This window comes from Aedes albopictus, chromosome 1 (assembly GCF_035046485.1).
Source record: "Aedes albopictus strain Foshan chromosome 1, AalbF5, whole genome shotgun sequence".
NCBI classification, from domain to species: Eukaryota; Metazoa; Arthropoda; class Insecta; order Diptera; family Culicidae; genus Aedes; species Aedes albopictus.
In genome coordinates, this window is record NC_085136.1 from 61,713,544 (window position 1) to 61,947,281 (window position 233,738).

General features: G+C 41.4%; 1 protein-coding gene across 4 annotated transcripts; it reads left to right on the forward strand.

Moving 5' to 3' along the window:
* Positions 1–24,648: 24,648 nt before the first annotated feature.
* LOC109401866 (titin-like) lies at positions 24,649–231,229 on the forward strand. 4 transcript variants are annotated; one of them, XM_029855016.2, is made up of 10 exons: positions 24,649–24,728; positions 25,423–31,237; positions 194,051–194,187; positions 194,337–194,510; positions 214,390–214,544; positions 214,612–214,759; positions 214,831–215,010; positions 215,078–215,224; positions 228,516–228,661; positions 230,001–231,229. In XM_029855016.2, exons 2-10 carry the CDS (start codon positions 25,591–25,593, stop codon positions 230,089–230,091), a joined length of 6,825 nt encoding a protein of 2,274 aa, XP_029710876.2. In that variant the 5' UTR covers positions 24,649–24,728; positions 25,423–25,590; the 3' UTR covers positions 230,092–231,229. The 4 variants fall into 4 exon arrangements, with proteins under 4 accessions (XP_029710876.2, XP_029710875.2, XP_062700630.1 ...); XM_062844646.1 differs by having other exon boundaries at positions 24,659–25,029; XM_029855015.2 differs by having other exon boundaries at positions 24,657–31,237.
* Positions 231,230–233,738: the final 2,509 nt, after the last annotated feature.

Here is a 233,738-nt window from a genome sequence, read left to right on the forward strand (position 1 = left end):
GGAATTCCTCTTGGAATTCCTCTGGAATTCCTCTTGGAATTCCTCTGGAATTCCTCTTGGAATTCCTCTGGAATTCCTCTTGGAATTCCTCTGGAATTCCTCTTGGAATTCCTCTGGAATTCCTCTTGGAATTACTCTGGAATTCCTCTTGGAATTCCTCTGGAATTCCTCTTGGAATTCCTCTGGAATTCCTCTTGGAATTCCTCTGGAATTCCTCTTGGAATTCCTCTGGAATTCCTCTTGGAATTCCTCTGGAATTCCTCTTGGAATTCCTCTGGAATTCCTCTTGGAATTCCTCTGGAATTCCTCTTGGAATTCCTCTGGAATTCCTCTTGGAATTCCTCTGGAATTCCTCTTGGAATTCCTCTGGAATTCCTCTTGGAATTCCTCTGGAATTCCTCTTGGAATTCCTCTGGAATTCCACTTGGAATTCCTCTGGAATTCCTCTTGGAATTCCTCTGAAATTCCTCTTGTAATTCCTCTTGGAATTCCTCTGGAATTGCTCTGGGAATTCCTCTGGAATTCCTCTGGAACTCATCTGGGAATGTCTCTGGAATTCCTCTGGATTTCCTCTGGAATTCCTCTGGAATTCCTCTGGAAGTCCTCTGGAAGTCCTCTGGAATTCCTCTGGAAGTCCTCTGGAATTCCTCTTGGAATTCCTCTGGAATTCCACTTGGAATTCCTCTGGAATTCCACTTGGAATTCCTCTTGGAATTCCTCTGGAATTCCTCTTGGAATTCCTCTTGGAATTCCTCTGGAATTCCTCTGGCATTCCACTTCAATTTCCTCTGGAACCCCTCTGGAATTCTTCCTGTAATTCCTCTGAAATTCCTCTTGAAATTACTCTGGAATTCCTCTTGGGATTCCTCTGGAATTCCTCTTGGAATTCCTCTGGAATTCCTTTTGAAATTCCTCTGGAATTCCTCTTGGAATTCCTCTTGGAATTCCCCTGGAGTTCCTCTTTGAATTCCTCTGAAATTCCTCTTGGGTTTCCTCTGGAATTCCTCTTGGAATTCCTCTGGAGTTCCTCGTGGAATTCCTCTGGAATTCCTCTTGGAATTCCTCTGGAATTCCTCTTGGAATTCCTCTGGAATTCCTCTTGGAATTCCTCTGGAATTCCTCTTGGAATTCCTCTGGAATTCCTCTTGGAATTCCTCTGGAATTCCTCTTGGAATTCCTCTGGAATTCCTCTTGGAATTCCTCTGGAATTCCTCTTGGAATTCCTCTGGAATTCTTCCTAAAATTCAGGAGATCTTCCTAAAATTTCCCAAAAATTCCTCCACAAAGTCCTTCAGCTAGTACTTCCACAATTTCTCCAGGTAATTCTTTAGGAATTCCTCCAAAATGCGCTTCAGGAATTCTTCCAGAAAGTCCTCCGAGAATTGTTTCAGGAAGTTCTCAAGGAACTGGGATCACTTTCTTTTGTAAAATATATCATAAACGGGCATTGCACTTCACGTCAATAATCCATTGAAAATACATTTGAAAACAAATCACCTGGCATCACTGTCATTGAGTGACATTTACCGACACCCGTGTCGTTCGTGGAGAACCTTCGCCAACGATCGCCAATTAGAAGGAGCAGGTGAAAACGTACTAAAGCATCGGAGACGATTTTGATTTTTGATCGTTACACATAAATCATTTCGCTAATGTTTCCGCGTGCAATGGCTTGCTTAGATTCCTCCATCACAGACTGTTTCCAAGCTACCCACCGCAGGGAGATTCATAGCTTACTTGGACGACAGTCGTTAACCTCTCTCTCAGCGCAATATGTCCATATACCTAGTTATGCACAGGTGACTTTGATGCATGCGGTCAGCCATTTCACTGCGGGTTGACAGATTGAGTTCAGAGCTGCTCGCCACTCTGTCTGTCAGCTGCGGTCAAATTTTCCGCGAAATGTGAAGTCTCTTAAATGGTGAAATCATAACTCTGTTTGTACCGCTAACGAACTGCAGTAAGAAACAAACCACCATCAAGAGGAAATTTACGACGGTCATTATCATTTTCTGCTGGATTCGCACACCAATGAGCCGCGGCAATGGCCGACACGCGAACCTCCGCCGCCATATTGGTGTTTATTTTGACAGCTGGGTGATTGTGAAACGATTTCATCATCTCACTACCTATCTACTGGGTGGTTACTGGTTATAGGTGCAGGATGTTTAGACTGACCCAGTTCATACCGAAGACAAACTCTCCGACTAACTTGTTGATTTATGGACTAGCCGGAAAATCAGATCATTTTCTCCGTTCACACATCGGGCCATCGCATCGGGTCCAAGCTGGATCGTATCGAATCAATCCGCCTACGCACACCTGTCAACCGTCCGGTGAAGCACTCACCACTCACTCATTTAGTTTCTCACCCTAGCTCCCTAGCTCCTAGCATGTCATGGAAAGTTATGTGAAATTTTGCGGGATAATCGGTAACAGCTGGTGGCACGCGACCCGTGAAATATAGGTCTTTAGCGAGGAATCATCCCTATGGATCAGATGAACAACGCACAGCTATGTCATGCTTGAGTAGTCTGAGTTCGATTTCCGGTGCAGTTCTGGAGCTTTTTTGCAAAGCTCGAGATCTATAACACTGCTCATCGAACATATTACGCTGAGAAGTAGGCTTTGTTCCAGTTGGGAAGGGTTACCGTCGCCATAGCAATTTTTCAAAGAAAAATGAAGATATTTTGCGTTGCATACACAAACTCACACCTCGCATGATGCAGCTCGGCAAAGTCGGCTGAATCTACGCTTTATTTTTGCCCGTTGGCTCTCTCTGTCTTGTGTAGGTACTTACTTAACCCTCTAATACCCAAATTTTTGATTTTGATCTAAATATCATTTTTCGTCATCTAAAATCGATTTAAACATGTTTTGGAAGATGATTCTTTTTAATTCTCGATTTCGTGAATTTCAGTTTTTGATTTTTCTAATTTTTATTTTTGAACATCCCCACACTTTTATATTTTTCCTGGAAGCCAATTTAGGGAACGGAATTTTTGAGATGAAAACATTTTGAGATTTTATGATTATTGTTGAAATCTTATTATTTTAAATTTTTTTTACAGAAAATTTTATTTTCCGTGTAATTTTAAGGAAAATAACTTTAGAGTGTATTCGATTCCCTTAAACTATTAAAGAAGGATAGAATGATTTGGGAAAAATTTAAAATATGTTAATGGTAGCGATTCAATACAAAATAAACAATGACTTCTAGTAGGTGACTAAAACATCAATTTTTCAATGATTTAAAAAAAATGTTAATACGCTTTAAAATATACCAAAAACTATTTTGAGATATACAGGGCCCATATAGCCGAGGCGGTAAACGCACGGGTATTCAGCATGACCATGCTGAGGGTGACGGGTTCGATTCCCGGTCGGTCCAGGATCTTTTCGCAAAGGAAATTTCCTTGACTTCCTTGGGCATAGAGTATCTTCGTGCCTGCCACACGATATACGCATGCAAAATGGTCATTGGCAGAGGAAGCTCTCAGTTAATAACTGTGGAAGTGCTCATAGAACACTAAGCTGAGAAGCAGGCTTTGTCCCAATGAGGACGTTACGCCAAGAAGAGAGAGAGAGAGAGAACAGTCCTAAATATCAGCCAAAAATATAAAAAAAAATATTTTCCACAAAATAAAAGTTACAAAAATGCTCAAACTATACCCCGTCTAAAGGCGGGATTGGGTATTAGAGGGTTAAGATATCGATGCAACAATCTCGCATCGCGTCCGCGGTGCGTCGATCTCCGCATAGTTGAGATTTTTCCCCCTCGCAAGCTGAAGCTACTATGTACATTAGGATGGTGATGCGATGCGAGGGTTGGGTGGCAGTGATGCGTGGGAGTGGATGAAGCTGCTGCTATGAAGTGAATTTTGGCAGCCCTCACTCAATCGGAAAGGTGCGAAGGAATGTCGCAATCGGCGAAAGGGTTCGCGGATCATGGGCATCGTGAAATTTTTCAGAATATTTTCAAAGCAATAAATGTACGCCTCTTTGACGTAGGACTACGCTTTAAGGGCTGTTTGCAGTTCAGAAAGAATTTAAGATGAGCTTCAGATACATTTCAGGGGGTTTCCAAGGAGCTTCGAGAGAGTTGGTTCTAGAGGTATAGAAGCCCTTTCAGAGGCGTTTCAAAAGGTCAAGAGACTGTTTCAGAGTAGTTAAGGGATCTCCAGGGCCGTATCTAAAACCCGCAGAAACATCCCTGAAAATCCCTGGAAACGCTCCTGATTCTCCTCAGCTCCACAAAATATCCTTTAGATCACCTGGAGCCCCCTGCAGCCCTCCAAAATCCCCTGAAACATCCCTGAATCGTTCTGAGACTCCATAAAACTCCACTGAGACTTGATTTGGCCTAATTTTTTTCTGGAGACCACCTACAGTGCCCTTGATACCCCCTGAAGCTCTCTGAAACACCATGAGCCCCCTAGAATGCCTCTGAGGACTCTGAAATGTCTGTAAGGCCCCTGGAATATCCTTGAAATATCGTGGAGCGCCTCTAAGACTCCCTGAAATACCTCTGAGCCCCCCGGAATCCCCCTGGAATCTCTTAGAACACACCAGAGCACCCCTGGAACCTCCCTGATGCCTCTGGAAAGCACTTGAAAACACTTGAGCTCTCCTGAAACGCCCCTTGGGCCCCCAGAAAAGCGCCTGAGTTTCTCTATGACTCCCATGGGACTTTCTGAAACGTCCTTTAGACTCCTTGGATGCTCCTGGGATTCTCGGGAGCGTCCCTTATATGCCCTTGATACCCCCTGGAATCCTCCTTTGGCATCCTGGAGCTTCCCGAAGCCCACTGAGACCTCCTGGAACTCCCTCTAAGTCCCCTAAAACCTCATTAAGGTGCCCAAGTAACCAGTAAGCATTTAAAATAGCATTCCTTCAGCATTATAGTAGCCTTTACGACAAGGTGTTTAATGCTAATTAGCCGTATATGCGCCTATAGTGCTACCACACAGCAGGTTTTGGCAAAATAACGGGCTGTCTTAGTGCTATCCCTTCAGGAACGTCGTGACGAAATGTCAAAGAAGCGTAACGCCTCGTCGAGCAAAAAAAAAAAAAACAAAAATAGATTGACGTCTGCTTCTCGTTCTTTCAGCCTGCTTCCCCACTTCATCGTCCTTCCATATTCCAGCCGGTGCTAGGTGGTACTTTTTTTTGCTGATTTTTGTAGTGATGTAGGTTTGAACTTACGATCCGGAGATTGATTAATCATATCTGCTTCGGATTCTGTTGCTCCTGGTCCACGATGCTAAAGCTGTCCCGGTGGCGTGCGATGATTTAATCGCCAATATAAAGAATGATTCGTTAAAAGCTTCAGATTCAACATCTAAAACATGTTTTCATTGAGATATTTCATTGTGGTAGAGCATTACGATCCCTTCTTCAAAATATCTGTGGAATATGATTGTTTCTTCCCTCTTTCAAACAATCCTATGATCCACCAAAGCATCCACCTATTCGGCCCATATTTTCCGACAAAATGATAAATAATTGTTGATTTTTTGATGGACAAGTTCCCAATCCAATCCAGCTGCAGTAATGTTTTCTTTGGTGCTTTTGGATGAGTAGGGGAAAATGAAGGAACAAATAAGATGCACAAATTTGTAAACAGAAGCAGAGGCTCTGTAAGAGAGAGACAAAATGTGTTGTCAAATGCGTAACATATCTCCCAACCTTTTTGCTCCTAGCATTTAAAGAGCAGTTGAAAAGCATTCTGTATGCTCCCAAGTGAAACCACTTCAAGCAGTTGAAATGCTAATTAACAGCCGAAAGCTTTTGAGCAGCAGAGCTTATGCTAACTGAAGGCAGCTATGCATTCGCACTGCTTATGTAGGGCAGCAAGCAGTTTAAATGCGTAATACGGGCTGATACACGGCTTATTCAAATGCTTAGTGGTTACCTGGGTATTTGCGTAGCTATCTTGAACATCCCTAGCTACAAATGAACACGGATCCCGACCGGCAAGTATTCTAGTGCTCCTAATAAGCATCCTAGAAGGTTCGAGTCTTCAGCAAAGTGTTTTATATTGATTGGTACTACACTTTCACGTATCAATATAGCGATATCTGATGTAACTGATCTAGATAAGCTTAATTATTTCTTAATGGCTCTCTAGAATACTCGACATGCATTCTGGAAGGTTGCAGTCTTCGGATTGGTTAGTACTTCACTTTGACATCTTCGGTTTTGATCTAGATCTGCTGTAATTGATCTAGATAAGTTTTATTTTTCTATATGATTTTCTAAAAGCCTCGATAAGCATCCTATAGAGTAACAGTCTTCGGAAAAGTTCTCTGGATTGGTTATTACTTCACTTTTCCATCTGTGGTTTTGACCTAGATCTGCTGTTATTTACCTAGATAAGTTTTAGATTTCTACATTACTTTCTGGAGTTCTAGCTATCCTAGAACGTTGCTGTCTTCGGCAAAGCTCTCTGCATTGGATGGTTCTAGGATGCATATCGAGAATTCCAGAGAGCCATATCGAAAATAAAAATGATCTAGATCATTTTCAGCAGATCTAGACCAAAACCGGAGACGTGAAAGTGTAGTACCAATCGGTCCCGAAAACTTTGTCGATGACAGAAACCCTCTGGGATGCATGTAGAGAATTGTAGAGGGTGAGTTAAAAAACTAATACTTATCTAGATAAAATACAGCAAATCTAGATCAAAACCGATGAGGTAAAAGTGAAGTACTAACAAACGCAGAGAAGTTTGCCGAAGGCTGCAACCCTCTAGGATGCATAGCTAGAATTCCAGAAATTCATAAAACTTATCTAGATAAGTTACAAAATTACAAAACCACATAAGCAACAGTAATAACTGTTCTGGCCGCACTACGCACGTGCCGGTTACCACACGAAATGTTTTGGTCGATGAGGCCAGTATAAGTGTCGGTTGACAGGTGTCAGGATGACAGGATGGTAAATGACAGGAGCGAGAGGGAAAGAATAACGACAACCTAAAAATGTAAATAATAACAAACAGAAGAAGTACAAAGAGTAAATAAAAAGCAGTTTGAGTTGAAAATAGGGAGCAATCGAAAGTAGTGAATTTGTAGATTAAATTCAAGTATACTGTTGTGGAAGCATATTCAGCCGTGGTAGCGAGAAGTGTAGTATTTCGTCGGAAGATCACAATTTGCAAAGCTTGGCCCAGTCAAATTACAGTGGTGTCCCAACATACGCGAACGGTAAACGTTGGACGGAAAATAACATCCACGAACGCAGTAGGGATAATAATACCAGTCAAATTGTAAGTAGAGTAGATTGAGGTCAAATGAAGGTGTTTAATTTGAATTCATATCAGGATTTACGGCAACGACAAATTGATTGGAAGGAAGGTAGCCACTGGAAGATAATCAAGCTAAAATTGTAAGTCGATCAAAAATTTAACATTTGTAACTGATTCTTTTAAATAACGAAACTGTATGTTTATTTCAAATTACAGTTTGATCTGCCATAACGTAAAACGGCTGATTTTCAAAAACGGTTTGTTGATCCGAAATTCCGACCCGAACAATAACCAATGCAGAGAACTTTGCTGAAGACTGCAACCTTCTAGGATGCATTTCGAGTATTCTAGAGAGTCATACATATAATTAAACTTCTTGATCTTGACCAATGTAGAATACGTGAAAGTGTAGTACCAATTAATATAAAACACATTGCTGAAGACTCGAACCTTCTAAGATGCTTATAAAGAGCACTGCAGTACTTGCCGATTGGGAATCGAGTTCATTTGTAGCTAGGGATGTTTAAGATAGCTACGCAAATCGTATACTACCTCTACAATATGCCTTTTTATCATATACACCGATTAGGGTGGGTCAACGTTGTATGGAAAAAATTTAATATTGATCCGATGCAATCAGAGCAAAGTTTTTAAGATGCTCGTTGTGGTCCCAAATAACTGTGCATAATTTGGACATTATTGGCTTAGCCTACATTTTGCGCCCTTTCTAGTGGCGAACTCGCATCGGGCGAAAAGCCACTTGAATAAAGAAAAAAAAATACATTTTGCGCATCGCGATTGAAGTTTGTATGGGATTTTACATGGAAAATCATACTTTTTCGTATTTTTCTTGAAAGTTGTTCAAAATTGTCATAAACCATATGACCGCCAAGGTTCAAGTATAACCCAGGAGGTGTCGAAAAACTTTGTCGAAGACCGCAAAGCATTTCGATGCATGTGGAAAAAGATACACTCTTCGAAAGTCAGGCCAAAAATTGAGATTTTGTTTTTGATGTCATTCCTTTGCATGTTAAAAGATAAGCACACTCATGCGATCAGCTGGTTATAACTTTTGTTACAAGACTCGGATCGCTTTGCGGTCTTCGGTTTTCTAAAAAGTAAGTTTTTCCATACAAAATCCCATACAAATTTCAATCACGATACGTAAAGTGTCATGACTGATCGTGCTCAAATTTTGTACAGTCGTTCAGGACCTGAAATGGAGTTAAAAAAAAACTTGATCTGAAAAAACGACCTCTATGACCCACGCTAATACCGATTTCTAGTCATTTTTTGTGGCCACCACTAAAACTTGGGACACAGACAAACAGACGTAACACTCTTCAAAACGGCTTGGCACATGCATTTAACGATAAATTCAAATTTCATTTGATTTGCGCGATCGTTCCACCAGATGCGCTAGTGTTCGATCGCTTTGACGTTTGCCAGTGTACACGTTGCTGAATGATGCAAACGAAAATTACAGGCAATTTGTGTAGTAGTGTGCGTGTCAGCAAAACGTAAAACCGAAATCCGTCATGGCCGTCAGTGTCGCGCGCGGTTCTACCAACAGGTGGCAGTGTGCTCATGAAAATGACGCCGGTCAAAAGCTTTTGATGAAATTCCTCTAAGAGTTACGTCTGTTTGTCTGTGCTTGGGATGCAAATAAAAAATTACGATTTAAAAAAAAAGTTCCTTCCTCACGCCAGTCTGGGGGAAAAATGAGCATTCCTTAAAAATTTTTTTTTTGCAAAACATAAAAGTAGAAGAGTTGGGTAGAAGATCCCTGATTTTTTTAAAATCAGATCACAGACGGCTGAGAACGAGCTGATCAAACTTTTAGTTCCCACTTTTTTCCTATCACAGTATTTGGAGTGTTAATCATTGTTCAACCTTTGATTAAATAATTTTTCAAAAGCTAACTGTATTTGGACTCTTCTGCTTCTTCAACTTATGTTCTAGACAATGCACACTGGGCCACGAGCGGGATCTAGCAAGTAAAAACCTCTAGCGTTTTGGGAGTACATTTTTTTGAGTTGGTGTCTTCGGAGACTTGTATTTATTTTACCTGTACTTTCATGTGGTGAAGAAAATTAGTTGGTAAATTTGCCGCATAGGTGGCGCTGCGATACTAACTTTTTTGTCTTACGTCCTAGAGGTTTCCCGTCTTCTGCAAAGTTGTAGAGCGTGCAAAAATAAGTAAAGTCACCGAAGATACCAAAGTTGTGTGACTTCAAATAACAAAGTTATAATAAAAATAGTAAAATTTACGTGAAAATCACGTTTTCATGACTATTTTGGATGTTTATCGCAAAATTATCAATTTTAACACTTCACACGTGTTAATCAAAGAAGCCTGCGTCTGATGATACCAACTTTACAATTTTTCGGGACATTTAAAATGTTTTTTTGGGCAAAATAGTAAAAATTACTATGATTTTTACTAGCAGTTTTTTCAAAAAGTTGCAAATTTCGGCAAAATTTCATGCTTGCTTCAAAATATACCACTTAAATTCAATAAAATCTGAAAGTTTGCCGGAGGTATAATTTGGTGTTTTTGAGATATCTTGTTGTAAATCTACATTATTTTGAAAAAGAAGCGATTCTTTATTCCGGAGTTGTCCTGCCAGTAGATCATTTTTCAATTAAGAGTTTTATGTTTACCCAACGTCCTGATTACTCAAAATTGACGTTTTGTGTTCAATTGTTCTGTGCATCAACTTGTTGAATCAACAGTGCTCATATATTTATTGATCTATTGAAAGAAAGAAATTATGATGGTTTTTGGCCCTGTGTGAGCAACTCACGCAAGTGCGAAGTTTCGTTATACCAATCCGTGTGGTCAATAATGATTTTCAGTTATATATTTAAAGTAAAAATGAATAAATTATTGGTTAAATTATAAAAAAAATCCTCAGCTCAAGATGAGATTTGAATTCACGACTCTTATTCAATAGGCAAGTGCTTTACTTACTAAGTCACTGTGTCAATCAATGACACGGCATTGATGAGCAAAGTTTTTTTTTTCATAATTTCATCAATATCCATCCAATTATATGTACGTTGAGTTCATTGACTTCACTGAAAATCATTATTGATTCCACGGTTTGGTTTACCGGAACTTTGCACTAACGTAAATCGCTCACACGACCAATAAATATATGTACATTGTCGATTCAATACATTGATGCGTAAGGCGTTTGTACACAAAACGTCAATTTCAAGTAAATAAGGCGTTGGGTAAACATATAGCAGGACAGCTCCGGAATAAAGAATTGCTTCACTTTCAAATTAATATGGGTATAAAAACATCAATATTTTATAACAAGATATCTCAAAAACACCAAATTATACCTTCGGCAAACTTTCAGATTTAATTGATCTTGAGTGGTATATTTTGCCGAAATTTGCAACTTTTTGAAAAAAACTGCTTGTAAAAATCATAGTAATTTTTACTATTTTGCCCAAAAAACCATTTTAAATGTCCTGAAAAAATGTAAAGTTGGTATCATGAGACGCAGGCTACTTTGATTAACACGTGTGAAGTGTTAAAATTGATAATTTTGCGATAAACATCCAAAATAGCCATGAAAACGTGATTTTCACGTAAATTTTACTATTTTTATTATAACTTTGTTATTTGAAGTCACACAACTTTGGTGTCTTCGGTGACTTTACTTATTTTTGCACGCTCTACAACTTTGCAGAAGACGGGAAACCTCTAGGACGTAAGACAAAAAAGTTAGTATCGCAGCGCCACCTATGCGGCAAATTTACCAACTAATTTTCTTCACCACATAAAAGTACAGGTAAAATAAATACAAGTCTCCGAAGTCACCAACTCAAAAAAATGTACTCCCAAAACGCTAGAGGTTTTTACTTGCTAGATCCCGCTCGTGGCCCAGTGTGCAATGCAGACACAGCAAGTAATGCTCTAGTTTTCGGGAATATGGTTACAATTGTATGGGATGTAGGTACTAAGATGAGTGACTATTGATCGGGAGGTCCTAGTTCAATTCCCAGTTTTCGCATAGATTAATTTATACATTCCTAAACATCTCTTCAGGAAGTAGAAAGCCACAAATGGATAAAAAAAAGTTTACGAAAGTTAAGAAAATTTTAACCACAATATATAAATTGGATTGATTACTGATTAAGCGCATATTAAGCCTTAAACCAACCATTCAACGAACCTCCAATCAGCTAAAGGTTGAATAAAATCACCAAAATTAGATGTTTGAATTTCTGAATGAACGATTGTACCCCCTTTACTCCGGTTTTGTTCAGATGAAGGCTGCTTTAAAAAGCGTTTGTACAGCATCAACATTTTCCCGACTAGAAAGTTCTAACAAAAATTTAACATAATTATAACAAACCATGATATTTATAACTCATTGTGATAAAATCATGTTCAACATCCTTGGTGATTGTTGTGAACCCTATTATAGCTACAGAATCCATCTACTAGTTAGGTAGTAGTGAGCTTGTAAATCTAAATAATTGTGTGTACACACACATAATGGATTATGACCTTGACAACTTTCACCAATCACTCTCCCTCACACAACTATTGTATGGTCACACAATGCTTTTTGTTATGCCAGCTATAAAATACCATGCGTCCCCTTTGGTCAGTCTCTTTTTTGACGATCGACCCTGCTGTAAAGTAAGTAGTGAACCAAGTGTTAACAAATAGTTAGTGAATAGAAGAAGTTCGGTGTTATTTTTTGCTGCGTGACATTACAGTGATTTTGAAATACTATAACTCAATTATAACACATTATGTTATAAATGTTGATTGACAACTCATTGTAATATAATTTAGTTGTAATTCTTCGACATTTGGACAATAATGTTACAAAATTGTATCACATTTTGATAGAAACTAGAAATCCTGAAGTTAATATTCATATCACATTCTGTTATAGTTTTGATCTGATTATAACAAAATAGGATATTATCTTGATAAGACCAGTACAGTTTTAGTTATTTTAACATCATCCTGCATCTAGTTTATAACACAGTAAGTTATTGAAAAATATCATAACATCATAACACAATATGATATAATCTTGATATAATTTTCTAGTCGGGTTACCTGGGTAGACCATGAGATCCCCTAGAACCTCCCTGATACCCCCTGGAATCTGAAATCTCATGGTATGCCTCGGACACTCCTGAGACTTCCTGAAGCGCCTCTGAGGCCCCCCGGAATGCCCTGGAATGTCATGGAGTGCCTCTGAGGCCCCTTAGAGCCTCCCTTATGTCTTCTGGAACCAACTTGGAATCCCTTATGTCCCGTTGAAACGCCTCTGGAACCCCCAGAAAAACCCCTGAATTTCTCTATAACTCCCATGAGACTCCCTCAAACCTCCTAAGGTTTCCTGGAACGCCTCTGAAACGCTATTGAGCCCCCCTAGAGCCCCCCTAGAGCCCCCTGCAACCCCCTGAAGTTGATGAAGATATATCGAAGCCACACCTCGAATTTTAAGAACACAAATCTGAAGAGCCGAAAGTGACTTTTCACTGAAAAGTTGATCGATTGGTCAACTTTTCGACGCAACCGATCTTCGGTTCTTAAAATTTGGCTTCTTAAAGCTTTGTCATATAAATAACTTAACCACCCGCGACACCCTCAGGAAACCTCTGAAATGACTCTGCGACGCTCTGGAACCTCTCTTAAGCACCTTGGAACTTATTAATTGAGCCCATTGAGACCTCCTGGGACCCGCTTTAGCCTTCTAAAATTTTATGGAATGCCTCGGAGGCCTCCCTGGAACCCCCTTGGATGCTCTTAAGCGCCTCTGAAACGCTCTTGAAAGTTTGAGACCCCTGAAGCCCCCTGATCCTCTGACACTTTCTGGAGCCCCCTCAATCTCCTCGAATCACTTCTGAGACTCCATCCAAGTAACATTTTTGTGACCAATCAGTCTTGTAGCGGTTTTCAAAACCGTCATAAAATCTCATACCTTTTATACTGGTTTTATGATGGTCCTCATAACCTCTTCTAGTCTATTTGACTAAAAAATGTTACTTGAGATGGATCCCTTCTAAAATCCTTGAAACTCCCTTGAAACACTTTTCTATTTTCTTATGGCACTGAATGGCTCCCCCTCTTTTTATGCAGGCCGCAAAAAAGATCTACATAAAAATAATCTACTCAATACAAGGGTTATCTCCACAGGCTTTCTCTCTACTTTGGCGCTAGAATAACTTCCCTGGCGATCCTTCTATGAATTTTTCCAGCAAAACCACCTTTGGATATCAGGAACTCTATCTGTAAATCACTCCAGGAATTCCTTCCGAGGGTTTCTCTAAAAAATCCTTCGGGGGTTCGTCTAGGAATTCCTTCTAGATATTTCTGTTCAAACTCCTTCAGGGGTTCCTCCTTGGAATTTATGCTTGGGATTCCTCTAGCAGCTACTCCTGGGATTTTCCCAGAAAATTCGTCTGATTGCTCCAAAATGTCCTTCTGGATATTCGTTTAGGAATTATATGTTACTCCTCCAGAAACTTCTATTATTAACGGTTAATTAGTCAATTTTGGAGAACTTAAAAAAAAACGTACGTGCAGCAGTGAGTTTGAAACACTTCTGAAGTTCCTGAATTAAAAACATTGAACTAAAGTCATTGCAAATTTTACCACCCTATGAATAACTTTTTTTTTGTCTGTATTAACGAGATTTTTAACTCTAGGCTAGTTCATCTCGGGGCCCACGTTTTACTTCCCTTCCGAAGGAAGAACCCACAATTTTGTGAGTATGTCGGGAGTGGGATTCGATCCCAGGTCCTCGGCGTGATAGTCAAGTGTTCTAACCACCACCGCTCCACTATGAATAACTCGAAAAGATCATTTGATCACACCAATCAATCTCGGGGTCTGAGAAGTCCTCCTAGAACTGCTTCTGGAGATCCCTCATGAATTTCCATCTGGAGATCTTCAGCTGAGGATTCCTCCACAAACTCCATTTGTAGGTTCATCTACTTCTGGGGATTTCTACATGAATTTCTTCAGAAGTTCCTTTTGGAATTCCTACAAAAGTTTGGCATGGAATCCCTCTAACAACTTCTTCTGTGGATTAATCTAGGCATTCATCTAGGCATATCCACTGATTTCTTCTGGGATTTTCGGAGATTCTCAAAAGTGGCTTCCAGAAGCATCTCGTTTAGGATTTCCCGAAGAATCCCCAGGAGAACTTCCAGAGAATAAACTCCCGGATGATTTCCAGAAGAAAAACTGGGAGAAATTCCAATGGCAATTCTGGAAGGAATCCGGCAGACGCTTTTGGAAAATCTAGGTATGGCCAATAGAGTTCCTACACTCAGGAATTTCAAAAAGACCTCCTGCAGGAACCCCACAAGAAAGTCCTGGAGAAATTCGTGGACGTATTCCAGAAGAATTTTCTAGAATAATCCCAGAAGGAACTTCTGTTAGCATTTCAGAAAGTCTTTTGGAGAAATCCCATTAATAACTTCCGGGGGAACCTCAAAATGATCTTCTGGAAGCAATCTCAGAAGGACACTCTAGATGAATTCAAGAGAACAAATTCTGCAGGCACTTCTGAAGAAAATTCTAGAAAACCTCTTGGAAGAATTGAAGAAGGGACATCTAGGTTAATCATAGGAAGAATTCCTGGTGGAATTACAATAAGATCTCTTAGAATGAATTCCTAAAAAATATCCTGACGAACCTCAAGGAATTCCTATAGAAACTTAAGGAGGAACATAGAAAGGGATTTCTAAGTTTATGCCAAAAGGAATTTCTTAGGAAATTCCAGAAGAAACGCCTCGAGAAATTCCAGAGAATTTTTTTAAGTAATCTAAACAAAAGCTTCTCGTAGGATTACAAGAGTAATTTAGTGAAACCGTGCGAGATAACCTACAGCAATCCCTGGAGCTTCTTGTAGAAGTCCCAGTTGGAACCTCCTTTGGAAAACCAAAGAAATTACAAGAGATTGCATTGAAATCGCCCATGAAATTTCCTAGCGACAACCCAGAAGAAACTCCTAAGGAATTCAAAGGAAAAAAAATCCTGGGGGAATCTCTCAACCAACTCGTAGAGGACTTCCTAGTGGAACTCCCAGAGCAGAATCCCAAAAATAGCGTGGAGCATTGTGGATTGCCCGGATGAGCTTCTGGAGGAACTTCAACAGAAACCTTACAAAATCTTAAGGAATACCAAAAAATGTGTTAGAGTAAGGTGGGGCAAAAGTTCGACCATAGTTGAAAATTCAACCTATTTCAAAAAATCGAAGCAGATAAAAATAAATAAATACCGTGTGGTGATTCTACCATCCATGAGCTAAAATTTTGCTGAACAAAGTTACGCCAAATGTCTTTTCAATTTTGAGTTACAACACTTTTTGTATGTGTGTGTTTTATTCGAACTCTTGCCCCACCACTGGGGCAAAAGTTCGAATCTAGTGTTTGTGGAATTTCGCTAACCGTAGCACACTATTTTGACACTTTGGTAATAGGAATACCTAAAACCACTTAATATTTGATGTTAGAACTCGAATACACTTTAAAGTTCGATTTGGATTTTACCCAAATCAGGGTTAAATTTACTACACAAAAAATTAGTTGTTTTCCGCCAAATTTAGATAAAGCAACTTTTTTTTTCAACTTCAATCGAATTTTCTCACTAATTCCATCACTCTCAGAGATAATATGTACATTTTGCAGAATTTTAGGTTTTTACCTAAAGTTGCCACATGACTCGAACTTTTGCCCCACAATTCGAACTTTTGCCCCACTATGTGTAAAATACGATTTCCAAATCTTTTTTTCAAAAATTTATACATGCTAGAGCATCTTCAAAGTATACCTAGTTACGCCCCAAAATAAAATATCGAATTCGATTTCATTAAAATTTCATTCCATGCGTTGGAAGGGCCATCGCATGTTACAATTTTTTGATCAAAAACCAACATTTTGTCATAACTTCTCGAAATATTGATCAATTTTCATAATTTTTGGAGTGAAAGACCCTTTTTCAAAAAGGGTTCGAACAACCTTGACACCCGAAAGAAATAATTTGAATTGAGCTCAAAAACTTAAAAAGAAACTCTTGCCCCACTCGAACTTTTGCCCCACTTTACTCTATGTATTAAATATACAAACAAACTTGGATGAATTCAAGACTAAAATCTTTGAGAAATTTCAAAGAAACCAAAAATCCAACGACATAACCAAGAAGCAGCATGAGAATACTCTTGAAGGAATCTTAGAAACCCTCGAAGAACCTCAAAAGGACTTATGAAGGAATTATTATTTATAGATTGAATAGAAGCAATATTATTACCTATTACATACATGTAAATAATCTTAGAAAAGATTTCCCCAGAAATTAAAGAAGGATTTTCTGTGGGAATTTCAGAAACAACTCATGGAAACATTTTAAAAAAATATATATACTTTTGGTGGAATCCTGAATGCATTACCAAAAGGTACCCATTAATTATTTCTATTACTTTATTGAACTGAGAAGAACCAGACTCGGGTTGAAAATCTCGTAAATAAAGATATAGCAGTTCACAGAAGATCTTCCAAGATTGCATAGAATCATGGGATTACTTAAAAAGAAAGCCACAAAAAACCTTGCGGAGTGCCCACAAAAATAATGTTTGAAGAATTGAAAAAATGAAGTGAAATGGTGGGAGATGTTTGTCCAAATGCCGTCTGGCCGAATTATGACCGACAGATAATGCAGAGGTGTAAACAAACTTCGGGTCACCAACAGTGCTCTTAAAGTGGTTGATCAAGTTTTCAGCGAAGATGTTTTTAATTTTTGACATCGGCCATTGTGTCTAGATATATTAGAAAGGAACTTTTTGATATTCCAACTGTCAATATTTCCTTCTGTGAGAATCTTTCTCTGCAGTAATTGCTAAACAACTGCATTGATTATTTGTATGCAATTTTTTAACGATACTTTATTACCACATACAATCATTCTCACTCCAAACAACAATAAACAACATTTATACATGTGACAGATCCTAGACGTAAACAAACACGGAAAAGAGATCAAAATCATTTTCATCATCTAAAATAATTACAGCATAAGGTATCACATCTTCTTTTAAACGTTAGTTACGGTTCAGGGTCATTTGGCCGAACGCCATTTGGCCGAAAAATTAAAGATGAACCTAAGTGATCATGCCACTGTTTTCCGCATCAGTATAACTCGAAATAACAGCCTATGATTCAAAGAAGGAATAATCTTTGATAAAATATTAGGGGCTGTCCATTAATAACGTAAGGGTTTATGGGGGGAGGGGGGATTTGAGAAATCTTACGCGCCATACAAAAATATTTGGGTTTTCATACCAAAAATCTTACAAAGGGGGAAGGGTGTGCCGAAAAATCGCAAAAATTCCCTTACGTAATAAATGGATAGCCTCTTAGCAGCTTCAATGCCAACTTATCCCTGAATGTCAAAACTAGAAAGAATACCCTGTGATTAAAAGAAGGAAATATGTACTTCTTATGATCATATTGGTAGTTAGAATGGCAAAAAATTCCTTCGATCATGATTCGGCCAAACGGCATTCGGTCAAATGGCTGGATACTGTTAGTTATTCTTAATATTTCGACACTGATTTTTCATTTGGGCCTAACTGACATTTTCGAGTTCTCTTCATCGATCCTCTCTTTGTGTTATCACAGAATGTGTAATGAGTTTTTCAAAGATTTTTTGGTTGAAATGCGAAGAAGACGACTGCATGTTGCTATAGAAACAAAAAGAATAACGATTTTGTTTGTTTTGATCAAGTTATTAGCGAAAGAGAGAGTCGACGAAGAGAAATCGATCTAGTCAATTAAGCCCTTATGGAAAATCATTGTCGATTTGTCAATATTTTTTTATCAGGTCGTTCTTTCGAGTTATTCTGATGTAGAGAACAGCGATAATGACCTAAGTGAACAAACCATTTCGGCCAAATGGCACTCGGTCAAACGACAATCGACCAAATAGCGTTCAGCCAAATGACCCGGCACCATATCAAAAACATTCTTCTAGGAGTCCTATGAGGTTTCAAAAAGGTACCTCAGAAAAAAACTTTTACAAGACTCACCGATAAAACATCTGAAAGAGTTCCCGGGAAACTCCGAAAAGAATCCCTTGTTTATGGCCAGGGGCTCATAACTGTCTAGTGAAAAAGGCTTTGTATCGCCATTCCGAAGACGTCGGGATTGATTCCCGGTGAGTGTTCAAGCAACCCCCAAACAAATGCAATTTAGATGTTATTCTTGTGGGATGTTTGATGCTGGATGTCCTGTAAAGAATCGAGAAAATTTTTTTGGAAAAATCCGTCAAAGCAAACGTAAAGGAATATTTTTTTAATTCTAAAAGCAAGAATTAACAAATACAAAGAAAAAGTTATTCGCCTCCTCGGTGAGACGCGAACTCACGACTCCTACTCACTAGACAGACGCGTTGCCAACTACAGCACGAGAAGACCCGAAGATGTAGTGACTAACTTGAATTCATGTTCAGCTCAAAATTCTGAGGTTATCTTTACGGTTATCTTGGAATTAAAAAAAAAAAACCACTCGGCTGGTAATCCGCAAAAATCGATAATTAATTACTTTGATTATGGAATATTTTTGTTTTTTTTTTCATCCGAATATGATTTCAGGAGAAATTGACAGAGGAACTCCATGAAGATGATCCCAAAAAAAACACCAGCAGAATTTTGAAAAAAAAAAACAAATCTAGTATGAATCTATTCATGAACCACGGGAAAAATTTCCGGAAAATTCAAGGACGAATTTTGGGAGGAATTTCAGGAGGTCTTCCCGAAGGATTTGTTAGAGAAATTTACAGAAGAATACGAGGACGATTTTACAGAAAACAATCTAGGGGAATTCTCTTAAGAATTCAAAAAAAAATTCTCATACTAATCCTTGGAGGAATCCTTGAATAAATTCCAAAAACCATTTATTTAGGATTTTCTAAAGGAATTCCCGGAAAAATGTCAAGACGTCTTACTGAAGGAATTTTCTGAAGATTTCTTAGGGGAGTTTCCAGCATAATTCCCGAAGGAATTTCCAGCAAAATTTTGAAGGAGTTTTAGGAGGAAGTCCTGCATGAATTGACGGAGAAAAATAAGAAACTAATAGAGGAATACACGGAGAATTTCATGTAGGAATTTCTTGAAAAAGTTCCCACAAGAATTTCCGGGGAAATTCCCCAGCAAAATTTGGACGATTTTCTTGAGGAATTGTCGACGGAATTCCTGGAGATTCTAAGAATTCCATGCGGACAATTTTAATATCTGAAGAAATTTACGAAAAATTTATAAGAGAATTCCTTGAAAAATGCGAGGAGTTTTTATCTTAAGTATACATGTAAGGCCTTCCGCAGGGACTTATCGATAAAAATAATCTGCAATTCCTCCTGATTATTTTCCTTGGATTCCTATTAGATTTTCTCAAATTCTGAAGAAAACCCTGTAAGGATTCGTTTGAGGATTTCTCCTGGAATTCTTCCCGGTGTTCCACTCTGGATTCTGCCTGGGATCCCTTCAAGTATTTTGCTACGGATTCCGCCCAGAACTCCTCGCTGAATTCTTTCATGGGTTGCTCTCGATACTTCCAAAGAGATCCCTCGCAGAGATTTATTCAAGAATTTCTCCAGAAATCTTCCGGGGATTTCTTACGGGATGTCACTACTGGTCTTGTCCCAGGGATTCCATCTGGATTTCATTCTTTGGTTTCTCACGGGAATGCTAAAGAAAATTCTACCAGGTTTTTCAAAAGCCCTTCTGTGTTTCCATCAAGAATTTGTATCGGGATTCTTTCAGAGATTTCTCCCAGGATTTCTTCAATCGTTTTTCTCGTTATCATTTAAGGAATTTTCCCGACATTTTCCCCGGAATTCCATAAACGATTTCCCCCTCGATTCCACTAGGAATTATTCCAGAATTCTTTTAAGGATTCCTCCACGGTTTTTCCTGGCACTCTTTCAGGGATGCTTTTACTGATTCCATCAGGGATTCCTCCACCAATTCCTCCCGTAATTCCTTCAGCGAAATTCAAGATTTCTCCCAGAATTCCTTCTGATATTCCATCATTGATTTCTTGTGGGTTTCGTTTGGGTATTGCTACCGAGACTCTTTCCGATATTCTTTCAGGATTTTTTTCCGGCTTTCATAAAGGGAATCCCTTTATTAAGAGATTCCTCCAGGTTTTTTTTATAGTTTCCTCTCAAGATTCCACCAGGGATTTTTCCCTTGATTCCTTCAGAGATTCCTCCCGGAATCTCAACATTTTTTTCTTCTAAGATTCTTTTATAATTTTATTTCGGGATTCATGTCGGCAATCTTTCCAGAATCCCTTCATTGATGCAGCCCAAGTTTTTTAGATATATCTCCAGGAAGAATTTCTTGGCTTTTCAGTCCGATTGTGAGATCAAAAACACCTTATGTTCTCTTACTCCGACGTTTCGATCCGTATCGGATCTTTTTCCGATACGAATCGAAACGTCGGAGTAAGAGAACATAAGGTGTTTTTGATCTCACAATCGGACTGAAAAGCCAAGAAATTCTTCTAAGAATACACCAAGAACAGTCGTAATCCATCAACGTATATCTCCAGGGATTCCTTCATATCAAAGATCTCTCCAGGATTTCTTTCTAGAATAGGACAGATAGGTGAAGTACTAGATTTGTAGTAATGAGCTGAATTTTAGTATGGTGAGAAGGTCAATTCTCCGTTTCTGCAATGAAATGGTGCAAAAAGCGTGGGTATTATGATTCCTTGCCTAATTTGATGCTGTTTGAGCAAAACTTTGGACAACAGTGTTGTTGTTTTCTCCGTTTCTTGTAACATAAACAACATAGTTATCCAAAGTTTTGCTCAAACAGCATTAAATTAGACAAGGAATCATAATACCCACGCTTTTTGCACCATTTCATTGCAGAAACGGAGAATTGACCTTCTCACCATACTAAAATTCAGCTCATTACTACAAATCTAGTACTACACCGAACGTGCCCCATTCCAATAGGAATTTAAATTCACTTGGAATTCCCTCTATGATTCCTCTCGGGATTCCTTCATTCCAGCATTTCTTCATAAATGTTTTCCAGAATCCCATCGAGGATTCCTATCAGGATTCTTAAAGGGGCTTTCCCCAAGATTTTTGCACGGATTATTCTCCAAATTGCTCCAGGATTATTCCTCGATTTCCGTTTGTGATTGCTTCCGGCATTCTTACATTATTTCCTCTTGTTATTGGATTGGATTCCCTCAATGATTTCTTCAGGGATTGCTCTCAGAGATCTTTCCCGTGATCAAAGGGATTTCTTTTGAGATTCTTTCAGGAATTACTCGAAATGATTGTTTATGGATTCCTTCAGACATATCTCCCCTGCTTCCTTCATAGATTCTTTCCTGTATTCCTTCAGGAATTCCTCCCAGGATTCCTTCGTGGAGTCTCCCAGGGTTCTTTCATTGATTCTTCCCGGGATTCCCTTGGGGATTCCTGCCGAGATTCGCTCAGTTATTCTTTTTCCGGAGATTGCTTCGGGGATTTCTCATGGGATTCCTTCATTGATTTCTTTGCCGATTCCTTCCAGCACTCTTTCACGTAAGCCTCTCAAGATTCCTTCGAGGATTTCATCTGAATTCTTTCTTCTTCAGATATATCGCCCGCGTTTCCTTTATTGATTTTCTCCGGGTTTTCTTTAAAGATTTCTTCAGAAATCCTTTCAGGCTTCCTTCACGGATTTTCCTCTGGATTCCTTTTTAGAATTCTCCTGAGATTATCTTCAAGGATACTCTTCTGGACTTACTCAAAGACTCCTCTTAGCTCCAGAGATTTTTTCAGGGATTTATGCCGGGATACTTCCTGGATTCTTTCAAGAATTCCCTCAGGCAGGGATGGTATTTCGTACAGAAGCTGTGCACAGTGTAGTTCATTTTCATATCAAAACTGCTTACTCTTGCTCCATGCATCATCCCGGGATTCCTCCAAACGGAAAATCCAAACTACTTAATATTTGGGTCGACTTTACTCAAAATTGAGTATATCGAATAAACTCGTTACCCAAAATTAGGTTGTTTTCCCTCTCTGGCTCACCGATGTTCTCAAAAACAAACAGAGATGTATCTACCCAAAGGGGGTCCTTGACTCCAATAAGCCAATTTTGGGTAAATGTCGGTTTACTCAAAATTGAGTTGAATGAGGGGGGGGGGGGGGGGGGGTCTTAGGTTGAATTTACCTTTTACCTACTTTTGAGTATATTTTTTTTAGCTGGGGGTAAAGGCTAAAGGCAATCTACCTAGCGTGAGTTTAATCGATTTACCCAAATTTTGGCTTATTGGGCCGAACTATGGAATTGCGTCAAAAGAACTAAATTTTGGGTAATTTGGCGGTTCCGTGCAGAGTTTTCTTCCGGGATTCTTTCGGATATGCCTTCCGTGGTTTTTTTCGATATTATGATTTTTTTAACTGCATCATTTACTTCCAATTTTCTCATAAAATCATTGAAATTTGACTATTTTTCATTGCTCCAACAAACCTAGCCATAAAAATGTTTGACACTTCTCGGGTCATTTTGACAGATCACGCACATGCACGGGTCATAGATTCTACTTTATCGATCTTGTTGTCGTCTTTTTCATGCTCATGTTACATCTGTCAAAATGACCTGAGATTTGTCAGTCATTTCGAGGTAAGGTTCGTTGATGTAACAAAGAATTGATAACCAATTTATTTGAATATTTAAATAGTGTGAGTCGCTGGGCGTTAATCCGTTAATACATAAGCACGACGTCTGCTCGTCTTGATACGGCCTCCCAGCTCCATGCGATGATTGTACTCCACATCACGTCTTCCAAGCTGCTTCCATCGTTGATCTGCCAGTATAGATTTCCTGAATCGCTTATTGAACCCCAACTAACGTTGCAACCAATCTATTCACCCTAGGATCTCGTATAGCTACTCGTACAGTTTATTCGACTGGTATTTCTAAACACGCTCCTGGGCCCATAACTTGTTGAAATCTACGTTGCATTCTCTTCCAGTATGATGTTGTTTCGTACGCTCTGCAGTGTTCTTATCATGCTGCGGCTCGTCTGTTCAAAATTCTTTGTTGTCACACAGAGCACACGATCTTCATCATCACGTGTCAATGATGCTCAATGAACGTTGATAAGTCAACCTCTGCGCATATGTAGATCAATGTGACTTAAACAAAGCTTAAGCCTGACCTGCCGATCTTTTAAACTTCCGCCGTTGATCTTTTGCTTGCCCAAAACTGATCCTCAATCTGCCGCAATTTCGAACCTCGGGTCAAGATCCCCCGAAATACGCAGCTAAATCCCAAGCGTCAGCTGTGAACGATCGTGGCTAAAACGGTCGGCCATTAATTACCACCCACAGCGAAATATTGTCCAACGATCGATCACCCTCTCGGGAGGGGGAACCTCCCAGAAATTAGTAACTAGGTCATCAGACAGACGGATAGACAGAGAGCGTTCATCCTCAATCAGCTGTGATCCATCCGCATTCGTATCCGCAACCCGCATCCGATTACCGCAATAACAATCCTTTGTTATTCTTCCGTCGTGGTCGTTGACGATGGTTCGTTCCGCTCGAGTCGGTTCACCTTGTGGGCATCGAACCTTTCCGATTTTTCCGCAAAATTCGCAATGTATTTACGACGATCGACAACAAACATCGTCCGTACCTATACTGTTGTGTTACATCACATGTCGGTCCGTCCGTCGTTTCTTTCTCCGTCTCCGCCGGAGATTCGGAGACTTTTCGTCAAGTCGGGCGGGCGGGCATCATCGATATTTTTGGACGAAAGAAAAATGATTCACGACGACGGCGACGACGAATCTCTGCTAGTGCTGGCACGGCTTAAGCTTAACGAGAACACGAGCTCTCATGTGCAACCAGCTCTCTAGTGCTGCAGAGCAAGATGGAATGTCAAATAACGATAACGCGCGCGTCACCTGACGGACGAGCCTGGCCTGGCCTGGGGTGGTAGACAGACAAACAGACTACCAATACAGCGTGCGAACTAATTTTAACGAAGCACGCCGCCCCTCGCCCTCTGGCGAGGAACCCCCACACGGTAATAAATTATGCGGCCGACCACCGACCACTGCCACCACTGCCCTCTCAGTAGGCGATGCAAAAACAGAGCCGCAGCGAAGAATGCACTTCACTTTCCGATTCGCCGAGCGGTGTTTTCCCACCCGCATGGCATTCTTGGATCCCGTTGGACGCGCGGGGAAAGTTTTCTACCGCGGCTCTCGGTCCACGAGAGAAATTTCTCCGTCAAAAAGCAGAGATTTTCTCCCCAAAACAAGAGGGAATCTCACGCAAAAAGTTCGGGTGGGAAATTCTCGGCGCTCGCTTGGACCTGATCTCAGTCCGTGAGTATCCGTCGTCCGAGTCGGTTCCCCCGTTTCGAAGCGCTGTCCCTCGGTGGCAGAGCCCCACACGGCCACGCAAAACGTAAGCGGCGGCGGTGTGTAACGCAGGTGTAACGCCTGCTGCGGAAAAAGGCTCGGTGAAATTGGTGAAGCGAATTACTGCGCTCTTACCGCGAAGCGGCGCGGCAGGTGACAGGTGTGTGCGCGCGCGGACGTCATCTGTGTCTGTGTATTTGTGTGTGTATGTGCGCGCGTGGTTTCGAAAAGAACGATTTCGCGCGCGGCTCTCTCTCTGTGCCTACCTACGGTGTGGTGTTGTTCTATTTTCGATCTTGCGGGCAAAAATTGAAAAGAACGATCGACCGACCGACTGACGGGTTCACGTACGTAGATAAGTCACCGCGTCACCCGTGGTTACGGGGTGGCACAAAACGTCCGCGGCAGGGAGAAATATTTAAATAATTTTCACTTTCGTGTGCCCTCTTGAGGTGTTTTTGTTGGCTGCACTGGCCAGAGTAGTACTTACGGCGGTAGCAGGCACGCAACGGCTACTTAGATCCGTGTCCGTAGCAACACGCGCGTAGGTTACTGCGATTTGGAATGTGTCAAACGCGGGAACGCAACCCGCGAAGTGATCTAAGAAGGCGTTGAAGAATGGGCTAGTGCTTTGAGTTTCCGTGATTATTACGAGTGAAATATGAAGTGAAAAGGGGTTACGATGACAAAGAAGAGATTAGAAAGAAGAATTTTAATTGTGTTGTTGTGATCTTTCTCAGTGAACGAAGAATCAGCATGATTGAAGAGTAATCAACAGAAAACGTCCACAAGTTTTGAGAGAAATAAAGGTGCTGTAGTGAAATCCAAGAATCAGTTTATAGTTTACCTGCCACACGTTATGATCTGTATTTGTGCTAGTGCTTCAAGTTGAACAAACCGGATCAACCATGCCTCTGTATTCCGAGCTGTACTACAACTACATCGGCAACACGCCGGTCATTCCGACTCCGCTGTCGTCGACCATCCTACCGTCCAGCAACTACACGGCTCCTAGTTATGTCGGGGTATCCCGAGGCTTCCAGAGCCCCATCATCGTGGGCCGTACACCGTCCTTCACGCGAGGTTACGTCCCGAAGCTGACCCCGATTACCGAGACTCCGCTCACCTCAGCCAGGGTAACGGCCTTGACGCGGGCCAATTCGTCCAAATTTCATCCTCACACTTCACCGACCTATCAGAAGCCACGACGTGTCATCAACACTGCAGATATCGACGTCTCAGCCAGTCGCTATGTGCGCGATCACACCCCCAAACGGTTCCTCCCCTCGTCCCCAACCTCGTCCTTCTCCTCTCCTGAACCCAGCCACACCCCCGTTACCTCATCCACACCAGATCCCACTCCAGCGTCCACCACCACATCCATTAGCGCCCGCGAACAGGAGCTCATGGAACGCGTCGAACAGCGCCGACAACGGTCCACCATCAACCGTAACCGGGCCGTCGTACGGCTCAACACGATGCGAGCTCGGAGCAAGTCTCGCGGCAGTCGAGGCAGCACCGAACGCAAGACCCCTCATCACTCACCCGAACCGGAACCGTCCTTTGAAGAGGACATGCTACTCTTCAAAGAACCGCAGTCCAAAACCACCTCCTGGAGGGACCAATTCCGCGACGAACTCTCACTACGCCCCAAGAAATCCGAACCCGCCAAGAGTCCCGGCGAACTTCTGCTGGAGAAGCATCTGATCCGCGAGGGCGAAGACAGTCCCATCATCCTCGAACAGATAATCGCCACTTCACCGGTCATGATGCGCCGCGGTACAATCCGACGCAAAAGTGCCATCAAAATCCCAAGCTTCCACGAGATCTGCGAGGACATCAACTCCGACAAACTGGACGATGACCTCAACGCCGGTGAACTCCGCCGGCGAGCGTCCCAGATCATCGAAGACGAAATCGCGCAATTCCAGCAGGAACTCCAGGAATCCAACGGCCTCCTCGGCGACGACCTGGAAGAACGCATCAAAGAAGCGCTCGAGCAGCAAACTGTCGAATCGGTCGTTGAAGTGCCGGAGAAGAAGAAACAGAAGAAATTCAAGCGAACGCGTACCAAACCTCTGCCGAAGATCGACCTTGAAAACAATGTAGTATACGATCAGGTGGACGCCGCCGGTAACCCTCTCAAGATCACCATGGACTCCCCAGTCATCGAGTCTTCTGCTCCTCCGAAACTTCTCGCCGAAGTGGAATCCATCGAAGAATGCACAGTCTTCAAACTCCCGAAGAAAAAGAAGCTACCCGAAGACCTGGAAGTCACCACTCCACCCAAGAAGGCCTCCCAAAAGATCACCGCCAAAACGATCGAGCTGGAAACCGCGTCCCCTGCTCAGAAGATCGAAGTCCTGATCATAGATCTACCAGAAGCAAAAGTCGCATCCCTCGAAGAACCGACCCGTAAGCTGGAGCAACCGAAGCCACTGACGGAGAAGAAACCAGAACCGCCCGAAAAGAAACCCCTCGGCAGTTTGGCCGAGAGGAAGAAGATCCTGGAGCGGCAGCGCAAGATGGACAAGCTGGCGAAGCTGACCGAACGAAGGCTTCCTCCAGTGGAGGCAGTTCCGGCAGTTACTGCGAAAACGAGCGATACAAAGACTGAGAACAACAAGCAGGATGCCGCTGCGGCGACGAAGGAGGAGATCAAACCAATGGAAAAGACTGAGCAGGGTAAGGAAGCGAAAGACTCGAGAGGTGGTGAGAGCGTGTCGGCGAAGAAGCTGTTGGATTCTCCAAAGCTTCCGTTGAAGAAGCTCACGCAAGAGGCGCGTGAGCCCAGTCCAGTTCCGAAGGTTGAAGAGAAAAGAAAGAATTCAAGCGAGGAATCGACCGTTGGCGTCAAGAACTTAAAAGCAGCTGAAAAGGTCACCGTGGAATCTCCTAAGCCTACAAGGAAAGCTGTTGAGATGGCTGCTTCGAAGACAACTGCTGTGGATGCTGATTCCCAGAAGGATTCGTCTTCTCCGAAGTTTCCACTGAAGAAACTAACCCAACAGCCGAGAGAGTCGAGTCCAGTCCTTAAAACGAAAACGGAAGTCGGTAAAGTTGAATCGAAGGCAGCGGATAAAGATGCGCAAGCAGATGGAAAGCTCACAGCAGATTCTCCTAAATCTAAACAAGAGGAGACGAAGAAGCTGGTTCCTGTTCAGGAAAAAGATGTTCCGTTGCTTAAGCAGACGCCTGAACAACCGCAAAAGAAGTCAACTCAAGTGCTGCTGGATATCGGCACAGCTGCTAAGACGGAAGTGAAGCCCAAAGAGACTGTCCAGGCTGAGTCAACAGAAAAACCAAACACGGATTCTGCAGAACTCAAGAAAGCTACGCCTGTTGAACCGCCCAAACCTAAGCCTCTCCAAGACGCCCCGAAGCATCCATTCAAGAAACCAATCTCTGAAACACCTGAACCAAGTCCAACTCCCAAACCGGCCGACGTATTCAAAGTCCCGGAAGTTCGTCCGGCATCTCCCTGCAAAAAACCAGCCCCCAAACAACCACCGCCGGTCCCTGATCTCCCGAGCGACCTCACGCCACCACCAACACCCACAAAGCCACTCAAAAAGACTCCAGTCATTGCTCAAGAACCGCCCCGACCAGAATCCCCGAAAGCAAAACCGTCCCCTCCGTCGGCCATCGAAGCTGCTTCGAAGCCTACCACTCCGGAACAGCTTCTCAAGGCCCCACCGCCCCCCGCCGAACCCCCCAAACCAAAGCCCCTTCTCAAACCGATCACCGCTCGCAAGCGGACCGCCAATCTGAACCTTCCGCTCTCGCCAGAACAACAGGAAGAGGACTTCTGGAGCAACATCGGAACGCGGGAAACGGTCTCGTTCGCTCGGCGCAAGCAGAACATTGAGCGCCGAAACCAGATGGTGCTGCTGAAGTTCGCCGAGCAGCAGGAGGAGGAGGACGAGGAAGACCAGGAGCAGGAGGAAGAGGAACAACCCGAGAAGACGTCGAAGAATGTCAGTACGAAGGTGATGACGTCTCCACCAGCGGCGGCGATCGCGGACATGCCGCAGTGGCCGAAACCGATCGAAGAAGCGGTGGGTGTGGCACGGAAGGCGTTCGAGGTGACGCCAGTCAGACTGGATGAGGTTAAGAAGGCGCCGTTGGTGGAACAGAAACAGGAAGCGGTAAAGAAGGCAGTGGGAGGTCCCAAGGAAGCGGTGAAGGAACCCGTGAAGGTGCAAAAGCTAGATGAACCCAAAGCAGGAGTTCCTAGTGTGATGAAAATAGAGGCTAAAGAACCTCCGAAAGATGTACCGCAACTGAAAGAAACACAAGAACTACCAAAAGCTGGTTTTCTCAAAAAGATTGCTGCGACGGAGATGAAGGAACCCCCGAAAGATACACCACAGACAAAAGAAAAGCTGGAAGATCAACCCAAAGCTGGTTTTCTTAAAAAGACTGTGGCGGCGGAGGTGAAGGATTCCCAGAAAGATGTACCGCAGCCGAAAGAAACCCAAGAACCACCCAAAGTCGGTTTTCTGAAAAAGACTGTGACAACGGAAGCGAAAGAACCCCCGAAAGATACATTACAAACAATAGATTCACCCAAAGGAGGCATCCTAGGCCTCAAAAAGGTTTTACCGGTGGAGCCGAAGCCAACAAAGGAACCATTGAAGACAACAGAAGAACTGTTGAAAACAGGTTTAGCCGGTCTGAAAAAGACCTCAGAGGTTGAACCGAAGGATGCACAGAAAGCTAAAGAACCGATAGAGGAGCCAAAAGCAGGATTCCTTTCTCCAAAGAAGATTCAAGAAGCGAAAGATCGACCAAATGAGCTGCCATGCACCGAAGATCTTCCTAAGGAACCGCCGAAAGCGGCGGTCGTTGACCTGAAGAAGACTGCGGGTGTTGCACCTAAGGAACCCACTAAAGAACAACAGGTGGATCCAAAGGGTAATCCTTTCGGTCTTAAGAAGACTCCAGAACCTAGTCCTAAGGAACCTGCAAAGGTTATCGAAGCCCCTGAGGAATCTCCGAAGAAAGGGTTCCTCGCTCTTAGGAAAAAGATTCAAGATCTGGAAACGAAGCAGACCTCCGCGGAGTCACAAAAACCACCAGAGAGTCCCAAGAAGCTCCTGTCTCCATCGCCACCAAATTCTCCCAAGAAACTGATTGGCCAGAAGCTCTCACCCAAGGAACTGATCAAATCCGTAGCACCAACGATCGCCGCCGAGGCAGAGAAGAAACTGGCACAGGTACAGAAGACGCCGAAGAAGCTCTCGCCCACCAAAGAGGAAAAGCCGCCGCAAGAAGCCATCGTCAAGCCGGAAGTCACCCCGAAAGAGCAACAACCCGAGCCGCAGGCGGCCGTTGAACCCAAACCTGTCGTCGATGAAGGTGCGTCGGCAGCGGCAGCTGCGACTGCCGAACCCAAAAAGACGAAGATCGTCAAGAAAGTGATTAAGGTGGTGAAACCGAAGGCACCGGCAGCACCGCAACCGGATGCAGCCAAGGTCGAAGCCGAGCAACGGCGAATAGCGCAGGAAAATGCCGAAAAAATCAAAGCTAAGGTAAACCAGATAACGCTCAACATGGGCGCGAAGCTCGACGTGGAGATAAAGGACTGTGCCAAGTGTCAACAGGCGACGCTGACCGATACGGAAAAGGTTCCCGCTAAGAAACCGATCAATACGACTACGTCAGCCGCTGACAGCAATCCGAAAACAGATTTAGCGAAAAATAAATTTGGCGCAGTATCAAACTTAAGTAGTCTATCAACGGCGACTACGGCAAGTGATCGATCAGTTACCAAGCAGGTATTGGCGGGCGCGGATCAGCAATCGAAACAAGCGAACCAAGTGATAAGACGGTGCTCCTCCAGCAGTAGTAGTGAAGAAGAAGAAGAAGGTACCGCGTCGGAGACATCGTTTTCAGGTATCGAGGACGACTGGTCATCGGAGGAAGAAGAAATGGCCAACGACAAGGCGGAGAAGAAGAAGTTCGACCCGCAGAAGCGCGTCAAGTTGAGCTTCGAGCAGATGCGTAAGTGTTACTCCAAGGAGGAGAAATGTCCAATCGTGTTGGTGGCACGTCCGCGGCCTCTGTGGAAGGTGAAGCGACACGGGCACAGGCACAACCGCCATGCGGACCTGACCAGCAGCAGCAGCGGCAGCGAGGACGAGTCCGGCTCGGCCACGGATCAAACCTCGTCGGAGACGGCGTCCACCGTGGACGCCTCGTCCGACCTGAACACCGACAGCAGCATCAACAGCAGCCGCGGCCCGAAAGGCAGCGGCAAGAAGAAGCAAGTGAAATCCGGTAGCAAAACCAGTGACGTTGGTAGTGATATCTATGATAACCCGATGGTGATCCCGTTGCACTCGGAGCCCAAGGGCTCCGCCGGTTCCGCGGTCAGCAGCCGGGATGAGAACAACAACGACAACAGTGGTGGCCAGCTGCCGCCGAACGAGGAAGACGGCGAGAACGACAAGAATGCCGGAAACCACGAGGTGCGCAGTACCAGCACCAGCAGCCACGATTCGGGCTTCTACGGTGGTGGCACGGCACCGATCAGCCCCAAGAAGGCTATGGGTAAGTGGTCACCACGCGATCATGATCATGCGCACGGGGTTCAAGGTGAAAGAAAAAATCGATTCTCACAGTACGGGGACGCGGGGGATGGGTTTTCCTTTAATCGCCGCTCGCTTTTGTTTGTTATTGTCTATCACAGGTTCATGATGGGGTGGGTGGTGCGATCGGATCGAGTGACAGATCGAGGGACGGCGTTGAGTCACCGAACCCTCGCAAGATCACACAAGGCGGGGATGCGACTCATGCGACCAAGCGGTTGCGCAACGTTGCGTAAGGTTCAAGCCCGGAAGTCTGCAATCGGCGGCGGTCGACTCCCGCAGATGATCGATTAATTAGCAAATCGATCGTCGATTAGTATCGATCGATCGATCGATCGGTTGCGCCGAAAATAGCGACCGACCGATGCATGGGGGAGGGGTACGTCGTTGAGGTAGACGTCCTCACGGGCGGCGGCGGATGTTGTTTGTTTGGTCGTGTGGTTGAAAATATCTACAAGCGGACATGTGGGTAAATGCTGATTAAGAAGATTCTTTAGGAAGAGGGAAATAAAGAAGTGGAAGTTTGAGTGGAAGTGGGCGCGGATGTTTGTTTGGCAATCGGTGACTGTCCGATGAAATCGCACGGCGAATTGTTGGGATTGGTTTTATGTATTTGTTTTGACTGTAAACCGTCTGTCTGTTTGGCTGCATCGATCCGGAAGGAAGTTGAGTCTAGTTTTTAGTGATAGCTGTAATCCTCTCTTGGTATAAAAACGAGAAGTTGTATGAACTTATCCACGGTCTGCTTTTTCCTCTGGATTGCTTCTTCTTTATATCTGTAACTGCGGGCAATGTTTACAAAAAATGATATATTCATGAACATCCAGAGACCGAAAGTTCACTGGATGTTCACCGAATCTCGCCGGATGCAAGATGTGAGCAGTTATTTTAGTAAACACGGCCCGCAGTTACCGTTTCACAGCATGCTGTCAGTTGGCGTGTGACGTCATCGTGGATAAGTTCATGAACTTGTCCACGATGACGTCACACGCCAACTGACAGCATGATGTGAAACGGTAACTGCGGGTCATGTTTACTAAAATCACTGCTCACATCTTGCATCCGGCGAGATAGACGAGTGCACCGATGAACATGAACTTATCCACGGTGGCGTCACACACAACTGACAGCATGCTGTGAAACGGTAACTGCGGGCCGTGTTTACTAAAATCACTGCTCACATCTTGCATCCGGCAAGATCCGGTGAACATCCAGTGAACTTTCGGTCGCTGGATGTTCATGAATGTCATTTTTTGTAAACAGTGCCCGCAGTTACAAACGAAAAGAAGAAGCAATCCGGAGGAAAAAGAAGACCGTGGATAAGTCCATTAGCCTCTGCATGCTGTGAGATTTTGACTTTTACTTTTTTTAAAGTGATGCATATGCATATAGTTAATGCACTAGTCAATATTTTTGCAACTTCATAGCGAAAATTAGATGCAATAAATTAAACAAATTTTCAGCTGGGTAGAAGTTGTTGAGAGTCGACCCCGCTGTGGTGTCAAAATTTGCTGCCCGAGTGAACTTTCAGCGGGCGGTGCACTCGTCTATCCGGTGAACATCCAGTGAACTTTCACACGCTCAAATCGGTCAGCTCAAAAATGTGTAAGGATCACTCATTTGTGCATATTTTCCAGACCACACTAATGTCGAATTCGTTTTTGAACCTGGGTTGGAACTGGATTGGCGGAAAATATGTAAACAAACAAACTCAAACAAACTTTAGTACAAGCGAAACCGAAGTCGGGTTGGGGTTGAAACTGTGATCTCATCCAGTTCCAACCCAGGTTGGAACTGAATCAAAAACGAATTCGACATAAATTTGTGCAAAGTGACCTTACACATTTTTGTGTTCATGCCTGAGAATCAAAACAGTCTGTGTAACTGTCACACATCGAAGCGTTTGCAGACTGATTTGAAGAATGTGTGAAGGTTACACATTCTGAAAACGCTTCCCTTGCTTTAAAAATATATGAAAGCAATATTAAAATTGATTTTAGAGCTCACTGTGGAGCTCGAGAATGCCGTAAATTATCGCTTCCTTGCGGCCTTCCTGTCTAGTATATTAAACCGGATGAGGACCAAACGCCAAAGTTTGAAAGTTTGCTCCTGATCTTGTGTGTAATAGGCAGGAGACCCGGTATCCAAGACTAGAAGGAAGTGATAATCCAGCAACACAGATCTAATAACGACATATTTTTGAGCTTATTTATTGGTAATCAATCTATCAATCAATCAATGATTTACACGATTAAGCACAAAATAATTGTGCTTTTACTCCTGAGCGGCCAAAAAAACAGCTCAACAGCGCTCGTCAATAGTAGTCACAATGGCAGATGACTCTGCTTTGTAAACAAAATTTCCATCTTCAAGCGTTTGTCAACCGCAGACGGCTTGCACAAAAATGAGTAAGGTCCCATCAACTCATAGGATGAGCTTGCCTTACACATTTTTTTCACACATTCTGCCATCTTTGCAAGCGATGAAGGAAGGTGCGTGAGGATTACACATCCAGTGTGCAAAATTATTTAAGCGTGCAGTCGCTGGATGTTCATGAATATGTCTTTTTTTGTAAACAATGCCCGCAGTTACAGATGAAAAGAAGGAGCAATCCAGAGGAAAAAGAAAACCGTGGATAAGTCCATATGGACTTTCAGCCGCATTATGTCAAACAAACAAGGCTACTGTGGCGCTATCTGTTCATTCTATAGCGGCCGTTTCAGTTATTTTAGAGATGCATTCATCCGAAAGTTCATTGAGTCTTGCTACAACCCTTTTAAGACATAAAGCTCGTTCGCTTCAAATTTGACAGGTAACTCATGGGAAAACTGCCAGTGTCGACACAAGCGCAAGCATTGTTCTTACACTTTAACGAGGGTCTACTTTTTATTATTTTGTTATTTTTGACGTTGAATGTCGTTTAATAGAGTATTCCCCAAAGGAAATACCTCTGGAAATAAGCTGTTCAGTGTAAAATCATTTGTAAGGATGCTCAATTCAGTATATGCTATTAAGAAAAAACAGTCGAAAAATTAAATTTGGTAAATTTTAACTAGCATTGAGGCTGCCAGTTGCTGTGAGTTGCGGTCAATCGTCGTTGTCGTGGTCGATATTCATCAATTTGGCGATAATCCAACGCTTTCCGGAAGTTGCCCAAATTAAGGGAAAGTGACCAGGAGTGCTTCTGAAAATGTGAAAATATCGTAAACAAATCGAAAACTTTGCCGTTATCCGTAATCCATCAATGGACTTATCCACGGTCTTCTTTTTCCTTTGGATTGCTTCTTATTTTCTTCTGTAACTGCGGGCAATGTTTACAAAAAATGACATATTCATGAACATCCAGCGACCGAAAGTTCACTGGATGTTCACCGGATCTCGCCGGATGCAAGATGTGAGCAGTGATTTTAGTAAACACGGCCCGCAGTTACCGTTTCACAGCATGCTGTCAGTGGGCGTGTGACGTCATCGTGGATAAGTTCATATGATGAACAAACCAAGTCTAAATAAACTTTTCGATTAATTGACAACCACTCACAGCAGCTGCCAGCACGATTACCTGCCAGAATGAACTTGTCCACGATGACGTCACACGCCAACTGACAGCATGCTGTGAAACGGTAACTGCGGGTCATGTTTACTAAAATCACTGCTCACATCTTGCATCCGGCGAGATCCGGTGAACATCCAGTGAACTCTGAGTCGCTGGATGTTCATGAATATGTCATTTTTCGTAAACATTGCCCGCAGTTACATAAGAAAAGAATAAGCAATCCAGAGGAATAAGAAGACCGTGGATAAGTCCATCGAACGGTATGAACTTATCCACGATGACGTCACACGCCAACTGACAGCATGCTGTGAAACGGTAACCGCGGGCCGTGTTTACTAAAATCACTGCTCACATCTTGCATCCGGCGAGATCCGGTGAACAATCAGTGAACTTTCAGTCGCTGGATGTTCATGAATATGCCATTTTTTGTAAACAGTACCCGCAGTTAGAGACGAAAAGAAGAAGTTATCCAGAGGAACAAAAAGACCGTGGATAAGTCCATACGTTTAGTATTGGGCGGTTACACATTCTGCTTTTCCTGCTCAGCATTTTTTTTCACTAAGTTCAGTATTTGTTCCATCTTTTTATTGAGTTCTCAACAGCAGATTTAACTCGGTATAATCGGTAATCAATATTTACCGTGCCCCAGTACAGTGACGATTCGTTCGTTGAGAGCTCGTTAGATGGGCTGTCTCGATGGTTGAATGCTCACTGGTTGGGGCAAAACCCAACTAAAAAGCACTGTCAATGTCAAAATAGATGTCAAAACGAGTTTGACGTCTGACCGCCGTCGCATCACAGCTCCTATATACAGAACGTTCACGCAAGTATGTGAGTGTTCCGTGACGTATTTCTCGTCACTTGCGTGTGTCTAGAGCATTTTGATCAGTTGTCAGTTGCCCCAACGAACGAACACGATTCGTTAATCGGGGTGCAGTCGTGACCCAACCAGCGAATCCGGACTGTAATGATATTGTCTATCCGGTTGGAATCAAGACAGACAATCATTCAAAAATTGCCATTTTCTTGGTCAACAAGTGTCGCAATTGTTTCGCATCTAGTGCGCTGTGTTGCTGACAACAACGGGAAGGATGCGCACTACTTTTGACATGATTAAAAAACGTCGCGAGCTGGGTCGCGTCGCGACTTGATTGTGCGAAGTCCGGTTTGGTGGCGGCCCGACAATATATACCGATGATCTGTAATTTTTGACAGCTCATTTGCAGAGCTTGTTAACTCCACAGTGAAACAGACGTAACACTTAGAACAACTCAGATTTTGACGGCTACGCAGTCTTGTTAAATCAAAACGAGTTGTTATCTAACCCGACGTTTCCACATTTTGGATGGTGTCTTGTTCAGGGGAAACTAAAATAATTATATTTTTCGTATTGAGTGTAACTGTTGCTAATTGTTGCTTACTTACGATACGTATCACCAAAGTGTTCAAACATCGGGTTGGATAACAACTCGGTTTGATTTAACAAGACTGCGTAGCCGTCAAAATCCGAGTTGCACAGAATAGAGTCGATTCTCCCCCATCTACTTAGAACAACTTTCATTGAAAAACATCGTTACGTAATCACAACCACCCAATGCTAATCGTACTGTAATTGGCCGGACCACTACTAGGTGGTGGTAGTGAGAAAATGTCAAACAGGAGCAAAACGGTATCAGCGCCACGAGTGGTCAACTGACCAATTACCGAATACTTGATACAACCGTTAAAAAAAAGGTGTACGATAGGAGGCGAGTGGAGTGTGACATCTGATTCTCTGTGGTAGCACTAATAATATTTCTGGGTAATACGTTTATATAACTATACAATTTTGGGTTTAGCGCGTAAGTATATTGCTGCATGGCGCCAGTGTGTTTGAAAAATACCCAATTTTTGACATGCTTTAACATATAAACTCCAATGCCCCCAGGGATTTGTTGAAAAATAATTTCTTATACATTCACCTCTTGAGAATTCCTCTAGAGATATCAAAAAAGATTTCTTTAAGGAGTTCTTAACAAATTCCTCCAATGAATTCATCAGGAATTCCTCCAAGGATTATTTCATGTAAATTTGCAATTACAGTAGACGTTCGACAAGTGCAACATGTTAACGTTTCAGTTACCGAATGAAATTGGCTAACTACAACGACTGATAGCCGTCAATCAGTTGCCAAATTCTGTTGGACGCAGCCAGAATGCACTCATTAACATCGTAATGCAGCTGTAGTGCATCCGATAAACATCGCAACTCTGTTGACGTTTTGTTTTTGACAGATACCGGTGCTGCAAAATTGTTGCACTTTGCGGACTCGCAGTTAAAAAGCATTGCAGTTAAGCCGTTTGCACCGAGCGAACGTCTACTGTATTACATCAAGATTTTTTAAGAAAAATCTCCTGATGACTTATTCAGGATGGATGACGTTCGAACGTTCGAACTGATCAGTAGGTGTTCGATAAGTGCAACCAACATGTTTACGTTTCAGTTATCGAATGTAATAGAGATAAGTGACATTTCAACACACGAACACCAAGAGACGAACCAGCCAAGGGCTGAAAGTTTCTTAAATAAAAACAAATCAATCAATCAATCAACACGAACACCAGCGTAAATTTTTCCATACACAAAATTGCACGCCAATTCAAAGGCTATTCAGATTGCATAAAGCGGCTAAATAATGATACAACTATCAACCGAGGTAAGAATTCACATATTTTCTCTTAAGTTTTACAACTACATCTATCAAAACGACACGCATACACGTTTAAATGTATGCGTACCTTTTTTGTAGATGTAGTTGTGAAACTGTGAGGAAAACTTTTGCACGCCTACACCGGATGTTAGTTTTAACATTATTTATCCGTTTTACCCAATTCGATTGGGTAATATTTGCATATGCAATCTGAATAGCCTTTGTATTAGCGTTCATTTTAGTGTGAGGAGAAACTCGCGCTAGTGTTTATGTGTTGAAATGTCACTTATCTCTATTGAGTTGTCCAAAAAATGTCTCACGAAACCTAATGCAAGCCTATTCATATACGTGAGAACAAAAGATGTTTACAAAGTTCTTACAGATAGATTAACACGGAAAATATGAACACAAACCACTACCACACAGGAATTTGGATTGGTCAATTCGATAACTGCTGACAGATGTCAAACGGCTGTCAATCGATGTCGGACGCAGCCGAAATGCACTCAAAAACATCGAATTGCAGCTGTATAGTGTATTCAAAAAACATCGCAGCTCATTTGACGTTTTGATTTTGACAAATAGCGGCGCTAACGGCAAAATTGTTGCACTTGACGGACTTGCAAACGAATCTTATGAGCCAAGATTTGGGTGCATAGTAAAACAAGTGTCCTCAATATTTGTCCCACATTTTATTTGTAGATTTTGTTTTGTTAAAAACAAATATTTTCAATTTTCCCTTGTATTGAACGCGATGATATGAATCCGTCGCGAGTGAATCCATCGCCAGTCTTCGCCAGCCAATGAACTTATAAACGATGACGCCACACGCCTACTGACAGCATGCTGTGAAACGGTAACTGTGGGTCGTGTTTATTATAATCACTGCTCACATCTTGCATCCGGCGAGATCCGGTGAACATCCAGTGAACTTCCGGTTGCTGGATGTTCATGAATATGTCATTTTTTGTAAACAGTGCCCGCAGTTGCAGAAGAAAAGAAGAAGTAATCCAGAAGAAAAAGAACTTTTCTCTAACTGCGGGCACTGTTTACAAAAAATGACATATTCATGAACATCCAGCGACTGAAAGTTCACTGGATGTTCACCGGATCTCGCCGGATGCAAGATGCGAGCAGTGATTTTTATCAACACGACTCGCACTTACCGTTTCACATCTTGCTGTTCATTGGCGTGTGACGTCATCAAGACCACCGTGCCACAGAGAACAGACGTCTATCTTCGCTTTCTGCCTTGTGTAAAACTTTGTAACGGTCATTTCAGAGTATGTGGTTATGCTCCCGTTGCGTGGCGCTAGCGTTCCATCACTTACATGGTTGTGTTGTCATTTTTGTATACAATGCTCGCCGTTTGTGGCCGTTTGGCGCTCGTGTCGCTTTGTGGGCTAGTGTATTTTAACGATGAACACTGCCATCGTGGGGTCAAATCGACTTTATATGTGGGGCAGTCTCCGTTGGTGGCGTTGAGGTACACTTAAATCCTTTACACACGATTTCGACGTATTTTTGTTCGAGCTTAAACGTCTGTTCTCTGTGACCGTGCCGAGTTTGTTGGGCGTGGTCATCAGTTTCATTTACTGGTGCTTGTATTGGTGTGTTCGTTTCGAAAGCATCATTGCGCCTGTGCGGCAGATGTGTTGCAGTGGCGTGACAATCCGAAAAAATAGTCAGTCGGCGAGTGACTTTTGTGGCGAATGGTTGTATTCGTAAGAAAAAAAAAAAGAATCGGTTGGATCTGCGTTGATTAGCGTAAAATCGGTTTGCATCGATGTCATAAAAAATCTTATTTGTTGATGGTGACAATCAGTGTCGCGTTTAGTGGAATACAAAGACAGTTTTGAAAAGAAACAAACCGTTTGAGATTTATAGACAGTTGGATCGATAGAATGTTAAATATAATCGGAGCAGAAAGTGAACCCTGAATCCCCGATCCGGGAAAGCAGTGAAACTAAACCATTTCAACTTGAAATTCAGGGCTCAGTTCAAAGCGTTCCAAGGTAAAAGGAAAATCAGATTCCAAATCAGAATGTTGATACTCTGGTGTCTTGTACAATATACGATGCGTGTACTGTTCATCTATTCTCGATACGTGAAACCAGGAGGAAAGACATCGGCTGTTTGTGAATAGAACGGATGTCAAGGCGCAGAAGTGTTCGGGTTGCCCATAGAAATTCAGAAAGAAAAATCTGAAATGATCGCAACTGAAACCGAACAAAACAATAGTAACTGGCGTAGAAGTTCGGGTTGCCCATAGAAATTCATAAAATTTTGGAATGGTAGCAACCGAAGCCGCTCAGAAGACAGATGAACAGAAAGTTTGGGTTGCCCATAGAGATTCAGCAACGCCTGAAATGGTTGCGACAGAAACTAAACGGTCGTCAAGAGGAATAGGCCTAGAATATTTTCAACAATAAATCAGGACAAATTCTGATGGGACAAGGATACCCAGATTCATGCAATGGCAGGCAAAGAAACCCCTTAAATTAATAACTGTGGAAATACTCAAAAGAACACCAAGTTTAAGCGGGGCAGGCCAAGTCCCAGTGGGGACGTCGAGCCATGAAGAAGAAGAAGAAGAATTGAAACTTGCAAGATCGATTAAATGTGAAACTCAATTGAAATAGGAAGTGAATCTTTGGAAACTCGCTTCAGGAACGCAGAGAAGCTAAAGTATTTCAACTAGAAATTCGGGATGCAGTTAAGATTCTGTGAACTGGAGAAAGGAAACACAGATACTTCGAACCTCAAAGTGCCCTACGTAAGATACGGACTGACCTGGAATGTGTTTGGCCTTGATCGATGCATAAGCAAGACTGAAGACGAGAACAGTTCGTTCACAAGCAAAGAATGTTTGGGTAGCCCATAGAAATTCAGAAACACTCTGAAATGGTCGCAACAGAAACCAAACAAAAGTAAGTTATTCGATTAACATAAAGATCTGGATTGCTCATAGAAATTCAGAAACACTCTGGAATGATCGCAACAGAAACCAGATGGTAGAAGTGACAAAGCGTTCGAAAGAGTATCTATGGTGCCAGATGTTTGTTTATGCCGCCGGTCATCGACGTTCGCAAAAAAAAAACTGGATTGGTCAAGAATATTGCAACTAGAAATTCAGAATGTAGAAAGTTGATATTTTGGTGCTCCAGAGATAAAAACAGCTATTGAGGCTAGAGAAGTTTGGGTTGCACATAGAAATCCAGCAAGGCCTGGAATGGTTGCAACAGAAACCAAACGGTGGAAGAGAAGATACTGTAGTTGTACGGTGTCCAAGATCTTCGCTAGTTTCCGATAATTGCTTATGGATGAGATAGATGATCGATCTTATCGATTAACTGTCAAGTGACAGAACATTGGATACCTAGCAGAAGCTGAGATCACCTATAACTGTTATTGGCGGCTGCTAAAAGCTAGAATAGACTAATGTGTTTCCAGTAGAAATTCATAGGATTCAGTATGATTTCTGAAAGTGGATGGGAACTCAGAGCTTCGAAACCTGAAAGTTGATATTTTAGACACATAACTGGTCTGGTCTAGAAGAAAACATCTGTTGAAATAAGAAACCGTTCTCACGAAAGGTAAGTTTGGGTTGCCCATAGAAATTCAGACATGCCTGAAATGGTTGCAACAGAAACCGAACAGAAGCCACTTATCAGATGGATATTCGGCGTCAAGAATGGTTTTGAGATGTTATGTTTAGGTTGCCCATAGAAATTCAGAATTTCATAGAAATTCTTGCAAGGGTAGCAACAGAAATCGAACAGAAGACAGATATGAGACAAACAACCATTAAGGAGTTTGGGTTGCTCATAGAAATTCAGGAAAGTCTGGAATGGGCGTAACAGAAACCAAACGATAGAAAAGGTTGAGCGTTTGAAGAGCAATCAAGATCTTATGCAGCTTTTGATGAGAGCCACCAGCTGCCATAAGTCAAGCTCAAGTGTCTTAACTTGCTCGATTGACAGATGGAATCTTTTCGATCTACTATCAAACGACACTAGCCAAACGTCAAATCATCCGATCCCTACCAGAAAGTGATTAAACCTAGTAACATATATAGCCAATTCCCAACCAAATCAATCTTCTGTTATACAACTCGAAGAGTTACGCAATGCCGCACCGCGTTAGTCTAAATCGACGCCTAATTTACTAACAACTTTCGCCCGAATCCAAACAATCCTAAACTCGTCGATAAACAAACCTTTTCAACTTATGGTGAACCAGGGTGAAACAGGCACGCGCAGGAGTGGAGAACTTTTCCGCGCACATCAGGTGTTAATTCTCGCGCTTAGTATCATACGGGCGTATCTACAATGATCGATTTCTCTTTATCGATTTTCTCTTTCAATAATAACTCTGCCGGTAAATCATTTTCTGTTATTTTTGTTGTTTTAGATGCTAGTCCTAGTCGTCCTTCACCGAAATACACCGAGAGATAATCCGAATATTGGTCGTATTTTCCGGAATACTCCGAAGAGAAAATCGATGAAGAGAAATCGATCATTGTAGATACGCCTGTATGATACTAAACGCGAGAATTGCTTAAACGGCGCGCGCGGCGCTTAAAGTACCATGTTTACAGACGCAATCGAACGTTCCAATCGAGTCGGTTCGAGAAGCAGGAATGCGTGGGTGTGTCTCATTTTCCAAAGTTTGTGGCGTGGTGCAGCGTGGCGATCTAAATGCCCATCAGAATAACGTAAGTATTTACCTACCTACATCGAAAATAGTTGTAAGTTGTAGTAGTCGTTATACCCCCCGTTGAACAGCGATTTAACTACTAGAAGGAAAGCAATATCCGTTCCATGTTTCTCAATTGCCAACAGGTGATGCAACTCATAACCACTGCACTTTAGTCGTTTTGCTGGATTTTTCTGTAGAAGGTGTTGAAAATAAGGCAATCCATGACAACTTTTCGCGATGGGGGTGACAGCCAAAAATGTAAACACAGTGTGAGTACAACTTAACAAAGTTTCGTCAAGTGTCGTCGGTGCTTAACAAATTCCTTTGTGTTCAACTGTCACCCCGATCATCGAATGTCAAAAATACATGGTAAACAAAAAATATCAGCTGATCGCATCTGTCTCATAGATTGCCTTATTGTAATGTGGTTTTAATGGAAAATGAGACAAATTCACTGGCGACGATGGTGGTTCAGTCTTGACAGTTCACAACAAGATAATGAATAAAAATCCTCAAGCATGCGGGCTTATGTTCTGCATTTGATGTTTTCTTCGGATCTTCAATTCTATATTATATTAGTTTTTATGCGTGGAATATTTTTAGTCCAAACAGTTGAAATTTTAAAACAGAAATATATAGTCGAGACAACCTTAGGCTGGGAGCGACTAGTTCATTTGGGTTCATCCAGATAACACTACACTCATCAACACATATTCAACAAGAAAACAACGGAAACAATCGAGTTTTGCATGGAAATCTAACCTCAAAACCTCAAACAGCAACGTATCGTCCCAGACAAACAGACGTAACTCTTGCGGAATTTCCATCGACCACGCTTATAACGATCATTTTAAATTTTCATAGTTGTGGCTTTCACAACCAGAGGCGCGCGCATAATTTTTCTATGCGTTTGACGTTTCACACTAGCGCCTTCTGTTGACGATATGGGACAACACAGCGATTCGTGCAACTTTTCCACCAGGTGATGGTAGTGTGAACTGGGCGATGGATTTCCATGAAAATCGTTCAAGGTGCTACGTCTGTTCGTCTGTGGTATGATTTCAGAACTACTTTTTCCAATTTTTCCGAAAAATCTCTTCCTATTTTGCAAGAAATACTTCCATCACAGACAAACATACGTATCACTTGGAGCAAAGTGCGATTTAATCATCGTCACAAAAACATAATCGCCCAATGCTAATTCCACTGTGTTTCGCAAACCCACAGAGTAGATGGCGATATGCTGACCAAACGTCAAACAAAAGCAAAACGATGCGAGCGCCGTGAGCGAGAGATTTGTGAAATACAGAATATTTGAAAAGTCCGTTAAAAAGTGAAACGATGGGAAGTGGGCAGAGTGAGATGTCTGTTTGTCAGTGCTTCCATGATTCATATAAACATCCCTCTAATGTTCAAAAAAATGAGACATTATTCGTCAAAGAAACTTTGAAGCAAACTCGTAATGACATCTTTGGAAGTATTCTTGGAGAATATCTTAGAGGACTTTCTGAAGGATTTGCTTGATCAATTTCCGAAGAAATTTTTGGAAGAATCCTTGGAATTATATTTGTAGAGGTCCTCAAAAGAATTTCCTTACGAAATATTAAATAAATATCTGGAGGAATTTTCTGGGAAAATCTTTTGATGAATTGCTAAATAAATCGTTTTAGGAGCTCTTTAAAAAATAATTGACCAAAACATAAAGACATTTTTAAAGAACGCTTTTAGGAATTCCAGAAGCAATCTTAGAATATCCTGAAATAATTTTCTGTAAAATGTATGTAAAATAAATGTATGTGTAAATGCATGAATGTATGAAAAATTAAAACACACTGACGAGTACGACTCCACATTAACCGTCTACGAGCGCGTTGAATTTGCCAGCTGCATTCACGCGATGTTTTTTTGTGATAGATTTCTGTGGAGTATCTCTCAAAATTTTTAAGAAATCATTGGTAGCGCCTTCGCAGAACATTTTTGAGGAAATTTAGAGCAACTTTCAGATGAATCCTTGGAGAAATGAATATTTTCAGAGGAACTTCTGGAGGAATTCTTAAAAGAATATTGGTGGAATTTGTGGAGAAATCCTCGTAGAAGTTTCTAAAGGAATTCAAATAGGACTTACTGAAGGAAACCTCTGATATTCTTCTGAAAGAGAAGTTGATATAAGAATACAAAAAAAAATCTAAAGCACATATTAAGACATTTTGGAAAGAATGGGAAGAATCCTCATATAATTTTAAGAGATTTTCTTGGACAAATTTTCGGTGAACTTAAAACTTTTTTGAAGAACCATCGGCGAAATTTCTTAATGAATCCTATGAAAACGTCTTGAAATAATTTCCTGAAGGAACCCTTGGAGGAATGTATGAAGGACATTTTGAAGAAACTCTTGAGCCAAACTTCGAGAAATTTTTGAGGGTGTCATCTGGGAGTTTCTGCTGCAATTTCAAAATAACTTTTTTGTGAAGTTTCTATAGAAGTTCCTGAAGAAAAGCTTTTGAAACAATTTTTTTGATTATTTGCCAGATCTCGGAAATTCCATGAGCAACTCTTAGAGAAATTTCTTCTCAAGAATCCGAATAGGAATCCAAAAAATGAATAGCCGAAAAAAAACCTAGTTGCAAATTTCAGAAGGAACTTTATTTAAGATCTACGAAAACAGCTACGTCAACACTCAAGAAAAAAGCATACTTTAGTATTTATAGATCTTCTCAGAAGTAGAGTCCAAAGAGTTTACTATATTGTTGGAATTTAATTCATTCCAAGTGTTCATGTTGTATTTAGGTCTTTCGAATATGAGCTTTTGCTACATGTTTGCTAGAACTGTTAAAATAAATATTTTCCCATAATGCGCAAGGTTCTTACTGGAAGCTTTTGGTTCTGTAAAGACGTTAGAAATTCTTCCGGACGATTATTTGAAAAGCTAGTTAAATCAAGAATAACCGTGCTAGAGAAGCAAAGGAAAGGCTCCTAGATCTAGCAAATATTTCTGGCAAACGAACGATTCAGCTAAGATATTGCTAATTCCCAGTGGGCGTGTATGAATGAGAAAGTTAAAGTCCATCTAGAAACTCCACTTTGTGGACTCCTCTTGAAAGGTCTCGCTGGACTTCTCACAAGATTCCTTTCGGATTTTTCACGCCATTCTTGGTATTCCCTTTTCAACTTCCTCCCGAAGATTCTTCCGCTATCATTTTTCCATCATTTGGATAATTCTTTCCAGAATTCTTCCTTGTGAATCTTTCAGGATTCCTGAATCCCAACAAATTTCTCCTGGAGTTTTCCACTGGGATCCTACAGGATTTCTTCCAGAAGTCTACCGGGTGAACTCTCGTGTCGTGTCGGAGTAAATTTTCGTAGGATTTATACCAGGACTTAGCCAGAAATATCCATAAAAGCTCCAGGAGAACTTCCCATGATTTCTCCCAGAGTTGCTACAGGAGTTATACCACGGGTTTCTCCTAGAGCTCATACAATGGATTCTTAATTAGTTTTTCACGAATTTTCTGCGGGCTCCTCCCGGGATCTCTTTTGAAGTTGTAATTCCTTCAAGAAATATCCGTTAGCTGTCTTCTAGAGTTTCTCTTTGAGCTTCTACAGCAAGTTTCAGCTGGAATTTCTTCTGAAGTATCATCAGAGATTTCTCTCGGCGTTTCTCCCGGGATATCTCAGAAAATTCCTTCCGCTGTTGGTCCTAGGATGTTTTCCAGAGTGTTTCTAAATTATCCTGGACTTTTTTTTTCCCGTAATGCCCACTGAGATTTCTGCAGGAGCTTTTGCTGATATTTCTAATGGAGTTCTTCGCTTGATTTCTTTTAGAGCTGTTTCCAGGCTATACTCTGCAGTTGTTTTTCGGATTTCTTGAGATTCCGACCTGAAATTATTGTTTACACTTTTTTAACGGGACCATTGCCAGAGCTCTTCCCGGAATCCCTACTAGAAATTGTAACGAGGTTCTGGATGCTCCTTTCAGCATTCCTTCAAAAGTTGCTCCCGGAGTTCTTACAGAGATTTTTCAAGGAGTTTTCAGAATGTCTCCTGTGTTAACTTACGAAATTCTTTGTGAGAAATTCCCAGATAAATATAGGACGGAATCCAGGTTAAAACTAAAAAGACTTGTTGGAGAAATCTCGAAAGGAAATCCTGAACAAAACTGACAAATCTCAGGAAAAAGCTGTAGGAGGAAATATTAAGAAACAGATAGAGCTCGCGAGGAAATTCAAGAGATTTGTCGAAAAACTTGAGAAGAAATCCCAGGAAGAACATGTGTGGCATTAAATCACCCCCTAATGCTAAGGATCCACAATTATCAAACCTTTTTTTTACTAAAGAGCCACCGGGAATTTCGCCAAGAATTTCTCCAAGAGAGCCACTTCAACCTTATCATATAATTTTACCAAATAACAAGCTTGGCTGAATGGGTAAATTTTGTGATGTTTATTAACCCTAAAAGGGATACCTGGGGTCCATTGGACCCCAGGCGCCTTTCAGAGCTCGTTTTTGATGGAACACACTCAGCGAGGTAACGAAACTGAGGCCATGAAGGTATCCCTTTTAGGGTTAATGGAATACATTTTCCAGATATGCGGTAGGGAAAATTAAGAACTTTGTGCTATAGAGTGCAGTTTTGTGCTACAGCTACTCAAATTTTCACCAGTATTCAATTCAAACAAACGTTATTCTAAGAGCAAAATACCTGGGATTTCTTTACGAATTCTTTCAAGGACACCTTTAGAAATTCCTTTATGCATTTATTCAGGAATTTCTTCAGGGATATTTTCAGAAATTCCACAAGGGACTTCTCCAGGAGTTTCTCCTTCGCGAATATTTACATGGGCATCTTGCAGGGTCCCGATAGTGATTGTTTCAGGGTTTATTCCAGGAAATGCTTAAAGAATTCCACCTACGATTCCTTCAGAATTTTTTACAGATACTTCTGCAAGGATGCATCGACGAATTCCTCCTGGATTTTTTTGTTCAGTGATTCCATCATGGATTACTCCAGATTTTTTTTTTTCAGACATTCCTCCGCTTATTTCTCCTGAGATATCTTAAGTGGTTTATCCAGTGATTGTTCCAGTGCTTTTTTCGACGATTCCTCCAAGAATTTCTCCAGAGATTCCCAAATGAATGTCAACAGAAATTATTTTCTTCTGCAAGTGTTTCTTCAGAGATTTTTTCAGGGATTACTCCACATATTCCTACAAGAATTGCTCCAATTGTTCACCCAACTAACAATCGCCAGCCGCAAACAAGCATGCATGCTGAATTTTTGCTTCATAATAGTTGTAATAGCTGAACCAAAATTATGCTGTACACATTACTGTACAAATGCTATTTCAATTGAAAAAGTAGCCAATGTTCAACTTTTCGTATTAGTACAGTAGACGTGCGCTCGGTGCAAACGCTTTAACTGCAATGCTTTTTAACTGCAAGTCCGCTAAATGCAACAATTTTGCAGTTATCGCACCGCTATCCGTCAAAACGAAACGTCAACAGCGATGCGATGTATTTCGCATGCACTTTTGTTGCAGTGCGATGTTTTTCGTATGCACATTGGATGCATTCTGCAGCAACTGACAGTTCTTTGACGTCTGTCAGTCGTTGCAGTTATCGAATTTTATTCGCTAAGTGAAACGTAAACATATTGCAGTTATCGAACGTCTACTGTATTAACAATGATAATTTAAAACAATTTTCATGCGTTTAATAAGATTTTTATTCGACACGCAGTAATTTCTTAACAACATAGTTTAACAAGACTTTTTTCTGCCTCTAGTTAAGTTCTTGTAAAACTTAGGACATGTATCTGTATAATGTGTTTTTCACAAGTCAAATAAGCGTTTTCGTTTCATCATACTTCGACTCAGAGTACATGTTGAAAAACACGTGTTTTTACTGAACAACAGCTGAATTAATCTGTTGTTCAGTCGTTAACCATAATGTCTGTGCTAATTCACCACTGCTGAATAGGAGTCGAAGTCTGATCATTATTAAACCACGGGAAGTTTGTGTTTTGATTCCAGCGCTGCAATTGGCTTCTTTAGTGGTGTTGAGATAATTCAATATTCTGAATCTGCATGCCAAACTGAGCCGAAATCCAAATTTTCATCAATTTTGCCCGGGAACCTATTTAAAAATCAATTTGAAATTTGTATGGGAGCGATTTGTCGAATCACCCCTCGTCGCATTTTGTACTGAGCGGAGCTGTCAAGCAGTTGCCCAGCTGTCAAAAGGTGATTTCAAAGAATCTCTTTGAAATTGATTTTAGATTCCAAAATAAAGTTCTAAAAATCTGAAAAAAATCATAGCGGATCAAAAAAGGTGCTCTTTTGTTTAAAAATAAAAAATCATTGAATTTTTCTTAATTTAAAAACCCAATTCAAAATCTCTAGGATGGCGCAGATAGGAAGGCATGCGACTGGTAATCAACGGGTCTCGAGTTCGAATCTTGAATTAGGTAAATTTATGTGTAGATATTATTTCTCAATATTTGTTCACAGCAAGGCTGACACAAATTTCTATTTTCTCTTATGTCAGCCCCCCCCCCCCCCCCCCTCGGAAAATTTCGGTCGGAATTCAACATTTTGAGGGGGGACACAAATAAATTTTCAAGAAATTTTGAAAATATAAGGTGAAATTAGAGTGGCCCAGGAAATTGCTTAACAAATCCGATGAGTTTAACGATTTTGCCTAATTGTTTATGTATTTTTTCATCAAATGAATTTATTATTTATCATGCCCCCCTTGACGAGTCAACGATCACTGTGACAAAAGAAGAAAATGAGATTTGTTCCGGCCTAATTTCCAATCAAACTCTCATGGAAATTGAAAAATTTTGCATTTTTTTAAATTTTTTATCATTTTTGCTAAAGCTGAATAACAGCTTTACTATATAGTTGTAAAACGATTTAACAACAAACAGTTCAGTTGGAACACAACACTATGCTTTGTAGTTTCTCCAAATTTGTGTGAACAAAACCCGACCAAGGTTGTGGCTGAAAATTATCCAAATGTTATTCAGCATCATGCTGAATCAATTCGTCGTAAAGGTGCTAGTAAAATAAGTGCTTGATAGTTGGGCAGTCTGAAATAATTCGAAGTATTTTATCAGGAAATCTTCCGGAAACTCTTGCAGAAAATTTTTCAAGAAATGAGCTAAAAATTAATCCAGGAGTTCCTTAAAACATTGTACAAAAATTTTTTTTGGAGTCCATCCAAAGATTCCAACAATAATTTGTCCAAGAATTATTGCAGAGAAGGATTCCTTCATAATTTTTTTCCTACCGAAATTCTTCCAGGAATTTATTAACCTTCCGTAACTCGCGCGGTTGTCCACCACCGAATACACCGCTGAATACAAAAGGCGATATTTTTTCAACAAAATGCAACAGCGCGAACACTTGAGGGTTAAGTAAGGTTTCCTGGGATTTCCTAAGGAATTCTTCATGGGATTTCTTCAAGAATTCCTCCAGGGATTCTTTCGGGAATTCCCACCAGAACGCGGTTTTTTTTTTCACAAATTTCATCTCTCAATTTGCCAATTAGCAACATTTCGTGCCTTCTAATTACAAGCTTTTCCAGTATGTTCTAGGACAATCCCTTTTAGGAGTTAAGGGGAGTCCTTTCGAAGATTCTGGGGGAATGTCTTTTAGGAATCTGAGGTAATACTTCTCAGAATTCCAGACAATACTTCTCAGGATGCTGGGGAAGTCCATTCTAGAAGTTTTAGTAATCCCTTCCAAGGAAAATCCTTATCCGATTTTCGGAAAAATCACTCTTAGGTTTCTAGATATATTTCTCTCAAGAATCTGGAAGAACCTCTCTTATGGTGTCACTCAGGATTCTGGGGGAATCATTCGTAGAATTCTGGGGCACACCTTTCGGGATTCTGGCTGAATTATTCTCAGCATTCTTAAGGAATCCACGCAGGATTTTAGGGAAATTCTAGGAGGATACTTAAAAGGATTCTGAAAGAATTCCTATCGGGATTATGAGGGAATCCTATCTCCCAGAATTCATTGAGAGTATATCTCAGAAAATCCCGCCCAGTATTTTGAGGGAACCATTCTCAGGATTCTGGAGTAATCCTTCTGAGGTTCTGAGCTGCTCTTTTCAGGATTCTTGGTCATTTGTTTTAAGTTTGTTGGGGAATTCATCTTAGAATTCCGAAAATCGTTTTTTTTTTTTGTGAGAATATCTCTCAATATTCTAGGTGAATTTATTTCAAGAATGAGAAAGAACCGCTCTTGGAATTCCTTTCAGGATTCTAGGATAATCCCTCTTAGGATTCTGGAGCATTTTGGGAGAATCCCAAGAGAAAGCTTCTCTAAGGACCCTGAGACAATTCATCTCATAGATATGAAGTAATCTCTTTCAGCATTCTAGGAAAGTTCTTAAGGACAGACTTATTAGAATCCCAAAATGGCCGCCACAATGGCCGACTTTGGCGCCTACTCACGATTTTGAGGGCACAAATCTCTTCGTAAACAAAACCAGCGCACCTGAGCTTCTTATTTTAAGCTTATTACAAGTGAACAAGAACAGAATAATTAAATGCACTGTTGTTTGAAGCTTGCTTCCTGAGATTTGTGCGTATGAAGTTCTGATGCACTGTTGAAGCGGGATTTCAAGACGTTTGTCCTTAACAGAATTCAGAAAGAATTCGTATCAAGATACCGGAAGAGTCTTGCTTTTTTCTTCTAGATAATGTTGTCCAGGATTCTAGTGTAATAATTTTCAGCATCCTGAAGAAATCTCTCATAATTCTAGAGGAACGCCTTTCAAAACTCTGGAGGAGTCTCTCCAAAGATCCTGGGGGAGTTTGTTTTAGCAGTCTGCGGGAATTTATCTCAGTGCTATATTGGAATACTTCTTAGAATTCAGGGGAATCTCAGGATCTCAGGATTTTTTTTTTCGATTCAAAATACATATTCAATTTTTTTTTAATGCACTGTCTCAACGTTATTTCCATTTTCAAATCAGAGTCGTGAAATGTTCGATTTGCAAACTCAAAATTTGATATTGAATTTATTAGGACAAATAAAACATACCATGAACTTGAACTACATGCAGTGAACGATCATAATTTTGTAATATTTTATGATATCGAATCGATGAGAAAACATTCGATGTCTCAGCCGCATTTGCCCAATGCTTATTCAGCCCCTTAGCTTACTCAGTAGCAAGCCGACCCTAGGACCTAGTTCTTGGGGTCTCTTTTTGCTGAAAGATTGCCCAGTTCATTAAATAGTTACACATTCTACAGAAATTAGACAGAAAATTTATTCAAAAATTCCTACAAGGATTCTTTCAGAAACTTTTTCAGGCATTCCTCCAGAAATATTTCCAGAGACTTCTTCAGTAGTTTGAATAGTTTGATTATTCTACATATGAATGTGTGTTTGTGCAAACGTCAACTATATGTACAATTACCCTGCTCGTTTACTACTACATGTAACCAATAGACCAACAATTATAAATAAAGATTAGAAGTCTTCGTTCCTCCGCCATGGCAGGACGGTTAGAAAACCACCGTGTTTTATTTCACATAAAAATCACCACAACGTAGGATCCTTTCCGCTGCGCGAACAATGTGAGATCAGGGTTTTAATCAGAAATTCTTTCATAAATTTTTGTTCAAAACTTCATGTACAGCTTTTTCAAGAATTCTTCAGTGATTCTTTCCGAATTTTTTCCCCAGTAATCCTTCCCAAAATTTTAAAGGGGTTACTGAGGAAATTTCTAGAAGGTTTCTTTTTAATACTGCTCCTGCGGTTTCTTCATAAATATCTCCTGGGATTACTTCAGAGATTCCTGCAGGGATTCTTTCAGATATTCTTCCACGGATTTTACAGAAGTTTTTCATTAAATTACTTTAAAACACTGGAGAAAATTTTCAGGAATTTCCTGAAGGAATTCCTTGAGATATCTCTGGAGATTCCAGGTATTATTTTTAATATCTAGAAAAGATCGATGAACAAAATTTCCTGAAGTAATTTCTGAAGTAATCTTTGGAGGAGTTTCTGGAAGATCCCCTTGAGATAGCTGGAGTGAGGAATTTCTGGAAGAATTTTATAGGATATTTTTGAAGGAACTCAAGGAAAAGATCCTGGAGGCATGTCCAAAAAAATCCGTGAAGAGATTTCTGAAGGACACTCTTGGGGAATTTCTGAAGTAAACCTCAGAAAACAAGAAAAAACTGGAGGAATCCTTGAAATAATGTCTGCAGGAATCTAAGCAGAAACTGCAAACATGGGTATTGCAGGAGATCTTTGATAAATCGTGAAGCATGTTCTGAAGCAGGAAGAACTGCTGAAGATACTTCTGAAGGGGTTCTTAAAAGAATTGCATACCAAATATCCGATGGTATAAGTGCACAAAAATCCCTGAAACATTTTCTCAAATATTCGCAAGAGGAACTTTCGGAGAAAACCCAGCAGAAAATTGTAGCAAATCTAAAAGATTGTTTGATGGAATCACTAAGCTATGGAACTAAAAAAACGGAAAGAATCTCCAAAGAAATGCCTGGAAATGTGAAGGTTATTGGACAAATATTCGGCGAACTTTCAGGAAAATTCTCTCAAAGAACCAATGGTGGAATTTCCTGATGAATACTTTAAAATCTCCTGTAAAAATTTCCTGAAGGTATCCTCGAAGAAATGTCGGAAGGACTTGTTGTAAAAATTCCTGGCCTAGCCTTGGGAAAAACTTTTGTAGGTATCATCTGGAAATTTCTGCTGCAATTTCGAAGTAACTTCTTAATGGAATTTCTAGAGAAATTCCTGTAACAATTATCGGAGGAACTTTTAAAACAAATTGCCGATTAAATCTTCTGTGCATTTCCTTGAGCACACTTCAGAGAAATGTCTTCCTAAGAATTCCAGAAGGAATCCTAAAATGAAACTCTGGAAAACGCTTTAAGAATATTTTCGGAAAACATATAGAGAAGTTGAGACGTTCTCGCAAAGGTTTTGAATATTTTTGAAAATGTAGGCATCCTTCCATTTTTCCGATTTCTTGTCAGAATTCCAGGAGGAAGCTAAGCAGAAATTTCTAGACGAATCTGCAAATTATTTTGGGTGAAACTCAGGAAGTAAATCTTGAAGGATGTACCGAAAACACAGACAGACGTAACACTTCGAACTTTTTTCTATTCAAATCATACTCACGGAAACATATTCGCCCAATGCTAAAAGGACTGAGTTTGGTCGACCATCAACTAGGTGGCGGTAGTGGGCAAACGTCAAACTCGAACGAAAACGATGCGAGCGCCACGGGTGGGCAGTTGGCCAGCTAACATTTTTTTAAAACGCTTAGACTTCCTCGCAATAGGGCCCGAACGAAATCTCGCTTTTATTGAATAATACGATCAAATGGAGCGGACCTGGTGTGATGGTTAGAACACTTGACTATCACGCCGAGGACCTGGGATCGAATCCCACTCCCGACAAACTCGCAAAATGTGAGTTCTTCCTTCGGAAGGGAAGTAAAGCGTGGGTCCCGAGATGAACTAGCCTAGGGCTAAAAATCTCGTTAATACAGATAAAAAAAAAAAAAAAAAAAAAAAAAAAAAAAAAAAAAAAAAAAAATACGATCAAACATGGTATTGTCTATCCGGTTGGAATCAGGACAGACATTCAATCAAAAATTGCCATTTCCTTGGACCACAAGTGTCGCATCTGTTTCGCATCTAGTGCGCTGTGTTGCTGACAACAACGGGAAGGATGCGCACTACTTTTAACATGATTAAAAAACGTCGCAAGTTGGGTCGCGTCGCGACTTGATTGTGCGAAGTCCGGTTTGGTGGCAGCCCGACAATATTCTAATTGGAATTGTACTTTAAGGACAAGGTATTTGGAGTACATAGCTCAAAATTTCTAGAACACCGTTTTTTAGAACCGTTGAACGGATTTGCATGAAAATGCATCACGCTAATTGTTCAGTGGTTGTCAATAGCGTGATGCATTTTAATCCAAATCCGTTCAACGGTTCTAAAAAACGGTGCTCTAGAAATTTTGAATAATGTACTCCAAATACCTTGTCCTTAATCGAACTTGAAAAACGATGGAATAATGAGACAATTCGAAATAATGAAAAGGTCAGTTTTAGTTTGAGATTCAAAAACGTTGCTATATGACATACACGGTGAAAAAAAAATCACTCAAAGTATGTGTTATAAACTAGGGGCGGGACAAAAGATATAAACATTAAAATATATCAAAGAATAAGAATATCAAGAATGCCCACTCCGCTGATGCTCGGGGGGACACTACCGCAGCGCTATCTGCGGATGAAAGTTCAACCTTCATGCGGTAGTGTGCGTTACTGATTGTATGCGAATACCAAAACATACGCACACCACCTTCTCTTATGACAAATCACGAACACTATTACAGAGAGCTTCCACCTTGATACGCTTAGAGAGCGCCACTTGTCTTGTCACTTGACGTTTACATAGAAAAAGGCAAGAGAGAGCATTCTTTCTATTTTTATTCTTTGAATATATATTATCAACCACGGCCAATAAAAACGTCAAAAAATGAGTATATATGTACTCTTGGACCATATTGTGTAGTTTAAAACCAGAATCTAGATAGGACTTTAGGAGGCTATTTGAGTGTTTCTGTTCAAGACTCAAAATACCACTCATAAGTCATAACTCGGTGCCACGTCGCGTCGCAAAGAATAAATTACGAAATAAAATGCCCCTTAATCGGTACGCGATGAAACGTGCAAATGGGCTGCGAATGGTACTTTTGACGACCGACCAGAACACGGTTACTACGATCGATGATATGGTTGCGCTCTGGCTGCCAACGAAACAGAGTCTGCATGGGGGCGTGACGTCAACTGACATATAAAATGTAGGGGTACGCCACCAGACAGCGATGGTATACATTTGCGATAAACTTCCTGTGTTGAATGATTTGATTACCTTTGCGGGGTTGTTCTGTTATCCCGTATTTTCAGTCGATTAGATCTTACGTCCAGCTTTAACTTTCTGAAACTTTCTGTCAAACAGGATAACGCACAGAATTCTGAGTACACTGAAATAAATTTTGTTGTGGAAAGTACCGATTCTATAGTAAAATTACTGACCGTACCTATGATTCTCAACCGACAACAATTTCCAGTTAATTCCACTAAAACACTGTCAACTTAACTAGCAGTGCTGTTAACATTACCAAAAATAATCTTAATTTAACAAATGAGCATTGTATTTTTAACAATACTGTGTTGTAAAATGCATGTCCTGGAAAAATTAACAATGTTTTGTTGTTGAGACGACCATGCCTCTAGTTGAATTTACTACAATGCATTGCAATTTCAAGCATATTTCAGTTATCTTAACAGATTTTGTTGTCGGTTGAGAATCATAGGTACGGTTAGTAATTCTGGAGCTCGATTTGAAAAGGTCGTATGTGCTTTTGTCGATTAAAAATTTGATCAGTTGGATTCGCTTATTATAGCAAAAACCGTTGAAATTAAACAAAGTTGATGCATACAGCAGAATCATCACAAAACAGGCTTTCCGTTCCATCATTAAAAGGCTTCAAAATATCTTCCATATTGAAACAATAACTAAAATAAACTGATCGAATTTTATATCGACAAATGTACATACGACCTATTCAAATCGAGCTCCAGAATTTTACTATGGAATCGGTAGTTTCCACAACAAAATTTATTTCAGTGTACGACTGTTTTTTATGCTTCCCTTCGTTACCTTGTACGAAATTTGGGTTTTCAATCAGTTTTGAATACAGATTTTGTTTTTCATCTTATTCAAATTGCGAGAAAACTAAATGTTTTTCAAAAGTTTGTAAAAAAACTGATGTAAACAAATGTATTATGAAAAATAATTTAAAAAAAAAAAAATAAAAAAAAAAACAAACAAAAAATGGGTATTGGAGATTGGGGATAATATCTAACGGCAATACCTGTATTCTGCATTACACTGCACTGGTCTCTCGCTGGCAACGGGAAGACCTGCTGCTCGCGTCGCCTACTCAGGTGCCACAGAAGCAAGCATCAATTAAAAGTTACGAGATGTTATTTTTAGATTATAGGAAAGCGTGTTTTGTGCTGTGAAAATAAAAACAGAAAGAGAAAAAACCGCTAAAAAAATTGGTGCATAGTATTGTGGCCGCAAGAAATTAACTCCGTTCGCGACCCCGTGCCGGATGGTTTTGAGATTGCTATAATGACAGTTAACGACCGTGGGACACGATGTATTGACAGCAAGGTAATCCTAGTGTGCCAATATTTGCGAATGCAAAATAGATCATTCTTAACCAGTAGCAGTTAAAGTGTCTCGAGTAAACCAAAGTGGCGAATCCTTATCGTTTTGACAGGTCCCCTGCTCGATTGGAACTATGGGCATGACCAATGGGAATGACATATCCTTTTCTAATCGGAAAAACCACATTTATCCGTTCTCAACCCTTCGCTAACCGTTGCTAACTGAGCAGCAATTAGACACGGTTAATGACGATTAGCAACGGATAAACGCGGATGTTCCCAGTTAGCAAAGCAAGTGTCATTCCCTCTGGGCATGGCAGAAAATCGACTGTTCCAATTTTGACGTTTCTCCTCTTTGTTTTATCCAGGCTTGTTAGTACCGTCTTCCCCCGTTGGTTTGACCTCATCTAATCTGAACACTTTTTTAATTTGACCCCCTCTAATCTGCACATCGTTCAAACTAAAAATGGTCAAACGTCATTCTGCTCAAGGAACGGGGTGAAACGGAACGCAAAATCAAAACAAAACAGCAAAAAGGGTTACCAACAGTGTGTTTTTCGATGCTCACAGGGTTACTAGAAGTTGGTAACCCTGTTGGTTTGTATGAGGTGTCGTTCAAACCAACGGGGGTAGACGGTAGCAGTCATTCTGTTCCGTACACTGAAAGCTACGTTGCTGACAAAGCAACTCTGATGAAGGGTTGAATGAAAAGCACAATCTAATAATTTGATAAACGGCACGATTTGTTTTATTCGAACAATAACTTATTGCAACCTCGATCTAGGTACACACTCTTTTTTCTTAATTTGTCTTTCCAATGTTGGCTCTTCTTCTACATACTATCTTCTTCAGAACTCTTCAATTAACCGCAAAAATAACTAGCGGTCGACTGAATTCTCCTCCGATCGGCTCTCATTAGGTTTCCCATCCAAGACACCCATTCGACTCCTATCAGTCCCGGATGCTTCGGCATCATTTTCTGCCATCCGAGCGATGCTCCGCTGATCTGAGTTCCATACATGTTCGAGTAAGTCCCAAACATTGGGAAGTTCCGCTCTTCTCAAAATCGCTACTCGGGCGCGGGCTGCAGTACCATCAACTACTGGAGGTGGAGTGACGCCAGGCATTGTTGAAGGCAGAAACTGCAGACGTTGTTATCTGGAGTCTTTTCACACGCAAGATGCTCTCGAAGGTAAAGCTACAGGACGACTGCTGCGACTGGTACAGGGATGTCTCCTTTTAAGGAGTGTTTCGTGCGTTCTCACGGTGACTCATTCGCGGGTACTTATTGGTCACTCACCACCGTGCATCTTTAGCCGGTCATGGGCGGCCATTTTGTTGCAGTTTAACTTGGTAGGCGTGATGTATTGCGCCACCATCTTACTTTTCCGCCAATCATGAGAAACGGGAGCAGCGCGTCGATCACTCACACAGTCAAAAAGACACCCACAGCAGCTGAAGCGCATGCGCTTCACGTTGCATGTTCTGCTGGAGTGAGTGACGGTCATCCATGATGTTAGTCATAGTCACACCTACTTATCTCACGATGCGTGGGTAAACACTTTGTGTTCATGTATGAACTTGTCCACGTCACACGCCAACTGACAGCATGCTGTGAAACGGTAACTGCGGGCCTAGTTTACAATAGGGCACTGCATTGTTTTGATTTTGTATGGGATTTTGACGTTTCTTGGCCTTGTTGTTTACAAAATTTCTGTAGGAGTGAAAGAGAAGGAGATAATTTCATGCAGTGCCCTATAATCACTGCTCATATGGTCCACTGCACGAATTTCTGCTGGCCTGCTTACTCTCATCGAAAATTTGACGTTTGAGAGGTGCCGGCACCGCTCAAACGTCAAATTTCCTGTGAGAGTAAGCAGGCCAGAAGAAATTCGTGCAGTGGACCATCTTGCATCCGGCTAGATCCGGTGAACATCCAGTGAACTTTCAGTCGCTGGATGTTCATGAATATGTCATTTTTTGTAAACAGTGCCCGCAGTTAGAGAAGAAAAAAAGAAACAATCCAGAGGATATAGAAGACCGTGGATAAGTCCATGGACTTATCCACCGAGCAAGGCCGTTTCCTATCCCGCAGTTACCGTTTCACAGCAAGCTGTCAGTTGGCGTGTGACGTCATCGTGGATAAGTTCATTCTGATTGGAAACGGTGTCAAAATTCTCGGACCAAGTGAATTCGATTCATCGGTGGATAAATCCAATGGAGTTCACACGCTCCGAGATTTTTGTTTCATTCTTTAGATGTAGGAATTTCTCATAGATCTTTGTAATTGAATAATGTACACTTTATTGCAATACCTTCGACAAGAATGCTTTATTCATTACTCGTGTATGACCTCCTTAGCCTACTTCTCCCTCGATCTCCTAATTTTATCACTCAGTGCTGATACTTCCTTCGACATTCCCCGCACCATATCCCCAAGTCCTCCGAGTTCTTATCCGGGCTGCCTTCATCCGAATCGCTGCTCTCGTCGTCCCACAGAGCAAATGCCTTCCTATGTATGCTCCTGATGCGTTTCCTGGCCTCCGAAGAATCGTCAACAGCGTCTATGGAACGTTTTTTCTGAAACTCTGGAAAATTCCGTCCGGATGGAATGGTTCGTTGTTGTTCACCGTGATGTTCGAGGACCATCGTCCCTATTTCAGATAGCATTTCGTCGTGCACTTTAGGAGCTTCTTGGTGGGCCTTAGTCGATGTAGAATCGGGCATTGTCACTGTTTCAAAGAAGTTTCACTTCGCGTTCAGGTGTCGGACTTGATGAGTTTACAATGATGGCAATAAGTGTTAACTCCGAAATTTCAGCGTTCCGCAAGTGTAGAATCTCTATTGATTTTGAGTTTCGATCGATCGTTTGTTAGATGCTTTCTAAGCAAAGCTTATCAGCTACTGTCCAGCATTGCACCACCATCTTACTTTTAAGCACCGCCAATCATGATAAACGAGAGAAGCGCGTCGATCACTCACACAGTCAAAAAGACACCCACAGCAGCTTAAGCGCAGCGCATGCGCTTCACTCTGCGTGCTCTGCTGGAGTGAGTGACGGTCACTCTTGATGTTGATCATAGGCACGCCTACTTATCTCACGATGGGTGGGAAAAGTAGGCGTGTTGAAGACATGCTGGTAAATACTTTTTGTATTCATGTCTACCATTCTAGTGTCAAAATTCTCGGATCAAATGAATTTGGTTCACTAATGAACTTCTCCACGGTGACGTCACACGCCAACTGACAGTATGCTGTGAAACGGTAACTGCGGGTCGTGTTTACTAGAATCACTACTCACATCTTGCATCCGGTGAGATCCGGTGAACATCCAGTGAACTTTCAGACGCTGGATGTTCATGAATATGTCATTTTTTGTAAGCAGTGCCCACAGTTAGAGAAGAAATAAAGAAGCAATCCAGTTGACGTGTGACGTCATTGTGGACAAGTTCAAGGGCATAGGTACGCCTACTTATCTCTCAATGTGAGAGAAAAGTAGGCGTGGTGAAGACCCACTGGAAAACCCTTTTTGTAGTATTGTTCATGCAGTTGAAAATCGGAATTTTTGACACGTGAAAATCGACTTTTCTCCTAAACCGTGTCGGACGTACGTCGGGCGCAGTGCGCTGGATAGAGGGCCAGGTCCGCTGTCCAGCGCACTACGTCCGACGTTAGGTTTCACGTATGGATTTTGAGAAAATTCGATTGTCGGGTGTGGGGAAACTTCGGGTTTCAACCGCGACGACAATACTGATGCGATTGTCCTTACCCGATTGCTTCGTGGTCACCGTTAAGTGGCCTAAAAAATAGATTTGCTAGCACAGCAATTTCTCCGAAGCGCATAAGGCTATACATTCTTCTGAGCTTCGTAGAACTCAAAGCATTTCTAGCAGCATTTTCACTGACTGAATGACCATGCCTTTCTTACTTGTTTCCAGTTTTTTCTTTCTTTTCATGAATCAGACATTTCGGTCCATACAGAATTTTCACTTTGTGCATTCTTTATTCTTACTGCTTCGTTACTTCAGTTACAGTTCAGTTACCAATTGTCAATTTCTTCTCCACCAAGTATTCAAGACACTTCAGCGTCCTTTGACATTCGTCGCAAATGTGTTCCGTGTCTTCATCTGATTCCTCCTCATCTTCCTCATCCGATTCGACACCTTCATCCCTCTGTCGAATAGCTCTCTTCATCTTCTTCACCTTCTTCTTTCCTCCGGCACGAACTTCTTCTTGCATGGCTTTCAACGCGTCAACGGTTGCTTTGTTTATCTGCGTTTGATCTTGCACGAACTGCTCCAGCTTATCGGAGCGTTGTTCCAAGTTCGCCACGCGCTGTTGTTGCCCTTCGAAAGTTTTGGCCGCCTCCACGTTGATCTGCTGTTGATTTCGATAAAAGCTAGCCAATTGTTCATGTAAGGTTTCCTCATTGCGACTACTGGGGCCTGCTGCTGCTTCATGACAAACGAAGTAACCGCAACCAAGCGAGGCCGCCGGAACCAAACAACGATCCATCGGACGTTTCGAGTTCAAGCTGGAACAATGACAGTTCATCGGAATTTGTACGACAAAGATCTGAAATGCACCGTTTCTGTACCTTGCTAACTCCTTCCACGGGTCCTTCCACGACAACGAGCTCTGAGAGACTGATGCGTTTGCTACGTTTCAGTTGCTCACGCTGAGTGAATTTTTATGAGTCTTGCGCAGTTGCATACACAGGTTCACTCGCTTGCGCATGAGCAGTGCCTGCTGAGTTACCTCTAGCTGATCATGAACATCAAGTTTATTGCTAGTTAATACATGCTGGGTGGGGTGACGATGAATCATCTGGAACTTCAAGCTGAACGCATAAAGACGAGTCGCTTGCGAGAAACAACACCAGTTGTTCGAGAGCATCCCCCAAGAACGGTTCATCAACGCATGTACCAGGTGAAACCCCTCCGCCAAACATGTCTTACAAGCCCGAGAAGCGTTCAAAACTGGAAACCTTCGGTAAATATGCCAAGCCGGTCGCCATCGGTTTCGGACAAGGTGTTGTCTCCAGTCTAGTGGAAGCCGAACGTTCCGGTGAAATCGACAGAATCAGCTGCCAGCAGGACAAAGCGGACGAAGATGTGAAGCGTTTCTACCGGGATCAACAGACGATCAATCGAGAGGCGATTCAACAGTTCAACGAGCTGCAAGAACGGACGGGTGCCTTGGAGAAGCAGTCGGATGAAACGCGGAAGTTTATGCGCAAACAGGAACGGATCAACCAAGAAACGCAGGATCAATTACAATCGCTGACGGATGAAGTGCGAAGCGACAAGAAGAGACAGCAGCAGCTTCGGCAGACGCTGCAGCAGGAAAATCAGGAAGATTAGTTGGAAAGGAGAAGGGATCTGGTGGAACGAAGGATGAGTGAAATAAGTTTCGCAGCAACGATTTCAGTGATGTTTAGATAGTCAGAATTGTCGTACATCCAGAGCAGTGTTTAGTATTACGAATATATATAAATAGGGTTCTAAATAGTTCAAACGAAGAAGAATGGATCAATTATATACATGTGTTAAAAGAAAGCCGTTTTTTAATCTTGTGTCCTGCCCCTGCTTCCAATTTTTGATTTGTCTACATGTCAAACACGGAAAACAATTCCTGGTTAAATTCTTGCTAAAAGTTTCTGCAGTACCGTCTACCCCAGTTGGTTTGACCTCATCTAATCTGAACACTTTTTAATTTGACCCCCTCTAATCTGCACATCGTTCAAGCTAAAAATGGTTCAAACGTCATTCTGCTCATGGAACGGGGTGAAACGAAACGCAGAATTGAAACAAAACAGCAAAAAGGGTTACCATCAGTTTGTTTTCCGATGCCTACAGGGTTACTAGAAGTTCAAATTAAAAAAATGAATCCCGTTGGTTTGCATGAGGTGTCGTTCAAACCAACGGGGGTAGATGGTAATAGACGAATGCACCGATGAACTGAATTCATCGCGGTCCGAGAATTTTGACACTAGAGCGGGGCTATTCCTAATCAGAATTGTTCAATTCCGATTGGAAATCGTTCACTTCTGATTGGAAGCGGCCCCGCTCTACTGTCAAAATTCTCGGACCGCGATGAATTCAGTTCATCGGTGCACTCGTCTATAGGAGAGATACTGGAGAATATTCTGAAGGGATTTTTGGTAAAGACATTGTAGTGAACCGATTCCTCGGTGAACACTTTCAACAGGCTCCTGGAGAGTTCCTGAAAGATACCATGGTTTTGAAATAGGGTCTTTTAGGGCAGTCATCTTTCCAAAACTACAAATACAAGCTAAGATAATTAAAAGCTAGACATTTTTATTGCACTTTTGTTAAACTTTCATTTAATTTCTAAAGGTTTTTTTTATCACATCTGTTACGTTAATCTGCATTGGTCCTTCATTCCCACCTTTTAAGATATTTCCTCTGTAGCATGGCGGAAATGGCAACATATTTCCTGATGCAACTAGGACACACACCCAAGTCTTCGTCCCAGAACTCATCTTCCGAACAGGATTCATGCGAACATCCGTCGTCCGAACACCCTTCGTCGTCCTCCTCAGTTCGCTTCCTCTTTTCGCCACTAGTTTCCAAGACCTGCAGAGCTGTAGAACTATCACCGTCGTGGGTCGCTTTACTCTGCAACTCGGCAACGGACCGTTCCAGGTTGGCAATGCGCTCCTGTTGCCCTTGGAAGGCCTCAATCGCGGCCTGATTGATGTCCTGCTGCTTCCGCCAAAATCCCACTATTTCGTCGAAGGACGTTTCCTGAGCCATTGTCTATTACTCTATACTCTTCCACACTTGTAATTCTTGCTGCCTGTTTTCTTCGGTGCGATGTTTTCACTTCAAGGTACGAAATGGAACTGACTAGTCTTTGAGCAAACTCCCGGCTTTATACTTTTATAGGCATCAGAGGAGGCGTGGCGAGTTGTGAATTGAACTCACCACTGCAGTGACTGAGCAGACTCTCACGCTCTTTTCCGCTTTCTCTCTCGCGCATTCACTTTGGCGCTCTCTCAGTAACCTGCTTGGGTGTGAATCTTCGAAAAACCCGGTGACGCCGAGAACGTTGTTACTGGACTGGGGAACGCTTCCGATTGGCTGTTGTTGAGAGAGGCAGCGTGACCCGCTCTTGTGCGGAAACTCTCTGACCGAGTGAATTCCGCTCATCGGTGGAACAGAGTTCACTGTGGGTGCTGTTTATCGTGTCATGTAATGTACTGCGTAGCGAGTTTGTGAAATAGGGTCTGATGTCATTCAAATTGTGTTCATTTTCGTTCAGCGGGCGGGACAATTTTGCCTTGTTCTCAAATGTTGACGTAGATCTTGATAGCCGTTTTACACCAAAAAGATCTCTCTCAGTTGTGAAATATTCGAAGAAAAAGTTGGTTTCTAGTTTCGAAAAAATTGGCATTGAAGTTCGTAGGATTGTTTCTGAATATTCTCTCTGAAGTTCTTCCGGAATCCTTTAACGAGCTCCTCCTGAAGTAATACCTTAGTATCTCCAGGAGTTCGGCAAGTTTTTTTTAATATTTCTAGCAGATGCTCCTCAAGGAAGTTTAGTAAAGATTCTATCAAAGGATCAAATGTGATTTCATCAAAAGTTTTCCCCAGTTATTCGAATAATAATTCATTAAGGGGTTCAACAGGGGATCTTTTCATCAAAACTTCGCTCTGAACTTTATAATTGAGACCAGATCTCTTCCAGGGGTTTCTTCGAAAAGTTCCTTCGTGAAGTTTCTCCAGGATTTCTTCATGCTTGTATTAGGATTGGGATTGCATCGATGATTTTTCAAGTCATTTTATTGTGAATTCTTCCAAAAAAATGTCTCGTGTTCTCCAAGAGAGAATTTAAAGAAGTTCCTTCAAGCAGTTTGTCTGAGTTGCTTCGAAGGAGTTTCTGCAGAAGCTTTTCCAAGAGTTCCTCAAGAAAGTTCTAACGGTCTTCTAAAGGCTATTCTAGACAATTCAGAGGTTGTTTTCCGGGAATTGGTAGAGGAGTTTCTTCAGGAACATCTCCGGACGCTCCAAATCTTCTAGGGAAAGTACAAACCAGGTTCGTTACAAGTTATTGAAGAAATTTCAAAGGAATTACTTGAGTTCCTCAGCAATGTCCAACAGAGATTCTTTCAGATTTTTTCCATTTTTTTTGTATTGAAAGTCCTCAAGATGCTCCTCCAAAATTTTTCCAGAGAATTTCTTGTCCTTTTTCACGAATTCCACTAATGGGTTTCTGCATGAATTCTACCGAGTATCTCTTCAAAAATTCCCTCAGCAGTTAAACAAGGAGTTGCTGTAGAAATTGTTCAGCAGATCTTGTGCAGAATACTCCAATAATTACTTCCTAAATTCCTTGTGGACTTGCTTGGGAATGCCCTCTAAAATTCACTGTAAGAATTATTTCCTGCAAAGACTTCTGTAGGATTTTTTTGCAAATATTGCTCCAATACTTCCTTTAGAAACTTCCTTAGGAATTTCTCTTGAAGTTTTTTCCATGATTTTTTTTTATAAAAACTATTATAGACATATCTCCGGAGGTTTTTCCGAAAATCCAAGATGACTTTCAGAAATTTCTCCATTTTCCTGGAATCCCTGATGGAAATTCTATAGAAATTCTGGAAGAAACTCCAAAAGTGGGGAGCCTGAACCTGTTATGGAACGTTGTTGGTCTTTTTGGGAAAATCTTCTAGAATTTCCTGTAAGAAGTGTTCCCTGCAAGAACTCCTCCAAGATTTTTTTTTTTGAGAAATTGCTCCAACAAATCCTTTGGAAATTCGTTAAGATTTTCCTCTAAAGCTTTTTCTAAGAAATATGCTTAAAATTCTCGTAAGAATATCTCCAAGAGTTTTTTCTGAAAATTCATCCAAGATTTATTTCTTACAAATTCCTCTATTTCCCTGAAACCTCCGAAAAAAAGCTAGACGCTACAGGAATGTTCGAAGAAACTCCAAAAGAAATTCCTGAAGGAATTCCCGATGGAACGCCTAGTAAAATTCCAAAAGAACCATTCGACAAATTTCTTTAAAAAAAAGCTCGAAATGAGTCTCCTAAGTATTTCGTAGAGAAATTCATGAAAAAATCCAAAATACAATTAAAGCTTGAAACAGAAACAAAGAGATGATTGCAAAAAATTCTGGAAAAACTCTTAAGGGTATTCCTAAATGATCTCGGAAATTTATGCAAAAACTACTTCAAAAATTCCCTCAGGAGTTTAACAAGGAGTTGCTGCAAAAAGTTGTTCAGCAGTTCTGGGAAAAAAAATCCAAAAATTCCTTCATGAATTCCTTGTGGGCTTCATTGGGGAAGTTCTCCAGAGTTGCCTGTCAGAATTATTTTCTGCAAGAGCTTTTATATTATTTTATTTTTGCAAAAAATGCTCAAATAGCTCTTCTAGAAATTCCGTCAGAATATTCTCTAGAAGGTTTTTTTAGGAATTCTTCCAAAAACTTTTATAAGAATATGTCCGATTTTTTGCCTTTCTCGTACACCAAAATGTACTGAAAGGCTATATGTTCACTCAAAAATCGAACTTTCAATAGAAAGCTCGGAGCGTCAAGTCACATATACCAATCAACTCAATTCGACGAATTGAGATGATCCTTGTGCACGGGCTTGAGATGATGTCTGTATGTGTGTGTGTATGTGTGTCTGTGCGCAAAATAAGTTCACTCACTTTTAGGGCACTTCCTATTGGCCAATTTTTCGGATTATAGCTCGAATCGGACCGGAATTTTACCGCATTGTTTGTTATTGAAAATGGTCTGGATCGGTCAAGGCACTCCGGAGTTATAGCCATTTCAGCGCCGGTAGAACTGGCCGCATTTAAAACTGAACCAAGCCCCATCATGCGACACGTCAAACTGTGGCGTTTTTGTAGCCTAAGCATGGATGACAAGTTTTGTGCGGAAATTAACACTGAAGACCAGAACTTTCACGATGTCGGCCCGTAATTCAAGATGGCAGCCTTATATTCAAGATGGCTGCTCCAACTTCAAGATAGCAGCTGTTCAATGGTGTTCTGGCCTTAAAACCATGAAATATGGGTATATTTGGTATGGGGAAGACGTCTTTAGTCCAGAAATGGCGACCAAAATATCCAAGATGGCGCTCTGAAATTCATGGTGACTGTCTAATAGAGCTTCAGGCCTTAATACCATGCACTATAGGTATGTTTGGTATGGGGAAGATGTCTGGAGTACAAAAATGACGAATATATCAATAATAATATCAATAATATCAAAGATAGCGGTCTAAAATCCAAGATGGCTTCTCAAAATTCAATATAATGGCTGTTTAATGGAGTTTTGGGCCCTAAAACATTGCAACTTGAGTATATTTAGTGTGGCGAAGATGACATAAGTCCAAAGATGGTGAGCATAATATCCAAGATGGCGGTCTTAAATCCAAAGTGGCGGCTGTTTAATTGAGTTTTAGGCCCTAAAATGATGCAATATTGGTATATTTGGATGGGGAATATGTCTGGAGTACAGAAATGACGATCAAAATATCCAAGATGACACTCTAAAATCCAAGATGGCGACTTAAAATTCAATATGGCGGCTGTTCAATGGTGTTTTAGACTCTAAAACCATGCAATATGGGTATATTTGGTATGGGGAAGATATCTGGAGTCCAGAAATGTCGGGATGGCGCTCATAATTCAAGAGGCGGCTGTTTAATGAAGATGAAGGTTCCAAAATCATGAGATATGAGTATATTTTTTGAGGTTATGGCTTTCAGTCTAGGAAGAAAAACTCAAAAACGGATTGTTAAGTCTTCATCCGACGTTTCGGTCACTATATTGTGCCTTTCTCAAGGAATTAACTATGCTATGCTATGCCTTGAGAAAGGCACAATATAGTGACCGAAACGTCAGATGAAGACTTCCGTTTTTGAGTTTTTCTTCCAAGACTGAAAGCCATAACCTTAAAACATAAGATCAACAGTCGATTCCTCAAGAAATATATGAGTATATTTCATGTAGAAAATATGGGTATATTTAGTATGGGGAAGAAGTCTGGAGTCCAAAATGGCAACCAGAATATCCAAGATAATGGACTTAAATCCAAAATGGCGACTGAAAATTCAAGATAAGAGTTTTAGGTTCAAACATTAAGATACACGATTTAATAGTAAGAAATCAAAGGTTGTTTTTCTCAGAGATGGCGCCACCACATTAAAAGTAAAATCATTTTTCTTGTATGGACAAATCGCTGGCTTGCACTTCTTCCGCATCGCAGCGATTTGTACCCTGGGGCAAAAAGTTACAAATTAGAAACAAAATCATTATGCCTACGCGTTTCTTCCGGATTCATTACAGTAATAGAGAATTTATTACGCCACCATACAAATTGCAAGCTGTTTACTTCTTTTTTTCTGACTGGCATTTTCCACCCGTGCTGCGCATGATGTTTCCGAGTGGATAGGTGCAGGCAGCGCCACTGTATATGTGAAAAACACGTGGAACACGAGCGCCATCTATGATTCCGTAGCGCAAACTTTTCTGCTTGTTTACACTGTTATCACGTTTACCGCATTTATCAGAAAAGCGCCTCTACCGGCACTCTAGCAAAAACGCAGCTGATTACTTCCTATTTCTGGCATCATATAATGGATTTTTGTTAACCGAATGAAAGTGCGATACTCACCAATGTTACTTGAGTTTTGTCGAAAATTGGGCTTCAAAGGCACGAGAAAGGCGCCATCCACCATCACTAGGTGGATTAATAAGGGTGTTTTTCTAAAATTTAATCCAAGTCAACCTTCACAAATTTCTGAAGAACTACATGAGAAATTTCTAATATGACTCCTCGAGGGGCTTCCAAAGAATCTCTTAGGGGAATTCTAGGACTATTTTTTACATGAAATGAAACTTCGGAAGAAGTTTCCAAAAATATTTTCCCAAAAACTTCAAGAGAAACTCCTGACGAAAGTCCTTGATGAACTCCAAATTTTTGACCAAATTTCTAGATAAATTCTAGAAAATGAATCCTGAAAGAACTCCAGCAAAAATCCATGAAGGAAGTTTTGCAACAAAAATTTCTCCAAAAGTTTTTTTTTCAATTATTCTTCTCTAAGGAATATTTCCTAGGATTTTTTTCAGAAAATCATCCAATATAACCTTCATAAATTCCTCTATTTCCCTGAAACCCCCAAAGAAAAGTTCAGAGGAATGTTCAAAGAAAACCCAAAAAGAAATTTCTGAGGAACGCCTAGAGGAATTTTCGAAGGGACGCCTTGCAAAATTCTCAAAGAACTATTTGAGAAAATTTTGAAAAAAAAAATCCAAACGAGTCTCCAAAGAATCTCTTAGAGGAATTAATTTCTAAATACACTGAAATTTAGAGAAAAAATCCAAAGAGATACTACAAACAAATCTGGAGAAATTGAATGATAGGGCCTTCTATAAAAAAATCAAAAAAATAATAAAAAAAAATTAAAAGAAATCATGGAGGAAGTCCTAAACAAATTTTGAAGACACTTCTAGAGGAATACCTACAGGAACCTTTGGAAACATTTCTGCAAGAACTTCTAGAAACGCCATTCATCCTACGCAACTCCTTGAGCAATTATTGACAGAATTCTTCAGGAACTGCTGATCTGACAGAACTTCCAAACTAATTTCTGAGGGAAATCTTGAAAGAGAGGTTCCTTCAAATGTTTCTTTAGGAGTTTCTCAATAAGTTCAGTAAGAATTCATCAAGATTTTGATCCAAAGACTTTCCGCAGGAATTCCATCAAATAGTTCATCAGAAATCCCTTCTGGAGTTGCTTAAAAATTTGTTCATCAATGTTGTACAAAATTCTCCAAAAAAAATAAGATTTCCCTATGGGCTTCCTTTGGGAATTCCTGTAGAACTCTCTGAAAGAGAATTCTCCTGCAAAATTTTCTCTTGGAACACTTTTCATCCAAGCAGAATTCATCCAGCAGTTTTTCTGAAAGTTTGTTCAGGAGTTTCCCATGAAGCTTTTTTGGAAATTTCTTGAAAAATTCTCGCAAGAATGTCTCTAGTAGTGTTTGTTTGATATGTTGGTGGCACGACTGGTGTTGTTGTTCGAAGACATTTTCCGGCAATACAGTCCCTGAAGAAGGTCCCAACAAGGGACCGAACGTTGGCGAAGATTTAAAAGAATCAACGCAAGGTTTTATCGACTGTATTGCCGGAAAATGTTTGTTTGATATTTTTCTATTTTCCTGGATTCTCTGAGGCAAATTCTTGACAAGATTCTAGAGGATTTTAGAAGATATTCCAGAAGAAATTCCTGAAGGAACGCCTTCAGGAATCTGCGAAAGAACGTTTAACGAAATTCTAGAAAACAACTTGAGAAACTTCTGCAAAAACTACTAGAGGAGTCTATAAAGAATCCTGATGGAGTTTCTCAATGCTAACTTCTAGAGACCAATTTTTCAAACGACTTCCAGATAAATTTCAGAAAAAAAATCTCCTGACGAAACTACAGTAAAAGTTCATGAAGGGATTTCTGTAGCAAGTCAGTAAAAAATTTCTGGAGATATTTCCTGCATGAACTTCGAGGAGAATATATGCAGGAACTCCTGGAGACATTCATCCAAAGCAACTCCTAATGTATTTGCTGACGGAGCTCCTTCAGGGATTACTGACCAAACTCCCAAAATAATTCCTGCAGGAAACACTGCTGCAATTCCTAAAGGAGCTCTTGGAAGAATTTCCCACGGGTGTTTCAGAAGCTCTCAGGGGGTTCAATGGGCGTTTCAGGAGGTTTCAAAAGGTTTCAGAGGCGTTCCAGGGGTATTCCACGCCAATGAGGGGGTGTTTTAGAGGTCCCAGGGGGTTTCAAAAGCGCTCAAGCAGGTTTCAGAGGATTTCAGGGGCGTTCCAAAGGTGTTCCAGGAGATTTCATGAAGTTTTGAAGGCGTTCCAGGGTGTTTCAGGTGCCGAGCCGTTCCATGGGTCTTCTAGGGGTCTGAGGGAGTTTCAGTTGTGCTCTACGGGTTTCATGAACGATCCAGAGAGTTTCCAGGAGTTTCAGAGGCGTTTCACGGCGATTCCTAGGGATTCCAGATATTTCATGAAATCCCTCTGAAACCACCCGAAACGTCTCTCATAAGCAGAGAAATTCCTCTTGAAACTTCCTTAAAAGCCGCCCAATATACCTCTCAAAGCCCCTGAAAGGTCTTAGAACCCCGTGATTCGAATTTGAAACGACTTTTCTGCAAACTTCTTGAAACTTCCTTGAAAACTCCGTGAATCTCCCTGAAGTGCCGAAAACTTCTTCGTTACCCTCCTGAACCCCATGAAAAGACTGGATATGCCTTGAAACTCTTCTGGAACATTCCTGAAACCCTCTTGGAAGCCCCCCCTGGAACCCCAAAACACGCCTCTGAAACTCCCATGAACTTGAGAATGAAATCTCACAGGCAATTCAAAATTTCAACTTCCGGAGCAAACTGTTCCACAATTTGCGAGTACCGGAGCTGTCTTAACCCTCGACGGGTAACACTAAGCCTAAATGATGGACCTTTTCGGATACCCGGGGTCCATTTGGATCCCAAATTTATTCTTTTTTACCTCATGATCCGGACTTGTTGGGAGATCGGTATCTTCAGCGTAGTTGTTCAGATAGTCAAAGCCTTTTTTGCTTAGTTCAGATCAGATTTGTTCATTATTTTCTCGAAAATGGTGTCACCCAATGCTAAACGCACTGTGTTTGGCCGGGCCGGGTGAACAAACGTCAAATAGGAGCAAAAACGATTTCAGCGCTACGAGGGGTCGATTGACAAACTACTGAATATTTGAATCAATCTTTAAAAAGATGATCGATGGGAAGCGGTGTGACGTCTGCTTCTCTGTGATATAAGTATGGTGTCTCCGGAACAGTTGTTTAATTGGGTTAGGTGCTTTCTAATGATGGACCGTTCGGAAATTCCACACATAGATGGCGCTACTAAGCGTGCAATTTCGTATATCTCAGGATCCTGATCACCTAGAAATGTGGTATCTTTGGCAAAGTTGTTGTGTAGGCTAAGTAGTTACAGATATATGGCCGTTAAATTCGGAACTTCACGCATGGGTGGCGCTAGTGAGCATGCGAATTTTATTTGTCTTATATCTCAGTATTCCGACCACTCAAAACATGGAGTCTTGGGAAACGTTATTGGGCATTTTGATCACTTAGCGAGATGTAGCCTTTGGTAAAATTGTTGAAAAAATCAAGGACTTACAGATGATGGGCTGTTAATTCAGAACTCCTCTCACAGGTGGCGTTAAATAGTATCGGCATTTTTATTTAAAAATATATATCAAAATTCTTATCACTTAAAAAGATGGTGTCGTCAGTACAGCTGTTTATGTATTTCTTCAAACCTTTCTGAAGGAATCCCTCTAGATTTTTGGCGGAGTTTTACTGTGATTTCTCTGAAATTTTTATTGGAAATTTCTGAAGAAATTCTTCTAAGAATTTCTCCAGGTGATTTTCCAGGAATTCCTCCAAAGAATTTCTCAAAAGACGCAATTCCAGGAGAATTTATCACAATGATTCGGAGATTCCTTCAAGAATTCGTCAAGGATTTTCCATTAGAAATTTCGAAATTTTTCCAGATTTTTTTTTCAGAAATTCCTTAAGGTATTACTCCATTTATTCAGAAATATTCTCAAGCATTTATTCGTACATTCCTATAGAAATTTCTCATCAGATTTTTCCGGAAGTTACTCCAGATGTTTCTGTAACAGTTCCTACAGTTATTTCTCCAGACATAGCTTTGGACTTATTCAGATCTTCAGAGATTTTTTCAGATTTTTTTTCCAAAGATTATTACAATAGCTCCTGCAGAAATAATCAGCTTTTCGAGGTTTTTTTCGAGAATTTTTTCTATGAATACCTGCAGTGGGTGCTTAAGGTCAATGTTTTCTTCAAAAAATCGTTTTGATTCTTTCTTCAGTGGTTCGCTAAAGATTTCCTCCAGGCTTTTTTTTAATTTCCTTCAAAAATTTCTCCAGGTTATTGTTTGGAGATTTTTGTGTACAAAATCCTTCAGAAAGTATATCAAAAAGTTTTCTGACATATCTCTAGGAGATCTTACAAGGATTCCTGCGGAAACTTCTCCAGAGATTCCTCATAAATTAGCCCACCAGAACCATTGTCTGCAATTTCTGCATACATTTTTAAAAGATTCCCACGGCAATTCCTCTACGAGTTTTTTTTTTTCAGGTATCCCTATTACCTGCAGAGTTCCTCCAAGAATCTCCAATGTTTTTTTTTTTTTGAGAATTCTCCTTAATTCTCAAGTATTTCTTCAGATAATATCCATGGTATTATCCTGCTCATTCATCCAGGAATTCCTACAAACAAAAATCAAGAACTTTATGTAGGAATTTCTAAAGATGTCTCCCGGAGTTTTTCTTAAAAATTCCTTCAGGAATTTCTTGAAGAATTTTACAGTAATTGTTGTGCAATTTCTGGAAAAACTTAAACTTCAAGTAAAATCTGAACAAATTCTGCAGAGATCTCTTAAGACATCTCAGGAGATATTTCTGATAGAACCGTAGGAGCATTTTTTTTTCATAAATATCCTTGTGAAATTTCAGCATAAAATTTTTCAAAGTATTCTTGAATGAACCAAAAAATTTCCGGTGCAATCCCTGTAGAATTTGTAAAGAAATTTTTGGACGAATTTCTGAAAGACTCTATAGATGAACTTTTGAAGAAATCCCTTTCTGAAATTTCTGCAGCAATCCCTCATATTTCGAAGAAGTCTTCAGTAGAATTCTTGTAGCATTTAATTTTAGAGTGTATTTTCAAATGAATCACTGCAGAAACATCCGAAGAAATCCCAGGAAAATCCATAAAGCACTCCGAGAAGGATTTTCTTTTTGGACTTCCTAGAGAAAGGAAAATTCCTGGAGAAAACCTTGAAAATTGATTTTCTATAAGTTTTCTTGGAGAATTCTGTGGACGACTTTTTGAAATAATCCTGCATACCATGAGAAACGCATAGATGACCGAATGCAAAGATTCCTAGAAAAAAAAAACTCTTGAGATATTTTTAAAGAAATTTTCGTAGAAATTTCTAGAACAAATTTTCGAAAACATATCTCAAAGAGTCCGTGTAGAAATTACTGGAGTTATCCTTAGAGGAAATTCCGGATAAATTTCTGAGACAATACATGGGGTGGAATATCTGAAGGAAAATCTGATGAAATCTCTTCTTGAATCTCTTAAGGAAGTTCTGTAGGATATAATGCAGAAATTTCCGGACATTTCGAAATTTTAATTGAATCCCTGAAGCAATTTCTGTACTGATCTCTTGCGGACTTCTTTAAGAAATACCTGAACAAATGTTTGAAGAAATATATGGTAAAGAAAAGTTTCAGGAAACCACAGAAATCCTAAAAGAATTTTTGGAGCAATTCATGAAGGAATATCTGAAGAAGCCGCTAAAGAAATATCTCGAAGAATCCTTGGAAGAGTTTCTAAAAAAAAATGCAACAGAGGAGAAATTTTTATGAGAGACCTTGAACGTCTTTCTGTAGGAATCTGTGAAAGCTTTCCTATAGAAATCATTAGATAAATTTCTGAAGGAACTTTTGATTTTTCTCAAAAAATCGTTGAAAGCATTTCTGAAAGAATCCGAAAAAAAAATCTCGTACGGATTGCTTAACAAATCTATGGTGGGCATATTTTTTTTTTTGTTAGGAAACTCATGAAAGTTTTTGTAAGACAATTTTTGGAGAAACTTCTAAGTGAAAATTTCGAAGGAAATTCTAGAGGAAAATCTGAAGCGATCTATGAAAGATGTTCAGTTCAAACGAACTTTCAAAAGAAATCTGTGGAACACTTTTGGAAAAGAATTCCTGGAGGATTGAAGGCATCAATTTCGAATTCATAAAAGAAAGTTCCCCAATTAGTTTCTGGGTTAATTCTTTGGGAAATCTTTTGAAAACATTCTTAAGGAAACAAGTATTTTTTAAAAGTAATCAATGAAAGAATTCCTGAAAGATTTCTGAAAGGAATTTCCAAAGGCATTCTTGGCAGAATATCTGAAAAAATTCTTGGAAGATTTTCAGAATCAATCGCTGGAGAAATTTCCGATGAAATGTCTGGAGGATTTTTGGATGAATTTTCGAAGATATCGTTGAAAAGCTAAAGAAATTCCTAGTGATTATTAAAGGAGAAATTGGAAGCAGCGGAATTTAAGGACGAATTTGTATGGTGATCTTTGAAAGAATTATCGCCAAATGTCTTTTATTTGTAGGGATTTCCGAAGGAATCCCTGAAAGAAGTCCCAATATCACTTCTTCTGCACGCGTGAGGGCACAGAAAAATGGATAACTTACAAAGGAAACCGTTTTTTTGTACAGTGAGGTGTGAATAATGATAAGTGACATTCCCCTTGCCTGTCCTTCCCCTAGTAAGCATCGGTGACAGCAAGCACCCTGACGAGACAGTCAGTGTGTTTCTGCCTCATTGAGGAGGGGAGCTTTGGCGAAGCAAGACAGCTACATTACGAGGTCCCGTATCATGTCAAGTGATTCTGCTGTTGTTTGCTGAGATGGCTGGGGAACAGATTGTTCCAATGAGTTACACAATATTCACATCTACATATATAAAGTCACAAAAAATCGTAGACGTAGACTCTATAAGGGCGTCAAGCTCGTTGGAACCCCTCTGTCTTTTTTCTGAGAATCCTCATTCATCCAGTACACGAAAAATCCTGAACACCCTGACAGAAAGAGCTAACTGACAGCTATCAATGCATCTGAACATCTACTGCACCGGGTTTTTAGTAATACATTATTTTGCTCAGATGTCAGAATATTTGCACTGAAATATGGCAGTCATCATCGACCGAATGACTCTTAAGCTGTTAGTGCTCAGTGTCAAATATTTGTCCAAAAAGAAACCAACGCTCAAACATTTTGTTTGACTCTATCGAATTTTCATTAGTGTCAAACTGATGTTTCTTGAGTTCTTTTCTTGTCAAATATTTGACTCTGTTTACTTCAGGCCTTACAAAAGAAAATCATCTTATCTGACACTTTATTTCCACTTTGTGAACACTTTATTCTTACTGCTTTAAAGCTTCAGTCACAGTTCAGTAACATATTTTCAATTTCTTTCCACCAAGTATTCAAGATACTTCAGCGTCCTTTGACATTCGTCGCGGATGTGTTCCATGTCGTCATCTGATTCCTCCACATCTTCCTCGTACGGTTCAATACATTCAGCCCTCTGTCGGATAGCCCTCCTATTATTCTTCAGCTTCATGACCTCCTTCTTCATTCCTCCGGCACGAACTTCAGTTTGCATAGCTTTCATCGCGTCAACGGTTGCTTTGTTGATCTGCGTCTGATTTTCCACGAACCCCTCCAGCATGTTGGAGCGTTGTTCCAAATTCGCCACGCGCTGCTGCTGGCCAGCAAATGCTTTGATCGCCTCCAAGTTGATCTGCTGCCGGTTACGATGAAAACTGGCCAATTGATCATGTAAGGTTTCCTGATTTCGACTGGGGCCAGCTGCTTCTTGGCAAACGAGATAACCGCAACCATACGGGGCCGGAACCAAACAACGATCCATCTAAGTGTCAACTAGAAGTCACGATTACCGGATAACTGAAGAATAATACTTTTGGTTAAGGATATGCAAGTTTTTGCGCGAGAAGCTTCCACCTCAAGTGACACACTGTGAGACACTGCGGTTTGTCGTCCACGATTCTGTTCTTATATAGGCCTACCTCAGTGAATTTTGATGACTCATTCGCAGTGAACAGTTTTGGTGTTCACTCGCTTGGCGCGCATGAGCAGTGTTGTGATCGTGCGCCCAGCATTCATGCATGAACACAAGTTCACTTTTAGTTTGCAGCACGGCCGGTTATTCGATCATGACACGCGATGAATCATCTAGCATCTAGCACGTCAAAATGGTAGTGCATAGGCAGCAGCTAGTGGAATTTCTGGAGAAATTGGAAGTTAGTGCGGAAATTTCTGGTGAAATTCTCGAAAGAATTTCCGAAACAACCCCAGTACAATTTTTTTAGGAACTTTATCATTTCTGAAGGCATCGCTGAAGGCTTTATAAAAAAGAAATCTCCGGAGAAGTCCAAAGAAATTTCTGAATGAATCTTTGAACGAATTTTTGAAAGAACCCCTGGAGGAATCTATGCTCAAATTCATGGATTATTTTGTGGAAAAAAAGAAATTTCAGAAGTAACTTGTGCAAGAGGCTTTAAAAGAATTCTTTGTAGATTTTTTAGAATAGGAGGAATTTCTAAACAAAGCCCTGAAGACAATTTTCGAATAAATACCTCGAAGATTTTAAAAAGAATCCGTGAGGGAATTTATGGCCTCGGAAAAATTTCCAAAAATATGTTTTAAAAGATTTTTTTAAAGAATTTCTGAAGAAATTTTTGGTTGGTTTTCTGAAGGAATCCCCAATAGATTCTCCAAATGAATACCTAGAGAAGTTTCTGAATTGAAAACTTCCATGTTTCGTACCCAGAGCAATTTTTGAAGTAATCCCTGGGCGAATTTCTCAAAAAAAAAATCTGAAATGATTTGTAAAAAATCATGGAGGAATTTATGAAGCAATTCATGCCAGATTTCGTAAAAGAATTCTTTGTGACACTTCTGGAGGAACACATGGAAGATTTTCTGAAATAATCTGTATCATAACGATTTGATTTAGGAAGTTTTCTTCGAAGACCGTCGTAATAAAAAAAAAACTTGTGAACTTGTGTTCATGCATGAATGCTGGGCGCATGATCACAACACTGCTCATGCGCCAAGCGAGTGAACACCAAAACTGTTCACGGCGAATGAGTCATTAAAATTCACTGAGGTAGGCCTATATAAGAACAGAATCGTGGACGACAAGCCGCAGTGTCTCACAGTGTGTCACTTGAGGTGGAAGTTCTCGTGCAATAACTTGCATATCCTTAAGCAAAAGTATTATTCTTCAGTTATCCGGTAATCGTGACTTCTAGTTGACACTTGGATGGATCGTTACTTGGTTCTGGCCCCGCATGGTTGCAGTTACTTCGTTTGCCAAGAAGCAGCTGGCCCCAGTCGAAATCAGGAAACCTTGCATGATCAATTGGCCAGTTTTCATCGCAACCGGCAGCAGATCAACTTGGAGGCGATCAAAGCATTCGCTGGCCAGCAGCAGCGCGTGGCGAATTTGGAACAACGATCCAACATGCTGGAGGGGTTCGTGGAAAATCAGACGCAGATCAACAAAGCAACCGTTGACGCGATGAAAGCTATGCAAAATGAAGTTCGTGCCGGAGGAATGAAGAAGGAGGTCATGAAGCTGAAGAATAATAGGAGGGCTATCCGACAGAGGGCTGAAGGTATTGAATCGTACGAGGAAGATGTGCAGGAATCAGATGACGACATGGAACACTTCCGCGACGAATATCAAAGGACGCTGAAGTATCTTGAATACTTGGAAGCTTTAAAGCAGTAAGAATAAAGTGTTCACAAAGTGTCAGATAAGATGATTTTCTTTTGTAAGGCTTGAAGTACACAGAGTCAGAGAACTCAAGAAACATCAGTTTGACACTAATGAAAATTCGATAGAGTCAAACAAAATGTTTGAGCGTTGGTTTCTTTTTGGACAAATATTTGACCCTGTGCACTAACAGCTTAAGAGTCATTCTGTCGATGATGACTGCCATATTTCAGTGCAAATATTCTGACATCTGAGCAAAATAATGTATCACTAAAAACCCGGTGCAGTAGATGTTCAGATGAAACCATCAAAAGTGAAATAAACTCTAGGATAATATACCGCATTTAGTTCACCACTGGACAGCGAACTGCGACTTCTATAGTGCGAAAACGTAAATAAAAGTGCGCGATTGCATCAAATCAGGTTGATGTCTTCGGCGCACTAATTCTTCAATCTATGGTGAACAAGTGCTCTGAAGACACCGAGTTGATTTGATGCAATCGCGCACTTTTATTAGCGTTTTCGCACTCGTGAAAACTAGTGCGATAGTCCAGTGGTGAACTAAATGCGCTATAATTTTTCATTTATGCATTGATAGCTAGTCAATTAGTTCCAATTAGTTCCAATTTTGACAGATCTCCTGCTCGTTTGGAACGGGAATTTGTATGAATTTGACAGATGATCGCTGTTCCCAATTTTGATATTGACGCCACTCTCTCTTCCAGTCACTCTAATGTAGATGTGACTGGATCAATCTGTTCCCCAGCCATCTTGCAGAGAAGAGAAGGTCATCTCCGGTGTCAGAAATTGATAAATATTTTATGCTGTTGGTCGCGACACCTAGCGGTTGAAATCACACTTTTTACACGTGTTGACACGAAAGAGCAAAGTATTTCGGAGGCGGGTACAATAACTCAAAAACCGATTCGCAAAAAGATTGTGTTTAACTAGAATATATTTTGGGGACACAGTCAAAGTTGCTTATGTCAGGGGACGCGATACAATAGTGGTGGGAATTTGTATAATATCATTATGATAGTTAAGAAAAAATGGTTAAACACCATTAGTATGCTCTATAACAGCCTGCAACTGCAAAAAACATCTATGGTTCGTCTACCATTTTTTTTTTTTTTTTTTTTTTTTTTTTTTTTCCCTGTAGGGGTACACAACCACTGCGACCATTAATTGATCTATTGTGGTAAGACCCAGTTGCTTTATGCAGTACATTAGTACACTCACTAGTATTAAGAACTAGCGATTGTTTTTTTTTAGGCCTGCATTATACCCCAGTCTGGAATAGCTTCCAAAATGAAAGCCACTACCTTCTTGGGATTTATATTCCACCAGATATCTCGGGGATGCATGATACATCCACCGAAATAACGTTCTCTCTTCTTAAAGAGAAAACTACACTCACAAAGTAGATGTTCCGAGGTTTCAGAGTTGAAACCACAGAACCGACATTCTTCTGATTCAATCTTCTTGAGCTTCAATAGAAAGTGTCGAGATGGGCAGTGCCCAGTTAACAATCCTGTGTACACACTTAATTCGCGTTTACTAAGTTTCAGTAGTGTGTTCGTGTTTTTCACGCTTGGCACGATGAATCTCTTTGACTGGGATATTCCAGGTGCAGTATGCCAGTTTGCTCCTACGCTCTGTTTCTCCCATTTTTTTAGCTCCATCGATAGAGCACTTGATGATACTCCACAGAAGGGTTCCGGTCCATACAAGGCACCCAGAGATCCCTCCCTAGCTAGCTGGTCCGCAATTTCGTTGCCTGCAATTCCACAATGACCTGGTACCCAGAATAATTTTACAGTATTCCTTCCAGCCAGTTCCTTCAGTAGTGTAATGCACTCCCATACTAGCTTAGAATAACATTCAAATGTGCAGACTGCCTTTAAAGCTGCCTGACTGTCTGAAAAGATATAGATATTCGCATGTCTATATTTTCTTTTAAGACAGATGGCAGCGCATTCCAAAATAGCTTGAATTTCAGCTTGGAACACCGTTGGCCATTTACCCATTGGTATGGCGAGTTTAGTCCTGGGTCCATATACTCCAGCCCCAGTTCTATCACTCATTTTCGATCCATCCGTATAGAATACAATAGATCCTGGTCGAACCGTTGGTCCTCCTGATTCCCATACGCTCCGATCATCAATCGAAACTTTGTATGGTATATCTAAGATGAATTTTGGTTCCATCCAGTCTTCATTTTGTATTACTAGTGGATTTACAGTAACATTGGTTAAGATTTTCAAATGTCCTGTTAGATCGCCTTCTAAGATGTTCTTATATCTTTTTAACTTCAAGGCACTTTTCTTTGCCTCTAGTTGCACAAATTGGTGCAAGGGTAGCAGATGCATTAAGGCATCTAGTGTTGAACCAGGAGTACTTCGAATAGCTCCTGTTATTGACACTGTTGCTAAACGTTGAAGTTTAGCCAGCACTCGTTGGGCTGTTTTGGTTTTGGTTTTAGGCCACCAGACTAGAGAGGCATAAGAGACTTTGGGTCTAACAACTGCCAGGTAGATCCAATGAACTATCCTGGGTTTTAGCCCCCACTTTCCCCCGATCACTCTCCGACAGGCCCAAAGAGCAGTTGTTGCCTTATTTACTACATGCTCTAGATGTTCACTCCAGTTCAGTTTTTTATCTAGTATGACTCCTAAATATTTCACCCTGGAGGAGAATGTCAACTGTACCCCATCCAAGGACGGTGCCTTTATATTGACATTTCTTTTTCTTGTAAAAATTACAAGAGTAGTTTTTGAGGGATTTACGTTTAATCCCTCTCCTTTACACCAGGCAAGAGTGTAGTTTAACGCTATTTGCATTCTGTTTGATAGCGTTTCATCATGCTTCCCTCTTACCACTATCACGATATCATCTGCATAACCAATGACTTCGAATCCCATTGCCACTAAACTATTAAGCAAGTCATCAACAACTAAAGACCACAGCAATGGTGAAAGTACACCTCCTTGGGGACAGCCCTTAGACGTACTTACTTTAATGGTTGATTCGCCCAGTCTAGAGACAATACATCGATTTCTCAGCGCTGCAGTGATCCAGTCAACGATTGAGCCATGAAAGCCCCGTTTATACATAGCTGATCTGATTGAAGCATGTGAAGCGTTATCAAACGCACCTTCAATATCAAGAAATGCACAGTACGCTACTTCCTTGTATTTGATGCTTTTTTCTATTTTTTGTGTTAACGTGTGAAGGGCTGTTACCGTCGACTTGCCTTTGCAATAGGCAAACTGTAATTTATTTAGCTTGTGAGCTTTTAAAAACGAGCCTTTGATATGCTCATCCAGAATCTTCTCCATTATTTTGAGTATAATTGAGGTTAGGCTTATTGGCCTGTATGCTTTAGGCTGTGTTTTGTCCCGTTTGCCGTTTTTTGGTATGAATATCACTCTTACCTTATTCCACCAACTGGGAATGTAGCACAGTGTCATGCTACTAATAAACATCTCAACTAAAGCAGGGATGATTATGTCCCTACCGTGCTGTATTAGCGCCGGAAAAATGCCGTCTTCTCCAGCAGATTTGAAAGGGTCGAAGGAATTTATTGCCCAGTCCACCATTGCCACTGTGAAAATTTTTCGGGATTCCATGAGTGCATCTTTTCTGTTCATATTGCGTCCAGAATTTGTCCTCAATTGTCCCGATGAATTTTCATCAACAGCAAATGAGCCTGGGAAATGTTTTTCCATCAGTACTTCCAATGTTTCTGAAGGACTTCTGGTGAATGTGCCATTATCCTTCTTAACGTTGCCTAGGCCATTTGAGTGTTCCTTAGAAAGGACTTTTTGAAGCCTGGCCGCTTCTGAAGTGTATTGGATGTTTTCACACATGAATCTCCAATGTCTTCGTTTGCTTTTCCTTATTTCAGTGCTATATTCGGTTAGAGCCTTTCTATATTGGCCCCAATCCGAAGTTGCTTTTGCTCTGTTGAAGAGTTTTCTTACTTTCCTCCTCATTTTTTGTAGAGCGTTGTTCCACCAAGGGACTTTCCTGTTTGAACTCCTTTCCCTTTGTGGACAACTTTCGTAGTATGCTTGTATAATTTTGTTAGTGACCATCCTAGAAGCTTCTTCTAGTTGCTCTGCTGTTCTTATTTTTTCGTCCAGCAGAGGTTGCTTGTTCGCAAGAATTTGCTTGTAGAGATCCCAGTTGGTGTTCCTGGGGTCTCGATAGAATTCCCTCACGGTCTCTCCCCTCTCTATTGAGAAGGTGATATGCTTATGATCTGAGAGAGATACCTCGTCAGATACTTCCCAAGAGGTAATTCTATCTGTTAGAATTTGGCTACAAAGTGTTAAATCAAGTACTTCATGTCGCCTTGAGTTAACATATGTGGGTTTGTCCCCTCTGTTACATATATCAATGTTATTAGCAGAAATATATTCTAAAAGGGACTCACCTCGTTTGTTGATGTCACTGCTTCCCCATACAGTGTGGTGAGCGTTGGCATCGCAGCAGATAATAAATTGCTGGTTTTGTTGTCTGCAGCTGGTGACAAATTCGCAGATTGAGGACGTCGGAGCTTCTTCTTCATCACCAGGAAAGTAAGCTGATGCTATATTAACGATAGACTTACCCCTGGTTGTTGGAACCTCCACCCTGATGGCTGCGATGTCTCGTTTGATAAATTCTGTAATAGGAGTAAAATTAATCCTTCCATTTACTAAGATAGCTGTCCTTGGAGAAGGATGGCTATCATCATAGAGTAACTTACATTTTGGTGTAGTAAGGCCCATCACCCTATGATTGTTGACCCACGGTTCCTGTACTAACGCCAGGTCGAGGTCTTCTTTGGCAAACCTTTGCAAAAGTACGCCTGATGCCCCTCTTGCATGCTGTAGGTTTGCCTGAACCAATTTTATGTTGGTCATTGCGTTGACGATCCGCTTTTTTGTGACTGGCGGATCGTCGGCTTAGTTTTTGTGCCTTTTGTGGTGGACTCTTTGGAGATTTCTGGGACCTTCTTTTGCATTCCCAGTGAACTACTGTTGTTCTCACCACGGTTATTATCCTTTTTCGGATTCGTTTTAGCAGTTCCTTCTTGGGATTCAGTTTTAGACGAACTTTCACATTCATCACCAGTAGTATTTACCGGACTTGGCCCAGGAATTTGTTGCTGCTGGTCCACTTGAGGGCCCGGCAGCGTGTTCCCTAGGTCTTTGCCCTGTATCATACTGGCGACTTCCGTTTCCATTGCCATATCCTGAACCTCTCTACAGTCAGTGTTACTGTCCTGCTTGTCGATCCTGCTTTTCTTGACCCGACGTAGTTTTGCAGTGTGATACAAGTAGTTGATTTGAAATCCCCATCTTGTCAATTTCTGCATTGAGTCCTCGTTCACTGTGAGAACCAGCTCAACATCATTCCCGTTAGGGGAAGATCTTTGCAGAATTCTCCAGGAATCCGTGTCCATGTCATTCTGTGACTCGATGAATGCCATTATTTGCTCGTTGCTTTTAGTGGCGCTTTTTGGCAGGTAGGCTACCAAGATTTCCGATCTAGGAATGTTCTTTTCGTCGACCGCTATCAACTCAACTCCCTCGCATACAAGTAGGCTCGGAGTTATCCTTTTTAACCAGTCCGCTGTAGCCTGGTCGTGGCAGTTGATAACAAGGAAGCCTGTTTTTATGGTGCAGCCTCTGAAAATCGGTTTTACATCTGTTCCCCGATTTTCCACTACTTTGTTAATAATGGTGTCTTGTACCAATATTAGCTGTTGTGTTGTTAGAGCTGTAGTCGGATAGTCCTTTGGTATTATTCCTATGCGTACTTGGCTCACAACCTCCGTGTATAGCGGATTTTGAGTAGCAGTGGGCTTAGTTTTCCTATCTGGGACTTTTAGATTCCTTGATAGACGACTCTCAGCTACTGCCAATGCCCCCTTACCAGGGACTTTAATATTCCCGGGTAGAGTATGAGCAGTTTTTGCTTTTTGCTTCGTGCCTGGGACTTTCGGTTTCCCGGGTTGACTTCGCCCTGCTGCTGCCTCTGTTTTCCTATCTGGGACCTTCGTATTCCCGAGTTGACTGCAACTTCCAGCTTTAGCCTGTTTACCTGGGACTTTCAGTTTCCCGGGTTTGGAGCGTTCAGCGTCTTCGTTTGTCTTATTCGCAACTTTAGAGGTACCGGGTTGCATGTGGACAGCATCTGCCTCTGCCCTTCCATCTTGGAAGTTTGGATCTCTTTGCCGTTGCAGCCGGATGTTCACCGATGATGTGGCTAGGGATTTCCGAGAATGGTCTTTGTGCGGCCTTCCCGTTGGTGTTGATGTCCCTTTTGTCTTTTTGGGTTGTGGCTTCTCACCACTCGATAGGTCATCTCTAGGCCTTTTCGATGGTTCTGACTGCACGCTTGGCCTGTAGGCAAGGCGATAGGCCTCGTCTTTGTCATAGCCCTGATCTAGCAGTTTTTTCAGTCGCTTTTTACCGGCACCACTTAGCTTGATTCGGTCCATTTGCTGAGATTGTTCCGGATTTGCAACGGTTGATCCCCTTGATGTCTTGATAGTGACGCTTACTCGATCGTCCTCGTCGCTGTCTTCCATCTCGGAGTTCTTTGGAGTGTCCAAGTTGATCGATGGACAACTGGACAGATTTTCCAGTGATTTACTATCTAGCTGTGCTTCGAGCTGCTCCAGCGAGTCTCCCTGGTCAGTGTCCATTTTTTCCAGCTGAGAGAGGCAGTTGGCACCTGTTGTTTTATTTTGTTTGTTGTTGTTGCTCATTGTTGTTCCCACGAGTCGCACGGGAAGTAAAGGTCGACTGCGCCAGAGCCCTGCATTAACGCAGCAAGGGATGAATACTGTGGGGTTCTCCCTGGTACCCCACAGGCTCCGTTCGCGACTGAGTATTTGTTTCACCCCCCCAGCCATGCATCCATAGGCACGGGTCGCATTACACCGTAGATTCGGGGTTAGACCGTATTAGGCATTCGTGTGGCTACGGTCATCACCACATATATCCTCCTCCTTTACCCGGGCTTGGAACCGGCAACAATGATTCTTGTTAATTCTGAACATACACAAGTGTATCTCCAGAATAAAAGAATCATCCTTGGCGGAGTTTCGTCTACCATACTGTTGCAAAAAGTGGTCGAAACAATAATTGATATACATTCGTGTGGCTACGGTCATCACCACATATATCCTCCTCCTTTACCCGGGCTTGGAACCGGCAACAATGATTCTTGTTAATTCTGAACATACACAAGTGTATCTCCAGAATAAAAGAATCATCCTTGGCGGAGTTTCGTCTACCATACTGTTGCAAAAGTGGTCGAAACAATAATTGATATGCTCTCAAAGAAATAAGATTTCGAAAAATAAAAGAATTTATCATCAATATGACGTTATCTATTCAATAACTCTGGTTATACCTGAAAGAAATCAATACACTTTGAGCCATGCAGTTGTTTTGACGTTTATACACGATGAACACGAAATGGACAGAAACAAAATAAATCGAGTCGATTTTTCACGCCTAAAATTTATCACTTTTCGTGTGGTCGGTTTGTTCGGAGATACCCTTCTCCACAGAGAACAGACATCCAAGTCCAGTTCCAAAGCTGTGTAAGGAATTTAGCGGTCATTTGAAATGGCAACACAAGTGGCAACTTCGTGGTGGCGCTGCTGTCGCAAAGTTCCCACGCTGTTGTCGGTGGTGGATATAAAACTTATCTAGATATGCGTACTCACCACTGACTGTGGCAATTTGCCGCATAGGTGACGCCAGTGCTGTCAACGCTAAAAAATTGAATCCTTACACAGCATTCGAGAAAATTTTCTATAGGCTTGGATGTCTGTTCTCTGTGCCTTCTCTTCTCTGCATCCTGGCAAACTACAGCAGAATAACTTGGCATGATACGAGACCTCGCCAATGTAGGCGACTTACTCCGCCAATAGGGCAATGCATGAAATTATCTCCTTCTCTTTCACTCCTACAGAAATTTTGTAAACAACAAGGCCAAGAAACGTCAAAATCCCATACTAGATCAAAACAGTGCAGTCCCCTATACTATGCCTTATACTCCACTCCCCTGGAAATTCCGAGGAATTTCCCCTGGAAATTCCGAAGAATTTCCCTTGCAAATTCCGAAGAATTTCCCCTGGAAATTCCGAAGAATTGCCCCTGGAAATTCCGAAGAATTTCCTCTGGAAATTCCAAAGAATTACCCCAGGAAATTCCGAAGAATTTCCCTTGCAAATTCCGGAGAATTTCCCCTAGAAATTCCGGAGAATTTCCCCTGCAAATTCCGAAGAATTTCCACTGCAAATTCCGTAGAATTTCCCCTGGAAATTCCGAAGATTTTTTCCCGGAAATTCCGAAGAATTTTTCCTGGAAATTCCGAAGATTTTTTCCCGGAAATTCCGAAGAATTTTTCCTGGAAATTCCGAAGATTTTTTCCCGGAAATTCCGAAGATTTTTTCCCGGAAATTCCGTAGAATTTCCCCTGGAAATTCCGAAGGATTTTCCCTAGAAATTCCGGAGAATTTCCCCTAGAAATTCCGGAGAATTTCTCCTGCAAATTCCGAAGAATTTCCTCTGGAAATTCCGAAGAATTTTCCCTGGAATTGCCGAAGAATTTCCCCTGGAAATTCCGTAGAATTTCCCCTGGAAATTCTGGAGAATTTTCCCTTCAAATTCCGGGGAATTTCCCCTGCAAATTCCGAAGAATTTCCCCTGGAAATTCCGAAGAATTTTTCTTTGAAATTCCGAAGAATTTCCCCTAGAAAATCCGAAGAATTTCCCCTGGAAATTCCGAAGAATTTCCCCTGGAAATTCTGGAGAATTTTCCCTTCAAATTCCGGGGAATTTCCCCTGCAAATTCCGAAGAATTTCCCCTTGAAATTCCGAAGAATTTCCCCTGGAAATTTCGAAAAATTGCCCCTGGAAATTCCGAAGAATTTTTCCTTGAAATTCCGAAGAATTTCCTCTGAAAATTCCGAAGAATTTCCCCTTGAAATTTCAAAGAATTTCCCCTTGAAAGTCCGAAGAATTTCCCCTGGAAATTCCGAAGAATTTTTCCTGGAAATTCCGAAGAATTTTTCCTTGAAATTCCGAAGAATTTCCCGAAGATTCCTAAGTGATAAGAATCGTGGGATATATGAGATACAATATTAGATTGCTCAGTTGTGTCACCTATATCGCAGTAGCTTTGTACTTCAACAGAAGAAGAAAGAGAAAAAGAAAAAGAAGAAGAAGAATAATAATAGGAAGAAGAAGAAGAAGAAGCGTCACCTATATGTGAAATTCCGAATTGAACAGCTCATCATCTTTGAGTCTTTGGGATATCCAATAACTTTGCCCAAGACTCCATGTTTAAAAGTGATCAGAATCCTGGGATATAAGACATTTGAAATTCGCATGCTCACTAGCGCCACCTATGCGTGGAGTTCCGAATTAAATGGCCTTTTATCTGTGGTTGTAGAGTGTACAACTTTGCCAAAATTACCACATTTCTAGGTGATCAGGATCCTGAGATATATGAAATTGCACGCTTAGTAGCGCCATCTATGTGTGGAATTTCGAAACGGCCCATCATTAGAAAGCACCTAACCCAATAAACAATTGTTCCGGAGACACCATACTTATATCACCAGAGAAACAGACGTCACACCGCTTCCATCGATCATCTTTTTAACGATTGATTCAAATATTCAGTAGTTGGTCAATTGACCCCTCGTAGCGCTGAAATCGTTTTTGCTCCTATTTGACGTTTGCGGCCAAACACAGTGCGTTTAGCATTGGGTGATACCGTTTTCGAGACGATGTTTTTACCCTTCTTACAACCATAAGAAGGATATAAATACCGCTCGAAAAACCGACTGTCGATCCGAAGCCCGCAGGGCCGAGTTTCATATACCAATCAACTCAGCTCGACGAACTGAGCAAATGTCTGTGTGTGTGTGTGTGTGTGTGTGTGTGTGTGTGTGTGTGTGTGTGTGTGTGTGTGTGTGTGTGTGTGTGTGTGTGTGTGTGTGTGTGTGTGTGTGTGTGTGTGTGTGTGTGTGTGTGTGTGTGTGTGTGTGTGTGTGTGTGTGTGTGTGTGTGTGTGTGTGTGTGTGTGTGTGTGTGTGTGTGTGTGTGTGTGTGTGTGTGTGTGTGTGTGCGTTTGTTACAAAAAAAGTCACGCACGTTTCTCAGCCGTTTGATATTCGATTTGACTTCTCTTAGTTGCAAATAAAAGCTGCAACATCCTAGTAGATCCCTATTGACTTTTATTACGATCGGACATTTGGTTACCGAGATATCTTTCAAAGAGTACTTTGAAGTAATATAGGTTAGGTTTTTGAGAGATTTTTGACATTTGGCATATTGATGAATATCTCAGCCGTCTGTCAATCGATTTGAGTTCTCTTGGCAGCAAATGAAAGCTACAACATCCTAGTAGAACGCTCTGAAATTTTATCACGATTGGACATTTGGTTACTGCGATATCTTTCGAAGTGTACTTAGGATTTATTCAACTAAACTTTTTGAGATTTTTGACCAAGTGTATCATAATAAATATCTCAACCGTCTGTCAACCGATTTCGGTTTTCCTGGCACCAAATGAAAGCTATAAAATCCTAGTAGAACCCTATACAATTTTATTAGGATTGGACATTTGGTTATCGAGATATCTTTCAAAGAGTACTTGGGAGTAATACAGGTTAACCTTTTGAGAGATTTTTAACCAAGTGTATCATAATAAATATCTCAGCCGTCTGCCAACCGATTTGGCTACAGTACAGTATCCTTGTAAAAGGCCCTGATATTTTATTTCGATTGGACATTTGGTTACTGAGATGTCTTTCGAAGAGTATTTCAATAAATTCCTTTTTACCCTTCTTACACCCATAAGAAGGGTATAAATATCGCTCGAAAAACCGACTTTCGATCCGAGGCCCGGAGGGCCGAGTCTCATATACCAATGAACTCAGCTCGACGAACTGAGCAAATGTCTGTATGTGTGTGTGTGTGTGTATGTGTGTATGTGTGTGTGTGTGTATGTGCGTTACAAAAAAAAGTCACGCACGTTTCTCAGCCGTCTGTCAACCGATTTGAGTTCTCTTGGAAGCAAATGAAAGCTACTACATCCTAGTAGAACGCTATTGAATTTTTTTTCGATTGGACGTTTGGTTACCGAGATATCTCTCGAAGAGTACTTATGAGTCATACTTCTAAACTTTTTAAGATTTTTGACCAAGTGTATCATAATAAATATTTCGACCGTTTGTCAATCGATTTGGGTTCTCTTGGCACCAAATGAAAGCTACAGCATCCTAGTAGATCGCCCAGAAATTTTATTTCGATTGGACATTTGGTTACAGAGATATCTTTCGAAGAGTACTTCGAATTTATACAACTAAACCTTTTGAGATTTTTGACCAAAAGTATCATAATAAATATCTTAGCCGTCTGTCAACCGATTTCGGTTATCCTGGCACCAAATAAAAGCTACAACATTCTAGTAGAACCCTATACATTTTCATTAGGATTGGACATTTGGTTACCGAGATATCTTTCAAAGAGTACTTGGGAGTAATACAGGTTAACTTTTTGAGATTTTTGACCAAGGGTACCATAATAAATATCTCAGCCGTCTGTCAACCGATTTGGGTTCTCTAAGCACCAAATGAAAGCTACAATATGCTTGTATAAGGCCCTGAAATTTTATTTCGATTCGACATTTGATTACTGAGATATCTTACGTAGAGTATTTCAATAAATTATTTTTTTTATTATATTCACTTGTTATCTTTCATTTGTTTTTGACCAGTCTATGGGAAATTATTTTTCAATAAATAATGCTAATCTCATACAAAGTGTATTCTAGCAGGTTATTGTTTTCAACAAAATTATAATTAACAAATTACAAATACACAGGAATTTTATGAAAACTAACAATATGTTAAATGAAAGCTTTAAATTTATATATTGTGGGAAAAATGCAAGAACTGTACAGCCAAAATAACTAGTTAATGCCAAAACTGATTAACTTAGTAGATGTATCATTTTTGTCCTTTCAACACCATAACCATGAATACCAAGCACTTCGGAGTTAATTTATTCGACTGATTAAGAGATATTAGACAAAGTGCATCTTGCTGATTTTTTTTATCCATTTGTTAATCGATTTAAGATTATTTGGCAGTTAACAAAAGATACAATATTCCAGAATATGAAAGATATTTTTTTAACATTCCATATAAGATTCTTGGAGGTATCTGGCATTACTGGTAAGTCCATGGTCTATGCTATTTTGGGAACCATTTCACTAGATGTCAAATCCACAATATTTTCTAGAACTTTTGGCCAATCGCACAAAATAAATTTGCTTAATACGCATAATACAACAATATTTTTAATAAGTGTAAGAAGGGTTCTGTTCACCATAGGTGGATTAAATCGGGTTTTTATTATTATATTCGTTTGTTATCTTGCATGAGCTTTTGACCAGTCTATGGGAAATTATTGTTCAATCAAAAATGCTGTCCTCATATAAAGTGTTATCGTTTTCAATAAAATTATAAATAACAAATTACAAATAAACAGAAATTTTATGAAAACTAACAATATGTTAAATGAAAGCTTTGAATTTATGTATTGTGGGAAAAATGCAAGAACTAGACAGCCAAAATAACTAGCTAAATAATTCCAAAACTGATTAGCATAGTTGATATATTATTTTTGTCCTTTTTACACCATAACCATGAATACCAAGTACTTCGGAGCTAATTTATTCGACTGATTAAGAGATATTAGACAAAGTGTATTTTGCTGATTTTCTTATCCATTTGTTAATCGATTCAAGATCTTTTGGCAGTTAACTAAAGATGCAATATTCCAGTTATTTTTTTTTTTAATTTCACACAAGATTCTAGAAGGTGTATGGCATTTCTGGTAGTTTAGTCCATGGTCCATGATGCTATTTTGGAAACCAATCCACTAGATGCCAAATCCACAATATTTTCTAGAACTTTTGGTCCATCACACAAAATAAATATGTTAAATACAAATAATACAACAATAGTTTTTATAAGTGTAAGAAGGGTTCTGATCACCATAGGTGGATTAAATCGTTTTTTTTTTTTAATGAAATTTGTTCTAAGTGATACGTCTGTTTCTCTGTGCTTATATGTAGTCCGAATCTTGATATATGTGATCAAATACTCAATATAAGCATACCCATTAGCGCTACCACCTAGCGAGAAAATAATGAACTAATCTGATCTGAACTAAGCAAAAAATGCTTCGACTTTCCGAACAACTACGCTGAAGACACCGATCTCCCATCGAGTCTGAATCATGAGAGAAAAGAAAAGAATAAATTTGGGGTCCCCGGGTATCCGAACACCCAGCCAACCACATATCGTAAATCATTGTGTGGAAAAAACCGTATATTTTCATATATTGAATCAGAATTGTATAATAATATGTATATTTGTTGACAATGATTGCGTAAAATCGCATTTCATGCCAAATTAAATTTTAATTGCGATTTTGTTTCATATAGTCGTCTCCGATCATAAAAGGTGCGAGATACTATCGGTAGGATTGCACAGAGTCGGATAGAATCGTGAAAAAACATACATTCATAGTGTCAAGCTGCAAGTTCGCTAGCATCGCATATATGATTTCTTTGAATCGTGGAAATCGTCGCTTCACATCGTATATGAATCTGCTAAATCGAGCTTGTTACCTAAAGGTATGATGAAAATCGGTGAAATCGTATACAACTATAACAATGTTGTATATTGATCGTTTGCGTCACACTTGCGTCGTATACGAAATGAATGAAATCGTAGAAATCGTATATTAATTTTTACAGTCGCATATGATTGTTACTGCACTTTTAATATTCGAATCTCAATCTCGGAAATCGTAAATGGTTTTGTTTACATATTAGTCTGATGGAGAAAAAGAAAAAAAAATGTATTTTTGTTGTTGTAGACACATTTCAATCATGGTAGCAATAATTTCAACCAAATATATATGTTTTCATACTAGCAGATGACTTACAATAAGTGATGCATAGATTCGAATAACGATGTGAATTCCGGGCCTCTTGCAGGGCACCACTTTTGGTGCCACTCAATGCACAACAACAACGCTCCCACCACAAGTCTCGCACCGTATCATGCTAATTTTTATTCGTTTCATGCCATTCACTATGAACTATCTATTTTCAACTTGGCAATATAGCCAATAGAGATAACGCGCAGTTCTCAATCAAAGGACCTAAGTTCGATTCCCACTGAACACCAATTTTTTTTTATTTGAAAATCTTGAGTCGTATATATTTTGACGGATAAAATCGGTGAAATCGTAGAAATTTTTCGAGAAATCGTAACTTATGTTGGATGGAATCGCTGTAATCGTATATATATTTGGATATGGCCTCCACTTTTGTATGTATATGCCTGTTTCGTGCATTGAATACGATTTCCTTGGTACTATATATGTGTGACTATTTTAGTTGCAATTTCGATATAGCAACCAAATTGCTGGCTGGGCAGTTTGCTCCGGCAGTTGAAATTTTGAATTGTCTGCAAGATTTCCATTTTCAAATTCATGGGCGTTTCAGAAGGCTTTCGGAGGCGAGTTTTGGGGATCCAGGGGGCTTCCAAGAGGGTTTCAGGAATGTTTCAGAAGTGGTTCAAGGCATAACTAGTCTTTTCATGGGGTTTCAGGAGGGTTACGAAGAAGTTTTCGGGAATTCAGGAAGATTCACGCAGTTTTCAAGGGAATTTCAAGAAGTTTTCAAAAGAGTCGTTTCAAATTCAAATCAAGGGATTCTAAGACCATACAGGGGCTTTGAAAGGGGTTTTGGGCGGCTTTTAAGGAAGTTTCAAGAGGAATTTCAATGCTTATCAAAGCGTTTCGGGTGGTTTAAGAGGGTTTAAGGGAGTTTCGGAACATGCCTGAAATTTCCTGAGAATATCTGAAACTCCATGGAACATCGGAATCCCTTGGAATCCCCCTCAAAACCCCTGAAAACTCCCCGGAACGTTCATGAAGCTCCTATGAAACACCTGAAACTCCCTCAGACCCCTAGAACACCCATGGAACGGCTCGGCACCTGAAACACGCTGGAACTCCTCCAAAACCCCATGAAAACTCCTGGAGCACCTTCGGAACGCCTCTGAAATCATCTAAAACCTGCTTGAGCGCATTTGAAATCCCCTGGGACCTCTACAGCACCCTCTCAATCGCTTGGAATACCCCTGGGATGCCTCTGAAACCTTATGAAACCTCCAAAACTGCCCATTAAACCCCCTCAGAGCTTCTGAAACACCCATGAGAAATTTCCCTAAGAGCTCCTTTAGGAATTGCAGCAGTGTTTCCTGCAGGAATTGTTTGAGAGTTTAGTCAGTAATGCCTGAAGGAGTTCCGTCAGCAATTACTCCAGGAGTTGCTTTGGATGAATGTCTCCAGGAGTTCCTGCATATATTCTCCTCGAAGTTCATGCAGGAAATATCTCCAGAAGTTTTTTGCTGCCTTGCTACAGAAACCCCTTCATGAACTTTTACTGTAGTTTCGTCAAGAGATTTTTTTTCTGAAATTTATCTGGAAGTCGTTTGAGAAATTGCTCTCTAGAAGTTTGCATTGAGAAATTCCATCAGGATTCTTTATAGACTCCTCTAGCAGTTTTTGCAGAAGTTTCTCAAGTTGTTTTTTTTTTCTAGAATTTCGTTAAACGTTCTTTTGCAGGTTCCTCAAGGCGTTCCTTCAGGAATTTCTTCTGGAATGTCTTCTAAAAATCCTCTAGAACTTGCTTTAGGGAATCCAGGAAAATGGAGGAATTTCAAACAAAAAACTACTAGAGACATTCCAGCGAGAATTGTTCAAGGAATTTCCGGAAAAGTTTCCTCGGAAACTCCTTAACAAACTTTCAGATGAACTGCTGGGTGAGTACTTGCAAGTGCTTCAAGAGAAAGTTTTGCAGGAGAAGTTTCTTACAGAGAGTTCTAGAGGAATTGCCCAAGGAAGCCCATAAGGAAATCTTGTTTTTTTTTGGAGAATTTTGCACAAAACTGATGAACAAATTTTTAAACAACTCCAGAAGGGATTTCTGATGAACTATTTGATGGAATTCCTGCGGAAAGTGTTTGGATCAAAATCTTGATGAATTCTTACTGAACTTATTAACAAAATCCTAAAGCAACATTTGAAGGAACCTCTCTTTCAATATTTCCCTCAGAAGTTAGTTTGGAAGTTTAGTCAGATCAGTGGATCCTGAAAAGTTATGTCATCAATTGCTCCAGGAGTTGCTTTGGGTGAATATTTCTAGGAGTTCCTACTGTCATTTTCCCCGAAGTTTCTGCAGAAATTCCGCTAGAAGAATCTTCAAGATTTACTACAGGACTTCTTTCATGATTTCTGCCGTATTTTCATCAGCAGTTTTTATTTTCTGAAATCTATCCTGAAGCCCCTTGCATAATCTCTTTTTCTCTCTAGGTTATCATTAAGGAATTTCGCCAGAATTTTCTCCAGAATTTTTTGCAATAATCTCTTTGATTTTTTCCGAATATTTCTATTTGTTTAGAAGGTCTTCCATATTTCTTCTACGAGATGATTTTAAGAGTCGTGAAGTTTTTTTTTTTCAAAAATTCTCTGAGTAGTTCTTCGAGAATTTTTCAAGGCGTCCCGTCGACAACTCCTCTAGGCATTCGTCAGAAATTTTATTTGAGTTTTTTTGAACAGTCCTCTGGACTTTTCTTCGAGGGTTTCAGGGAAATTTTGAGAATTTGTGAAGGTTAAATTGGATATTTAAAAAATAAATCCTCGGAGATGTTCCTACAAGAATTTTTAGAACAAAAATTTAAAAAATAAACTTTTGGAGAAACTTCTGAACAAATTTCTAAAGGAACTTTTGAAGAAATTTTTGTTACAGAACTTCCTTCATGGATTTTTATTAAAGTTTTTTTCGGATACTTTTTTCTAGAATTTACCTTGAAATGTCTTCATTAATTTGAAGTTCATCAAAGACTTTCGTCAGGAATATGTCTTGAAGTTTTTGGAAAAATCTTTTTTGGAAATTTCTTCAGAAATTTCAAATCATATAAAAATTATTCCTAGAATTCCCCTAGAAGATTCTTTGGAATCTCCTCGAGGAGCCGTATTAGAAATTTATCAAGCATTTCTTTGGGAATTTAGCTAGGCATCCATTTAGAAATTTTTTTTTGAAGTATTTCTGAAAACTATTCTACAATTTTCTTCGGACGTTCCAGGAAAATGCAGGAATGTGTTGAGGTTGTCTTGGATAAAATTTCAGAAGAAAAAACTGGAGATTTTCTTACGAGAGTTTTCGGAAGACTTCCTGAAAAAAAACTTCTGGAGAAACTTCTGAAGGACTTTCTAGAGGAATTGTTGGGGCAATTTTTGCAAAAAATTCTAGAAAAGTTCTTGTCGAGAACAGTTCTGAAAGGCAATTCTAGAGAACTTTCTCAAAGAAGTCCACGAGGAATTCATGAAGGAATTTTTGGAATCTTTTTCCCAGATCTGCTGAAAAACTTTTTTCAGCAACTCCTTGTTAAACTCCTGAGGGAATTTCTGAATCAGTTGTTGCAGAAACTTCTCGAGATTGAATCGAGCTATGTAAATCCGCTAGGCGTTCTCGCTCAAATTCCTGAAGGTGTTCCTTCTGGAGTTTCTTCTGAAATTTCGTCTAGAATTAGCTTCAATATTTGCTGGGGGATTTTATTTTTCAATATTTTCTAAAAATTAATTTGGATTTTTTTTTCTAAAATTTATCTAAAAACCTCTTGAACATTATCTCTAGGAGATCATTTTGGAATACCCTCAAGAGTTTCTCCAAAAAATTTTGCTATAATCTTTTTGATTTTTTTTTCAAAGAATAATAGTATTTCGGATTGTTTAATGAATTCCTCTACGAAATACTTAGGAGACTCATTTGAAGTTTTTTTTCAGAAATTTCTCGAATAGTTCTTTTGGAATTTTACTAGGCGTTCCTTCGGGAATTCCTTCAGGAATTTCCTCTGGAGTTTCTTCGAACATTCCTGTAGAGTCGAGACTTTTGTTCGGAGGTTTCAGGGAAATAGAAGAATTAGTGAGGGATGAATCTTGGATGAATTTTCAGAAAAACTCTTGGAGATATTCCTACGAGAATTTTAAGAATAATTATTAGAAAAAGTTTTAGAGGAGAATCTTAACCAATTTTCAAAAGAATTGTTGGAACAATTTCTCAAAAAAAATCTTGAAGAAGTTCTAGCAGAGAAGAGTTCTTACAGGAAATTCTAGAAGATTTTCCCAAAAAGACCAACAACGTTCCATAACAGGTTCAGGCTCCCCACTTTTGGAGTTTCTTCCAGAATTTCTATAGAATTTCCATCAGGGATTCCAGGAAAATGGAGAAATTTCTGAAAGTCATCTTGGATTTTCGGAAAAACCTCCGGAGATATGTCTATAATAGTTTTTATAAAAAAAAATCATGGAAAAAACTTCAAGAGAAATTCCTAAGGAAATTTCTAAAGGTGGTTCTAAAGTGTTGGAGTAATATTTGCAAAAAAATCCTAGAGAAGAACTTGCAGGAAATGACTCTTACAGTGAATTCTAGAGGGCTTTCCCAAGCAAGTCCACAAGGAATTAATGAAGTAATTATTGGAGTATTCTGCACAAGATCTGCTGAACAATTTCTACAGCAACTCCTTGTTTAACTTCTGAGGGAATTTTTGAAGAGATACTCGGTAGAATTCATGCAGAAGCCCATTAGTGGAATTCGTGAAAAAGGACAAGATATTCTCTGGAAAAAATTTGGAAGAGCATCTTGAGGACTTTCAATACAAAAAAAAAATGGAAAAAATCTGAAAGAATCTCTGTTGGACATTGCTGAGAAACTCAAGTAATTCCTTTGAAATTTCTTCAATAACTTGTAACGAACCAATTTTGTACTTTCCCTAAAAGATTTGGAGCGTCCGGAGATGTTCCTGAAGAAACTCCTCTACCAATTCCCGGAAAACAACCTCTGAATTGTCTAGAATAGCCTTGAGAAGATCGTTTGAACTTTCTTGAGGAACTCTTGGAAAATCATCTGTAGAAACTCCTTCAATGCAACTCAGACAAACTGTTTCGAGGAACTTCTTTAAACTCTTTCTTGAAGAACTCTTTAAGAGATATTTTTCTGGAAGAATTCACAATAAAATGACTTGAAAAATCATCGATAAAATCCCAATCCTGATACAAGCATGAAAAACCCTGGAGAAACTTCACGAAGGAACTTTTTGGAAAAACCCATGGTGGAGAACTTGTCTCAATTATAAAGTTCAGAGCGAAGTTTTGATGAAAAGATCCCCTGTTGAATCCCTTAATGAATTCCTATTCAAATAACTGGGGGAATTTTTTGATGAAATCACATTTGATCCTTTGATAGAATCTTTACTAAACTTATTATTATTATTAGCTTTATTAGGGAGATTTTCAGCCCGAGGCTGGTTCATCTCCATATTTACTAAACTTCCTTGAGGAGCACCTGCTAGAAATATAAGAAAAAAAAAACTTGCTGAACTCCTGGAGATACTAAGGTATTATTTCAGGAGGAGCTTGTAAAAAGATTCCAGAAGAACTTCAGAGAGAACGTTCAGAAACATTCCTACGAACTTCAAAGCCATTTTTTTTTTTTTTTTTGAAACAAGAAACCAGCTTTTTCTTCGAATATTTCACAACTGAGAGAGATTTTTTTGGTGTAAAACGGCTATCAAGATCTACGTCATCATTTGAGAACAAGGCAAAATTGTCCCGTCTGCTGACCGAAAATGAACACAATTTGAATGACATCAGACCTTATTTCACAACCTCGGTACCCAGTACCTACACGACACGATAAACGGCGCCCACAGTGAACTCTGTTCCACCGATGAGCGAAATTCACTCGGTCAGAGAGTTTCCGCAGAAGAGCGGGTCACACTGCTGCAACAACAACAACAGCCAATCAGAGGCGTGCCCCAGTCCAGTAACAACGTTCTCGGACCAAATGAATGCAGTTCACCAATACAAGAGTCCATTCTGCGAAAAGGCGTCACCGGGTTTTCGAAGATTTACACCCAAGCCGGCTACTGAGAGAGCGCAAATGTGTATGCGCGCGAGAGAGAGAGAGAGAGAAAGCGGAAAAGAGCGTGAGAGCCTGCGCAGCGCAGTCACTGCAATGGTGAGTTCATTTCACAACTCGTCACGCCTCCTCTGATGCCTATAAAAGCAAAAAGCCGGGAGTTTGCTCATAAGCTTGGCCAGTTCCATTTCGTACCTTGAAGTGAAAACATCGCACCGAATAAAACAGGCAGCAAGAATTAAAAGTGTGACAATTAGTCTGGAAGAGTATAGACTAGAGTAATAGACAATGGCTCAGGAAACGTCCTTCGACGAAATAGTGTCATTTTGGCGGCAGCAGCAGGACATCAACCGGGCCGCGATTGAGGCCTTCCAGGGGCAACAGGAGCGCATTGCCAACCTGGAACGGTCCGTTGCCGAGTTGCAGAGTAAAGTGGCCAACGACGGTGATAGTTCTACAGCTCTGCAGGTCTTGGAAACTAGTGACGAAAAGAGGAAGCGAACTGATGAGGACGACGAAGGGTGTTCGGACGACGGATGTTCGCATGAATCCTGTTCGGAAGATGAGTTCTGGGACGAAGACTTGGGTGTGTGTCCCAGCTGCATCAGGAAATATGTTGCCATTTCCGCTCTGCTGCAGAGAAAATATCTTGGAAGATGGGAATAAAGGACCAATGCAGATGAACGTAACAGATGTGATAAAAAAAAAACTTTAGAAATTAAGTGGAAGTTTTGCAAAAGTACAATAAAAATATCTAGCTTTTTATTATCTTGGCTTGAATTTGTATTTTAGGAAAGATGACTACCCTAAAAGACCCTATTTCAAAACCACGGTCTCTTTCAGAAACTCTCCAGGAATTTGTTGAAAGTGTTCACCAAGGAATCGGTTCACTACAACGTCTTTACCAAAAATCCCTTAAGAATATTCTCCAGTATCTTTCGTATAGACGAGTGCACCGATGAACTGAACTCATCGCGGTCCGAGAATTTTGACACTAGAGCGGGGCCGCTTCCAATCCAAAGTGAACGATTTCCAATCGGAATTGAACAATTCTGATTAGGAATAGCCCCGCTCTAGTGTCAAAATTCTCAGATCGCAATGAATTCAGTTCATCGGTGCACTCGTCTATTACCATCTACCCCCGTTGGTTTGAACGACACCTCATGCAAACCAACGGGGTTCATTTTTTAATTTGAACTTCTAGTAACCCTGTAGGCATCGGAAAACAAACTGACGGTAACCCTTTTTGCTGTTTTGTTCTGTTTGATTCTGCGTTCCGTTTCACCCCGTTCCATGAGAAGAATGACGTTTGAACCATTTTTGGTTTGAACGATGTGCAGATTAGAGGGGGTCAAATTAAAAAGTGTTCAGATTAGACGAGGTCAAACCAACTGGGGTAGACAGTTCTGCAGAAGCTTTTAGCAAGAATTCAATCAGGAATAGTTTTCCGTGTTTGACATGTAGACAAAACAAAAATTGGAAGCAGGGGCAGGACACAAGATCAAAAAACGATTTTATTGTAACACATGTGTATTCTTAATCGATTCTTCTTCGTTTGAACTATCTAGAACACTATTTAAACATGTTCGTGGTACCAAACACTGCACTGGATGTACGACAATTATGCCTATATAAACATCACTGAAATCGTTGCTGCGAAACTTATTCCGATCATCCTTCGTTCCACCAGATCACTCCTTCCTTCCAACTAATCTTCCTGATCTTCCTGCTGCAGCATCTGCCGCTGCTGCTGCTGTCTCTTCCTCTCGCTTCGTACTTCATCCGTCAGCGACTGTATTTGATCCTGCGTTTCTTGGTTGATCCGTTCCTGTTTGCGCATAAACTTCCGGGTTTCATCCGACTGCCTCTCCAAGGCACCGGTCCGTTCTTGCAGCTCGTTGAACTGCTGAATCGCCTCTCGATTGATCGTCTGTTGCTCTCGGTAGAATCGCTTCACATCCTCGTCCGCTGCGTCCTGCTGGCGGCTGATTCTGTCGATTTCACCGGAACGTTCGGCCTCCACTAGACTGGAGACAACACCTTGTCCGAAACCGATAGCGACCGGCTTGGCATACTTGCCGAAGGTTTTTAGTTTTGAACGCTTCTCGGGATTGTAAGACATGTTTGGCGGATGGGTTTCACCTGGTACACGCGTTGACGAACCGTTCTCGAGGGGTGCTCTCAAACAACTGGCGTTGATTCTCGCAAGCGACTCGCCTTTAAGCGTTTAGCATGAAGTTCCAGATGATTCATCACCACCCCACCCCAGCTAGAGGTAACTCAGCAGGCACTGCTCATGCGCAAGCGAGTGAACCTGTGTATGCAACTGCGTATGACTCATCAAAATTCACTCAGCGTGAGTAACTGAAACGTAGCAAGCGCATCAGTCTCTCAGTGCTCGTTGTCGTGGAAGGATCTCGTGGAAGGAGTTTGTAAGATACAGAAACTTCGAACTTCAGATCTTTACCGTAAAAATTCTGCTTCAATCCGAAACGTCCGATGGATCGCCGTTTGGTTCCGGCGGCCTCGCTTGGTTGCGGTTACTTCGTTTGCCATGAAGCATCAGCAGGCCCCAGCAGTCGCAATGAGGAAACCTTACATGAACAATTGGCCAGCTTTAATCGCAATCAGCAGCAGATCAACTTGGAGGCGGCCAAATCATTCGCGAAATGGAACAACGCTCCGACAAGCTGGAGCGGTTCGTGGAAGATCAGACGCAGATAAACAAAGCAACCGTTGAAGCGTTAAAATCCATGCAAGATGAAATTCGTGCCGGAGGGAAGGAGAAGGTGAAGAAGGTCCAATAGATCATATTAACTCATAATTCTGCGTTTTTATTGGTTGTGGTTGAAAATATATTCTTTTTCAATTTCCGATCCACCTCTAGGAATTCCTCCTGAAATCCTCCAGGGGTTCCCCAAGAAATTCCTCCCGGGATACCTCCAAGATTTCTTCTAGGGATTCCTCCTGGGATTCCCCAAGGAATTCCTTCAAGAATTCCTTTAGGAGTTCCTTCAGGGATTCCCCAAGGATTCCTCCAGAAACTCCTCCAGGGATATCTCCAGGGATTCCTCCAGGAATTCCAGCAAGGATTTCTCCGGGTATCCCTTCAGGGATTTCTCTAGGAATTCCTGATTGGCTTCCTCTAGGAATTCCACTACAGTTTCACCCAGGGATTCCTTCAGAAATTCCTCCAGGATTTTTTTTAGGGATTCCTTCAGGAATTCCTCCTGAGATTCCTCAAGGAATTCCTGGAGGAATACCTGAAGGAACTCCAGGAGGAATCTCAGGAGAAATTGCTGAAGGATTCCCTGAAAAAATTCCAGGAATTTCTTCAGGGATTCCTCTGGGATTTCATTTAGAAATTTCTTCAAATACTTCTCCAGAGATTTCTCCAGGAGTTCCTCAGGAATTTCTCAGGAATTCTTCCAGGGATTTCTTCAGGAATTCTTCCAGAGATTCCTTAAGGAATTTTTCCAGAGATTCTAGAGATTCCTCCAGGAATTCCTCCTGGAATTCCTCCAATTCTTCTAGGAATTTCTTAACGGAGATCTCTAGAAATTCCTCCAGGGATTCCTTAAGGAATTTCTTCAAGGATTCCTTTGGGATTTCCTTAAGGATTTTTTTCAAATACTCCTCAAGAGATGCCTCCAGGAACTCCTCAGGACTTTCTTCAGGAATTCTTCCAGAGATTCTAGAGATTCCTCCAGGAATTCCTCCAGAAAATTCCTCCAGGAATTCCACCGATTCTTCTTGGAATTTCTTAACGGACATCTCTAGGAATTCCCCCAGGGATTCCTTAAAGAATTCCTCCAGGAATTCCCCAAGGGATTCCTTCAAGGATTCCCCAAGGAATTCCTCCAGGGACTCTGATGGCTCAAATGTCCCAATTGGAGGACAACGTGCCTCTGGAACCAGCCTTCTGATACCCCAAGGAATTCCTTCAGGAATTCTTCCAGGAATTCCTCCAGGAATTCTTCCAGAAATTCTTCCAGGAATCCCTCCATGACTTCTTCCAGGGATTTCCCAAGGAATTCATCCTGGGATTCCCCAAAGAATTCCTCCAGGGATTCCCCACGGAATTCCTCCAGAGATTCCCTAAGGAATTCCTCCAGGGATTTCCCGAAGAATTCCTCCAGGGATTCTGTTGGCACAAATGCCCCAATTGAAGGATAACGTGCCTCTGCAGCCGGCCTTCTGATACCCCAAGGAATTCCTCCAGACAATTCCTCCAGGAATTCCTCCGATTCCTCTAGGAATTTCTCAACTGACATCTCTAGGAATCCCTCCAGGGATTCCTTAAAAAATTCCTCCAGGAATCCGCCAAGGAATTCCTCCAGGGATTCCCCAAGCAATCCAAAACGTCGAATTCCATCACTCCAAGGTAGCCCTCAAATGTCAAACTGGAACTGTATAACGTTTTACTTATTTCAAGTTTTTCCAAGCGATCCTTTAGGAATTGCTGCAAGATGTCTTACAGGAACTATTTTGGGAGTCTATTCAGAGAGAGTTCTGAAGAAGCTCCGTCAGCAATTGCCTCAGAAGTTGCTTTGAATAAATGTCTCCAGTCCAGGAGTTTCATTCTTGCCGAAAATCCTGTAGATTCCTGCTGGAGGTTTTTTTTATCTAGCAGTTCTTTGGACAATTTCACATTAGAAGTTTATCCGGGAACTCCGGACAGCTCTTCAGAGACTGCTCTAGGAGTTTTGCAGAAATTTCTCAAGTTTTTTTTTCGAGAATTTCGCCAGGCTTTCTTTCGCAATTTCTTCAGTAGTTCAGTAGTTTTTTATGTTTCTTCTGAAATTCCTCTTGAATTGACTTTAGGAAATCCAGGAAAATGAAAGAATTTCCAAAGGTTATGTTGGATGAATTGGAAACAATACTACTGGCGATATTCCCATGGAGAGTTTTTGCAGGAATTTCTGAAAAAAGGTTCTATAAAAACTCCTGAATGAACTTTTAAAAGACCTGCTGGATAAATTTTAGCAAGCGCTCCAAGAGAAAGTTTTGCAGGGAAAATTTCTTAGTGGGAGTTCTGGAAGAACTTCCCTATAAAGTCCATAAGGAATACTACAAAAACCAAATATCGGAGAGTTTTGTACAAAACTGCTAAACAAGTTTAACAGCATTTCCTTATTGAACTCCTGGAAGGATTTCTGAAAAAATATTTGCTGAAATTCATGCGAAAAGTTCTTTGTGGAATTCATGGAGCAAGTAAAGAAATTCTCCGTGAAAATTTTGGATCAAAATATTGACGAATTTTTGTTAAACTTAGCGAGAAAATCCTAAAGAAAAATCCGAAGGAACCTCTGCTCTGGTGGGTATCCCCAAGAGTTCCTTTAGAGAAATTGCTGCAATGTTTTTCTCAGGGATTATTTTCTGGAGTTAAGTCTCAGTGGTTCCAGAAGGAGTTCCGTCCGGAAGTGCTCCATGGGTTGCTTTGAAAGCATGTCTCCAGGAGTTCCTGCGGATATTTTTTTCCGAAGTTTCTACAGATATGCCTATAGAATTTCCTGCAGATATTCTTTCAGGAGTTCCTTGAGAATTTGCTACAGAAATTCATCAAATAACTTTTGCTGTAGCTTCATCTGAGGCTGGAATTTATTTATTTAGACTTCCTTTAGAAGTTCTCTCTGGGAGTTCTTCAAGGAATAACAGTCAGGATTCTTTAGAGACTTCTCTTGAAGTTTTTTTCTCAAGTTGTTTTTTGAGAATTTCGCCAGAAGATCCTGGCAAATTCCTCGAGGCGTTCCTTCAGGAGTTTCTTCTGAAATTTCTCTAGAATTCGGTTCATGGAATCCGGGGAAACGAATTAGTTTTCAAAGGTGATCTCGGATGAATTGGAAACAAAACAAAACTGGACTATCTGAAGAAATTTCTGAAATAGTTTCTAGAAAAATCCTGAACGAGCTTTAAAAAAAAAGCTGGATAAATTTTCGCAACAGCTTATTTTTCTTTGAAGAATCTTTGGAGTCATTCTTGGGAGACTGCCTTGAGATATTATCGTACGATTTTCTCGAGGAGTCTTGGAATAAAATCTGGAAAGAGCCCTTCCATGAATTACCGAAGGAATTGTTATAAGAATATCTGGGAAAAAATCCTAGGGAGTGTTTCCTAAAGATTTTTTTGAAAATATGTTTGGAGCGATTCTCAAAAACCCTTCCAGAAACAATCTAAAGAAATCCTTGGAATAATTCCTGGAGAAACCTTTGATAGAATTCCTTGGAAGATTGCTGGAGGAATTTTAAACGGAATACTTGGAAAGATCCATGGATTACCCTACCGACAGTCATGTAGTTGGCTACCGCAGTGAAGCACCACGCTGATACTGTGTATAGCAAGTAATCCCCGGAAAAAATCGAAAAATTCCGGAAGAATCGCAAGATTAATTCTTGAAGGAGATTTAGGGAGAATTCCTTGGAAAATCCTCAGAATAGATCCTGGATTAATCCATGGAAGCGATTGCGTACTAATTGTACGGATTCGAGGGTGAGTTTGTGGAAGAATCCTTGAAACAGTGCCTGGGGAATTCTTTGGAAGCATTGATGTACCGATACTTGAAAGATTTTCTCGTGGGTTTTTCGAAAAAAATATCTCTTGGAATTCGTGAAACAAAAAATCTTGGAGGACTTTTAACATGTTCCATCATCAAAAGAATTTCTAAAAGATTTTTGATAAGAATTCCTGAAGATTTGTTTAAGAATTTCTAGCATGCATTTGTCCATGAGGAATTATTGAAATACTTCCAAAAGGAATCCTTAGCAAAATGCCAGCAAGAATGTTTAGAATTGCTGGAAAAGTTCTAACGATAACTCTTGCAGAAGTCTTTGGAAGAATTCCTGAAAAAATCTATAGTCCTGCAAATTTCTCTCTAAAAACTCTGCCAAGAATTCCTCAAAGAATCCCTCTAGGTATCCTTTTAACAATTTCTCCAGGAATTCTTCATAGATTTCGGCCAAGAAATTCTCCAAACATTCCTCCAGGAATTCCTCCAAGAGTTTCTCAAGGATTTCCTCAAAGAATTTCTCCAGTAATCCGCTGGTCATCGTCCAGAAATTCTTTCAAAAATTACTCCAGAGATTCATCCGAGATTACTTTCAGGAATTTCTGCACCAGGAATTCGCGAAGAAATTTTTCAAGGAATTCCAACAAAAACTACTTCAGGAAATCCTCCAGGATTTTTTAGGAAATTCCAAAAGTTGCTCCAAAAAATCCTTTAAGAATACATCCACGATTCCTTCAGGAAACCTTTAGTAACTCCACAAGAAAATAATTCTGAGATTACTCTAAGAATTCGTACGAAAATTCCTTCAGAGATATCCTCAGAAATTTCTCCAGAAGTTCTTAAGGAATTACGGCAAAATTCCTCCCAAAATTACTCAAGGAACTCCTTCAGGGATTACTCCAGGAACTCTGTCAGGAATTCCTTGATAAATTCTTCCTGGAATTCCACCAGGAAGTTCTTCAGTAATTCCTCTTATAATATCTTCAGGAATACTCCCCAAGAATTCCTCCAGGAATTCCACCAAATTCAAGAAATTTCTTCAATAATTCATCCAGGAATTCCTCCAAGACATCTTCCTAGCATTCTTCGACGAATTCTTCCAGGAATTCCACCCAAAAACCCTACAGAACCTTCCCAAGAATGTATCAAGAGTCCATCTATGACTTCTGCCAAGAATCCCTTCAGGATTTTTTTCACAAATACCTCCAAGGAATTTTTCAAGAAATTCCTTCAAGAATTCATCCAAAAAATCTACCACAAATTTCTTCATGAATACCTCCAAGCTTCTTGAGGAAACCTTCAGAAATTCCTCAAGAAAATACTCCTGGGACAACTCCAGGCATTCCTCCGAAGAACTGCTCCGAGACTTCTCCAGAAATGTATCTAAAAATTCCTCCAGGTTTTTTTTTTCAATAATTTCTTCAGTTATTCCTAAAAAAAACTTTTGCTAAGAATTTCTCCAAGAATCCGTCCAGGAATTCCTCCAGAAATTCTTTCAGGAATTCCGACAGTAACTATGTTAAGAATTTCTCCAAAACCTGCTCCAATGATTCTGTCAAAAGTTCCTCCAAGAATCCCTAGGATTTTAGAGAAATTCCTGGAAGGATTCTTGAAATAATTCTAGGCAGGTGTCTTGGAGGAACTCCTGGATGAATTCTTGTAGATACTCCTTGGGGAATTCTTGGAGGACTTCCTGGTGGAGTTCCAAGAAGAATTTCTGGAAGAATTTCTGGCGAAATGCCTGAAAATAATCTCGCATGAACCCCTGGAGTAGTTTTTGGAAGAATTTTTGGACGATTTCCCGGAGGTTTCGGGAGAAATTCTTTCAGGATTTTCTAGAGAAGTTCCTTGCGAGCTTCTTGGAGAAAACCATAGAGGAATTCTTGGAGGAATTCCTGGAGAAACTCTTGGAGGAATTTGTGGGGGATTGTTTGAAGAATTTCTAAGCAGAAGTCGATGAGGAATTCCTGTGAAACTGTTGGAGGAATTCTTGGCAGAAGTTTTAGAGTGATATCTGGAGAAATTCTTGAAAAAAATCCTGCTGGAATTCTTGAAGGAATTCTTAGAGAAATTCCTGGAGGGATTCTTGTAGGAATTTCTGGTAGAATACTTAGAGGAACTCCTGGGAAAATTGTCGAGGAATTTCTTGAAAAAAAAAATCTCGGAAGAATTTTTGGAGGAATACCTGGGAAGATTATTTGATAAATTCTTGGCGAAAGTCTTGGAAGAATTTCTGAAGGATTTTTCGGAGAAGCTACACCGATAAAGTAAAGAGATTGAAGATTGAAGAGCTTGAAGGTCTTAATTCCAGAATAATTTGGATGACCTAGATTACCAAGTGAATGTTGCTAAGTTATCAGTATTGCACTCCGAGGTTCTAACAGTAGTGAAGATAGGTGAAGATTATATTCGGCGAACATTCGCTACAATAAAAAAAATCATAAGATTTACAGATATTGCGACCCATACTTCAGAATGCATTGAGTCTATTTGAATACCAGTGGACACCCAAATAGCAACATAGAGATACTCGCAATATTATTAGGTGCAACAGACACAATCGTGAAAGAATTATGCCGATAGAGTGAACAGAAACAAGAGTAGAGCCTGTAGACCTTGAAGGTCCTGATTCCAAAATAGTTTGGAAAGCCTGGAATACCCCATGAATGTACCAAAAGCATTATAGTTGTGCACTGAGGCTCCATCAGCAGTATAGACTACATCACACGATTATTTATTACAATTAAAGCATGATACAGTATGTAGATATCGTAACCGAAACTTAAAAGTGTTTTGGAGGCCATTTGTATTTCACGGAATGTCCAACTACCACAATATCGAGTTGCTCGTAGCATTGCGGGGTCTAATGGACATCAACGTGACTAAATTTCATGAACAGAATGAATACAAATGATGGTAGATGTTATTGATCTTAAGAAAATGAATTCCAGAGTAGTTTGGATGACCTAGATCACCCAATTCATGTACCATGAGTATTCTAGGAGTGCTTTGAGGCTTTCTGATTTGCTTAGACTATGTTTTGCGATGATTCATCGTGTATAAAATTTAGTATAGGATGTTGGATTTGTGATACAAACTTCGGAGCACTTTGGAGGCCTTAGAATAGCTCTGGGATCAAAACTTCAACAGACTATGATGGGTAGTAATACATTGCATGTCAAGGATCAGTGAAAACTATTGATGATTAGCAAAAAGATGAAATTTGAGTGTAAACATGTAGAATTTATGAAAATACAATAAAAGCCACGTATTTTCGGCTACCAGCAGAAGGGGGAGGGTGCAAACAGGGGAAGTACCATACATTTCTTAGCACAGCTATTCCCCTTGACTATAAAAAAATCCAGGGTAAAATGTTTAAAAACAAAAGTATGTAGATCGTCCCGGGTGTTTACGGGTTAATCGAATTCTTCGAAATGGTCCTTGGAAGAATTCTCGGATGACTCTTTTAGAAAATGCCTGAAGGAATTCTCTCGTAAATTCCTGGAATTTCCAGAGAAACCCTATGTCTTCTGAAAGTACGATAGATACTATCAGATCAGTCTGGATATCCTAGGTTATCCAAACTGTTCTTGAGTTAAGGTCTAAGGGTTTACCGATATTTTTTTAATACAAAGATTTGTTTGTATTTTGTAATCTATCATGTCCAGTAAGTCTTCTGAAAGTTCAATAGACAGTATAAGATCAGTCGGGATATCCTTGGTCATCCAAACTGTTTTTGAGTTTAGGTTCAAAAGTCTACAGGTGTAACGATAACTTCTTCCATTATACAAAGATACGATTTGTAATCTATCGTCTCTAGTAAGTCTTCTGAAAGTTCGATAGACAGTATCAGATCAGACGGAATATCCTAGGCCATCCAAACTATTCTTGAGTTTAGATCCTAAAGTCTATGCGGGTAACAGTATCTTCTTTCAGTATGCAAATCTACGATTTGTAATCTATCATGTCCAGTAAGTCTTCTAAAAGTTCGATAGACAGTATCAGTTCAATCAGGGTATCGTAAGTCATCCAAACTGTTCTTGACTTTTGATCCTAAAGTCTACGGGTGTAACAATAACTTCTTTCACTATACAGAGCTACGATATGTAATCTGTCATGTCTAGTCAGTCTTCAGAATGTGCAATGGACATCATCAAATCAGCTGGGGTCATCCTAACTATTATGATATCCAACGCTTACTGTTCCACGAAATACTTTGGGAAATACAGATGATCGTGCAACACTACTTAACGTAGTGGCAGCAGCTATTATCTCAAGTGTAGACCTGAAGCTGTGGTCTTCGGAGTAGTTTGGTTGATAGTTTGGAATATCTCAAAACTATCTTGGAATGACTCACAAAAATGCCAGAGCGATTGCAAATTACAGTTCATTGTGCGAATAAGTACAGTTTGGACAACACTAAATGCCAAACAAGTTTGGCGGACCTGGAATATCCCTATAGTGTCTCTAAATGACTAAATGACGACCCTGAATGTCCTAAAGGTTTATGATAATATCTAGTAGACTTTCGATTGGCCCAGTAGCCGCTATTGATTAAGCAACGTTAGACAGTATAGCAGATATGGCTACTGTTACGAATGTAGACCTGAAGTTCTGAACTCCGAGGTAGTTTGGCTGACCTGGAATATCCCTATAGTGTCTCTAAATGATCTTTAAGATTTCAAGAGCTTCACGGACCCCACCAGATTATGCAATGCTATGATTTTTGTCGAAAACTCATAACGTAGTTCTTGAAGATTTGAAGGACTTCATTGTAGGACAATATTTTGACGGCCCTGAATGTCCCAAATGTTTATAATAATATCAAGTAGACCTCCGATTGGTTCAGTAGGTGCTATTGAGTATGCAACGTTACTCACTATAACAGATATGGCTACTGTTACGAGTGTAGACCTGAAGTTCTGAGCTCCAAGCTAGTTTGGTTGACCTGGAATATCCCTATAGTATCTAGAAAAGGTGTTGCAGACTTCAAAAGCTTCACGGATTCCACCAGATATTGCAATGATATGATTTATGGCGAAACCACATCTAATTATTCGTGTAGATTTGAAGGACTTCCCTATAGGACATTTTGGAACACCCAGAACATCCCAGACTACCAATCACCTTTTGATATTATTAACGTAGGTTAAATGAATGCATATGAACGTAACCCATATCCAAATTTAAGGAATTCTCTTTGGAATAACAGAGGGAGTTTTACAAAAGTATTGCTGAAGAACTTCTGAAAAGAACTACGGGAAGATTCTTCAAAGAAATGGCTGAAGGAATTCCCTATTGGATCGATTAAGTCATTTCCAAAAGCGTTACCGTTGAAATTCATCAAAAACAGAAAATAATGAACGAATAGACGAGTGCATCGATGAACTGAATTCAGAGCGGGGCCGCTTCCAATCAGAAATGTACGATTTCTAATCAGAATTGAACGTTTCTGTTTGGAAATGGCCCCGCTCTAGTTTCAAAATTGTCGGACCGCGATGAATTCAGTTCATCAATGCACACGTCTATAGACGAGTGCACCGATGAACTGAATTCATCGCAGACCGCGAACTTTGACACTAGAGCGGGGCCGTTTCCAATCAGAATTGAACGATTTCCAATCAGAATTGAACAATTCTGATTGGCAATGGCCCCGCTCTAGTGTCAAAATTCTCGGACCGCGATGAATGCAGTTCATCGGAGCACTCGTCTATCGGTGCACTCGTCTATCGGTGAACCGACTTCACTCGGTCCGAGACTTTTGACACTAGAGCGAGACCGTTTCCAATTAGAATCATTAAAAAAAAACGTTAACATTGATATTGCGGTTACCGGTCGTCAACTGTACCGCGGAGGATGGTGACTGGTATAGTGTGTCATCGTTGAAATTACTGCTCGGACGGTGGATTTTCTCATATTTATCTTCGGATTACTAAAGCCAACCAAGAATGTCTTATCTTTATTTGCACTACTTTCCGTTGCATGCCGTTAGACATTGTGCCACTATGATTCTATTCGGTTATTCAACTTTGTTTTAGCAGCTCCTGGTTTCTGGATTGAAAACTAGTTTTGTACGAGTGCGGGGCAGTCGCTGATAGGCTTTTAATGATCTAACGTCTGACTTGTGTTGTTTGACAGTTGACAGATAGACGAGTGCACCGATGAACTGAATTCGTCGCGGTTCGAGAATTTTAACACTAGACCGGGGCCATTCCCAATCAGAATTGAACAATCGTTCATTTCTGATTGGAAGTGGCCCCGCTCTAGTGTCAAAATTTGCGGACCGCGATGAATTCCGTTCATCGGTGCACTCGTCTATGGACTTATTCACCGATGAATCGAATTCACTCGGTCCGAGAATTTTAACGCTGGAGCGGGGCCGTTTCCAATAAGAATCGTTCAATTCTGATTGGAATCGGACCCGCTCTAATGTCAAATTTCTCGGAACGAGTGAATTCGGTTCATCGATGGATCCATCACCTGTCGAATGAACTAACTGCTTCATGACTCCAATGCGCCTCAGTGACCTATTTTAAGTTTCTTTTCCACCAAGTATTCCAAACACTTCAGCGTCCGTTGACATTCGTCGCAAACGTGTTCCGTGTCGTCATCTGATTCCTCCTCATCCGAGTAGCCCTGTTTTATCGCTCTCTGCTTATTCCTCCTTTGTCCTCCGGCAGCACGCATTTCGGCTTGCAGGGCTTTCAATGCGTCGAGGGTTGCTTGGTTTATCTGTTGCTTTTCTTTGATGAATATTTCCAGCTGGCTGGAGCGCTGTTCCAAATTCGCTACGCGCTGTTGTTGGCCTGCGAACGCTTTTGCCGCCTCCAAGTGAGTTTGGTGCTGATTTAGTATAAAGTTGGTCCATATATTATCGGAGATTTTCCGGTGGCGACTTGGGCCTCCTATTTGGCAACCGCCTTCAACAATACCGAACGTGGTTGTAACTGATCTACGATCCATGGTCACCGATTCCTTGAACTGTATAATTCACGCTGTTACAAAATCTACGTTATTGATGACAAAGTTTTGAGATTGAACCTTGCAGTAGCTGGAGAAACCCCTTTTATAATAATGTTAACGAGAAGCTGCCACGACAAATAACACCAAGAGACTGCCGTGTCCTCTACGATTAGGTCTCTGTTATAAGCTCCAGCTGAGTAAATTTAGATGATTCATTCGCAGTGCACACATTAGGTGTTCACTCGTTTGATGCATGACCAGTAAATACTGTATGGCACACTACTGGCGTTAATCATGACGTTTGCATGGCAACAAATTCACTTCCAGGCAGCACGTAGATCTGGACACACGATGAATCATAGTATGCCTAGCATCTAGCACGCTTAACGCCTATAAAAGCGAGTCGCTTGTGAGGAATAGTTCGCTCAAGTGAATCTCTAGAAAATCTCTCAGTTGTTAGTGACGTCTAAACTCGTGAACCTAAAATGCCTAACAAGCTCAAGTATCCCAAACAGAATATCTTCGGTAAAATAGTCAAGTCGACTGCCACCGGTCTGGGCGCCGGTCTGGCACAAGCCGGCGTTTCCGCCGAAATCGACAGAATCAGTCGCCAGCAGGACAGCGTGAACGATGAGCTGCAAAAGTTCTACCGGGATCAGCAGGCGATCAATCGAGAGGCGATCCAAGAGTTCGGCGACTTGCAGGACCGCACGAGCGCCCTGGAGAGACAGTCGGATGAAACGCGAAAGTTTATCAAGAAACAGGAACGAATCAACCGGGAAACGGAGGATCAGATCAAATCGCTGACGGATGAAGTGCGTGGCGAGAAGAAGAGACCGCAGGAGAATCGGGAAGATTAGTTGGATGGATGACGAATAAGTTTCGCGGATACGATTTCAGTGAAGTCTGGATAGTCAGGATTGCCGTAAACATCTAGTCCTGATTACAAAAACATGTTCTAATAAGGTTCTAAATGCCTCAAATGATAATGAACGTCTTGATCCAAATACAAATATGGTAAAAAAAATCGTTTTTCAATCATGTGTCCTGCCCCTGCTTTCGTACTTTATCCCCTTGAAATCTCCTGGCACGTTTGTCTGGCATATTACTTAGGAGAAAATTGCTTGAAAACATCGTTTGGCATCTCACTAGCACCGTCTATAATGCTCAATCCGAAGCACTCATTTGCAGGTGTTATTTCCCTCGGCTCGAAATAACAATTTTGCAGGTGACGACTCCCCCGTGGCGTCATCCATTCAAAAAACATGAATGAAGGTTCACGATTGAGTCATTTTCTGTAAACATTGATCAGCGTCGCGTTCATTTCTCTTCAAAATTGAGAGGTGATGTAGGAACAGCAGCGCCACCATGACACATGCGAACACAGTCCGAACCACACTTTATTTTCAAAATGATCGTTAAATCGTTCGATGATTTCGATTTGAGTAATATGTCTGTTTGTCTGGGACGCCCTGCAACGCAGCGAAAACCCTTGAAACGTCTTGAAACGCTTTGAAATGCCTCTAAAACCCCTACAAAACCTCCATGAAATTCACCTGTGAGCCACTGAAGCCCCCTAAAACCCCTGTGAAATCTCCTGAAACATCCTGAAACGCCCTGAAACGCATTAAGACGTCTTGAAACTCTTTGAAGCGCTCTGAAACGCCTCTAAAACCCCTATAAAAATTACCTGAGAGCCTCTGAAGCCCCTAAAACCCATGTGAAAACTTCTGAAACGCATTGAAACGCCTTTAAACACTTTGGAACGCCTTTAAACGCTTCTGAAACTCCCATGTAAACTCCGTGAAATTCACCTGAGAGCCTCTATAGCCCTCTAAAACCTTCCTCAAACCTCCTGGGACGCCCTGAAATGAATTAAAACGCTCTGAAACGCCTTGAAATGCTTTAAAACGCTTTGAAACGCCTCTTAAACCTCTATGAAACATCCGTGAAATTCACTTGAGAGCCTCTGAAGCCCCCTAAAATCTATGTGAAACCTCCTGAAATACCCTGAAACGCATTGAAATGCCTTGAAACGCCTCTGAATCCCAAATTCAACCTCTGTGAAATTCACCTGCGAACCACTGAAGCCACCTTAAGCCCCCCTTAAACCTCCTGAAACGCCCTGAAACGCATTAAAACGCCATAAAACGTCTTGAAACGCTTTGAAACGTCTCTAAAGCCCCTGTTCAAGCTCTGTCAAATTCACCTGCGACCCTCTGAAGGCACCGTTAAACCTCCTGAAAAGCCACGGAACGCCCTGAAACGTATCGAAACATCTAGAAAAGCTTTGAAACGCCTCTGAGGGTCTTTTGGATGCGTTACATGGGGTCCGACGGGGTTTTAGGGGGATTTCGAAGGCATTTCAGGAAGCTTCAGAGGATTTTTGGCGTTACGTGGGTTCGAGGGGGTTTTAGAGGGTGTTTCGAAGGTATTTCAGAAAGCTTCAGACTATTTTACGCTGGTTTTAGAGGCGTTTTGGGGGTTTCTGAAGGTTTCAGGTACGTTACATGGATTCAAGGGGGTTTTAGGGGGATTTCTAAATGCTTCATAGGATTTTGGGCGCGTTTCAGAGGCGTTACGTAAGAGTTTTCCGGGGTTTCTGAGGGTCTCAGGTGCGTTACATGGGGTTTTGAGGGGGTTTCTAAAAATACATTTCGGATCACTGCTCGTAAGTGAGCTTTAGTGAGATTTCAGCGACTGTTTACGGTTGTACATCCGATGACCTATACTCAACGGAGCTCTTAGAGATTCTTTAACAAAATTTGAACTTACCACTTGTCAGCACACGGTTGCATAAGGCTGTGAAAGCATGCCTTTCATTCGATCATTCAAGCACATGTAGATTCGATGGCTTATGTTCAAGAAAGTTTTTAAGAAACCTTAAACAGTTTCAACCCCCCTCCCCCCATCATCGTTCCCCCCTGAGCACGCCCTAAACTCCCGTCAACATCACTCTCTATTTATTTCCCGTAAACCAATCTTATCTCTAATCTAAAACACTCCAACTGCTCTTAACACAATTAAATTTCATTTGGGTAACGTTACTTAAATGGAGGACCCCATGCGGATTTCATTTAAATAGATTCTACTTGAATGAAGCTTCGAGTGTATCAATAGAAATGGCGACAGTAGCAACAGTCCACAGTGCGTCCGGATGACCGCACCGTTATTTTTGTAAGAAATTCTGTCTCACGGCGACAGTAAAACGGTCCACATTGCGTCCGGATGGCCGCATCCTTACTTTTGTAAGAAATTCTGTCTCATGGCGACAGTAACAACAGTCCACAGCGTGTCCGAATGACCGCACCCTTACTTTTGTAAGAAATTCTGTCTCATGGCGATAGTAAAAACAGTCCACAGCGCGTCCAGATGACCGTACCCTTACTTTAGTAAGAAATTCTGTCTAATTGCGACAGTAAAAACAGTCCACAGTGCGTCCGGATGACCGCACCCTTACTTTTGTAAGAAATTCTGTCTAATGGCCACAGTACCAACAGTCCACAGCGAGTCCAGATGACCGCACCCTTACTTTTGTAAGAAATTCTGTCTCATGGCGATAGTAAAAACAGTCCACAGCGCGTCCAGATGACCGCACCCTTACTTTTGTAAGAAATTCTGTATCATGGCGATAGTAAAAACAGTCCACAGCGTGTCCGGATGGCCGCACCCTTACTTTAGTAAGAAATTCTGTCTCACGGCGACAGTAAAACAGTCCACAGCGTGTCCGGATGACCGCACCCTTACTTTTGGAAGAAATTCTGTCTCATGGCGACAGTAACAAGCGAGTCCAGATGACCGCACCATTACTTTTGTGAGAAATTCTTTCTCATGGCGACAGTAAAACCGTCCACATTGCGTCCGGATGACCGCACCCTTACTTTTGTAAGAAATTCTGTCTAATGGCGACAGTAACAACAGTCCACAGCGAGTCCAGATGACCGCACCCTTACTTTTGTGAGAAATTCTTTCTCATGGTGACAGTAACCAGTCCACAGCGTGCCCAGATGACCGCACCCTTACCTTTGTAAGAAGTTCTGTCTAATGGTGACAGTAAACAGTCCACAGCGCGTCCGTATGACCGCACCCTTACTTTTGTAAGAAATTCCGTCTCATTGCGACAGTAGTAACAGTCCACAGCGCGTCCGCATGACCACACCCTTAGTTTTGTGAGAAATTCTGTCTCATGGCGACAGTAAAACAATCCACATTGCGTCCGGATGACCGCACCATTAGTAAGAAATTCCGTCTAATGGCGACAGTAACAACAGTCCACAACGTGTCCGGATGGCCGCATCCTTACTTCAGTAAAAAATTCTGTCTATATTTGTATCAGCGGCAGAGTTGAAGCCCGACTATTATTACTTTCACCTCTGCTTGATAAGAGGTAAATAACAAACTTTGTTTACTGAGCAGATTTTCGTATCCTCTTGTACGTTGCATCAGTCGTGCAAATTGCATCATATTATCAGCTGTAGAGGAAGCTGACGATCTTGAATAACAATACCTACGGACAAATAAACTAGCAGTATACACTGAATTTGTTTTATCTTTGGAAGGCCTCGCGATCCAGTAACGATGTTGTTTTCTTATCTCATGGAACGGTTTTTACCACTTAGGGCGAGCATGGTGCTTAAATAATCACGTTCTTGAAAATGCTTGTAACGCTTGTAGCGATCGTAGGGAATCGCGCTACTTGGGCGGTGGCTTCTATATTCGTCTGTTTTCCACTATAACTCAGTCAATCTTGAACCAATTGACACAATTCTTGGAATGCGGTGAGATAGGTATAGTATCTACCCGTGTACAAAATTTCAAGTCAATCGGTTCAAAATTGACCGAGTTACAGTGGAAAACAGACGAAAATAACAGACGAAGAAAACCACCGCCCAAGTAGCGCGATACCCTATATATTTTTCATCAAACACTTAATCCTATTCATGGTTATGGGCAACTCCTTCGTGATATTGACGGTTTCCCCCCTTATCGAACGCGACGATTTGAATCCGTCGCGAATGAAACCGTCGCCAGAGTCGTCGCAGCCAATCAGCAGGCAGGAGTCTGACGTTTCTCCTATCTCACTAACACAAACAGCAGCAGAGATGGTGCTTGATTCGTTGCGATGATTCAGAAATGCCGACTGGAAGTTGGCAGCGCGTTTTGTTATGAAAGCAACATACAATATCATGAACAACAATACGACCTTCGTTTATTTTAGGCCGCAATGATTTACGTTAAAAATTTAGATCCATTTCAATCAATGCTCAAAATCTCCAATAGTTTGATATAATGATAACATATAATGATCAGTAAAGTTCAAAAGAACATCAAAAACCAACCAGTGATAGCTCCTGTTATCATTATTTCTTATGTTAGATGGCAACTATGTTCAAATAGAATCATATGTTTCTGAATAGTAATGTTTGCAATATATCAGACTCTTCAGCATAAATTAAGCAGACGTCAAACGCTATTTCATAATGCATAGAATAAAACAAAATATTTTTAAAGCTGGCAACACTGCTGAACTATAAATAAAAATCTGAAAATGTAATTCACTGCAATTGGGATGGTGTTCATGTCCATCGTAGTTTAAAGTTTCGTAACACATTATCAGCAAGTCATTTAGATTTACCTTGAGTTCTTGAGCTTTGGTGATGCATCTCTGAGTAGAAGTTGTTGAGAGTCGACCCCGCTGTGCTGTCAAAAAAATCAGGCTCAGTGAACTCAATGTTCATCGATGCCCTCGTCTATGTTATAGTGCTCTTCAAGAGCATTAGGGCATCTCCAGGAGCGTTTCAGTTCTAGTTATATTTTTAAAACGGTTACAAAATTTGTAACTGTCAAAAATAGAACTCAAACATGGGCATCTTCAGCAGCAGTTCTAAATCCTGCAGACTTCTTACGGAAATCGGTAAATTTAATTGTCAATGACCTACAAATCATAAACCCCATTGGACTCGGTAGAATGATGTTCCCAGAGGGCATATATATGATTTGACTTGGCAACAACATAAATAGAACGCGTCAAAATCTTGTTTCAAATTTGTGCAAAAATAGAACGGGGTCGTATGTCAGTTTCAAATTTTGTAACAAAACTGTTCGAATTTATAAATTTGAAATGCCTGCTGAAGATGATAGAGGTGCAGTTCTAGATGCATTTCATAACTCCCATACATTTTATAACGCTCCTGAAGATGCCCTTACATTGTTTCACATTGCGACACTCAAAATATGTTATAACAACACTGGTCATGCAGATTCAAATAGACCTTTTCAGTTGACAGGTCCGTGTATGCCACTGCCGAACAAAGGCGCAAACGCTGAACTGTCATTTTCATAGGAGAACTGTCCAAGGCCCTCAAAATCAGCTAATTTTAAACGTCTTCTGATTAGGACTATAAAGTTCGATATAGGCTCGACTCGATTATCCGGAAGACTTTAAAAAAAACCAAGATTAATCCACCTAGTGGTGATAGTGCCGTCAAATATGTTCTCATCATCTTTACGTTGACATTAGCCGATCCTGAGAACGATTCATGTAAAATTTGACCTCCTTATAGACCAAGTTGTGCACAGTAATTTTAGACGCAAAAGGAGATTCATTGTTGATGCAATCAAATTCTAATTTTCTCATGATACGTTGATCTATCGTACTTTATATTAACACCAAAGGAATTTGAAATTGTGTGATTTGATGAGATTGCTTTGGTCACGATTTTATTCTCTTGCGTATATAAAGACTATGACTATTTCTTCACTTTTAATCTTACCCAACGTTTTCCAGGCTTTTAAAAATCCACAATTTGATTTATCGCTAACATTGGTTTTGTTCACTTTCATAATTCCACTATTTGATGTGCCGCATGCATAGGTTTGGTTCAATTCCACGTTTGATCATTTTCGGCGGATACCTGGAACCGATTCCATGACACTACTGGTTGTCCCAAATATAGTTTGTGGTTATTTTCTTGTCAACTGGTTATCCTGCCCATATTCGAATAGTTGACGTAAGCGCCGTTGTAGTTTTCATCACACTTTTGAAAATTTAACAGTGAATAATGGAAAGTTTATGATTTTCTTTCGCGTTTACATTTAGCTACTGATAAGATCTTGTGCTCTATTAAATAACACTGGTCCCTGGTGAATGCGGACATTGTCAATGGTTCTCCCAAATGTGCGTCTCTTTAATAAAGACAAATCAATCCATCAACCCAAATTTGGTCTGAGACTATTTTCTTTAACCGTTCATCAGGTTATCGATTTACTATTATAATTGGACACTTCCGGTGGGACATCCGGCACCTGTTCCGGAACACTACCCGTTCAGGTATGGTCGGAGACTAGTTTCTTGCTAACCTTTCATTAGGTTATCAAAGAAGCCGCGCTCTGATGTGTCGTATGCATGGGTTTGGTTCACTCTTATAAAAGGCCATTTCCGGCGAGACAACCGGAACCGGTTCCGGAATACAACTGTCAACTGTCCAATGTGCTCTGCGCTTACTTCATTAATAACAGGCCATCAGGTTGATCAGCCGTGATTTGATGTGTCGCATGCATGGATTTGGTTCTCTTTTATATTTGACCACTTCCGGCGGGAAATCCGGAACGTGTTCCGGAACACTACCGGTTCAGATATGGTCTGATACTGTTTTCCTGCTAACCATTCATCAGGTTACCGAAAATTCCACTGTTTGATGTGTCGTATGAATGAGCTATGTTCAATTTTATATTTGGCCACTTCCGGCGGGACACCCGGAGCAGGTTCCGGAACACTACCAGTTTGGATATGGTCTGATACTGTTTTCCTGCTAACCGTTCATCAGGTTACTGTAAATGCCGCTGTTTGATGTGTCGTATTAATGAGCTATGTTCAATTTTATATTTGGCCACTTCTGGCGGGACAACCAGAACCTGTTCCGGAACACTACCTGTTTAGATATTGTCTGATACTGTTTTCATGTTCACCGTTTATCAGGTTATCGAAAATGCCGCTGTTTGATGTGTCGCATGCGTGGGTTTGGTTCTCCATTATATTTGGCCACTTCAGGCGGGACATCCGGAACCTGTTCCGGAACACTACCGGTTTAGATATGGTCTGATACTGTTTTCCTGCTAACCGTTCATCAGGTTACCGAAAATTCCACTGTTTGATGTGTCGTATGAATGAGCTATGTTCAATTTTATATTTGGCCACTTCCGGCGGGACACCCGGAACAGGTTCCGGAACACTACCAGTTTGGATATGGTCTGATACTGTTTTCCTGCTAACCGTTCAACAGGTTACCGTAAATGCCGCTGTTTGATGTGTCGTATTAATGAGCTATGTTCAATTTTATATTTGGCCACTTCCGGCGGGACACCCGGAACAGGTTCCGGAACACTACCAGTTTGGATATGGTCTGATACTGTTTTCCTGCTAACCGGTCATCAGGTTATCGAAAATGCCGCTGTTTGATGTGTCGCATGCGTGGGTTTGGCTCTCTTTTATATTTGGCCAATTCCGGCGGGATATCCGGAACCGGTTCCGGAACACTACTGGTTCTGATATGGTCTGAGACTATTTTCCTGCTCACCGTTCATCAGGTTATCCAAAATGCCATGATTTGATGTGTCGCATGCATGGGTTTGTTGCATTTTTATGTCTGGCCCCTCCCAGGGGCACCGGTCCGGAACACCTAAATGGCCATAACTCCGGAACGGCTGGACCGATACGAACCATTTTCAATAGGAAACAATGGGACTATATGCCGCGTCGAATGAACCATCGGTCATTAAAATCGGTTGAGGATTACTGCCAAAAAGTGATGTGAGTTTTTTGTACACACACATACACACATACGCACACACACACATACATACACACACACATACATACACACAGACATCACCTCAATTCGCCGAGCTGAGTTGATTGGTATATGTGAATCGGCTCTCCGGGCCTTCTATCAAAAAGTCATTTTTGGAGTGAACATATAGCCTTTCTAGTACACTTAGTGTACGAGAAAGGCAAAAAGTACATCCTGAAGATTTCTGGATAGAGAAATCTAAAACTTTACTTGAAAACTAGCGCCACCTAGCGATGAAATGATCATCAAATTGGTGAATCACCAGAATGTTCTTGTCTTTCTGAACGACTTTGTCGAAGACGACACATTTCTATCTGCTGTAGATTTTGAGATAAAGAAGTCAAAAACTCTACTTGAAAACTAGCGCTACCTAGCGATGAAATCACCAACTGTGAATCACCAGAATGTTCTTGTCTTTCTAAACAACTTTGCCGAAGACGACACTTTTCTATCTGCTTTCGATTCTGAGATAGACAAGTCTAAAACTTGACTTGGAAACTAGAACCACCTAGTGGCAAAATCACCGACTTATTGAAGAATTACCAGAATCTTTGTGTCTCAAATCACCAACTAATTGATGAATAACAAGCATGATCTCGTCCTTCTGAACAACATTGATCACTAGCGCCACCTAGCGGCGAAATCACCAACTAGTTAGTGGATCATTAGAATATTCCCTTCTGAACAGCTTTGCCAAAGACGACACATTGCTATCTGCCTTCGATCCCTATACATAAAAAGACAAAATTTTACCTGATAACTGGCAACATACCCAGTTAATGGACGGTCTTATGTAGATCGATCAGTGTTGCCATCTGATGTCATAATTTCAAATAGTGATAGCACTCAAACTTTGTTGAACATATGGAGAAGGTAAACTAGCATCTGGGATGTGCATTTCAATGGAAATTGGTTAGACCTCTGTTTTTTTTACGTCCAATTTGGTTTACGGCACCCCCCCCCCTCTCCGATAAGTGAAAGTAAATTAAGGTCAAAGTGTCCAGGGTTTTTCATGATTCGGTTTTTTTATTAATTAAAACAGGAATGATCTTTTTTTTTTGGAGAATGTTTGTGAGAAAATCCTTAATGGAATTCCTGAAGGCATTCTTGAAAGAATTTTTGAAGGATTTTTTATATAATTTTGGAGGATTCGTTGGAGGAATCCTTAGAGGGATTCTTAGAGGATCCATTACAGAAACCATTTAAGGGATTTCTGAGGGAATTGTGGGCTGGAGGAACTGGATGAATGATAATAAACTTTTCATTGGAAAGAAGTAAATTTTCTATGTAAAATTTACTTTTCTTAACAATAAGTTCATCCCCATTCAAGATAGGCGAACAACTTCATCTAGTCTATGGTCAAAGCACATTAATTCAACGGTCAACAGGTGGTTCCATTTTCTTCGCTTCCATGAGCCGTCATCATCATTGACGTTTCAGGAAACGAACAAGTTGAATGTACATATGTACCTGGTCATACGACATGTTTCCTCCAGCCAGCAGACCTCGCTCGTAACCTTGTCGGGGCAAAATGTCTCAATTAAGAAAGAGCACCCCTTCGCTGACACCTGTCTGTGGTTGGAAATCTCAAGCTCTTCACCGCGCGCGGCTTCTTCCGTCCAAACTTAAAGCGACAGTAGCGGCAATTCATTTCCCAATGTAATTAGCAGCCGTCACACTGTTTCCAAAAATAGTCGCCAACGACGACGACGACGACGACGACGACACCACTGACAACTGTCAACAACCTGGTTTGTCTGGGCCCATAACCGCTCGTGTTTCGATCGCCGGCGATACCTAGCGGCAGCGCCAAGACGACGCAACAAGCGAAGGGGGGGATATATTTTTGGAACGAAGCGATCTCACTCCACCAAGTCCTCCAGAGGCATCGACAAAACGAAGAGGAGAGGCGTCAAGTGATTAATTTTCCGACCCAAAGGGTGATACATCCGGGATTATTGAGATGGATATTGGCTTCACACACCACGGGCGATTGGCGTTTAATCGATTTGGATGCGGATTTGAAATTGATGGTGTGGATGGAAACATGGAGACAGTCTTAGTAGTCTAGGAAAAGCCGGGTCATCCAGAACCTACAACAAGGAATTTATCTGTAGATTCTTATTTCTTCCTCCTCAAATTTGCATTTACTCAGACTGTCTATTTGACAGTAGACGGCCGATTGGTGCAAATGGTCTAGTGCCGATCTAGTGCAAATAGTGCAAAGCATTGCATTTTTAACTAGAAGTCCAGTAAGTTGAACAAGTTTGCAGTTATTGGGCTGTCATCCGTCAAAATGATGGACCCCTAAAACTGAAGACCACTTTATCGGTTACTTTGAAATATTGCGACATTTGCCCCATTTAGACTCGGCCGAAATTCATTATCATCACAGTCGAATTTCGCACACGACTTCGCAGCGGCTGGCATACACAAGTTCGGTTGAGTTCATGACAGGGTCGTCGGATGCTCGACAGGTAAACAAAATAAGTTTGATTAGTGTGAAATTTCGCTTGGAAATGATAATTCAGTGGATTCTCAAATTATCACAGTAGTCTAAACATTAATGAGAAACCCTATAAATGATTGTTTATAAGTGTCCATCCTGTTGTAGAGGACCTTCTGTTTTGGTAAACAAAACTTATTTGACCAGCGGGGCAGCACGGACGTCAACCACGAATAGATGTGCCGTAGTCCACATGAATTTGACCAGAGAAAATTAGAGTCAGTCTAGTTAGAGTCTGGCGGACTGTCACTTTCGATCGGAGCCAATCGAGCATGACGTCACGGTGTAGCATTTATCGGCGAGGACACTATGACGTCATGCTCGATTGGCTCCGGTCGAAAGTGACAGTCCGCCAGACTCTTATTATAGGGACTCTAGAGAAAATAGGTAGAGAAGCGAATAGTGTGAAGCCAAAAATACCTTATCGAACCGTCAAACTGGTATCCTAATGAACAAAATCAACAAACCTTGACGATTGCCGCAAAAGTGAAGATAAGTATTGCACTCATTTCAAACAAATTTTCACCAAAGTTTCCAAATATTATGGATGACAGTGCAAACAACATTGAATTCTTGAATTAATGAAAATTGTTCCATTTTGGAACATCAGTTTGATAATTCCTAGTTAATACAACAACAGTATAAAAAGTTTTCAAATGCGGTATGCGAGATAGGCACTACCTTCGATGGGTGGATTAATCTGCTTTGCGACAGTTGCCAGCATCCGAGCAATGAAATCAAAACAGAAAAAGTGTTGCCGTTCAGGCGGCTGTTCACTCTTCGCTTCTCTACCTATTTTCTCTGAATTTGACATGTTTGGGAAATTGACACTTTTGGGCATTCTGACAGATCTGGGATGTGCACGACATTTGTGAATTAGTCATTACCATAAGTTATTACTTAAGTAAAACGTGTAAAGCTAGCAAAAGGTTACCAAAATTTAGGCGTGCAATCGTTCGAAATTACACGACAACGCGAAGATAGCAAATAAATCAGTAAGAAATTGTGTAATGCATCAATTTTCAGCACAAAACAATTTTGAACGTGTTGTTGTTGTGAGCTACGGAGATTTTGCCTTTTGCTGGCCCCCTGTATTTGACACTAAGTTTTCTAGTTCCGCTAGAATTCTGCAAGGTGACGTCACGAATGAACGTTCGGTCCATTCTCGTTCGTCCCTTCCTTTTCCCTCTCACGCGAATTTTGACATTTTCCGGTGGTTTGTTTTGATTCCCATTCGTTGCCGTTCTTTTCTCACTCGGAGAGAAAATTGAGGTTAAATTTCGATGCAAAACTCTATTGACGCTTTTATGGTGTGGCAAACTAGATATTACCGTCTTACCCCGCTGGTTCGACACGTTTCAATACGACACTTTTTAATTCGTACCCCTCTTATTCGACACATGTCGAATTAAAAAGTGTTCGAATGTCACAGCGATGTACACTGTAAATGCAAAACAGTTTGATATTGCGCTTATACTCGCACCCGCAGCTGCTCCTCTTGCAGCCGCTACTTTCGGAAGTTCTGAGTTGGAACTATCGTAGAAAGACCGAGCTTTTCATTCGCGCCACCGCAATATTTGTTGAAATTGTGTTTCATAATAAATCCGAAAATCAAAACAAAAACAAAAATTGAGTTGCCAATTTTCATTGAGCAAGGTGCTGTAGGGTTACCAGTTTTTCGAATTGAAAGTTTACCGCGGTTATTCGGCAACAGTCGGTGTCGTGTGAACGGGATAATACGGTACTAGTTATTCTAATGTTTTAAGGGGTTCATAGCTTTTCGAGAGAGCTTCAGTAGAGATTCAGAGAAATGTTAAACGGCCAAGAGGCGTTTCAAAAGACATTTCAGGAGCCTTCAAAGGGTTTCGGAAAAGTTCATGTTAGGTTCTAGGGTTCTTTGAAACTTTTAGGCGAGCTTCAGGGGACTTTCAGGATGGTTTCAGAGGCGATTGCGTGAAGGGTACCCGGTGGTTCCGTGAGCTTTAGGAGGTTTGGAATAGAGTTTCAGAGACGCATCGAGGCGTTTCAGGATGTTTCAAGTGGTTTCATTGGGATTTGATGGGGCCCAGAGGAGGGGTTTCAAAGGCGTTTGAATGCGTTTCAAGGTGTTTCAGGATGTTTCTGTGAGTTTTCATAGGGATCCCTCAGAGTCTTTGTGGGCTTTCGGGTGAGTTTAAGTAGGGATTACAGAGGCATTTCCATGCGTTACAAGGCGTTTAATAGGGTTTCTAGAGGGCTTCAAGATGGTCGAAACTGATCACGATTGTCGATTCGATGACCTTTATTTAAACAAACTCTTGTCATTGGACACGGCACTTGATAGCTCATAGCTTCCCGAGGCTGTGTGAGTAGGAAACTTAATCATAAAGCTCTTAAAGGCAACTAGTTTAGTTTGATTTGCAATAAACGTACCTTAATTGATTATATCTTAATGTCGTATAGAATTTGATTTTCCTTCTTAGTTTTTACTTTAGGTTTAAGAACACACCAGCTGATAATACTGATATATACACTGAGTTTTTAACACAAATATTAATTTAAGTTTCACTATTGAACTCCGCGCACTTTTCTTCGGCGGTCACAGAAGGAAAGGACGCGCTGTGGACTGTTTTTACTGTCGCCATGAGACAGAATTTCTTACAAAAGTAAGAGTGCGGTCATCCGGACGCGCTGTGGACTGTTTTTGCTGTCGCCATGAGGCAGCATTTCTTGCAAAAGTAAGGATGCGGTCATCCAAACGCGCTGTGGACAGTTTTTACTGTCGCCCTGAGACAGAGTTTCTTAGAAAAGTAAAAGTGCGGTCATCCGGACGCGCCGTGGACTGTTAATGCTGTCACCATGAGACAAAGTTTCTTCCAAAGTGCGGTCATCCAGACGCGCTGTGGACTGTATTTACTGTCGCCATGAGACAGATTTTCTTACAAAAGTAAGGATGCGGTCATCTGGACGCGCTGTGGACTGTTTTTACTCTCGCCGTGAGACAGAATTTCTTACAAAACTAGGAGTACAGTAATCCAGACGCACTGTAGACTATGTTTACTGTCGTCATGAGACTGAATTTCTTTCAAAAGGGCGGTCATCCAGACGCGCTGTGGACTGTTTTTACTGTCGCTATGAGACAGAATTTCTTACAAACATAAGGATGCGGTCATCTGGACGCGCTGTGGACTGTTTTTACTGTCGCCATGGGACAGAGTTGCTTACAAACGTATGGGTGCGGTCATCCGGACGCGCTGTGGACTATTTTTACTGCCGCCAAGCGACAGAATTTCCTACAAAAGTAAGAGTACGGTCATCTGGACGCGCCGTGGACTGTTTTCAAGGATCAACTTCTGAGAGAATTCCAGGAGAAGTTTCTGAAGAAATCCCAGGAGGAGTACTGCAGGAATCGTTGAAAATATTGACGAAATCCTGAAAAAATCCCTAAAAGAGTGCGTAGAGGTTAGAAATTGGTCTATGGAGGTACTCTTGGAGGAATCCCTGATGCAGCTCCAGAAGATTGCATTGATTCCTGGAGGAGTTTCAGAAAGAATTCCAGGAGGAATTCTTGCAGGAATCCCAAGAAGAGTTCTTGGAGGCATTTAAAACAAATCCCGGATGTTGAATCCCAGAAAGAATATCCTGGAGACATACGCGCCAACTTGTGACGTAGTTGGGGGGCGAGGCCTCTCGAAATCAATGAAATTCGAAAAATATCGACGCAGTTCGTTTCATTTAGTCATATTCACGTGAAAATTAGTACATTGAGCTAAAAAAAGTTGAATATTGTCCAATTTTGGAGAGCTTCGCCCCCCCCCCAACTACGTCACAAGTTGGCGCCTATGCCTGGAGAAATTCTTGGGAAAATTCCTGAAGAAATTTCATGAGGAATCCCAGAAGCAATCCTTCCTTAGAGAATCTCAGAAGAGCTTTCTTAGCGAATTTCTGGAAGAATTTCCGTAGGAATTCCTGTATAAAATCAAACGTCTACTGTTCTGCTGGATCCATGGTATGATCAATAAGAGTTGGGAATGGTGTAAAGTATCACTAATAAACAAACAAACAAACAAACAAACATCAGAAAACAACAAATTTAAAACAATTGTGACTCAACGGCTCACGTGAGCTCATCAAGAGACCTTGGCATGCAGAGTTTGATGGTAACGGCTCGGAAAAAAATATTCAAACCATTTCAATTCCCACCCGTGGCGCGTAATTGGGTCAACAAGAATGCAAATTACCCGACGATAATTGAGTGGTGGTTGACAATGTCCTCGTAATTTTGAGAGACGCTGAAAAAATGGCAACCATGAACTTGAAAACCATGCGCGCAATTTTGCGCGCAAAAATATGAAATTCTTCCCGATCATAGAGGGCTGCAAGTGGCCAAAAATATGGCAATGATCATAAACAGACAGACAGGCGGAAGCTGAGCTGTCCGACGACGTCGAGTTTGCAATGGAAAAAAGATTCCGATGCCAAGGGACAGGTAATTAACGGTTTCCCTAATGGGTGCTTGCCTGGCAATGGTTGTCATTTGATGGCTGCCCTAATAAAGCTCGGTTTCTGGTAGGGATCGGACGATCTGACGTCTGGGTTGTGTCGTTTGACAGTTTGTTGATCGTCGATCTTATCAATCAACTGTCAAACAACACAAAATAGACCAGAGGCTTCAAATCGGCTGATCCCTATCAGAAAATGGGTAAATTGCTGGCGACCTTTAGCGTTTGTAAAAGACTAGAAAGTAAACATCTTTAATGAAGTTACCACAGTTACCAGACAGTTCACAGTAGTCTGTCTGATAACCTTGGTATAACAATTATTTTATTATTTATCGTGCTTAAATAAATTCTTGGCCTACTATTTCGTAACACAGCAGTCTTCTATTCTTAAGGTCATCCGTTCCCCAACAAAAGAAATATGTCCGCTGATCACATTTCGATTAGAACCCCTTTTTTACGACCCAGCTGTCAGCTGTCAAATGCCAATCATAGTAAACCCGCACCGACCGGCACTTACCATATGAATCAAAACAATAACATCATACCTACAGTAGTGGCGGGATTTGGGCGGGATAGCAGACCGAACAGACTTCAGGATTTCAAAGCGCGGAACGAAATCGTGGGATGATGATGGCAAAATGTAATGTGAAAAATGATAACGATCTACAAAATAGCTACCCGGATAAAAACTAACCATAGGGTGTATGGTGAAAACCATTTCTGCACCATACAGTGTACCAGCTACAATAAAGTGTATTGTGATGAAATGGTTCGCTATACTATACATTTACATTGGATTTTTATGTAACAATATATTATACTGTTTTTCTTACGTTTGAACCATTCACTTTTCCGAAACATTATTTTTCCGTGATTTTTTTATTATTTCTGGTGTTCGATTTGAATAGGTCGTATGTTTGCTGTGATTCATATGCAGATTCGACCTATTCAAATCGAACACTAGATTTATTCAGTTTAACATTTTTTCCGTGCTTTGTTTCGTTGATGTTTGTGACTTTTTTGATGCAAAGGAAAGCTTTCATAGGAAAGAGAAAAAAGTGAATAAGTTGAAACATCAATTGAAAATCAATAACATGTTTATATCAGTGGTAAACCAAATGTCCTATCCTAAGAACTGCAGGTCCAAGCAGGGGTCCAAGAGATATAGCGGGCTAGGTGTGTAGAGTGCGATGAGAGAAATACGAATGTAGGCCAACCCGGAATGATGCAAGTCAGATTACCGTAAATCAGTGGATTAGTTTAACATCAACACTATTATTTCTGTATTTGCATTTAGGGGAATTTTCTCCTCTTCTCTCATGTGAACTTGCCTTCGACCACAATCAAATCAAATGCGATTGACAAACTTTATCTTTGACGTAGAGCTTGACGTAGAGCCATCTTTAACACATGCACACTTATTTTAGAGTCACTTGTTCAGCTGTTCTATTTTCGGTAAAAGTTTGGATTATCGAAGTTAAGGCTCAAATAACCATCATTCAGTCATCAGCAATCATCAATTATTCAAAGGCAGTTTTCTTACTCTAAGCCACAAAACCGTCATTGAAAATTATTTCACTGTTATCCAGATGGTGGCCAGAGTACAGTGATAAATTTTTATACCCATTGGTTGAGATTTAAGCGAGAAAACTGCTTTTGAGTTTTTGCTAAACGATGATGGTTTGTTTCCTCTTAAGCACAGTTTTACCGAAGTTCGGCTATTTTTACCGAACGTTCGGTAAACATTACCGATGATTCAGTAGAGTTTAACGAACGTTCGGTAATTTTTTGGCGAACTTCGGTAATATATTACTGAACATTCGGTAATCAGAACTTTTACCGAAAATAGAACAGCTGAATACGGTACTTTATATTAAGTGTGTGGACTGGACTGAACACTGAAATGATTTTTAATATAGGTTTGTCTGCGGGTTCGCTTTTTAACCTAACTTATACTTGAATCGAACTTGACAGTTTTCTCATGAGTTGTTATGTATTTCCGTGTATTTCGAACTTTAGTCAAACTGGAGCCTCAATATTGCAATAACGGTTAAGCACGCTGTAATGATACTTATGTACCTCGTCAACCACTTCATGCAACTACATTAGTGGTCTAATAATGCTTAGCGCGCTCGGCATAGTTCCATCATGCCGCTCAAAGTGTTGCCACAAATAATGCTTAGTTTGCGAAACCCGGTTATCTGGCTGGTGGGGCATGGGAGCCTAAGCTTCAACTGTGAATGCAATCAGAGACTACTCAGACCTCGACTCAGACTTAGACGTGCGCGATCCAATATATGAAGGGTTATCCAAAAAGCTCTGGAGAATTTCCAAAGCGCATTCTCATAATGCTAGTAAGCCTAAGATGCCATTAACAGGAGGAAAATGACAAGATGTTATAAATAATGTTATGTTATATTTTACATGGTAATGTAATGTAAACCAATACAACATAACAAAAGAGAACCATTCCAAAACCATTTAATTAAATGTATAACCAGTGGTGAAACTACAATTAAAAACAATATATTTACGGTACATTTTGTTGTTTGAAACCATATGTGTACCATACAATGTACGGTTTATTAAAACCCACGTATCAGTATTTATAACAATTCATTTACAATATAATGTATGGTTTTGCAAAAAAATTTATATGGAGAAAAATATTTTTTTATATTGTTACGATACTTAACAACCCGTATAGTATATTGTAAAAATCTTATTTACAATTTACTGTATGGTGTTCTACATTACATTCTATTGTTTTTGTATTTTTATTTTTACAGTGGTTTCTATTGTAAAAATATGGTTTTAAATAGTACTGTTACAATACAACGTTCGGTTTTTCTACTGTATTTTTTATTCGGGTACCTAGCACCATAGAGCTTGCTGACGTTTATTCACCTTTCTCTTTCAAACATGCAGGCGGAATAGGATTTGTTGTCATCAGGAAAGGTTTCCCGATGAAAATAAATTCTATCCCGCCTGCATGCTTGAAAGAGAGAGGTGAATAAACGTCAGCAAGCTCTATTGGGGGAAGCCCTTTTAATGTCGAGAGAAAAGTGAGCGACGTAGGAAAATGCTGCCAAAATATTCCTCGAGGTTATTTTTAGCCGAACGGCCTTTCCCACCGAATTTTGTTTTATGACGAACGAACGTGCGCGCGCGAGTGGCTCACGGAGCCGCTAGGAGCAGAACGGAGCCGTTGTTGTTGTTTTTGTTGTTGTTGTCATCGTTGTTGTCGAGCAGTTTATTAGCGACAATTTCGCCTATAATTCACCATCCAATACAAAAAGGTGTCTCTCTCTTGTTTGGTTTTTATTTCCTATTTCTTTCTCGCGCCTTGTGACACTACTAGATTGTGACGTAAATTGTCACAAAAAGTGCGAGAAACTAGCGGCCAATTTGTGCGGCGTCAATCAGAAGCTGATCGTCGAGGCGCTGTCATCGGTGCGGAGAGGTAAGATCGAATGTGGAGGAGGCTGTGACCGCGAGTGGAAAATCTTTGGATCGAAGCAGGCTGATGGGCGTGTAAGTGAACGAAAGGTTGGAAATGCTGTAATAAATGGATTTTCAGGAATTGTTATGAACATAAGGCTATCAAATATTTTGTCAAATATATGACAACTATTGACCAGAGTCTCGTCTGGGATTCGACCAACATACCGTCTGGGAGACAACCAGAATCTCGTCTGGGATTCGACCAGAATCCCGTCTGGGATTCGACATGAATCCCGTCTGGGATTCGACTAGAATCCCTGCAGGGATTCGACTAGAATCCCTCCAGGGATTCGACTAGAATCCCTCCAGGGATTCGACTAGAATCCCTCCAGGGATTCGACTAGAATCCCTCCAGGGATTCGACTAGAATCCCTCCAGGGATTCGACTAGAATCCCTCCAGGGATTCGACTAGAATCCCTCCAGGGATTCGACTAGAATCCCTCCAGGGATTCGACTAGAATCCCTCCAGGGATTCGACTAGAATCCCTCCAGGGATTCGACTAGAATCCCTCCAGGGATTCGACTAGAATCCCTCCAGGGATTCGACTAGAATCCCTCCAGGGATTCGACTAGAATCCCTCCAGGGATTCGACTAGAATCCCTCCAGGGATTCGACTAGAATCCCTCCAGGGATTCGACTAGAATCCCTCCAGGGATTCGACTAGAATCCCTCCAGGGATTCGACTAGAATCCCTCCAGGGATTCGACTAGAATCCCTCCAGGGATTCGACTAGAATCCCTCCAGGGATTCGACTAGAATCCCTCCAGGGATTCGACTAGAATCCCTCCAGGGATTCGACTAGAATCCCTCCAGGGATTCGACTAGAATCCCTCCAGGGATTCGACTAGAATCCCTCCAGGGATTCGACTAGAATCCCTCCAGGGATTCGACTAGAATCCCTCCAGGGATTCGACTAGAATCCCTCCAGGGATTCGACTAGAATCCCTCCAGGGATTCGACTAGAATCCCTCCAGGGATTCGACTAGAATCCCTCCAGGGATTCGACTAGAATCCCTCCAGGGATTCGACTAGAATCCCTCCAGGGATTCGACTAGAATCCCTCCAGGGATTCGACTAGAATCCCTCCAGAGATTCGACTAGAATCCCTCCAGGGATTCGACTAGAATCCCTCCAGGGATTCGACTAGAATCCCTCCAGGGATTCGACTAGAATCCCTCCAGGGATTCGACTAGAATCCCTCCAGGGATTCGACTAGAATCCCTCCAGGGATTCGACTAGAATCCCTTCAGGGATTCGACTAGAATCCCTTCAGGGATTCGACTAGAATCCCTTCAGGGATTCGACTAGAATCCCTTCAGGGATTCGACTAGAATCCCTTCAGGGATTCGACTAGAATCCCTTCAGGGATTCGACTAGAATCCCTCCAGGGATTCAACTAGAATCCCTCCAGGGATTCGACTAGAATCCCTCCAGGGATTCGACTAGAATCCTCCCAGGATTCGATTAGAATGCTTCCAGGGATTCGACTAGAATCCCTCCAGGAATTCGACTAGAATCCCTCCAGGGATTCGACTAGAATCTCTCCAAGGATTCGATTAGAATCCTTCCAGGATTCGACTAGAATCCCCTCCGGGATTCGACTAGAATCCCCTCCGGGATTCGACCAGAATCCCCTCCGGGATTCGACCAGAATCCCCTCCGGGATTCGACCAGAATCCCCTCCGGGATTCGACCAGAATTCCCTCCGGGATTCGACTAGAATCCCCTCCGGGAATCGACCAGAATCCCCTCCGGGATTCGACCAGAACTGATTTACAACAGTATATTTTGAGTATATCGACGTTAAGAATCTTCGTCTAAAAACAACTCGCGAGATCAAAGTCTACTTGGATTGAACCGTCAAACCTAACCTTGAACTCTCGCACCACCAAGTTTGTCACATGATTTCTGAACGGTGTATCGATTTCGCTAGCTGTCGTTCGCTTTGAACTCGCTGGATGAAAACATTTTTGAAACTCGATGACAGCGATGTCCGCATGAAAGAGGGCGCGTAAGCAGGTGAAATCAAACGCAAAATCGCGCGGAAGTTATTAATAGGACACGCACTCCTCGAATCTGTCGTCAATTAGGCAGGAGGCGTATCGCGTCAACGTAGGGGCAAGACACTCATCGGGCAACATTTGTATCCAATATTTAACGAACGCTAATGGCCATACGGATCTACAAATCAGAACAGATGATCGATGAGATCCCTCTTATCGATAATCCGTCAAACGATACAGAAATCGCTCACATTTATGATTCTTGATTGATGTTTACTCAAATAATTATTGAAATTCAAAGAATCGTCACAACTAAAATCGGTTTCCGGAAGAAAATCCGTCATTTACGCAAGTTATTGATTCGATTGGCAACTGATCGACATTTCCACTTCGGATAGCTCGTACTATCGATCTTATCGATTACCTGTCAGACTGCGTGAGCCATCAGATGCCAAATCGTGTGATCCCTACAGGAAACAGAGATTTATTGTGACGTTTGACGCCAATAGACGAATGACAGCCGATAACTGCAAACCTCTTGAACTGGCAAACGTAAACACTGCATCCGCATCCAAGCGAGCGTTGATGAAGATCACTGAACCAGAAACCCTGAAAGATCGCCGCTCGCGTCATCGCTGCTGTGATCGCAGCATTTTGCGACGTTTGCGACGGCATTCTCATAGCAACTCAGTGGCAGTGCCAAACAAACGCCAAAATACGCTAGCTACGAGCAATGAGCGTGAGTTTGTCGTCGCTGAGCTTAATGGCGGGAAAAGCCTCACCGAAACATCATCCGAGCTCCGAGTTGTCAAGCTTGAGATGATTTTTTTTTTCGTAATAATTATAATCCACGGTTGTGGCACCGCGTCGCGGTTTGAGTTTGTAATCGCGTAATTTAATCGCCTTCAAGAGATGTTCAAATATCCAACGTTTGCGGAATTTGTCGACTAAAAAACCAAAAAAATCGATAAGATATTGGTTCGAGAAGTCGTTCAAATCTGTGAGCGGTTTAATCCAACTCATCGCAGAAATGGAGCTTGGGCATCCCTACAAATGGCTAGTATTTGCCAGTAATAAATTTGATACTTGCCCCCGCTTACTACGATCGAGAATGTTGCAAGAAAAAGAGATTTTAGATTAATAGTCGCGTTTGTTGACCGGTAAGAACAGTTTAATTCTTGTTTTCGAGTCAAACATCCTGTAACATCGCAGCTATGGGTTACTGAGCCCACCAAAACAACGAAAACGCTCGAGGCCGACACAATCTAGCACGACTTCTGACTCTAGGCAGATATCACACGATCGCACGTTTGTTTATGACGTTTGACAGGAGGTCGATAAGATCGATTATCGATCTTATCGATCAACTCTAGATTGAGTTTAAATAAGGGCGAAAGTAACATGAGAGAGTTCTCTTCATCGACTCTCTCTTCTTCTAATTAAAGTGACAAGATGCATGTTTTGTTGAACTTTTTGGGCATGATTCGCTAGGTTGCGATGCAATCTAGCGTCTAAGTGTAAAAAAGTTCGATTGAATTTGCATCTTGTCACTTTAATTTGCAGAAGAGAGAGTCGATAAAGAGAACTCTCTCATGTTACTTTCGCCCTTATTTAAACTCAATCTAGAACTGTCTAACTACGACAAAACTCAAACGTCAGTTCGTTTGATCCCAACCAGAACTGGATTAGATTATAGTCCTGTTCAACGACGTAGGTTGAACTTGCTCGAAGTTGCTGCATCCCGCTCTTACCCGTTTGATGACAAATGGGTAAGAGCAAGATGCAGCAACTTCGAGCAAGTTCAACCTGCGTCGTTGAACAGGACTTATGTAGACAATCGGCGCTCACTGAAGGCGGATCACGACAAAGGCACCATTTATAATGAATTTCTTTGGAAAAACCTGCTGCATTTCCGACCTTTCTTCGATTACTACGTCGCCATCGCCGCTTCGATTCAAATCTCCAGGATTCTGTTGTATTAACGTAAGTAAGCGTTTTTCACCACCGAATTGACAGGAGTTCACGATGCCCGGGAGTCACCGTCTGCAACGCCACCCAGCGCCAATCCGGCGTACCGGATCGAAACGCCGGACTTTGCCGGCAGCCGCGACGGATGCCAGATCGCAGTCGGCGAGAACGATTCAGGTAAATTGATTGTTTGCTTAATTCTTGAACGCTTCTCATGGGGCTCGTTTCGGGGTTTATTGAGATATTTTTGTCAACAGCTCTGGTACACGGAAAGTAAAAATCATGGATTTTCGATTGATTTAACAAAAAACACCCCAATCAAGTAGGCGCCTCCGACTCGTAAACAACAAGCTTTCCGCACCGTTCGCCGTAAACGACTACTTGGATCGGGGCACGTTCTCCGATCCTCCACAGTACCCAGTACACAACGCAGCAGCAGACGAAACATTTTATTTAGTATGGCCGGCGACTACTCGCCTACTTGGTCCATCACTCCACACACGGGGAAAAAGAAATATGTAGATGCTGCAGTGCAGATATTTATAATTTTTGGCCACCGCGCGAGAGTCGCGAATGTCGAAAGGTGAGATGGATGGCCACCACGGTCGTCTCGTCGCTGTTGTCGTTGATCCTCCTTGTAGCAGGTAGCGTCAGTGAGTGTAGGTGGCGCTGTGACTTGTTACTGACAAAAGCAAACATCTCAGAGTGGAAAGTGTAATGGGAGGACAGAGGATAGAAATGGCACGTGGCACGGTTCCTGACTAGTTGGGTGATTGATTGTGTAGTAGGTACGCTACCATGTGTATCCAATGGGATTCAGGTTTGAGAATTTATTGTGGGATTTACGAGTAGGTGAACCGTTGCAGCGATGATTTGCAACAACAAAACTCTGTGGTAATTCATTTCGTTTCTTTGTTGTTTATTGATGCTAAACAAATGGCTTTTTTGTCCCAAGTCCTTTGAATATGTCTCGGATATCTACGATATCTCCAGGACTTGTCCTTCAAGTCCCCAGGACTTGTCTCTCAAGTCCCCAGGATTTGGCTCTCAAGTCCGCAGGACTTGGCTCTCAAGTCCGCAGGACTTGGCTCTCAAGTCCGCAGGACTTGGCTCTCAAGTCCGCAGGACTTGGCTCTCAAGTCCGCAGGACTTGGCTCTCAAGTCCGCAGGACTTGGCTCTCAAGTCCGCAGGACTTGGCTCTCAAGTCCGCAGGACTTGGCTCTCAAGTCCCCAGGACTTGGCTCTCAAGCCCGCAGGACTTGGCTCTCAAGCCCGCAGGACTTGGCTCTCAAGCCCGCAGGACTTGGCTCTCAAGTCCCCAGGACTTGGCTCTCAAATCCCCAGGTCTTAGCTCTCAAGTCCGCAGGATTTGGCTCTCAAGTCCGCAGGACTTGGCTCTCAAGTCCGCAGGACTTGGCTCTCAAGTCCGCAGGACTTGGCTCTCAAGTCCGCAGGACTTGGCTCTCAAGTCCGCAGGACTTGGCTCTCAAGTCCGCAGGACTTGGCTCTCCAGTCCTCAGGACTTGGCTCTCCAGTCCTCAGGACTTGGCTCTCAAGTCCCCAGGACTTGGCTCTCAAGTCCCCAGGACTTGGCTCTCAAGTCCCCAGGACGTGGCTCTCAAGTCCTCAGAACTTGGCTCTCAAGTCCGCAGACATTGGCTCTCAAGTCCCCAGGACTTGGCTCTCAAGTCCCCAGGACTTGGCTCTCAAGTCCCTAGGACTTGGCTCTCAAGTCCCCAGGACTTGGCTCTCAAGTCCCCAGGACTTGGCTCTCAAGTCCCCAGGACTTGGCTCTCAAGTCCCTAGGACTTGGCTCTCAAGTCCCCAGGACTTGGCTCTCAAGTCCCCAGGACTTGGCTCTCAAGTCTTCTAGGACTTGGCTCTCAAGTCTTCTAGGACTTGGCTCTCAAGTCTTCTAGGACTTGGCTCTCAAGTCCCCAGGATTTGGCTCTCAAGTCCCCGGGACTTGATTTTGGAATCTCCAGGACTTGGTTTTCAAGTCCCCATCACTTGGCACCCAAATCTTTTGATGTTTGATTGTCGAGTCCTCAATATTTCCATAAATTCTAGTTAATAAATTCTGAAGATTTACTTCTTTGATCTGTGATCACCCGGCGGCAGATCACATTCCACTCATTTCAAATGGTATGGTGTGGTGGTACATACATCAATTACCCATAAATTTCCTACTGTTTTTTCGCCGTTTTCCACTCGTCAGACAGTCTCAAATTATTGGCGGCTCCTCTCCAAAAATAGATTCGCGTTTGTATCGTTCAGTGGTTAAAAATAAGGAGACTCTCACCTGTATTACTACGCTGCTCGACTAACTGTGGTGTGCAACTGGCGGCGTCTTGTTCTTGTTACATATTTACCGAAGATTTGTTTCCATCGATCCAAGAAGGCAGATTGAAAAATTGTGGAGATCGTTGTGATTGTCCGTTCTCGTAACAATCCAAGAAGGCTTTCAGGGTGACGGTTCAAACTACTGATTTTCATAGAAACTTTTCGAAATAGGAATTTTTTGAAAATTGTACTGATTGGTTTCTCAAGCAGTTTTAGATACAGTAAACGTTCAATAACTGCTACATTGTATACGTTTCACTAAACCGAATGTAATTCGCTAACTGCTACTGACTGGCAGGCGTCAAACGACTGTCAATTCACGTCGGACGCAGCCAAACTGCGCATTCAAAAACATCGCAGTGCGGCTGAATTGCTCTCTAAAAACATCGCAACACAGCTGACGTTCAGTTTTTGACAGAAAGCTGTGCGATAACAGCAAAATTTTTGTAGTTACCGGACTTGCAGCTAGTCAGCATTGCAGTTAAGGCGTTCGCAATGCGTTAACGTCTACTGTAATTCCATATTCTGAATCTGCACGCCAAACTGGACGCCATAGATTTCATTAATTTTGTTTTCCGGGAACCTATTTAAAAGTCAATTCTAAGTTTGTATGGGAGCGATTTGATAAACCACCCCTCGTAGGAATTTGTACTGGACAGAGCTGTCAAGCTGTCGCCCAGCTGTCATACGATGATATCAAAAAATCTCTTTGAAATTGATTGTAATTTTTTTAAATCCCAATTAGAAACGGTCTGTTGGGACACAATTTTACATATTTCTCGCGTTTACGTTTCGATCTGGTGAAGATTGTACAACAAGATCGATTTTTTTTTTTCTCTCGTACCCACATTTCACGCTACGCATTTTGCATGGTCGCTGTCTGTGTTTACAGTCGCGAATTTTTGGTGTTCTTCAGTCAGTTAGCTAGGTAGGTAAGAGTCTATCAGTCAGTTGAGTTGAGAGGTAGGTAGGCTGCAGATATAAATAGACTAACGGGCATCATTAAAGAGTCGGTTATTGGCAGCCAGTTGCGAGGAAAAGCATGTCCATACAGATCCAAACGATACAATAATGGTATATTTGTTCGATAGAATAACCTATACTGGACTCAAACAAGAAAGCAAAGAATTGGCGATTTTTGAGCTCTAGGTCGGACCCAATTTGTCTTCATTAACAGAAAGCTGGAAAAACTATCTTTATCACAGACAAACAGACGTAACACTTGCGAAATTTCCATCGACCACGCTTTGAGCGATCATTTTAAATCTTCATAGTTCTGGCTTTAACAACCAGAAGTGCGCGCATCGTTTTCCTTTGCGTTTGACGTTTCACACTAGCACCTTCTGTTGACGATATTGCACAATGCAGTAGACTGGGCGATGGATTTTCACGAAAATCGTCCAAGGTGTTACGTCTGTTTGTCTGTGGCTTTATGATCTAAAAGTAATATGAAAAGAATTTTTAAAATGTCACATGCTTGCACTAGAGTGGGGTCATTTCCAATCAGAATCTTTCAAATCTTATTGGACACGGCCCCGTTCAATGAACGGCGGTCATTTGTCGCAACAGAATGAATTCGATTCACCAAGGGATTATCAGTTCATGGACTTATCCATCGGTGAACCGAATTCATTCGGTCTAAGGATTTTGACACTAGTGGAGGATTTTGACATAGAGGAGCGCCCTTGGATGAACCAAATGTCAAAACCACTTTTTCTTTTCATAGAGCCTCTATGGAAAGAAAAAATGGCTTTGACGTTTGGTTTATCCAAGGGCGCTTCCCTAATGCGTTTTTAAAGAACTCATTGCTTGGCTAATTCGATTTTTTCCATCCACAATCCCAACAACTCATACCGCGGTCTTCAGTTAGCCTAGTGGTTAGGGCTATGGATAGCCAATCCGGAGACAAGGAAGCCCTTCAATTAATAACTGTGGAAATGCTTTGAGAAGTTGAAGAGAGGCAGACCTACCCACTCAACCAGAAGTCGTATTAGATGCTGCATAAGTTGATAAAGTGGAGACCATATGCGTGCATGCTTCCATTTAGGCGCATGTAAAATGTATGCATGTTGCCTCCACTGTACCATCTTGTTCAACATCTTATACGATCACTGGTTGACTGGGAAGTTCCAGTGGAAGCATAGAGCTATAAAGAAGAAGAAGAAGAAGAACGAAGAGGTACAACAGGATAAGAGTATAACACGTGACAATCAGTGAAAAAAATGAGTAATCCACACATAACGGAATGGGAATCCAGAGCAGTTTTAGGGGTCTTCAAGGTGGTTCAGGGATGTTTTTGGAGTTCCAGGGACATTTCAAGGAGTTTCAAGGGCTGTTTCAGAAGGCTTTTCAGGGAAGTTTCAGGCGGTCTTAAAATAGTTTGAAAGGCAGTTTCACGAGGTATGAAGGCAATTTCGGAGGCCTTGAGAGGTTTCAGAAAGGTTTTGGGGTGCTTTCCAAGGAGTTTCTTATGGTTTCAGTAAGTTTCAGATGGGTTTCAGAAACGTATTTTGAGATTTTCAGAGGTATTTCAGGGTGTTCAGGAGGATTTATGAGTGTTTCCGAAGGTGTCAGGAAGTTTCAAAAAGAGTTTGGAGCATTCATGGCGTTTCAGGGGGTTTAAAGGAGGTTTCAGAGAAGTCTCAAATACGATAAAGGCGTTTCAGAGGTGTTTCTAGGAGTTACAGGGCGTTTTAGAGTGTTTAAATGCCTTTCATGGGGCAGATTAGCAATACAGATTAATAATACAGATTTGAAAGGCCTGGCTATTCTTCAACAACTCGCCTCCAGTTATGGACCACCTTAACCGGCCACCTCTAGAAAACTCTGTGAGGTGCTCCAGGAGATCTACTTCTTCTGAAACCCATATCCTTCATAATTTTTTGGAAACACCTTAAAACTCCCCCAAAAATCGCTGAACCTCCTGTAGTCATCCAGGAGTTCCTTTCGGTATTCCTCTAGAAATTCCTTCTGACATTCTTCCAGCTGGGATTCCTTAAAAATTTTCTTCCGGCACTGCTTCCGGAAACCATTCCTGGATTCCGCCAAGAACTGTCTTAAGAATTGCTGCTGTAGTTTCTTTAAAGATTGCTTCATGGGTTCCTCATGGGATTCCTCCAGCATTTCCTTCCAGGGTTCCATCAAAAATATGTTCTGAAATTCCTTGCGGAAATCCTCCAAGTGTTCATTCTGGGATTTCCGCAAGAATTCTTCCAGAATTCCTCTAGGCATTGCTCCAGGAATCTCGTTCATGATTCCTTCAAGAACTTCTGCAGGGATTCCCAAAGGCATTTCCCCATGGGTTCCTTGCAGAATTTCACGGGGAGATCATTTCGCGATACTATCCGGAATTCTGAAAATCTCCAGCAGTTTCTTCATGAATCGTTCAGAATTACCTTCTGGGTTTCCTACAGGTATTCTTTCCAGGATTCTTCCGGGTACACCTTCTGGCATTTTTCCAGGAGATCCGTCTGGGATTCCTACAGGATTTCCATCCGGGAGTCTTCCAAAACGTGCTCTTGAAAAACTTATGCAGTATTTTTTTGGATAAATTCATGCAGAAACTCTGGCAATAGATTTTTCAGGGCACCGGGCGGAGCTCCTAAGGGATTTCCCGAAGAAATTTCTGGAGAGCTTCTGAAAGGAATTCGTGGAGAAATTCTGGAAGGATATTCTGCAACAACTTCGGAGAGAATTCCTGCAAAAACCTTTGAAGAAACTCATGAAGTAACCTTCCGGAAAAAATACTCCTGAAGGAAACGCAAAAAGAACTGTTGTGTAAGTGCTGTATAGTACTCTTTAGGGAATTTTATCAAGATCCTGGATGTAATTCCTGGAGGATTCCCAGAGGAAACTCATGGAGAAATGCCAATTTTGTATACGTCGAACGTACATTGTATCGGGTCACTGCGCTGAACGATTCTCATCGAGAGCCATCAACCAAATTCAACCAATCTTGATACTCTTTATCCTCTTGGTTCTCTTGATCCTCTTCACTTCCTGTTCCACTTGGTTATCTTATTTATCCAGGTTCTCTTCTTTCTCTCCTTGTTATTGTTGATTCTCATGGATCTCTTGGTCCTTTTACCCCTTTGGTCTTCTTCATTCCTCTTGGTCCGCTGAGTCCTCTTGGTCCCTTTGGTACCTTTGGTTCTCTAGGTTCTCTTGGTTCTCTTGGTCCTCTTGGTTGTTCTGGCTTTTCGTTTGTTTCTGAAGCAATCCGTGGAAGAATCCTGAATTGTTGAGGAGCTCCACGTGCTGTCTAAAGGAATTCTTCGATCAATTGCTAAAATAATTACTAGAGGAATTTCTGAAGGAAACTTAGAAGAAATTCAAACATGTTGGATTTACTTGTGGAATCCCTTCAAAATTGTCTGATGGATCCATGGAATACTTTCTTAAATTAATTTCTGTATAATATTTCAAAGGAATCCCCAGAAAACTTTTTGAAAGAATCCCTCAGAAAGAATGTCTGAAAGAATTTCTAAGGGAGACATACGAGGAACTACCAACAGAATCCATGGAAGAATACAGACAAAATTGAATAGTTGGAAAACCTTCTAAACGAATTCAAAGAGAAAACTCCAAATTTCATAAATAATCTCTGGAAATTGTTTTCAAATAACTCCTGAAAGATTTTTTGAAGGATTGGCAGATGAAATTTCAGAAGAGATCTACGGAAGGTTATGTACAAAAGAAACTCTGAAAGGATCCAGTTATAACTGATACTTCCCATTGAATTGAATTTTCCTGAAATTCCATTTTCTATGAGAAAATTGAACATTTGTATGGGATGTCTGAAACCCAAATATTGAACGCATCCATAAGCTGGCTCATCCTAATATTGACCGATACTCGCTAATTGTTGAATGGTCAATTAGGGGAGCCGAAATGTTGAATTAACTGTTAAAAGTGTTTCGGCTTAGAACTTCCAAGTTTCATGGGTGTTTCAGAAGGATTTCTGACGGGTTCTCTGGGGTCCCAGGGGTTTTAGCGATGTTTCAGAGAAGGTTTAAAGATTTTCAGCGGCTTTTATGAGGGGTTTCTAAGGAATTCAGGGGGAATTGAAAAAGCTTTCAAAAAAGTTTCACGGGATTTCTTAGGGGTTTTCACATTGTTTCAGGGTTTCTGGTGATACCAGGAATGTTTTCCCAGGAACGCCCTTGAAACTCGCTGAAATTCAATGAAACGCCTCTGAGACCTCCTGCAACTCAGGGGCACTCTTGAAACTCCCTGGAACACCCCTGGGACACCCATGCAACCCTTGGAAACCCTTGGAACGTTCATAAGACCAGTTGAAACACATTGGATCGTCTCTGTGACCCTATGAAACGTCCTTGAAATTACTTGGAACACCCCTGAAACTTCATTGAACGTCCATAAAGAACCCCTCTGAAACATCCTAAAAGGACTCTAAAACCACCATGGAACACCTCTGGAACGCCTGTGAAACCTCGTGAAATCTCGAGGAACACCTACGAATGCCCTTGTCCCCTGATTCCTGAAATCCCTTCAATCATTCTGGAACGCCCCTGGAACGCCCATGAAACATCTTGGAACGCCCTTGGGACGCCCCCTAAACCCCCTGAAACCTCATGGAACACCAGGAAACGCTATGGAACGCCCATGAAACTCCCTGGAATACCTCTGTAACCTCTTCAAGACCCTTGGAACGATCCTGAAACCCCCTGAAATGCTCATGGTACGCTCTTGATACTGCAATACCCTCTAAAACCCCATGAAACCTCCTGGAACACCCCAGATGTGTCCCTGCATGGTTGTAATCGAAAAAAGTATGTGGCAGATATGCTAACAGTTTAAGCTTCACAGTTTGTCCTCTTGGTTCGCTTGGTCCTCTTGTTTATCTTGTCCACCTGGTTCTTTTTTTCTTCTTGGTTCTCCTAGTTCTCCTATTCCACTTGGTTCTCCTGGTCCTTTTGCTTTTCTTGTTCTTCTTGGTTCCCATGGATCTCTTGCTCCTCTTGGTTCTTTTGCCAACCTACTCAACCCACCCCAACACCCTCCCCCCACCCCCCGGCCATTTGGGCTCTTGGTCCGCTGAGTCCTCTTGGTCCTCTCGGTATCTTTGGTTTCCAAGGTCCTCCTGGTTCTCTTGGTTGTTCTGGTTCTTTTGTTTTTTATTTTATTCTTTTGGTCCTCTTGGTACTCGGAATTCCCTTGGATCTCCTAGTTACCTTCGTCGTCTTGATCGTCTTCATCCTTTTAGTTTTCTTGGTTCTCTTGATCCTCTAGACCTCTTGGTTCTCTTGTTCCTCATGCAACGGATGTCACACTAACATTGCTTCCCATTCTCGATGACCGTGTGGACATGGCCGGCGCCGGTACTGACAATATAAAGTTTTGAACCTTCAAAACTGCACATTGAAGATGGATAGCTACACCCAGGCCGCATCCTTTTGTTTCCCTGTGTAATGTTGACTGTTCTGGTCAGTAACGGCACAGACAAACAGACGTAACACTTGCGAAATTTCCATCGACCACGCTTTTAACGATCATTTTAAATTTTCATAGTTGTGGCTTTCACAACCAGAGGTGCGCGCATCGTTTTTCTATGCGTTTGACGTTTCACACTAGCGCCTTCTGTTGACGATATTGCACAACACAGTGATTCGTGCAACTTTTCCACCAGGTGATGGTAGTGTGAACTGGGCGATGGATTTCCATGAAAATCGTTCAAGGTGTTACGTCTATTTGTCTGTGACGAATGGTAAATAAATAATCTTGTACTCTGCGTGACTGCTTCTAGCAGACGATTCGAACAGGTTATGGGTCCAGAAACGTGTTTCATCTCCAGAGTAGTTTTAGGGGTCTTCAAGGTGGTTCAGGGATGTTTTTGGAGTTCCAGGGACATTTCAAGGAGTTTCAAGGGCTGTTTCAGGAGGCTTTTCAGGGAAGTTTCAGGCGGTCTTAAAATTGTTTGAAATGCAGTTTCACGAGGTACTATGGCTATTTTCGGAGGCCTTGAGAGGTTTCAGAAAGGTTTTGGGGCGCTTTAGAGGATTATGGGATGCACAGAAGGTTTCACGGCATTCCAAGGAGTTTCTTATGGCTTCAGAAGGATTTTAACCCTTATGCGGCCGACAGGGTACCCGGGTACCCAGCGCCAATTTAAAACGCATGGTGTAGAAAAAAAAAATACAAAAAGTTTGTCGGACACATAACGGTTAAAGACGTATCTTGGGATTTTCAGGGGTATTTCAGGATGCTCAGGAGGATTTATGAGTGGTTCCGAAGGTGTCAGGAAGTTTCAGAAAGAGTTTGGAGCATTCATGGTATTTCAAGGGGTTTAAGGGAGGTTTCAGAGAAGTTTCAAAAGAGATTATATAAAGGTGTTTCAGAGGTGTTTCTAGGAGTTTCTGGGACATTTCAGGGGATTTCAGGATGATCTCCAAGTAAGTTACAGGGCGTTTTAGAGTGTTTGAACACAACTCCCCTCAAATTCCCCCCCCCCCCTTATGGACCACCATAAACCCTCTAGAAACCCTGTAAAATGCTCCAGGAGTTCAACTTCTATTAAAACCCATATCCTTCATAATTTCTTTGGAAACACCTTAAAACTCCCCCAAAATTCGCTGAACCTCCTGTAGTCATCCAGGAGTTCCTTTCGGTATTCCTCTAGAAATTCCTTCTGACATTCTTGCAGAAATTTCAGCTGGGATTCCTTAAAAATTTTCTTTCGGCACTGCTTCCGGAATTCCTTCCTGGATTCCTCCAAGAACTGTCTTGAAAATTTCTGCTGTAGTTTCTTTAAAGATTGCTTCAGGGGTTCCTCATGGGATTCCTCCAGCATATCCTTCCATGGTTCCATCAAAAATATATTCTGAAATTCCTTGCGGAAATCCTCCAAGGGGCTGTCCATAAACCACGTGGTCATTTTTTTGGGGACCCCCCCCCCCCCCCCCCCGCGTGGTCATTAGTCCATACAAATTTTTTTATTCGTCCATACAAAATGGTCATTGGCCGACACACCCCCCCCCCCCCCCTCATGACCACGTGGTTTATGGACAGCCCCCAAGTGTTCATTCTGGGATTTCCGCAAGAATTCTTCCAGAATTCCTCTAGGCATTGCTCCAGGAATCTCGCCCATGATTCCTTCTAGAACTTCTTCAGGGATTCCCAAAGGCATTTCCCAATGAGTTCCATCCAGAATTTCACGGGGAGTTCATTTTGCGATACTATCCGGAATGCTGGAAATCTCCAGGAGTTTCTTCGATGAATCGTTCAGGATTACCTTCAGTGTTTCCTACAGATATTCTTTCCAGGATTCTTCCAGGAACACCTTCTGGGATTTTCCCAGGAGATCCGTCTGGGATTCCTACAGGATTTCCATCCGGGAGTCTTCCAAAAGTTGCTCTTGAAATACTTATTCAGAATTTTTTTTTTTTTTTGATAAATTCATGCAGAAACTCTGGCAAGAGATTTTTCAGAAATCTACAAAAAAAAAAATCCTGAATGCATCCCGACAGTGACACCAGGACACCGGGAGGAGCTCCTTAGGGATTTCCCGAGGAAATTTTTGGAGAGCTTCTGAAAGGAATTCGTGAAGAAATTCTGGCAGGATATTCTGCAACAACTTACGGAGAGAACTCCTGCAAGAACCCTTGAAGAAACTCATGAGGTAACCTTCCGGAAAAAAATACTCCTGAAGGAAACGCAAAAAGAACTGTTGTGTAAGTGCTGTATAGTACTCCTTAGGGAAATTTGTCTAGATCCTGGATGTAATTCCTAGAGGATTCCCAGAGGAAACTCATGGAGAAGTGCAAATTTTGTGTACGTCGAACGTACAGTGTATCGGGTCGCTGCACTAGGCGATTCTCGAGAACCATCAACCGAATTCCAACAATCTTGATACTCTTTATCCTCTTGGTTGTCTTGATCCTCTTGGTTGTTCTAGTTTTTTTTTTTGTTTCTGAAGCAATCCGTGGAAGAATCCTGATCGAGTCCCCAGGAGGATTTCTTAAAGAAAATCCACAGAGAATTGTTGAGGAGCTCCACGTGCTGTCTAAAGGAATTCTTCGATCAACTGCTAAAATAATTACTAGAGGAATTTCTGAAGGAAACTTAGAACAAATTCAAACATGTTGGATTTACTTGTGGAATCCCTTCAAAATTGTCCGATGGATCCATGGAATACTTTCTTAAATTAATTTCTGTATAATATTTCAAAGGAATCCCCAGAAAACTTTGTGAAAGAATCCCTCAGAAAGAATGTCTGAAAGAATTTCTAAGGGAGACATACGAGGAACTACACACAGAATCCATGGAAGAATACAGACAAAATTGAATAGTTGGAAAACCTTCTAAACGAATTCAAAGAGAAAACTCCAAATTTCATAAATAATCTCTGGAAATTGTTTTCAAATAACTCATGAAAGGTTTTTTTAAGGATTGGCAGATGAAATTTCAGAAGATATCTACGGAAGGTTATGTACAAAAGAAACTCTGAAAGGATCCAGTTATAACTGATACTTCCCATTGAATTGAATTTTCCTGAAATTCCATTTTCAATGAGAAAATAGAACATTTGTATGGGATGTCTGAAACCCAAATATTGAACGCATCCATAAGCTGGCTCATCCTAATGTTGACCGATACTCGCTAATTGTTGAATGGTCAATTAGGGGAGCCGAAATGTTGAATTAACTGTTAAAAGTGTTTCGGCTTTGAACTTTCAAGTTTCATGGGTGTTTCAGAAGGATTTCTGACGGGTTCTCTGGGGTCCCAGGGGTTTCAGCGATGTTTCAGAGAAGGTTCAAAGATTTTCAGCGGCTTTTATGAGGGGTTTCTAAGGAATTCAGGGGGAATTCAAAAAGCTTTCAAAAAAGTTTCACGGGATTTCTTAGGGGTTTTCACATTGTTTCAGGGTTTCTGGTGATACCAGGAATGTTTTCCCAGGAACGCCCTTGAAACTCGCTGAAATTCAATGAAACGCCTCTGAGACCTCCTGCAACTCAGGGGCACTCTTGAAACTCCCTGGAGCACCCCTGGGACACCCCTGCAACCCTTGGAAACCCTTGGAACGTTCATAAGACCAGTTGAAACACATGGATGGTCTCTGTGACCCTATGAAACGTCCTTGAAATTACTTGGAACACCCCTGAAACTTCATTGAACGTCCATAAAGAACCCCTCTGAAACATCCTAAAAGGACTCTAAAACCATGGAATACCTCTGGAACGCCTGTGAAACCTCGTGAAATCTCGAGGAACACCTACGAAATCCCTTGTCCCCTGAACCCTGAAATCCCTTGAATCATTCTGGAACGTCCCTGGAACACCCATGAAACATCTTGGAACGCCCTTGGGACGCTCCCGAAACCCCCTGAAACCCCATGGAACACCAGGAAACGCTATGAAACGCGCAAGAAATTCCCTGGAATACCCCTGTAACCTCTTCTAGACCCTTGGAACGATCCTGAAACCCCCCTGAATGCCCATGGTACGCCCTTGACACCGCAATACTCTCTAAAACCCCATGAAACCTCCTGGAACACCCCAGATGTGTCCCTGCATGATTGTAACCGAAAAAAGTATGTGGCAGATATGCTAACAGTTTAAGCCTTCATGGTCATCTTTTTTTTTATTCCTTGTTGGGTATATAAGTCACTGCGTCACTGGTCATCTTGTCCTCTTGGTTCGCTTGGTCCTCTTGTTTATCTTGCTCCTCCTGGTTCTTTTTTTCTTCTTGGTTCTCCTAGTTCTCCTATTCCACTTGGTTCTACTGTTCATCTTCCTGGCCCTTTTGCTTTTCTTGTTCTTCTTGATTCCCATGGATCTCTTGCTCCTCTTGGTTCTTTTGCCAACCTACTCCCCCCCTCTCCGCCTTTGGGCTCTTGGTTCGCTGAGTCCTCTTGGTCCTCTTGGTACCTTTACCTTTTTTCCTAAGTCCTCCTTGTTCTCTTGGTTGTTCTGGTTCTTTTGTTTTTTTTATTCTTTTGGTCCTCTTGGTACTCGGAATTCCCTTGGATCTCTTAGTTACCTTCGTCGTCTTCATCGTCTTAATCCTTTTAGTTTTCTTGGTTCTCTTGGTCCTCTAGATCCTCTTGGTTCTCTTGTTCCTCATGCAACGGATGTCACACTAACATTGCTTCTCATTCTCGATGACCTTGTGGACATGGTCGGTGCCGGTACTGCCAATATAAAGTTTTGAACCTTCAAAACTGCACATTGAGTATGGATAGCTACACCCAGGTCTCATGTTTTTGCTTCCCTGTGCAATGTTGACTGTTCTGGTCAGTGACGAAGTGGCAACTAATTGCACGGTCATCTCATGCTCCTCTAGGTCATCTTGGTCCTCTTGGTTCTCTTGGTCCTCTTGGTTCTTTTGATTCTCTTGGATCTCCTGATTGTCTTGATTTTGTATTTTCTTGGTTTCACTTTGGTACACTTGATCATCATGTTTTTGTTGGTGCTCCTGGTTCTATTAGTTCTTCTGGTCCTTTTGATACTCTTAGTCCTCTTACTATTCTTAGTTCCCTTTTTCCTCTTGGTCGTCTCGGTCATATTTGTTCCTCTTGGTACACTTGTTAGTTTTGGTTCTCTTGGTGTTTTTTGGACACATAAATTGTTCTAGTCTTCTTAATACTCTTCGTCTTCTTGGTACTCTTGGTTCTCTTGGTCTTCCTGGTCTTCCACCTACTCCTCATGTTTCTAGAAGTTCTTTTGAACCTCTTGGTACTCCTGTACATACTTTTTGTTTTTATGGTTCTCCTGGTTCTCTCGTCTTTCAGGGTCCTTTTGGTCCTGTTGGTACTCTTAGTACTCTTGGTTCTTCTGTTTATGGGTCCTTTAAATCTTCTTGCTTCTTTTACTCCACTCGGTCCTCGGTTCCTTTGATCTTTTTGGTACCATTGATTCTCTCCTGGTTATCTTTTTCTCTTGATCCTCTTGATACTTTTGGTTCTTCTGGTTCTCTTGTCCACCGTGTCCTTTTTTGATTTCCTTGGTGCTCGTGAGGGTGATAGATTCGATTTTTTCATTATTTTATTATCTGTATTAACGAGATTTTTCGCCCTAGGCTAGTTCATCTCGGGACCCACGCTTCACTTCCCTTCCGAAGGAAGAACTCACATTTTGCGAGTTTTTCGGGAGTGGGACTCGTTCCCAGGTTCTCGGCGTTATAGTCAAGTGTTCGAACCATCACACCAGGTCCGCTCCACCAGATTCGATTTGCCGTTGATCCAAAAACTTTTCGTAATGGAAATTTTCCACAATCAAATGAAGCTATCTGTTAATAAGTCTAATAGATATATGACAAAATACTATGAACAATATTTGTAAGAATTTCTGCAGAAATCTCTGAAATATCTCTTACTGGAACCTTTTAAAGAAATCATGCATTCTTTCGAGAATTTCTCTAAAGAAATTCATTAAGGAATCATTGGAGGAATTTGTGAAGATATACCTTAACGATTTCCTGGATAATTCTTGGAAAGTTTTCTAAAAAAAACTTCGGAAAATCATCAAAGCAATCCATGGAAGAATTTCTGAAGGAAACTAATCAAACAATTCTGTAGAAACCACCGCAGGTTATTCTGAAATATTCCGTGCAAGATTTTCGGAAAGTATCCCTTTAGGAATTTTTCGAGCAGGAGCAATACTGGAAGCAATGCCGGTTTTGTAAAAGATTTTCTATGAAATGTGTCTTTAAAAAAAACCCAAAATTTAGCTTCAGACTCCTGAGGCATTTCCTCATAGAATCTACTGCCAAATATCTGACGAAAACTTTAGAAAAAGAATTCTGATTTTTTTAGGAATTCGCTAGAAGCATTTCTGAAGCAAGGAATTTCTGGAGGAAACTTAAAAGAAATTCAAACATGCTGGAGGAACTTTTGACGGAATCCATTGAAGAATACAGACAAGAGAAATAGCTGGAAAAACTTCTATAGGAATTCATAGAGAAAATTCCAAATTTCTCAAAAAAAAATCTCTGGAAATCACGCTAGAAATTGATTTTTAAAGAATTTCAGAAACATTTTTTAAAGAATTGGCAGGTTAAACTCCAGAAGAAATCTACGAAAGAATATGCACAAAAAATGGCTGAAAATGATGATTTTCTGAAGGAGGCCGTGTAGGAATCCATGCTAAATTATTAAAAAATAGTTGGCGAATTTCTACATTCTTGTAGAATGCCTGAAGGAATCTCTGGAAGCAAAACCTAAAAAAACCTTCTGTATATTTTTTTTTGGAATGCCTTGTTTTGTATATTTTTTGTTCTGCCTTTCTCGTACACTAATTAAACTGAAAGGCTACATGTTTCCCCAAAAAAACAAATTTTCGATAGAAGGCTCAAAGGGTCAAGTCAGTACGGTAAGTTGAGCAAATGTCTGTGTGTGTGTATGTATGTCTGTGTACAAAAAAAAGATAACTTGCTCTTCAGGCACTTCCCATTGACCGATTTGGACGATTTAAGCACGGATCGCACCGAAATTTTACCGCATTCTTCTCTATAAAAAATGGTTCAGATCGGTCTAGGCGTTCAGGAGTTATGGCCATTTAAGTGATTTGGACCAGCACACCGGTGGAACTGGCCATACAGAAAACAGTACCAATCCCCATCATGCTGAAGTAATATGATAAGGCAAATGCTACTTCTATACCTAACGTCGCTATCCGAAAAATGTCTGCACAGATAAAAATAAAGAGATTTACACATCATGTAAACTTCATTTAAGTCTTGTAAACTTATTGTTATGATGGTTTGCATGATATATCATGTAAATTTGTGTCACACACAAACAGACGTCTCACTCTACTCACTTCTCATCGTTACCCTTTTAAATGGTTATTTTAAATATTTTGTAGTTCGCAAATCGCTCGGTCACAGCGCTAGCATCGTTTTTGCTTCTGTTTGACGTTTGCCCGCCACCGTCACCTACTGAGTGGTTTGCGTAACACCGCTTGGTTAGCATTGGGCGATTATGTTTTCGTGACGATGATTTTGATCGCAATTTGTTCCAAGTGATACGTCTGTTTATGTGTGTTTGTGTTATATGTCATGTAAATACTTAGGGTCGCGCTGAATTACATGACATATAATGGATTTTTACATGATATTTCATGGCTTTTGCATGATATGACATGTAAACTTCTATGATATCCCACGCTCCTATTATGTGCATCATATGTCTCTGAATTTTACACTCTTTTTTCGATCTGTGTGTGAGTATACCAAAATTAGACCATTGACTGACATTTCTGGAGCTCGATTGGAAAAGGTCGTATGTGCTTTTGTCGATTAAAAATTTTATCAGTTGGATTCGCTTATTATAGCAAAAACCGTTGAAATTAAACAAAGTTGATACATACAGCAGAATCATCACAAAACAGGCTTTCCGTTCCATCATTAAAAGTCTTCAAAATATCTTCCATATTGCTACAATAACTAAAATAAACTGATCGAATTTTATATCGACAAATGTACATACGACCTATTCAAATCGAGCTCCAGATTTTATCTTCAAATGAACTTCCCCGCCTGCTTAAGTGTAGTACGCACCTCAAAAGTACTGTGGAAAAGGATAGGACAAGAAACGGTCAAGAAATGATTTCGTTGTCAAAATTTCTTGAGCGGTCCGCAGCTGAAAAGAAATGAAAATTATTCCTCAAGGAAAAGTGACATTTTTTCCCATACTAATCAGTTGTCAAAATTCCTTTGGTAATTAGAGGAATTTTTTCTGGAGTGCTTTTCTTACCAGGTGCATACTAGACTTTATATGTTGGTATCATGTAGTCTTTCTTTATCTCCTTACACATGCGACACATAAAATTGCTCTGATTTTTGTAACCTTCATTATGTCAGCACAAAATTCAAAATGGCGACTTTTCTAAGGAGTTTCAGACTCTAAAACCATGAAACATGGGATATGTTTGGTATGACGAAGATGCCCGGAGTCCAAATATGGCGGGACCAGCAGGCATCTTCAGTGTATGAGTATTGATGATCTTCTATTTTAAGTCGATAATGGCACCTAAGTTGCAGGTCAATGTGGAATGGAGAGGGAAATGATGATTGCAATCGGTTGTTGCCAACAGGCCGTTGCGTCTGCACAAGGTCAAGCGGATGTCGGAATGTGGTTGGGAAATGGTTGTTTTTAGCACAGGGGTTCACGCATTGGTGCATGGATGCCAGGCGTAAAGTGATAGATTCGGTGAAGATTACTGGGAAGCGGCACAGCTTGCTTTTTTGCATAACTTGTAGGCGTTATATAATAGATTGGGACTACAGACAAACAGACGTAACTCTTAAAGAAAATTCCTCAAAAACTTTTGCCCGGTGTCTTTTATATGAGCACACTGCCACCTGTTGGTAGAACCGCGCGCGACAATGCGACCATAATGGATTTCGATTTGACGTTTGTCTAACACGCACACTACTAAACGAAGCGCCTGTAATTTTCGTTTGCATCATTCAGCAACGTGTACACTGGCAAACGTCAAAGCGATCGAACACTAGTGCATCTGGTGGAAGGATCGCGCAAATAAAATGAAATTTAAATTGATCGTTAAATGCATGTGCCAAATCGTTTTGAAGAGTGTTACGTCTGTTTGTCTGTGTTGGGACTGTGCTATGAAAGTTGGAAGGGAGGGAAACAGATTTTTTTTCTTCGATCCGATTCTAGTTCTAGCGACGGTTATGAACATACGTTTATACGTTTATTATGAGAGGAATATGTAAAGAAGAGAGCATAAAGAAAGAAAAGAGAAAGTTACAAAGCCGAAGGGAAAAGACGAGCGAGGGATTGAACCCAGGGCATTCTGTATATGAATCAGCCACTAGACTACCAAGCTGGGCTATAAAAATATAGAATGGAATAGATGCTCAGAACTAAAAATTCGAAAAATCTAAAACCAATACATATTTACAAAATAATAAATAAAACAAAACCAAGTGAAAAAGTTAATATTGAATTTATAAAACGAAAAATTAAAAAAAAAATCAAAAGGATGCTTGTAAGAGGATTAAGAAAAATCGTTTTTCATCGTTTTGATATTTTATTATTTGGATTTGTTCTACATGTAACATTTATAAACTTCCAATGCATTCTTCGTAGTAAAACTCAAATATTGCTACAATTAGTTCCTAGGTATGTTCATTTTGTATGTTCATATTGTTGTAGAACTATCTGCAGATTTCTGCAAATTTGGTCTGAATTGACGTAGCATGAACGCGAACTGACATCGTTGTGCAAACGTCCTGACCCAAGTAAAATTTTTGAGTTAAATTGACTAGAAGAGGTTCTATGAACCGTAATAAAACCAAAATGAAAGGTATTAGGTTTTATGATGGTTCTCAAAACCTCTACAAGACTAATTGGTCATCAAAATGTTACTTGGGGACTGCATCAGCCTCGGCATTCATGCTTTACAATTTCTGCAGTTCCATTTTTCTAATGATCTGTCCCATCTTCATGAATCCAGTGCCGCTTGAACTTTCGATACAGTCGCCTTTATGTTTGTTCAGATTCAAATGAAGATAGCGTCCAAAATGATGTCCTCGTCCATACCATGGCGAACGTCTATTCGCCCACTTGGGCGAGAATTTTCGATCCGACCTCTTTTTCGCCGTACAATGGGATCCACAGGTTCGACACTGTTCCAGCACGTACCGAAACATTTCCTTCTCGCGAGCTTCGGCCAGGACCATTTCCAGCGGTAAATCATTCAGCAAAATCTTCGCCTTCAGATCCATATCCTCGGTGGTGTACACAATCTGACTGACAATCAGTTTCTCCGTTTGGTCCCCGAGTTCGCAATACTTTGCCAACTGCCGAAGTCGATCAACAAACTGTTCCATGGTTTCCCCTGGTAATGGAGTTGCTTTCATAAACTTTTGCAACTCAAACGCGATGGAGATTTTGGGTGCAAAGTGCATATCCAGAGCTTCCATTGCCAGTTGGTAGCGGGATTTAGTTGGATGGTCTTCAACGGATATAACCCGATCAATAACTTTTCGAATTTCGGCTCCGCCAAACAATGCAAGTGCTTTGAGCTTGCTTTCGTCGATTTCATTTGCTGTACAGGCTTCGAAGTTCCTACGCCATTCACTCCAGCGATCGGCCACTTTCCCGTGCAAGTTTTCCTCGAACGGTTCGACACCTTTCAGCTATGATAAAACAAGATATCATTAGTAATTAATTGTGGTTTTATCTTATTGATAACGTTTCCGAAGTTAGTTGCAGATGTTTGACTGCAACATGGTTTTTAATTTCAATTCCAGGCAATTCATGAGACAGTTGGCATCCCAAGTAACATTTTTAAGTCAAAAACACTAGACGAGGTTCTTAGAATCATTATAAAACTGCCGTGAATCGCATATCAGTCCCATCTTTGCTGGATTTCCTATGCAAATGGAACAGATATGCGATTCACGGCATAAAACCAAAATAACAGTTATTAGGTTTTATGACGGTTCTCAAAATATTTACAAGACTAATAAGTTATTAAAATGTTACCACAGACAAACAGACGTAAAACCCTTCCAAACGGTTTGGCACATGCATTTAACGATCAATTCAAATTTCATTTGATTTGTGCAATCGTTCCACCAGATGCGCTATGGACTTATCCTCGGACTTCTTTTTCCTCTGGCTTGCTTCTTATTTTCTTCACTAACTGCGGGCACTGTTTACAAAAAAATGACACATTCATGAACATCCAGCGACCGAAAGTTCACTGGGTGTTCACCGGATTTCACCGGATGCAAGATGTGAGCAGTGATTTTAGTAAACACGGCCCGCAGTTACCGTTTCACAGCATGCTGTCAGTTGGCGTATGACGTCATCGTGGACAAGTTCATAGTGTTCGATCGCTTTGACGTTTGCCAGTGTATACACGTTGCTGAATGATACTAAAGACACTGTATGCTAAAGACACGAAATCTGATGATTGTTGCTGTTGATGATGATTGTCGCGTCATGACGATGATGCTGTCGAGCAATGCTTTTAAAGCGCGTTTGACAGGTCTCCTGCTCGATTGGAATAACATTGACAGCAAATTTGGAATTCCAACATTTCGTGTCTTTGCATATAGTGGCGCCGTCCACAAATTACGTAACGCTCTAGGGGGAGGGGGGGGGGGAGAGTACAGCCGAGCGTTACGGCCCATACAAAAATTTTAGGATTTTCATACAAAAAAGCGTTACGTAGGGGGGAGGGGGGGTCGAAAAATGTCGATTTTAGCGTTACGTAATAAATGGATGCTGCCAGTGTCTTTAAATGATACAAACGAAAATTAGAGGCAATTTGTGAAGAAGTGTGCGTGTCAGCAAAACGTCAAATCGAAATCCATCATGGCTGACAGTGTCGCGCGCGGTTCTACCAACAGGTGGCAGTGTGCTCATGAAAATGACACCGGGCAAAAGTTTTTGATGAATTTCCTCTAAGAGTTACGCCTATTTGTCTGTGATGTTACATAGGATCAGCTAATCTTTATTTGCCATATTTTTTTTCACATCCGATGATGCTTGAGCGTTTCTCACTGTAGAGTGGACCTGATGTGATCGTTAAAGCACGTGGTGGCCATCGTGCCGAGGACCTGGGATCGAATCCCACTCCCGACAAACTCACAAAATGAGAGCTCTTCCTTCGGATTTGAAGTAAAGCGTGAGTCCAGAGATGAACAATGGCCTCGGATTAGAAATCTCCTTAATAAAGATAATAAAAAGTTTTTCACTTTTCAACCCAAACTCGCAGTTTCATATTTCTATGATCAAAAAGGGTTAAGCTTCCAAAAAGAGCAATGAGAACAGAAACGCTATAAAAGGATCTTCGTAATGGTATTGAAATATTCAATCTGAGACAACTAAGATCAATAAAACTTTACTTACCAAAAACCGGTCCATCCTGAGATAACAAGTTCTCGTTGATTTCGTTACACAATCCTTGTTCGTTGGATTTTTGTTTGAATCAAAAATACACTTCTTTCAACAATGATCAGTGTATTCGATTGAAACTATGAGTCTTGAAGAAGCTCGTCGCACTAATGCCTACTTCGAACTGTATCGCGAACACTAGGGACAGCAGTGGACAGCTAGTTAATATATTCTTTTTCGTTGCTAAAATTAAACTTGTGAGCTTTGGTCGCATGCGTCATGAGTTATATGATTGCTATCTTATTCATAGTATTTCAACATTTTTACAAAAAAGGTTTGAGTCAATGGAACAAGGGTGAATCATTTTAACCATATCTACAGATTTTTCTGGAATCCAGTAAGCATGACTTCCACTGATGACGCTTCAGAATATTTGGTCAAAAACTAATTTGTTTTATGACATTTGATTGATTTTTATGCATTTATTTTAGTTTTTTAATAGTTCTTAAATCTTAGTGTGCAATCTGACGTTTTGAAAATATTTTAATAGCACTTCAGTTTTTCTATTATTTCCTTGTAGATCGGAGCTGGCACTTCAATGTTTTCCTTTCTCAATGTTTATATCATTCATCAGTTTTGATGTAATGGAGGCATTACCTATGTATAGTAGTTTTTTTTCCTGCCCACCTTCCTAGAAATGGCTTTTAATAGATTCAACTGACTCCCACAATTATGTTTCAGTTGCTTAACCCTTAAGAGCCCTAGACGAACCACTTTTTTTCAAGCGGCTTCTACTCAAAGACCATACAATCAAAAAAAATTGAAACCAATTTTAAATTAAATGCGGTTAGTTGTTCTTCCAATATCTGGGTGTGACATCCCCCCTGAATCCTCCCCACTTTCTGGGTATTGAGAAATGCCTTGCCACGAGGGTATTTTTCGTCAATTTCGTTGAATCACACTCATATTTTTGTCCTAAAACTTGTATCGTAATACGCATTTGGCCATGAAATGATCGCTCTGTGCTATGGGCATGCCGACGCTACGGAACCGGTTCCAGATGTTCGGATTTCCGGACATAATCTCCGGAGGGACCTGCTACCTACTGTATGCTGTGATTTGCATTCATAATACTTTTTTGCGGCTTTAAGTATTAAATTTAGTTGTATGATGGGTAGAAGAATTTGCACTATATATTTTTAACTCTTTATTTTGGAATTATCACCTTGACGATTAATCCACCTAAAAGCGCTTTTTTCCAAAATGAAGATAGAGTGTTGGTGTCTCCTGCAAAGTTGCAGAGAAAGGTATTGTTGGAAAATTTGCCGAACAAACTATTGCCTTACATGCTCAATTTTTTAGAGTTATGTGTCATTGTTTGTGGACGACCCCTTGTAATAGGTTTTCTGGTATAACTTTTTCTATGGATTTTTAGGATTTTTCGAGTGTTATTTGTGATGGAATACACCTACATCTGTTTTTTTCTTCGTACTGGAATAACGCTCCAAGTAGAACAGAGCCTGCATCTCCAGTTCCCAAAAATCTCATAAAGACTCTCTGGAGTTCTCTTTATTTTAAAGGAATTCCTGGAATGATTATAATACTCCTCCAGAAGTTATCACTGTAATGTCTGATGCAATTAATGTAATGTCCAAGAGCAATTACTGAAGAAATCTCAGCTTATATTGTTCGAGGCATTCCAGCAAGAATTCCTGGAAAAATTTAATAGGAATATCTGAAGGAATCCTAGCTAGAATTTCAGCTGATGTTGCAAGAGAAATTCCCTTGAAAAATCTCTTGAGAAATCACAAAGGGAATTTCTACAGGAACACTTCGAGGAATTACAGGCAGCATATGTACAGGAATCCTTGTAGAAACCTCTGGGTCAATCTCAGCAAGAATTTCTAGAGAAATCCCATCATGAATTCGTGGAGAAATTCCAAGAGGATTTCTCAAAAGGCTTTCCCTTGGATTCCTCCAAAAGTTCCTCTGCATTTTTCTGTGTATTTCTCCAAGAATTCCTTCAGGACCTATTTTACGAAAAAAAACTCTAGAATGCCCATCTCACAAGAATTTCTTCAGAAGTTCCTTTTGTGATTTTTTAAAGGTTTTTTTAGAAGCATTCATCCACAAATTTCTCCAAAAATGCCTGCTGCGTTTTCTTCACGAATTTTTCAAGTCGTTCGTCTATAACACTTCTTAGAATTTATCCAAGAATTCCTCTGGGATTACCTCTAGACATTCTTAGTAGGATTCATCCAGCAACCACTACTTTAACTTTTCTATGGGTTCCTCCAGAAATTCACCCGGAGATTTTGTTCTAGGAATCCCTTTAGAATTTCTCTTGCGATTCTGTCAAGAATGTATCTAGGGATTGTTTCAAGAATTTCTCTTCTTTTTCTTATTGGAAATCCTCATCAAATTCTTTTGAAAAATTATGTTGAAATTGCTTCAGATTTCACAAGAATTTCGCGGTGGGAAACCTCTGGAAGTCTTGCTGGGATTCCTCAGGCAATAAATGGCGGAATTTATTCAGCAACTCCTGCAGAATTCTTAACAGCAAATACTGCAAAAAAATATGCTCTGGAAATGGTTGTGAAATCTCAGCAAGAATGCTTGGAGATCTCATGGTTGGAGTTCCTGAAGGAATTTATGGAGGTATTTCGAGAGAAATCCTTTTGGAGAAACTGTAGAATGTATCTAAAAGGGAAATTCTTTCCCGAGGGAAAAATCCCGGCAGAAATTTTAAGCAGAATCTCATCAGGCATTCCTGGAGGAATTCTTAGAAGATTTCTCAAAAGGTTTTTTCAGCAATTCTTGAAGGGATTACTGCTGGGGTTCCTCTGAAGATCACTCTAAGGTTACTTCCAGAATTTCTTTCTTGATTCCTCTAGGAATTCCTCTTGCAAACATCCAGTTAATAGCAGGGATTCCAAAAATACCTTTTGGCATTTCTTCGGGAATTCTTGCTTTAATAAGTCCTGCAATTTTAAGCTTTTGAAAACTTTTTCAAAATTATTTTTACTTAGGGTCTGGGACCATTTGGGCAGGAGCACCTATTTTGGGCACTTGCTGCTATAATTCAGTCAATTTTAAACCGATTGACTTGAATTTTTGTACATGGCTAGATACTGTGCGTCAGAGATGGAAACACTCTCATCGTGAATCAACTCGCGAGTGTAAAAGCAACAAACGGTTTACTCACGGTGCCGAGAGTAAGCCGTGTGTGAGTTTATTCGCACCCGCTTGCTTCACGAGTATGAAGCAAAACAAAACACTCATGATTTTTTATTCGCGAAGAACAAGTGGAGATGCGGGAATTGCATTTTAGTGCGATTTTAATAGCAAAACAAGTAATTATCCATCAGATAATAGTGTTTTGTGCTTTATTGTTCCTGAAAAGCTAATCTGTCGGCCGCGTAAATTCGTTTTTTCACAAAATTGAAAAATGTTCAGAGCTGCTTCGCGAATCAATCACGAGTGCGACCAGCTTCGTTAGCTCGCGAGTGAAGGAAGTGCGAATATATTCTGGCTTCTGTTGTTCACGAGTAGGATAGCTTTGCGTTTGTGTCTACTCAGCTGCATTCCTCACTGTTTTCCATCACTGCTGTGCGTATCAGATCGTGTTTCAAAAATCAAGTCAATCGGTTCAAAATTGACCGAGTTATAGCAGCAAGTTCCCAAAATAGGTGCTCCTGCCCAAATGGTCCCAGACCCTACGATGAATAGAAAAATAACAATAAATCGGAAGAGTAAGCAGGCCAGGATAAATTCGTGCAGTGGACCATAGCATTTCATAACCTACTGGGATCCGTGAAGCGCTTGACATGACCGTTCGGTCGTTGCAACATGTTTACATTGCAACGAGCGAATGGTATTTGCTAATTGCAACGTCACTTTGACACTAAAGTGCATCGTAATGCACTGACAGCATGACTGACAGCACAAATTTGACACTTGATTGCTTTCTAATTGCAAAAACTTGTCAAATTTAGCAATTAGCGGATTTGCAACTAAAAAGCGTTGCAATGAGCGGGTTTGCAACGAGCGAACGGCCGCTGTATCAGCAAAAAGTCTTGTTTATTCATAGCAGCACCCATGGGTGCCGCTATCACCAAACATTGAACGTCAAACGTTTAGCCGAGATTTCAGCAAATGAACTTTAACCGAGATTCGCACAGCCGATCTCGGCATTCTGTTTTAAGTGTGTAGTATTACATAATCTGCTGGGATTCGTGAAGCTTTTGAAATCGCAAATGTTATTTAGAGACTCTAGGTATAGGGATATTCCAGGTCAGCCAAACTATCTTGGAGTTCAGAACTTCAGGTCTATACTCGTAATATCAGCTACATCTGTCATACTGAGTAACGTCTCATAATCACTCGCAGTGACTGGGCCAACCTTAAGTCTATTATATTATTATTATGAACCGTTGGGACATTCAGGCACCGACGAACCGACGTGACAGTGGTGTTTCAAAAGTGTCCCCCCTAAATTTAACGGTCGACCAGCAAAGCGAGCGAACGCTTCTGTCAAATCATCTCAGGCGCGAACCTTTTCCTATATGAATACACGGGGGTTTGGAGTCAAGCTATCAAAACAACGCGAACCGTTATAGAGGAGGCGGTAGTGTTCGGCTATTTTTCATCATGGCGTCGGGGACAACAAATTTGAATTTATTTGTTCTAGCTGTCACGTCGGTTCGTCGGTGATTCAGGGTCGTCCAAACTTTCCTGAAGTTAGGCTCTTGATAGTAACAGTACTTATGCTCACAATGAACTGTAACATTACACATCCAATTGTGATTTGTAATCCCCCTGGTATTTCATGAGTCATTCCAAGGTAGTTTTAAGATATTCCAGATCAACCAAACTACACTAAAAAATGATACATAATGAACCTTATTTATTAATATTCTTGAAAGACTAGTAGACATTGTTCTGTAGCTGTGAACTTCAGGATTACTAAACTAAACTAAGAACTTCCAGTCAAGGTGAAGATATGAAGAAGCCACATCTCGAGCACAAATTTGAAGGCAAATGTGGGACGCGGCCAAGGATGAGAACTACAGTCACGAACCGAGTATTGTGTTGAAGAATTGTTGTTTCAGTTTTATTATAATTGTTGTTGACGCTAAACAAATGAAATAGATAACAATGATTACGCTTGGTAATGTTGTGTTATTCAAAACAGCAAAAAAGATATCATTACGACTGTAGTCTCCATGTTGCATGTTGATGCATATTTCCATATTGCATGTTGATTGCATATTTCAGGACACAGTGTGTATGATTCCAATTATCCCGAAGTTATGTCATGATCTCTGATTGTAGTCTGTGAGCTGCCGTAATTATAAAAGATTATACAACATAACTCTATACAGCCAAAACAAGAACTTCATTTGCTATAGATGCTATATTTGAAACATCATAATAGTTTGGATGACTCTAGTCTAGTTGAACTGATGATGTCCATTGAACATTCAGAAGATTTACTGGATATAATAGATTACATATCGTAGCTTTGTATAATGAAAGAAGCATGGAAAGAAGTTACTGTTACACTCGTAGACCTCAAGATCTAAACTCCATAACAGTTTGGATGACCTAGGATATCCCGACGATCTAATGCGGTCTTTTGAACTTTCAGAAGATTGACTGGACATGATAGAATGCAAATAGTAGTTTTGTATAATGAAAGAATTTACCGTTACACCCGTAGCCTTCAGGATCTGAACTCCAGAACAGTTTGGATGGCCTAGGATATCCAAACTGATCTGACTCTTTCTTCTGAACATTAAAGAAACTAACTAGAAATGATAGAATACAAATCGTAGCTTTATATAATGAAAGAAGTTACCGTTACACCCGTGGACTTCAGGATTTAAACTCAATAACAGTTTAGATGACCTAGGATATTCAGAAAAAATATTCTCCATCATATTCTACCCTTTCTATGCTGTTGAGCACTATATAGAAATAAAGACACGGACAACGTCTTCAGCTATCGGCTGTACAGACTGTTTTAAACTTAACATTAGACAACGGACAACGGAGCATGCACCAGTGGAAACGGGGAAGAAACTATTCTCACGAAAAGTTTCAACGCCCGAAGCGGGAATCGAACCCTCACCCCATAGCATGGTGCGATTATAAGCTTGGTGACCCTAACCGCACGGCTACAAGGCTCCACAAATACTTAGAAAAAACTCTAACGCTTGGAAAAATTCCTGTTTCAAATGGGTAATAAAGAGACTAAGAGCTTATTTCGGTTTCGAGCTTTTTGAGAGTGTGGCCAATTATTATGCCTCTCAAGAAAAATCAGAATATGGCGATTATCTGCCTCTGGCTTCTGATATTAGCGCGACAGTCACTAATCATAACAGCTTCACCAGATTTAAAAGTATATAATTTCAATATATGGGGTTTGACAGCAAGAACACTCATTCCACTGAGCCACTCTTGCCGTTTGTCACAAATACATTCAAAAACATTTGTCACTTCGCGAAACCCACGTGCTTTTGTTTTTGGCGGGAACACTTTTTCTTCTGTTTTGCCTTGCGACTGTCATGCGCCGGTATGCCTTGCGAACGTACGACCGCCGCAGGACTCTAATAAAAGATAAGCGCGACAATATCTCGGGTGTGTTAAAAGATAGCGCAATGCTTTCTTTAGCAAAGTTTTGGGGCTTGATCTACCATTTAGAACTTTGGTTCATATGATTAGTTGGTAACTTGGCCGCTAGAGGCACCATCCACATACCATACTAGGATGTCCAGCTAACGTTACGATAAGCGACCGCTCAAGACTCTGATAATTTGGAAGGATAGTGTCTTCGGAAAAGTTGTAGGATACGCCGATAACTTACTGATGATGAATTGCGAAGTTCGAAATTTCTCCACTGGGCGGCGCCATCTGCCATGGGGTCGCATACCACTTAATGACGACATTCAAAAACTACGTTCATAATTTTTCGGGCATTTCAGACCCCCGTTCCCTCCTCTGTCACGCTTTTTCGTTGGTTATGCAAATATATCTTGGCACTATTTACCTATTGTAATGATCGTATAACATTCAGAAATGTTTTTATCAGTTGGGACATTTTGCCCCACCTTGGCATTTAGGACTTTGTTCCCTTACATCTCTGGTGATTAGTTCAGAGATGAGATTGCGTTGTTGACAAGCACACATGCTCGAGGCATGACACGTGAGTTTGCACACTTAGATTTGATTACCATGTTCGGTAATTTTTTGCCGAAATTAGAACAGCTTAGCACATCAAAAATCGATTGGAAAACGCCAAAGATGAGGATACACAGAATACACTGTGTAAATCGCATAATGCGAAACCAAGTTTAAACTAATCAATGGAATAATCCATAATTTCGCCCTGATTCACATTGGCGTAGCTAGCTTTTTCTTTTATCTTACTCACTCTCTTAAACAAGCACGAGCATCCCTCTCTTTCTCCGGTTTTTCAAGGAAAATGGGAGGGAAAATAGAAAAAGCTACGCCAATGTTCATTCAGGCTCAAATTTGAGACTAAAGAGGGGTAACTGATCGTTTCGGAGAAACACAATATCCACTGCGCTATTGCTCCTGTTGGCACAGTAAGGGCAAAATATTGTGGAGGGAACCCTGGTACTTCACAGGCTCCGTTTGCTATAAAGTTATGATTCGGCCCCTCTAACCATTATTTCCTATTCATCTACATATATTGATGATCAAAAAGCCAGCAGTTTACAAATTACAATACACAATGATAGCTGAATAACAGCTTTTTCAGCCACAATTTTCGAAATCAAGCTTATTAAGCGGTTATTCAGCCGTTGTACAGCCATAATGTGTGTTGGGTACCCAATGCAAAAAGCGCACGTGTATTCAGCAAGGTCATGCTGAGAATGGCCGGTTCGATTGCCGGTCGTTCCAGAAACATTTCGTAAAGGAAGTTACCCTGACTTTCTTGTACAGGCCCTTAAAAACTGTGAAAGTGCTAATATAACAACACTCATTAAATAAGCTGAGGGGTCTCCCGTTAGCCTAGTGGTTAAGGCTTCGGATCGCCAATCCGGAGACGGCGGGTTCGATTCCCGTTCCTATTGGTAAAATTTGCTCGACCTCTTGGGCATAGTGTACAATTGTGCTTACATCAAAATATACAAATTCATGCAATGGCAGGCAAAGAAAGCCCTTCAATTAATAACTGTGGAAGTGCTCAAAGAACACTAAGTTGAAGTGAGGCAGGCTAAGTCCCAGTGGAGACGTAGAGCCATAGAGAAGAAGAAGAAGAAGAAGAAGAAGACTAAGAAGAATAAGAAACACCAGGGGAACGACACTGGTTTTGCCAAGCCAAAAAACCTCAAATCAATCTGAAAAAGCCCAAATTAGTCGCTAAAACCCGCAGTGGGAAAAATAGACTCAAAAACGAATGTTTTAACGCCGCTGGTTTCGATACGTGAAGTTGATCACTTCTGGCATAAAAAAGTGCGAGAAATCAATTCATTCACCGCACGACTCGGGAAGTGGTTCATTTTGCCCCATCTTGCTATTTTTTCATAGAAAAAGAGAATTAAAATGTACTTTCAAACAACAAACACGACTGTAGATCGTTGAAAATAACTGCAGGTGTAATTAGAGATAAGTAGCAATCATAAAAATAAATGAAAGATCCTTTCAAATGTTCATTTTGCCCCATATGCCCCGACAACTGCTGGGAATTGTGAATTTTACATAACTATGAATGGATTTTTGATGCTACTGATTTGAAGTTGATTTTTTTTTTTACAAAAACAGAAAGCACTAGATCTATTATCACCAGAATCATCATCAGGAGTTGTCCAATTTCCCCCATGTTGCCCTATTATCAAAGAAAAAGGAGATTTAATATGTATTTATAAGAAACAAATACTGCTATGGAATGTTGAAATTAGTTTTATGCTTATGTTATTTTATGTTATGTTATGTTATGTTATGTTATGTTATGTTTTATGTTATGCAACAAGCGACATATCAAAACCATACAAAATGTAATTATCCAACAGTTTTAGGGGCATATAGGGTAAAATAGGGAAAAGATTTTTCATATATGCGTATAATAACTGTTAGGTTCCAATTAAACTTTCAACTTATTTCAACGTTCCATAGCAGTATCTGTTTCTTATAAATACATTTTAAATCTAATTTTTCTATGAAAGTAGGGCAAAATGGGGCAAATCGGACAACTCCCGAAGATGATTGTGATGATAGAAGATCTAGCACTTTTTGTAAATGCCAAACAAATCAATTTTAAATCAGTAACACTGAAAAGTCATTCATAATTAGGGAAAGGTGTAAATTTCCAGCAGTTGTTGGGGCATATGGGGCAAAATAAGCATTTGAAAAGATCTTTCATGCATTCTTATGATTGTTATTAATCTCTAATTACACCTGCAGTTATTTTCAACGATCTACAGTCTTGCTGGTTGTTTGAAAGTACATTTTGATACTCTTTTTGTATGGCAAAAAAGGGCAAAATGGGGCAAAATGGACCACTTCCCGTGCCGTGCGGTGAATGAATTTAGCACTAATAAAATTTCTCGTACTTTTTTACGTCAGAAATGGTCAACTTCACGTACCGAAACCAGCGGCGTTAAAAGATCCGTTTGTTGGGTCGATTTTTCCCACTGTGCAGGGATGCAGTGGCCAAAACAGACCTCCGTACATAATGATGACTCATCATCGGCAATGGTGAAATTGTGATGATTTATATGGGTTGAGTCACTGCACGATCATGTTACATATATCATGAGAGAAACTACAGCGGTTTCTCTTTCGAATTTGTTGAAGAATGTAAGAAAATATCCAAGCTTCAGATGGCTGAAAATAGGAATGGCAAAACACATTTCTGAGGGATAAGCGCAGTTTGGAGTTCGAAAGGAATCGCTCAAGAAACTTCTTGAGTGATTCCTGGCAGAAACTTTCTTCGGTGACTGCCATTTGAACTGTCATTTCTTCGCTACTGCGTACTGCGATCAAAGAAAAACTGGTTTCTTGAACGATTCATGCAAGGATTTTCCCATGCATCAAGATAGGCTGAGAAATTCCTTCTGATCTGCAAACAGCGCTATAGTGTTAGACGAGGACTGTCGAGCTGTATGAAAAACTATTAAAACCTATTGAGAACACTGAAGTAGGCTGCTGAAAACTTAAGGAAATGAAGTTGAGAATGTATTGGGCAAAGCCCAGTTTCGTGTTCAAAAGAAATCGCTCAAGAAAGTTCTTGACCGATTCCTGGCAGAAACCTTCCACAGTGACAGCCATTTGAATTGTCTTTCTTCCGCAACTGCGTACTGCGATCGAAGAAAAACTGTTTCTTGAGCGATTCAGGCAAGGAAAATCCCATGCATCATGATAGGCCAAAAAAATCCTTCTGAACTGCAAACAGCCCTTAAGTAAATAACTGCTCGTTCATGAGTTCGGAGAACTTTCTTCGCCGAAAAATGTCGGGTCTTACTGCTGCCACACACAGAAGACATCGTTTGTATCTGCTGCACAGATAACAGACATCCAAGTCAATATGGTGGTGGACGTGAAACGTTTCTAGAAGTATCGAGAACTACAACAGAGAAGCTCCAGTACCGAAGACGACATGGTCGAAACGCCCTCATCGTCGATTCACAGAAACATGGTTGTGTGATTGTGTACATGCAAATACGTACAAGGCAGCTGTAGCATCTCACGCACACTTACTCATGATGTTGTTTGCCGTTGAAGTCGTTGCACGGCGCTAGTGTACTTATAGTTCCCAGAGAGGGCAGTTGTCTGTTTGTTATCTGTGCATGTAGTTCAATCTATTGAGAATATTTTTGTACTTCTCAGAATCAAGCTGCTGCTAGTGTGCACACCAAGGCGAAGAAAGCAACTCATAGTTATTTTAAGAAGGACGTCCAATAGCTTCGATGGCATAAAAACCAGTAGACAATGTCGCGATGTATCATTTTGCTATCGACGTTCTAGTCATTCACAAGCATTTGTCTTACTTAAGAAGAAGCTTCTGAAAAAGCATATGGATTGGGATACGGTACGTATGACTTCGTTTCAATAGAAATGCTCTAGAAGAAGTTGATATAGGTAGCAGTAGAAAAGTTCAACTAGAAATTCAGGACGGAGTACGAAGTCTGAAAGTGGAGAAACTTCTCAGAGTTTCGCAGCCTGGAAGTTGAACACAAGCACCAAGGAGCTTGCTGCGACTGGTTCTGAGAGCAGAAATGATCGGGTTGCTCATAGAGATCCAGAAGTGCTGGAATGGACGCAACAGAAACCGATCAGGAGGAACCGGAGACCGCCAGGGAAACCTGCTGGAGCTAGAATAATAGTTCAAGCAGCAGGAAACTTCTGGAGGGTTCTTGGAAATTCAGACATGCTACAGAAACCGGAAGCAGAGGTGGTGCATTTGTAGGATGTGTTAGTGAAACATGACCATGCATGGAATACTAATTGAGGCGTGTTTTATGACAGGCCGAATGCCAATCGTTCTATGAAGTCGAGGAACCGAACTTAGCCGACCACTGGAAGGAATGCCGCCGGCACTTGGAAGCTCTTTTGGCCGCGAAAGAAATAGCCGACCCCTACGGCAGAGACCAAGTCCGGTCGGCGATTGGCGTTCTGGATAGGCATTTCGCTCCCCGAGAGTCCATGGCGCTCAGAATGCAGCTGTTTCGCGAAGCAGCTCCCTTTCCGGGCGAAGGTTTGGTACAGTTTGTCCAGCGGCTTGGGGAGCTTGCTGAAAGTTGCCAACTGGGAGAGCAGACGGAGAAACTGATTGTCAACCAGATTGCGTCCAAAATTACGGACTCGATGTTCCGGTTACGGATACTGATGGAGGACCTATCGCTGGAGGCGATCGTGGAAGAAGCTTATGAAAAAGGAATAGCGCAATCTATGTTCGTTGAATCATTGCCAATCGAAAGCGAAATGGAGACCTATAGGAACTAAAGGAAATGAATGAGGATGAACTTAGGAAAATCTACCTTTTCTTAACGGTAAGTTCATCTAGCCTACGGACGAACAAAATTCAGTCGGCCCCAGCATTTTGACACTAGAGCGTCCAATTCTGATTGGAAACGACCCTGCTGTAGTGTCGAAATTCTCGAACCGAGTGAACTCGGTTCAACGGTGGATAAATCCATGGACTTATCCACCAGTGAACTGCATTCACTCAATCCGGGAATTTTTACACTGAAGCGGAGTGGTTTCTAATCAGAATTTAACAATTCTGATTGGAAATGGTCCCGTTCTAGAGTCAAAATTCTCAGAGCAAGCGAAATCGGTTCACCGGGGGTTAAGTCTATATGGACTTATTCACTGATAAACCGAATTCACCTGGTCCGAGAATTTTGACACTAGAGCGGAGCATTTGCCGTAATTGTCCAATTCTGATTGAAAACGGCCCCGAACTAGTGTCAAAATTCTCGGAAAGAGTAAATTCGATCCATTAGTGAATAGGCTAAGGGAAGTGGTTCACCTAGGATGAACCAAACGTCAAATCTACTTTTTTTCTTTTAGAAGAGGCATTATGAAAAGAAAAAGTGAGTCTGACATTTGAATTCACTCGGTCCAGGATTTTTGACACTAGAACGAATCCATTTCCAATTAGAAAGTCTGGATTCTTATTGGAAGTGGCCCCGCTCCAGTGTCAAGATTCTCAGACCGAGTGAATTTAATTTACCGCGGTGGGTAAATCCATGGACCACTTATTTGACACTTAAGCGGTGCTGTGTTCATGGAAAATGAGCTCGTTTCCATGACCACCTAGATAACATGGCTCCGCTCAAACGAGTCAAACTAGTGAACACGCGCAATAAACTTATCCACCGATGAACCGAATTCATCGCGGTCCGAGAATTTTGACACTAGAGCGGGGCCGTTTCCAATCAGAATTGGACGATTCTGATTGGAACAGACCCCTAGAACAGACTCTAGTGTCAAAATTCTCGGACCGCGATGAATTCGGTTCATCGGTGGATAAGTCCATATCCAATGAATTTACTTCGTTTTAGAGTAAATTTTTGCAAGATTATTGAATTTTGTGAGAGATTCGTGACTCATATATTTTATATGCACTCCTAGTATATGCATTTATGAAAACAATTATCAAAAAAATAAAATTGATTTCAAAGAAAATAAGATCATCGGTCATCATATATAACAAGAACAGTCTACAACACAACATTTTCGTTAATCCAAATCTTGTATAGACCTTGATGACAGTTCCTTAACTTGTAGTTGTAATATGAATTTCACCACGATTCCCACACAACCCAGCTAGGGTTTCTGGCTACGGTTCTTGTAGATTTGACATGGCATATCTACTTTTTATCGTCGGAAGCTTTCTTTACATTCATCCAGTTCCTCTAGACTATTTTGTAAGCTGTAAGTCATTGTCAACTCAGTAGAAAGTTCATTCCGAGTCATTTGGTTCATCATTTGGCACATATGGGAGCACCCTTGGATCTGACGTTTGGTTCATGTTGGGTGAACCAAATTCACTCCGTTGATTCGAAGTGAACCACTTTCTCTGGGCTCTGTACTTATCCATTGGTGAGCAGAGTTCACTCAGTCCGAGGTTCTTGGCAATAGACGAGTGCACCGATGAACTGAATTCATCGCGGTTCGAGAATTTTGACACTAGAGCGGGGCCATTCCCAATCATAATTGTTCAATTCTGATTGGAAATCGTTCATTTCTGATTGGAAGCGGTGTCAAAATTCTCGGACCGCGATGAATTCAGTTCATCGGTGCACTCATCTATAGACGAGTGCACCGATGAACTGAATTCATCGCAATCCGAGAATTTTGACACTAGAGCGGGGTCGCTTCCAATCAGAAGAGAAAGATTTCCAATCAGATTGGGAACGACCCCGCTGTAGTGTCAAAATTCTCGGTCCGCGATGAATTCAGTTCATCGGTGCACTCATCTATTGGTGAGCGGAGTGCACTCAGTCCGAGAATCTTATCACTAGAGCGAGGCCTTTGCCCATCAGAATCTCTAGCGTGCGCAGCTTTTTTTCTCACTCACTCCCGTAAACAAACACGCGAAAGAAACAGATAATAGAGGAGGCACTTTGCCCCCTCTTTTATCTCGCTCTTTCTTGCGTTCAACAAAATGAATTGGATGAATTGGAAGATTCAGATTGAAAATGGTCCTGCTCTAGTGTTAAAACTTTCGGACTGCGTGAACTATGTTCACGATTGGATAAGTCCATGGACTTATCCACCGGTGAATTGAATTCACTCGACCCAAGAATTTTGAGACTTGAGCGGGACCATTTCCAATAAGAATTTCGAGATTCTGAATGGAAACGGCTCGAATCGAGTGAATTCGGTTCATCGGTGGATACGTTCATGGACTTATCCACCGATGAACCAAATTCATCGCGGTCCGAGAATTTCGACACCAGAGCGGGGCCATTCTCAATCAGAATTGTTTAATTCTGATTGGAAATCGTTCAATTCTGATTGGAAACGGTCCCGCTCTAGTGTCAAAATTCTCGGACTGCGATGAATTCAGTTCATCGGTGCACTCGTCTATGGACTTATCCACGGTCTTCTTTTTCCTCTGGATTGCTTCTTATTTTCCTCTGTAACTGCGGGCAATGTTTACAAGAAATGACATATTCATGAACAGCCAGCGACCGAAAGATCACTGGATGTTCACCGGATCTCGCCGGATGCAAGATGTGAGCAATGATTTTAGTAAACACGGCCCGTTGTTACCGTTTCACAGCATGCTGTCAGTGGGCGTGTGACGTCATCGTGGATAAGTCCATAGCCCAGGTGAAGTGGTTCACCTAGGATAAATTAAGAGTCAGATTTTTTTTTCTTTTCAATGAAAAATAGTCGAGTCGGCGCTTGATTCAACCAGAAGAGCTCTCCTATTGCTAGCAGCAAAACAGAAATCATAAGACAAAACTTCAGCTGCCATTTTCTTTATTAACTCTAGCTAGGTATATACAACTTATACGCTGATATCTGCAGTCTCAATATCAACTATGGACTTATCCACGGTATTCTTTTTCCTCTGGATTGCTTCTTCTTTTCTTCTGTAACTGCGGGCACTGTTTACAAAAAATGACATATTCATGAACATCCAGCGACCGAAAGTTCACTGGATGTTCACCGGATCTCGCCGGATGCAAGATGTGAGCAGTGATTTTAGTAATTACGGCCCGCTGTTACCGTTTCACAGCATGCTGTTAGTAGGCGTGTGACGTCATCGTGGATAAGTTCATAGGCCAGGGAAAGTGGTTCACCTAAGATGAACCAAAGATGAACTTATCCACTATGGACTTATCCACCGATGAACCGAATTCATCGCGGTCCGAGAATTTTGACACTAGAGCGGGGTCTGTTCCAATCAGAATCGTCCAATTCTGATTGGAAACGGCCCCGCTCTAATGTCAAAATTCTCGGACCGCGATGAATTCGGTTCATCGGTGGATAAGTCCATGGACTTATCCACCGATGAACCGAATTCATCGCGGACCGAGAATTTTGACACTAGAGCGGGGCCGTTCCAATCAGAATTTAGCGATTCTGATTGGGAATGGCCCCGCTCTAGTGTCAAAATTCTCGGACCGCGATGAATTCGGTTCATCGGTGGATAAGTCCATGGACTTATCCACCGATGAACCGAATTCATCGCGGTCCGAGAATTTTGACATTAGAGCGGGGCCGTTTCCAATCAGAATTGGACGATTCTGATTGGAACAGCTGAAAACTTGTTTAATTTATTGCATCTAGTTTTCGCTATGAAGTTGCAAAAATATGAGCTAGTGCGTTAACTATATGCATATGCATTACTTTAAATGAAAATTCATGTACGAAATCGAAGAAAAAAATGATCAGCGCATTTCGGTTATGCATCTCTGAGTAGAAGTTGTTGAGAGTCGACCCCGCTGTGCTGTCAAAAATTTTCAGGCTCAGTGAACAATACGACGGTGCACTCGTCTATATGTCATTTTTTGTAAACAGTGCCAGCAGTTACAGAAGAAAAAAAGAAGTAATCCAGTAGAAAAAGAAGACCGTGGATGGACTTATCCACCGATGAACCGAATTCATCGCGGTCCGAGAATTTTGACACTAGAGCGGGGTCTGTTCCAATCAGAATCGTCCAATTCTGATTGGAAACGGCCCCGCTCTAGTGTCAAAATTCTCGGACCGCGATGAATTCGGTTCATCGGTGGATAAGTCCATAAGTCCATTGACATTCGAGCAGCGGCATGTTATCCATGTGGCTCTTGATGTGGCTACGAGTTCATTTTCGATTTAGGACGTGCACGATTCCATCTCCTCTGTGAATCTCCTTCACCAACCCTAGTACGCATAGCTCCAACTTCTCTACCGTACGGTTCCATTTTCACTGACGTCGTTGTTTTGAGGTTGTGACCGGCTACGCTAGAGCTGCCATTCCTCTTGCGCCTCCTACAGCAACTAGCAAAGTGTCCGACGGTTCCACATTCATGACAGCGTTCATTCACAGCCGGACAGTTCTTGCTTTCGCGTGCATGACGCCTATTGCATCGGAAACATTGTACTTCTTCTCGGCTTGGCCCGCTGCGGCTTCTCGCTTCACTTTCCTTTGCCGATCTTCGCGATCCACTTGCTTGACACTGCTCCAATACATACTTTGTCATTTCCAGCTCGTGAATCTTGGCGACGATCACGTCCAGTGAAGAATCGTTCATCAACAGTTTTGCTTTCAATTCCTGATCCTTCATCGGGAGCAAAATCTGTCCGATGATCAGTTTTTCCGTCTGATCGCCAAAATCGCAGTTCCTGGCGAGCTGCCGAAGTCGATCGGCAAACTGTCTGATGGGTTCTCCTGGCTGTTGAGTGGCTTTGAGGAAATTGTGCACTTCGAACGCGATGGAGATTCGTGGCGGCGTGAAGTGTTTATCCAATGCTTCGATCGCCAACTGATAGCGACTTTCAGCTGGAATATGTTCATCCGCTTTGAGCTGACCGATGAGTTTCTTGACTTCGGCTCCGCCGTAGAACGAAAGTGTCTTCAGTTTGTCTTGGGGGGTTTCCAGCTCCTTCCGGGATAGATGCTCGTCAAGCTTACGGCGCCATTCTTTCCATTGGCTGGCTACGTTACCGGTTTTGTCTGCGACAAACAGAGGCAGTTTCGGGTTGGCCTAACACAAAAAAAAACTTTAAAATCGATGTTTAATAACATGATATATCAGTTCATGCAGATGTACTACTATGTAATGTTATTCATTTACATTTCTAATACAATTCAATGAACTTGTCCACGAACAGCAAGATGTGAAACGATAACAGACGAGTGCACCGATGAACTGAATTCATCGCGGTCCGAGAATTTTGACACTACAGCGGGGTCGCTTCCAATCAGAAGTGAAAGATTTCCAATCAGAATTGAACAATTCTGATTGGGAACGACCCCGCTGTAGTGTCAAAATTCTCGGACCGCGATGAATTCAGTTCATCGGTGCACTCGTCTACTGCGCGGGTCACAGCTCGCATCTTGCATTCGGCGAGATCCGGTGAACATCCAGTGAACTTGCGATCGCTGGATGTTCATGAATGTGTCATGGACTTATCCACCGATGAACCGAATTCATCGCGGTCCGAGAATTTTGACACTAGAGCGGGGCCGTTCCAATCAGAAGTGAAAGATTTCCAATCAGAATTGAACAATTCTGATTAGAACAGACCCCGCTCTAGTGTCAAAATTCTCGGACCGCGATGAATTTGGTTCATCGGTGGATAAGTCCATTTTGTGTAAACAGTGCCCGCATGAACTTGTCCACGATGACGTCACAAGCCAACTGACAGCATGCTGTGAAACGGTAACTGCTGGTCGTGTTTACTAAAATCACTGCTCACATCTTGCATCAGGCGAGATTCGGTGAACATCCAGTGTACTTTCGGTTGCGGGATGTTCATGAATGTGTCATTTTTTGTAAACAGTGCCCGCAGTTACAGAAGAAAAGAAGAAGTAATCCAGTGGAAAAAGAAGACCGTGGATAAGTCCATGAACTTGTCCATGGTGACGTCACACGCCAACGAACGGCAAGATGTGAAACGGTAACTGCGGGTCGTGTTAACTAAAATCACTGCTCACATCTTGCATCCGGCAAGATCCGGTGAACATCCAGTGAACTTTCGGTCACTGGATGTTCATGAATGTGTCATTTTATGTAAACAGTGCCCGCATTTGCAGAAGAAATAAAAAAGGAAAAAAGAAGACCGTGGATAAGTCCATGGCCGCCAGAATTCTGCTCACTTTCTGGTAGGGATCAGCCAATTTCACGTTTGCGTTGTGTCGTTCGACAGCTGATCGATAAGATCGATCATTAAGCATATCGATTAACTGTCAAACGACACAGGCCAGACGTCAGATCGGCCGATCCCTACCAGAAAGTGAGGAAATTTCTGGCAGCCATTAGCGCTCGTAAAGTACTGGATACACAGAAATAAAATACATTTATTTCTGAAATGAACATTAACTAAATTGTACATACCATTGGCCACGCCGTGTATTCTTTTAACACTTCGGAAACACAAGTTTTATAGGGAATCTGTATCGAGTTTTTGGTGTGATTCGTTCGTTAAGCTTCTATGAATCTGTAGAAAAAAATCGATCTGATCTGTCTCGCTGTCGGTTGTTTAGCGAAACGTTTCTCAGAATGTAGTCCTATAAATATCCGATTTAGATTTCACACTCACTTATGCACTATCGATTTGCGAATACAATCACAGACAGTTCGCGAAAAGAATTCCGAGGAAGTGTATGTGAGAACCGTAACATCTGCCGTCGTGTCTGGTGAGAAACATATCACAACTACCTACATGCGAAGGAACTGTCATCAACATTGCAATGAAATTCATTACATTCAGTTTTTATGGTCGAACGATCGCTGCTTCCCCAACTGATCTGATTACCATGGACTAACGAGTCTGGAATAACTCTGAAAATACACGAGACACTTTACCATGGACTTATCCACGGTCTTCTTTTTCCTTTGGATTGCTTTTTCTTTTTATCTGTAACTGCGGGCACTGTTTACAAAAAATGACATATTCATGAACATCCAGCGACCGAAAGTTCAGTGGATGTTCACCGGATCTCGTCGGATGCAAGATGTGAGCAGTGATTTTAGTAAACACGGCCCGCAGTTACCGTTTCACAGCACGCTGGCAGTTGGCGTGTGACGTCATCGTGGATAAGTACAGCAGACATTCGATTATTGCAAACGGTTGAAATACAATGCTTTTCAACTGTTAGACTTTAGTTTTAACAATGTTGCAGTTGTTGGTCCGCCATCCGTCAACGAGTTTCAGCTGTCAATAACAGGTCACTGCCATTTTAACCGAAAACTCTTTTTCGCTCTTTGTCATTGTCGGCATATCAAGTAATCCATGCGGTGAATCGCAGCCACCCGCGTCGTCGTCACTCGTACAGCAACGTCACTGTGTGAAGTCAGATTGCATTCCAAAGCGAGCACGTCGGTCATCATGACACGTTTTCCAGGTTCTTCGAAGTGAAAACCGGTCCCACTCCACGGACATCGCGAGCGACTCGCTTTCCGGTTTCCACAGACTGTCTGTGCGGCTTCTTTAATCGGAAACCAATCGTATCCAACGATGACCGTCACGAATAGACGAGTGCACCGATGAACTGAATTCATCGCGGTCCGAGAATTTTGACACTAGAGCGGGGTCGCTTCCAATCAGAAGTGAAAGATTTCCAATTAGAATTGAACAATTCTGATTGGGAACGACCCCGCTGTAGTGTCAAAATTCTCGGACCGCGATGAATTCAGTTCATCGGTGCACTCGTCTATTGTCTTTCAGTTTCTCTGACCAGACAGTCAATGGCAACCGACGGTCGTTACGACTCGTCTTTTTGTACAACTTTCACCAAAGGGAGCCTAGTTCTTCGAAGCACTATAGTGGAAACTGAAGCACAATACACTCACACGTTCGAAATGGGAATCTGAGCTCACACACACACCAAAGAACGATCGAAGAGAGAGACAGAGACAAGGTAGTTTGAATCTGTTTGAATCCGTGTCCGAATTTGAAGCATACCATTGCAAGCTCTTGAATGATCCTCATAAGATTCACATTTCTTTCTCAAACTAATACAATGTCATTTAAGCACATGGTCCACAGCTGGTTCATTATGTGAGGTTATGTCACATTTGGTGTGAAACTCAATGATTCTAACAGATTGGGTATGCTGAATCATTCGCTGCCATTGACCTACCTATTCTACTTGGAAATTTTCATCCGTTTTTCCTTGAAAGCTTCTATGAGCAGACAATTCGAACAGGTTATGGGCCCAGAAACGTGTGTTTCCATGTTCCATGCGTCAAACTGGAGACGGTCAGTCGGCATAAAACTCGACAATCAGCATAAAATGGGTGATCAACGCATGAAGGAATGCTAATCCAGAGCGGTTTTAGGAGGGCTTCAAGGAGCTTCCAGGAGGTTTTCAGGGCGATTCAGGGACGTCTATAGGAGTTCCAGGAACATTTCCAGGAGTTTCAAGGGGTTTCAGGAGGATGTTTAGGAAAGGTTCAGGGAGGTTTGAGCGTTTCATGGGCGTTTGTTGGAAATGCAGGGACATTTCCGTTGCTTACATGAGGATCTACAGGGACGTTTCTGGAGCTGTCATGGGCATTTTCGGAGGCCTTGTGAGGATTCTGAAAGGTTCTTGGGACGGGACGCTTCAGGAGATTATTAGATGTGGTGAGGGATTTCAACGACATTTCAAAGCATTTATAAAGGTTTAAAAAGTTGTCATATTAGTTTCAGGGTGTTTCCGGGACATATCAGGGTATTTCAGGCGATTTTCAGGGTGTTCAGGGGGAGAGGCGTTTCCGAAGGTCTTATGACGTTTAAGAGCAATATTGGCGTTTGCTGTTTGGGGAATTCAAGGAGGTTCCAGTTTCAAATAAGGTTTTCAGAGGCGTTTCTAGGAGTTGCTGAGACATTTCAGTGAATTTCAGGATGAACTTTAAGAAATATGCAGGGCGTTTTGGAGCAGTTTGAATGCCTTTCACAGAAACCCTTGAGTCCTATGAATTTCTCTGCAACTCCTTCCAAACGTTCCAAAACCTCCTGTAATCATCCATGAGCTCCTTTCGGGATTCATCTAGAAAATTTATTCTTAGATTCTTGCAGGGATTCCTCAACAATTTTCTTCCGGAACTCTTTTTTTTTCGGGATTCATTACAGAAAATGCCGCCGCTAAAGAGTCAAGAATCTTAACCAACTCCTGGAATTCCGTCCATGATTCCTCCAAGAATTTCTTGGGGGATCCTACAAGGATTCCTCCAGGAATTCTCTCCGGGATTCCTCCAGGAATTCTTTCCGGGGTTCCTCCAGGAAGTCCCTCCGGGGTTTCTCCAGGAATTCTCTCCGGGGTTCCTCCAGGAAGTCCCTCCGGGGTTCCTCCAGGAAGTCCCTCCGGGGTTCCTCCAGGAAGTCCCTCCGGGGTTCCTCCAGGAAGTCCCTCCGGGGTTCCTCCAGGAAGTCCCTCCGGGGTTCCTCCACGAAGTCCCTCCGGGGTTCCTCCACGAAGTCCCTCCGGGGTTCCTCCAGGAAGTCCCTCCGGGGTTCCTCCAGGAAGTCCCTCCGGGGTTCCTCCAGGAAGTCCCTCCGGGGTTCCTCCAGGAAGTCCCTCCGGGGTTCCTCCAGGAAGTCCCTCCGGGGTTCCTCCAGGAAGTCCCTCCGGGGTTCCTCCAGGAAGTCCCTCCGGGGTTCCTCCAGGAAGTCCCTCCGCGGTTCCTCCAGGAAGTCCCTCCGCGGTTCCTCCAAGAAGTCCCTCCGCGGTTCCTCCAGGAAGTCCCTCCAAGAATTCCGTCCGGGATTCCTCCAGGAAGTCCCTCGGGGATTCCTCCAGGAACTTCCTCCGGGATTCCTCCAGGAATTCCCTCCGGTATTCCTCCAAATTATTTGAAATCATCAGTTATCTTAAAAGTGTATTTCAAGAAATAGTATAACAATCACAATGATAGTTTAGATTCGACAGGTGCAGTCTATTATATAATGCAAAATTAAGGTTTTGTAAAAAATTAATACAAAAAAATAGTATAAAAACAACTGAAATGATACATTATAAGTCATTTTAAAGTTACTGTGCACTGTGCACGGTCTAACATTGTGGACTAAGATATTGTCCGACTTCAACATTGCACTTTAACGTGATTCCTCTTGAAATAGTGAGATCTGCGCGTATTATGGAACCGCCTCAGTACTTCTGGACACTGTATTTCCTAGTGCATCTAGCATATCGCCATTACACGGCTCCATCTCCCTGATCAACTCAAGACAGCCGGTGGTGGTGGCTGCTGACTCCAGCACGTTTGCCTTTCTTTCTTTCTTTACAGCAGCGAACAAAATGGCCGACCTTTCCACATGCTCGACAAGTTTGACCTTGGGCCGGACATGGTTTGCCTTTCCTAGCGTGGAGTCCGTTGCATTGGGAACACCTCGGTATCTTTTCCGAGGTGACGGCCTTCCGATGCTTCACTGGGGCACTTGTCTCGACCAAACTCCGAGAGTCACTCGGTCGACACTGTTCCAAGATCGACCGCATTGTTTCCTGCTCATAAATCTTGGCAATGATCTCATCTAGTGGAAGATCGTGCATCAGCAGTTTCGCCTTCAATTCCAGATCCTCCATCGGGAGCAAAATCTGTCCGACGATCAGCTTTTCCGTCTGATCGCCAAAGTAGCAATTCCTGGCGAGCTGCCGAAGTCGTTCGGCGAATTGGTGAATGTTTTCTTCCGGTTTTTGGAATGCATTGCGAAAATTCTGCACCGCAAGTGCGGTGGAGATTTGGGGCATGAAGTGTCTATCTAAAGCTTCCATAACCAACTGATAGCGGCCTTCAGCTGAAAGATCTTCATCGACTTCAACCTGCGAAATTGTGCCCCGGATTGCCGATCCGCCATAGAACGAAAGTAATTTCAACTTTCTTTCGGGATCATTACCCAGCGGGAACAAGTGTAGACAATCACTGAACTTTTGACGCCATTCGCTCCACTGATCCTCATTTTCAACAAATGGCGTAATGAAGGAGTTAACCTATCGCAAAACACATTTCAGTTATTGTCCGTACAGTTTTTTGATATTTGTAATGTTAGTTGAATTGGCACACCCTAGAAACGAATTCAATGCTGCAACGATACACATCAGTATATGATGAACTAGCATGCGACGCTCACTCTTTACGACGAGGGCCGCAGCGGGAATCGAACTCATATCCCGTTTCATGGCGTGCCCATACGCCTACTGACGACACCATAACCACAAGAACAAAGACACTCACAGACACAGTTAAACTTCATCTATTGAGAAAAACAAACATTCCTGTTTACACTACTTTTCACATACCATCGGCCAGGCCATTTTTCAACACTTCAAAACCCGTACACCAGACGTCTACTTAAAAATGCACTTCACTGTATCAAGTTTTGTTCGAGGCTTGAAGTTATGCAAAAACTGTAAAAACTATTCGTAAGTAAATTCAAAGCGCAAGAATTTGCGTCTAATCACAGCTGACAGTTGGTGTAAATGCTAACAAATCCCAAACACATATCGGTATTAAAGGCTCGTCAAACGGACTATGCCACGGTCACTGGTGCAGCCTAAAAATAGAATTCCTAGAAACGAAACGAACTGAACAAAACAGCACCGGTTTCTTGTTCTAAGCTGTGTGCTCATCACAACCACAGGAAAGCGGGAATTCAAAAGACTCTCATTTCTCTCTTGTTACCAATACACTGACTGCCATCTTGCAACTTGGTGTTCAACAACTAGCATCATGCAAGTCTGACTTGTGTTGTTTGACAACTGATCGATAACAAACAACGATGTTTATTTCATCAGATCTGTTTTGTAAAAACACCGAAACTTCTCGCAGTTTTTTTGAAAACTTAAAAGATGTTTACGCAACTTTTTTACCTCTCACGCGAAAACCATGCACTGCCCTGCCAGTGAAGCTTATTGACTGAGCTACCTGAATAAAAAATACAGTAGAAAAACCGAACGTTGTATTGTAACAGAACTATTTAGAACCATATTTTTACAATGTACTGTGTTTGGCCGGGCCGCCACTAGATGGCGGTAGTGAGCAAACGTCAAACAAGAGCAAAAACGATACCAGACCAGCGCCGCGAGTGGTAGATCGACCTACTACTGAATATTTGAATTAACCGTTAAAAACGTGATCGATGGGAAGCAATGAGAGTGTGACGTCTGTTTCTCTGTGGTTTTACATTACATAAACCATATAATGTTATATTATCTTGTTATTTTCCTCCTGTTAATGACATCTTAGGCTTACCAGATTTATTAGAATGCCCTGTGGGAATTCTCCAGAGCGTTTTGGATAACTCTCATATATAGGATCGCCCACGTCTAAGTCTGAGTAGTCTCTGATTGCATTAATAGTTGAAGCTTAGGCCCCCATGTCCCACCGGCCAGATAACCGGGTTTTGCAAACTAAACATTATTTGTGGCAACACTTTGAGCGGCATGATGGAACTATGCCGAGCGCGCTAAGTGTTATTAGACCACTAATGTAGTTGCATGAAGTGGGTGACGAGGTACATAAGTATCATTACAGCGTGCTTAATCGTTACTGCAATATTGAGGCTCCAGTTTGACTAAAGTTTGAAATACATAACAACTCATGTGAAAACTGTCAAGTTGGATTCAAATCTAAGTTAGGTTAAAAAGCGAACCCGCAGACGAACCTATATTAAAGTCATTTCAGTGTTCAGCCCAGTCCATATGTTAAATATGGCTCTACGTCAAAGACAAAGTTCGTCAATCGCATTTGATTCGGTTGTGGTCGAAGGCAAGTTCACATGATAGAAGAGGAGAAATCACCCCTAAATGCAAATACAGAAAGAATAGTGTTGAACTCATTCACTAATTTGCGGTAATCTGACCTGCGTCTTTCCGGGTTGACCTACATTCACATCTGGTTTACCACTTATTAAAACATTTTATTAACTTTAAATTGATGTTTCAACTAATTCACTTTTTTCTCTTTCCTTTCCTTTGCATCAAAAAAGTCACAAATATCAACAAAATAAAGCACGGAAAAAAATCTAAAACTGAATCAATCTGGAGCTCGATTTGAATAGGTCGTATGTGCTTTTGTCGATATAAAATTCGATCAGTTTATTTTAGTTATTGTAGCAATATGAAAGATATTTTTGAGACTTTTAATGATGGAACGGAAAGCTTATTTTGTGAGGATTCTACTGTATGTATCAACTTTGTTCAATTTCAACGGTTTTCGATACAATAAGCGAATCCAACTGATTGAATTTTTAATCGACAAAAGCACATACGACCTATTCAAATCGAGCTCCAGAAATAATTAAAAATGCACGGAAAATAATGTTTCGGAAAAGTGATAGGTTCTACGTTTGAAAAACAGTATAATATATTGTTACATAAAAATCGAATGTAAATGTATAGTAGCTACAATGTGCAAAGCTTTTAGCCAACCATTCCATTACAATACACATTATTGTAGCTGATGCACTGTATGGTGCAGGAATGGTTTTCACCAAACACCCTAGCTTTTATCCGGGTATTCATTTAAAATCCCTTGCGAAGCACTTTACGTGGAAATCTCTTTCGGATGGCGTAGCGCTACCAGCCAATTCACGAATTTCGGTCGGTCCATTTAACTTGTTCATTGAAGAACCGAATTCACTCGGTCCGAGAATTTTGACACTAGAGCGGGGTCATTTCCAATCCGAATTGGAAGATTCCGATTAGAAATGGCTCCGCTTTAGTGTCAAAATCTTGAACCGAGTGAATTTGGTTCATCGGAACCAAGAGAACACGTGACAGATGACTTCAAAACGCAACCGTTCGCTCAGATAACCTGCCGTGATGCGATGGAAAAGCACCTGCGATAGACGAGTGCACCGATGAACTGAATTCATCGCGGTCCGAGAATTTTGACACTACAGCGGGGTCGTTCCCAATCAGAATTGTTCAAGTTTGATTGGAAATCTTTCACTTCTGATTGGAAGCGACCCCGCTCTAGTGTCAAAATTCTCGGACCGCGATGAATTCAGTTCATCGGTGCACTCGTCTATCTGATGCGTTCATTTCCAGTGATGCCAAAACTACACGGACGAGCGTTCCAACAAAGCCTTCGCAGGGATTCCTCTGATCGTAAAAACAATGATTATTATAAACCAATTATTGTTACATATTAAAAGTTTCTAAAATGATCTGTCTCTAATGGTCAAATGATGATAATTTAGTTTTTTCGATGAAATTCATTCATTCCAGAATTCGAAAAAGACACAGTTCTCGATAATTGCATCTTGATCGATTTGTATATACCAATATCCTGCCAACTTAATAGCTTATTTTGCAACTTTCCATGTAACCGGCAATTGCGGTTTTAAAACTCAATCTAGAGATCACGAACACCAACTCACAAGGAAATACTAACCAAAAAGAAACTGGTGCCACAAACAAAAGTTTTCTCAACCCGTTACAAATTTACATGTGTGTTCTTCTTGTCACCGATGAGCGAGAACCCTCATCAAATCTCTTTGTTCACAAATTCTCTATTCAGTCATGGGAGAGTGTATGTATTTTCAGAGAAAGTGGTGACTCGTCAAAAAGGATGCTGTAATAGAGGATATGATTACCACTATTCGATTGAAACAAAGTTTGATGAACCCGATGAAATCATCGGGTCGCACTACAGAGGCTCGCCCGCCCGTACAACATTGTACATAGAATGCACCATTACCATTAGATTTTGTAATTGATTCCTCGTAAGATTGTGTCATCCTATTTCTAGTAGATTGCATTACACAGAGAAACAGAATGGAAATTAAAACGCGTCTTTCGACTTACGCCCACCACGGAGCGAATTACTGACGCAGGTTATGGGCCCAGAGTCTTGTTCAGCGAATGGGTCAAGCCGGGAAATGGTCACTCAACACTGGCCTGTTTGCGCCAATGTTCTTCTTTCCATGTCGTCTTCCTTGCTAGGATCAAACAATGCTCATTTCTTTAATAGTCATCCTCTTCGTTACCTCAACCTCCCGCATTGAGTTTATCTTGGTCTAATCGTATTTCTCTTCAACGTCTCATGGTTTGTTTAACCTCTCACCAATATTTATTCGGATCCATACTTGGTGGCTTCCACTTTGACAGCGCCGAATCTTCTGCTCTTTTTACGTCTAAGCTCGGAATACCTATCTAACAATCTCCAGCCATAAACAAGTATGCATGCTGAATTGTTGCATTATAATAATAATTATAGCTGAACTAAAATTATGCTGTACACATTACTGTATAAATGCTATTTCAATTGAAAAAGTAGCCAATTTTCAACTTTTCGTATTGGTATTAACAATGATAATCTAAAACACTTTTCATGCGTTTGATAAGATTTTTATTCGACTCACAGTAATTCCTTTACAACATAGTTTAACAAGACTTTTTTCTGCTTCTTGTAAAGTTCATGTAAAAATTAGGACATGTATCTGTATAATGTGTTTTTCACAAGTCACATAAGCGCTTTCGTTTCATCATACTTCGACTCAGAGTACATAATGAAAAACACGTGTTTTTTTACTGAACAACAGCTGAACTAATCTGTTATTCAGTCGTTAAGCATAATGTTGTGCCAATTCACCACTGAGGAGTCGAAGTCTGATCATTATCAAACCACGGGCAGTTTATGTTTTGATATGAGCGCTGGAACTCGTCATCTCTAGGATGGCGCAGATAGGAAGGCTGGCAATCGACGGGTCTCGAGTTCAAATCTGGATTTAGGTACAATTATGTACACAGCATTAAGTTCCAATCATAAACTCTCGTGGCAATTGATTTTTTTTAAATTTTCTATCGTTTTTGCTAAAACTGAATAAAATGAGTGATTGTTACCCAACTAACAATCACTCATTTTACAAGCACTTTTACGACGAATTGATTCAGCATGATGCTGAATAACATTTGGATAATTTTCAGGCACAACCTTTGTTCGGGTTTTGTTCACACAAATTTGGAGAAACTATAAAGCATAGTGTTGTGTATCAAATGAACTGTTTGTTGTTTAATCGTTCTACAACTATATAGTAAAGCTGTTATTCAGCTTTAGCAAAAACGATTGAAAATTAAAAAAAATCAATGGATTTATCCACGGTCTTCTTTTTCCTCTGGATTGCTTCTTCTTTTTATCTGTAACTGCGGGCACTGTTTACAAAAAATGACATATTCATGAACATCCAGCGACTGAAAGTTCACTGGATGTTCACCGGATCTCGCCGGATGCAAGATGTGAGCAGTGATTTTAGTAAACACGGCCCGCAGTTACCGTTTCACAGCATACTGTCAGTTGGCGTATGACGTCATCGTGGAGAAGTTCATTGGCACGAGAGTTTATGATTGGAACTTAATGCTGTGAACAAATATTGTGAAATAGTAACTACACATAAATGTATCTAAATCCAGATTCGAACTCGAGACCCGTCGATTGCCAGCCGCATGCCTTCCTATCTGCGCCATCCTAGAGATGATGAGTTCCAGCGCTCATATCAAAACATAAACTTCCCGTGGTTTAATAATGATCAGACTTCGACTCCTATTCAGCAGTTGTGAATTGGCACAACATTATGCATAACGACTGAATAACAGATTAGTTCAGCTGTTGTTAAGTAAAAAACACGTGTTTTTCATTATGTACTCTGAGTCGAAGTATGATGAAACGAAAGCGCTTATGTGACTTGTGAAAAACACATTATACAGATACATGTCCTAATTTTTACATGAACTTAACAAGAAGCAGAAAAAAGTCTTGTTAAACTATGTTGTAAAGGAATTACTGCGAGTCGAATAAAAATCTTATCAAACGCATGAAAAGTGTTTTAAATTATCATTGTTAATGCCAATACGAAAAGTTGAACATTGGCTACTTTTCAATTGAAATAGCATTTGTACAGCATAATTTTAGTTCAGCTATAATTACTATTATAAAGCAACAATTCAGCATGCATACTTGTTTGTGGCTGGCGATTGTTAGATGGGTAGTTGGGTACCTACTCACTTCACTGACCAGTACTTCTCCTCCAGGATTCTAAGAAAGAAATCTAAGAAAGCACTGGAGTCATTTCCGAAAGAATCCTTGTAGAAATTTATGAAAAAATGCTTAAGGAATGATTGCAGGAATTCCTCGAGTACTTTTAATATGATTTCCTATAAGAAGTTATGATAAAACAATTCATGGAACAATTCTTGAAAACAGACTTCTTCTCAATTTTTTGAAATATTTCGTTTCATTTTTCTCCAGGAATTTTACCAGGATTTTTTTCGGAAAATCCTCAAAAATGTTTCCAAGAGTTAACCTCGAGCAGTCGCGTCTTCGACTACCTGTTCACGCTGTGTATCACAAGCGTGTATTTTTTCATGGTGCGTGTACTCAGTAGTACTGAGTCAGTACACGACGCGACCGCTCCCGGGTTATAGAATTCAACCAGAAATTCTTACAAGAATCCTTCCAAGAATTCCTCCAATAATTCCTTCGAGAATTCCTCCAGGAATTTCTTCAAGAATATCCCCAGATATTACTCCAAAAATTCGGCAAAGATTTCTCAAAGAATCCCTTTAGGTACTCCTCCGTGAATTTCTCCAGGAATTCCTCATAGAATTCTGCCAAGAATTTCTCCAAGCATTCCTCCAGGAATTTCTCCGAGAATTTCTCAAGGAATTCCCTTAAGAATTTTTCTATGAACTTTTCCAAGAAGCGTTCAACGAATTTCTCCAGAAACTTGCGGGAAATCGTCCACAAATTCTTCCAAAAACTACTCCAGGGATTCATTCAAGATTCTCTTCCGGCATTTCTGCAGAAATTCCTCCAGGAATTTGTGAAGAAATTTTCAAAGGAATTCCAGCATAAATTACTTCAGGAAATCCTCCAAGAACTTCTTCAGGAATTGCTCGAAGAATTCATGCAGGAATTCATCCAGGAATTTTTTTCAAGAATTTCTCAAGATTCAAGATTTTTTTTTCAAGAATTTCTCCAGAAATTCTTTCATGAATACCCCCAAGATTCTTCTGGATACCTAAAGCAATTCCTCAAGAAAATGCTCCTGGTATACTCTAAGAATTCATCCGTGAATTTCTTCAGGACTTTCCTCATAAATTCCTCCGAAAATTGTTAAGGAATTGCGCCAAAAATTCCTTCCGAAATTCCTTCAGGATCTCCTTAGGAATTGCTCCAGGAATTCCTCCAGGAAATCTCTCAGGAATTCCTAAACAATTTTTTCTTGGAATTCCACCAGGAAGTCCTCCACGGATTCCACAAGAAATTTCTCCAAGAATTCATCTAGAAATTCCTCCAAGATCCAAGACCTTCCCCAATGATTTCACCACGGGTCCCTCTAAGAATTCTGCCAAGAATCCTTTCAGGAATCTCACCAGAAATATCTCCAAGGATTTTTTTTTCAAGAAATTCCTTCAACCCCAGGGATTCCTCTGCGAATTCCTTCAGGTAATTCGCCAGGAACTGCTGCGAGACTTCTTCCCAGAATTTCTCCAGGAATTACTCCAATAATTCTGTTAATAATTACTCCAAGAATCCCATCAAGAATTTCTCGAAGAGTTTATCCAAAAATTTCTACAAAACTCGAAGAAATTCCGGGTGGAATTCTCGAAGGAATTATTGAAGAAATTCTTGGAAGGATTCTTGTAGGCAGAAACTCTTGGAGGAATACCTGCAAAGATTCTTGGAGGAATTTCTGAAGAACTTTTAGCAGGAACTATGCCGATAAGGTAAAGTGATTCAAGAGTAGAACTTGTGGAGCTTGGAGGTCTCAATTCCAGAATAGTTTTTATGATCTAGATCACCAAGCGAATGTTGCTTAGTTACCAGAATTGCCCTCAGAGGCTCTAGGAATAGCGTAGATTATATTCCGCGAGCATTCGCTATAATAAAAAATATCCTTAGATTTACAGATATTGCGACCCATACTTTAAAATACATTGGGTCCATTTGTATGTCAATGGACACCCAAATAGCAACACATAGAGATACTCGTAATATTATGAGGCGCAACAGACACAATCGCGAAAGAATCATGCCGATAGAGTGAACAGAAACAAGAGTAGAGTCTGTAGACCTTGAAGGTCCTAATTCCAAAATACTTTGGAAAGCCTGGAATATCCCACGAATGTACCAAAAGTATTATAGCTGTGCACTTGCTGTGCACTGAGGCTCCATCAGTAGTATAGGCTACATTCCACGAATATTTTTTACAATTCATGCATGATACAGTGTATGCAGATATCGTAACCCACACTTCAAAGTGTTTTGGAGGCCATTTGTATTTCAAGGAATATCCAACTACCACTATATCGAGTCGCTCGTAGCATTGCCAGGTCTAGTGGACATCAACGTGACTAAATTTCTTGAACAGAGTGAACACAAATGATAGTAGATGTTGCAGATCTTAAGAAAATGAATTCCAGAGTAGTTTGGATGACCTAGATCACCCAATTCATGTACCATGATTTTTCTAGGAGTGCTTTGAGGCTTTCTGGGTGCTGTAGACTATGTTCTGTGATGATTCATCGTGCATAAAATTTGGCATATGATGTTGGATTTGTGACACAAACTTCGGAGTATTTTGGAGGCCTTAGAATAGCTCTGGGATTAAAACTTCAACAGATTTCAAATCCCGACAGATTTTCCAGGATTTGCTGAAGGAATCTTTGGTCAATTTTCTGAAAGCATCTCCAGTGTAATTTTTTAAGGAGTTCCTGGAGGAGTTGTAAAAGCAATCCTTGGAGGAAACTTCCGAACCAATCCTTGGATACATAAAAGTACTCCTGGAGGCGTAAACCGGGATTGTTGGAATTCCTGGAGGAGACCGTGAACAAATTTCCCGAGGAATCTTTGAAGCAATTTCAAAATAATGTTTTGGAAGGTTTCCTAAAAATCCTTCTCAGGAGTTTCTGAAAGAATTTTTGAAAACTTTCTAACGGAATCAAATTTCTGGGAATATCTGACGGACTCCCTGTACGAAAACCGGTAAGGAAATTGCAAAGCAATCGTGACAAATTGCAAATTGTCTACAACAATACAACGCAATACAGCTACCGAACCATCAAAACTCAATCGTTAAATCATGATCACTAACTACGACGAAAATAAATTAACAAAGACCAGCTGTTCTCAGCAAATGCAAACGAAATTACATAGTATTCTTAACCTGGCATTTTTGCTTTAGTGTTCGTTTCACCGGTCAGCGAGAGCCCCAGTAAATTCTCTCCTTCTACAAATACTCTATTCAGCCAACCATGAGACACTCTCAGCTGTATGCATTTTCAGGGTAAATGATGATTCGTCTAAAACGGTGCTTGTTGTTGTACGAGAGGGTGTTGCTATCACTATTCAATTGGTTCTAAGTTTGGGGGATGAAATCATCGTCGCGTAAGAGAGGCTTGCCGGTAGATACAATATTGTAACAGCACAACCTGTAAATTTTGTAATTGATTCCTCGTAAGGTTGAGTCATCTAATTTATGTTAAGCTGCGACACTCAGAGAAACGAAGTCGTAATTGGGGCCTTGAACTCTTATGACCTACGGTCACAACAGAGCTAATTACTGAAACAGGTTATGGGCCCATAATCTTGTTCGGAGAATGGGTCAACTAGAAACACGCTCGCTCAACGCTGACCTCGATTACCTGTAATGCATTATTCGCCGAATTTTGCCTTCCGATCTGAAAGTATGTATTGCTCATCGCCAATAATGGTAGTCCTCGTTTCCTCGTCTTCATACACTCTGTAAGCTTGCATACCTTTAGAAGATTCTTCCTACCACAGCAGTCCTTGCTGCTCCTTGATCGGTTGATTGGTCGGTTGAACTCGCTGAATCATTCTCCATCAGCACTGGCAGTCTTTCCTTAAAAACCCAACTCTCTTCGCTTACTGGTACTACTGCTTCCGAATTTTGCTTGTTCTTGAGATTGGCCAACGAAATTCTATGATATTCGCTACGCTTTGGCCGATATCACGATTCAGTCTTTCTTTCCGCATGCTCCATAATTTCACCGGAAACTTCTTCGCTCCTAACTTGTTTACCGATACAAGTGTTCTTGCTAAAGAAGAATATCAGCGCTTAGCTTCAAGCAATCTGATCCCTGCTTCATCACTTTCTCATGGGCACTCTACTGCCGAGTCAACTCGCATTTCGTACTACGCTTCGTACTAGCTTCGTTGAACTCATCGATCAGCTTCTTCGACTGCACTAGGTGCATTGCATTGTAATGTCCGCGTCGGCATGCCTCCATATCGTAACCAGTCCACACCACACGAATACGGGTAGGCTGATGATGCGCAGGATCATCGCAATGGATCACAGATAGCGCCACCGTAATCTTGTGTGTTTGACTTAACTCGACTGCTGTCACTGTGTTGCAGTCCCATATACGGTGACGCTTTTGTTTTGTTCATGGTTTTGTTGCAGTTATTGGCTTCAATTGTTGATTCGCAACGACTTTTTCCATTTTTGTTCCACGTTAGTCAGGTGTAGCCACGGTACGGTGGCTTTGGTAGCGACTTCTCTCTCTCTCTGACAGCGAAATGTTATGACAGATATGAGTTGAGACTCGGGATTACCTTGCACTGACCAGGTGCCATGTTACCAGATTTTGTGCTCTGTAACTCCTAGCGTATTCTGCTTATTGTTCCTGAAAGCATAAAATGAAACTCACAGAAATGTCCTTGGACGAAAATTGATTGGCAAGGTTCATGACAGTAATGCAGTCCCTGTCTAAAACCGTGGATCGAGCCACAAGCCAGTATCGTACATTTTCTCAATCGCGCGTTGGGTACCAGACTCCTTCTAACTCCTATGTTGCTCATGCCTACCGAGTTCCTCCTAGCACCAAACTCTTTCACAACCGAGCAACATCCACTACTAAGATCCTTCTAGTACCAAGCTTCTTCCGCCGCCGAGTGGTTTCTGCTATACAGCTTTGATATTCCGTTGATCAGCCAACACCGTACCGCCTCAACTGCAGTTGCTTAAGCTCTCAGTGCAAGTCGATTCTTGATCCTCAAGTGCTAGTCTTCTCACTATCCGTCGATGTCTCACCGGGTATTGATACCCCCAGTAGCATCGCCTGTTGGTGCCTCATCGAATATCGGCCTCCGGATCATCTCTTGTACTGTTTCGCATCTTGGTCTTCCTTCCCAGTTGGTGGCTGCCACTCTTTATCCTCGGTCAAGCCCAATGTTCGCCAAGTCACGCTCCACCTGGTTCGCCCATCGTGCTCTCTGCGCTCCATGCCTTCTTGTACCAACCGGATCAGCCACGAACACCAACTTTGCAGTTGGTTACTTCTAGTACCTAGTTCCACAGAGGTGTCTGTCGTACCTACATTCCAACAGAAGATTGGCCAAGTATCAATGTGCCGCATGCATGTGTCCTTGTCGTTCAACGCACAGATCTCGCTCTTCATCACTGGGACGGATAACAATTCTTGACAAACTTGACACTCAATATCAACCCACCTTTCGAAACACAGTACAAAATCACCTAAAATTAGAGTATTGTGAGTTTCCTTGGCCACTGCACTGGATTCGAAAGTCGATGCGACACCCTATTTTAAACATCCTTTTCTACGAACCTCGTCAATTTGATGTCTCCTTGCTGCCACTTTTGCATAAATTACCTCGTTTTTTGATGCGACCTTCAGCTGTCACGTTGCAAAAAAGAAAGAGCGCGAAGATGAAATGTCAGCGAGACAGCAAAAAAGCACATGCCACTCTGTCACTTTTGACCACGGTGTATTGACCTCGCAGCACCAAATCGGAGTTCGCCAGTTGGACTAGCGAAGCGAAGTTTTCAGCGAACTTTCTGTCATTCTTCATCCGACCCGACATGCATCCCTGATGTTTTCGTTTTCAGTCCGACGCCGTGTCGACAACCACGACTTTATCCCATCTGGGCGTCTGTCAGTGCGAGCGCGCCAAATTTTGCGTGAGTGAGCATGTGGTGTTGGTGATTAAGGTGAAACGGTACGCTAGCCGATGTGAATAAGACAAATTGTTTTGGTAATGTCGATCTGATTTTTTTTTTCGAAAACGCAAACTGAAAAGCATTCATTTACTAAAAACAGTAAGCGCACAGGTACAAGAAGTTAGCAAGTCCGGAATTTTGTGTGAAATTGGTTTTTGTTTTCACAACGGAAAAATGTTTCTGAGTACCATGGTGAGTTCGTCGCATCTCACCTTAAGTTCGCTAGTAATGCAGTGAATTTTGAGCGATGCTCATTCTTCGGTTTTCTTCAAAATCCACAATACAACATTTAGAAGGTGATATCTTCCGGAAAACTGACAGTTTTTTGATGATGTAATTCAAATCGTTCAGAGGCGATCTAGTACTCCACATCAATTTGATCATGTGAAGAACGATTAGAATGACGTCACATGTTTACATCCAAAATGTATGTTTACATAGGTTACTAGCCTGCCTTGTGATATTTATGCCGTGCTTTTGACACTTTTGACTGTGAAGCCAGGTATGAAGCCAAAAACGGACGATTTTTGCAACTGTTCGTGGCACGAACGTTCCGAACCGTCGTGCTCGATAAGGGAACACCCAAGCCATGAAAAAATAAAGCAATTCAAAGGCTAAGAGATAAATGTGAATGAATTTGATTATTTCTGCCCAAAATTAGAAGCACATAAGTAGTTGGCGTACATTGTGCTGTGATTTCGTGTACTATAGATATGTTTCCAAACCCATTCAATTGAACGTGAACGGGTGCGAGCACACAATCCAGCTTCCACTCTTGCTTTGTTTTTCCCCATTTTCCACAATCAAAACATTCCCTCACCAGATTGAGTAAAATAATAACAACAATTTCATTAACCTCACGATTGGATGTTATTGTGTTTGGATTGCGCAGTTATCGTCAATTTGGTTCGGTTGAGCAGAAACAAACAAAATGTGCTCCTATCGGTGATGGTGTCCGTGTCTGTGTCAAACCTAATATATTCTAATTGAACGTAATTCATTCTAATATTGTTTGGGGATACATATTTTATTGAAGGTTAAAGCAAAGACCTAATTAGGAAATTCTTTATTACTCCAACAAAGCTAGCCATGAAAATGTTTGACAATTCTCAGGTTATTTTGACAGATCACACACATGCATAAAAAAAGACGGATCATATATTCTATTCTACTTTATCGATCTTGTTGCCGTCCTTTTCATGCTCAAGTAGCATCTGTCAAAATGACCTGAGAATTGTCAATAATTTTGAGGTTAGGTTCGTTGGTGTAATAAAGAATCTTGAGTTCATTGTGGTGACCACTTTAAGTACTTTATTTGGTCCCTAGGTACTCAAGTTTTGCTGGATACCTACACGTTTACCGCTTCGGTTATAGGGCACTGCATTGTTTTGAATTTGTATGGGATTTTGACGTTTCTTGGCCTTGTTGTTTACAAAATTTCTGTAAGAGTGAAAGAGAAGGAGAGAATTTCATGCAGTGCCCTATATGGACTTTTCGGTATATTTGGTGTATTTCAGAGGGAATGACACTTCCCTTGTTAGCCGGAAACATCCGCATTTATCCGTTGCTAACCGTCGTTAAGGTGAAACATCATGAAATCCCATTGCAATTTTTCATACAAACTTTAGAGGCACAAATCTGACGAACAAAGCAACGAGCCAAGCCGCACTTGTTTTTCCTGGCTTTGCTCACTTGCAAAAAGAGGCAACTTTTACAAATCGAGAGCATTTGTTTGCGAATTTCAAGATTGGTGCTCTTGAAAACGTGAGTAGGGGACCAAGCCGGCCATTGTGGCAGCCATGTTTGTATGTTCTCTGAAGTTTCTCCTTAATCGCGTCTAACTGCTCCTCAGTTAGCAGCTATTAGCGACGGTTTGGAACGGATAAATGCGGATTTTCCGGTTAGAAAAGGATGTGTCATTCCCCTTGGTGTATTTATACTTAAGCCTACGAATCGCAGTAGCCCACCTCCATTTCACTGAACTCCCATCTGACAGTAAACACGTGCAAACATGGCGGAACCCAACCACGACAGCAGCATCGAACCTAACCTCACCAACAACACCACCAGCGAGTACCGTTCGACCACGTCCGAATCAACAACGACCGCCCTTCCCTACTACGAACTACGGCTGCCGTCTCATCTCTTCAACAGCAAATCCCCCTCGCGGATCGAGTTCCAGCTGGTTGAAAAACCACCTCATCGCCCAAAGCGGCACTTCCCAGCGCCTCTCCAGCGAAACATCTACACCCAATCCCGGCATGAACCCCCCGCCCCAAAAACCGCTCCCCGAAAAAGTCGCAAACGGGTATTCTTCAACTTCAACCGGAAGCCGGTTCCATCAGAATCGAACCACCCCGCTAACCCTAGCAGTCCTCCCGTTCAGGAAGATCGCGACCGCGACGACTACGAAAACATGGAGATCTACTACTTCGATCACGGCAGCCCGGAGTTCTACCGTACAACGGACTGCCCACCGCACCTGGTCACGGAAGCCCTGGCCCAATCAACGCTCCACCACGCCACCAAGTTCTGGGCGGAGATCTTTGGAACCATCAACATCGGAACGACTTTCGTGATCAGCTTCTGGCTGCAGCTGTACCGCTTCCTCCTGTACGGCATACTGCGATCCGTGCTGGTGGGGATCCTGCAGATCACGGCCGACTATCTGCTGAAACCGCTGCTGGCGGTTGTGTTCAATGGCCTACTGCAACCACCGTTGGTGTTCGTGCAGAATGTTTTGACGGCGGTGGCGGCCATGTTGGAGCCGGTTGCCAAACTTGTTGGTTCGTTTCTGGAACCGATCGGGCGGTTGGTGCAATCGTTCCGATTTGTTGAAAATAAAACCGTAAACAGGAAGAGGGTCGTTAAAAAGGGGCGGCAACTTGAGCCGTAGCCCTCTCTGTGAGAATCGATTTGTTCATCTTGAATTTTGTGTTTTGTTTTCCTTGAATTTTACAATAAAACTTTGAACTCACAGTTATTTTTCGTTTTCTTTTTTTACAGAAACATCCTACACGTATGCACAATTTCAGAAGACGGGTAAACTCACAGCTCCGGCAACGGTGATACCCCGTTTCAGGAAATACAACGTTGACGATTTCCATTTTTTGACTGTGTTAGGAAAGGGTAGTTTTGGAAAGGTGAGTTTTACTTCGTAACAATTGTTAACCCTATGGCAAACGCGAATCGAGTTTGGCAACACTGGAAATGAAAATTACACAGGATTGAAATTTGATTTTTGAGTAATAAAAGTAAATAAACGGTGGACTCCTTCTTCCCCCAATTACAGGTATTTTTAGCTGAGCTAAGGAACACAGAGTACTATTACGCGGTAAAATGCCTGAAGAAGGACGTCGTCCTGGAGGACGACGACGTCGACTGCACGCTGATCGAGCGGAAGGTGCTGGCCCTGGGCACGAAGCATCCCTTCCTGTGCCACCTGTTTTGCACGTTTCAAACAGATGTGAGTATTCTTCAATAGTTATTTGTACATACAACGAGTGATTTTTGGGCTCCGATAATTATGAAAATCGTCTGGTAAAGTAATGAAAATGGGAAAATTTGAAACAGGTTTTTTCGGGACTTTTATCTACAGCCCTACATGCCAAAAACGTAGTAGGCAGGCAGTACGATGTTTACCGGGACAGCTAGTTCACAATAAATTTGTTTGATATTTAGCCCATCTGTCAATTCATTTGAAGTTTATCTCCCATCAACATCGTATTGCGCGTTTCGCCGTAGACTTTCGCGCAGACATGTGCAAAATCGCTCATAGATCATCGCCAGTCCATCATATCATGTTCGTGTATTCTACAATAATTGACCGCACAGAAGACACCGTAACGATTAAACGCAACCGCGCTTATCTATTAGCATTTTTGCACAACTTTGCGCGCGACAATTTGTCTTGCAATGCACAATAACCTCACTTACACTGATCCAAACTGCTCGAGGGAGTTCCCGGTGGTTAGGGAAACTCCAACATCCACCCCCCTCGTGACGCCCGAAATCCTCTTCGGAGTCACCATCAAGAATTACATCGAGGACCGCCAGTTTGCTGACAGGTCCAGTTAGAACTCCGCTTGATATGTCTCAACCTCTGCTTTTCACGCAACTCCATCCTTGTCTGGGTACGTACGGATTACACTTGTGCGCCAACTTCAAAGCTAATTAATTTGAAAATAAGGTCGCACTATTTACACTAAGGAATCCCCAAATGATTTCAGGTAGGAATCTCAGAAGAAAGTCCAGGAGGAGCCTTAGATCATTCTAGATCTGCAGAAACAACTGTATGAAATCCGGAAGGAACTTCTGCAGGAATCTACGGTTGATCAAGAATCTCTCTTAGAGAGATCCCCGCAGAAACTTCTGAAGAAATCCCTCATTGGAATTTTCGAGGAATTTCAGAAGAAAATTCAGGAGGATTCCCCAAACGAATTCAAGTAGCAATCTCAAGGGAATTACAGCAAAAATTCCCAAAGAAATTCCAAGAGGAATCCCCGGAGGAATTCCAGTTGGAATTTCTAAAGGAATTCGAGATGGAATCCTCTAAAGATATCAAGAAGGAATCAACAAAAATATCCAGGAGGAATTCCAAAACCAAAGTCAAGCAGGAATTTCCAAATAATTTGCATAAGGAATCCTCTAAAGAATTCCAGTGGAAATTTCCAAAAAAGAAAAAAAGAAAAAAATCCTAAAGGATTTTGGGAGGCATCAACGAAAAATACATCTAAAGAAATTCCAAAAGATATCAATGAGAGAATTCTAGGAGAAATTGCCGAAAAAATCCACGAAGTTTCATCAAAGGAATTCCGGGAGGAATCTCCGGAGATATTAAAAGAGAAAACACCAAAGGAATTCCAAGAGAGAATCCCGCAGTAATTCCGGAAGGAATCTCCGACGGAATATCAGGAGAAATTTACGAAGGAATTTCAGGAAGAATCATCGAAGAAACAACCCCGCAGGAGAAACCCCAGAAGGCATCGCAGGAGGAATGGAATCCCCGCAGGAATTCCAAGAGGAATCTCCGAAGAAATTCGAAGAGGAATCACCAAACGAATTTCAGGAGCTGAAGAAATTCTAGGGGGAATCCACGACGAAATATCAAGAGGAATCTCCGAAAGAATTTCAGGAAGAATCCATGAAGGAAGTCCAGGAGGGATCCCCAAAGTAATTTCAGAAAAACTTCAAAAGAATTCCATAAGGAAATCCCAAAAGATTTCGTGGAGAAATCGACGAAAAATTCCCAGATGGAATCTCTGATGGAGATTCAGGAGAAATTCCCGATGGATTTCTACGAGGAATCACTGATGGAATTCCAGAAGGAAATCTCAAAGGAATTCGAAGAGGAAGCACCAAAGGAATTCAAAGAGGAAACTCCAAAGGAAATCTAGGAAGAATCACCGAAGAAATTCCAGGAGAAATTCACGTGGGAATTTTAGGAGAAATCCCCGTCGGGATATCAGGAGGAATTCCTGAAGAAATTTCAGGAAGAATTTTCGAAGGAAGTCCAGGAGGAATCCTTGAAGGGATTCCAGGAGGAATCCTCGAAAGAATTTCAGGAGAAATCCCCGAAGAAATTTTAGTAGGAATCCCCGAAGCAATTCCAAAAGGAATCTCCGAAAGAGTTACAGGAGGAATCCGCGAAAAATTCATGGAGGATGCTTCGAAGGAGTTCTATGAGGAATCTTCGAATTAATTTCAGGAGGATTCCTCTGTGGAAATCCAGGAGAAATCCATGAAAGAAGTCCAGTAGGAATACCCGACGAAATTCCGGGACGATTTCCTGAAAGAATTCCAGGAGAAATCCCCGAAGAAGTTACAGAAGAAATCCTAGTGGGAACCCCTGCAGGAATCTCCAAAGGATTTTCAAGAGAAACCCTCTAAATAATTCCAAAAGGAATTCCCATAGGAAGTCCAGGAAAAATCTCCGAAGGAATGCCTGGAGAAATAATGGAAGGAGCTCTAGGAGGAATCTCCGAAGTTCCTGAAGTCCTCTGAGTTCTAAAAAAAATCACCGAAAGAAGTTCAGGAGTACTCTTGGAAGAATTCCATGAGGAATCTCTGAAGCAAATCCAGGAGGAATCTCCGAAGGAATTCAAAGAGAAATCATCAATTAAATTCCATGAAATCCACGACAGAATATCAGGGAAAATTCCCGAAAGAGTTTCAGGAGGAATCAATGAATGAGGTCCAGGTGGAATCCTCGAAGGAATCCCAGAATGAATTCTTGGAGAAATCCCCGAAGGAAGTCCAGGAGGAATACCTAAGTGAAGTTCAGCAGGAATCCCTGGAGGTATTCCATGAGGAGTCCCCGAAGTAACAGCAGTAGGAATCCCCGAAAGAATTCTAAGAGCAATCACAAAAGGAATTCCAGGAAGAAACCGCGACGGAATTTCAGGAGGAATCCCCGAAATATTTCCATGAGGAATCCCCTAAGGAATACCAAGAGGAATCGCCCAAGGAGTTCTAGGAGCAACTACAAAAGGAATTCCAGGAGGATTCCCCAAAAAAAAAATCAGCAGGAATCCTCAACGGAAATCTAGCAGGAAACTCCGAAAGAAAATCTAGGATGAAACCCGAAGGAATTCCAAGTGTAATCGCCGAAAGAATTCCAGAAGAAATTCCCGAAGGCATTCTAGGAGGGGTATCCGAAGATATACCAGGAGGAATCCTAGAAGGATGTCCAGGGAAACCCCCGAAGTCATTCCATAAAGCATTCCCATAGGAAGCCCAGGAAAAATCTTCGAAGGAATGCCTGGAGAAATAATGGAAGGAGCTCTAGGAGGAATCTCAGAAGGAATTCTAGAGAAAATCACCGAAAGAAGTTCAGGAGTACTCTTGGAAGAATTCCATGAGGAATCTCTGAAGCAAATCCAGGAGGAATCTCCGAAGGAATTCTAAGAGAAATCATCAAATAAATTCCACGAAATCCACGACAGAATATCAGGGGAAATCCCCAAAAGAATTTCAGGATGAATCCATGAATGAGTGAAATCCTCGAAGGAATTTCAGAAGAAATTCCAGAATTAATTATTGGAGGAATCTCCGCAGAAATACCCAAAGGAAGTCCAAAATGAATCCCTAAATGAAGTTCAGGAGGAATCCCCGAAGGAATTCCATGAGGAGTCCCCGAAGTAACACCTGTGGAATCCCCGAAAGATTTCTAAGAGCAATCACAAAAGGAATTCCAGGAGGAATCCCCATAAGAATTTCAGGAGGAATCCTCGACGGAAGTCTAGCAGGAAACTCCGAGAGAAAATCTAGGAAGAAACCCGAATAATTTCCAAGAGTTATCGCCGAAAGAATTCCAGGAGAAATTTCCGAAGGAATTGTAGGAGGGGTCTCCGAAGATCTTCCAGGAGAAATCGTCGAAGGATGTCCAGGGAAACCCCTGAAGGAAGTCCAGGAGGAATCCTTGAAGAAATTACCTACCTTGATACCTTGTTGGCTACAAAGTAACTTTACTCCAATGCCGAGCGTATAGTAGAGCACCATCTGCGTCGGTCTTGGGCGATGTTCCTCCAGTTTCCCCGAACGTGTAGGGATCGTAGATCTTCTTCAACCGCGTGCAGCCAGCGAGTTCGCGGCCGCCCACGAAGTCGCCTACCTCTACCGGGTTCTCTGCTGAATATTGTTTTCGCTATTCTTTCTTCCGACATTCGCACTACGTGTCCAGCCCACTGAAGTCTGCCGTATTTTATACGTTTCACAATATTCGCATCTTCGTACACTTGGTACAACTCGAGATTCATGCGTCTGCGCCACACTCCATTTTCTTGTTTCCCACCGAGAATTGTCCGCAGCACTTTGCGCTCAAAAACTCCAAAATCTTTTCGGTCTACCTCCTTTAACGTCCACGCTTCGTGACCGTAGAGGGTAACCGGAAGAATCAGCGTCTTATACAGAGCGAATTTTGTTTGCGTTTGCAAGTTACGGGACCTAAGCTGGCTACGCAATCCGTAAAAGGCCCTATTCGCAGCTGCAATACGCCTTTTCACTTCACGGGAAACGTCATTGTCACATGTCACAAGTGTTCCAAGATAAACAAATTCTTCAACAACTTCAAACACTTCCCCATCAATCACTACCTCAGCACTAACACCACTAGGCCTGCTTCTGTCTCTACCCGCTATCATGTACTTCGTCTTGGTAGAGTTAATCGTCAAGCCTATCCTCGCTGTCTCTCTCTTCAGAGGAGCATAAGCTTCCTCCACTGCCCTACGATCGATGCCGATGAGATCAATATCGTCCGCAAAACCGAGGAGCATGTGCGACCGTGATAGAGCCATTCCTCTGCACGCCTGACCTCCTAATCGCTCCTTCGAGTGCAATGTTGAACAATATATTTGAAAGAGCATCCCCCTGCTTCAATCCATCCAAGGTCACAAACGACGTAGACACTTCGTCCGCGATCCGAATACTTGATTTTGATCCATCCAGCGTTGCGCGTATCAGCCTAATTAGTTTCGCCGGAAAACCATGTTCTGACATTATCTGCCAAAGCTCATTTCTTTTCACTGAATCGTACGCTGCTTTAAAATCAATGAACAGATGGTGAGTCTGCAAGTTATATTCCCGAAATTTATCTAGGATCATCCGCAGGGTAAACATTTGATCCGTCGTTGATCGGCCCTCACGAAAACCAGCCTGGTATTCGCCGACGAAGGACTCCTCAAGAGGTCGCAGTCTGTTGAACAGGACACGCGACAGTATCTTATACGCCGAATTTAAAAGGGTAATCCCTCTGTAATTGGCACACTCCAGTCTGTGCCCTTTCTTGTAGATTGGGCATATGAGGCCATCCAAGAAATTACAGGAGAGAAATTCCCAAAGGAATTCCGGTAGCAATCTCTTAAGAATTTCCAGGCGGAATCCTCGAAGGATTTTCAGCGGAATCTCTCAAAGGGAATCTTTGGAGGAATTCTTGTAGAAACTCCATGAAAGATTCCTCAAGAATATCCTGGAGATATGCTTAATTATAATCCTAAGGAAATTATTGAAGGAACTCCTACAAGATTCCCTGAAAGAATTCCTGTAAGAATTCCTGAATGAGCTTTTGGAAAGATCTCTGATGCAACTCCTGGAGGCATCCGTGAGTCCTCCTGGATAAATCTCAATCTACAATCTGAAAGAACCTTACACTGAGAAAACTGATGCAATAATACTGATTGTTAAAAAGGTTCATTTGAAAATTTTAGTAGGTGATGATTTTCAGGAAGAAAAATTGTTAGTTTTGCGACGGAACATGTAGAAGACGAATGAAAAAAAAGTATTGATTAAAATATTGAGCTTGTAAAAAGAACCCTACTTTCTCTCACGGAAACCTCCTGAACTTCCATTCAACGATACCACATTGGGTCACGACACTAGGAATTCTGCTGGAGGCATCCTTAGATCCTCCTGGAGAGATTTCTGAAGGAACTTCTGTAGGAATCCCTGAAGAAATTCAGGAGGAATATCTGAAGAAACATCTGCAAGAATCCCTGAAACTCCTGGAGAAATCTCTGAACTAATTTCTGTAAGAACTCCTGTAGGGAAGTCTAAAGGAACTTCAGAATGAATCCCTGCAGGAACTCCAAGACTAGTTTCTAAGGAACCCTCCTGCAGGAATTCCTCGTCGTCCAGTTTCCATGCCGTAGATAACTACCGCAGCGCAGTCTTCACAGCAGAAGGATTGAATCGCCTCTTGGTGTTCGTGTCCGGAAACGTACTGCTCATCGTAGTGTTGATCGCTTGCAATTCCTTCTGGAGTTTCCTGCTGGCGCCAACAAAATTCGTGCCATTGTCTGTATAAATCTCTAGCGACGCTCCTCTTCGGGCAATGAATCGTCTGATGGCCTTTTTGCACGATTCGGTCGTCAAGCTGTACGCTGTGGAACTGGTGTAGCCTTGTAGACACGACACCATTGCATTGGCAGTGATTAGCTGCAGCTTTCTAATCATCAAGAGGTTATGGGCCCCGGATACGGTGTTCCCAAAGACCTTGAAGATGAAGCCGCTAACGGAATTCCTATCCTCAGCATCCACATATCCCTTGATCGTCGATTTTGGTATACAGACAGTAGTCATGCTGGGAACGAGTGAAGCCGAAATCCAGAAGAAGGTCGCGAACCTCATCCAGCTTCAGGTTTTCCTCGCCGAGATGTTCCAGCACCGTAACTAACGGGTCGAATAGTTCAGGAAGGATTGCAAACAGCTGGGACACAATATCGTTTTCTTCAAGCTTCGCTCCGGCTAGCTTCAATCGCCGGATCAGCTCCTGAAGTTCTTCGAGAACTCCTCCAAGAGATCCTCGGGAATTCCTCCGGGGGTTCCTTGGGAATTCCTCCAAAAGTTCCCCAACAATTCCAGAAGTTCCTGAAATATTTATTTAGGAGGTCCTTGGGGATTCCTTTGGGAGTTTCTTTTAAGAAGTTCCCCAGGAATACCACCAGTAGTCCCTTGCAAAAACCTCCAAGACTTTCTCGTGAATTCCGCAGAAATTCATCCAGATGTTCTTCGGGAATTCCTCCAGGAGTTTCTTGAAAATTCTTCAGAAATTCCTTGGGAATTCTAGCAGGTGTTCCCTGGGCATTCCTTCAAGAGCTCCTCGGAAATTGTTCCAGAAAATCTTCAAGAATTCGTCCGAAAGTTCTTCAAAAATTTCTCAGGGTTTTGTTGGAGAACTCCTCCAAGAATTCCTCAGGAATCGATCCAGAAATTTTTCGGGAAATCTTCTGCAAGTTCTTCGGGAATTTCCCCAAGAATCGGCATTTCTTCCAGGACTTCCTTCAGAAGTTGCAGAGGAATTTCTTTATGAGTTCCCTGGGAATTCAACTTGGAGTTCCTCTGGAATTCTTCCAATATTGAATTTTCTTCTAGGAGTTCATAGAAAGTTTCGCCAAGGGTTCCTCAGGAATTTCTCCAGGAGTTCTTTTGAGATTCCTCCAGAAGTTCCTAGGAAATTCCTCCAAGAGTTTCCTTTAGAAGTTCATCGAAAATTTCTAAAGAAGTTCCTCAATAATTCCTCCAGAAGTTCCCGAAATATTTATTCAGCAGTTCCTAGATTCCTCTGGAAGTTTCTCGGGAATTCAGCTAAAAGTTCCCCAGGAATACCTCCAGTAGCCTCTTGGGAATTCCTCCAAGACTTTCTCATGAACTCCGCAGAAATTTACCAAGGATTTTCTCGAAAATTCTTCAGGAATTCCTTGGGAATTCCCGGCAATTCCTCGAACATTGTTTCAGGAAATCATCAAGAATTCGTCCGAGAGTTCCTCAAAAATTTCTCAAGGTTTTCTTGGAGAACTCCTCCTATAGTTCCTCGATTATTTATCCAGATGTTTCTCGGAAATGCTTCCGGAAGTTCCTCGGGAAATCATCCGGGAGTTCCTCGGGAATCCCTCCAAAAGCTCTTTGAATTTTCGTCTAGGAGTTCGTAGAAACTGCCTCCAAGAAATCCTTAGAAATATCTCCATAAGTTTTTCGGGAATTCCTTTAGAAGTTCATCGAAAATTCCTGCAGCAGTTCCTCGGCGAACTCTCCAGAAAGTCCTCCGAAATTCCTCCAGAAATACCAAGAGAATTCCTCAAAGAGCTGATTGAAATTTTGTCTAGGAATTCATCGGAAATTTCTAAAAATAGTTTCCCGGGAATTTCACCAGGAGTTCTATGGGGTTTCTTCCAGCAGTTCTTTTGAAAATTTTCCAGGAGTTCCTCGGGAATTTCTCAAGGAATTCCTCGGGAATACATCTAAGAGTTTCTCGGAATTTCATTCAAGTGTTCATCTGAAATTCCTCCAGGAGTTCCGGGGAACTTCCTTTGGAAGTCTCTCAGGAAATCCCCCGGGAGTTGTTCGGCAATTTCTCCAGGAGTTTCCTGGGCATTTCTCCAGGTGTTCCGCGAGACTTCCTCTAGGAGTCCTCCAGGATTTCCTCCAGAAGTTCCCCGGGAATTCTCCCAGGAATTCCTCAAGAAAGCACTCAGAAGTTCCTCAGGAATTCCTCTAGAAATTCATCGAAAATTCTCTAGGAGTTCCACGGGAATTTCTCCCAGAGTTGCTCGACGAACTCCGAGAGGAAGTATCTGAAAATATTGATGGAGCAATTCTCGAAGTTATTATTCGATAGATCTCTGGAGTATGGTTCTGTAAAGAACTAATTTAAAGAGTTCTAGATTATCCAAGGACTTTCGCGAATAAGCGCCTTAAGATCTACAAGCGTAAACGATGGATTGTTGTTACATTACTGACACGGTGCAACATCCTACAGGTCCTTAAAGTATAGTTCTGTAGAGACGTATTTTTCAAAGATATTCTAGGACCTCCACGAACTTCCGCGAATACAGGCCTGAAAATCTACGGGCGTAATCGATGAATTGTTGTTACATTACTGATACGGTGTAACATCATACAGATCCATCATAGTTCTGAAGAGAAGTTTTTTTTTTCAAGGCATCCAAGAACTTCCGCAAGTTAAGTCCTGAAGATCTACAAGCAAAATCAAAGGGGTTATTGCCACATTACTGATGCAGTTTAACATCCTATAGGTCCATGGATCATGGTTCTATAAAGAACTAGGCGCACGGTTCTGTAAATGCTTTCTAGGTCATCCAAGAACTTCCGCAAGTAAAAGCTTGAAGATCCACTAGCGTACACACTAAGATGGGCTCGGCAAACGCCGGCACTGCCGTGGCTCAGCAAATATGTTTACGTTTGTTAGCTGAATTTCGGCAAAATGTTTCCTGAACCTCAGCAAACAAGCAACACGAGTGCTGAGATCTCGTTGAAAAACAAGTTTGCTGAGCACTCGGCGGTACCAATTTCAGTCAAAAGCATGCAAAATTGCTAAGATTCGGCGAAAACAATTAAGCGTGTAATCAATCAATTGTTGTTACATTACTGATACGGTGTAACATAACACAGGTTTATGGAACACGGATCTATAGAGATGTAATTTTCAAAGATGTTCTATGTAATCCAAGAACTTCCGTGAGTAAAGACCTTAAGGTCAACAAGCAGAATCAATAGATTATTGCTACATTACTGATGCGTTGCATTATCCTACAAGTCCTGGGAGCATGGTTCTGTAGAGAACTTTTTTTCAAAGATGTTCTTGGCCATCCAAGAATCTCCACGAGTAAAGAGTTCAATATCTACAGGCGTAATCGATGGAGTGTTGTTACATTACTGATACGGTGTAACATCCTACAGATTCCTGGAGTATACTTCTGCAGAGAAGTTATTTTCAAAGATGATCTAGTGCATCCAAGATCTTCCGCGAGTAAAGGCCTTAAGACCTATTAGCAAAATGAATGGGTTATTGTTACGTTATTGATGCAGTGTGACATCCAATAGGTCCATGAAGCATGGTTCTATAGAGAACTACTTTTCAATAATTTTCTAGATCATCGAAAAACTTCCGCAAGTGAGGTTCTTAAGGTCTACAAGTATAATAATGGAATGTTGTTGCATTACTGATGCGGTGTAACATACTTCAGGTCTTTACTCGTGGAGGACCTAGAACATCTTTGGAAATTAGTCCCTTACAGACAAAATTTGTCTTTAATGGTTCATGTCCCTGTAGGATGGCACAACGTATCAGTAATGTAACAACAATCCATTGGTTACCCTTGTAGATCTTAAGGGTTTTACTTGTGGGATTTCTTGGGGGTACTTGTGGGAGTTCTTTTTCTTTACGAAAGTTCTTTGGAGACCTAGAACTTGTTTGGGAATTGGTTTATCACAGAAAAAAGCTCCATAGATCCATAGGATGTTACAACATATCAGTAATGTGATAAGAAACCATTGATTATGGTTGTAGATCTTCAGTCCTTTACTCGCGGAAGTTCTTGGAGGTTCTACATGTTTGAAAATTGTTTCTTTACAGGACTTTCTACTACAGAACTTCATGGACCTGACCTGTAGAACGTTACACTGCATCAGTAATGTAACAGCATTTCATTGATTTCGTTTCTAGATATTCAGGCCTTGACTCACGGATGTTTTTGGATGACCTACTAGAACATCTTCGAAAATTAGTTCTATGCAGAACAACTCTCCATGGACTTGTAGGATCTTGTACCGTATCAATAATGTAACAACAATCCATCGATTACGCTCGACGATATCGAAGCCTTTACTCGCGGAAGCTCTTGGGTGTTCTGAGACATCTTTCTCTACATCACCATGCTCAATGGACTCCTTAATCCTTCGCTTTGTCCGTCTAAACAATCTTTAACACCCCAAAATTTCCTCTGAAATCTACCCTGGAACAAGTATGCACTTTTATCAACCTTAACCCATCTCTTGGCTCCTTTCCCACCGACCCCTAGAATCAACCCTTACTACACTACTCCCTCGTTTTCCGCTTTAACTCTCTAAAACAATCCTCGGATATCTGAAGGTGAAAACATTTTCAGTATTTTCAGATTTCTCTCAGTTTTTTTTTACAGGTTTCGCGAATTGACACGTGTAAAAAAGACCTTAGTGTATTTGGAAAATGACCACTTCCATGGGATCATCCAGAACTTTTCGGGGGACCAGGCTGATCCCAAGGGTCCATGAGAGCCTGGAAGAACAATTTTCCTTTATATTTCAACAAATCATGAAGTTTGAGGTGTCGCACGTTGGTTTTTGACAAAGTTGCAGGAATGACCACTTTGGCCACTTCCCTGAGGGCACCCATGACACTTAGACCGAGGGCACCCATGACCGTTCCCGAGGGGTCATAGGAGCCTAGACGGATTATTTTCCTTAACGTTTTGACAAATCTCATGAAGCTTGAGGTGTCGCAAGATTGATTTGACCAACGTTGTCGGAATGGCCATTTTGAACACTATCCTGAGGGCATCCGGAACGTTTCGGATGCGGCCAGGATCATCCTAAAGGGTCATGATGGTCTAAAAGGACTGTTTTCCTTCATGTTTCAAGAAACAATGTTATATTTGGGGAACTTTCATTTTCTTGTCAGCTGATTCATTTCATGATTCAGGGGATTTTTTCATGTTCTTGTCAGCTGATTCATTCCATGATTCATTCTTATTTATGCTTGGTGAACTACCTCCTCTGGCCATGGACTTATCCACCGATGAACCGAATTCATCGCGGTCCGAGAATTTTGACACTAGAGCGGGACCATTCCCAATCAGAATCGTTCAATTCTAATTGGAGTGACCCCGCTCTAGTGTCAAAATTCTCAGGCCGCGATGAATTCGATTCATCAGTGGATAAGTCCATAGACGAGTGCACCGATGAACCGAATTCATCGCGGTTCGAAAATTTTGTCACTAGAGCGGGGCTGCTTCCAATCAGAAGTGAATGATTTCCAATCAGAATTAAGCAATTCTGATTTGGGAATGGCCCCGCTCCAGTGTCAAAATTCTCGGACCGCGATGAATTTAGTTCATCGGTGCACTTGTCTTTTAGACTTATCCACCGATGAACCGAATTCACTCAGTCCAAGAATTTTGACACTAGTGCAGGGCCATTTCCCAATCAGAATCGTCCAACTCTGATTGGAAACTACCCCGCCCGCTCTAGGGTCAAAATTCTGTTCATCGGTGGATAAGTCCATGTCATGAACTGATCCACCAGTAGTGAATTTCCTATAAGAAAATTTAGATTCTGATTGAAAACGGCCACTCTTGAATGGCAAAATTCACGATCCGTTTAAACTTAGATCACCGGTGGATCAGTTCATCTACTCTGCCATGGAAAAGGGTTCATTTTTCGTAAACACTGCACCGGTAAAACGTCCAAATAATGAACTCGATCATCGGTCCGTTCATCAACCATTTTGAAGATGATGGTAGGAAGTAATTCACCTAAATTGAATAAGTATGAACTTTAGCATAGACGAGTGCACCGATGAACTGAATTCATCGCGGTCCGAGAATTTTGACACTAGAGCGGGGCCATTCCCAATCAGAAGTGCACGGTTTCCAATCAGAATCGAACAATTCTGATTGGGAATGGCGCCGCTTTAGTGTTGAAATTCTTGGACCGCAATGAATTCGGTACATTGGCGGATAAGTCCATTGCTGTTGAAGAGTTCATCAGTTCATTATGTCAATTGCACTTTATCATTTCTTTTAACACCAAATTCTAGATGTTTACTCGAAATTCGTAATTGATAAGATCATTTTTCAACAATAATTAGGATGCTAGTGCACCATCTGCGATGTGTGCAAGTCACTTTCAAGTCTCGGTTCTAATGCTGCTCTACCCACCACGCTACTCTGTCTTCTCTCGCAAAAGATCAAAGCAAGCCTCTAAATTTAGAGCTCCGTACCGCTATTCCACACCTTCCACCGTTCAGCCCACTTCTTCCGTACCAAAAATGTAACAGCGCATCTTCTCATGTGTAGTCTCGCGGTAAGCCGGCCGGGTATTACATACGTTCGATGATGCAGGAAGTAGTCATTCGCACACTCAATTGAACGAACACACAAGCCGGCAGCCGTTGGTGATTTGTTTAGGTTGACGCACATTTTCGCCACCTCTCGGCGCGTCGACAAACCCCCTGACATCACCCAAACAATCGAATCGAATCGACCACCGCACCGTGAATGCGCTTCAATTTCTAGTTTAGTAGGTGGGTAACGCACCAGCTGATCGAGTGAACCATTTTAACAACTCGAAAGGTACAGATGATGTTCAATAACTGGAAAGCAATGAACCGATGCACGAGTTGACGAAATTGACGTTTGAGCAGTGTCGTGTTTACAGAAAATGAGCTCGTTTCCATGGACTTACCCACCGATGAACAACCATTTCAAATCAGAATCGTCCAATTCTGATTGGAAACGACCCCGCTCTAGTGTCAAAGTTCTCGGACCGAATGAATTTTGTTTATCGGTGGAAAAGTCCATGGACTTATCCATCGATGAACCGAATTCATCGCGGTCCGAGAATTTTGACACTAGAGCGGGGTCGTTTCCAATCAGAATTGAACAAATCTGATTGAGAATGGCCCCGCTTTAGTGTCAAAATTCTCGGACCGCGATGAATTCGGTTCATCGGTGGATAAGTCCATAGGAGAGCGCTCTTGGATGAACTAAATTTCAAAACCACTTTATCTTTTCATAGAGCATCTATGAAAAGTAAAAGTGGATTTGATGTTTGGTTCATCATAGGTGAACCCCTTCCCCTGGCCTATGGTCACCTAGATAACAAGGCAACGCCCCAACTTTAAAGCAATGAACACGCGCATTGCTCCGTGAATTTATCCATCGATGAAACAAATTCACTCGATCCGAGCATTTTGACAATAAAGCGGGCCATTTCCAATGAGAAGTTGATGTTTACCAAAAATTAACTCGTTTCTATGGACTTATTCACCGGTGAACTGAATTCACTCAGTCCAAGAATTTCAACACTAAAGTGGGAAAATTTCAAATGAGATTTTGATTGGAAATGGCCCCGCTCTAATGTACCGTCTACCCCCTTTGGTTTGAACGACACCTCATGCAAACTGTGAGAATCTTTCTCTGTAATGATTATTCAAAAACTGTAGTATAAACTTTATTACCGATACTTCAATATTACATACAATGATTCACACTCCAGACAACAATAACAACATCTCCACATATGACAGATACTCAATGTAAACATACACGCTAAACGTAATAGAGTAATACAATAATGTGTTGTGTGCATACCACAAGGTACCACATCTCGTTTTTTCTCCAGATCCGCAGCAAGGTCACTCCACGTTGTTTTCGCTTATAGTCTCCTCAGTTTATGAACGTCTCGCTTCAGTCTCACATCAGAATTAGTAGTACAGTCATCCATTTGGTCATCCATCTCTGCTCGGCATTTTGGTAAATTACTTGGCCGTTACTTATGGTTGTACCTAAAAAGAAATATTATTTTGACCCAAGTATTTTCCCAAATCCCAAAATATTTTTAATACTGAGTGTCAAGCTAAATATTACCTTTGCTGATGAATTAATTGAATTGCTTTCCTCTTCTCAAATGTTTTCAATGACAGCTAGCTTGCAAACATTGTATACTGCCCACTGATTTTTTTTTTTTGACATGTCCTTTCATAGAAGAATCTCATACAAAAGGTATGTATATTCAGATTATTATTCAGACATTTTTTTTTACTAATATGTCGGAACACTGCACGAATGTTACAGTGGAAATATTATCAATATCCATTAACTCGTTTTCGATCCAAAGTGTCCAAGTGTCATACAAACACTATTTCCTTTTATGTTTTTTTTTAGCGAACTTCGCTGGAACTCGTTTCTTATTCAGAATATATTCAGAAGTTTGGCTCTACAGATTTTGTTTTCTAAATATCGAAGTGATTGATACTTTTTTTAAATCAAATCAGGGTTTCGAAAAACGTCACTTATCCAAAGCAATATTTGTAATACTAGTTTTAGCTAAATAGTAATTTGAAAACTTGAAAACATCCAGTTTTTGAATTATATTTAATACATATTGTTCACAAAACTCGCACCCGCACTAGCGCACCGGTTGCTGGTATTGCGCATCATTAGGCTACTTAATAGCTGAAATTTGCACTAATCTGAATCGAGTTGTTATGTTTATAAGTCGGTTATACATCAATTTTCGCACCGCCAGTCACTTCGGCTTCCATCCGAAAACGTAATGATAGTAGCCAATTATTATATACAAAGCAATTTTCTTCAGATAACAAAATAAATCGATCATCTTATTGGAGCATTTTTCGACGGTTCACCTATATAGGTGTCCACGTTTTTAGGAATCTGAATGAGTTTATTTTTACGGTTTGGTCGTTCAATAGGTTTACATTCTACGAGGTATATTTTCCCGCATTTACTGGTGATTCGTGCTCAATCAAACCTATTTTAACATTACAAAACCAAAAATTTGTTCCTTTGATGTCGCTCTTTTGGGTTCTGAACTGTAGGACTTATTTTCATGGTGAACCTCCAAAATATTGCAAAAGCCCCTCAACATGTTATTTTCTCACTCTAGATACCTAATGAAGCTATTTCAACAAGCCTTTTCCAAATTATTCGCATTCAATGTACCGTCAAAATTTAGGACTTTTTATCTTTAAGTAACTCTGATTTTCTACATATGCTAATCATATTGATAATATTCTCAGTTCGTTGGATCGGACTAGAATATTCTGCAATATTGCAAAGCCCAATCATCTGTCTATCATATCACTTATTTCACATCTTTTCGATGAAATACATCCTCATTTTTTTTGTTAACGCTTACAAGTCTGACGTAGTGCACACTGACCGTGATTGTCTGTGTCATTATGGCCCTTACGCTTGCCTCTACGATTTAATTCTATGTACTGAAACTATTTAAAGCACATTTTTATTCAAATTTTCAATGAACTTATTAACACAAATATCACTTATACAAGTAAACACATTTTTATTGGTAAAAATCCATGGATTTAATATATAAATTTTATTTGTACACACGTACTCGTTTTCCACGCTGGATCACACATAAAATCGATGGACCTTATATAAACTATGTGTATCTACACATGAAAAGGGTTATCTATGACAAATTGCAAAAATCTATGTGTGCGACACATGCATACAATATTTGCAGTTTTTTCAGTGTATGAAATCTGAAAATTCAAACAAGGTAACATGTTAGTAAATGGTAGATGTTTGCATTAATAAGCTCGACTGAAAAACAAACCTCATAATCCAGCTTTCATTAGATTTATCTATTCCTGTAGTTACAGAAATGATTATTTTTTCATTATTCCAATATCTTGTGCTTTTGATATACTGTACGTTATTCTCCTCAATAATAGTTTCAATACTTTAACTGATCAAAATTTGTCTCTTCCTGTAAGGAAATTGTTGTGCAGAATTTGTTGTTGAGCGTACTGCTGTACCTTGCTCTCTAACTTGTACCACAGTTCTTGGCAAGATGGCCCACTTATTGGCAAAAATGGCACTATATCCAGTGTTAGGCAATCATAAGTCAAAATGCCCCTCCTGACCACACCCGATTCATTTTATATTCAAAGACTTCAGAAGTGATTACTCAAGAACTCACTGTATTTGAATCGCATAAACATTTAGTGGCATTCAATAGGTTATAAAGCGCTTTTTACTCGAATTCCTGAGACTTCTAGTTAAGCCGAAAAGTTTAATTTTTTTATTGTTCGATTTTTTTTAAATATCCAATTCACTAGCCATTTGATTAGCATGATACTTAACAGGATAGTGGTTAGCAACTGCTCTGAATATGTCGTCTAGCTTCAACGGATGCTTTAACTGTCATTTCGACTTCCTATCTTGCAAACTACCAATACAGTTTAATTATTCTCACACATTGATGTTAATCATCTTGAAGTTACATTTTAAGTCTTGTAAGAGAGGACAAAGCATTAGTTAAATCATGTCTTCATGTTAATTTGGTTTCAAGAGCCAACCCTTTTTACGTCTCGTAGACTTATTATACTTTACTTAGCAATGATAACTTCATAATATATCACCTGAGGTGGGTCCATATACAATCTCAGTATCTGCTCAGTTATATTTGCATTTGGAACATATTCAAATACTATTCGTTCCTAACGCTCAGCCTAAAGTTTAGTTTTGTCTTTCGCCTTCTCAGCTGACACTTAATTGGTGTGAAATTTAATTTTTATGGTTCCATTTAACTATAAATCCCAGATTGGAGTTCAAGAGAAATCGCTCAAGAAACTTCTAGAACGATTGTTGGCAGAAACTTTCTATGGTGACTGCCATTTGAACTGTCATTTCTTCGCAACTGCGTACTGCGATCGAAGAAAAAACGGTTTCTTGAGCGATTCAGCCAAGGAATTTCCCATGCATCAAGATAGGCCCAAACAGCCCTTAAATCTGCGTTGGCTGGTAATCCGTTTCTTACGAAATTTACGACACTGTTTTAATAACACAATTCGCCTTATACGGCTCTACAAAGAATCGACTACATCTGCCTTGCAGGTCTTACCGCCTTTAACGGCATTTCCACCTTCAACGGTTTTTTCCTCGGTTTTTTCGCCTTCAACAGCTTTTCACTCTCCGACGGATCTTTCCGCCATCGACAGTTTTTCGCCTTAGTCGGCTCTTCTGCCTATAACATTTTTTCTGCTTTCGAAAAGTCTTTCCGCCTTCAACGGCTTTTCTATCTGTAATCCTTTCCGCCTTTTACGGCTATTTCAAGAATGTCGCCTTCATTAGCTTTTATCGCCTTCATTGGCTTTCATCGCCTTCACTGGCTTTTAACAGCAACGGCAAAATTTGATTTCAAAATATTGTTTCATCTCTACGCCTTCCTCGGCCATCCGGTTAACAAATCAATACTTCATTCATCATTCAGCATTTAAGTCTAGATTTAGGATAAAAATCCCATTTAACGAGTATCAATATCACAATCAACAAAACTTAGATTTTCTTCACAATTCTTTATTTCTTTATCTGACAATAGTGATTTTCATCGATCTGAACTAAACAATACCGATCACCATCAAAATCTCTCACAGGTGAATCATTGTCATTATTCGAAGGTACAAATAGATTGTTTGATTCATATTGAACAGTTAGTACACAATATTTACCTTTTTGATTCCAATGTTGAAATTCAATCACAAGTCATCACCTGGAGGTCATCACCACTCTGCATGCACCACACACACCACTCATCTCTTTCTTTTTTTCAAAGACAACATTTCCCGAACCGAAATTAAATAAACTAATTTCACATGCACTGTTCACCGTTCTCGTCGCCAATGTGAGAATCTTTCTCTGTAATGATTATTCAACAACTGTAGTATAAACTTTATTACCGATACTTCAATATTACATACAATGATTCACACTCCAGACAACAATAACAACATCTCCACATATGACAGATACTCAATGTAAACATACACGCTAAACGTAATAGAGTAATACAATAATGTGTTGTGTGCATACCACAAGGTACCACACAAACCAACTGGGTTCATTTTTCAATTTCAACTTCTAGTAACCCTGTGGGCATCGAAAAACACACTGATGGTAACCCTTTTTGCTGTTTTGTTTTGATTCTGCGTTCTGTTTCACCCCGTTCCATGAGCAGAATGACGTTTGAACATTTTTTTTTGTTTGAACGATGTGCAGATTAACGGGGGTCAAATTAGAAAGTGTTCAGATTAGATGCGGTCAAATCAACGGGGGTAGACGGTAAGTGAATTCGGTTCATCGGTGGATACCTAGAGTAAAGTGAACCTGAGTGAACTCGTGCATCAGAGACAAAATTGAGGTTAGTTTTCTATGCCAAACTGAATTGCAGTTATCAAACGTCGACTGTATCCCCTGTACCAGCACAAGATCCAATTAAGAAAACCTTCCTGTTGCATGCAGCAATCGATCATGGGTCCACATCGCCGTTCCTGTGAACGGTTCCATTTTTAGATGGATGGGCGCGACACAATTAGAAACTTGTACTCGTCCGAGTGACCGAATTCCGTCAATCACTCCGTCGAGGGAGATACTTTGGCGTTTGATCGCCACTTTGTCGTCGTAGTGTGCCATGTCGGGAGAATCGTCGTCGTTGGACCACCGAGGAAAGAGGATTCATGGCACACTGCGTGGAGAAAAATGGCGTTGTTTTATAAACAAAATCCAATCTAATCTAAGCCCGTGCGTAAACCTTTGCGCAGACTATGAATGAGAAAATGAAAAGGCCACGAAACGTGGCCGTGAGGGATGGTCGATCGGCCTTGTCCTTGGTTTTTGTACGGAAAGAACCCCAAAGTGCGACGACACGTCGCACTATAATCGAAATGAGAGAATTTAGAGGAACCACACAACTCTTGTCAAGTGGTCGTGCTTTATTGGCAAACATAAACACTCGAAAACGAAATTGGAGGGGGCGCGCCCTCATCGAACAGATGGGAATTTTTATGACTGACATCGCTACGAAAGCCGGTCTGTCTGACCTTCAACGTTGGACATTGGACGTAGACTTAGGAGTGGAATGATCGTAGTCGTAAGTTAAACGGTAGTAAAAATGTCAACGGCTTTTTAGAGTTGACAATGTTTTTCTTGTAGGAAAATTTGTCTACTGGTCGGAAGCACAAAAGTAAACAGACATAATCGACTGTTCCCGTCAAATGCAACACTTATGTTACATATACAATTTCCATCTAAATACGAATGAACAATACAAATGTAGTTTGAACACTACAAATGTAGTTTAAAACAAAACATTACAAATGGCCAACAACAAAAAAGCTGTGAGAGGTCTCAGAAGAACTTCGGAGCATCCTTAAAGAACATTTTAGCAAAATCTTTGTACAAACCATTAGAAGAAACTTTGAGAAATCTCTTAACAAGACCTTTGTCTAAACCTTATCTTCCCCACAGAGCCATTTATTCTTTGTCATGGAGTACCTGAACGGGGGCGATTTGATGTTCCACATACAGCAGAGCGGACGGTTCCAGGAGGCGCGAGCAAAGTTCTACGCCGCCGAAATTGTGTCCGGGCTGAAGTTCCTGCATCGAAAGGGTATCGTTTATCGGTAAGATCTATCCACTGGACATTGAAGGCTTATGTTAAACTCAACAATACCTTGGTATCGTTCACAGTGATCTGAAGCTGGACAACGTGCTGCTGGACTACGACGGCCACGTGCGGATAGCGGACTTTGGCATGTGCAAGCTGGAGATCTACCTGGACCGGTTGGCGGACAGTTTCTGCGGCACACCGGATTACATGGCGCCTGAAATCATCAAAGTAGGGAACCTTTGCTCAGCCTAGATGTTGTAGAACTTCACTGATCACCGTTTCCCATCTTTATTTCTCAGGGCCAGAAATACAACCAAGCCGTCGATTGGTGGTCGTTCGGTGTGCTGGTGTACGAGATGCTCGTCGGCCAGTCGCCCTTCAGTGGTTGCGACGAGGACGAGCTGTTCTGGTCCATCTGCAACGAGATTCCATGGTTCCCGCACTTCCTGTCGAAGGACGCCCTAAAGCTGCTGCAATCGGTGAGTTTCCATTTTCATAATTGGAAAATTTGTGACATAATAACATTTCCTAAATTGTGGTTTGCAGCTGCTGGAGAAGGACGCCACGATACGGTTAGGGTGCTTCAACACGATGGACGAAGACAGCGACATCAAGTACCATCCGTTCTTCGAGAGCATTGACTGGCAGAAGCTGGAGAGACGAGGGCTGGAGCCACCGTTCAAGCCGCAAGTGGTAAGTTCATCATCAATTAGTTCGCTGACTTCGTTCCCTACACCACCGTTCAGGTACTCATCGAAGTGCTGATTCCACCTTTCAATCACCTCGTTTCCTCAATCCCTGCACATTTGGGTTCACGGTACATAGCCGTTGCGTGATGCGGTATCATTTTCTCCCATGGGAACTCCTAAAACCCCTTGAGGTAACCTGAAACCCCCGGAATCGTCTATGAATGCTACTTCAATCTCCTGAAAACCCGTGGAACGTTCCCTAAAGGGACCCTAAAAAACATCGATATATCCTTAGGTCCCCTGAAGTAACTCTTAAACTCCCCTGAAAACATCCTGAAACCCCCAGACATCATAAAATGCTTTCGCAACCCCTTTGAACGTCCCTGAAATCTCACCTCGTGGAACATTGAAATTCCCCTGAAAATTAACCCCTTATAATTCCCTGAAACTCCCCTAAGATCTCCTGAAAAGATCATGGAGGAACCCTACTGGAACCTCCTGTACCGACCCTGAATCGCCCTTGCAACCCCCTGAAATACCTCTGAAAACTCCTTTTAACCCAAATAACCCATAGTCTGGGATCATTTGCAACGCTCATGAAACCTCCTGGAACGCCCCTGAGCCCCCGGAACACCTCTGCAAACTCCCTTAGACCCACGAAACGCCCCAGAAACCACTTTCTGGAACCTCTTTACTCAGTAACCACCTGCAATGCGTTTAGAACGCTTCCAATACGCCTCTGAAACCCCCAGACATCATAAAACGCTTTCGAAACCCCTTTGAACGTCCCTGAAATCTCACCTTGTGGAACATTGAATTTCCCCTGAAAACTAACCCCCTATAATTCCCCTGAAATCCCTAGGACCCCTAAGAAAGGTCGTTTAAAACGCCTCTGAAACCCCCTGACATGCCCCTACAACCCTCTAAGAAACCCTGGGGAATACACTTGCAACTTCCCTGGAAACCCCTGAAACTCTCCTAAGATCTCCTGATGGAGGAACCCTACTGAAACCTTCTGTACCTACCCTGAATCGCCCTTGCAACCCCCTGAAATACCTCTGGAATGCCTCTGAAAACTTCTTCTAACCCAAATGGCTCAGAGTCTGCATGAAACGACCTTCAACCACCTGGGATCCCTTGCAACGCTCATGAAACCTCCTGGAACGCCCCTGAGCCCTCGAAACACCTCTGCAAACCCCCTTAGACCCACGAAACGCCCCAGAAATCACCTGCGGCTTCCTTCCCAAGCAGAAACCGCCAAAAACCTCCTGAAATGTTCATGAAAGCCCCCTGGAACACACCGCCACCACCCGCAGGGAGTCCATTAAATTCATCACCTGGAACACTCGTGAAACGTCTCTGGCAACTTCCCAGATACATTAGAATGCCTCTGAACCTCTTCGAAGCACCTCTAACCCCATGAGTTCGCATGAAACGCCCCTGGAACGCCTCTGAATCTTTCTGTAACGTCCTTGAGTCCTGAAATATCCTTGAAAGGCCCCTGAGACCTCCAGCGACGCCCCAGTAACCCCAGGAGTGCCCCTTGAAGCAGCTCTGTAATCTCGCTTGAACCAATTTTTCGGATGGTTTCAGGTGCTTCCCAAGGGTTCCAGAGATGTTTAAGATTTATATCAGATGGGTTTGAAGCCATTTGAGGAGAGTTTAAGGCGATTTTAAGAGCTTACCAGGAAAGCTTAATATTAAACCAGCTGAAACTGCTTGACCATCCCTGGAACATCTTAGTACCTCTTGGAACACTACTGAGAGCTTCCTCAGATCTTTTGAAACATGGAACGCCAATGGAAATCTCTAAAATCCTTTAAGATAACCTGGAACCCCTGAAATCCTCCTTGAACTAATCCCCTGAAAACATATGGAATGTCCATAAAACAACCCTTAAACACTCCTTTAGGTCCCCTGTAACGCCCCTGAAAACCTCCTGAAACCTCCTAGACGTGATAAAAACTGTCGAAACCTCTTGGATCGTCCCTAAAATCCCCTGAATGCTTCTGGAATTCCCCTGGAAGCCCATGGGAACCTACTGAGAGACCATGATCCCCCTTAAAGATCCCCTAAAATGCCCCTAGAACCCCCTGAGGACCCAAGTGACGGCCAATTTTGAATCGATGTTCGCAACATCAATGTTTTTGTTCCGATTAATTGATTGTTTGAATCGAAGTTGAAGTACCACAGAATCGACCGAACCGATTTTCTTCACTTGATTTTTTACATCGATTCGTCTGGTCTAATTCGAATAAACGACTCCTAAATCCCCAAGAACGCCACTGAGACGCCCATGAAATTCCCTTAGGCCCACTGAACCACCTCTGGAATGCCTCTGAAACCCTATGAAACCCCCATGGCCTAGAGTCCGCATAAAACCCCCTGAAACCTCCTAAGGTTTCTCGCAAAGGTCCAGAAAACTCTTGCAACGCCCCTGAGACCCCCTGTAACACACCTGGAAACCCTTTCTCACCTAAAACTCTGAGACTTTCTGAAACGTCATTGGAACCCTATGGAATCATGAAACGTTTCCGAACTCCCTGATACCCCCTGAACGCCCAAAAAATCATTTGAGACCTCCTGAAATGCCTCTAAAACACACCTTGGAATTCCTTAGCACATCTTGAAAAGTTCTGAGAGTCAGAAACAACCTAGAATGCCTCCGGAACGCTTCCAAAACACCCGCGAGACCCTCTATAAAGCCACTGGAATAACCCTGTAAACCCCATAAAGCCCCAAGGGTTCACTTGAAACACCTCTGAACGCCCTCGAACTTCCTGAAACCCCATGGAATGCCTCTGAATCTCCCTGGAACGTCCTTGACACCCTCTGCAAATCCTTTAACACCTCCAGCGATGTCCCTGTCCCCACTGAAACAAAGCCTTCTTCTTAGCAGTGTTCTATGACTATGACAGGCACGAAGATATTACATGCCCAAGGATATCAAGAAAATTTGCATTAGGAAAAGTTCTTTCGCCGACCGGGAATCGAACCCGTCACCTTCAGCATGGTCATGCTGAATACCCACTTCTTTAGAGCTGTGGCTTTAGGGGCCGATCTTCTGGTCTGGTCATCCATGAAGTCAATCTGCCTTCTAGTCTTCTTCTTTATATATTGTCATTCTTCTTGGCGTTTCGACAAATTGACGAATTTCTGGGACTTGTGGTATCATAATACCTTCTTGTATTTTATTTTTCTGATCATGTGGTCGACCGTTCCTAAAATCCTATTCTTATTTTTTTGTTTTTTTTTTTCTTTCTGATCTTTACCTTTAATCGTGTTCGTTTGATCTTCTAGGCTTTTTTTCCATTGGTTTGATTGGTTGTTCTGATCCTCTAGTCTTCAGTTCAGCTGGTATATCAGTTTTTTTATCTCCCGTCTTCAATTCTTTCCGACTCTGCTCTTTCATTGATGAGGTCCTAATGGGTCGGTGTCCTAAGGGTCTCCACATGGACGAAACCATCCATTCCGGGGTGGAGCTTGACGATCTTCCCCAGTAACTGTTCTTTGCCAGTTTGCTGGCGGAACGTTGTCCTCCTCAATGATGACGATGGCACCAACCGTGATGACGACCGACGGGTCGCAACCTTTAGTTGTACTCCCTAGTTATCATAAAACGCTATCAAAACCCCTTCGAAAGCCCCTGAAAACCCGCTATAATTCCCCTGAAACCCCTGGCCCTCTAAAACCGCCTGACACGCCCATACAACCCCTGCAACGCCCCTGGAAACTCCTGAAACTTCCCTAAGGTCTCCTGAAAATATTATGAGGGAACTCTACTGAAACCTCCGGTACCGCCCGTGAATCACCCCTGAATCGCCTTTGCAACCCCCTGAAACACTACTGGCATGCCTTTGAAAAGCCCATGAAACCCGTATGGTCCAGAGTCCGCATTAAACGACTTTAAACCTCCTGGAACGCACCTTAGTCCCCTGGAACATCCCTGTAACCCCCTTTAGAGACTTCCTTAAACACCCCTTGGAACCCCTTCGAAAACTCTGAGAGCCAGTAAATGCCCAGAATGCCTCTGAAATACCCTGAACCTGTAAAGCCCCTGAAACGCCACTTGTAACCATCTCAAACCGTCAGAGACCTCCTGAGATGTCCATGTCGTCCTCCTCAAGACTAATTCTAATTCTAATTCTACAATCCTAACAGAACCTCTATAAGCACTCCTGAGGAACCTCTGATAACCAAGCAAGCTCATCTGGTACCACAATCCTATCCTCATTTTTTTCTTCTAGTTTATTTCTGTCTTCTTTTCTTCTCTACTTTAAATCTTTTACTTCTGAGGTCTTCGTTTATTCTTAGTATCTGGTCTTTTAGTCTTCGTTTCTCTAGGAGACCAAAGGCTTTGTGTTCATTTTGCTGATCTCATGGTCTCCTATTCTACAGGTTATTTGCTCTTCGTTTTCTTCTTCTTGGCGTAACGTCCCCCACTGGGACAAAGGTTGCTTCTCAGCAGTGTTCTATTAACACTTCCAAAGCTATAACCTGATGGGTCCATAAATTTAAAAAGTGCATAGATTAAAACTAGCCATAAAGAGCGAATTTTGTTCATGAACTAAGTCAGCGTTTTAAAGAAGTAGTATAACAGAACAGGTTTTGCTCCTTCGGGTTTCCAGAAATTTCAGGGGATCTTAAAAGGACGCGGTTTCATGGAGTTTCAGGGGCGCTTTAAAATGTATAGATAGGTTTAAGGGTGTTTTAGAGGGTTCCAGAGGAAGTTTCAGATTTATTTCAGATGGGTTTGAAGAGTTGCAAGCGGTTTACGAATATTTCAGAGGGATTCCGGGAGTTCCGCTGAATAGCGCCATCAACCCCCTTAAACCCCTTTTCAATTCCCTGGAACGCTATGTAACGCCCCTGAAACTCCCTGTAGCCTTTTGCAATACTTCTGGATTACAACTGGAAACCTCCAATACTCCTTGTAAACTCACATGAATTCTTTGAAACCTCCTGAACAGGGATGCCATATATATAGATTTATCTGTATTATACAGATTTTTGAGCATCCGTACAGATTTCGTTTAATATGAAATACAGATTTTTGAGCTAGCGATTTTTGTATGGGATATAGATTGTTCACGCAAATTTTGTATGGGATACAAGTTTTTGAGAAGTGCGATACATACCTCATACATACATACATATTTTTCAAAAAATCATCTGGCATCCCTGCTCCTGAATTCTCCTAAAATACCGCTTCTGAAAATCCTCGGAACATCCCCTAAATCCTCTGCGACCTCTTTAAATGCGTATAAACCCCTTTAAATTCCCTAAGGCTTCCTGAAACACCCTGGAACCCCCTTAAGATCCTTCGAATGCCCCTGGAAAAACATGAAACGCCTTTCCCAAGTTACATTTCTAGTCAAATGCACTAGAAGAGGTTCTTAGAACCATCGTTAAACCCAAATAAAAGGTGTTAGATTCTATGACAGTTTTCAAAGCCTTTTCAAGACTAATCGGTCATGAAAATGTTACTTGAGATGAGAACCTCTTCAAACACTCTGAGAGCCCCTAAGACCACTTCGAAAGCTTCTGGAACACCTGACACTCCTTGCAATTCTGGAACTTCCCTGGAATGCTCCTAAATACGTCATGAAACGCTCCGTAAACCTTATGAAACTCTTTGGAACGTCCCTAAAATAGCTTGGGTCCTTTAAAACACCCTTTAAGTGCCTCATAGATTCCCTCAGACACCCCTGAAATGAAACGCTCCTGGGAATTTCCTGAACACTCTGATACGACCCCAGGGGGTCTAGATGATCAACCGGGGCCTTAAAAATCCTGCAGGGCCCCCCACGGGGCCCCGTGGCTAATCGAGTTTAAGGCAACTTGCAGACCACGTGAAATTCAAACTCCTGTCCCTGAACACTCTAAGAGTTCCTGAAATCAGCTTACATACCTCTGGATCGAAAACATCTCTGAATCCCCTTAAATCCAACTGAATACACCTATAACACTTCTACACGACTCTCTGGAGCGACCATGGATCGTCCTTGCAATCCCCGAGTGACTTTTCTGGAACACCTCTGAGAACTTCTATGCAACCACCTAGAATAGTGCACCTTTGAAATTCCCATGAAACAAACCGCATCCTCTAGAACGCCACTGATATTTCTTGAATGAACCTTCAGAGTCCAGCTGAAACGCCTCAGAAACCCTCTGAAACCTCCTGAGATCGCCTGAAACACTCCTGAATACCCCGGATCTCTTCTGAAACTATCTGAGACTGCCTGGAACACCTCTTAAAGGCTTAAGGAAATCCTTTGAGACCTCAAGAGTGCTTCCGAAAAATCCCCAGATACTCCCCTGACCCAAGAAACATAACTAGCTGAATAACAGTTTCTTAAGCGAAATTTGCTTAAGAGTGGTTTGTTCCATTTTTGTACAGCCAAAATGTTTGTTGGGGAAATCTCTCTGGGATGTTTATGTAATTCTTCTAAAACTCCTTGGCAAGGCATTCGAAACCCCCATGAAATCCCCTAATTCCATAGAACGCCTCTGAAACGTCTCTTTCAGTCCAAGCAAACTTTTGAAAAAAAATAACCCTCTTAAGACCGAGCAGTAGAGGGTCTTAAGAGGGTTATTTTTTTTTCAAAAGTTGTCAATGAACTTATCCACGATGACGTCACACGCCAACTGACAGCATGCTGTGAAACGGTAACTGCGGGCCGTGTTTACTAAAATCACTGCTCACATCTTGCATCCGGCGAGATCCGGTGAACATCCAGTGAACTTTCGGTCGCTGGATGTTCATGAATATGTCATTTTTTGTAAACAGTGCCCGCAGTTACAGATGAAAAGAAGAATCAATCCAGAGGAAAAAGAAGACCGTGGATAAGTCCATAGTCTATTTACATTTTGCACGATGATGTCACGAATGAACGCTAGGTTCACTCACGTTCGTCCTGTCCTCTTCTCTGCCACACGTCTTTTGACAGTTTCCGATGGTTTGTTTTGATTCCCGTTCATTGCCGTTCTCTTCTCTATTGGGGAGAAAATTTCTATGCAAAACTCTAAGCTGACAGCAGTGTTACCAGTGAAATCTCTCGTGAATCCAACTAGAGTGAACATAGACTTGAGAAAGTGGTTTATCTAGAATGAATGAATGTGAACCAACTGCCATGGAAAAGTAGATTTTATATGGAAAATTTACTTTTTCCCAACGATAAGTTCATTCATATTCATCCTGTTCCTCCATCCTATGGACCTTGGCGAGTTCACTACTTTGTCGTTTTAGCGGTGTCGTGTTTGGAGGCCGTGCACAAATGACGTCACGCTTTAAAGGGGGAGGGGGGGGGGGGTGGTTCGCAGAACGTAACGATTGATGTTCCATACAAAAAGTGTGACATAGGGGAGAGGGGGGTTGGAAAAGGTCGATTTTTGCGTGACATAATTTGTGTATTACCCTTGCAGAAAATTAACTCGTTTCCATGGCCATCTAAAAAACACAGCTCCACTCAAAAGTCATATGAGTGAACACGTGCATTGATGCATCAGAGTAGCAATGAGGGTAATGGAGGAATCAACTGAACACTCAATTTACTCTTACTTTTGCGACAACTTAATAAAAAAAAAACAATACTTTAAACCCATTTCTTTTATGCAGGTTTTTTTACTGGCCAGGAAGAAGAAGTTTCAGGGTCGTTCCAGGGGGCTTAGGGGATTCTATGGTGATTTCAGGGGTTTCCAATGGGATTTCCAGGGAGTTCCAGCGGCGTCCTAGGAGGTGTCATGGGGTTTCCATGGGCGTTCCAAGGGAATCTCTGCGGTCCATTGGCGCTTCATGTGGACTCTGATAGTTTTATGTGGTTTCCAGGGACATTCTAGGGTGTTCCATAGAGTTAGAGGGGCGTTCTAGGAAATCTGGGATGTTTCAGAAGCGATTTCAGGGGATATCATTGGCTATCAGAGGTTTCAATAGGTTCCCATGGGCGTTTCAGAAGGTCTCAGAGGAGTTTCATATAGTTCCCTGGGGTGTTCTAGGGGATCTCAGGACGTTCCAGGTTTCCGGGTGGCCCCAGAGTGTCTCAAGAGGTTCCCGTGGGCGTTTCAGGGTGTTTCAGGAGAATTGCTGAAAACCTCATAGGATTTTGGGGACGTTTGAAGGGTGTTTCATGGGCTTTAAAGGGGTTTCCAGGGGTATCCCAGGGGTTTCAGGCGCGTTCCAGGGGGATCCAGAAGTGTTTTAGGAGACCTCAGGAGACTTCAGGGGGTTTTATAAGCGTTTCGGACGTACTCTGGGGGTTTTATGGGGTTTCCAGGAGTATCCCATGGGTAACCCAGGGAATCTCGGGGATTTGCAAGAACATACCAGCCAATTTTAGGGGCGTTCAAAATGATCTGGGGGCAAAGACAAACTGTACTGTTTTCTTCTATGTACAAGTGTCATTTACTCAGTAAGCAACATAGCCTACTACAGAAAAAATGGAGAAAATGCAAGTCGCAACGTAAGTTGAAAAAAAGGTGAACTCTGATCTGTCAAATTTAGGGACCTGGGGACCAGATGAAGTACTAGATCTGGTGGCTGGTTTGAACCCGAGTGCGACGTCTTAATTTAGTCTTTGCGGGGGGGTTTTCAAGGGCGTTTCAGGGCCGTTTCAAAAGGTTTCAGTAGGTTCCCATGGTATTTTCAGGAGGTGTCAGTGGGTTTTAGGGGCTTCCAGAGGTGTTCCCAAGGGGGGCTGAGGGGGCTGCAGGGACGTTTCAAATTTCAAAGGCATTCTATGGGATCTAAGGGGGTTTTAAGGGGCGTTCCAGGGGGATCATGGGCTCTCGGGCGTTTCAGAAGGTTCCCATGGGAATTTTAGAAGGTCTAACTGGGTTTTAGGGGAGTTATAGGGGGTTTCTAGGAGCATTTCAGGGGGTCAAGGAGGGTTCAGTCACAGTTGTAAAGGTGTTACTATTTAGCATGACCATGCTGAGCTTTTTGTAATAAAAATTTCCTTGACTTCCTTGTATCTTAGAGTATCTAATCTAAGAAGTTGGCTTTGTTCCAGTTTAGACGTTACGCCATGAAAAAGAAGAAGAGTTGTTCAGGACGTTCTAGAGACATTGACTGGGTTTCAAAGGGTTTGCAGGGCATCTCAGGGGTGTTCAAAGATTTTCGAGAGCGCTCCAGGTGGTTTCAAGGGCTCTCAGAGCTATTTAGGAGGCTCCCAGAGGCGTTTAGGGTGGTTGTCAGAGGTGTGTCCGGAGACCTAAGGGAATTTCGAGAGATTTCAGGGGCTTTCAAATGATGCTTCGGGGAGTTTCAGGGATGGTTCATGGGTTTTCAAAGGATTAAACGCCCCTAAGGAGAATTTCGGGTGGTTCTAAAACATCACAAGGGGTTTTAGGGGCGCCCATGCGTATCAGAAGTGTTTTGAGAGGTCTCAAGAGGCTCTCAGGGAATTGTAGGACTGCTTAAGGGCAAGGTATTTGGGGAGTAGATAGCTCATATTTACTCGAACACAAATCCAGAGAACCATTAAACGGATCTGGCAGAAAATGTAACTCAACGTTTACTGTGTGGAAGCAAGGATCAAGTTACATTTTTAACCAGATAAGTTTGACGGTGTTCTAGATCTGTGCTCGAGAAAACCTTGTCCTTAAGAGGGACAACATAGAACGCCTCTGAAACGTCTCTTTCAGTCCAAGCAAACTTTTGAAAAAAAAATAACCCTCTTAAGACCGAGCAGTAGAGGGTCTTAAGAGGGTTATTTTTTTTTCAAAAGTTTGCTTGGACTGAAAGAGACGTTTCAGAGGCGTTCTATGTTGTCCCTCTTAAGGACAAGGTTTTCTCGAGCACAGATCTAGAACACCGTCAAACTTATCTGGTTAAAAATGTAACTTGATCCTTGCTTCCACACAGTAAACGTTGAGTTACATTTTCTGCCAGATCCGTTTAATGGTTCTCTGGATTTGTGTTCGAGTAAATATGAGCTATCTACTCCCCAAATACCTTGCCCTTAAGCAGTCCTACAATTCCCTGAGAGCCTCTTGAGACCTCTCAAAACACTTCTGATACGCATGGGCGCCCCTAAAACCCCTTGTGATGTTTTAGAACCACCCGAAATTCTCCTTAGGGGCGTTTAATCCTTTGAAAACCCATGAACCATCCCTGAAACTCCCCGAAGCATCATTTGAAAGCCCCTGAAATCTCTCGAAATTCCCTTAGGTCTCCGGACACACCTCTGACAACCACCCTAAACGCCTCTGGGAGCCTCCTAAATAGCTCTGAGAGCCCTTGAAACCACCTGGAGCGCTCTCGAAAATCTTTGAACACCCCTGAGATGCCCTGCAAACCCTTTGAAACCCAGTCAATGTCTCTAGAACGTCCTGAACAACTCTTCTTCTTTTTCATGGCGTAACGTCTAAACTGGAACAAAGCCAACTTCTTAGATTAGATACTCTAAGATACAAGGAAGTCAAGGAAATTTTTATTACAAAAAGCTCAGCATGGTCATGCTAAATAGTAACACCTTTACAACTGTGACTGAACCCTCCTTGACCCCCTGAAATGCTCCTAGAAACCCCCTATAACTCCCCTAAAACCCAGTTAGACCTTCTAAAATTCCCATGGGAACCTTCTGAAACGCCCGAGAGCCCATGATCCCCCTGGAACGCCCCTTAAAACCCCCTTAGATCCCATAGAATGCCTTTGAAATTTGAAACGTCCCTGCAGCCCCCTCAGCCCCCCTTGGGAACACCTCTGGAAGCCCCTAAAACCCACTGACACCTCCTGAAAATACCATGGGAACCTACTGAAACCTTTTGAAACGGCCCTGAAACGCCCTTGAAAACCCCCCCGCAAAGACTAAATTAAGACGTCGCACTCGGGTTCAAACCAGCCACCAGATCTAGTACTTCATCTGGTCCCCAGGTCCCTAAATTTGACAGATCAGAGTTCACCTTTTTTTCAACTTACGTTGCGACTTGCATTTTCTCCATTTTTTCTGTAGTAGGCTATGTTGCTTACTGAGTAAATGACACTTGTACATAGAAGAAAACAGTACAGTTTGTCTTTGCCCCCAGATCATTTTGAACGCCCCTAAAATTGGCTGGTATGTTCTTGCAAATCCCCGAGATTCCCTGGGTTACCCATGGGATACTCCTGGAAACCCCATAAAACCCCCAGAGTACGTCCGAAACGCTTATAAAACCCCCTGAAGTCTCCTGAGGTCTCCTAAAACACTTCTGGATCCCCCTGGAACGCGCCTGAAACCCCTGGGATACCCCTGGAAACCCCTTTAAAGCCCATGAAACACCCTTCAAACGTCCCCAAAATCCTATGAGGTTTTCAGCAATTCTCCTGAAACACCCTGAAACGCCCACGGGAACCTCTTGAGACACTCTGGGGCCACCCGGAAACCTGGAACGTCCTGAGATCCCCTAGAACACCCCAGGGAACTATATGAAACTCCTCTGAGACCTTCTGAAACGCCCATGGGAACCTATTGAAACCTCTGATAGCCAATGATATCCCCTGAAATCGCTTCTGAAACATCCCAGATTTCCTAGAACGCCCCTCTAACTCTATGGAACACCCTAGAATGTCCCTGGAAACCACATAAAACTATCAGAGTCCACATGAAGCGCCAATGGACCGCAGAGATTCCCTTGGAACGCCCATGGAAACCCCATGACACCTCCTAGGACGCCGCTGGAACTCCCTGGAAATCCCATTGGAAACCCCTGAAATCACCATAGAATCCCCTAAGCCCCCTGGAACGACCCTGAAACTTCTTCTTCCTGGCCAGTAAAAAAACCTGCATAAAAGAAATGGGTTTAAAGTATTGTTTTTTTTTTATTAAGTTGTCGCAAAAGTAAGAGTAAATTGAGTGTTCAGTTGATTCCTCCATTACCCTCATTGCTACTCTGATGCATCAATGCACGTGTTCACTCATATGACTTTTGAGTGGAGCTGTGTTTTTTAGATGGCCATGGAAACGAGTTAATTTTCTGCAAGGGTAATACACAAATTATGTCACGCAAAAATCGACCTTTTCCAACCCCCCTCTCCCCTATGTCACACTTTTTGTATGGAACATCAATCGTTACGTTCTGCGAACCACCCCCCCCCCCCTCCCCCTTTAAAGCGTGACGTCATTTGTGCACGGCCTCCAAACACGACACCGCTAAAACGACAAAGTAGTGAACTCGCCAAGGTCCATAGGATGGAGGAACAGGATGAATATGAATGAACTTATCGTTGGGAAAAAGTAAATTTTCCATATAAAATCTACTTTTCCATGGCAGTTGGTTCACATTCATTCATTCTAGATAAACCACTTTCTCAAGTCTATGTTCACTCTAGTTGGATTCACGAGAGATTTCACTGGTAACACTGCTGTCAGCTTAGAGTTTTGCATAGAAATTTTCTCCCCAATAGAGAAGAGAACGGCAATGAACGGGAATCAAAACAAACCATCGGAAACTGTCAAAAGACGTGTGGCAGAGAAGAGGACAGGACGAACGTGAGTGAACCTAGCGTTCATTCGTGACATCATCGTGCAAAATGTAAATAGACTATGGACTTATCCACGGTCTTCTTTTTCCTCTGGATTGATTCTTCTTTTCATCTGTAACTGCGGGCACTGTTTACAAAAAATGACATATTCATGAACATCCAGCGACCGAAAGTTCACTGGATGTTCACCGGATCTCGCCGGATGCAAGATGTGAGCAGTGATTTTAGTAAACACGGCCCGCAGTTACCGTTTCACAGCATGCTGTCAGTTGGCGTGTGACGTCATCGTGGATAAGTTCATTGACAACACTGATGTCAATAAACCGGAGCAAGAGTTCATTAAAGATAGCAGAGAAAACAGAGATCTGCGGACATCGTTGAGTGGAATGTTTCAAGCGTGTGGATAGGATATTTCAAGAATTTGACATTTGAATATGACCTTGAATATGTTTTGTAGTTCACCGATATATCATGAATGAGGATGAACTTACGATAAGAAAAATGAGCATCGGCGTAAAAAAATGAACTCGTTATGAACAAATTATTTTCCATATTAAATCTACTTTTTCTTAACCGTTAGTTCACCCTAATTCCGTTAGTTCATCCTCATTCATCCTAAGTGAACCACTTTCATATACCATTTATTGAAGAACCCTACATAGGTTGGGGGAAGTGGTTCCCCTAGGATGAACCAAACGTCAAATCCACTTTGTCTTCTAGAAGAAGCTCTATGTAAAGAAAAAGTGGTTTTGGCATTTGGTTCATTCAAGGGCACTCCCCTGTAGTCCGAGTACACTAATCCCACAAACGTATCATCTTCTTCCTTCTCTTCCAGCGACATCCTCTGGACACGCAGTATTTCGACAAGCAGTTCACTCGGGAGCGGGCGCGCCTCACGCCGATCGACCGCAACATTCTAGCCTCGATGAATCAGGGCCAGTTCGAGGGCTTCACCTATACCAACCCGAACAACACCCTAACGTGAATATTGCCTCCATTGTTTACCACACACATACACATCAGTTGCGATTACCAATTTGTGTTACCGTTTAATGACTCAGATAACTACTACTCAGATACTACTATTACCATTTTGGATTTTAATATGTATGAGTACACTTACTAGCAACTACTTTGAAACCGATTCGCGCGCTCTCTCGCTCACACGCACACATCCGATTCGGAAACCAATCAGAGATAAAAGAGAAAACGCAAAACAAACAATCGCACACACATACTCACTCAGCATACAAAACAAACAAAAAAAACACATCGAAGCAATCTGTGACGGATACATGTTTTTTAATTGTAATTGTAGAAGTACGAATCACCCCTCACCGCGCGCAATCATCCGCCATTTTGTTGTTGATCCGAATGCGGAACGAAAAATCGCCTAACTTTTGTCCACTAACTGCAAGTTAGTAAAACATTCGCGCCACATCACAAAGCAAACCCCATACGAGTTAGATTTGTATAACGTATTTTTTTGGAAGAGAAACCAAGCAGAAGTAGTTTAAAAAAAAATGGCTGACAAACGAATGTTGTGAAAACGCAGTGCAAACCCCCCGCAGTGAAAAGCAAGATTTGAAGTGGCCAAAGCGCCTACTTTGGTTCTCGCTTCGCTACCATGTATGATAGACCGCTACCTCCTCTCGGAGACTCACTCTTTTTTCGATTGAGTTTGAATGATCTTTTTGACACACTTTTTTCCTCTTTCTGTAGTTAGGCCACTGTACATTTCTCTAGAGCTGTTCAAAAACCGCTGCCAAACCCACTATTGGTTGCTAGCCTGTTTTAGTTTTGTGTTCCCAGTGCTGCACACTGTCATGTAAGCATTGTACAATTATTCCACCACATATCCATTCGCTCTAGCCGCTCACCGTGTTGCCAACATAAAAAAAATCAAAAGCCAAAATCAAGCCGTCCATCTGCGCTCCCCTCACGTTTGGTGACGTTTTTATTTTCCATTTCTGATTTGTCCCTCCCCTCGTGTCCAACTAACAAACAAACAATGCCAGTTTGTTTTTAGAATTGTTTACGATTTGATTTAGATTGCCCTCCTCTAAACGATTTACTATAAGCGATAATAATACTTTTCTTTTCTTCTTCATTCTTTATTCTTTTCCATGCCCTGTACACACACAAACTCGTCAAAAAAAAATGTACACAAAACGCTAAAATGTAACTATTTTTCCTTCAAACGCCAAATGCCTCCTTTGATGTTTACTATGTTTTGACACACAAACCACCACACGCACACCACTACACCTCCCACCCACACACGAATTGAATTCGTCCGAACTTCGACGCCGCAATGCAGGAAATTGCGGAAGAAGAAAGCGAAGAAAGAGAAGAAGCTATACTTTTGTCCTCAATGTGGTGATATTAAAGTAACGTATAATGTATTTTAGTGAACCCTGAAAATGATTTTTTTTTCCTACCACGAAACGTCAATTCAGAAAAGTGGAGTTGTACTGTTCTGTACTGTTGTGATGTGCGAAGCCAAGCCGTATTTATTGTTTTGAGTGGCAAACATACATTGTACATAAAAAAAGAATAAAATGTCATATTAAGTATATTCTTTTGAGAAATAAACTTTAATTTTACTACCGCTTGCTATTTCATTTAATGAAATGACTTGAACTGACGGCAAGTTTACGATGTACAGCACTGAACGACAAAGAACGTAGCAACCGCTGACTTTGTGACACCACATTTTTGACAGTTTTTATGGTGTTTTTTAACAACTTTCGATATTTTTTTTTACAATACTCAAGAAAAAGCGAATACTTTTTTAATTTTATAAAATTTCACTCATTTTCTCCGGTAAACTTTGTAACAAACGTGACCATCAAAACCATCTCAAGTGACTGACGCATGACTGGAACCATAACCCTTTAAATGTATGTAAACCGTCCAACCGTTGCCGTACAACAACCAACAACTATCGTAAACTTAATAAAACTTTTTATCCAACACGATAAAAACGCGGACACGCACAAAAACACGCAAAAGGACCCCAGAAATCACGTACCACCCGATACGACAAGCTGCGATGGCAGCAAGCCGACATTATTGCGGCTATCGCCGACCATACTACTACTGATACAACCAACAACAGTAACAGACACCCACTACACGCGCGCTAGTAAGGTAGTATGCGCCTACTTTGATTTTTGGTTTTGATTTTTGTTCCCCGAAGAAAAGAAAAATATGGCGGCGCAGTGTTTTTTTTTTTCTTCTGTACCACTTGGTAACAACGAAACGAAAACAAGCTAGTGTCACACCCCTTTTTGTGTTACCCGATGAAAATTGGCGGAAATCTATCGATGTATACAGGAAAATAGTATAAAATCAAAACAATCGACGACGGACTCTCTTTATCGTGCTCTCTCCTTTGTAGGCTTAGGCTGATTATTTATACACTTGTATAGGAAAACATTAAATTGAAACAAAACCCCCTCTTTTTGTACGTGTTGTTGTTACATGATGCGAGAATTGCGGTGCAATCTTTGATGTTTAGTTAGGATGGAAGACCCGGCTGATAGGCTGAGAGATATGGAAAAAGAGAAAACAAAACTTCGAAAAAAAATCATCCCACGATGAATGAAACAAGAAAAAACCAACATTTGTAAACTTTTTTTTTTCTTTGGCATGGGATGCAACCGATTGTATATGTATTATATTTGAGAGAAGAATGAGAAAATGGTGAATAAACCACAAATCAATAAAAATCCGTAAAATTGACAATATTGAAACATGATGACAGCCGTCCCTCAATTTCCACTCCTTGAAATAGCATTGCATACACAATGGAATTTAAGGCATCGTGCAGCGTAGGAAGGCAAAAATCAAAATGACATGCGGAGGTTTTAGACAACTGTCGATGGCGCACCACACAAGACTGCGCCAGTGCCGGCCATGTGCAATGAACTCCGATCAGGATTTTTCCGAGAGCTTCTTCCAGAATTCTTTCATGGACTACTTCCTTGATTTCTGAAGCAACTTCTTCCTGGATTTCCCTATGAATTTCTTCCAGAATTTCATTGATATTCCTTCGAATTTCCCCCGGTACTCCTTCCGAGATTCCTCCAAGAACTTCTTCCGGGATCCCTAGAGAAGTTCTATCCGAGATTTCTTCGGGAACTCGTTCCCCAATCCGTCCAGAAACTGATTCCAGGGTTTTTTTTTTATTCCAGGAGCTTACTCCAGCATTTATCTATAGGCTCTTTTCTGAATTCCGTCAGGAGTAATTCCTCCGGAACTTTATTCTGGAGTTCTTCTAGATCTTCCTAGTGGAAAACCTCCGGTAGTTTATAAGGGGATTCTTCCAGGAATATTTTAGGAAATTCCTCCGGATTTTTTTTACTGAATTATCGAATTATTCTAGGATATCCTCATTAAGTTCCTGAAGAAGTACCTAGAGAATTCTTCAAACAATTTCTTAAGGAATTCCTGCAGCAGTTTTGCAGGAGATTTCCCCCGGAGTTGCTTCTAGTTTTTTTCGTATAGTTCCTTCCGAGATCCCATTTCTCCAGGAATTCCTCCTGGAAGTAACAAAAAAACTTCTAAAGACATGATGATGATCGAGTCAAGTCAAGTACAAGACACTGAAGACGACGTTACAGTTGAGGTCGAAATACGTATCTGCATCCGTAATTTGCATCCTTTGAAAATTCTAAGTGGAATTCAAAGGAACAGTACTTAACACGATTTTCTTTTTACTTCTAAAGACATTTTAAAATAAACTAATAGGAGACTATGAATTTCTGAAAGATTTTCGACAGGAATCTCTTGACGTCCCAGAACGAATCTCAGAAGGTATCTTGCAAAGAGTTTCTGGAGGAATCCCAGATGGAACCTTTTAAGTAAGCTCAAACGAAACTCCTGGAAGAATCCCAAAGAGAATTTTCGAGTGAACCCCAAGAAGAATCTCAGATGGAGTTTCCTGAGAAATCACAGAAGAAACTCTTAGAGGAATTCTGGAACAAATATCAGGACAAACCACGGTTCGAATTCCTGGAGAAATCCCAAAAAATGCAGGCTAACCACATAAGGACTTTCCAGAGAAATTATGAAATGAATTCCTAGAGAAATTTCGGAATTCCCTGAACTTCCGGAGGAATCCCAGAGATACCTCTTAAGAAATCCAGAAAAAATCTCTGAAGGAATCCCGGGAGGACGAATTCTGGCAATAGCTAATTGGGATTCCTACATGAAACTGCCTTAGGAATATCAATAGAATCCCAGATGGAACTGAAGGAGTCCTAAATAAACCCCCGGAAGAATCTCACAAAGAACTTTCTCAGAATCCCAGGAAAAATTCCTGGAAGAGTGCCACCAGCAAATCAAAAATTAGCACACTTTCCTACGCATGCGACTCCCCATTTTGAATTCAATCAAACCGATAAAATCACCCAGTTCAAATCGTAAACAACAAGGCCGTGAAACGTCAAAGAATAAATTACCTTTAAGGTGCCATAGGGCACTGCATTGTTTTGATTTTGTATGGGATTTTGACGTTTCTTGGCCTTTTTTTTTTTTTTTTTTTTTTTTTTTTTTTTTTTTTTTTTTTTTTTTTTTTTTTTTTTTTTTTTTTTTTTTTTACACATAAATAAAAATAAAAAACAAAATAAAGTTTCTTGGCCTTGTTGTTTAAAAAAAATTCTGTAAGAGTGAAAGAGAAGGAGAGAATTTCATGCAGTGCCCTATTAGACTGTTTGTCATAATCTATATATCTATATATATAAAAATGAATTTCTGTCTGTCTGTCTGTCTGTCTGTCTGTCTGTCTGTCTGTCTGTCTGACCGTTATGGATTCGAAAACTACTGGACCGATCGGTGTGAATTTTTGTATGTGAGTATTTTTGGGGCCGGGGAAGGTTCTTAGCTTGGTGCGGGACCTCTCCGGTCTCTGGAACGGGGGCTCCCATACAGGTGACTTTGCGGGGGACGTCCCTATCGAGCTGCACGTCAAAAAACACAGTAGGCAGGCAGTACGACGTTTGCCGGGACAGCTAGTATATATATATATATATATATATATATATATATATAT

Coding starts and splice junctions, on each gene's coding strand:
- LOC109401866 (XM_029855016.2), top strand. CDS start 25,591: ATGCCTCTGTATTCCGAGCTGTACTACAACTACATCGGCAACACGCCG. Junction 215,011..215,077: donor CCCTAAAGCTGCTGCAATCG/GTGAGTTTCCAT, acceptor TGTGGTTTGCAG/CTGCTGGAGAAGGACGCCAC. Junction 228,662..230,000: donor AACCCGAACAACACCCTAAC/GTGAATATTGCC, acceptor GCCGCAATGCAG/GAAATTGCGGAAGAAGAAAG.